Source organism: Mytilus californianus, unplaced genomic scaffold, assembly GCF_021869535.1.
Source record: "Mytilus californianus isolate M0D057914Y unplaced genomic scaffold, xbMytCali1.0.p SCAF_9, whole genome shotgun sequence".
Classification (NCBI taxonomy): Eukaryota; Metazoa; Mollusca; class Bivalvia; order Mytilida; family Mytilidae; genus Mytilus; species Mytilus californianus.
The window spans coordinates 22,189,319-22,416,761 of NW_026262745.1; the positions used below are offsets into that span (position 1 = coordinate 22,189,319).

The 227,443-nt window shown below is 32.4% G+C and overlaps 4 protein-coding genes and 1 long non-coding RNA gene across 12 annotated transcripts; 4 read left to right on the forward strand and 1 right to left on the reverse strand.

Annotated features, from left to right (window-relative positions):
• The first annotated feature begins 610 nt into the window (after positions 1-610).
• On the forward strand, positions 611-28,862 carry LOC127714153 (protein mono-ADP-ribosyltransferase PARP14-like). Its single transcript, XM_052220168.1, has 9 exons — positions 611-758; positions 2,601-2,666; positions 3,579-3,755; positions 4,636-4,833; positions 8,529-8,728; positions 14,633-15,047; positions 17,099-17,256; positions 17,446-17,623; positions 22,118-28,862. Exons 1-9 carry the CDS (start codon positions 638-640, stop codon positions 22,399-22,401), a joined length of 1,797 nt encoding a protein of 598 aa, XP_052076128.1. The 5' UTR covers positions 611-637; the 3' UTR covers positions 22,402-28,862.
• A 16,429-nt stretch (positions 28,863-45,291) lies between these two features.
• On the forward strand, positions 45,292-163,012 carry LOC127714151 (uncharacterized). Of its 8 annotated transcripts, none has more exons than XM_052220163.1 (13): positions 45,292-45,377; positions 52,151-52,250; positions 58,218-58,364; positions 143,463-143,528; positions 145,581-145,763; positions 149,907-150,095; positions 154,014-154,094; positions 154,725-154,781; positions 158,226-158,405; positions 158,746-158,922; positions 159,479-159,541; positions 160,136-160,192; positions 161,436-163,012. In XM_052220163.1, exons 2-13 carry the CDS (start codon positions 52,151-52,153, stop codon positions 162,635-162,637), a joined length of 2,502 nt encoding a protein of 833 aa, XP_052076123.1. In that variant the 5' UTR covers positions 45,292-45,377; the 3' UTR covers positions 162,638-163,012. The 8 variants fall into 8 exon arrangements, with proteins under 8 accessions (XP_052076123.1, XP_052076122.1, XP_052076126.1 ...); XM_052220162.1 differs by having other exon boundaries at positions 45,306-45,420; XM_052220160.1 differs by lacking the exons at positions 45,292-45,377; positions 52,151-52,250; positions 58,218-58,364 and adding exons at positions 125,942-126,140; positions 135,917-136,016; positions 139,006-139,155.
• An 8,095-nt stretch (positions 163,013-171,107) lies between these two features.
• LOC127714519 (deoxyribonuclease-1-like) lies at positions 171,108-187,964 on the forward strand. The gene is made up of 8 exons (XM_052220604.1): positions 171,108-171,243; positions 177,476-177,639; positions 179,629-179,717; positions 181,822-181,905; positions 182,324-182,424; positions 183,505-183,769; positions 184,964-185,060; positions 185,290-187,964. The coding sequence occupies exons 2-8, from the start codon at positions 177,499-177,501 to the stop codon at positions 185,362-185,364; spliced, it is 852 nt and encodes a 283-aa protein (XP_052076564.1). The 5' UTR covers positions 171,108-171,243; positions 177,476-177,498; the 3' UTR covers positions 185,365-187,964.
• Positions 187,965-191,761: 3,797 nt separating this feature from the next.
• On the forward strand, positions 191,762-199,844 carry LOC127716689 (uncharacterized). Its single transcript, XR_007989079.1, has 2 exons — positions 191,762-191,851; positions 198,195-199,844. It is a non-coding gene; the product is annotated as an uncharacterized LOC127716689 (long non-coding RNA).
• Positions 199,845-203,674: 3,830 nt separating this feature from the next.
• LOC127716690 (uncharacterized) lies at positions 203,675-211,855 on the reverse strand. Its single transcript, XM_052222924.1, has 3 exons — positions 211,799-211,855; positions 209,674-209,739; positions 203,675-207,780 (listed from the first exon to the last, which is right to left on the reverse strand). The coding sequence occupies exons 2-3, from the start codon at positions 209,733-209,735 to the stop codon at positions 204,582-204,584; spliced, it is 3,261 nt and encodes a 1,086-aa protein (XP_052078884.1). The 5' UTR covers positions 209,736-209,739; positions 211,799-211,855; the 3' UTR covers positions 203,675-204,581.
• Between the last annotated feature and the right edge of the window lie 15,588 nt (positions 211,856-227,443).

Below are 227,443 nucleotides of genomic sequence, written 5' to 3' on the forward strand. Positions count from 1 at the left end.
CTAAACGAGTAGTCTTTAATTTTCCGTTTTTCAACTTCCCACTTCTCAGCAGTAACATACCCTCTGTCTCATCGTTTGGCGTTAATGTGTCTCAGTTAATAAATTACGCTCGAACATGGTCACACTATGTGTACTTCTTTAAAACAGGTGGGCTTCTTACACATAAAAAACAACTAGAATTGATGCTACATAAGTTTACGGTGACCTACACAAATTTATTAACCGATATGATGTGCCTGTGTCTCAATTCGCTGGAGACATGTTTTCACTGTCATTAATAATGGAACGCCAGAATAGTTGTCTGATCTTTTACTATTTCCGATGGTATCCTTTTGAATGCGTAAGTATTCACATGGCGGTGCATGATGCATGCATAAGAGAATAAGATAAACGGTTACCCTGTCGATGCATCCGGTTTCGCTACTTGTGGAGTTCATGCCATTCCCGCAGGTTTTGTTTCTTATCTTGATTTGTATCTTCTTAATCGATTGATGAGAGTTGAACATCGGTAAACAATTGGATTCTAACCTAAATGTCTATCCACCACTAGCAAACATTTTATTTTCAAAGAAGACAGCTATCTAATATTTGATTTTTTTTAAGAAAACAAACAAAAAGTCGAAGATCAAGAGATAAAATGGAACAGAGCTCTATGGATTTTGACCATGCAACTTTAAAAGTTTACCAAGGAGACATATGCGCACTAGATGTCAGCGCTATAGTGAATTGTACAAATGGAAAGTTCGTCTCAAAATCAGGTAGGCGTAATAAGAGTGATTAAAAAAGTATTAAAAATAGAAAAACCATGAGAAAAAAACTGCTATTAATCGAGCGTTGGAATAACTACAACTTTTTATGTTAGAGCCGATTATTTATTCTCAATATCATTGTTAACAGAGGTTTCTGACTGAAATTCGGTTAAGGAGCAGGCGGCTCAACCCGTTTCCTTGCATTAAGTTAAAAGCATACGAAACCGTAGATAAAGTAGATAACAATGGATAGAACTTTAACGCGTTGTCTTGCAACGTTGCCTATGAGAAGAATCCAAATTCGGGTGGAAAATACACAAACGGCACCATAAAATTGGAGGCAGATGAAAACGGTTTACTTTGCCATCAATACAAAATTCAACTAATGGCATGGCGATGATCTAAGAATACACTGCAACGTAATCTTACGCCAAAACAGGGAGGTCCAATTTCTAGCTTTTAAAATAACTTTTCTGTATTATCTTGAAAAAAATAATCACATGGAAGTAATTGTTATCAGTTGCAATCGATTGTGTCCTGCTTGAAGAAAAATCAACGGTAGATTTTTACTTTTTTAACTACATTTTATTTTTATTAATCAAATCTTGCTTGTCACAAAAATAATTAAGATTCCTGGCAAGAATGTAACAGGATAGGTCAAGAGTAAGCTTGTATTTTTTTATTGCATTTGCAGTGGCTATGAACTTGGTTATGGCTTACTATTAACAGTAATTTTTATGGTTTCATAACAAATTATATCGAATTCAACCTTCATTTTGGAAACATACTCAAAGGTCTATTTACTGAAAACAGTTTACAAAACAAACGGATAAAAAAATCTCTTTTTGTTTGAAATTTGTGTGTTTTTTTCTCAACAAGTATTGAAATATGTAATTTGATGTTTTTACCAGAAACATGCGTAAAACAAATTGAAATATCTCGAAAAGGAAGTCATGAATTCGTTGAGTATATCAAGAGTGCATATCAACATTGACTTTTGGCCCGTTTTTCATAGAAACATTAATGTAATAATTTGTATCTTATGCCCTTGTGAACCGTTGAACCGATGATTTTTCAAATCTTAATATGATGTAAATAAACTCATCATAGATACCACGATTAAAATTAGTGATGATAAAATGAAGGTCAGGTTTGATATTGACGATTTGGACTTCTGACGTTCTGGAATTATGATCCTTGATGGATTAGAAAATTACATTTTATGATATGTCAATTTCATACAATAACTTAAGAACCGTTCAACTGATGCTTTTCAAATGTGCGATGTGTTTTTATTGATTACATGATAAAGTTCAAGTTTGATACTGACAATTTTCTCTTTTATCGGTCAGGAGTTATGTACCCTGATTCATTAGAAAATGGTACTGTATGTCGTTTATGTGCAATAGGTTGAGGACCGTTTAAAACAATCTTTTCAAATTTTAATATGCAGTCACTGATTACAAAATTGATGTCAAGTTTGATGTTGACGATTTGCAGTTCAGGATCTATGGCTCCTTATTACTTTAACTATCACCAATAAATGTAATAAAACCCAGGTTTGCTAGCATTTCAAGTATTTTACCAGTATCAGAAAGAATACAATTAAAAACAATTGGATAATTCTTTTAATTTAGATAGAAATGTTGATAATGCGGAGATTATTGCAATACATAGTAAACAAAAGTATCATTCAAATATAATACAGACAAAACAGAACATTCAAATTCGGTTTAAGTAGTTCAAACATGAGTCTTTATTCTTTTAGAATCGGTATATGTTGTTTTTTAAAAAGCACATATACCTAATTTACAGAAACAAGCACATTTCTATGCCATTTATGTTACACAGGTAGCGTCAGCAATGTAATTATCAGTTATGGTGGAGATTCGCTGTCACGGGAATTAAAAACGCAAGGTATATAAAATGTATAAATTATACAAATCTAATCAAAAGTAAAATAACAAAAATACCGAACTCCAAGGAAAATTCAAAACGGAAAGTCCCTTATCAAATGGCAAAATCAAAATCTCAAACACATCAAACGAATGGACAATAACGGTCATATTCCTGACTTGGTACAGGCATTTCCTTATGTAGAAAAAGGTGGATTAAACCTGGTTTTATAGCTAAGTAAACCTCTCACTTGTAAGAAAATTTACTGAAAGCATAAATATAACACAAAAATAGCTTACAACTTTAAATGTGCCGTTAAGTTTAAATAAGAAGAAAGCTGGAACATTTTTTTTTGAAACATTCTACTTTTAAATGAAGGTAAACAATGAGAAAACTTCGCTGCACTTTCAAGATAATAAAACCCAACAAATCAAAATATCGGCAATTATGCATGGAAATGTGAGACTAAGAATGCACTGTTTCAAGAAAAATAAGCCAAAAACCACCAGCCATGAACAATCAGTGATAGATATCTTATACAGCCAATTCTGCACCATTTCAGTAACGATAAAATTTGAGTTTGTCCTAGATTACTTCTGAAAAGTCCGTTAGTAATAGCTATCCTTAGTACGTGACTGATTTTTCCTCATTTTTACTTCTGAAAAGTCCGTGAGTAATAGCTATCCTTAGTACGTGACTAATTTTTCCTCATTTTTACTTAACAACCCTTTATCTAGAAAGATCCTAAAGTATTTTGTTAAGGTTTTTGCATCAGAAATAACCCAGTAAAACACTTCGAGCGCTAAAATTAACTATGAATGATTTTCAAAAGGACAAAGAGAACATGATTTAACAATTATTTGAGTAACAGTTCATAAAACGATTAATGATATATTAAAAGCATTTATGGTGATAATCTTATATGAATTGAAGCTAAAAACATGAAGAAAGACAAAATTGCGATGACAACAGCAGGGCGTAATTTTGCAAGTGAGTTTATAATTCATTTGGATGTAGAGGACTCGTCATCGGATTTGAAATCAAAAATAAAATTGGTAATTGAAAAACTTGAGGAGTTTGATCAACACAGCGTTGCATTTCCAGCAAATGGTAAGTTTACTGAAGTAAATAATACGTATCAATTATATATCAAATTAAAATATCGAAAAATTGCTACTCGAATGCTGATAAAGGAAAAATGTTAAAAAAATCAGCCGACTATTGCGAAAAATAGAAAAAAATAGTCTGCATCCGTTTCTCAAAGCCTTCATTTAGATATAAAAAAAATATATTTTGGTGAAATTACAGGCTAGAGTCTTTTGTTATAAAACAAGATGTAGTATGAATGATAATGAGACAACTATCCAACAGAGTCCAAAAAAAGAGATGAGAAAGATGCCAAATGGACATACAGACTCAAATGAAGCGGATTTGAGCAATTATATGTGTCACCGTACGGCTTTCAACAATGAGCAAAACCCATACCGTATATTTGTAGTCAGCTATAAAAGGTCCCGACATGACTTGGGAAACAATTCAAACGAAAAATAACCCGGCATGATTTATGACAAAATAATTAATGAACAACAATATGACAGACAGCAACCAACGCAAAGCACTGAACAACGGGTTCATGACTTGTGATAAATACATATAGAATGTGGCCCTATTAAAACTGTTTGTGAGCGCTCAATTAGGCTCAACATGAGAAAGTGTTGTGACAGCACAACATAAGAACAAACTGTAAAAATCAGGCTGAAATGGCTTGACTCATCGGAAGCACAAAATGTAACAAATTGCATAAAGACAAAAGACACAAAGTGCCGATCTAAGAGAACTTGCTGTTACTGAAACAAAGTCAATTACAATAACAACTAATAAATAATTCATGTTCTCCAATACTAAGGCATTTGTACATTTTTTGTACATTTGCACATTATTCTGTCTCTTTTAGTTCACTGTTACTTTTTTTAAATGTTTTTGAATCCAGAACTTGGAGAGATCCAGAAGGTCTCAGCAGCATTTGTTGACGTTCTTCAAGACTTCAGTGGGAAAACCGATATTGATGTTCACATTGTCTTAAACGATGGAAATATGACACAAACATTTGTTACTTGCCTGGAAAGCAGCATGTCGGGTGATCAAAACCCATCCTTATTATCAAAATTTGCAGGATGGATAGGAATTGGTATGTCTATAATATATATACGTTTAGCAATTATTTGTAATAAAAGGGCAGTTTGATAAACCGGTGATGTGGGGTTCGGGTTGCTCAGTCTGCAGTTTTCTATTTTACGTTTTGTATACATTTTTTGTCTTTTGGTCGTTTAAGTTTTTTGCCATGGCGTGTGAGTTTTTTCGACTTATGTGAGTTTGAATTTCCCGTTTGTATCTTTTGCCTCTCTTATACAGTTAGAATATCATTGACTCCGTAATATTCTGTTAATTAAATGTAAGATTTTCAGTTTTTTATATCCCAATCAAAGATAACTTTAGCCAGAATTGAAAATAAAACTTTTTGTAATTTGTTTTTTTCATTGCTCTTTCACTTTTTAACTGATTTGGCCTGCCATCTCATTCAAACGCCATTGGTTATGCTTATATAGACGAAAATGCGTCTTACTTAATAAATTAAAAAGCTGGTATCTTTGGTGACTTCTTATATCATCATTTAGCAAAATAACATTTTGATTTTGTACGTGTAAAAAACTTATTAAAGATATCAGGCTATGTTTGACAATTTGAAGAACGAATCTGATTTATAAAGGAGTGCCTACTGTCGTTAAAATACTACGTCCCCAAACATCATAATCACTTTAATGTAGTCAATCAAATTGTTAAGCAGTATAATCTGCATTGAATTTCTGTGCTCGATTTATGCAAAATTTCTCGCTATTGAGTTACATTAGAAATGATTTGTCATTTTTACATGCAACGAGATACTTATTATTATTTGATGATTAAATGTGCATCTAATTTGGAATTTGATAGTATTTCATCTTAATGAATGAATATTATATATATGTTGATGACGATGAACGGACGACTGAATCAAGTTTATTAAAAATGCTGATATTGATACTCCGGGCCGGGTGAACTAAACAAAGTAAGAAAGACAAAAATTGTTAAATTAACACAATGGATTTAATACTTAGCTACTAATATCTATTAAGTTTATATTTTCCTATATTGTCCAATCAAAAACGATGGTATCCGGACAAGTTCTGAAAAATCAAATTGTAATTTATACCGTCATCTTCACTACCTACTACAATATGTTTTCATGGCATATATATGTTGATTTGAAATTTGCTTGATGTATAACATTTGAGCCCGGAGATCTCTTATTTTTACGTCAGTCATAGACGAGACGTATTATGATAAATTGTTGTCCTTTTGTCCGTCCTTCCTCACTTCATACAAAAGCTAGAGACTACTTTGATCAAATTTTGTAAAAATTGTATGACATAACATTTAATATTTCTGCACCAGAGGCGCATTTCAACAATGAATGTCTCTTAAATGATGCACGTGGCCAAAATATTTGAAAATCCAAAGCTTATTAACAAAAAGGAAGAGCTGATAAATCAAAAAGGACAAAAAAAAAAGTAGCCAAAGCCTGGCAATAAATCAAAGATTTGCATTAGGGCAATATATTCCTTAATTTAAAGTAATTTCCTAAATTTTGCAACATTAAATTTCAATAACACAAAATCCGTATTTTCATGCCAGTACCGATGATGCAAACTTTAATCTACGGAAGACAGCTCCCTTTAGATTTGAAAAAAAGTTTGTTTATTGCGCAGTAACTCGAGCAAGTCCAGATAGATTAACTTGAACATATACATTATTGTTGGGACTAGTACAGGTAACCATCTTTTTAATTTCGACTTTTATTTTTTGCATCTAGTTTAAGCTGTCAATTTTTTATGCGCCTGCAAATAGCCTTATGCAATTTTCTGGAGGTAATTTAAAGGACGTCCGATTTAATTCCTCCTACAAATTTATTTTTTATTCTTGCAAAAATATTTAAGGTGGTATGGGAGTATTGATTAAAAATGATAGAATTTGTTCATACTTTGTTAAAACGTAGTATATATTGGGATATGTCCAATAATATAATAAAAATGATAGGTCACCGAGCTTTTTCTCAAGCTACAGGTTGTGAAAAAATGTCACATTTTGTATGGATTATACAGGAAAAACATCATTATGTGAATAGAACCTAAACAAAATGATAGAATTGTAAAATAAAATACGAGTAGATAGCTTTCAAAAATGCTTTCAGAACATCAAAAGAAAAGATAGGTTCACCGTACGTTTTTTCCTGCTTAACCATAAAATAGCAAAATTTCATGTAGATTCCTTTAGAAAATGTACTATTTCAGAGTTACCTCCCCTCATTACGCCATTTCAAAAAACATTGAAAATCAAGCAAAAATAATCTACGTTTGTAAAAACATTAGTAATTATTAGTTAAATCTTATAAATTTGTTTATTTATAGAAAATTCACATTAGTAAATTGCATTTCTGCAGAAATTTTGCTGACTTGATTGAAAATTTGGACCTTGTTTCTCTACTATGTTACAATCCAAGATGGCGAAAGACACCCATACCAATTAATGTTTGTATATTTTTACTGCACTTGTGTAGCCGTGAATCAGATAGCATCAACCTTTCACTAAATTGTTTCAAATATAATGTCAACCTGCTACTAGAAGACATAGAAAAATGAAAATATACATGATGCTTATATGGTTGATAACAGTGACCAATGAGTTTTCTATTTTTGTTTGAAGTAACTAGATCCAAATCATACTCGAACTAGTATGATGCATGCGAAAATTGTCTTAAATCCGATACTTTGTGTCTTAAGTCTTATGTCTTATTTTTAGTTGTAATTTGTGTTTTGTGTCAATCTGATGAGTCAAGCCTTTTTTAACTGATTTTTACAATTTTTTCTCATGGTGTGCTCTCCCAGGTGAGGGGAGGATTGAGTGCTCACAAACATGTTTAATGCCGCTATATTATGTACGCCCAAGTCGGGAGCCTGCTTTAATTGTTTTATTTATTTTCATGTCAAACACTTTCATAGATTTCCATAAGGTATGGGATTTGCAAAATGTTGCAGACCTTACAGGACCTACAATTGCTGTCATCTAAGTCATTTGGTCACTGATGGGTAGTTGTCTCATTGGCAATCATACCAAATCTCCTTATTTTCATATTTTAAGAATGTTTGCTGGTATTGTCGATCATTGTATTGGGATACTTTAAGTTGCACTGGCTTTTTACTGGATTTAACAGCATTAAAAATGTTTTCCCAGGAACCCTACGTTTCTTATCATAATTTCATGTATTACATCTTAAAATATATCCCTGCAAACTCAGGTTAGATAATTGTTATTTTTTTAAAGGTTTTGACAGTGATAACATTTTTTAAAAAAAATATGTTAAAAATTAAAAGAACTCCTGTTTCCACCAAAATGTTTAATGTTATATTTCAAAAAATATGCATGTATTGCTGAATACAATGGGTCTTTCGACACAAAATGGTTAAACAGTACAGTGCAGGACATTTTCACACCTATCATTTCTTACACCTATCTTAAACCTATCGGGATGATATCCAACTGAAATTAAACCCCAAAAAAATGAAAATCTTTTTCAAAGAATGTTGAAAGTTTATCATTTCGATTGTTTACATCTTTTTCGATGGTCTTTTAAGTTAAATGCCGGAGTATGATTTTAGATGTTTTGTTTTTTTATATTCTTCGTAAGACTTGAGATTTTTTGTAGTTTTTTTGTATAAAATCAGATCTTAATATAATTACAATTTGTTTAAAATCGTGTGTATATTAACCCATAAGTTTTCATTTTAGGAGGGAAAACTCCAGTAAGGCAAAAACGCAATATCCAGATAAGTAACGTGAGCTTGAAAGCTATAGTCTATATCAAGGTGTTTGCTAAAACTGAACAAAGTGCTAAAAGCGCTATTACAGCTTTAGAAAATAGTCTAGAAAGCGCATTCCAGGAGAAAACTGTCGATGATGAATTGATAAAAGATTTATCAAGAACACAGGTATGAATGTCTTGTGAGTACAGGTTTATAATTTGATGTAGTGAGAGTTACACAGGTATTAAATCTTCTGAATAGGAGAACCTGCTTCTTGGGATCTTACAACCGCTACACTTATATATAGCTTTCATACAACAATGGCAGGTTTAAGTCTAAGTGAGAATAAATGCCATAAGTGATTCGATCATACAAAACTAAATGAGATATAAATAAAGAACATCAAAAGTTTTACAAGAATATTATATAGTACGAGTTGTCATTTTACTGAAAAGAAGATCTAAAGGACATTGCTTTTACCGGTTGACTTTGCTAGTTATAATTGAATACTATCTTTTATGTTTTTCTTTATTTAAATTCCTACAAATGAATCATAGTTGCATGAAAAGTCCTTAGAAATAAAACAAAATCAATATGAGGGAACCTCCGGAAAGTCCATCACAATAAGAGAAAGAAATGCTAAAATCAGTCATAAATTGACGTCTCGTTTGCCATTTTGGTTATAAAGCTCTTCAACTGTTTTAGATCTTTTTCATTCTTGGCTTTCAAATATTCGGCTTTGAGAGTTTCTGATAAAGGTAAATCCAGAAAAGCGCTTCGGAATCATGAAATTCATACATTATCATTTTAAAATTTTCAGTTTTTGGCAACCGATTATGTAAGATACATCCACGACCTCTTCTGGTATTAATTCAAATAAAGTGACAAATGTTACTTTGTTTTACATTTATTTTATTAAAAATGATTTCAAGCGTATAAATTTCTTCAATATGAAAAAAAGGAATGCAGTTTTTCAATTTGTTACACAAAATCCCTACACGCGTTTGAAAAAACCCAAAGCAATGAAACTTGGCTTTAATTTCTGTTGTTTTATATATAAAGTTGTGTTTCGTTATGTATTTTGGTTCTAATGCCATAAAATGCTATTCACAGCAGAGGAGACACTCATCTTTTATAATAGAAAGATGTGAGGTCTATAAGTAAACGGCAGAAGATACGAGGAGGAGGGATCAAAGAGAAAATAAAGGAAAAAATACAGACAACACCATTGCCAAAACGTAAAACAGCGACGAGACAGACAACTGTACATAAACTACATAGAAAACTTAAGGTTGATCAAGACAAGCCCCGCCGAAGCTCTAAGATTACTACATGTGCTCCGGAATGTTAAGCAGTTCCTGTTCCTGTTTTCAAAAAAAAATCATGCGTTTGGTTTTCTTTTTTGAATAAGAATTGTTTCACATTTTGGTAAGCCGTTGTCCTTTATAGCTGACTATCCGGTATTGATTTTGGATGATGTCATTTTTCAGAGATACTTTTCCTTGAAACAGATTGGTTTTATGAAAGTATGACTTTTCCGTTCCTAAAACCGAAGATATTTGATGCTAATTCGACCATCCTTTTTTATTTAAAATCATTTAATTTGACAGCATCAGACGTTTTAATTTTATATCCTTTTCGAATGGACCATTTCACAACTTTGCCTAGGAATGCATGACCCAAACCAAGCAAAGTTTTTACAGTTCGATTTCTGCCACCTCTCTTTTCCTTGCCCTGGTTGCTTCCGTTTTGTACATATATCTTGAGAAAGTGGATTGGGAAGGTGTATAGGGTAAAACTAAAAGTAATGCACTGTTCATATTAGGGGCTATATTTAGACATTAAAACAAACGATTCTTGAGCAAGTTGTTTTTGGTAACGTTGTTGATGAGGATTTATGACGATATGTTATTGTTTATGATGATGTTACATGATGATGTTACATGCATGTCATTTTTACGTTGTGCAACGTAAACATTGACATAACGTCATAGATCCTCCTCAACAACGTTACCAATAACAACGTCTCAGTTTTGACAAGTCTCTGCAGATGGATGAAAACGCTAGCCTCTAAAAGACATTTGAACTCGCTTACTATTTTTTTCATAATCTGCGTGCTACTATACATCATGTACTGTGTTACAACCCTTGATAAAGAGGAAAGGCATTACTCGACTGACGAAAGCTATATGTTTATATAGCCTGGTTGGTCGAGTGGTCTAAGGCTCTGGACACGGTGCAGGCAGTGTTGCCATGATGTCTCAGATGCATGGGTTCGAATCCCGCTAAGGGAAGAACATTAAATTCCAAACGCAAATTTTCAGATCTAACATTATTGGGCTAAATTTGAAACGAAGTATATATAACACAGGTTATCCGATGGAGAACGTCCGTCGTAAAGTTGTCACATATTTAGACGTATATATAAATATATAATATAGCACTTGGAGGAGCGATGTTCACGCTGAAGTGCGATGGTCACGATGAAATGCGATGATTTATATTACGCGTAAAGCATAGTTAAAAATCTAACGATTTTCAATTAGTATATAAATTGGCATTTTTATTGTCCATAAAACATTCATGAATTACGGTATCGATGATATAGTTGTGCATGGTTGAGATAAAATAATCTTTAAAAGAATTACCATTCTGCAATAAGCCTGTTTACTATATAAGTTTGAATTATTTGAAAATCGTATACTGTTTAAATATCCCTTGTTAGTACCCTGTTAATATTTTAGTGTCATCTTTACCCTTAATTTACATCTGTTTAAACGGTGTTTGCAACATTTGAAATACAAAAATTTATTTTATATTTTCAATGTCCTTAGTTACAGTTTTGTACTAAATGAGAGATTGTCCTCTTTTTAATTTTGCTACATGTGGACATATTTCTGGGTTGTTTAGTTTGTCCTTTACCGCTATATTATAATATGGAAAGTCTGTGTGCGGACCCGTATGCATTGAGATAATGCCATACTTCATCATATTGAGAGAAAAAAATAATTCGAAGACAAAAAAGGATCCGCTACAGTATCTCCTCTCTACCAATCAGTCCCTTTTCCCCCGTAGTATAAAAGTTTATAAATCCCTTTTTATCTTGTTCCTACGTGGAATATGCATTAAAATATATTTGCACCTGGAAATTGAACATCAGACATCCATCAATCTATTAATCTTTTTGTTTCACAAATAAGAGACTTGTGTTTAACGGTTAAAATGTCGATGATTTACTTATAAAGCAGAAAAACTGCCCTCTTCAAACAAATCGACTTCTGTATTGACATTTTAACGTTAAAAACATTAGTAATATCATCATGGTGTATGCAATCCATTGCACATCGGCGTACATTTCAACAAGAAGGCGTGCCAATGCCATCATCCCTAAGCGGGATTCGAACCCCTGTTTCTATGACATAGCACTGAGGGAATGACATAAATTTGCTGTCGCAAATTTGCAGATCTAACATTGGGTTAAATTAAAAACGCGGGGGATATGGATATATCGGGCGTCCGACCGTGTGTCCGTCCGTCCGTCCGGTCTTGTAAGCGCTCTCACGGGTACCATACATGCCAGATTTTTATTAAACTTATACTATAGGTTAATATCAGCAATATCTCTGCTAAACTTGTGTTTAACGGTAAAAATGTCGATGATTTACTTATAAAGCAGAAAAACTGCCCTCTTCAAACAAATTGACTTCTGTATTGACATTGTAACGTTAAAATCATTGGTAATATCATCATGGTGTATGCAATCCATTGCACATCGGCGTACATTTCAACAAGAAGGCGTGCCAATGCCATCATCCCTAAGCGGGATTCGAACCCCTGTTCTGTGACTTCGCACTGAGGGAATGACATACATTTGCTGTCGCAAACTTGCAGATCTAGCATTGAGTTAAATTAAAGACGCCGGGGATATGGATATACCAGGCGTCCGTCCGTCCGTCCGGTCTTGTAAGCGCTCTCACGGGTACCATTCTTGCCAGATTTTTATTAAACTTATACTATAGGTTAATATCAGCAATATCTCGAACAAGTTCTATAATGGCGGCCGATCAACTTTTTTATAAGAGTTATGACCCTTTGAAATATTAAATCTATGGAAAATGGCCTCGTTAGCGCTTTCACGGATACAATACTTGCCAGATTTTTATAAAACATACACTATAGGTTAATATCAGCAATATCTCGGACAAGTTCTATAATGGTGAACGATCGACTTTTTTAAAAGAGTTATGACCCTTTAAAATATTTAATTTATGGAAAATGGCCTCGTTAGCGCTCTCACGGGTACAATTTTTTATAAAACTTATAGTATATTATAAGTAATGCCCTTGAAGGTCTGTTTGAAATATTTAGTATACAATAAAAAAAAAAACTTTTTTGTCCCCTGCGCACGCTTTTTATTTATAAATTGTTTTAAAGAACAACAAATAAAAGTGGTTTTTTTTAATTATTCCCTCCTGGATAAATAAAATATGTGCAACGCAGGGGACATTGGATCTCTGTTCTTTTATTGAAGTTGTCACATCTTTAGACGCATATCCGGGAGTTCGAATATTTAGAGTAATTATGAATATGATATGTGTTTTCAGCAGTGTATCACCTTCACTGGTGATCCTATGGATGGATCTGTCATAATGTTGTCACTTTTTTAGACATACTTATCAAATAATTATTTCTGTGACTGTATCTTACGATAGATAATTTAGCTAATCTGCAATCAATTCCATCTTCATGCCATATATATCATGTACTGTGTTACAACTCTAGATTCTACTGACGAGGAAAGGTAACACTAGGCCACCGAAAGCAGAATTTTTAGTTCATTCTAGGTGGCCGAGTGGTCTAGAGCGCTGGACACGGTGTAGGCGGTGTTGTCTCGATATCCGAATAGTATGAGTTTGAATCCCGGCGATGGGAGAACTAAAACTTTCTTCCGCAAATTTGCAGATTTAACATTGTTGTATATATATATATATATATATATAATTGTCGAAATCCGGATATGGTATACAAAAATCTTTGCACCTTTTGTTTGCGGTATACCATCTTTGCCGCAAGTTTATTGTTTTCTGTTTGGTATTAATTTATAAATAAGATCCATTTATTACACCTGGTGATCCGTTTATTTGGCAATCGCCTATGGCAGTCGGCAGGGTTTAAGAACATTTGTTGTTCGACCTGTTAGTCAAATTCGTTTTGCTAAAATATACTTTTTCACTTTTTTGGTCTTTTGGAAAATGTTGTTTGTGCTGTATTTAGACCCCTCTAACAAGAAATTTATTTTGCATGCACACGTATAAAAATTGCGGTTTTTATCCAACGCAATCATAGGTTTGGACGTTGTTATCAATTTAGACTTGTTTATATTTTTTCGTTTGGGCTTGTATTATATTTGTCTTAGGGTTTATATGATCCGTTCATCCTATTTTGACTCCTCAAAATTCAAGAGTCTATCCTAAATTGAGGTAAATTGTTGGGCTTTCCAAATACCGTTTCGATTCCTAACATCACTGAAGAGACATTATTTGTCGAAATCCGGATATGGTGTACAAAAACCTTTGCACCTTTCGTTTGCGGTATATCATCTTCTCTGCAAGTTTATTATTTTCTGTTTAATATAAAAATTTAAAATTAAGATCCATTTATTACATCGGTGATCCGTTTATTTGGCAATCACCAATGGCAGTCAGCAGGATTTAAGAACATTTGTTGTTCGACCTGTTAGTCAAATGCGTTTTGTTAAAATATAATTTTTCTCTTTTTTGGTCTTTTGGTAAATGTTATTTGTGCTTTATTTAGACCCCTCTAACAAGAAATTTGTTTTGCATGCACACGTATAAAAATTGCGGTTTTTATCCAACGCAATCATAGGTTTGAACGTTGTTTTGAATTTAGACTTGTTTATATATATATGTGTGTGTGTGTGTTTGTTTTATGTCTTTTCGTCGTTACCCTTTTTGATCAAAGTATTGCCTGTTTTCTTCTACTTATGATTTTTGATTCTCCCATTTGATTCTGGCTTTTTTAATAAACTTTTTGAATTCAATTTGTAAATAAAATATTTTTTAATGTCAGATAGAAGATTTACAGCAAATACTAGGTGGTTCCGGTGTTGAAATATCACTGAAAAAGAACCTTGGTAGAATAAAGATAACAGGTTTGCCTGAAAATATTACACATGCTCTGCAAGAAATCTACACTTTCCTGAGAAGAACAGAAGAAATGCGTCATGCTGAGGAACATGCTAAATTTGTATCAGAAATGGTACAATGGTGTTATATGGAAGTAGACATTGATGGGGAAAAATTAATTGATTACCCAAGTCAGATAAATTTACTGCTGGAACAAGCAGTTAGGAATAACAAAGCAACAGCTGAATTTCACGATGACAAGGGAAACAAGTATATCGTTGATTTTAACAGCTATGAGGAATATTTGGAGAGCAAACCTTCAGAGGCTGTGAAGGTCATTCGAAGAAACAAACTATCAGGTAGAGTTTTTAGAATTCGTTAAGCAGAGATGATAGGAGTCCCAGTCTTAATTTTGATACCAAGGCAATTTATGCACAAACTTTAACAAATGCTTGTACAGCACGAGATTTATAACGCACCATTTTTATGCCCCCGCCGTAGCGGAGGGGGCATTAAGTGTTATCCTTGTCCGTCCTGTCCTTCCGTCCCGTCCTTCCGTCCCGTCCGTCTGTCCCATCCGTCCGTACGTCACCAAAATTGGTTTCCGTTCTCTAACTTTAGTTTGCCTCAACCAAATATTATCAAACTTATACACAATGTTTATTATCACAAAACACAGATCAAGCTTGAAAATGGGTGGCGTCACTTTTACCGTTAATGAGTTATGCCTCTTTATAAATGGAAAAATTGCTAAATCTGTCGTTTCCCTTCTCTAACTTTAGTTTGCCTCAACCAAATGTTATGAAACTTATACACAATGCTTATAATCCAAAACGGTCTTAAGTACGTAAATCTGCATCTGTATGTGGAAGTTGACTCATGCATATTTACAAGCGGGGGCATCTGTGGCCTATAGGCACATTCTCCATTTATGTTTTTATTATTTTTGTACCGCTTAGTTAGTCCTGTTAGTTTATGAGTGTTCTTATATCCCCCCAAAACAGCCGTCATTCATTAAAAGATTTATTATATACATGTTCACATAATAATTCACCCGACCGAATAATGTTATCACCTTTTGCTATCACGCGACTTGGCGTCCGTCGTCCGTTCTCCGTCTGCCGTTTGCAAACTTTTTTCAAAATCACTTCCACCGTAATCTTTGAAATCAAATTTGACAAGATTGATACTTAGGGTGTCTTAATTATAGATTATTATCTTCTTGGGGTCCCTCAACCAAAATGACTGCCATGAAAAAAAAATAAAACAACAAAGTGTTAAAAACAACTAATTGTTTAATATCTTGAAAACTGTTGTGATAGGGTAAATCTGACAGGAACACAAATACTCAATAATTCAAGAGATTTTGTTAATCCAACAAATCTGTCAGACAATTCTTTATTGTGTTATTGCCTTTTAATGGTAGTTTTTATGAACTTTAGTGTCTTTGAATATTACCTTGAAAACATAAATTGATAGTGAGAAACTGTAAATAGTAACACTTATTAACAAGAAAACTGAGATCTACAGATCACGTCAGTGGTTGACAATATTTTGATGAATGTTAAGTAGAAATTATTTGAATAGATTTTCAGGTAGATTGCTCCGAATTTTCAATCAACCTGTGACTGGGATGATGAAAAATGCATATTTTACTGTGATCTTGATTTTTGTAATAAATAACTATTTGGGGTTTTAACAGTGTTGCGAACAGAATCCCAAAAGATACTAAGTCAATGCTTGAGCTATATGGGAAAACTCTTAATAAGCTAAAAAAAAAAAAAAAAAAAAAAGGACTGTGCAAAATGTTTTCTGAAAATATGGATATATATTAAACAACATTTTATGGTACTGATCATTCATACCAAGTGTCACCTATATATATTTCTCTTCCTTATGGTCAAGTGCAGTGAATTTCAAACCAAACTTTTTATTACTTCTATTAATATTCAAACTTTCTGAATTAGGTTATTACACATTGTCATTTCTCTGTTGAAATGTAAAAAATGTCAAAGGAGAGCACAATTTGAACACTATGATAATTATATGTTTTGTGCAACAGCAAAGTGTTAAAAATTCAAATTGTATGGTAGATTACATATGTCAAAATATCCCAATGTAATTATAAACAGGAGAAGGGAACATTCGTTAGTTGTCTTTCTTTTTTTGTCATCTAGATACGTGCATTTAATGTTAATAAGAATACCAATGCTGAAAGCAATGATTAATAAAGGTTGATAAATCGTACATTAAGACTTTTTGTTCGACGTTGTGTGCTTACAAAAAAGTCAAAAATTGTATTATCTCTCAAATGTGGGTAGATACAATGCATTGTGTTATGTATCCATCACCCGAAAAGCTCAGTTTACATTCGTTATCAATTAGTACATATTCACAAACTCTTTTTCAGACGCATCCGGCTTGGCATTAGAAATGCCCTCAAACTGGAGTCCAATGGACGATAAGGAAAACATAAAACTAGTACTTCTTCAACAAACTGACCAGGAATATCTCGAAGTTCATCAAGAATTTACAAAAACTACTGGATCTGCACATAAGATTGTAAAGGTAATGCAGAAGTATATGTAACCGCAACCATTCCAATTGCAAACGGTCACAATAATTCGTAATGATAACGACAAAATCGACCACGAAACAACTTAGGATTGAAATAGCCTCTAACAAATGAATGACGATTAATCTCAAAGAAAAAAAAACCACTACAAGCCGATTTATTATTTTGTTTGTGAATTGTAGATTTCAAGAATTCAGAATCGTACGTTATATCAACAATACAAAGCAAAGAAAATGTCAATGGAATCATTAAATCCCCAAGGTCATCAAAACGAAAGAACGCTTTGGCACGGTACTGCATATGATGCTTTGGACAGTATCAATACATATGGGTTTAATAGGAGTTATTGTGGCAAAAATGGTAAGTACAGATACAATTCAATTATTCAAGTGATAAGATTTAACAATTTAAAATCTTGTAGTCTCTCGTTGTTTCTGGAGCCAAAATATATTTCCATGGGGTTAAATGATTTTACAGCATTTGTTTTATATCTTACGTAGTTGGCTTAATTACGGTGACAGTAGTTTACCGATGTTCAAATATCATACATTGTAAATGATTTAGAAACAGACAAATCAAGGTAGCAAATAGAAAATGAGAAAATCGCATGAACTCCAAAACAAGCGATACCGGGTGCATCGACAGTGTAAGAGTCTGATGTTATGCATGCATCACCTAAAACTGTAAGATTATCATAGTGAAATTGGGTAAGCCGCTGCACAGGCTTTTTGATGAAGTGATTATCAACATATAACGTTTGTCAATACCTCCATGGTATATATTTATGTCTTTTTTACTTGCTCTTAAATAGTAAAAAAGATCTCAAATATTTTTCATACATTTAACATTTATTTTGCTCAGTTTACGAACTAAGATTTACCACAAGTTATGAAAGGAATAACTTTATTGTTTATTACATTATTACACTGCGAAATTTATTATAGTTCTATTACCGTTGCATGCGCTTATGAAAAAGGACATGGTAGACCATTTATATTTTATTTCTGATGCCTTTACATTTAGATCTCATCCAGAATATAAATTTTGATCCCAACAGTCCTGATTTAATGACTTGGCAATATTAACATTGGTATTATGTGTTCTGATTAGAATTTCAAACTGTCCTTTACTAGATTTAGATATTTCAGATTTACACCAAAAACTCTCCACAAAAATTAACGACAAAACTTTTTTTTCCCATTTGTAAATTTTTCCATTTTTGTACGGTGATGTTCTTTTTGTACCGTCTTACGGTGTTTATACATCCCAACTCGTTCGTTTTGTCCGTGTCTGTAGTGACGTTTTGGATTTCAATGAGCGTAATCTATGAATTAAAGGTAAATTATTGAGTCAGAGATTTCGTTTCCACAAATTACTTAAAACCTTTACTAAATTATTCCATTGATACAAATATTTGGTTTGGACGTTTGGATGTACCAGTACAAATCTTATATCAAACTGAATAGCACATTCTTATTTTTACGGCAATGTTGTTTACCGACCCCTGAAATTTAGATACGATCCGGTTAAACTTATCAATCCTTTAAATAAACTTATTTTAAAGGTTACCAATTCCACACTGTACTTAGATCTTTGAATATTGTTTTTATTGGTATGAATATTGATTTTGTTATCAGTAAATTAAAAACATACTATTATTGTTATATGCATGTGCACATTCAGTGTACTACAATCTGTCGATATCTATGTTTTGGCATTGCACAAGGTCATGTTTTTTCTCTGACTGTTAATGACGTCTTTACACTAAATCCATTAGATATTGGATGTGTAGTGATTGATATTTTAGTCTTAGATACATGATTTTTTTATAAGTTGTTATAGGCTTTGAACTAGCTGTCAGGAATTGCAAGTTCTCTCAGATCTGTATGTACTTTGCGTCTTTGTTTTGTGTGTGAGGGATGTATATATACCCTGCCACGTCAAGCCGGTGTTTTTGTTGGATGTTTTTTCTGCTTTATGTCGATCTGATGAGTTGAGCCCTTTTCAACTGATTTTTTGTCCCCCGCGCAACCTGTTGCGAGAGGACATAGAAATACCGGGCGTCCGTCCGTTCGTCCGTCCGTCCGTCTGTCCGTCCGGTCTTGTTAGCGCTCTCACGTGTACAGCTCTTGCCAGAGTTTAATTAAGGTTATATCATAGCTTTATATCGGCATTGTGTCGGAAAAGTTCGATAATCAGTGTCAATTAATAATATTTAAAAAAGTTATGCTCCTTTGAAATATTAATTATATACAAAATTGTAATGTTAACGCTCTCATGTGTACAATTCTTGAAAGATTTTTATGAAACTTATATCATAGGTATATATCAGCAATGTTTCTGACAAATTCGAAAATTAGTGCCGAAGACCCATTTTCTAAAAGGGGTATGCCCCTTTGAAACATTAATTATATGGAAAATTGCATTGTTAGCGCTATCACATGTACAATTCTTGTCAGATTTTTTTTAAACTTATATCATAGGTTTATAAAAGCAATGTCTCGAAAATCAGTGCCGATCAATAATTATTAAAAGAGTTATGCCCCTTTGAAATATTAATTATATACAAAATTGCATTGTTAGCGCTCTAATGTGTACAATTCTTGCCAAAGATTTATGAAACTTATATCATAGGTTTATATCAGCAATGCCTTTGACACTTTCGAAAATCATTGCCGATAAAATATTTTTAAAAGAGTTATATGCCCCTTGGAAATATTAATTATATCTGAAGTTGCATTGCATTTGCTCTCAAGCCTTCATTTCAAGATATTTATAAAAAATTTAAAGAAATTTTTAGTTTTTGCTAATGACAGATGAAATATGTGCAACACGGGGGACATTGGAACTCTGTTCTTTTATAACGTTTGTTATTATGTTCTACTGTTACACTACTGTTCAAGGTTAGGTGGAGGGTTTGCGTCTCAAACATGTTTAATAACCCCACCATATTATATATGTGTCTTCCCAAGGCAGGAGCCTGTAAGTGGGTGGTTGTTGTTTATTGCTGTTTCTCATATTTGTTTTTCATTTATTGTTTTGTATATTTTGTTCTTGTGTGATGCCGTTACATCATTGTTCCATTGTCCCAGGATAGGGGGAGGGTTGTCACCTTCAAACATGTTTAACTCCGCTACATTCTTAATTTGCCTGCAGGAGCCTGAAGTTCAGTGCTTGTCGTTAGTTCTTGTCATATTTGTTTTTCTTAAATTGATTTTGTTATAAATTATGTTGTTTGTTTTCTCAATTGAATTCTTTCATATTATTCATGTTGGGGTCTTTTATAGCCAACTATACGGAATGGGGTTTTTCACATTGTTGAAGGCCGTACGGTGCCTATAATTGCTTACATCCACTTTATTTGAGCTTTGGTGCATAGTTGTCATACCACATCTACTTAAGTTTGCTTTGTAAGTCGGCTTCTTACCTCATTCCAAAAATTGTAGAACATTTTAAGAATAATAAATACTGCAAATGAATATTTATGTTTATTTTGAAGACCATATGGTTACCTTTAGATATAATTTTATTTGTTTATGGGTAGCTGTCATATTCAAACATATCACACATCTCCTTTCATTCATAAAAAAGATAGCTGATTACTTACTGCGATGACATGCTCGTTCATATTTTTAATTCAAATTGAATATCGAAATTGTGCGTTGGGATTTTGATTTTTACATCCCTGCCTGGAAGAGTGCTATACAGTGATACACATGTTTGTCCGTCCGTCCGTCTGGCACAAGTCTGGTGTCTGAATCTAAATGAGGTCAATTTCGATTTAAGTGATATTAACATTTATCGTTGAATAGTTACTTAGAAATGAAGAGATGTGGTATGATTGCCAATGAGACGACTAGTATCCACCCGAGTTAAAGTGACGAAGATATAATCAATGATAGGTCACCTTACGGTCTTCAACAATGCGAAAATCCATAGAGTATAGTCAGCTATAAAAGACTCCGGTATGCGAAATGTGAAACCCTAGATATAAACCGAAAAAGCTGTTATTGTATGTGCTGAACTGTCCGAGGTGTATGTATCAAATGATGAAATGTCAGTAGAATGAATAAATTTTACCTTACGTTAAATCCGGAGGAATTATTAGAAAAATGGTATTTAATATTTTAGCTATAAATTATATTTTTCCGGAATTAATTTTTTGTGATTAGTTAGACTTTCACTCACAAAATAAGCATTATCAAATCCTTCTGACTTTATTTGGTTTGTGAACGAGTCGGCGGAATCAAGACGAGGGTTTAAAATGAATGATTCCTACTGTGAAAATGCACCGCATATACAATAGAAATGAATCGCCCCTACAGTGAAAATGAAAGTACATGTATTGTATCATTATTCGATAGTAAACATGATTGGCATAATGAAAGCAGCATAGTGGAATTTAACTCAATATCAACAAACTGAATGACAAAACCTGTTTTAAGTTATAAAAAATTTGTGATTATGTTAAAAGGTATATTTTTCTGAAAATAAAACTTTCCTGCTGCTTATAAATCTCCTGCATGCTCTGTTCGTGAAATATTCTTAACATTTACCAATTTAAGTATTGATTTCACACTTGGATGGCTGTAAGTTGCGATATAATTCCGTCTGTATCTCTGAACTGTATCATGAATGTATCACAACAATACATTCTATATATTATTTCTTATTTTCAATATTCGTCTGTTTAAGTATCATTCTACATCAGAAATGCATGTGATGTAGTTTATAGTTGGATGTTTCTGATATACGTTAACTATGTTTTCTTTAGATTTCAAAGGTTGCATTGCCAGCTATGTTATTTAATAATCATCTTGAAATTCTTAGATATTAATTTCTTTGTTTACTTAGCTACGGTATATGGAAATGGTGTATACTTTGCAAGAGACGCAGCATATTCCGCTAGAGGTACATATTCGCCAAAGGACCATAACAACCAAAGGCATATGTACATGTGTAAAGTCTTAACTGGCGAATACACCCAAGGGAAACAAGGACTGATCGTACCACCGCCAAAAGGAACAAGTCACATTTTGCATGACTGTGTAGTTGATAATCCTGCAGATCCGGCAATATTTGTCATTTTCCACGATACACAAGCATATCCTGAATATTTAGTTCTATTCGAAGGATAACTTTTAGGTCACATTTTAAGAAGTAATATACCATCAATTATGTTTTAATCAAACATACATAACTACTTGTACTCTGTAAATATATTTTTAAAGGACGACACAAGTAGTATAATTCCTATTAAAATTGGGCCAAGTTAACGGTATCTACCTTTTCTGTTTTGTTGTTTCTAGTACAGTTAGAGAAATATTGCATTTTACAAATGTGTGTTTTTTTGGTTTTTTTTTACTTTTTTATTTTTTCATTACTTTGTTTTTGTATGGAAATTACAGAATTGAATATACAAAAAACCAGGTTGCTTGTAAATTATTTCACATAATTCTAGTGTTGATCTGCATAGATTTATAGGTGAATTCTGTTTGGAGATATTTTCCTTTAAGTTAGACATATACTAGTTAGTACCATCAACAAATATTTTGAAGAACGTTTTACATGTTAATTCCAAAGTAAAAAAAAAAATACTTTAAAATCATATTCAACTTTAATTTGGAAAAGAATGTGTCGTTTACCGAAAAACATCTCTAATATTTGTTTGTTGTAAGGACTTTCATCAAGATAGGATAATTAGTGTAATTAGGAATTTAAAAAAAGGGCTGAAAGGGCATACGAAGAAACTGTTTTATAAAAAATATGAAAATTTTGAAAATTGTCATTTTATCACTTAAAAATATTTAATCGTTCAAAGTTTTTATAAATCATATTAACTTTTAAAGGGAGTTTTTGTCTTGTTAAAGTTAAAGCAATTTTTATTATCCGTGCATGGTGGTTAAGTTATATAGAAATTTAGAATAGTTTTCATACATTTTGACCATGATATGAATAATAAATTATAATTTTCCTTAAAATTAGTTAGGCAAACAATGTTAATGTAAAACTCTTTGCACACTATTTTTTTTTATAATCCAATAACTCAATCTGGTAGAACAAAGTTTTCCAATCATTATTTTGTATTATTATTTAACCGTAATACTAGAAAATATTTGACGTCACAGACGAAAAGTGATTGTTTTTCGCAAATATCATTCGGTTAATCGGCGGAAAAATGATTCAGTCGGAATAAAAACGAAACTGGAGTATGCTAAATGCCGATATTTGAACAGCCCGATATCCGTATTTTTCGGTATATCATTTTTATTGCAATGCATTACGATAGGCATCGATATAGAAATGGAATTATTTTATCTGTATATTACTGAGTAATTCATTGTATGCGTGATTTACATTGTCTGTAAATTGTTCAAAGCATAATTCGATTTACGCTACGAACAGTAATGACATAAACGGAATTATTTTGAAGGCGGATTAACCAAACTGTTAAAATGCCTGTACCATGTCAGGAATATGACAGTTGTTTTCCATTCGTTCAATGTGTTTGAGCCTTTGATAGGGACTTTCCGTTTTGAATTTTCCTTAGAGTTCGGTAATTTTTTAATTTTTTTTATTGTACTTGTATTTCGAAGCATAAAAGGTAAAATTAAATGTAATCCCTCATTTTAAGGATTTTTCCTTTATAAATACAAAGATATAGAAAATCTATCAAAAACTTTTGTCAAAATTTTGTATTTTAGGTGACGGCAATGATTAATCTTGAGATTTTCGATTATGGTGTTTCAAGTTACAATCTTGTTTTCCCTCTTCAAATACACATTCGTTCCAAATGGAATTATTTTAGCTTAAATAAAGCTCTTATGTAGTGTGTCCTTCGTTTCAAAATCTAGCCACGAATAAACATACATATAGAACTGTTTCAATTTATTAGTAATATATGACTTTCAGAAAAGTATTAAAGCAGGTTATCATTTCAAATCCGAAATACAAGTTGTTTCTTTCATCATTCTAGTTTATTTGATACTGTTATTATCATTATATATTCAAGTGATTTTATTCTGTATTTTCGCTAGGACGTTTTATGTTGATTTTTGAATGTCGTATTTACTTGTTGAGGGTTTAAAGTATTATCGTATTTGAAGAAATGTGGTTATTTGAGGGTAGAGGGTTCTGAAAATACTGTTACATTGAATTTCCAAGCTTCTGAATAGGGACCAAGACTGAAAACCAAAGTGTGTTTTGCTTTGTGCTTTGTAGAAATACAAGGTCATGGCAGACCTGACCGAAAGTATGAGCTTACTGCCAATTAACGGTAATATCAACTGACAGAGTGATTGAATCACATCTTTAAAATTTATAGCATTGTACAGAAACTTTCTATCAACAAACTGTACCAGACCTTGGATTTGAAAATCGATTAAAATTTAAATGTCTTAGCCCTTTGCAAATCTGCTTGAAGTCAAGACTTGGAGTTTTATTTCAAATATAGCGTATAGCTTACTTCTTTGTTTATTGCTCGGATATGTTTATTTCCTTTCATTTTGATTGCCTTTGTGAGTTTTCACGTTACACATTCCGGCTCCAACGAAATATTGTTTTAGTACATACATAGCACCGTGCATTTATATTGCATCCTCCTCAATATGCAATATTTGCCACAGAAGTTAAGGATTCAATGATTTCATATGTCATAAAAACTTAATCTTCATGCAAATATTCGTCTTATTGATAAAAGAGAATAAAATATAATTGATAATGACGATGATTATTATGATGACGAATTGGTGTTTAACATCCAGTGGCAAATACTACATGCATATCAGGACGATGAATATAAATCCTGCTCTATTTCTAGCTGACTTATTTATATGTGATTTCCAACTTAAATATTCATTCAATTTAATCAAAAAAGATGACAAGAGCAATTGTATGAATAATTTACATAATGTTAGTACAATTCAAACTGATATTGTGATTGTTTTGATGTCACGTTATGTCAGTTACTTTCCTTATTACTCTAGAAACATATTGAAATACAACGAATTATTATAAAGTGTGTAATTCAAACTAATATTGTGATTCACTAGTTTAGAGTGTGTAATTCAAACTAATATTGTGATTCACTAGTTTAGAGTATGTAATTCAAACTAATATTGTGTTATTCAAACTAGTATTGTGATCGACTAGTTTAGAGTGTGTAATTCAAACTATTATTGTGATCGACTAGTTTAGAGTGTGTAATTCAAACTATTATTGTGATCGACTAGTTTAGAGTGTGTAATTCAAACTAATATTGTGATTCACTAGTTTAGAGTATGTAATTCAAACTAATATTGTGTTATTCAAACTAGTATTGTGATCGACTAGTTTAGAGTGTGTAATTCAAACTATTATTGTGATCGACTAGTTTAGAGTGTGTAATTCAAAGTATTATTGTGATCGACTAGTTTAGAGTGTGTAATTCAAACTTTTATTGTGATCGACTAGTTTAGAGTGTGTAATTCAAACTATTATTGTGATTGACTAGTTTAGAGTGTGTATTTCAAACTATTATTGTGATTGACTAGTTTAGAGTGTGTAATTCAAACTATTATTGTGATCGACTATGTAATTCAAACTACTATTGTGATCGACTAGTTTAGAGTGTGTAATTCAAACTATTATTGTGATTGACTAGTTTAGAGTGTGTAATTCAAACTATTATTGTGATAGACTAGTTTAGAGTGTGTAATTCAAACTATTATTGTGATTGAATAATTTAGAGTGCGCAATTCAACCTATTATTCTGATTAACTAATTTAGAGTGTTTAATTCAAACTAATATAAAATTTGTGATTAACTAGTTAATAGACTGTATTTCAAACTGATATTGTGATTGAATAATTTAGAGTTTGTATTTCAAACTATTATTGTGATTGAATAATATATAGTGTGTAATTCAAACTATTATTGTGATTAACTAATTTAGAATGTTTAAATCCGTGTGCGCCAATTTGCGTCTTTTTGCTACACAACTCATTTGCGTCACTAGTTTTTAAAATACATAGTACCATTTGCGCCAACAAAAATACAGTTTTTATCTTTATTTGATACGATTTGAACTCCATGTAAAATCCTTAAAACTCTTATTGACTTTTTGCCTGAGCTGTGAATAGTTTCCTTCTTTTTCTAAAAATGGGTTGTTCGATACATTTCAAATAATTTCTTTCCAAGTCATCCTTTTCAATTTGTAATAACTCCAAACATATGATCTGACTTATACATTTTTTTATGTATACTCACCTTTTTTTTATTTTTCTAAACAACAATGGTCCCATTTATTTCATGAATGATACTTTTAAGGTACTTTAATTTATCTATGAATTATATTTATGATAGTAATGTGTATAGGTAAAATGGCGCATATGAATTCCGTGTATTGGCGCAATTGATACCTTAAAAAACTAATATTTGGCGTAAATGATACATCACAAAAAAAAAAACAAACAAAAAAATAATTAACGCAAAAGGGCAGCTGTCAATTCAAACTTATATATATATTATGATTAAATAATTTAGATTTTGTAATTTAAACTAATATTGTGATTAAATAATTCAAAATAACAATTGTCTAAATTTATTTTAATTGTTTACATAATTATCTAACGAAAATGTCGATAGAATCTTGAATAAAATTATCATCAAGAAGGCTACAGGAGCTGATGGTATTCCAGCAAAAATAGTAAAAAATTGTAAATCTTATATTGCACCACAGCTGACAACTCTTGTAAATTTGTCAATTAAAAATAACTGTTTCCCTGATAAACTAAAAAAAGCCCACGTGACCCCCCTTCATAAAAAGAGTGACCCATTATTAAAAACAAACTATAGACCAGTTAGTGTCTTACCCATGTTTTCTAAAATCTTTGAAAAATATATGAAATTCAACTAACTGTATACTTAGCTAAAAAATTTAATCCTTTTTTGTGTGCATTTAGACGTGGACATGGATGTCAGACCACACTTCTCAGAGTGTTAGAAGATTGGTGTGAAGCTCTTGATAAAAACCAGTGCATTGCAGAGGTATTAATGGATCTTTCTAAGGCTTTTGACTGCCTACCGCACAATATCTTGCTAGATAAATTATCAGCATATGGTGTATCCCCCCATTCAGTTGCTCTTTTAAAGTCCTATTTATCTGATCGTAAACAACAAATAAAAGTCAACAATGTTCTGAGTGGTTGGGCTGACATCCATAGAGGCGTACCACAGGGTTCTATACTAGGGCCATTGTTGTTTAACGTATTTATAAATGATATTTTTCTTTTTGTTAAAAATGGTAGTTTATATAACTATCCAGATGACAATACTTTGTCTTTCTGTACTCCAGATTTTTATTTATTAATTTCAACTTTGGAATCTGAGTAAAAAATACTTATTGAGTGGTTGCGGTGAATAAAATGCAAGCAAATCCCGACAAGTTTCAAGTTTTGGCTGTTGGCAAAAAGACCTTTGAAAAAAAACCATCTAGACATATTCAAAATCCGAAGCTTACATGTGAAAAAACAGTAAAATTATTAGGCATTGAAATTGACTATCAGCTAAATTTTTATGTTCATATCAGCTTAATCTGCAGGAGAGCCTCACAGCAATTAAATGTTTTAAAACGTTTGGGCTCTGTTTTGGATAGACTTAGTAAACTTACTATTTTTCATAGTTTTATTCTGAGTAATTTTAATTTTTGCCCTTTGGCATGGCATTTTTGCACTGAGAGAAATTCCAAAAAACTAGAAAAGGTGTAGGAAAGAGCACTCCGTTTTGTAAACGAGGATTTAAGCAGCTCCTACGAGGACCTCTTACATAAAGCTAAGGTGCCCTCCTTGCATATCAGACGGATGAGAACAATGGCTCTAGAAACTTTCAAGATTATGAACAATATAGCTCATGTGTGCTTACAAAATTTGGTGAGTGTAAAAAAAATCTTAGTATTCTTTCAGGTATGTAAATATTCTGGATGTTCCACAGGTAAAATCAACCCGTTACGGTAAAAAATCTTTCAAATTTGCTGCCGCAACTTTATGGAACAGCCTTCCAAACCATTTCAGGACTGAAAATAGTTTTTCACATTTTAAAAGTCTTTTTCAGTCCTGGAACGGTTTGGAATGTCGCTGTTCTGCTTGCAGATAATTCTTGAGCTTTTTATTATTTATGTTGCTTTGGACTAGTGTTCATGTATTTCTTCACGAATTTTTATATATTAAAATTTTAATTTCTGACACAGATTTCCAGAAATTGGGTAATCAATTCATGTTGAAAATATTCTGTTCTTTGAAATTTCTAGATCTCAAAGCATATATTATAGTTCTAAACTTTTTTATTTGATTTTTATAAAAGTAATCTATTTATTTAAATATTTACCATTTTTTTAATCTAAATTTTAAACTTTTATATAGGTAAACAATGTTTTACTTCATTCTAAACCTGTTGCTTAATTTTTATTGCATGCTATGTGTGTGAGATTCAATTTTGTATTGCAGGTTGTTTATATCTTAGACTGCTTTATGTTATGTATATGTTTATATTCGGTCAAAAACTCCTTAGAGCTTGTGTTGTATATTTAACTCATGCCGAATCAAAATAAATTTTTCTTATCTTATCTTTGTAAATACTTATGGTCCATTAGTGCTATTAACTATTATGGTAAAGATTGACACATCAGTATTTATACAGTTTGACAAAAGTTTATGATAATATGCCTTTTTTAAAAAGGGAAACATTATATTCACTAAGAAAAAAATCGAATGAATAGACATTTATCCTATCATCTCCGAGCAGTTCAGGTTACAAAATATCTTTGCTTCACGTAATGAAAGTTAACGATGAACTATCAATAAATCAAGAATAAAATATACATCTATATATAGTTCAAATAACCGTGTTTACTTTCAAACTTAGTTAACAAGGTTTATGATGTGAAAGGTGAACAGTAAAAGAAATTAACAGGCAAACAGAAAGACAGATTTCTTCTGAATTGACATAAATCTTACATTGCTTTTATTGTTTGTGGTGTGCAGTAGCTTGTTGTTAAATAATGAGTATAGCAATTGAATATGAAAAAAAGGTTTTTCTCAACCCTCTCCCAGATTAAGTGTGTCGCTTCAGCCTTTGATCATGAATTCTAATTTGAAGTTGATTTTGGATTAAAAAAAGGAGAACACACGTGATCAATGATGTCAAAACAAAAATAAAAGGATGATGTATGATTGTCAATGAGACAACGCTCCACCAGGGTCCAAACGACGTAGAGGCAACTATAGGCCACCATATGTTTTGTCGAGTTGCATGAAGCGTTGTTAATGAAAAAAATACATACTTCTGAATCGTTTGCAGAATTAAGTTTCTGGAAATACATGTAAATGGTCTCAATTATGTCATTGACGCAAGAATCAAGTTTCGTGACTCTTTCAAATTTGAATACAAATAACGAGCGAAAATATCTAGATTGTTATATTGCCGTCGAAGCTTAGATAAATCGATGTTTCTGTTTTCATTGCAGTTCAGAATGAATACAAATATTACCTGGTGTAAGATGGATGAATAAAGCTCCAGAAAAATATGTCTCTTATTGTAAAATTTAATCCCATCCCACACAAAATGAGGGGTATATTGGTTTTCCTCAGTACGTGTGAACATTTTTGTCGCTTTGCTACTAACTATAAACCAGAGCTTCTGGATATTTAGTACACAGATTCATATTTGTAAGCTAACCTGTGTAACACATTTTCACATCCGTCACTTATCTGCATCCTGCGCCACTTGTATACAAATTCTTCATATTTAAAAAAGTATAAGTAAAAACAGTTGTGGGTTTTTAAATCGGACTACAAATTAGAGCTTCGTGTAAATTGCTGTTTTCTGATCCGTCACTTGTTTACTTCATATTTGCTACATACATGTATGCTATTTACATCGATTCAAATATAAGATGTGTTTTGCATTTTTCTCAACACTACACATCATGACGTCTTGGGTTGATATCTGGTTTAAAGTTGTATATTGGTAAGCTTAACCGTGATCTTATCTACTTTACTCTTTACTTCCTCATTATTTGGTAAATGAATTTCTTTTCACTGAACATCAAGAGATGTTCACACTATCTTGTGTTCACTGCAGTTCTTAAAATTGACTACATTGCAACTAAGTTCATCAAGTTGTATGCATGAAATTACTGAAATCTCCACTTAACTAAGGAAATGTTAATATATAAATAACACATAGCTGAGAGGGTGATAGAGCAGAGTGTTACCCCGAGAAAACATTGTCAACTGAGGCGAAGCCAAGGTTGACAATGTCTTTTCGAGGGGTAACAATCTGCTCTATCACCCTCTCAGATATGTGTTATTTAATTTATTATACTGAACGTTCTGTTATAACTGTCTATTAAATTTCAAATTCAAAGTAATAAACTATGTTGTCTTGTACATATTAATCATCCGTATTTATTAAAGCGCACACTTGAGCAAGCGTCTCCGTAAAGGGTAATAGAGTATTTGCCATGGGATAGAGTAAATTGTCTCCCTCGTATTAACCAATCAAAATCTGGCATTTTGACATGAAGTATAATAAATCTTATTATCGTTTGATATTTGTAATCTCATCACATTTACTCATATCGTGAAAAAATTTGTTTTTGATTATTTATTGCATACTTACACTACAAACCAGTAAAAGTCTGAAATGGCCTATATCTCTACTCGACTGTACTGATTTTTACTCGACCAGTCTAAATTGGTCTGAAATTTACTTGATAATACTCGACTGTAGTCAGAACCATACTTAACAGTCTGAACTTGTACTCGACCCTTACTCGACCAGTACTTAACCATTTTATACGCGTCTGAACCATGCTCGATCTAGTCTGAACCATGCCCGACCTAGTCTGAACCATACTCGACCTAGTCTGAACTATACTCGACCTAGTTTGAACCATACTCGACCAAGTCTTAACCAACCTAGACCTATTTTTTGTATCTATCTATTGTATTTCATCAATTTAGGAACTGTTTTTAACAACAGTTATTTCCCCTGGCTAGAAATTTGAACAACAATTTGAAATTAAAAATGTATTCAATATAGCATTGAAACCAAAATTTCACAATAAACATAATATAACTTCATCACCATATTCATAAACACTTATATACATACATATATATCACCTTTAAAATTAAAATAAAACAAGCTGATCAAATAATCTCAAAACTGAATTGTGACTAATATTTTCAATGTTATTCAAAATTTTTTGAATGTTTCAGATATATTTTATGGTTCCTGGACAATTTTCACCATTAACTTAAGCCTTGTATAGATTTATGGTGTCAGTTGAGTTTAGTTAATAATGCAGTGAACATTTTTTTTATTAAAATATATATAAAATAGCATATAAACCAACTTAATAAATTTAAATAATGACACCTTTGTTTTGTTAAACCAAGAATTTAATATAATCATGATAATACAACTTCCATAGTAATCCTGTGATAAACTTTTAAAAAAGGAAATGTGTTCCAAAGTTACAGTAAAAATTTATTTCAATTAAATTTAAATAATTTTTGTCAAAATTAAAGACATGGCATACAAGAAGCACTCAAATAAGGTTTAATTACCTCAGTACATGTGTGTTTTACAGGTAAAAAGAAAGCCCTATTTTTCTTAAACGCGTGTATTACTTACCTAGTGAATTCAAAAGGCCTTGCGATTTAAGTTTCACAGGATGTTGCAATTTTTAATGAATGTTATTTAGAATTTAATACTCTCTGACCAGGTGTGATCTTTATCATGAGTTTGCCCCAAGCAGGAGGTATTACTTTATACTTCACCACTTATCAGAAGAACAATTTTATTAATTTCTTAAATTTTTATCCCTTTTTGATATGTATTGTATATAATATATCCCAAATTATAATAATAGATATATTTCTAAAATAAGGTTAAACAATTTCAGTGATTTTGTTGGCTGTTGTTACCTCATTAAAAAGATAATTATATAACTATTGTACATTTTGTGTATGTAACCATGAAACCTATGTCGTTTTTATTTAGGAATTTAGGAAAATTTAAAAAAAAAACACATGCCAAACAAGAAGCACCTTAATAAGGTTTAATTACCCTCAGTATAGGTGTGTTTATAGGTAAAAGAAAATCTTTTTTTAACAAAATTCTAAAACTTTAAAATTAATATAATTAAATTATTATATAAGATAATTTGATTTAACTATCTCTATTCGATAAATCTGAGAATCATGTAAGAATTTAAAAATCTGTTTTTATAATATATCTTTATTTTATTGTGGCAGTTGTCATGTCAGTTAAAAAGAAATTTATTTTAACAGTTAAAATTTAGAAAAAGTAGAGGTTATTTGGTCAAGTATGGTTCAGACTGGTCGAGTATTGTTCAGACCTTTGGTCGAGTATGGCTTAGACTGAAAAAAATAGGTCGAGTACAGGTCGAGAATGGGTTAAGACTGTTTCAGACTGGTCGAGTAATAGTTCAGACTATTTTCAATGGCAAAGATAAGGGTCAAGTACAAATCAGTACAGTCGAGTATGGTTACAAATGTAAGACTGGGGTCGAGTAAGGTTGAGTAAAATTCAGACCAATTCAGACTGGTCGAGTAAAAATCAGTACAGTCGAATACAGATATAGGCCATTTCAGACTTTTACTGGTTTGTAGTGTTATATAACGAAGGGTTAATGTGGTGGTGTGTAATTGAATGGCTATATATACTTAAAATATAATCACCTGATGCAGAGATTACTGGAAAAAATATGATTTCCATATATATTTCCAAGCAGTTTCTTTGTCATATGGCCTTAACTTCAACCGACAATTGCTCGACCAGAACGGAACTTTAACTTTGTCTGTAACTTATAACATGATTGTATACCAAATAACTAATCTTTTGATTCGGCATTACAGACAACGGATATTTTAAACATTTCGTACGTCCAAGAGCTACAATTTGCTCCCAGAAACAAGATTGCGCAACCGGGACGTTACTCGAATTAAATCTTTTTGACTTCTAACTATTATTTCATAACAAATATCTGATGGATAGATTAAAACATTACAAACAAAAGATTGGAAACTTTATCATGGAATAGAAGTTCCTTTATAATATTAGTTCCAAAAGTAAATTTGGAATATTATTTCACGAGGAAGTGATGTAACATTACTTTTTCCTGACGGAATATTGGGTACAGAATATTTGTTCCAACGGGAGCAGATATTATACCATAATGATTGTTCATAACAAAATTCCCTGAGGAACGTCTGTTAGGAGGAACAAATATACGTTGCAAACTGAAATGTAATTGACGGAGTGTGTTAATGCTATTTATCTTTTGTATTACATTGATCGATATTAAAAAGGACATGCTCAAATTATTTAAAGCTAAATTAACCCTTCTACGTGTGCAAGTGCATATTTCCGTTTCAAGTACAAAACCACGTTTTACTTAGTGTTTTGTTTTTACTTCTTATATATTAATGTTTTTGTTCTAAAGAGACTTTGGTGATGATTGCAGTTTTTGTTTTTATAGATGTTGCATTTTTAACATATTTCTATTGTTAAAATACAAATAAAAAATGGCTGAAAGCGAAGTTCGTGTAGAAATTTAATGTAATTGTTCATAATATCGACAGGCTACCGAAATAGATTTTTAAACATGGAAAGAAATATCTTCATTCACATTATTCGGGGACTCTAAAAGTTGGTAATGTGTGTTGTAAATCCATATTTTTGTTTAATATAATATAGAAGGTATATGGAAATCAGCATTTTTGGAGTATTTTGCAATACAAATTTATTTAATATGCATAAAGAATTATAAGTCTCTGTGTACAGTATGAATACTAAATAAATATTGTGTTTCTAGTATTCTAACAAAAACATTGTTCTACAACAAACAATACCGATTGTCAGAGTCACCAATTGTAATATTATTTGTCTCTGCTGAATACATTAACATCGTCGTTTTTTTTGTTGTTGTTTTTTTTTTTTGCTATAATAAAATACAGATTCTACCACTGCATCGAGTGTGATACGATATTTATCCACTCGAGACAGTTTAATTTTTGAATTTAAAACGCAAGACTTGCCGAGCGTTTTAAATATTTAAAATTTAAATGTCGAGAGTGGATAAATATCGTATTACACGAGATTTGGTGGTGGGATCTGTTTCTCTAATGATTTTTATACAATATGCAGCCTATGCAGGCAAACTTATTCCTTCTTTTCGAGTGTTCTTTTTATGTGACATCATCGGGCATGATCGCCTTTTTATGACGTCACAATAGGAAATTCAGAGAAAAGCAAGAAAATTTGACGTCATAATCGAATTTTGACCAATGAATAACTGAGATCAAACAAACCACACGTTGATTAAATACAAATAATCAACAGGTCAGGAAAAGGATATATCGGGTAAGAATTAGAGAAATACAAATATACGATGCTTTTTACGCACGTACGTGTTACGTACTGCAGTATTATCAAACTGGTTAAATGCATAGGTTTCGTTCTTTGAAAAGTACTTTATTTGAACCTTTTCATTGTTTTTTAAACGTAATCGCACTGACATATAACATTTTAAGCCATTGAAATTTTGTTTAATCACTAGATCAAAACCTGGACAACACACAAAAAACCTGGACTGCTCTTAAATAAACACGGACATATAAAAATTAATTTATTCTAAAAATGTCCTTCTCAATTCAATAACAAAAATTTTAATAAAATGTGTGTATATATCTAAGGACATATAGATTCCAAACATACATTCCCTTTGACATTTGCATTGGTACTTGTATAAAAACAGCTTTATTCTATATTTTGGAATAAAAGCATTTTGAAGCTAAATTAAACTTTTAGAACACAAAATAATGTAGGGGTACGTGGTGTTTTCTTTTTATCACCAATACTAAGTTACCGTGTATGATTTTTTATATTAAGTTTAAGCATCTATTTCACGTCTTACAAAAATAGAAGTATGTTTTTGATCATATTGATCATATTCACTCGAAAAAACACGATCCCAGCCGGACATTATTCCTACCATGGGTATGTTGATCGGGCGGCAAGTCGTCCATATGAGTTCACAAATAGAGTCATTGATCAACACGGAATATAGCCAGGCAAACGATACACGACCTTGACCTACTCCTATTTCAATACAGAACACCTGACTATTTATACCACTATGCTGAACATATGCTGTTGCAGATTTATACGACATAATTTATATATCAGGTTCAACAATTTACCTTCAATTTCAGTTTGATTCAGTTGGTTACGTATAATAGGCCATCTTACCACAAACGATCAAAAGCCTTTTCATTGTCAAGAAAAATGACTTGAACATTCGAATTACGTTCTAGATAATAATGAATTGCTTCTTTTAAGGTATAATATATAGCCGGTATCACACCATGTTCTTTTACGAATCCGACCTGAAGTGGATGCGGCATCACACTATTGATATCAGCTAGAAGTTAAAGTTACGACACGATATCTATTTGTATTTGTTTTGTCTTTATTGTTTCCTTTATAAAGAGGTATAGTTATTCCATGTCTAAATGATATAGGTAAGTATTCCTGTTTGAGAATTAAATTGTATAACATACTCAAATGTTTTAATAATGTTCACCATTTCCGTTTTAATGATATAAAAATCTGTAACTAACTAGGTTACAGATTTGTTAATACACCGAAAACAAAGTCGGTTACGGTCAACTTTGCCTGAAGGAACTGAAACCTTTGGTTCTTAAAATTTTTTCCAAATTTATAAACTGACAATTTAAGAGAGGTTTGTTATAAATCATGTCAGTACCGAAGTAAAGAAGAACTGACTACTGAGCTCAGCTGATGATACCCTCGGGGACTGATAGTCAACTGACCAACGCTGTATGGGCCCAGTGCTCAGTAAAAAAATGAAACAAAATTTTAAAATAACATGCATACTTTCTTTTATAAAAACATATTTTTGTTATGAGTTTAATTTTCCATTTCAATTTAATGAAGAAAAAACAAAAGCATCAACATATTTTCTTTAGCTATGAAGTTTTTTTAACCCTAACAAATTCATATTTCCCTCGGGCAATACCCTCGGGAAATATAATTATTACTATAGTACTATGAAAACCATTATCAGAAAGTCGGTATAAAAAAGTGTTCGCAAGTATTGAAATGGGGTAAAAAGAAGTATATATATATTAATTTTACTAAGAACTCAGAAAGTTAATGTAGGCGCGGGTAAGACTCATACCTCTTAATTCTAGATGTAAGGTGAGGTGAATGTTTTGGGTTCCTATCGAATTGATGTTTAACCCGTGCATCCCTTTATGCACTGGCATGGTATCGATGGCTCTACGTACGGGTTGATTTCTTACATAATACAGGAATAAATAACTTTAAAACACCAACCATTCAGTTTGTGTTGGCGGAGCATATTTTTTCTATAAACAAACTTCTTTAAAAACTTTAATAACATACAAACTATTTTTTCTAAAGCATTTTAGAAAAGGAAATTTTCTTAGACATCAGTGTTGTTTATTTTTTTAAGCTAATTTTCAAAAGACACAAACAGTTCTTTTCTTTTCTCTTTTTAACCAAATTAATTGTTTTTCAATGGTCGGTGCCTGACTGCATTTATGAACTTTGTTAATATTCGAGCAAGAAAGAAAGCCACGAAAATATAGAAAACATTTTCTTAGAAATACTTCGAGGCTTCATTTTCGAATTTTCTCTTGAAAATTGGTTTAATGTAAAAGGGTAACTCTTCCTGAATTCTGTATTTTCCCCCATAAAGAATTTAGATTGATAACAGATTTATACATATGGTAGTCTCTTTTACTTTATTCACAGCTTATTTCGACTTAAGGCCTTAATTAATATGACAAATTGACTGCTATAACAATTGCGTATTGCTGACGAATGTAAAATATTGATTACTAGATTTTATATTTATTTTTAGTTGTGGGTTACTGTCTGGGTGACGCATACCCGCCATGTTATGGTTTTTATTTTTTTTGTTTAGGGGTGCATTCAGTTGCACCTTTTTTATTAAAAGAGTCGTTACTTCAAATAAGCTTAATATTTTTAGGAAATACAAAACCTCTTCTCGCAATTCGCGCTTGGTGTAATTGTTTGTTCACTTTTGGCAAAATATGGCCTTAAATTTCAAATAATTCTATAATGAAATATAAAAAGCCACAATTTAGTTCTTGAATCTGTTTTAAACCCCTAAATGCTAAACAAAACCAATCTCCTGATATAGGCTTCGAAGTCAGCGCATTTAGAATTTTTTTTTTAAGGTGAATTGTGTTAAGACCTAAAACATGACGAGAGAGAGAGAGAGAGAGAGAGAGAGAGAGAGAGAGAGAGAGAGAGAGAGAGAGAGAGAGCGCATTTATTTTTCTAGAGATACAACCAATTAAATATTTGAAGAAAAAAAAAGATTATGCATGAAGTAGCTATAAAACGATAAAAAATATATTTTCTCGCTTTAAAATTTCGATTCTCGAAAATTCATCTAACGTTTTGTTTAATATTGATATGTCATTGATTTGAATAGTTCCGTTTTAGTGATATGCAATTATTAAGGGGTCGTCGGATTCGTTTTTTTTCCCGGTAAAATTATAAGTTTGTCTCCATATGTTAGGCTTCTAAAGGACAAAATAAGTTTAACGTCGTGACTGCATCAAGCTGCAAAATCATATTTTTACACACAACACTCACTGACACTTAAATGATTTAGACTGCAAAAACTGAATAATGAGTGACTCTCTATTGTTGCTTACATGTATCTTTAAATCGGAAATGATTTAAATAATTGTTAAACAAAGTTATCAACTTATGTGGATGGAATTTCGATGATTCCTATTAAAAGTACAAAATGCATATTGTTTGCCCCGATATTTAAAACATAAACAATGTTTTAGATTTTAACGAGAGAAATTTATGTATTACGGAAAAATTATTACACCAGGGTTTTCGATATCACAAACTAGTCAAAACATTTACTAAATTTGATCATCGGTATAAGGACATCATTCGTAAATATAACTCAACATGCAGACTTCTTATACGTTCAGGTATTTCACATCCAATTTTTTATGGAAATATTCTTTATAAAGCACAAAAATGTCAGTATTCACCTCTGAAGCTAAAAAAACCTTTAAATAGACTTATTAAGAAGGGATATAGTTACGATACTGTTGTCAGGTCATTAAAGATTGCATGTTTTGGCGTTAATATTGATTCACTTATAGGGTCTTTGCATCGGCACTAAACACATTTATTTAAAAACCAGTTGTTGGCATGACACGGGTTATGTTCTTCTCATATATGTTATGATGGTATGATACTAAACCCCTAACGGGAAGGATTGTGCCTGATATTCATATGATGAAGACATAATCTTTCAATCAGTTTAATTGAAGTCTGGAGCTGGCATGTCAGTTAGTAGTCTGTTGTTATTTATGTATTATTGTCATTTTGTTTATTTTCTTTGGTTACATCTTCTGACATCAGACTCGGACTTCTCTTGAACTGAATTTTAATGTGCGTATTGTTATGCGTTTACTTTTCTACATTGGCTAGAGGTATAGGGGGAGGGTTGAGATCTCATAAACATGTTTAACCCCGCCGCATTTTTGCGCCTGTCCCAAGTCAGGAGCGTCTAGCCTTTGTTAGTCTTGTATTATTTTTAATTTTAGTTTCTTGTGTACAATTTGGAGTTTAGTATGGCGTTCATTATCACTGAACTAGTATATATATTTGTTTAGGGGCCAGCTGAAGGACGCCTCCGGGTGCGGGAATTTCTCGCTGCATTGAAGACCTGTTGGTGACCTTCTGCTGTTGTCTGTTCTATGGTCGGGTTGTTGTCTCTTTGACACATTCCCCATTTCCATTCTCAATTTTATTTCTGTACATTTATAGAGTAATGCTCCATGTATGTTTTAATGATATAATTATGTTTTATAAAAGTTCGTAAAAATCAATACACTTTTAGATAGATTACTACCCTACCCCATTTTGGTCGCATTGCACTATAGTCCACCGAAAAAGTATATATCGGCTTACGATTAAACTTTAAAGTGCATATGATTTAAAATGATAATTGATTCTTTGATATTTGAGAAAATTTGTTTTAGAATGTTTGTATTAAAATTGTCTCTTTTTTATTTATTCATTAGATTCGCTGTACACATACGGCAAAAACTAAAACATATATATAAAAATAAGGAGATGAGGCATGATTGACAATGAGACAACTATCCACCAAAGTTCAAATAAAGTGGATGTAAGTAATTATAGGCAACCATACGGCCTTCGATAATATTCGACTATAAAAGGCCCGACATGGAAATATGAAACAATTCAATTGAGAAAACTAACGGCCTAATTTATAACAAAACAATTTACGAAACACAAATATGACAGACATGAACCAACGGCAACCACTGAACTACAGGCTCCTGACTTGGGACAGGCACATACAGAATGTAGCGGGGTTAACCATGTTTGTGAGCGCTCAACCCTCCCCTAACCTGGGACAGTGGTGTAACAGCACAACAAAAGAACAAACTATATAAAAATAAAAACAGTTGAAAAAGGCTTAACTCATCAGATCGGTACAAAGCAGAAAAAAATCAAACATAAACACAGACCGGACGTAGCAGGGTATTTATCCATCCCTCATCCCTAATATCGTAGTTACTGACAGCTAGTTCAAAGCCAATAACAACTAATAAAAATAAAACACGTATCTAAGACAAAAATATCATTCAGTACACATCTAACATCCCATAGATTTAGTGTAAAGACGTCATTAACAGTCAGAGAAAAACATGACCTTGTGCAATGCCAAAATAAAGGCATCGACAGATTGTAGTATCGGTAAAGTGCATTCAGTATAATCTTAATTTACTGATACATGTAACAAAATTAATATTTATACCAATAAAACAATATTCAAAGATCTAATTAGTGTTGAATTTGTAACCTTTTCGAATTAGTTTATTTAAAGGATTAATAAGTTTACCCGAATTGTACATAAATTTCCGGGCTCGGTAAACATCATCACCGTAAAATTTAGGATGTGCTATTAAGTCTGAAATAAGTTTTTTTAAAGGTACAGTCAAACTTGCAAACCAAATCTTTGTATCTATGGGAATTTAGTATGCTCTCTACAGAAATTAATTCCCCGCAACATTTTTTTCATTCCAATTTAAACCCACTGACTAATGTCTGAAACCAGAGATCTAGACTAAAACAATAACTCTACAATATTACTCCGGCCACTATTGAATGATAATGAGGAGAATATATTAAGTTATTGATTGGATTTGTTATAATATTATGAAAGTATTATATTGACAAATAAGGAAATTAACACTATTTAGCATGAAATTATATTTAACAAGTAAATGTGATGGCAGGAAACGGTCTTTTTTAGATTGAACAATTTCTTGTTTAGATCCAATGACACAGATGTCCAAATTATTAAGTATACGCAAAATTCTAAAATGATATTAAATAGAATGGCCATCTAGGACGTTTTTCTTGTCTAAGAGGTTTCCTTTTGTCTTTTTGGGGTATTTCTATGGGCCGGAAAATTCATAAAACTTCATTATCTCATTAAAAATACTAAACTTAAAAGTCCTGAATTCTATAATGTGATTTTTTTAAAAGTATTATCTACGATGCCGTGTGCACAATGTACATATCGGATGGGAGCATTTTTTGGAACATGGACTATGGATACATTAAACGGAATTTATGTTCAATCATGAAGTTTGTTATTGGAGATATTCAACAGGCATTCATGGTTTGTAAGATGCGTAAATCGGTGACATTTGATCTTTTATCAAAACGGTTAGGCAAATGTGTAATTCGGCAATTTCAGACTGTACTCACTGATACTGGTCATAAATATGCATGCTTTGTGCAAAAATATATACAATAACAGTTTCTTGATGACGTAAATGTATGGTTTTATTAATTTTTGAAAACTGATATTCACCGAAGCCAACATTCAATGAAATCATATATTTACAGAAAAATAAACAGTAACCATATTCCGAGAGAGAGAAAAAAGTAATTAATGACAATTATTTACCAAAACGAATTGTACATCAACATTTAACCATATTTAAACATGTTGAAACGTGACATTTAGCGTTTTGAATATTATTTTTCTACAGTTGTTTTATTCAAAATCAAATTCCTATAGGAAACCTACATAAATAATATCACTATATAGAATAATAAAACATCGATGTCATAAAGTGTGGAAAATATATTCAATTAAATCTTAAAATAATTAATTTTTATATTGTTAAAAAGTTATTTCGTTTTATTCCTTTGGATTGACTTTACACCCTAGCGTTGTTCAGTCTTACATAATTTTTTTATTTTCTTAAATAGAAAAACAAAAACAGGCGTGTTTAAACAGCGGTTGAAAATTTCCACACATTTTGTGTATATGCCAACGGCCGAAGTAAATATCAGTTTTACAATAGACAATTAAACCACATTTACCTCACTTAAAGACAGTAATTGTTTTATTCTTTGCATATTCCGGGAGAGAGAAAATGTATTAAATGACAACTTTTTACAAAAACGAAGTGTGGAATTTTTGAAATCTTTCTCGAAAGACTAGTTTCCTGACAGGTAGGTCAAAACTTCAACTTCTGTGGAAAAAATTCTCCCTCTTTCGTTTTACCATAATTATACATCTAAAAGCATATGACATTTAGCGCGGTGACTATCATTTTTCTTCAGGTAAATATGCTGTCAAATTCAAATTCATATAGAAAACCTATTAAAATATTACCAATATAGAATAATGTTTATTACATGATATACGGTATTGGGCTGCAATATCAATTTATGTACCATGCTCACGTATTGCCACCTTGTGTCGAAAGATGGACTTCAAAAATATTACATAAGCTGAACACAAAGACGCACTATAGGAGCTTGGTTTTATAGATTGTATTGCCTATTATAAGCAATAGCTTAGATACTATGAAATATTTTTAATTATAAATAATTAAAAAAAAAAGATGGTATATTACTGCGGGGAGGATTACTTTCTTAAATTTTGAATATTAACTCTTTTAGCCAATTTGTAATAAACAGTCAATAGATATGAGGATATTGTATATTGAAGTTGTTATTGTGTATGTTATGTCACATACTATATTTATAGTACATTCAGATTAATTTTATACAGAGTTATTTTCATTTCTTATAACAGAGCATTTATAACATTTGTTTCCTATAAGAATAATTATCATTATTTACATCATAAATGTTCAAGCTTTGCAGAATCCAATGAGACAAGAATACGAAAGGCTTAATATACAAACTAAATGAATAACGAACACTTCGTTTATTCAACAAAATGCGAGTACGGAAATCCAAATCAGATTGATATTAGAATAATAACAAAGGAAAAACCGAACGCACCCACAGATGATATCTTGTTTATAAGTATATCATGTATATGATTTAACACAATAACGTTTGCTTAAAGAAATAAAGAAAAAAAAAACAAAACAAAAAAAAAAACAAAAAAAAAACTGTCGAATGTGATACTCAAAAAGCATATATCCGAAACCACAAGGTACATTCCATATACTTTTCATTCATACAAAATTTGTTTAACACATGTCAATCAAACATTCTTCTCCACAAGCAAAATAGAATATCATGTATACATTTATCATAGCATATTCAATGTGTGCAATGATTATAAAACTAGAAACGCAAAGGTGCATATGTCCTCTGAAATTCTTTAAGTAGTTGTGGTTGTCATCTGAACGTTTTGTTCAGGGATCAAATTGCCTCGTTCATTTAAAAAGTAAACATTATGCTTTGCCATTTGACCGTATATGGATTGAATTGAAGGTGTTGTATTAGTCTAATTAATGTACAAATATTTGGTGTCTTCCTTGAAAGTCTAATTTTGATAAAATATTTATATTTTCAAATGCCTAAATAAAATTAATTGAATGGTTATTGTTTTAGTGAATGTGTGTTGTAACAGTTTTAGAACACAATTTGAATATTAGGTAAAAGGTAGTTTGAAGTAGAGACTTTTATAGTACTATTTTGCTCCTTTTAAGGGGCATTAGCTACGAGATATATAAACAAGAGGCTCTTAAGAGCCTGTGTCGCTCACCTGTATCTACTGTGGTTTTGGAAATCATGTAAAATAAGGTTAAAATCATATGGATACCCTAAAAATGATTGAGGCCAAGTTTGGTTTAATTTGGCCCTTTAGTTAAATTAAAAGCAGAAGAAATTTGAAAAAATTTACAAAAATTACCAATAAATTGCAGAAAATAACTTTAAAGGACAATAACTCCAATAAGATGTCAATTGCCAATTTTGGTCATGTTGACTTATTTGTAGATCTTTCTTTGCTTGATATTTGTGCTATATACAGTGTATATCAATCTATAATGATATTCAAGATAATTTACAAAAAACAAAAAAATTCCTCCGCTCCAAAATTTATTTCACCCAGGGCCTGCATAATGCTGAAAATGCCTTTAAATGTTTTTATGGAACACAATGCACAAAATAATTTGAACAGGGGTTCCCCTGAACCCGACTTATCCGCCGGGTCTGAGGGGCATTCGCCCAATATAAGTATCCGGAAAGAAAAGATATAATAAAGGTTTATACAAAAAGTAACACAGAATAATTCTGAAAATGGAACATATCAAGGAGAAATTATTAGCACCCCCCCAACCCCCCAATCCCCTGAAAAAATTGCACCCCCGGAAAAAAATCAAGTCATCCCATTGTAGTCTTACAATAGTTACTGAAGACCCCTTATTATTATTTAAATTAGTTTTCAAGTTATGACCATTTGATGAAATTGTGTTTTTACATTTTCCCCCAGAGACTTCTATAGTATTATAAACCCCCTCCTATGTTCTATTTTTACCCATGGAGACCATGTTGGTTATAGGGCAGGGTCATCGGATACATTTGACTTTTTTGGTCATGTTGACTTATTTGTAGATCTTACTTTGCTGAACAACTTATAGCCATTGTGGCCATCTTGTTAGGTGGGCGCAGTCATCGGATACATTTTTTAAACTAAATACCCTAAGGATGATTTAGGCCAAGTTTGGCTTAACTTGGCCCAGTCATTTCAGGAGAAGATGTTTGTAAAAGATTACAAAAATGTACAAAAAAATGTGAAAAATTGACTTTAAAGGGCATTAACTCCTTAAGGGATCAATTGACAATTTTGGTCATTTGACTTATTTGTAGATCTTACTTTGCTAAACATTTTTGCAGTTTACAGTTTATCTCTATCTATTATAATATTCAAGATAATAACAAAAAACTGCAAAATTATCTAAAATTACCAATTTAGGGACAGCAACCCAACAACGGGTAGTCTGATTCGTCTGAAAATTTCAGGGCAGATAGATCTTGACCTGATGAACATTTACCCCATATCAGATTTGCTCTAAATGCTTTAGTTTCAGAGATAAAAGCCAAAAACTGCATTTTTTTAAAAATGAAACAAGGGTAAACCATTTGGTTGACTGTTTAAATCCACAAAAACTCATTCTTATACAGGTAAAAACGATGATTAACAATTAAAAACTATCTACAAAAGTGGAAAAATACATATTAATATAATTTAATATATTTATATACCCACATTAACAATAATCAACCCAAAAAGGGTGGGTTGGTGGGTAAACATAATAACAAACTGCTGCTCCGTAAACTATAGACAAACTTCGAATAAATTTAATTTCTCGAACGAACCCCTTAAGTGATACTTAATTATGCTTATCACGAATCTCATGAGTTGCATATACCCGTAAAAACCGGGTATATGCCATCCAATCATAACTAACATAAACACAAACCATGTGCTTTGAATAAACACAAACACATGTTTATAGTAAACAATCACTTGTCAATGACCGTTACTACATCATGTGACCAATAACTTTAATAAATATATATATTTTACCTGTATTTTGTCCGCAGATTAAAGAATTGAATCATTCAAGGAATAAACCAAATACCAATAAAAAGATATCAAGATAGCAATAAATGAATAGTAAGTAAGACAGGATAGACGACATAAGAAATAGTATGCTAATGTGAGTAAATCTTTTTATTTATTTTTTTGGTATTAGTTGAAAGTAACATTACAAATACATCAATGTTTATATTGATCTAATATTGTTTTTATAGTGATCACATTAAAAGTCTCTGAAATTGTTTTCCACCCTTAAATGAACTCCTGATTATTGAAAAAAAATCACGTAACATGAAATTGACATGTCTCTGGTGTATAGTTGTCTCATTTACCATCACACCATATACCGTAGTGTTCTCGCAATAAGTAGTATAAACCATTTGAATTCACGGGCGAATCAACTATTAGCTTTTAAATGCATAATGTTTTCTCACATTTTAAATTTTAATCTATTTAAGAATAAATTGAATGTCGTATATCATTGAAACGAAAATCAAGACATTACAAAATTTCACCGAATATCTAGATTGTATGGTCTTTCAAAATCTACGTCCACGAATACGTCAATCCAAACTTAAGTTAACTCATGTGAGTTTGATTATCTAAGTAATATATTTCACTGACTTCTTTCACCGCTTTTATTTTATCAGGTCAAACTGCAGAATTACTTGTCATGTAGAATTGTTACAATGCAAGGGTTCTTAAGCTAAAACAACATTTATTATATCATATCCAATTATTTAGCTCAAATAAGTTTTGATATATCTTGTTTGAAGAATCTTTTGTTTTAAAAGAAATTGAGTATATCTTAAGTTGGCTAAGTTGGTCAGCTTAAGGTCCACTAGCCTGTCAACTATGAGGTTGTTAGTTCGAACAATATTCATGGCGCATAGTCTTAATTGTCAAGGAATGATAGTTTCCTGCCGAAGGATGGTTCATGGTATCCCCCCCCCCCCCTTTTCATCGACCAATTAAAGGTTGGCGTCATAATATAGTCCATATAATTCCCTTACGCTTTACTATGGAATGTTTAAACAATAATTCTTGATAAAAAGTTGCTTGCTGAAGTAATTGGAGTTACTCTACTTTAATTGGGTCATGGTAGCACTAATGTTTCATTATTTAGTAGCTGATCGTTTCTTTATTTTCCACTTTAAAGTATTTGCATATTGATTTTTTTTGTAATATTGTAATATAGGAATAAGGACAATCGTCTTTATGAATTTTATCTTTTTATGTTGTTTCGTATGAAAATTAGAGGCTTTATAGAGGTTGTGTCGCTCACCTGGATCTATGTTCATCTTTAACAATTGATGGTCACTCTCCAACATTGTAGACTAGAATATGATTTAGATTGAAATGCTATTTTTTGGTTGAACTTATATTGCTGCTTATTATCTTTATTCAAGGCTAATACCTCCTATAAGGAAATTGACTGACAATTTCGGCTTCGTTGAACTATTTATTCATCTTGTCTTGCCGATCATACAGTTTTTGCAAAAAATGGCAAAACATGTTAAAATCTATAGAAAAGGGCAGTTTCAACTATAAGGAATCGACTCACATTTTCGGCCATGTTGATATATTTGTAGAACTTGTCTTGGTGATCCTTGTTGTCTATGTTTTTTTTGTTTTTTGTTTTTTTTTTTTTGCAATTAAAAATGCAAACATGGGTGAAATTCATCATTATAGAGCAATAACTACTCAAAGAGTAGACTGACAGTATCGGCCATTTGTTTTATATTTATTTTTTTTGTAGATCTTGTCCTGTTGATTATTTTTGTTATTATAAGTTTCTCTCTATCAATTATAGTGTTCGAGTTTTACCCTTTTTTTGCGTTTTTGTTAATTATCTTATCTAGTAATTCTCCAATAGTAAAGTATTTTATTCATTGCTGAAATGACTTTCCAGTTTTTTTTTTAAATAACGGAATCAGTGAATTTACCATTGGCAATGATAATTCACGAACAACACTAAAATACAACGTACGCAGTTAATAAACTTGCTTACACTGCACATATTTTGCTATACACTGAACTCAGTCGGCGTTTATAGGGTCCAATTTGCAATATGATTGGAGGTATGGTATTTCATATTTAAATGGCCAGTGAAAAAAGTATTTAAATTTTGTATATGACAATTTAATACAAAGTAACAGATAATACAGCAAATGATCTTTTATTAACATTTTTGTGTCAAATTAGTTGAATTTTTATAATGTTTTAATTGAATCATAAATTCAAACGAAATGTTGGCTCTACTTTTGATGTATTTACAGTTAACATTCTTTTTTGTTGTTGTAATATTTTAGAAATGAAAGATACAAATTTATTCGTGTGTTCGTGTGTTCTCGTATGAAACAGGTATTATCACTATCACCAGAAGTCCATTAATGGACTTCTGATATCACTTATTGTCTGTATTTTAACCAAAAAAGTATAACAAAAATACTGAACTGCAAGGCAAATTAAAAAAAGGGAAGTCCATAAAACTGACAAAATCAAACGCTATCACCAACGGAACACAAGTGAAAAACAACTGCCATATTTCTGACTTGGTATAGGCATTTTCAAAGATTTATTCCCCCCCCTTACACAAGTTATCACCTACAATTAAAATGGTTTAGATACGTAGCTTTTCCCGGCAATAGAAATTTGCCATCATGATACCAAAGAAAGCTGATGTTGGCGTTATCACCAGCAGTTAGTTTATCTAACTCTACAAAAAATCGTGAAATGTGTTCAAATTTAAATGACGTATTGCAAAACTTTTATAGACTGGCGAAACAAATTATACGTTTAAGTTTTCTTCTAATAACAATATGTGAACATGAGAAGTTTAATGCTAAAAAAGTTGTTCTATGATTATATTTATGAATGCATTCGCGTCGCGCATGCGACAGGAATATTTCCACGTTCCTGCATTGTCAATCACTTAAAACTCCTAAACTGTACTGTTTTGCGTCATATACATATTCATGAAGTTTTCCCACGGTCCGTGCAAAACGTTTTTGGATTTTTCTTTACCATAAGATCTGGGCATACATGCAATTAAAATAGTCCTGGAAGATGGTGTCTGAGGGAGAGACCTTGGATTTACTGTAAAAGGTGGATTGAATTATGAATTTGAATTGAAAGGTACGAATATTTTATTACATAGAACTCAAACTCGGTATACTCTTTTGGAAATTAATTTAGTTTAGTTGACGGCTTCTTTAATGTTTGTCTTGGATATAATACATGGAATATTTGCCACTGTGTGTTCGAAATTGACATTTTAATGTTACGCACATATGGACATTATCGCTAAATTCCTTCAGTAAAATTCCACGGGGTTTCTACAACTATCGGGATTTATCCCGTGACTGAATGGTGCTACTTCGGGTGAAATAGTCGTGCACCCGTTTAAAAATAGATTTCCTTGTCAAAAACTAGAACCCCCATAATGCAATTCAAATTTTGAGAGGGTTTTCTTAACAAAAAAATGATGACCAATTCTAGGTAGTAGTGCGGACAGACGAACACAGTCTTACATCTAAACCCTTCCGAGTAAAAATTTCATATCTTCTCTCAATTATGAAATGGCTACGTAGAGTTGTAAATCAGTCATCCCATGCTGATAAATGGACAGATAACATTACTTAAGAAATTGAATTTTTTTTTATTTCAACATTTTTATAACTAATCATGGAAATCAGATATTAAAATGAACGAAGGAAAGTTTGTGATGCATTATTTTCCTACACATTAAAAAAAATAGATTTTTTTATTTTTCTTCCTACAAAAACTTCACACAATTTATATTAGATATTTACATTTGTAATTAACTAAATATTCACATTTACAAACATAGATAAGTGTTCTGTATTTACTATTAATTCATTCATGCAACAATTACCACCTTTTATCAAGCACAAAACATGTGGTATTCATCGACTAACAAACTTACAATTTGAGTGATAAATTCATTTGAAAATTAAGTGTTTTCTTAGTTGTGGGCTGATAAGCTGATTTCCAATCATACATTTTTTTGATGCGATTTCTTGGGGATAGATATAGAACTTAACAGGGTATCGGTCAGCACAAGCTTTCTGATCAAAAGATTGAGAACCGTTCAAACATTTTTTTTTCAAATTTAAATATTGGACAAAATGGATTACGGATATCTAACCTGATTTTAACCATTATCCGGGTTTGCTTTAGTTTGGTAGTCTCTTTTTTAAAAGAATTGATAAAAAATGTAATTATGATATAAAAGTGATCATTGCTAAAGTGCAAAAAAAAAATAAAATGATTTAATGCATTTTTTCTTACGTACGTATGTACGCAGTAAATAAACTTGATTACACTGCACATATTTTGCTATACACTGAACTCAGTCGGGCGTTTATAGGGTCAAATTTGCAATATGATTGGAGGTACATGTATGGTATTTCATATTTAAATGGCCAGTGAAAAAAGTATTTAAATTTTGTAATTGACAATTTAATACAGAGTAACAGATATTACAGCAAATGATCTTTTATTAACATTTTTGTGTCAAATTAGTTGAATTTTTATAATGTTTTAATTGATTCATCACGTACGTATGTACGATAAATATAATGTTTTATTTTGAAATGATTATTTTTGCAGATGACACTTGTTCAGAGCAGAGCTTAAATCGAAAGAATTTGTACATGTGGCACATTTCTTCATCTTTTTTTCAATGGGGAGCACTAATGGCTTGAATCAGAGAGAGTGAACAATATCATTTAACACTGGATCAAATCTTAACAAAATCCCTGTACTAAACGCTACTCGGAAAGACGATGTTACCACCTGTGCAATGTTTCAGTTATCTATTACATGCATCAAGAGTGCACGTTTCTTTTGTTTATTCAAATGAGCATAAGCTGTCAAATTCATGTTAACTGATTTGACCCAAATTCTCATATTTGGTTTATAACATACTAAAACGTATATCCAAATTACAAATATTCCAAAGTAAACAATAAACAATGCTTTAATATAACTGCATTTCATGCGTACTTTAGATTATACACCATCTAATTATCAATAGAAATGACCCCCGGTCATTTATTTAGCCCAATATAAAAATAAATATAAATATGCAGACAAACACGTTCAATCGTAAAATGTTTTTTTTTCTAGGTCTGTTTTATTTCAGGTTATTGGTTAAAGAAATATGTAACTCATCATTAAACCTACATAAGAATGATTTTTTTTCTGGGCTAGATCAGTCCACGAAATAATTATTCATGGTGTCTTCCTTGTTTCATTTTTCAATTTTGTTTTCAATGTTGACATTCTTTACTGAAATACTGACCAAATGCTTAACAAATGCGCAACCAAACTTTATTAAAGGTTAAACAATAAACAGTTGCATGAATGCGGATTCAATGAGTTGAACCATTGACTTGCAAGCAAATAATACAACACGAAGTTTTTTTGGCTTATTTTGAAGAAATTGGACCAAACTGACAGTTAATAGCGAAAAATCATACATTCTGATTTTATAAATGTTTAAAAAATTTAAAAAAAATAAATCATAGCTTAATTTTTTGTCCAAGTTTTAGCTAGTGGCCGTTTAAAATTAACGAATTCTTAGAAGCAGGACTATTTACAACTTCAAATGTCTTATTTTATAGCGATTTAATATGTAAGGCCATTTCAAATTGAACATTTTATCTTCAGAACTTTACGTAAAATAAATATTGGACCAAGCGAGCGTTATTTCTAATATTATATTTTTCTTCCGAAATTAACAATTTAGAAAGCAATAGCTGAAACTTGTTGAGAGAAAAGAATGTAATTTTTTGCTACAAAACAGTAGAGCTAGAAATCATTTTTCAACATAGAAATACGTAATTTTTTTGTGAATTGTGAGGTCGAGCAAAAAAAAGGAAATAGTTGTTTTCATTTCAATGGAGCAATAATTCAATAAAAATGTTCAGGGAATGGCTATATCTTTTTTTAAGGTTTCAAATTTTAGAGCGTTGAAATCTGAAGAACTATGAATTAGTTTGGAGTAGCCTAAATTTGCCTTTACATCTGTCACTTAATAATATGATTGCAAATATATAAAAACTAAAAAATAACAATATAAAGTTACATACAAAATACTAACAGTTTGAACATATATGAACTCATATAATAAACTCATAATAATCATCACTGTAACTTTTAGATGAACAGCCATACAAGCCTGTTCCTTTGCTTTTTGTGTTTTTATTTAGCTGTGCATGTACTGATTTTGTGTCATGGATGGATACCCAATATCCTTTGTCTTTCTATTCTATCATCATAGATACCAGACTAAAAGTTTTGTAGGCCAGACGCGCGTTTCATCTTCAAAAGAATCATCACTGACGCTCGAATCAATAAATTTAAAATAAAAGAACGAAGTTGAAAAGGATAAAAAAAAGGGCATATTATTATTGGTGAGTCACGGTACATTCTCATACATAGTGCACAGAAGATAACTCTTTATTTTGCTTTTGGTTCATCAATCAAATCACAAACTTATATTGATATATCAACATTCTCTACATAAAGGATCCAGATCAGTTTCTGGCTATGAATCAAGTGTTTAAAGTTGGTTCAGAGTGAAATAACATTAGAGCACATGCAGTTTCATTTAGTTTGAGATGATATGCACGAAAAAAATCCCAATTTCATTAGACGTGCAATATTGTTTTTTTCTTTATGATCACAAGTTTATGTTTTGATCATCTTTAGGAGTAAAGGTTTACATAAATTCAGGTAGAACTTTTGAAATGAAATAAATGTATTATAAAATAGCAAACAGGAAATGTCAAATCTATTGTATCTTATTTTCATTCCATAAGATGTCGAACATTGTAAAGTGGATTTGTAATAAATGTGGACAATTCAGTACAATTGAAGACAGGAAATGCACAGAATGTTTGGCAGACTATGCTGATGGAGGTATTTAAAAATAAAAGTTTTACAGTCGCCAGTAAACTCGGTTGACCGTTTTAATCGCAGTGGTGAGACTAAGGTTGCAATACACAGTTATGAAAAAAATCAAACATTAACTATCATAATTACTGTGTGTGTCATGTATGTGCATATATAAGGAAACAACATCTTCCATAGATTTGATTTCCAATAGTTATCATGGTGAAATATAATCTCTTTTTGTTGTAACCGTGGCAACAAACAAATATTGCAAAAAGGGAGGGGGGATGAAAATGTCCCAAAAGTCCCAAAAAATTTGTCCAAAGTAGAATTTAAATCCATTGGAGTGATACCTTCAGCTTTCTAAAAATCAATTATAAAAAAAATTACCGGGGCCAAAATGCAAAACCAAACTCCTAACTGTGTATTGTTACAGTCGACGTTCAGTTTACGGCATTGAAGTCGTTAACAATGAAAATTTGATAGGGCCACTAATAGTAGGTTTAGGATATTTGTTATATAGTTGAATTAGCATTGGCCTATCTCATTTCAATGGAAATATTTTCCCTAGAGTGTGTAAACATTTGTTATAATGTCATTTTATCTGGAACTACTCATGGCATGTCAATGTTCTTTGGTATGCAGTGTGATAAATTGACAATATACCACATAGACAATTTGTCCACTTAACCTCAATCATGGTCTATTGACTTTTGAATACTTTACATGTAAAAGTTTGTGTTGAGGTCAGTTTTAGGGGAGATACTTATAAGTCAATGATATTTGGTATGCAAACGGTTTTAGCATTGGACTATCTCATACCTATTGAGATTATTTGGCCCTGCATCTCATTCATGGTTCATCAACAATGTTCATTGACGGAATGTTTTGCAAACTTTGTCATTTCTAATTTCAAGCTTTTCAATATATTACCAAAAGTATATACTGGCGTTTCTTTGTCAACAGTTCATTGAATGAATTTGTTACTTAAAATAAAAATCTTCAATTTAATACTAGTACTACCACAAATACCTTCATTTTCAAATGAAATTTAATTGTCCCTGTCGTGTTACTCTTTCTCTACTTTCTGTGTATTATTTGTATACTGATGATTGCATTTTTGAATATTTTACCGGGTTTCTGTGCCCTATCTATAGATACTTGCATTGTTAACAAATAAATGAAAGACGAAGGATGTTTTTATAAGTGTCAGTATATGTTCCCTTTAATTAACTTTTTTTCAAATTTGAACATCAGAAAATTGAGGCATGAAATACATCTTAAGGTCGAGAGATATTTTGACGTTTAGATTTAGATTTTTTTGTTGTAACTTCCCTGAATCTGTAAAAGTTACAATAGGACAAATATTAAGTTCATATTGCAGAGATTTGATACTTCAGCACCAAACCTACCAGATGAAGTTTATTGCAGTTATTTTCTTTAAAAAGCGTATGAAAATAACACTGCTAGTACTTCCTTTAATGCCGTTTCGATAAAGTACATTAAGTTTACCTAGAAGCTTTCCCAAACCTCTCACTTGGCATTACTCCAGTGAATGTTTTGTTTAATCAATATGACTTTCAACTCCAAATGAAAAGGATGTCCCTAGGATCATCTTAAATGATGTCATGAAAACAACCTTTGTGCAGTCTTCAGATTCCTCTTTATGCTACAAACATTTAAACAAGTCTATTTATGTTTGGTCCTGTTTTGTTCAACTTTCAGATATATTAGATTTCAACGACAATTTGCAGCATTGTCTCATTTCTAAATGTAATCAAAACACCTGTTAAACTTGTGGTATACTGATTACTGATATCTTCTTTCAAAATAACTAGAGAACGATATGTTATAATATACGAAGATCTGAATTGTACTGCTTCTAATATTGTGTATGGTATTGAGGTATTTGTTTGTGGATTAATCTATGTCGTGGAAACACGATAAAGACTTAACGAAATAATGAACGATGACCTGTCTAATGTTAATGATCCTGAGAACAATACATTTTTTTTATTATCACTTGCACAAATCTGATCAGTCCATCCTCTCTAAATAAGAAAGTCAGGATCATAGAGAAACTCTATCATTCTACAAATGATCCATATTGAGTACACCATATCCCTTAAAAATAGAAGGTTTCTGGATTCGAGAGTTGTGAATAGCTATCCCTTGTGGATGCAACGACAAAAGTAATGGTTTAGGTATGTTGTCTAGTCCAAGGTAAAGTGAAATCAACAAATTAAAATTAGTTTGCAATCTCTTTTTCTACGCATTAGGAGTCATGGTCGTCGACAATATACACCATATGCAATTCACACCTTGTCTATAATTTTCTGGACATAAACCTTTGGGAATTCACTGTATTTGAACTAAACTTTTTTCTATACTTTTATCAAAGCTCAATTCACTATTTCAAAAGGCTCCAAACACTTTTGTCATTAACACAAATTCTGAATTCTGCTAAGTACAGATTGGATATTGTTACTATAAGCCATTTAAACCAGTGACAACTACTTCCAAAGATGATTTTCCCAGAATTGTGATGCTATCAATATTAGCAATATTTTCCACCACAAATCTGCGCAGAAAACAATACCTTTTTACTTCAAGCTGTCATTTCATAAAACTACTCCAAACCTATTGCTTCTAAGATTTTCAATCTCATCAGGAAATTAGAGACATTTACCATAAGGGACGTAAAATCTAAACCTCCCGACTACTCTTGTGCACCGCCAAACATACAAATATAGTGTCGCGATCATGTTATAACTGGAGACCTTGCTATCGTAAACAATGAACATCTTTGAGAATTGTTAACTAATGACCCAAGGTATTGAAATGCTCAGTTCATTAACTGGAAGAAGTTCAGTTTACTAATAGATGCATTTGAGGACTTGGCAGAAAATGGGTTAAGCGCGAGTCAGATGAACCAAAACTGGACATTTTAACTGAAGGGATCAAAGCTGTTTGGTCATGCATTCATAAGGGCATTCATAAGCTACGCCGTACGATGAACTCATGGGTGTCTGATCCTTCCAAGAAACCAGAGGTTGTGGATTCTTTATCCTCTCTTCATGACAAATATGTTGTTGTTACAGCAGAAAAAGCCGCAAACAATATTTTTTCATATATTTATAAATCATTATTTGGAATGTCTTACTAAGGAACTTATAATTCACACAAAAGAGATGCAAAAGATACCAAAGGGACATTAAAACTCATAAGTCGAAAAAAAGGACAATGTCATGGCAAAAAAACCGAAAAACGATCAAAAGACATAGAAACAAAAAATTGAGCAACGCGAACACTACCAAACACAGAGGGTGATCTCAGGTGCTCCAGAAGGGTAGGCAGATCTTGCTCCACATGTGGCTTTCGTTTTGCTGCTCACGAAAGGACAATCCTGATGATCAGTGTTATTCAGTTTCCTCGAGGGAACGAGGACGTGATTGTGGTTACCACATGTGGAACATATCCGTCGTCATCTGTGAAACAGATATTCAATAACGGTCAACCAATTTATGATGGCGTTCGTAAAATTTCGAAGGGACGATTTCAACTTCATCACTTGGAACTCTCGCTTAAATAGCTTTCTTGAAAGCAGCAACCCTTTATCAAGGAAATCATGATAATAAATGCAAGCTCTGGAATATCGTTCCAACTTGGAGACATACACTCCATATGCAGGCGCCAATGGAATGTTTCTACTTGAAATTGAAAGTTCAGAATTAGGAAGCTGAAATCATCTTTTTTGTCGTAAAGTTTTGTTTTGCAATCAAGATATGAAGCAGACGTATCTGTATCTGTTGTTTCCTTTTTTCAAGTTGCATAGGATAGATGAGTTCAACATAGTCACCAAACTTTGTATTGTTTATTGAGAAGACATCATCTATATAGCGGTACGTGAATTTAAAGGATAATGCTAGCTTCTTTTAATTCGTCCTAAGAAGCTCGTGTATGAAGTCAGTCTCATATGAATAAAGAAACAAGTCGACAAGAAGATAAGAGCAGTTGGTTCCCATAGGAATGTCGATAGTTTGTTGCACAATACGTCCACCAAACTGGACAAATATGTTGTCAATCAAGAAACATCTTGAAAATGACATTTTCAGAGAATTTTTTGTTTGAATCCGAGTAATTTTTCACAAAGTACGATTTATCCCTCCCTTAGACAAGATACTTGTATCTGCGTTGGTCCTTCTATATTAACAAACCAGGACCAATTCTTCCAATTTGTCTTTTACCTTGGAATGGGGGACACTTTTGTTAAAGGACTTTTTTTATCCACGACATTTTTGTTGAGTGTGGTGGATTGATATTTTAGCCGTCAGTCGATATTCCAATAGGTACGTACTAGGCACAACTACTGGCCGACTTGTTTTTTATTTACTCATATGAAGCATATTTCATGCATAAACACAAGAAGGAAAAGGCATCTTGCAAAGTTATTTCATTATACTTTCAGATCGATGATCGATGTTCTGTTACTCAACAACCCATTCAATGATGGCTTATATATATATATATATATATATATATATATATATATATATATATATATATATATATTAGTGAACTTGAGATTAAGGATACTTTCGAAAATTGAAGGTCTGATTCATATCTTGATCTTTTGATCAATATTGACACAGATGGACGACTTCAAACTAGAATATATGACAAACGTGATGATTTCAACTTTCCAATTGTCAACGTCCCATTTCTCAGCAGTAACATACCCTCTTCTCCATCGTGTGGCGTTTACATATATCAGTTGATACGTTACGCTTGTGTATGTTCACACTATTCGGTGATGCAAGCACAGCATGAGATGCTTACGCTGTCGACGAACCCGGTCTCGCTGCTTTTTGAGTTTATGCTATTCCCTCAGTTTTTATTTGTTATCTTGACCTGTGTCTTTCAAATCGATTTTCGCGAGTTCAACATAGGTAAACTACTGCTGCCCTTATTTACAAGTAAAAGTCCATAATTTTGGAATCTGGAATAACAATGTTTACCCATTTCCGCATTTTCATGGACACTGTACGATAGAAGATAGAGAGACCCGGCCATAATTACTATAATCACCATACTAACATGAAACAGCAAAAAAGACCAGTTACAAAATCTACAAATGAGTCAATATGAATGAAATCATCAATCGACTCCTTAAATAAGTATACGACGTAAAGACCAATCATTCTGCGTTACGGTAACGTATTCTTCTGTGCGTGATTACCAACATTCTCCGGCCCATGAATCGTGAATATACAACTATTAAGATTCTCTGTGAAAATAATAAATATGAAATTAACTTTACAGCCCATCAATGAAATTAAAAAACCTTTCATAACAGTTTATAATACGGCGTCATATATTTATCTAACTTTTATAATGTTTAGTTTCTTTCTGTAATCAGAGTCCAGATTCGGTCCAATGCTACACGTTTCGCCTTGCGAACTGACGGTGTGTTCGAATAATTACCATGTTCAGTTGTTTTGCATGAAATAATATAATTTGTATTTCCAAAGGATAAAGTTTCTTTATTGGCCTTGGTGTTATTCCGCTTTTCGTCCTCAACAAGTCCATCTTGTCCAATAACGAGTTCTTTGATGATAGCTAGATGCCAATTTACTCTGAGAAATTCATCGCATATTTGAATATGAATAAAATATTGGCCACTAGAAGTAAAGTAAACATCAATCAAAGTAAAGGTAAAATTAAAAAAAACGCATTCCAACATAACACACTATAATGTACATCATGGTGTGCGGCTGGAAATGTGGCTCGATGGGGGCGTCAGTTTTTATTAGTGGAGGAATCCGGAGTGCCCGGATAGAACCACCAACCTTCGGCAGGAAAACTGACAAACCTTGTCAATTTAGATTAGAGTCGAACGCACAAAGTATTGAAATGCTCAGTTCATTAACTGTTTGTTATTTAACTGGAAATGTGTTAATTTAACAAAGGTGGTTCATTGCTTTTTTTTTATAGTTGTAGCTAAGATAAAAAGTGAACTTGAACAGCAACATGTTCAACCGGAGTTAACAACACCTAAATCTGGACATTTTGGGGAAGACAGAAATTCAGCTGACGATTTTATGTTTGAAAGGAGCAAAGATGAAGAGAACAAGCAATCTGGTAATATACATTGATTTGAAACCCCGTCTGCTAAATTAAGATGAATCTGTCCCATTCCTTTGTTTTTGGAATTTTTATCTGTGTATTGCCTTAAAAGATAGGTTTGTAGTGTTTTTTTAAGACGCTCAGAGAGGTAAAATTTGAATTTTAAAACATTTTATAATTTCTATATTTAAACTTACTAGTCACAACACATAGCACATTTTCCTCGCGAGAAACTGCTCGTAGGTAAAACAGCTTTTTGGGAAAGTGCAAGGTAGCAAAAAGTAACACTTTTAAATTAAGCGCGTTTTTTCTGTCGAAAAAATAGGTTGTCGCTGGTAAAAATAGCGCCGGCCACAAATTTCGGTTGCAGGTCCGATTTAAACATAGAAAATATTCAACAATTGAAAGAATCTTCAAAACACAAAGCAAGCATCAAAATAAGCATTACCTCGTATTAAGTTCAACATAATTATACAATTACAAAAAATGTATGACCTTCATAAAAAGTTAATATCCAAAATTATATAATCGAGAAAAGTTTATTTTCACTAGAGACCTAAAAAAATAATTTTGCTTATTTGCTTTTGGTGAAGGCCATATTTAGACCACAAAATCGCAATGTGCATGTTACACGAAATACCGGACATCCTTAGGTCATATTACGATTTCAAATTCGGTGTGATTCAACAAGATTTCATATTTTTGTTTTACCGGACCATTTGTTTAAAGACCCTCGAAAAAACCAAGACAATATAAAACACTGCATTTTAAGGGAAAAACAAGACAACTGTAATCCAATCTAGTATAGTATTCAGAATTAGATGAACAGTCATAAATAAAACTACTATACTAGCGAAAAAGCAGTTAATCGATCTGATCGCATGTTTTTGTCACAACTATTTTGCATATCGGTAGTTAAAATGCCAAGCGCACATTCATTAAGTTTCAAGCAAATGTAAATTGATTTTAATGGATTCCAATTAGTAATTGTGAAAAGGGTCGTCATTTCAAATATTAGTCATCTATAAATGAAGCCATTTTGCTTAAATAACTTAAATGATAGGAATAAGTAAACTAACCATCTATCAAAATACTACATTTTATGTTTACTTAATATATAGTGGATTGATATATTTAACCATGCTGTACATGATAACTCTCGAAACATTTATTCACATAGTCATGATATCAAACTCGTAAATCGCCGCTATATTCCTTTATGTGCTGATGCGGCGCAAAACAATCACCTATCAATCAATCAAATACGTAAATGGAAGGAAAATATTACGAAAAATATTTTTTCTGATAGTTTATTGCTAGTTAAACCTCCCACTCCCACTATAACAGTTGTTTATAGTTCCGTTGTATTGACAAATTGGATAAGCAACCCAACAGACATAATAGGTTAATGTGACAATTATTGGATTCCAGCAGCCAAAACTATTTAACAAACAACACAGCTGACTTCAAAATTAGAACTTGGTTCGATTGAATTGATATTTTAAAAAGGATTTATCATTTATTTTTCAAGATGTTTGGTTAATGTCCAACTTGTAATAGTCATTTGTTATTAAGTTAAACTCCTTTAGATGAATTCCTAGATATTCAGAGGCTAATTTAATGTCAACAGAATAATATACATTATGTGATACACATTAGATTAGAATATAAATTAAGGATATGAAGGGTACTATAAGACAGACATCCAACAAAAGCATTACTAAAAAGTCATTTAGAGGTTAAAAGTCTGTACACATGAATATTCCAAATAGACAGTAGATACCAAGTGGAGTAATTGAGGAAAAAGACTAGTTCATGAAAAAAAATAACGTCTACAAAACATTACATAGAAAACTAAATACTCAGCAACACGAACCCTACCGAAACCCGCGGATGATTGCAGGTGCTCGGAAAGGGTAGGCAAGTCCTGTGCCATATGGGACACCTGTAATGTGGCTAACGGCAGATACACATTTGGCGAAGCACATGCAACACCAAGCTATACAACAACTGCAAAGCATCAAGATGTCAGCATATTATATTTAAAAATAAACAGGTATCGTATTTGCCATGTTTTATTTATTTCATCATGATTATCAAAATGGGTAAGGATTTCACACGAGTAAACAAAACATAAATAAGTAAATTACATGTATGTGGGACCTTCAAAACAAAAAAGGCTAAAAAAAAACCAAATATTACAGATGAATTATTAATTATATAAAAACTGTTATCATACTTTTTACAGATAACTTCGACAGAGGTCACAAATTCAAAGACAAATCAGATTGTTACCAAAATGTTGAATTAAAAGGTATGAATTGACACACAGACACACACACATATGTATATAAATATTGTTATTTCTATTTAGTAATGCTCGATCAACTTTTAAGATACAATGGACAGTACTTTTGAGTTTTGGGGTATATATTTGCTACTTATGCACTGACATTCATTTTTATGGTTCAGTACAGAAATGTTACGTTACGAATAAAGAAAAATGGGGCAAGATAAATAAAAGTAGACAGTATTATTCCAATGTTCAAAAGTGTTTAAGAAATATATCTACTAGGACACAAATTCTGAAAAGTGTGATTGTACATATGGGTTTCTACCATTCGGTATAAGATAAGGGGACGAATGATTGCCAATGTCACAACAAATTCCAAATGAGAGGGTTTGTTTATACTGAATTCCTGAAACATTGCAACGATTTCATGATTTTTTTCCAAGAACAGAGGAATTTGAAAATATGGCTTTTCTTTTTGCCTTTTTAAAGGTTTGATACTTACTCTCCTCCATATAAATACTTTGACAAACCGTTCAGTAAAAGTGTACAATTAGTATCCTTTAGAATGTCACCTCTTTTGAGCTCACCTTGCACTATAGGTTTCATTTTGTTTCCATCGCTCAACACCTTTTTGATTAAACTTCTCTAAAACAACTTGATAAATAACCAACAAATTAGGACTGTTAGATATATCTGACGGCCCAGAATGTCAAGATATTACCTATTTCAATTTGAAAATACAAGTTAGTAAATTAATTTGAATTGTTGATTGACTCGAGCTCGTAAAGATTTTTTGCCTTTTGTTTTGTTACAAATTAGGCAATTTTAGTTTTTGTTTTATTTTGGCAATTGCATTGAAAAGTATAACATATACCAACAAACAGTAAACAGCAAAATTTAAACGAACAGAGCTACAAACAGGTAAAATTGTCAATCGATTCCTTATATAGACTTTAATTTCCTAATAAAAATGAAAGCTACAATGGAAAGAGAAATAAACAAATATGAAGACCGTAAACTCAAAGCAAACATGGATCAACAAGTCTTAACATGTCTAAAATTGTCAATCAACTAGTTTAAGGAATTGATGACCTTTAATTTATGAGAGAGAGAGAGTATTAATATCAATGGGGAAAATGGTCATATTTTCGCTCAGAGCTTTCAAGCTCTTTGATTATTCTTATCCTCAACAATATTTGCAAATTACAACAGTTCATTAATCTGACGCCTGTTAGGAAATAACTAATTCTTTTTACGATAGATAGTTTTGTAGAAGCTTTATACGATTTTTACGAAAGAACAGAAGAAGAACTTACGATTCGGACCGGAGATATTATCACTCTTTTGAAAGAAGAAGACGATGGATACATGACAGGAAGACTTGGTGATTGTGAGGGATTGTTTCCATCGTCGTTCGTTAAACCATATGAGAAAACAAAACAAGGTGCAAAGATAACAATTTTAAATGTTTAAATTTCAAACTAAAATAAGACTTCTTGCAAGCAAAGAAAATAAAAGCAAGAGCAACTGAATCCTAATAGATGCATAAAAGTCTATAGAAACAAAATAAAAATAGGGCAAAATCAATCTTCTTCTATTTTTGGTAAAATTGTGTATTTTGCAGTCACGGATAGCCATAGAAATTAGCAAATAAATAGAAACACTCGTATATGAAAATTGCAGTTTAATAAGACTGAAACGATCTGTTACTTAATATAGAAATAAGAAGATGTGGTATAATTGCCAATGAGACAACTCTCCACAAGAGACCAAATGACAGAAATTAACAACTATAGGTCATCGTACGGCCTTCAACAATGAGTAAAACCCTAACCGCATAGTCAGCCATAAAAGGCCCCGAAATGACAAATGTAAAACAATTCAAACGAGAAAACTAACGGCCTGATTTATGTACAAAATAATGAACGAAAAACAAATATGATATACAGCAACAAACAACAACCACTGAATTACAGGCTCCTGACTTGGGACAGGCACAAACAGAATGTGGCAGGGTAAAACTAGTTTGAAGGCGCGCATACCCTCCCCCTAACCTGGGACAGTGGTGTAACAGTACAACATAAGAACAAACTATAAAAAGCAATTGAAAAGGGCTTAACTCTTTGGCACTGTGGCAGTGTACTTATACATCCAAACAACAATAAGACACTAAGTACAGATCTGAGAGTACCTGCAGTTACTATCAGCTAGTTCAAAGCCAAAAAGAACTAATAAAAAAATCATGCATCTAAGATTAAAATATCAATCAGTACACATCCAACATCCAATGGATTTAGTGTAAAGACGTCAATGTACTTCAATGAGACGGCATTCTAACGACAAAGGAATCTCAAAACTTAGAAATGTCAAAATATCGTATTTTTAACATTGAATAATAATTTAAATTATTTTATGGGACACTTCGTTTTGAATTTTTCTTGAAGTTCGGTATTTTTGTTATTTTATCTTTTAGAATAATATGCATAAAACTTATTAACCTCCAATTATATTTAAGTAGTAAATGCATTTGAGCGAGATTTTTTAAAACATTATTCTCATACGGAAAATAAATCGGTCAATATATATCTGAACACTTCATTTACGAGTACTAGTATTTTCTGACTTTGGACTATGAATCTATTGATTGGTTTAAATACTTTTGATAAATTATTAAATTATTTCAAATCTTTTTTTTTACTAACAAAAACTGAGGCTCGATATGAAGTAGTCAATTTTGAATTGAGCTGTTGCAGATAAAATTAAAGGTGTTGTGGCTGATTGTGTCAAATGTATACACACCAAAAACCATGTTCACAACACTAGATACATTTTCTTGTATACCAGTGATTAAAAAAGCTTAAAATAGGCTTATCATTTGGGAAAAAACGCCAAAGGCTCATTTTGTCTACATAAAACTCAATAGGGCGCTCGAATAAAAATATTTGAACCAATATACATAAAAACAATTTTAAGACAATGTATTAGGTTACATCAAATGCAAGAAAAATCATCCAAATTTATTTAAGTAATAACACAAAGCCAAATTATCTAAAAATGCTATAGAGTTTGGTGCAAAGTTTTGCACACATTTATATTCCATTTACTAGAAGTTGATGCCTGACAAAACATACAAATACAAAATAGGCATCATAATGACTTATATCATATGTGATTCCTTTTTTTGTAGAACTAAAGGATTACATGTTTATAGAAATATGTTCTCCTTGGTCTTTTTTTCCGACCGGCATATATACCTAGTAAAACCCTTTACTATTCTGTGTTATAAAACAGAAAGTAAAACTGTTAAGAGCATTTAGTCTGAAAATAAACACGATTCTGGCGTCAACATATTTGGCGATAATGACATGACTTTGGGCCATGGTTGACATTAGGTCGATTCTTGCCGGGAGTGTTTAGAATGTGTGATCGCATCATTTTGTCAATTTATATATTTTTCTAAATCGGCCTTATCTAGATAGTGGTTCCTTAGTGTATGGCCCCACAAGATAAAACGTACACCCAAATTCTAAAAGCTATTCATTTTGCTCAGCTTGTAACGTAATCATACCTGAGACAAATCAAAGTTAATTATAATTTCCGACTCTTTTTTTGTCATCATTTTTGTGCACAAAATGCCAATACCAAAAAAAAGCTATTAAATCTAAAAGTCCTATATGTAATAATAAATTTGAATATTTTTAATAAAAAATACGCTTCTTTGGACGCCAAGTCATATTGTCGTAAATAAATATATGACTTTTGCGATGGTTTGACAAGTCATATTGTCATAAATAAATGTACAATTCATTTAATAGTACTCAGTGTAAAAAAAAATTACAGAATATATTTCAAAATCTAAAAATATGGAATCAGCTGAAAATGATTTTAATTTTTACCACGTGGTCTTAGTGTTGAATTCTCTATGCAAATAAGTCATCTGTTTCAAATTAAAGTTTTATAGTAATGCAGGACTTTATCTCTGTTCTATAAAAGCAGCAACCATAGAACAAAACAAGCGGAAGATAACAAGTCGAGATTAACTGACAACAACATGGCAAAACAAGAAAGACGATTTAAAGACGAGCTAGTCCACAAAGTATTTGAATAAGCTTTCGTCGCGATAAAGCCTTTTTGATCTAACACTGCGTCAAAACAAACATCAACACATCAACCAAAAATATAAAATCAGTATCGTTATTTTTATATTGTGAAACTTGTTTAATTTCTTTCTGTCTTTTTATGCATTTCCCGTATTTGAAAAGGTTATAAAATCTTCTTTTTGTTTGAATGAAGGATTTAAAAATAATTGTGATGCAGATACATAGATAAATATTTTGATGAATAAAGAATATGAACAGACCTTTGCAAATACAATGAAAATTATATCAAAAATTTGTAGTTTGTGAGCTATTGAAATTTGATCTACATAAGCTTAATATTCTACATTTGCATGGATATTTTTTTATTGTTTTGTTTGGATAAATATAGTGATTTAATACCGGTTGCTTTCTCAAGTTCATTTGTTAAATAAATTATAGGAAGCATTATTTCATAGAATGATATATTTTAGAAAAAAGACTACGCATAATTGAAAGAATAGCTGTTCACAGTAACGTTGGCAATATCTTGGACTTAGAGGTTGGCTGTGAAGTTTGCTTAATCAACAAAGCTGGTGATTGGTACTGGGTTGAGTATAGAGAAAAAGAAGGATGGATTCCGGTTAATTCTGCTGATTTTATATCCAATAGACCTAAGGAAGGTACACTTTTCGTAGTATTGGTCAATATTAGGAATAACAATAAGAGAATCTTTTAAATATGGTTATTTCTTAATATTTAGTGAAACTATATCCAGGTATAATTTTTCATATTTCATGAATCCATCTCAAAACTACAAACGTCATACAAGATTTCTTCTTGTTTATGCAATCTTACAGAACATTTCCTGCTTTTTATTGTATGCACTTTATTTTTATTATTCCATTTGATTAAGTATACTTTCTTACGGGATTCAAAAAAGATACGGAATATACCAAGGGGACATCCAAAACTCATTATTAGAAGAAAAACTGACAATGCCATGGAAAAAAAAAATAACGAAAAGACGAAAAAGTCAACAAAACACAACACAGAAAACTAAAGATTAAGTAACAGTTTGAAAGGTCATGTCTTTAAAACGTTTGATATTTCAAATGTTTCATTCGTTTATACATTTGTATGATGTTTACATAATTGTGTTACTACAAGTCGACTAAATTGATTAACAGTGAGTTTTCAAATAGAACAGGCAATACTAATGTCATTGCACACTACACTGTAGTGAGAGTGGTCAGATGACTCAAATATTCCAAAAAAGAGTCAGTGGTACTTTTTTTTTACTTGACGGACTAGTTTTTGACAGACCTCTAAAATAAATGTAAGATTCTTTTCTTTGATCATATATTTTAAAATGTAAACAAATAATCTAGACATAAGGTTGCTTAAGATATTTAATATATCATTTTTTTTCATGTGGAGACTGTATGTTATCATTTAAAAATTATTTAGTTTTCCCTTTTTGTGCTTTTTGTGCATCACCCTTCGTGCGAATTTACACGCGCGAATTACACAATAGGTAAATTTACAGATTATACGACTATTTTAGTATCTATAAATATAAGACTACTAAACATATCGTTAGTGAATTGTGACACAGACATATCGTACCAATCAATCAATTTGTAGTAGTAACCGTGAAACTTATGGGGTGTTGATTTTAGTCGTTCTCTCTCATAAATCTGATGGAGCAGTTTTTGTGCAAAGATCACACCCTGCTAATGCAGTAATTATAGTACGGACATGCTCGAGCGTATAGTATCATTGGAAATGTGTAAACGATTGGGTAGAGGGTATGTAACAGCTGAAAAGTTCACGATTGGAAGTTGTGTTCACGTTTGTCATAGATTATAGTTTAAAATGGTTCATCTGTCCAGGAAAAGATCAAGTAAAGCTTTGTATGAATTCTACTTCATAGGAATACAAAAACAAGACGGCCTGTAGAGATACGCAATTGGTGACCATTGGAATACCGATTGTCTGTTGAATATCAATTCACAGAACTCAATAAATACGTTGTCGATCAAAAACACAAGCATTTGATGATACTCTCTCGGTTTACTTGCTTTTGAAATCAGTGCATTCCTTCACAAAATACGATTGTTCATCACCTAAAACAAGAAAGGAGTAAGTTCACGAGATGTTAAAATTGACCTTAAGATTTGGATGATTTTGATGATCAGGCAAAAATACTATATATTTCACTTAGAAATAGTTGTGATATTACTATAAATACATAACTTCATTTTGGCACATCATCTTAAAAAAATGACGAAGTATTGACTCCTTGTGTATGCATTATTTGTGTTGTAACGTCAGTTTTGGTCAATTCAATAATTATTCACAGTTTTTATGATAATTTACTTTACCGGCACCCATGATATAGAAAGATTTTGTGTCTAGGAATTGAATATTATCATTTACAACTTTTGGTTACAGAAAATTTTGGATCCTAGGTTGCGGCCAAGGGTTTCCTCAAGCTTTTAGGTCCGACAAATGCACAAAATTTGCGTATTTTGACAATATATCCAAAATGTGCTGATTTTGAAGTCAAGAATGTACTCTTATGAAGAGATTTATTCTAACAAAGAAGTAAGGCTTTTGAAATAGATCCATATAAGAACCAAATTATGGCCATTTTGAAGTTTCATGATAATGTTGAAATTTAAGGCCATATTAGGCCTTATGTAAACCATGTCCTTTGCATCTACGAACCACATTTTTTCAGAGGAAGCTCTGTTTAACAAGATTTGTATTCGATCTTTCAACCGAGCAGGGATAATACTTTTGTAAACCGTGGAGAAATAAAAAAAGGTTGATTTTACTGCAAAATTGTGATTTAAGATTTTTGCAGTAGATCTTTTAAATATTTAAGTATCCACATCTGATTAACATTCCTGTATATGCAGAAGGAGACGCTTATCCTGTCTCGCTCCTTTTGTGGTCAATGTGATTCCCTCAGCTTGTTTTGTCTCTTTCTAATAGACAGGTTTTTCCAATTATCTGCCTTAGTTTGTGACGCGACTCCTAGACGTCGTTGTAGTACGATCGCCATTACAACCGTGAAAAAAATGTAAACAAGATATACATCTATTTCCCAGACCGCATATATTAACGTAAACACAAGAATGTGAAGCGTACTTGACCTCGGCAAAATTTCAAAGTAAATAATAAAGTAATTAGATAAGGAATGGACATTAAAATTATAAGTGTATTGCAGGCCAGGTGTCGTGTCCTTAAAATATAACTAATTTTATTTGATACGTTAGAACCGGGACATAATATTTGCGAATACGAATCCCAGGTTACATATCGATTATAATCATTTGGCAATCATAATATTGATTATTATAACCCGTACATAAATAAAAATAAATTGTCTTGCGGGTCGAATGTGATATATCAGAAAAACCAGGTGCAATTTTATCAAACTCATAGAAATTTCTGTAGTCATGCAAAACCTATAATGAGGCAGTCCTAAAATTCAACAATCTTCTAACCCGACGGTCCTTTATTCGACAGCCCGTTTTCTCCGGCGCGCGGTTACTTACATCTCTCGAAAAAATTATACCTATAGACATGTACCGTTTGATGATAAACTTTTTTTCACAGAAACGATATTTTTGCTTTTGGTTCAACTCACGTATACTGCTCAAAATTTAGTGACGTTTTCGTATCACTTTTTTCTCCGCGTGAATTGCGCTATATGCTATCAGTGCGTCGGGCCATTTGTAGACTTAACTTTGCAATTTAATTGGGCCGAAGAAGTTTTGAACTTTCACGGCCCATGTTATCATATAGTTAGTAGGTGTTCGATTCCAATTTCTTTTGTAGAAAAATTGCTTGACATGAAACTACTAGTATGCATAGCCTATAACATCATGCTCCGGCCCGTGCTGAAAATAAATGAATGTCATTAAACCACAAAAGACGCAAACGTGTAAATTAAAAGCAATGCTTAGAATTATGTTTTAAAAGCGTCATTTAGTGTTTTGCCAATTTCCCCCTCCCCACCACCCCAAAACAGAGGTCTCGTATATTTTCATCCTGAATCTGTATTAGACTCCTTTATGAGTCCCCGATATATATAATACATTGAAATACAGAATTACAGTATTACATTAGGGATGTATATTGGACCATCCGACTAAAGTGAATATATACTTTTTATATAGATTAGACCGTTGGTTTTCCCGTTTGAATGGTCTTAAGTAATTTAAACCCGCGGCCCCCTTTCAAAATCCTGGATCCATCTAATGTGTAGATCTTCTATACAAACAGAGACAGATGCACTGTAGTCATCGGATTAATTTTCATAGATAATTTCGTTTGACAACGTGTCAACATTCGTCTGCCAGTGTAATTTTACTTTCATACAAAGTTTTATTAAAAAAAAAGGATTGTGTGCAGTCGGCACAACTTGTATAGTTCACATATTTTATTTATTGATTTTTTTTTGCACATCTGAAATTTTTTACAATTATTTGGACAAATATTAACTGCACAAGAAATGCCTCCACCTTTTTTTATAACTTTCGGCAGTATCCATAGTGAAATAAATAAGAAAATGAAGGAAATACAAATGTAAACAGAAAATCGATAATGTTTTGATCAATACACGTGCGTTATTTTTCACGGTTGTAATGGCGGATCGGTCACGTGAGAGGTTAATGGATGCGCCCATGTTTTCTAGGTCAATTATAGATAAACCCGTCTATAGATAAGAATATTTGAACATCAGTAGACTACTGTCGCCTTAACATATATGCTTATTTATTTCCAAATTATATATGGAACTACGAGATATTTTTGCTATCTGTTAGTAGTCGTGTTACTTCTTTAAAATATGTTGACAATTTATATCAAGTGATTAGGCATCACGCAATAACGTTCAACGTTATTTCTTGTTGAATAGATGCGTTCAACATAGTTATCAACTTTGGATTATTCAGTGCGAGACCGTCATCTTTAGAGCGGAACGGGAACTTAAAGGATAATGCTAGCTTCTTTTCATTCTTTTTATTGAAAAACACGTCCTCACAAACTAAAAAATATGTTGTCAATCACGAAATCAATTGATTTTCATTTCTCTGCTACTTGCAAACGTATTTTGGGGATAAAATCAGGAAAATGGCAAAAATGGTTTCATATTACTAAAAACCAAATATAAGGTACACGTGAAATAATGAGTCATCACAAGATAGTTGGTGTGTTTGAATACAAACAAAAAATCCTCGAACTACAACACATGTTTACATTTAAAGTGTACACTTCTTACCCGTAATTTTGTATTCGTTTACTCATCCTAATGTGAAAGTCATGAACCTTATTTCATTTATTCATATACAAGAAAAAAGAAAAGTGGAGCACATCGTTCATTGACACACACATTTCAGATTTCTGCTAAAAACACTTGACGGCATATTTAGTAGTTTTTTTTAAATAATTTTTTACAAAAAATAATGTGTATGTGTCATCTAAAGTAATTAATCTTCAACCTCTGAAAATTTCTAGTCTGTCCACGAAATATTTTGATAGAAAAATAAAGGCAACAGTAGTATACCGCTGTTCAATAGTCATAATTCGATAAAGCGAAAACTAATCTGGGTAACAAACTAAAACCGAGGGAAACACATCAACTATAAGAGGAAAACAACGGCACAACAGAAACACTGAACTGCAACAAAAGCAAACACCAACATACATAGAAACGGACTGTTTGATAACAACTGCCATATTCCTGACTTGTTACAGAAAAATAATCGTGGGTTGAACCTGTTTTTATGACTAGCCAAACTCCCGCTTATTTTGCAATGTTAAAAATACAGTTAAAATGGCATGTCTTATCTAACTTTCGAAAATTCGCTTAAATTCGAAACGTTCAGCGAAAGGATTAAAATATCAAAACTATATTATGATGCAATGTATATAAATTTGTCGGATTTACCGAGCTAAATTGTAAGGGCATTATACCTACAATTATGTCAATTATATGATTGAAAAATTAGAACTTATAACGGGGTGATAATTTTTAGAAGTAGAAGCCTGACTGTAGATGTACCAATAAATGAAACAATGTTGCATTTGCAAAACGAAGTTGAACAAGATTATACAAGAAACTGCAAATCAAAGTTATGTTATATTAATGGACTGGTAAAAAGGGGAAAAAGGTCTTCATAAACATAAATTTACATTCTCTGTTCCGGTGTTCTTATCCTTGCAGAAAATAAAAAGCACTTCTATAATTAACAGAATAAAAGCAAACGCTTCTTTGTGCAACTGATATCAATAAACTACTAAAGATGTTTAAGAGTATCTATCGTTGACTTACCATTTGCACATTTCTGTATTTTCTTTCAGTTGAGTATGTGGAAGCACAATACGATAATGAAATCGATGGAGATGACATTCTGACATTTGTGAAAGGAGATATTATTACAGTAACTGATAAAAGAAGTGATGGCTTCATGAATGGACGAATTGGTACCCTTGAAGGAAAATTCCCTGCGAATTTAGTAAAGCCGTTTCACAACAATCCAGGTATGATCAACTGTTAAAAGAAAATATTGAAATAGTCATGTCATTAAAGTAATAAATACTAGTAAGTGAATAGATATAAAAAAAAAAAATTGACACAAATTCAGTTATTCAATAAGCTTCTTGACCGCGGTAATTCATAAATCAATATTTGGATACGTTATGAACATGGAATATTATGGGAGCAATTAAACCGTGTTTAACGATTTCAGATTGCTACCCTGCAAATCTGTAACAAGTTATAAAATCAGATCATCTGTCATATGACTGATGGTAAACGTCATTCCGTTCAAACTTTAACAAAGGATATCTAGCAGCCAAACATTTTGAACAAGACACAGTGGTCTTTTTGCTGTTGTAAGCTCTAAATTCCCGAAGCTAACGAGTTGTGAATACATTAAAAACGATTACTTTGAAAAGATAAAGATCTCTTAAAATACCGGATGCAGCATAATGCAGTCTAAATACCGTCATTTTTAAGAGTAATATATGGCAGAATAAGATCCTCATTTTAGCAGGGGAAGTACCTTTGGCTTGTTTTCACTCACTAGGATCAATCTTTTGTTTAATGTCTAATAATGATTATGTGCTTTCTGTAATTAAAGAGTACAATACTTTCTTGTATATTCTTGTTTTGTATATGTTTATTTGAATCTTAATCCAAACCTCGACTTAAGAAAGCAATTATTGATCGTCATGAATAAGTAATTATGTGTTTATAGCATAACTTTTATAGTCGAGGCGATTTAGAGTTTGGCATAATACATAACAAAATTCCGGAACCGCAATATTTTTGTCGTCTGCAATGATATTAAAAATATTTTGAAGAACTAGATTGCTACACCGAAGCGAAATGTCCCCGACGCTGTTTAAGAGGCAAATAATAGTATGTCACAAGGTGTCATTGTGGTACAATAGTAAATCATTTCCAAACTCTAAACTGCAATGACTCCAATGACTCCCGTAAAAATAGTTAAACCAAAGTGACAGTATAATATGGTCCGCTATATATGAATGCTAATATCTTATCAAGTATGAGAGCTTTTTGTCAAATTAAAGATCCAAAACCTCCGTAAAAATTTTCGAATCGCAATGGCTGTACAATGTAGTCAAATACACATGATGGAAACAACACTACCTAGTATGGGAACTTTCTGTCAAAAAGTATAATTGTTACAATACACCAATAATAGTGTAAAAGTCCATATCGGACATATAATGGTAAATTCAAAATGATAGATTCAATATGGTGGTACAATATGGTCAACTATACATGATGGCAAACAGTCGTTCCAAGTACTAAATAACCATGGGTTGTAAAAAATCTAAAATACTAATGAAAATTGATAAAATAGTATGGTAAATTTTAAGATTGTTTCAATGCATTTAGATTGCCGCCTTGGTATCTTTTCTCTCTTTTTAAAACTTTGTAAATACCCGGAAAACAGTAATGTCTATCTTCTTATTATTATATAAGTGTTTGTCAAAAGTACAGACAAATAGTTGTGCAAGAAATTTATATAATTTATAATAGAAATGCACCAGTTCACCCTTGACTATAATGACAAAAGATTGATTCAACAAAAAAGAGGTAAAGCACTCCAAAAAAATGATTGCATAGTTAAACAGAAAAAAAACATCAACCACAAGCACTTTTAATATTCGAAAAATTATGCTCACATGCAAACACAAAAATTACCAAATAAAGTATGGGCCAGACTTGGTACATGCACCAAATATAGTGGGATCGTTACCACAACCACATCCTCCATTCCTCGAATGTAACCTACCGAATTGAACTTATCACCGAGTTTGTACTTGCATGAGCAATACAACGGGTGCCACATGTGAAGCAAGATATGTTTGATACCCTTCCGGAGCACATGAGATCACCCCCGGTTTTAGATGGGTTTGTGTTGCTGTGTCTTTGGTTTTCTATGTTGTGTTTTTTATACTATTGTTAGTCATTTATTTGTTTTTAGCTTTTTGTCATGGCCGTGTCAGTTTCAATGTCCAAGTGGTATCTTTTGCCTCTCTTTTACATAAGAAGAAATCCCATTATTATTTTTCTAGACCATATGTCAGGAGAGAACCCTACTACAGGATGCAGACAAAAATATTGGTTGAATACTGTCGTAAAAAATAACAAAACACAAAAATCCCAAACATTAGATTTCAAAAGTATTATATTTTAAGTGTAATCCGCATTATTTATAAGAGGCCAAAATTTTTTTAAGTAAGAGTAAGTATGCTACAGCTTAAGTTATTGCTGCTCAATAATGTCAGAACTAGAAATAAATCATTATTAATGTTTTAGTTTTGTTTATGGACATAAGATGTTGAAATATTCGAAACAATTAGTTTGTTTTACCCACATGAAAAAGTTACAGTTTATTTATAAAATTTTTATGACGACTTTTTAAAGTCATTTTTCCATAAAGTCTCACCTAAATACACTTTTCGAAAATGAACATTGTCATTGATATGGTCATAATTATAATTTAACTGGTCACATAAAGTTGAGATTTTTGGAAATACTAAGGATTTCCTACCACAGAAATGCTGAGGAGTCTTCAATGCTCTTCAACTTCGTTCTTTATTTTACTATTTTTACTTTTCGATTCGAGCGTCACTGATGAGTCTCTTGTAGACGAAACGCGCGTCTGGTATACAAAAAAAAAGTCTGTTAAAAGGTTATACAATATAATAACTTTTTTTTTTTTTAGAACGGTCTTTGCTTGTTGTCACAGCACCTGAATGTTATTATGATGACATATTAAGAGTACCACCTGGAAAGATAGTTACATTAAAAAATAAATATTCAGAACACTTTTGGGTGGAATTTGAAGGAAAAGAAGGATGGATTCAAGTGGGGTGTGTGGATTTTGTAACAAGGGATGAAGGTATGAATAGTGGATAGATAACACAAAAATTAAAGGTCGAAAAATGAAAATAAACGAAACCTTTGATAAATGAAAATAACACGTTATAAACTGTTGCATGCCAAGCGCTTTTCTAATTGAACCTTCTTTAAGAACACTCAAATCCAAAATGCAGACAATAAACGGAAAACCATGTTAGGGGAACACTACATAAAAATGGCAAGATTTAATTTCAATTATCCGGAAAGAGATACATAATACCGTTCTCATTAAATCATATAAACTATTGCTTTTACTAGGCCTCCTTTTAATTAATGGGGTCCCTGTACTTTAGGATTATGGTTCAGTCTAAGATTGGGGTGAACATTTAAGGCTATTGTTAGAATAAGTTATGGGTTAGGATTTAATTCGTAGGTTTTGTTAAGTATATTATACGCATCTTACGTATACAATTTTAAGCCTGGTATCCATGATGAGTTTATATACAACCACTGGGTTGATGCCACTACTGGTTGAGGTTTCCTCCCCGAGGGTATCACCAATTCAATAGTCAGCACTTCTGTGTTGACATGAATTATCATTGATTTGTTCATAATTATAAATTGAGTGTTTACAAAACTTGGAATATTTCGAAAAACTAAGGATTTTCTAACCAAGGAATAATTTACCTTAGCTGTCTTTGGCAAGACATTTTTTGAATTTTTGGTCATTTATACTCTTCAAATTCGTACTTTATTTGACCTTTTTAAGTTATTGATTCGAGCGTCACTGACGAGTCTTTTGTAGATTAAACGAGCGTCTGGCGCACACCATTTTAAGTTTGGTATCTATGATGAGTTTATCTATATGGGAAGCTACTTAATGATCACAAACTTTTTCGTTGTATTTAGTTGACACTATCCGATGTAAATAGCGTATCTAAAAATTGAAACGTACAAACAGTTATATTTGCATTAAGTAACATCGTGTCCAAATTAACCAATTGAAAAAAGGTTCTATTTTCCGCCAAAACATAATAAAAACCTCTAAGAAATGCAGTAAATTGTGTCCACATGTAATTTTTAAGAAATTAATTTCTCCAAAACTTTTCAAGGTTCCTTATATGTACTGATGTTGGAAATAATATAAGTATAAATATAATAAAATATAAAAGACTAAATTAGAAGATAGGGTATGAATTCTTAGATCAATTGTAAATCGTTTACTAGTTAATCTATTTTAGATGTTGGTTTGAAATTATCTTTTTTAACAAGGAATGAATTAGTCATGTTCAGTCATTCAGTACATTTCACACCTATACACTGCCGCTTTTAATTAGTTGTACGAATACGAGTCTATTAAGATCTTTTCCGAGTACTTATAGTGATCAGTTGTTTAGTGACTTCGCGAAACGAGATGCATTTCGTCCAGAAAACAACTTTTATTACAAGTTCACTGTTTTTCTATTATGAATCAAATCGTATTCCCTGTATGTGAATACTGCAATCTGCTATCAATATGATATTAGATAAAAGATGACAATTTAGACTTGCTCTCATTCTAACTTAATCAAACTTTATTAATGACATTTTTCATTTTTAGACAAAGTAAATGGTAAACAAAATGTTTGCTTCTTTTTTCATGTGTATTGTAAATTATCATTTCCTTGATGGAGTTAGTAATTTCCGCAAGCTTTTTGTGACGTAATCATATCTGATGTGGTAAATATGTGAATGTTTGCAGTGATTTTCTTTTACAGAAGGGATATTCATTTCATAAATTTGTCAATCTCTTTCTTTAACTAAGTGTTTATGCTGGTTTTTTTTTTTTTTACATAAATTATTTCGGACGAGTCGTGTGTTGAAAGTTTTGGTCTGTTGAAATTTCCAATATCTTTAGAAATTCCTGTATGTATTATTCATATAGACATATGGAGTTTTCTTTAGTGAAGCAACCTGCAGGAATAAATAAAAATTTATTAGTTAAATCTGCTTTTGACGATAACATTATTCGTAAAGCCAAAATAAAAAAAGAAGAAGGACTTGTCTTTAAAAATGTTCTTTGTGATTTTATAGGATTATCGGTAAAGGCTATTCCTTAGATATGTTTTTCATTCCTAGCGTTTAGACGATTGGGATACAATTCGCTTTAAATAGCTAGAAACAAGAAAAATCGCCCTGCTGTTTTTCACCTGTTATACCACATATTCCAATTCATATATTAATCCAATCGCTTGCTTACATGCGTTGAGAAACTTTGAAACCTCATCAGTTGGTGTCCGTTTTCAGGTGTAATACCACCATTGATTTTCCCCTATTAGTCTTTGTTAAATTTGCACTTTTCAAAACATTGTGCAGAATATATCTTTGTTTCAAATAAAGAAATACTTGGCATGAGTAAATTTTTATCCTGTCCAGTACTATAGAAAAAATTTCACATAACATTTCATTGCATATAAGAAAATAACCATCACTGGAAGTTAACCAATCAAATTTTCCCCCTTTTTTAACCTGTGTACAAGCTTTAGTAACCATGTAACCTCAAGTTTCCAAAATATTTTATAGAAACCCCAAATAAAAAAATAATGGTGCTTTGAAATACCCAAGATATATGTTTATGACCTAGAAATGTTTTACTGCAATGAAATGTAGGATCAATTACCTACAACTGTCAAATTCAAGGGAATATTTTTTAGACCTATTTTCGTATGCAACCGGATGTGACGTACTATGATTTGGTGGTATTACACCTAAAGAAGACTTTTTTGTTAAATAAACTGAATGTGACTTTTTTCCTTTGTAATACGGATTATTTCAAGCATTCCTGTCAAGTTTTGTCATAATCAGTTCAATAATTTGAGAAAAATCTAGTATAATGTTAGACGACATCTACAGCGATTCGAGCAAAATTTCTTCTAAAAATCCAAACCCAGCCGCATCATGATAGAATATAGTGTGGACCAATAAATGATCAAATATTTATCTCATCTGCCTACAAACAGTTGAATATGATACAAAAGATGACTTTAGGATGATAAATAGTACTAATGGACCTCTTTGTCTTCCTTATAAGGTCTCTTTTGGTCCATTTATACCTCTCATTTCCTCAAAATTTCTACTTTTTAGGCCAATAAATAAAAATTCTGGGGTAACTTTCACTCATTTATGATAGAAATGTTATACTAAATGATTAAGTGAAGTATTCAAGCTGAATGAACTATCCGTATAAAAGTTTGCTGTCTCCAAGGAGGTTTCAATAAGTCCTTACGTAAAACTTAAATTTACGCCGCGTCCCAGAGAGGGACATAAAAAGCTTCTCTTTTGGTGAATAACTTGTTGTTACTGCTTTAAAAATAATTTCATTTACTTAAAACTATATATTTATTTAAGTATTTCCTAGGAAAAAATTTCTAGTATAGCAGAATATAATAAATAAGGAGAAAAAGCTCACCCAAACTCTAAGTATGGCTTGTTCTGTCAACTAATATTCATGGTAAAGTCCTATTTCAAGGAAATTTTCTTATAAAATGTGTTTTGGAGACTCAATCCACTCAGAATATTTCATTATTTGTAATATTTCACTTAAATAGCAAGAAATGTTAACACATGAGAGTACTCACAAGGTCAAAAATGCATGTACAGCTTCCCATATTAGGTGTAATACCACCATTGATTTTCCCCTATTAGTCTTTGTTAAATTTGCACTTTTCAAAACATTGTGCAGAATATATCTTTGTTTCAAATAAAGAAATACTTGGCATGAGTAAAGTTTTATCCTGTCCAGTACTATAGAAAAAATTTCACATAACATTTCATTGCATATAAGAAAATAACCATCACTGGAAGTTAACCAATCAAATTTTCCCCCTTTTTTAACCTGTGTACAAGCTTTAGTAACCATGTAACCTCAAGTTTCCAAAATATTTTATAGAAACCCAAAATAAAAAAATAATGGTGCTTTGAAATACCCAAGATATATGTTTATGACCCAGAAATGTTTTACTGCAATGAAATGTAGGATCAATTACCTACAACTGTCAAATTCAAGGGAATATTTTTTTAGACCTATTTTCGTATGCAACCGGATGTGACGTACTATGATTTGGTGGTATTACACCTTCAGGTCGCACAATTTTATCTCATTTTGAGAATTTTGTGTTAATGCAAGCTGTTTAATAGTCTGTTGAACTCAGGACAAGTATATAAACTTTTTAGTCACCAAACTATTGTTGACAAAACGGTCGTTTAAAACTTGAACTCATTTACTAGTGAAGAATTGGCTGTTTTTTCATCTTTTGAAAAAATAAAACAAACACATTTCTATTCTATATCATTTCTTTTAGATTCACCACCACCACTGCCGCCTCGTGACGATCACAACAGAGTTGAGATGCGGAAAAGCCAAGGTTAAACATAAATTTATATGTGTTACCTAGAATTATTTTTAATCAATTACATCGAATATTGAATACATTGAATAGTTACTACCATCATTAGAAACGAAGAAAAGAAAAAGAATAAGTAAAATATCAATTAAAAGATCGTAATACATTACAATACAAGACGGTCACCAAATATTACTGTGTTAACATGAATATAAAAGCGTTTTACGCTAGCATCAAATCAAATTTGCCTTTTAAAACTTATATTTTATTGCAAAAAAAATATATATGAGAGAATTGGTTAGTTTAAAAACGCATGCAATTTGCAATATCGATCAAAAGCAGTGTTTTTCTTATTATCCGATCAAAAATAAACAGCATGGCATAATATCTGAATCGTAGTGATGAGTTGAATATCAGGTATCGTATCAATCTAATTTTAGACGTTTCTATTCGTAGATGTTGGACCGCCACTTTCACCAGAACCATCAAAAGGTCGACAAGATAATGAAATTGGTATGTTCCTCAATATTGTTTATGTCACATGATCCTTTTAATCTAACTTTCCATAAGTGTCACTGTAAACTTTGTTGCTCACTTTGGGTTCGTTGCATATTTCATAATTGATTTTTAACATATTTCATTCATTGGAATTTCATAAGGATTAAGCAACTTGTAGCCTCAAAAAGCTCTCTCCACATTACATGTACAATATATATATCACAATTTCACAATTTGTTCATATGTTGTGCTGTTACACCACTGTCTCAAGGTTAGGGAAGGGTTGAGCACCCGCTAACATGTTTAATCCCGCCACATTCTATATGTGACTGTCCGAAGTCAGGAACCTGTAATTTAGTGGTTGTCGTTTTTTGCTGAAATCATATTTGTATTTCGTTCATTGTTTTTTTTACATAAATCAGGCCTTTAGTTTTCTCGTTTGAATTGTTTAACATTTGTCATTTCGAGGCCTTTAATGGCTGACTATGCGGTATGAGATTTGCTCATTGTTGAAAGCCGTACGGTGACCTATAGTTGTTAACTTCCTTACTTTCTAATTGAATAACTGTACAAATGACTACTTCTGGTTTAAAGAATGTCACTTCCGGTTAACCTTTTTAAAGGTCATATGCTTCCAATTCAATGCAAAAGGCCTCATAATTTATAATGAACCAGTATGAATTCTTAGCAAAGGTCATAATCTAGAACGTCAAATTTACCTTTTACCTTGACCACAATTCCAAGGTCATAGGTCATGGATCTGAAATTGAAAGACCCCAGGTCATTCGTATTTATGGTTGAGGAGTTATACTGATTTCAAATGTATAAGGAGAGAAAACTATAAAAGAGAGGCGAAAGATACCAAAGGGACATTCAAACTCAAAAGCCTCTTATCATTAACTGTTACGGTTCCTTTGGAATAAAGATAACAAGCAAAGTTCAAAATTTAGAACATGGCCTTGACGTTTGAGCTTTGACCTCAATTTCCTCCTATGGACCAAGGACTTCATATCAAACGACTTAAGGTCTCTATGACTTATGGTGTATGTTAATTCAACATATCACCTATGTTAAATTTGACAAGTTAAATAACTCCCATTAGATGTCATTGGATTACCTCGAGTAAACGTAACCAAAGCATCTTCAAGAGAAGCCAAAAATATTTTGTGGATATATTTCACGGTTTAAAGAAATAAATATAACTAGAAAAAAGTAAAATCACAAAAATACTGAACTCCGAGGAAAATTCAATCGGAAAGTCCCTAATCACATGGCAAAATCAAATGACAAAACACATCAAACGAATGGACAACAACTGTCATATTCCTGACTTGGTACAGGCATTTTCAAATGTAGAAAATGGTAGATTGAACCTGGTTTTATAGCGCTAAACCTCTCACTTGTACGACAGTCTCATCAAATTCCGTTATATTTACAACGATGCGTGAACAAAACAGACATTATAAATAAAATAGTCAAAATATGGGTACAGCAGTCATCACTGTGTTACAATATCAAAACAAACAATTATTTACAGAAAAGCACAAAAGCATCTAACAAATTAAAAACCATATTCATTGCTTCGCGTGTCTGACGTCAGAAAATGTAAACGTCACATAAGAAGAAATTTTGTCATTCAATGTTTATTCAAAACAATTTTATAATTTCACATGGGGAATGTTGGTATACAGGGCTAAAAAATCAAAAGTTATGTTAGAATTAATTTCAGAAATAGACCGAGATTTAAAATTGTCCAGAAGTTCCTAGAATTTTTAAGAATCCACATATGGTTTATACCACTACGCGAGTAAAATAAAATTGTCGTTAGTTGTTCAGAGTATTTTCAATTTTATAATTAAACAATAACATAATGACATATAATAGAACAATAACATAATGACGGGATCTTTTAAAGTAGAGAGTCACGTTATAAGAACCACAGAAACACAAAAAGTCGCATATACAAAACACACCAGCAAAAATGAAAGATAATACAAACACATTGACGGGATGTATAAGTACCTAGCCACGTCAAATGGATATCACAGAAAACAAACCAAACAGTAAAAGTAATATTAATAATAGAACAAAGACAAATGAAAGAAAAATATAACACGTTGTTAAGATGATAAACAACGTCAGTATGCAGAATCTATACTTCAAGACCATCATGTATTATCTGTGAAGTTGATACGGAATATTTATCAACAAGGTCTTGGTACCTTCCGATGAACTTTTTTAGAAAAAGGACGAGACGTTCTTTGACATACCCCTGGTTCATCAACTTTCTGCTCAGACACTGGTGACGTTTTACAAAGTCTGAGTAGGAGCTGCAAGCTCTTGAATATCGAATAAGTTGGGAAATGTATATCCCATATGCAGGTGAAGTTGGTATATTGCTACTAAGGTGGGGGAAATTTATAATTTTAAAATTAAAATCGTCTCGTTTGTCATAGATTCTGGTACTGAGATGACTGTGTATATCAAATTCGAGATATAAGTCTAAAAATGAGGCGGAAGAAGCCGTGTTTGTTGTTTCTTTAATTTCTAGTTCTGGGGGATATATTAATGGAACCCAATCAAAAAAGTTCGGATTGTTAATGGAAAGAAAATCATCAAAGTATCTAAAAGTGAAATTAAATAATCTGGCTTCTTTGGTCTTCTTGTTTTTGACAAGTGTCTGAAGGAACTCCGATTCATATGAAAATAAGAAGAGGTCGGCAAGGAGAGGCGCACAGTTCGTTCCCATAGGAATGCCGACAATTTGTTGAAAAAGTCTACCTCCAAATTCAACAAATATGTTGTCGATAAGAAACTCCAGCATACTGATCACTTGTTCTTCTGTGTAGCATGTTTTACCCTTTTGTTCACTATTAACAAAATATGCCTTATCATATCCCAAAGTAATAAATTTATAGCGTATGCTACCATTTTTATGATGAAAGGCATTGTGGATTATTTCTTTCAGACGATTTTTCAATTTCACATGGGGAATGGTGGTATACAGGGTTGAAAAATCAAAAGTTTTGATAGAACTAATTTCAGAAAAAGACCGAGATTTAAAATTATCTAGAAGTTCTTTAGAATTTTTAAGAATCCACATATGGTTAATACCACTACGCGAGTAAACAGTTTCACAGTATTTCTGAAGACCCTCTTTCACTGCGGACAGAATTTTAGTCAATCTAATGGATAATTCTTTAGTGGAACATGCAGATGAGCCGGCAATGTACCGTTGTTTGTAAGGAATTTTGTGGAGCTTAGGTATCCAATACAAACAAGGTAAGTCCTCCGATTTGGTGTTCAATGTAATGTTCATTGAAGCCATGAAGGACTTATGATTTGCTAAAATCTCATCCTTGTCAAAGATATGTCTTTGTATGTGGGATTACCTGAGCGCTCATTTATTCCTAATTCTTTTACAAGACATTCGTAGTAATACGATTTACATATAAAGACAATATTATTTGAAACTTTGTCCGCAGGAACAACAACATACTTATCATGAAGAGATGATAGACATTTCACGGCCTCTTTGTCTCTGAAAACGGACTTAGGTCGATCATTCACACAGTTTTTCAACTTATGAATGCGACGTTTTATCAGAGACCTGATAGTTTTGACCCATTCTGACAAAGTGTCCAGTTCAACTTCTTCTCGTTTAGCCCATGCTCTGGCGTAGTCCTCAATGGAATCCATAAGTATTTTGAAGTTATGGTTCCAATTGATGTGTTGGGGTTCTCTAAACTTAGGACCATGAGAAATCACCTTTCGGAGATTTTCATGTTGAATTATGTTTAGATCCCCAGTTATAACATGACCGGAGGGGCTGTAATTATAAGGCGAGTGGGAACAGTCACATGTCGGTGGGTTTTTGAGGTATTGTTCTAAGTCAAGGTCCTGCAAGGCTTGTTTATAGTTAAATACTTTAGGTGCAATGGTTTTGGTGTAACTGAAGGATACAATAGGAACAGACTGATTTTGAAAATAAATAGGAATTTTAGATGTTACCTCCTTGTGATGTAGAACGTTGCAGATGTTGATTGCATCAATCCCTCTATTGGTAAAGTGAACAGGAAGGAATTTCCTCTTTTCCTCATGCAAAGGTTCCGATCTTACTGATTTGAAAAGACGGAAAAGAGCTACATCACAAATAATACTGACTAGTCTGTATATTGAAGAAAATGTATCGATGCATCCTTTGTCAAGTGCATAATCTCTCAAACATTTAAGAAAATTAACAGGCAGTGAAAAAAAAATAGTTCTAATGTAATGTAACCCTAGTGGATGATGAAGATGTGAAAGAAGGTCATCAAAGCTCCCAGAGGGCGATCTAGATTTTGAAGACTTTTTTACATTAGGCCGATGGTAATGTTTTTGCCCATTACTACGTTGCTGTCGTAAGGTAGTATTAAATAAACTCATTACATTAACATCACTGCAGGCAGGACTGGATAAATTTCCTACTCCTTTGACATTATCATTGCAACCATATGGCATTGCAGTCCCTAATTCCCTTATCCTGAAATTTTCTCTATCTTTGCGGAAAGGAGTACTTAGTACAGGGCTATTTGTGTGGTGATAAATTTTCTCGATGATGCGTACTTTCATAGATAAAGAAGGATCATGGTCCGGTTGATTAAAATGGTTGTAAAGAACCCTAAATTTTAAAAAGAGGGCGCGGAGAGATAACTCCTTTGCGCAAAAGTGTTAGGTTACACAGAGTCAATGGTGAAAACGTAATCACTGTACGATGTCATGGACCAAAAACCCTTTCGATATGTCAAGTAACTGAAAAACATCTCAGACGGTATAACAAAAATAATAAATTAAAAAAAAAAATTTGTTCAGAGAGCAATTGAAGGTCTTTCCACCTCAAATTTCAAAATAATTGATAAGAAGCTACTTCTGGTTTACTCAAAGTTACCTTTTGTGTCCAATCATAGGTTTCTTCATACTGATTCAAAATCTCAAGGGAGATAGTTTGCTATTTCCTGTTCTGAAAAGGTCATGTCCGATCTCATGTGATAGCTTTATTTACACTGATTCCAAAAATATATGGTTTCTATATACTTTTGCCTGAAATAAGGGAAATAATTTCTAACTTCCGATTGATAAAATGTCACCACCGATCCCATATGATAGCTTTATTTACACTGCTCTAAAAATAAATGGTTTCCATATACTTTTGCCTGAAATATCCGGTTTAGAAAATATCCACTTCCGGTCTCATATGATAAATTCATTTACACTGATTCCAAAACTATATGGTTTCTATGAACTTTCGCCTGTAATTAAGGAGATAATAAGCTACTTCCGGTTACTTTACTGAAGGTCATTGGTGGTCTCAATTGATAGGTTTATGTATGCCTATTAAAAATATAGGATTTCAAGGTACTTTTCCATGAAAAAAAGGTTCAAAAATTGCAACTTACGGTTTACTTAAGGTCACTTCCACTTGACTTTTTTCAAGGCCATATGTCACCCAACATTTTGCAAAAAATCCTATGGCTTTATCATGTACCAAGGTGAAGAAATAATCTATAAACCTTTAATTGCAACATTTCAGGGGCAATAACTCCTATTTGTCGTTGGATTGTTTCAGACCAAATATATCATATCTACATCACAATATAAAGCAAATATTGTGCACTAGTTTAAAAGTATCAGAGGAGATCATAAAACAAGCAAAGGTCAAAATTGTAAATTCAATTTCATTTTGGTCTTGGGTTGTTAATCTTCAGGGGTTGTTCTTGCGACGGTTTGTCGACTTCATTTTGTCAGTTGAATTTGCCGTTTACTGTTAGATTACATTTCGATTTATGATTTGTTATTAACAATAAGGAGCTTCTTACTATTAGCGACTTACACATTCCTCTGTCCAACAGAAATGCTCCTCAAAACATAAAGTCTACATTTAATAAACATACGCGTTAGTTTATATCGATTTAAGTCTTACAGTGCATCAACAAACCAAGAACTTCTTTTTCTTTTATACATAACTGTAAATCATTAAAAGAATATCAATCTAAATTTAACAAAATACAACCAAGGGTAAGATGCCACATACCTAAAGTCTGAGGGGAAATTAAACTAAACTCTTTTCACTCTTTTCACTCTTTTCCCAAAAAACAAATCCGGAGCACAATTTACAACATTTTTAAATTAAAATTCTATATCATTACCATAAATTCACAAAACCTGAAGTGAGTCTCCTTGCATTTCATTAAGATAATAATTCGCATAATCAGTGGTCCGATGAGATTTAATATTTTTAAACAAATTGTATAAAACAAGGAGTTGTATTTAAGTTTAATGAGGCTCTGATTTATAAAAAAATGTATCCCATTCAACAAGGATTCGACTAACCATATTAGTCATGCATGACATAGTAATCATTTAGGTTACGTTTCGAAAATCAAAGGATTGCAGCAAATTAATATTGAGATAAAAAGACGGCAATCCAAAATCATAACTCAATGCTTAGCAAAAGTGCAAACATTTCAAATAAAAGAATGTAAAAATATTGAAAGATAAAACCAATGAACTATCAAACAATTAAAATTAAAGATCATTTCATAGATTTCGGTCAACCACAAATTGATGAGTATATAAAGTGAATCCTATGTATTTTCTGATCGATGTATCCATACAACAATTATTTGTTCATTCTATTTTTAAGCATTTGGTAGCAGGTATTGATCGACTTGCAAATACTGTTAAATCATCCAAAATAATTGAAAAGTACAAAAATGAATTCAATCAAAATTTCTAGGAAGTACTGTATTTTTTTCCATACAAATTTTGAAAAATAGATTTTTAACATTATTGCCACGGTAAAGAGACATAACCATTTGGTAACGACAAAATATATTAATCATCATAATAAATTAAACTAAAATTACTTTTAAGTATACATTTTGAATTGCGGTTTTCTTAATAAAAGGCATTTTTATATGCCGTTCATATTTTTAAAGAGCCATTTAATTGGTGTCGTAATCGGGCAGTAGATGGTTGGATGCTGAAGTGCGTTTTTATCACGCTGAAGAACGATGGTGTCATTGTGACGCTATCTTGTTGATAGCTACGCCGAAGTGCGATGGTGGTAACGACGAAGTGGAATAAAATAAACTATATTTTCAATGCTTTTCATGTCTATGTAGAAGGCAATTTGTTTGCTTTAGTTCGACGATACATTGTGGTACTTTAGAAGCAGTTTTTCGAGTTTTAAGTTAATAAAGTGGCTTATAAACTACGGAAAAAGGAGAATGATTGGTGGAGAGGGGAAAATTAACCTTCTATAGCGGATTTTTTTCGAAATCTACAAATGGTTATATTTTACGTACGATGGAGCATGGCGTTATTCTCTAAATACATGCGGGTCCGCAGACAGACTCTTCGTATTATGATATTACGGTAAACGAGAAACTCATGAGAGGAACCAAGTAGAAATAAAATGTTAAAGCAGAACTATGTTCACATGCAGAAACTCATAGAGGACAATCTCTTATTCAGTATGTAACTGTAGGTACATACATAGACAATAATAAAATTGAGAATGGAAATGGGGAATGTGTTAAAGAGACAACAGACAACAACCCGACCATAAAGCAGACAACAGCCGAAGGCCACCAATGGGTCTTCAATGCAGCGAGAAACTCCCGCACCCGGAGGCGTCCTTCAGTTGGCCCCTAAACAAATATGTATACTAGTTCAGTGATAATGGACGTCATACTAAACTCCATATTATACACAAGAAACTAAAATTAAAAACGATACAAGACTAACAAAGGCCAGAGGCTCCTGACTTATGACAGGCGCAAAAATGCGGCGGGGTTAAACATGTTTTTTGAGATCTCAACCCTCCCCCTATATCTCTAGCCAATGTAGAAAAACAAACGTTCAACAGTACGCACAGTAAAACTCAGTTTAAGAGAAGCCCGGGTCCGATGTCAGAATAGGAAACAAAAGAAAATAAACAAAATGACAATAATACATAAATAACAACAGACTACTAGCAGTTACTGATATGCCAGCTCAAGATTTCAATTAAACTGATTGCAAGATTATGTCTTCGTCATATGAATATCAGGCACAATCCCTCCTGTTAGGGGTTTAGTATTATACCATCATAAAATATATGAGAAGAACATAACCCGTGTCATGCAAACAACTGGTTTTAGAATAAATATGTTTAATTCCGATGCAAAGGCCCTATAAGTGAATCAATATTAAAGCCAAAATATGCAATCTTTAATGATCTGACAACAGTATCGTAACTATATCCCTTCTTAATAAGTCTGTTTAAAGGTTTTGTTAGCTTTTGAGGTGAATACTGACATTTTTGTGCTTTGTAAAGAATATTACCATAAAAGATTGGATGTGAAATACCCGAACGTATAAGATGTCTGCATGTTGAGTTATATTTACGAATGATGTCCTTATACCAATGATAAAATTTAGTAAATGTTTTGACTAGTTTATGATATCGAAAACCCTGGTGTAATAATTTTTCAGTAATACATAAATTTCTCTCGCTAAAATCTAATACGTTGTTACATACACGAGCGAATCGTTCAAGTTGAGATATATAAACACCATAAGATGGTGACAAGGGAACGTCACCATCTAAACATGGATAATTAGCGATGGGAAATGAAAAATCATCTCTTTTATCATAAATTTTTGTATTAAGCTTCCCGTTAATGATATAGATATCAAGATCGAGGAAAGGACAGTGGTCATTGTTAGTATTAGCTTTATTTAAAGTAAGTTCAACAGGATAAATTTCTTTAGTATACATACTGAAGTCGTCATTATTAAGAGCCAATATATCATCCAAATATCTAAAAGTATTGTTAAATTTTTGTATCAGATGTTGTTTCGATGGGTTTTTGCTGATTTTAGTCATAAATTGTAACTCATAACAATACAAAAACAGGTCAGCAATAAGTGGTGCACAGTTAGTCCCCATTGAAATTCCGATCACTTGACGATATACGGAATCTCCAAAGCGAACAAAAATGTTATCAAGTAAAAATTCAAGGGCAGATATAGTATCAAAGCTAATTGACATAGCTCTTTTGTTTGTTGCTACTAAAAAATGACCTAAAAGAGTTTGAACATATGTATTCGCATTCCGACTTTTTAAATACCCATTTAATTAGGTGTGTGAATTTTTTCTTAATAAGAATATGAGGCAAAGTGGTATATAGGGTTGAAAAATCAAAACTTTGAACAGATTCAAAATCATCAATATATGCATGCAATGCATCAAGTACTTCCAACGATATTTTAACACTCCAAAAGTAGTTAATTCCACTATTTTCAAAGGCCTTATTTGAACCATTTATTATCAGGTTTTTTTTTGTTAATGCTTTTCATGTCAATTTGTATGTTAGAAGCTGTTTTTCTGGTTTTTAAGTTAATAAGGGGCTTGATTGGCGGAGAAAAGAAAGTCAACCTTCTGTAGCAGATTTTTTTCCCCAAATCTACAGTGGTTCTTTTTTACCTACGATGGAACGCAGTATTCTTAGAATACATACGGGTCCACAGACAGACTCTCCGTATTATAGTATTACGGTAAAAAAGGAACTCATGATAGGAACCATGTACATATAAAATGTAAAGCAGAATTATGTTCACATGAAGAAAATCAAGAGGACATTTGATATGCAACTGTAACTAAGGATATACACCAGGCCGTTAGTTTTCTCTTTTGAATTGTATAACATTAGTCATTTTTGGGCTTTTTATAGCTGACTTTGCGGTATGGGTTTGCTCAGTTTTTAAGGCCTTGCGGTGATCTATAGTTGTAAACTTCTATGTGGAGAGTTGTCTCATTGGAAATGATACAACATCTTATCTTTATATAGACAATAACGGATGCAAATTTATATACTAACCATTAAGAAATCTACTTTTCATTAAACATCTGTAGATTTTAAGCTAACTATCACGCGTAAAACGGACCATCGCACATCAGTGTACATGTGACCATGCGTCCGCATCGTACCTTCGACTTCTACATATATAACTGTATTGTAAAGGTGTCACATGTTTATATATATATATATATATATATATATATATATATATCATAATAGGATACGAAAATGATATTATAAAATTCGATAAAAACGGTGCACAGAATGTATATATCAAAACTTATAATTAGCAAAGACAACAAATGATTAAAGTTCGTTAAATAATATCATTAGCGCTTTCTTGTCTTTTGGCAATTTTCAGGCGATGATTTTACAATGTCTAAAGGACACACACTTCAAAATAGTCTTTCAACCGAATTATTTTACCGTGATAAAGTCAGTATCAAAAACAAAAAGTTCTTTATTCCATGTATATATAATTATTTGGTTGCAATATATCTCAAACATACATTGTCGCATCTAATTTTATATTCCCGATGGATTAATATAGACAATGATTAAAATATAAATTTAATTCCATGACGTTGTGCTCAAAATTCTTGTAAATTTATTATCATGCTTCTATTAAATCGATGAATATTTAGAGCTTTTTCAGCCTTTCACTTGATTGGTATTGATAATGTTTATGAATCTCAAGCTTACATGATATAACAGTTATAGGACAAACCCCAGATTCTAGTTTCGTCAGCTAAATAGCCAGAACATTAACCAATTAACAGCTTATTGATAAATCATTAACCAAACACTTGTGTATTAGTCTTCACAGCAGGCATTTGTCTGATGACCAGAATATTGTAGATGACTGATAAGAAATGACAAGATTTGTACTATGGATTGTAGAAAACAGTAACACAGAAATATTTTATTACACATGAACTGATTTACAAGAATCAGTGGCAAACTGTCTTCCGACTTATAAATTGACATACACAGAATTTACAAGATTTCATCAAATTTGGTTTTTTCGATACATTAATTAGTACATTTGAAAAGAGATCTTTTGTTCAGTATTTTAATTTCATATTAAAACATATAACTAAGACTACAGTTAGATAAAATTAAATGAGAATGTATAGGGGTTTTTTCAAATTGAATTCTTTAATGTTTACTGGAATGAAAAATAAGAGATGCATATATTTAATTTAATGTGTTCAGCCGAGTGCACACTTAAACACAATTAAATCAGTAGGGCTTCAAATAAGATATAGCAATTTTGAAATACCGGTCTATAAAACTGAGTCAACTCAAAACTATATTTTCCATAAAAACATACACGAGTTTTAAGTACTGTTGAAATTCTTAAAATAACGTTTAGAATGTGTCTTTTACACAAAAAAACGGATAGAAAATCTTATCTTTTATTTTAAGTATATTCTGTTTTACCACTTACTTTTTATTAAATAAAACAAATTTAACAAAATCTGTCCAGTTTTAAGGAATTCAATCGACGAGTTGTCATTCTACAAACGGCTGTTTTTGACAGTCAGAAACTGATCACTACAGATATTTCTAAAATTCAAATCCTTTATGTTACTAATGTGAGTTACCAAAAAGTAACGGACAATACCGTTATGTTGAGATTGACTGATTGGTTGATGGTGTTTAACGCCACTTTCAACACTGTTGTGTTATTTCGCGGCGGTCAGTTTTTATTGGTGGAGGAAGAGGAAGCCGAAGTGCCCGGAGAGAACCTCCGACCTTCGGTAGGAAAACAATCCTAGTCAATTAAGATTGGAGTCGAGTGCACCTGCCCCGTGCGGGATTCGAACTCACAACCTCAGTGTTGACTGGCTAGTGAAACAGTAGTTCGACTACTTAAACCACTCGGTCACCGAGGTCCCCCGTTATGTTGAGATACCCATAATATCATGTGAATAAAAACATTGCTGAAATTATTGGGGAAACATGTTAATTTTTTCAAAAATATACATGCGGAAAGTTTTGACAAAAAGTGTATTTGATTTAATGATATATAAAATTCCGCTAAATCTATCGAACTTTGTACAATTTACACTTTTCTGTATGTACATATTTTGACATTCTTTGTAGACAATGGAGATGAAATTCGAATCATACTGCTAGGAAAAACCGGATCAGGCAAGAGCGCTACTGGAAATTCTATTTTAGGAGAAAGCTATTTTGATTCTTATGTCTGTGGAAAATCCATTACTAAGATATGTGAAAAATTTGATGGCATTTGTAGTGACAAAAAATTAGTGGTAATTGATACACCCGGTTTATTCGACACAACGTTATCTCATCACGCAATTAGTTGTGAATTAATTCGCTGCGCTCAGTTGTCATTACCAGGGCCACATGTATTTTTGATTGTGCTGCAGATAACACGGTTCACAAAGGAAGAAACAAAGGCTTTGCAAAAATTGTTCGAGATTTTTGGTACACCCATGGGGGAGTATTCTTTGATTGTTTTCACCAGATCGGAAGAATTAGAAAGAGAAGGGAAAAGTATCAAATCATTTATTGAGGAATCAGGCCCACCTCTCACCGATTTCGTTGGGAAATGCAAGAATCGATACATTGGGATAAACAACATTGCAACTGGATCAAACAAATTTGATATGGTGACGAAAGTGGTAAAAGCTATTACAGATATAGTAAATGATAACAACGGTGGTTATTTTACCAACAAAATAATTGATGAAGCCAAAGAAGTCCATGTCGCTTTGAGTGAAAAAAATGCCATACAGGTACTAGACAAATTAGATATTAACTCAGATGAGGAAGCGGAAGAAGATTTTGACGAAAATGAATTTGACATTACTTCTTTGCAAAGCCAGGATTCTGGAGTGTCCATAACAAATCAATTTATATATGATGAAGTATATGTAGGATGTAATAGTGAGGAGACAGATTTGAACAAACTTATTGATAAAACTGAAAGGGAAATTCTGAGCAATGAGGAATTAAAAAAAAATATACAAGAACAAAAGGAAGAGGATGTCAAAAATATCGACTTGCAGCTGAAAAGTAAAAAGAAAGAGTTCACAGACATAACCGAAAATTTAAAGCAAGTGAAAAACCAGCGTCGTAAACTGGAGCAGCAAAAGAACGAAATTAAGAACAAAACAAAACACGATATTGACGAACGTGATTCAAAATTGAAACAGCTGCACAAAATGAAAAGAACACTTGTGAAACAGAAATATAATTTTCAGCGAAATAAAAGGGAGTTAAGACAGAATCTTTCAAAAGAGTCTGACAGTTTGCAAACCATGATGAAAACAAATGAATACGGCTGTTTGGTTATGTAGATTTCGAGTTGCTGGAAAATGAAGATTAACAAATCTATAATAATGATTTTAACTGAAAAAATAACAAATTTTTAGATTCAGCATTTTCAATCGATTTTCAAAACATTTCCCTTGTGGAATAATTAAAACTTTTGTGACCTTCGCTTGAGGTACAATAAGAATTCCGTCAGTATATTTTAAAAATGTAAAATTTTAATTTACTTAACGATAGGTGCCACATGTGAGCAGGACCTGCTTACCATTCCGGAGCACCTGAGATCACCCTTAGTTTTTGGTAGGGTTCGTGATGATCAGTCTTTTTTTTTTTCTTCTATGTTGTGTTTGTGTACTGTTGTTTGTCTGTTGGTCTTTTTTAATTTTTAGCCATGGTGTTGTCAGTTTATTTTCGACTTATGAGTTTGAATGTCCCTTATAGTTCGCCTTTCTTTTACTGATACTTTTGCTTTTTAAAAGCTATGCAATTCTTTTTGTGACCATATGGTATTTCTCTTTCAGAAACACGGAACTGCATTTCAAGCAACCTTTCTTTGCTTAATACATTTGCATTTTTTAAACTGATATGACAAGTACAGAAAACTCTTCTAGTTATATATATATATATTTTATTTAAAAATGAGGAGATGTGGTATAATTGCCAATTAGACAACTATCCACTAGAGTTAAAATGATGTGGTAGTTGTTTGGTTTAAAATCAAGTATATTAACTGTTTTAGCTTTAGTTTGAGAGTCTTTCATGTTTGAACGACAGATATGTAAATAACATAAAAACGCCGTTTGACAATTTTTACATCTTTTGAAGGTTTTGTGTGTAAAGATCTTTAAAAGAACTTTGTCTTATCTGAACACATATGTTTAAAAAATATTTAAAGCGTTTGTTTCAAGAAATTGATGCACAGATTGACTTCGTCAATTTTTAGTATATTTTGTTTTAATCTCCATCAACTTATTTTTTTTTATTTTGCATTCCTCGTGTTTAATTTGAAACACAAAACGGGAGTCTTGTATCATTAACATTATGTTCATTCAGAAAACATAGGCAAATGTGTAAACATGTATAAAATGTACTTGAAATATACATGTATGATGATCCATATCAACAACCACTGCAAATAATCGGTTATTCAACCTTGTTTTCTATAGATATAAGAAGATGTGGTATAAGTGCCAATGAGACAACTCTCCATCCAAGTCAAAATTTATAAAAGTAAACCAATATAGGTCTTAAACACGGAGCCTTGGCTCACACCGAACAGCAAGCTATAAAGGGCCCCAAAATTACTAGTGTAAAACCATTCAAACGGGAAAACCAATGGTCTAATCTATATAAAAAACGAGAAACACTTATGAACCACATCAACAAACGACAACTACTGAACATCAGATTCCTGACTTAGGACAGGTGCCAACAATTGCAGCGGGTTTAAACGTTTAAATGGTAAAATGTCTTCATATCGTTCCTAACAGCAATGCCAAACAACGGAGATGCTCGTTTTGTCAGCGTCATGCTAGACGGCTGGGCAAATTTGTGAAACAATTATAAACACTTACATTAGAAGAAAAACGGACATGGTCATTGTTGTATGCAAAGACTATTGTAAAGAACTGTTGGAGAAATCTGGATTTAAAAATAAATCAAAACAGAAATCAAAACATTTGAATCTCGCCTATACTCATTCATTTTTAACCGGATTTCCAAAGGAAAATATCGGTTATTAATTTGATGATGTACGGCGGGCGGGTTGTCGGCTGCCAAACAGTGTCCGTGCAATAACTTGAAAACGCTTTGACGAAATCTTTTCAAATTTAGATATATTGGTTCCGGTGACTAAATGAAGGTCAAGTCGATTTTCACGATTTGAGCTTTTATGGTTGTTGAGTTGTAGACCTTAAAGTAGCGAAAAGTGATACTAAGATTAATTTTCGCCTTTCCATTTCTGAATTATTTTTTTTTCATGATCCTGTTTGGGGGTCCAGATTTCCAAACATCATTCTTATGCAGGAAAATCCGGTTTGCTGTCAATATGACAGCCTCTTGTTAAAGCTTATGTTTGTAAATATTTTATTCTTCACCAGATGAACATGTTGACAATAAATGTTAGTAATGGTCGGACCAATAATTCAAAAATCCCAAACCTAATACATACGACTAAGAGCTGTTTAAATCATAAAGGACCAAAAGTAAAGTAAAAGCAGGAAAAAATCACGAGTTATTCATGTGGAAAATACATTCTTCTGTATTTAATTATGTCCACAAATTATATAACTGTAAGGCAAACTTCATGCAATTAAACAAAATTCCCTTTTTTTTTTAAATGTGATAAATGTTAACGTCTTTAGATGATAGGAGAGCCCATGAGAAATGAAACTATAATAATATATAACTTTTCTCGGTATCAGTATAAAGTGTTAATCCGTTTTTATCCATCATCTTGGAATGCTATTTCTCGAATTGTAACTAAAATGGATTTGCTGTATTTTTTTAATATATGTTTGCTAATCTTTTTTTTAAAGATTTAAGAAACAATGTCAAATAAAGACCACGGCGTAGATGTCATTGTCTGCAAGTGGAACTTCTTTTAGGCTTACGTCGGCTACATACAATAAACTGTAGGGATCATGGTGTATGCCTTATGTATGCTTTCCATTATTTGGCTGACTGTAATAAAATATTTCGGTCACAAATGACTACAGATATGATCCTCATGTCATTACGACGGTTGTCTCTAGTGGAGCAGCGTTAGCCTGTTAACTTTCTGGAGCGCCATACTCTCCTTCCCCGCTCTTCCGGTTTTGTTTTTTTTTGTTCATATTTATTAGTCTTTAGGTGATGTTTGATAGACATAGTGCTTTTTCGTTGTATTTTTTTGTTTGATCGTTATATTTTTTTTTCCCGACCTCTTCTTTTTATATCCCTGCGGTGTTTTTTCCCCTTTATAGATACAGATGGGAAATTATTCACAGCAGTCAAAACCCACTTTGCTTAGTTGAACCACATACAATGAATTCAGTATCCTGTGAGGCGAACCTTCTTTTATTTGATACAGGTCAACACACTCTTTTAGGGATCGTGCTTCTCTGCTTTATAAAAAAATAAAGAGATGTGGTATGACACAACATATCTCATACAACGAGGATGTAAACAAATATAGGAAAACTATAAGGCACTGTGCAACCTTCATCAATGAGCAAAATCAATGCCGTAGAGTAAGCTATAAAAGGCCCCGTCATGTAAAAATGTGAAACAATTCAATAGAGAAAATAAAGGCAACAGTAGTTTACCGCTGTTCGAAATTCATAAATCGATTGAGAAAAAAACAAGTCCGGGTTACAAACTATAACTGAGGGAAACACATCATATATAAGAGGAGAACTACGACACAACAGAAACACAACATTAAAATGTAACACACACAGAAACGAACTATAATATAACAATGGCCATTTTCCTGACTTGGTACAGGACATTTTAAGACAAAAATGGTGGGTTGAACCTGGTTTTGTGGCTAGCCAAACCTCCCGCTTTTATGGCAATGTTAAATATAACATTAAAATGACAACATTACATGACAGGAATACAATACAAATAAATGGGAGAACATATAGGACAGAGAAACATACGAATAATTGCTAACAAAAGGTACCAGGTTTAATATTTAATACTCAAGACGCGCGTTTCGTCCACACAAGACTAACCAGTGACGCTCAGATCAAACAAGTTCGAAAGCCAAAACAAGTACAAAGTCGAAGAGCATTGAGGACCAAAAGTTCCAAAAAGTTGTGCCTAATACGGCCAAGGTTTTTGGTCTGGGATAAGAACATCCTTATTATTTAGAATAATGATGGCCTGGTTTATGATAAAAGAATTAACTGTGAACACAGAGACATGTCTTACCTTTATATAATTTTGACAGTACAATTAAAATGGCATAACTTTAACATGTAAACATTCAAAGTAAATGACCCATGACTAAAAGGGCAGAATCAAATAACATCCGTTAAAACGGGAAATGCCAGTGTTTATGCAACTGCATACAAAACATCATTGACTTGCCATTAGAAGTTCCCCTCAAACTTTAATATGTAAACTTACCAAGAGTTTCAAAGTCAATAGAATAAGACTGAGGGGCCCCGGGACAGGGACCAATAATTTCCAAGTAAAAGAGATGTGGCAAAGCTACTTTAACTGCATACCAAATATCATTGATATACCATAAATGGTTAAACAGGTCTAAACATAAACTTTTAAAAAAATGTTGATACAATCACGAGAAAGAGCATGCCTTAATCTCGATTCTTCGACTTCATAGAGACGAGACAGAAAACGAAAACAGATAATGCAAAGAGCAAACAACGACTACCACTGATTAAGACGTGGTTAAACATTTCTGTAAGCGCCCAACTCTCTCCTAGCTTTAGATAGTTTTGTAGCAGCACAACTAAATGAACTATAATGCTCTGTCGGAATAGGATTGACTCATCGGATCGGTACTAAACACGCACACAAAAAGTTGACATAAATCGATTACATAATTACCTTATCATAACAGAAAGACATACCGCTTTTTTTGTTCTTTTTTCAAACAAACCTTCAAATTAGTTGGTTCTTGTCTGATATACCGGTGGACCACGTTTCTGAAATTCATCAATTTTAAAAAGAAGTATTGAAGCATCTATTGCTTGCAGATTGCATTATAGTATATGTTAGGAATACCGCGTATGTCAAGCAATGTTTCGTTTTCTCTTATATAGGCCTAGGTTGGTATTTCTAACCATGTCTAACTCTCATCGATCATGCTTCTGCGCTTTCAATGCAAACAATTGAAAATTATTGATTAATCATGCGTTCTGTTTTGTTTCCAAGTGAAACAAATAATTAAAAAAAATAGTCTTCCGTGGTCTTAAGAAAGGCAAGCCCAAGCTGCGAACAAATTCAGGTAAACCAGTGCGAGAAACCGATTTTAGGACTAGCAAAAATTGACATCAAAAGCCTAAACACGCGATATTTCGCGAAAATTTTGTAATTTGTTTTATTATATATTAAAGAAAGTGTCTCACTTACCCCTTGTCAGCGGTAAAAGATCAAACTTACATTTGCATTGTTGAAATCTTTTTGTCCGTACCAAATTATGCTGAAATGTAAATGCTAACATCTATTCGTTTTCTTGTGTTATTTCATTACATTGACCAGTATCATAAATTGAATCCAGTCAGAGGACGATTTTTACCCGAAGTTGTTTTACAACATTATATGTGATTATATTATAAGATGAAATATTCATTTATAAAGATATGGGCTTATTGGTCATTGTTTATAACCTCCCAGATCCAATCAAAATAAAAAAAAAAAAACAGCTAACTATCTACAGAAGGAAATGTCATATTCTATGTCTGCACCGATCTTTAATGTTAACTGTTAATTCAAGATCGAGAAAATAACAAAAACGTTTTTTTCTGTTTTATAAAAAATTGTTTTTTTTTTGTTTTTTTGTTGATTTATTTTGTAAAGAGGCTGAGAGTTTTGTCTCGTATACACCAATTCCGTTATATATGTGTATCTCAAAACACAACTTTGGGAAGACTTTGTCATTCTGTCATACTGCTAAGTTAAGTGACTTCAGTATACATATATATATATATATATATATACATATGAAGCGTCTAGATATTAGTCAAAGATTTTTCTTACGAGGGTATTGGATCGTTATGAGAAACGCTTTTGTGCATTTATTTGATTTCATATACGCCTAGAAAATGTACAAACCAACACTAATATTAAAAAAATCAAACAATAAATATAAGTATCTATAAATATTTCGGATAACAGATATCCTTCATCAGTATGATAATGATGATGTAAAATGAATCATATCAATCTATTCTGATTTAACTAAAACAATCTTTAGCGTTAAACAAATTAAAAACCGAACCACGCTTGTATCATTCTACATTTTCAAGGTTGACGCAGGTTACGTATTTACAACAGAGACTTCATCCGAAAAGAATATATGATGTGCGATATGATCTGGTACAATTCTAAAATATTATAGGGGTGAAAGTTAATTTATTACAACAGAGGCTGCGTAGATATACATCCCCAACAAACAGCATATTGGATGAGTTGACCTAGTATATGTCTTAGGGCCTCAACTTTCAACCAACAATTGCTCAACCGGTAGGGAACTACAAGAGCAGACAACAGCCGAAGGCCACCAATGGGTCTTCAATGCAGCGAGAAAATCCCGCACCCGGAGGTGGTCCTCAGCTGGCCCCTAAATAAAATTGTGTGCTGTATGAGTATGTCATGATTGTGAATCAAATACCTCATCTTTTGATCCAGGCAATACAGGAAAAAAGTGTTGAAAACTGATATTTTCAAACCTTTTGTCCAAGGGCGACTAGTAACTTCTCAAAACAAATTCGCTCAGCCGAGACGTTGCAGTTTTTATATATTCATGTAATTCAGATAATTTGATGTGGATTGCAGGTCTTAAATATGCTGTGTTATATTTATATATGTTATATATTTAGCGCTTAAAATGCAATGGTTGTGTTGAACATTAATGTAATAGGCGATAATATGAACAAGCTACCGAAATAGTTTTTAAAACATGGAAAATAACAATAAACCTTATATTTGTAATGTAAATATATAATCCTAAGCTGTTTCACAGAATAATACTTTATCTAATAATGATAATGATAATAATTATTGTTGTCAACATCGTTGATTTAAGATCTTCTGATGATTAATGAAAAAAAAAGTTTGATGAGATTATTACACAGTTTCTATCTTTGGCTAGTGGTCGTATATAATTTGGGATAAACGAAACGATCCCAATTTAATAGTAGACCACTTTTAGAACATTTCTTTTAAACTGTGTCTCCATTCGGCTAAGTGTGAAATTAACGTCAGATATAAACGGCGATAATGCAAACGATGCGAGCAAAAAGCTCAATAAAAGTTAAGGTACTACATTAGTTGGTTCTTCATAACTTCACTAAAAACAGAAGTATATAGCAAACATCAAATTCATACACGAGAACTTATCACTTAAAACAAAATCATTACAAATGATCGTCACTCCTAAATTATACATGTTTGATAAATCATGTATGTGTACCTCTAATGATTTAACTATTTTGTAAATACAATATTACACAAATTATAAAAAGAAAAAAACCGAATAAATCAAATGAATTTCGGAACACAAGTTTCACCAAAGTTGGATTCTATAATATTCATCCGAACACAGAATCGTCATCAATAATATAGGTTTTCATCTTATAAGGAACACTACTAAATTAGACCAACTCTTAATAGAGATTTCCAATAAAATGACTTTACTCGACATAACCAGCCTAACTCAACGTATTTCGTCCTATTGCATTGAAGCATGACGGAGGGGAGCATACACTAAATGCATTTTTTTGCTCTTTCGACACGCATTTTTTGCTGATATAGACTCAATGTAAAAATCAACCACAACTACTTTTTTTAATCTTTAAATATTTTGTTATTAAATTTTGAATGATTTTATTGACAAAAATATTTTAATGGAATAAGCAAGCTAGCAACTTGTAATCAAATACACCCATCATTTCTTGTCATTTCACTTGACCCATATTTCAGTTCTTCTCAAAATATGAATTTTAAAAAGTACCTAGTTAAAATTTAGCATGAAAATATCAAAATAATGAAATCCGAAGCGAGAAGGTTATCTCTTTTTCTGTTTTTATAAGTTTTAACGCTTAAAAAGTAGATTCCAACACACCCGAATGTAAAAGGTGTACGCGACTTACTTTTTTTTTAAATTATTTTTCTATGATTTAATTCAAGATAATTTGACGTGAGCAGAAATTCATATCATTGATACATTTATCAAATAGTACCTCTTAGTCTTTAACTATAATAATCAATGGGACGAGGTTTTTGTCCATGTTTACCTAAACGTGCATTCGCAGGTACAGGGGAAGAGGGCGTACTCCTCCTTTCGATCGCCAAATAATTTAGAAAATCTCACGGTTTCCACGTTATCTATACAAATGTTAAGAATAAAATCGTCCAAATTTTTTTTCGCGTTGCTCCGCTCGGCAGTATAAATTCAATTATCGGGAACTACGCCCTTTTTTCAAATATCTTGGTTCCGGCCATAATCACATATTGTACAGCACAAAAAAAATTAAATGATTGTCGTTTGACTTTGATAAATACGTTTTAAAAACAACAATGTTTGAATATTAGACATCTCGCACGGATTTAAAAGTTTAAGGCTACATACTGAATTGGATTTTTTCCTGGATTAAGAGCTCACTTAACACGGAAATGTGGTACTGGCGTGTAATCTACTGGACACATATTCTTGTTTCTGATGTTTCTTTTAATATAAATATTCATTTATTAAGTTATATATAATTCCACTAACAAATAATCATGTACCTTTTACTGATGAATTATCATTACATTTTATAGAAGCTACATATAATCTACTATACAGTTATGAACATTAATGGTCCTACCGACACTCTGTGCTTTTGACATGACACAAGGTCTTGCTTTTCTAGAGTGTTTATATATTTTTTTACTTAATTTGGGATATGTACAAAAAGATGTAGTATGGTTGCCAATGAGACAACTCTTCACAAGAAACCAAATGACACAGCAATTAACAACTATAGGCCACCGTACGACCTTCACAACAATGAGTTAAACCCATACCGAATAGTCATCTATAAGAGGCCACAAATGACAAATGTAAAACAACTATATCGATAAAGCTAACGGCCTAACTATGCACAAAAAAATGAACTAAAGCACAGCAACAAACGATAACCATTGAATTACAGGCTCCTTACTTAGGACAGTCACATCCATACATAATGTGGCGGGGTTAAACATGTTAACGGGCCCTCGTACCTGGGACAGTGGTGTAACAGTACGAAATAATTGATTAATATTCTAGACTGGATAATTATTCTGTATTTATTAGTTGTAGTTGTTTTTAAGATAGTGTTCAGTAGCTGTGAATACTCTAAGATCGGTACATAGAGTTTATTTGGTAATATTAGTAATTGCTGTTTTTGTGCTTCGTTTTAGTCGGACGAGTCAATCCCTTTTTTACTGTTTTAATTGTGAGTAGACATGATCATTTGATAAACATACTTCTATGATCTCTATTGCTTTAAACTTGGATATTAATAAAACTTGACTATGTAGCAAAGAGATGCATGAGTAAAATAAGTTCTCGACATAAATTGGCTAAAATATCAGATAAGGATTTAGCCTCAAGCTATAATACTTACAAGCTATAATAAATACGACGAAGATTTAGCCTCAGGCTATAATACTTATGATGATGATGATGATACTGATGTATATTTTATATCCAGCGACAAATATTACATATATATTAAGGATGATGAAATGATAATGATAAATGGATATACCTTTTTGTAGATGACCAACACTTAAGAGTCGCATTTGTATATGCTAGGTAACAAATTAGCGTACCCGATACAAAGACACACTGGGGGTCAAACAAAATAATTGAACCCGTAATTGAGGCAAGCCTGCTACCAGTCAATCCCATATTTAATAAAAACTTGTTAATATATTTTATGCTTTATGTGCATATATTATTATTCTAGCAACACTTGTTTTGTTTTGATAACACTTTTTGTTGCATAATTCGTTTGATTATTCTCCTTGATTCTTTGTATCAAAAAGCTTAGTTTTTATTGTAAAATGGTGTTTCACAGCTTCCATTATCCTTGTGACTTGCTATTGTATTAGTATCCAGTAGGCATGCAATTATTATTCTAAATAGTATAAAATATTTTTTAACAAGTAAAGATTACCCCGTTTTGATCCAGACTTCCTTACCACTAGCATCTAAGATACATACACTGACAAAATATTGTACCCGCACTCATAATACAATCACCCTGTCTGTCCTCCGCCAGTCTGTCCGTTCAACAAATATTTTCAATTTTCTTTTCAAAAGCATTAGTATGCTTAGCATGCATTTTTTTTTTTTCGATTTATTTCATTTTACTCCGACATGTATATATCTGGATCCGTGTCGAGCGTCCAACTATCAAACAGAGTCCAAATGGCGTGAATAACGACTACAGTGGCTCCTGCTGTCGTCAACAATAAGCAAAAACTCATACTGTATTATAATTATCAGATACTAGTATATAAGGCATTGATTTTGAAAAATGTAAACAGTTCAAACGAAAATAAACATCTTTACAAGAGTAACATTAACCCAAAAATGACAGAAAGTAACAAACGACATCCACTGAATTGAAAGCTCCTGACTTGGGAAAGCCAATATAGAATTTGGCCTGAGTAAACGCGTTTACTAGCGTTCAACACTCTGGTGTAACAGCACAATATAAGAAATAAAACCGGTAAAATTCAGTTGGAAATAGCTCAACTAATCAATATTGAATTAAGCCCAAAACAATTACATGTTTATGATGAAAGACACAGAGTACCAATCTTAAAGTACCCCCACGTACTGGAAGCTGATTCTTACATGTTAAATTACTTGAGAATATTAAACGTATTTATTAAAATAAAAAAAATAAAGAGATATGAGAAAAATCCATACCGTATAGGTGACTATAAAAGGAACCAACTTGAAAAATATGAAACAATTCAATTGAGAAAACTACCGGCCTGATTTAAAACAAAACAATTTACAAAAAACAAATATAACAGATATGAACCAACGACAACAAGCGAACCACAGGCTCCTGACATGGGACAAGCGCATAAAGAATGAGTGCTCAACCCCTCCCCCTAAGCCTAGGACAGTGGTGCAGCAGCACGACATTAGAACAACCTGGAAAAACCTTCCTTCAGAGAGCTTGGTTAACACATATATACATATTTAAAGTAATTATGAATATAAAATTTGTTTTCAGCCGTGTATCACCTTCACTGGTGATCCTATGCATGGATATGTCGTAGAGTTTAACTTTATATATAAATATATATCTCTAAGGCGAGACAAAAATTGGAACTTACAATTTTTGCTTACCTCAATCAATATGGTATAGTTTAAGAATCCACTTCTAATTGGACTAGTAAGAGTTGTCTTAATCCAAAAATAACTATGACAATATCAAGCCTTACTAATTAAAAGTACATTTTATAAAGAAAATTACTGCAAAGACTGAAGTGGCATTATAGTTGTCTTAAAAATGTAACAAGTATATAAATTGGCATGCTCGTCCCTTTAAATCAGAGATACTTGTGGACAGGACATTTTTAGCCAATTACTATGTACTATAAATTGAAAGTTTACTATCCACAGCGGTCAATGTTTATATGCAGATTAGTCATCTATAATAATCAATTACACCTTCCAAATTACAATCTATATAACGAATTGGTGTACACATTTATTTACATATATCATTTTTAATTAAAAATTTTTTTTTTAATGTTAGTTGACTTTCATTTGAAAGAAAAGTGTATGCCAACAATTAAAATTTAAAGAAGTACAAGACCTGTATTAATTTTTTTTAAAATATACACATCCCTTTGTCGAACGTTTTCTCTGGGAAAAAAACCGTGATTGTAAATAAACAAGATTAACTGCAGAAGAAGAGAACGTTTTAAATGATGCTTAATAAAGTATGATGCAATCCCAGTTATCAACTTTAACAGAGACAAATTCTGACTAACACTTTGAATTCGATATTTCTGAAATTGCTAGAAAAATCTCTGTATAATAATAAATACCCACGGAAATTAGATATTATATAACATTAAGAGACGAAAGGAAAAGGGGACACCAATCTGATAACGACAAATAAAAGCATGTCAAATATTAAATAATAAAAGGTTCATTTGCAAAGTATATCGAAAAACAAAATCATGGTCAAACCATGAAAGACAACTCAAATCAATCGTATGATAGGTAAAGATACGTGTATATACGTGGTCTCATGACAGTGAAGTTTTGGCGGGAATCTCAATAATCACGTGATATATAAAAATCATGATTTCTTTGTTTTTCATCATCTTAGAAATACTTGATATTGATAAAATTTATCATGAATGGATGGATGTGAAGTTAGCAGCCGGTTCGTTATTCGATATTCGATATTCAATATCCAACCGGCTGATAGCAGTCGGTTCGATATTCAAATTTAGTTGAAAATCATAAAAAAATATAATATTTGATAACATTAAATGCATGATTTTTATAGTTGAAAGGAGTGAAAAGATACGTAGGAAATCGTTTTATGACCCCTTCAAGTTGTCTAAAACTCTCGTTGTCCTCAAATATAAACCCTCATCAATGCTTATGTAATTTGCTTATTTGTCTTTATGTAATATAGATTTTTATCAATAAAAGGACATCAAAACTGTAATTTTATATCTAATATTTCTTAAAACAAAAACAAAAACCGATCACTCTAGAAAACATTTAGAAATATAAATAGAAATATATATGGAAAGCCCCCAAAAAAGAAATACATAGTGAAAACCTACCTGAGACCGCTTAAATAACGGTGAGACCTCCCTGTTCTTTCAATGTCCATAAAATTCGACGAATTAATAGACTCTGTATGAATAAAGATTGTATCAAAAGGATTTCTCAGAAAAATGTCATCTTCGATATCTACGGAGGGCTTAGATTGTCACTTTTCAGCTAAAAATTGTCAAAATTTCAAGACAAAGGGCACAGGGCAATGGTGAGAACCTCCTGATCTCTCAATCTGCTAAATATTAAGCAGAGAGTTAGTTAATAGGTAGATACAAACGTGACTAAAAGGAATTTGGGTACACTTCCTGTCTTCTGTTTTTACGGAGGGCCCAAAGTGCCAGTTGGATATTCAAAATATAAAGCGAAAACCTACCTGAGACTGCTTAAATGACGGTGAGACCCCCTGTTCTTTCAATGTCCATAAAATTCAACAAATTCATAGACTCTGTATAAATAAAGATTGTATCAAGAGGTTTTCTCAGAAAAATGACATCTTCGATATCTACGGAGGGCTTAGATTGTCACTTTTCAGCTAAAAATTGTCAAAATTTCAAGACGAAGGACACAGGGCAATGGTGAGAGCCCCCTGATCTCTCAATATGCCTAATATTAAACAGAGAGTTAGTTAATAGGTAGATACAAACGTGACTTAAAGGAATTTGGGTACACTTCCTGTCTTCTGTGTTTACGGAGGGCCCAAAGTGCCAGTTGGATATTCAAAATATAAAGCGAAAACCTACCTGAGACTGCTTAAATGACGGTGAGACCCCCCTGTTCTTTCAATGTCCATAAAATTCGACGAATTCATAGACTCTGTATAAATAAAGATTTTTGTTAAAAGGATTTCTCAGAAAAATGTCATCTTCGATATCTACGGAGGGCTTATATTGTCACTTTTCAGCTAAAAATTGTCAAAATTTCAAGACAAAAGGCACAGGGCAATGGTTAGAGCCCCCTGATCTCTCATTCTGCCTAATATTAAGCAGAGAGCTAGTTAATAGGTAGATACAAACGTAACTAAAAGGAATTTGGGTACACTTTCTGTCTTCTGTGTTTACGGAGGGCCCAAAGTTCCAGTTGGATATTCAAAATATATAGCGAAAACCTACCTGAGACCGCTTAAATGACGATGAGACCCCCCTGTTTTTTCAATGTCCATAAAATTCGACGAATTCATATACTTTGTATAAATAAAGATTGTATCAAAAGGATTTTTCTGAAAAATGTCATCTTCGATATCTACGGAGGGCTTAGATTGTCACTTTTCAGCTAAAAATTGTCAAAATTTCAAGACAAAGGGCACAGGGCAATGGTGAGAACCCCCTGATCTCTCAATCTGCCTAATATTAAACAGAGAGTTAGTTAATAGGTAGATACAAACGTGACTTAAAGGAATTTGGGTACACTTCCTGTCTTCTGTGTTTACGGAAGGTCCAAAGTGCCAGTTGGCTATTCAAAATATATAATGAAAACCTACCATTATACTGCTTAAATGACGGTGAGACCCCCCTGTTCTTTCAATGTCCATAAAATTCGACGAATTCATATACTCGGAATAAATAAAGATTGTATCAAAAGGATTTCTCAGAAAAATGTCATCTTCGATATCTACGGAGGGCTTAGATTGTCACTTTTCAGCTAAAAATTGTCAAAATTTCAAGTCAAAGGGCACAGGGCAATGATGAGAACCCCCTGATCTCTCAATCTGCCTAATATTAAGCAGAGAATTTGTTAATTAGTAGATACAAACGTGACTAAAAGGAATGTGGGTACACTTTCAGTCTTCTGTTTTTACTGAGGGCCCAAAGTGCCAGTTGGATATTCAAAATATAAAGCGAAAACCTACCTGAGACTGCTTAAATGACGGTGAGACCCCCCTGTTCTTTCAATGTCCATAAAATTCGACGAATTCATAGACTCTGTATCAATAAAGATTTTTTTAAAAGGATTTCTCAGAAAAATGTCATCTTCGATATCTACAGAGGGCTTAGATTGTCACTTTTCAGCTAAAAATTGTCAAAATTTCAAGACAAAAGGCACAGGGCAATGGTTAGAGCCCCCTGATCTCTCAATCTGCCTAATATTAAACAGAGAGTTAGTTAATAGATAGATACAAACGTGACTAAAAGGAATTTGGGTACACTTCCTGTCTTCTATGTTTACGGAGGGCCCAAAGTGTCAGTTGGATATTCAAAATATATAGCCAAAACCTACCTGAGACCGCTTAAATGACGGTGAGACCCCCCTCTTGTTTCAATGTCCATAAAATTCAACGAATTCATAGACTTTGTATACTGTGGATTCATTTATTTTCGTGGGTATCAATTTTCGTGGATAGAGAAAAAAAGACGTTTCGTGGTATACGTAAATTCGTGGATCGCTGATCACAAAAAAAAATAATTCAGATTCGTAATTCGTGGATTTCTTTTTGATTTAGGGGATCATATAACCTCCTTAGTTTGATCAATAATAAAACAAACAAAAAAGAAGAAATTCATTGAAAAAGTTTTGAATTGTCAAAATCCTCGCTTGGTCATTCTAGGTTAAAGTGTTCATTGAAAACTTCTATGACAATAATGGACAGAGACAACTAATTATTTGTTTGTTTTACAATTTATAAATTCTTGTCGGAATTTTATAAGGCATTCAAAACTCTATGATTGAAAGCTCATTTCCCTAATCACGATATAATAAACAGTCATATAAGTAAAAGGTTTGAAAATAAATGTTCCTGTCATAAACAATATTACCTACAGGCAATATCCCCGTACTTAATCCTATTGATTTTTAATCACCAGTAAACCAAACTATGACACGGTAATTAACAACTTGCAGTTATTTTCCATGAACAGTTTTAATCAATTTTAAAAAGAAAATTATCACTGATATTCGATATATTTATTATTGATTTAATCAAAATTCTTGTATCTTCTTTCAATAAAAACACGTGTTATGTTACAATGTTTATCGCTAGTCAACACTATACTAGAACTGCATAACATAACCGGAAATAAACATCCGACTCCATACACATTTCTCGGGATTATTCTTCGTTGAATTCTTAAATTCGTGGTTCGCTGTGACCCACGAAACCCACGAAAATTGGTATACCATGAATAAAAATGAATCCACAGTAAATAAAGATTGTATCAAAAGGATTTTTCAGAAAAATTTCATCTTCGATATCTACGGAGGGCTTAGATTGTCACTTTTCAGCTAAAGATTGTCAAAATTTCAAGACAAAGGGCACAGGGTAATGGTGAAAGCCCCCTGATCTCTCAATCTGCCTAATATTAAGCAGAGAGTTAGTTAATAGGTAGATACAAACGTGACTAAAAGCAATTTGGGTACACTTCCTGTCTGCTGTGTTTACGGAGGGCCCAAAGTGCCAGTTGGATATTCAAAATATATAGCGAAACCTACCTGAGACCGCGTAAATGACGGTGAGACCCCCTTGTTCTTTCAATGTCCATAAAATTCGACGAATTTATAGACTCTGTATCAATAAAGATTTTTTTAAAAAGGATTTCTATGAAAAATGTCATCTTCGATATCTACGGAGGGCTTAAATTGTCACTTTTCAGCAAAAATTGTCAAAATTTCAAGACAAAAGGCACAGGGCAATGGTGAGAGCCCCCTGATCCCTCAATCTGCCTAATATTAAGCACAGAGTTAGTTAATAGGTAGATACAAACGTGACTAAAAGAAATTTGGGTACACCTTCTGTCTTCTGTGTTTACGGAGGGTCCAAATTACCAGTTGGATATTCAAAATATATTGGGAAAACCTACCTGAGACCGCTTAAATGACGGTAAGATCCCCTGTTCTTTCAATGTCCATAAAATTTGACGAATTCATAGACTCTGTATAAATAAAGATTGTATCAAAAGGATTTTTCAGAAAAATGTCATCTTCGATATCTACGGAGGGCTTAGATTGTCACTTTTCAGCTAAAAATTGTCAAAATTTCAAGACAAAGGGCACAGGGCATTGGTGAGAGCCCCCTGATCTCTGAATCGTCCTAATATTAAGCAGAGAGTTAGTTAATAGGTATATACAAACGTCACTAAAAAGAATTTGGGTACACTTTCTGTCTTCTGTGTTAACGGAGGGCCCAAAGTGCCAGTTGGATATTCAAAATGTATAGCAAAAACCTACCTGAGACCGCGTAAATGACGGTGAGACCCCCCTGTTCTTTCAATGTCCATAAAATTCGACGAATTATTAGACTTTGTAAAAAAAAAGATTGGATCAAAAGAATTTTTCAGAAAAATATCATCTTCAATATCTACGGAGGGCTTAGATTGTCACTTTTCAGCTAAAAATTGTCAAAATTTCAAGATGAAGGACACAGGGCAATGGTTAGAGCCCCCTGATCTCTCAATCTGCCTAATTTTAAACAGAGAGTTAGTTAATATGTAGATACAAACATGACTAAAAGCAATTTGGGTACACTTCCTGTGTTCTGTGTTTACCTAGGACCCAAAGTGCATGTTGGATATTCAAAATATATAGCGAAAACCTACCTGAGACCGCTTAAATGACGGTGAGACCACCCTGTTCTTTCAATGTCCATAAAATTCGACGAATTCATAGACTCTGTATAAATAAAGATTGTATCAAAAGGATTTTTCAGAAAAATGTCATCTTCGATATCTACGGAGGGCTTAGATTGTCACTTTTCAGCTAAAAATTGTCAGAATTTCAAGACAAAGGTCACAGGGCAATGGTGAGAGCCCCCTGATCTCCCAGTATGCCTAATATTAAGCAGAGAGTTAGTTAATAGGTAGATACAAACGTGACTAAAAGGAATTTGGGTACACTTTCTGTCTTCTATGTTTACGGAGGGCCCAAAGTGCCAGTTGGATATTCAAAATATGTAGCGAAAACCTACCTGAGACCGCTTAAATGACGGTGAGACCCCCCTGTTCTTTCAATGTCCATAAAATTCAACGAATTTATAGACTCTGTATAAATAAAGATTGTTTTAAAAGGATTTTTCAGAAAAAATGTCATCTTCGATATCTACGGAGGGCTTAGATTGTCACTTTTCAGCTAAAAATTGTCAAAATTTCAAGACGAAAGGCACAGGGCAATGGTGAGAGCCCCTGATCTCTCAATATGCCTAATATTAAGCAGAGAGTTTATTAATAGGTAGATGTGTTTACGGAGGGCCCAAACTGCCAGTTGGATATTCAAAATATATAGCGAAAACCTACCTGAGACCGCTTAAATGACGGTGAGACCCCCCTGTTCTTTCAATGTCCATAAAATTCGACGAATTCATAGACTCCGTATAAATAAAGATTGTATCAAAAGGATTTCTCAGAAAAATGTCATCGTCGATATCTACGGAGGGCTTAGATTGTCACTTTTCAGCAAAAAATTGTCAAAATTTCAAGACGAAGGACACAGGGCAATGGTGAGAGATCCCTGATCTCTCAATCTGCCTAATATTAAGCAGAGAGTTAGTTAATAGGTAGATACAAACGTGACTAAAAGGAATTTGGGTACACTTTCTGTCTTCTGTGTTTACGGAGGGCCCAAAGTGCCAGTTGGATATTCAAAATATATAGCGGAAACCTACCTGAGACCGCTTAAATGACGGTGAGACCCACCTGTTCTTTCAATGTCCATAAAATTCGAGGAATTCATAGACTCTGTATAAATAAAGATTGTATCAGAAGGATTTCCCAGAATAATGTCATCTTCGATATCTACGAAGGGCTTAGATTGTCACTTTTCAGCTAAAAATTGTCAAAATTTCAGGACAAAGGGCACAGGGCAATGGTGACAGCCCCCTGATCTCTCAATCTGCCTAATATTAAGCAGACAGTTAGCTAATAGGTAGATACACTGCATGAAAACTTATCTTTTGTTTTCACCAAAAGATTGCTAAAAGACCACATTTTATATATCTTTTTTAGTCTTTTCTAGACCTTTTAAAAAAATGCAAAAAATATAAAAGATTATCTTTTATTCACATTTTGATGCAACAAAAGGTAAACAAATGGCCCACTTTTGTTTTCACGAAAGGTAAACAACATGTTGCCTTTTGTTTACAACAAAAGGTAACAATTTGTGACCTTTTGTATAATTATGAAAGATGTGCAAAGGTGATCTTTTGACAGTCAAAAGGTCATATAAGATAACCTGTTAGTGATCAAAAGATGATAAAAATATGAACTTTTTGCACATTTTGTCACAAAAATGTTTACAAAAGATACCTTTCCATGATAAAAAGGTGACCAAAATATGAACTTTCTATACATTCCTGTCACACAAATGGTAACAAAATTTACCTTTCCATGGTAACAACAGGTGACCAAAATATGAACTTTCTATACATTCCTGTCACACAAATGGTAACAAAAGATACCTTTCCATGGTAAAAAGGTGAGCAAAATATGAACTTTCTGTACAGTCTTGTCACACAAATGGTAACAAAATATACCTTTCCATTGTTTAAAAAGATGACCAAAATATGAACTGTCTGTACATTCCTGTCAAACTACAAGATGATTGAAAGCTAACAATCTTCACATTCTTGTCACAAATTTAAAGTTGGTTACCACAGTTGTTGTTTGAGGTAAAAAAATATTACCAATGATGAACTACCAGCAAATGTGTTGTCTCTCATATATTAATCAAATTACTTGTGTTTTGTGAAAAAATAACCTTCTGCACACATTTGTTAGGCAGTTTGTGACAGTAAACAAAACCTTATAAACCATAATTGTAGCTAAAGAATGGTGTGGCAAATGGTCTTAAAAAACAAATGACAAACAGAATTAAAAAATGGTCTGAATCATGTTTTCACATTGGCTCCAATTGAAAGACTACCAATTCAAACCAGATTAATGAATTCAATGATATTGACAAAAAGGTAAACCAATTTACTATAACTGTGTTATTTTATGCACAAACACCCTCCATGACACATGGCTTGTTAATCAGGAACTGCTAACCTTTCCTTAAAGCACTTTAGTTTTCAGTTTTTCAGTTTTATTTCAATTTTGTTATGAATTTGGAAGATGTGGTATGAATGCCAATGAGACCTCTTTTCAATAGGGACGAAATGACAAAAATATTAACAAATGTAAATCATGTAAGGCCTTCAACAATGAGCAAAACCCATAACCAAGTATTGCTAGCTATAGAAGGCCCTGCCGTGACAGATTTAAATAATTCAACGGAGAAACCAATTTAATGATTTAATTAAAAGAACTGTATAAACGATTAATTTAGCTGGGTCTTTTTTTAGTTTGTTTATGATTATTGTTTTAGATTATATGAAGACCAATTCAATTATGAATAGTGACAGTAAATTCAGAAATCAATAATAGTTTATTTAATTATATATATATATACCACAGTTCATTTAGATATATGGAAATATATCAATTATATCAACCAGAGATCAATGAACAAGGTATTGGATTTTAAACATTTAACAATAAATCAACCATTCAATGAAGAAGGATATAAAAATGTGGAGATGTGGTATGTTTGCCAATGAGACAACTATCAAACAAAGTTCAAATGAAGTGGATGTAAGCAAGTATAGGCAAAGGTACAGCCTCCATCAATTAGAAAACCCATACCAGATAATCGGCTTTAAAAGGCTCTGATATGATAAATGTGAACCAATTCAATTGAGAAATCTAAAAGTCCAAGATATAACAAAACAATTACGAAAAACAGGCTCCTGACTTGGGACAGGCACATATATAAAGCATGTGGCGGGTTAAACATGTTTGTGAGCAGTCAACCCTCTCCCTAACCTGGAACAGTGGTGTAACAGCAAAACATAAGATCAAACAACTCATTTATAGGTTAATGCTATGATTTTGTTCTTTCACATATTATTTTCTTATTTAATATTTGTAGTAGGTTTTTAGATTAGCATCACATGTTTTGGTCGAATGTATCAATGAAGGGTAATTGAATGCTGCAGGAATTAAATTGTCTGCTGCTACACAAGAAATTTTTAAATAATCTCTGAAAGTCCAGTTAAAACATTTAAATAAAGATATGGAAAGGTGTAAAAGGTGAAGGGTAACATAAACAACTTTACAAAATGTGTGAAAAGATGAAAGACAACCTTTTGCATATTTTCAAAACTTAGAAAAAGGTGGAAGGTGATATTTAAAAATCTTTTTTCAACAACAAAAGGTGAAAGGCGACATTTCTTTTACCTTTTGTAGCATCAAAAGTAGCAAGATGACATTTTTAGACAATTTTCCTATGACAAAAGATGAAAGACCACCTTTTGTTCTACGAAAGGTAAAAAAATGTAAACTTCCAAAATGGATCACCTTTTGTGCACATTGGGGCTTCTGAAAAATATGACCAAAAGGTTCGTTATCATGAAGTGATACAAACGTGATTAAAAGGAATTTGGGTACACTTCTTGTCTTCTATGTTTACGGAGGGCCCAAAGTGCCAGTTGGATATTTTAAATATATAGCGAAACCCTACTTTAGACCGCTTAAATGACGGTGAGACCCTGCTGATTGAGAGATCAGGGGGCTCTCACCATTGCCCTGTGCCCTTTGTCCTAAAATTTTGACAACTTTTAGCTGAAAAGTGACATTCTAAGCCCTCCGTAGATATCGAAGATGACATTATTCTGAGAAATCCTTCTAATACAACCTTTACATATACAGAGTCTATGATTAAGTTGAATTTTATGGACATTGAAAGACCAGGGGGGTCTCACCCTCATTTAAGCGGTCTCAGGTAGGTTTTCACTATATATTTTGAATATCCAACTGGCACTTTGGGCGCTCCGTAAACATGGAAGACAGGAAGTGTACCCAAATTCCTTTTAGTCACGTTTGTATCTACCTATTAACTAAATGTCTGCATAATATTAGAAAGATTGAGAGATCAGAGGGCTCTCACCATTGCCCTGTGCCCTTTGTCCTAAAATTTTGACAACTTTTAGCTGAAAAGTGACATTCTAATCCCTCCGTAGATATCGAAGATGACATTATTCTGAGAAATCCTTCTAATACAACCTTTACATATACAGAGTCTATGATTAAGTTGAATTTTATGGACATTGAAAGACCAGGGGGGTCTCACCCTCATTTAAGCGGTCTCAGGTAGGTTTTCACTATATATTTTGAATATCCAACTGGCACTTTGGGCGCTCCGTAAACATGGAAGACAGGAAGTGTACCCAAATTCCTTTTAGTCACGTTTGTATCTACCTATTAACTAAATGTCTGCATAATATTAGAAAGATTGAGAGATCAGAGGGCTCTCACCATTGCCCTGTGCCCTTTGTCCTAAAATTTTGACAACTTTTAGCTGAAAAGTGACATTCTAATCCCTCCGTAGATATCGAAGATGACATTATTCTGAGAAATCCTTCTAATACAACCTTTACATATACAGAGTCTATGATTAAGTTGAATTTTATGGACATTGAAAGACCAGGGGGGTCTCACCCTCATTTAAGCGGTCTCAGGTAGGTTTTCACTATATATTTTGAATATCCAACTGGCACTTTGGGCGCTCCGTAAACATGGAAGACAGGAAGTGTACCCAAATTCCTTTTAGTCACGTTTGTATCTACCTATTAACTAAATGTCTGCATAATATTAGAAAGATTGAGAGATCAGAGGGCTCTCACCATTGCCCTGTGCCCTTTGTCCTAAAATTTTGACAACTTTTAGCTGAAAAGTGACATTCTAAGCCCTCCGTAGATATCGAAGATGACATTATTCTGAGAAATCCTTCTAATACAACCTTTACATATACAGAGTCTATGATTAAGTTGAATTTTATGGACATTGAAAGACCAGGGGGGTCTCACCCTCATTTAAGCGGTCTCAGGTAGGTTTTCACTATATATTTTGAATATCCAACTGGCACTTTGGGCGCTCCGTAAACATGGAAGACAGGAAGTGTACCCAAATTCCTTTTAGTCACGTTTGTATCTACCTATTAACTAAATGTCTGCATAATATTAGAAAGATTGAGAGATCAGAGGGCTCTCACCATTGCCCTGTGCCCTTTGTCCTAAAATTTTGACAACTTTTAGCTGAAAAGTGACATTCTAAGCCCTCCGTAGATATCGAAGATGACATTATTCTGAGAAATCCTTCTAATACAACCTTTACATATACAGAGTCTATGATTAAGTTGAATTTTATGGACATTGAAAGACCAGGGGGGTCTCACCCTCATTTAAGCGGTCTCAGGTAGGTTTTCACTATATATTTTGAATATCCAACTGGCACTTTGGGCGCTCCGTAAACATGGAAGACAGGAAGTGTACCCAAATTCCTTTTAGTCACGTTTGTATCTACCTATGAACTAAATGTCTGCCTAATATTAGAAAGATTGAGAGATCAGAGGGCTCTCACCATTGCCCTGTGCCCTTTGTCCTAAAATTTTGACAACTTTTAGCTGAAAAGTGACATTCTAAGCCCTCCGTAGATATCGAAGATGACATTATTCTGAGAAATCCTTCAAATACAACTTTTACATATACAGAGTCTATGATTAAGTTGAATTTTATGGACATTGAAAGACCAGGGGGGTCTCACCCTCATTTAAGCGGTCTCAGGTAGGTTTTCACTATATATTTTGAATATCCAACTGGCACTTTGGGCGCTCCGTAAACATGGAAGACAGAAAGTGTACCAAAATTCCTTTTAGTCACGTTTGTATCTACCTATTAACTAAATGTCTGCATAATATTAGAAAGATTGAGTGATCAGAGGGCTCTCACCATTGCCCTGTGCCCTTTGTCCTAAAATTTTGACAACTTTTAGCTGAAAAGTGACATTCTAAGCCCTCCGTAGATATCGAAGATGACATTATTCTGAGAAATCCTTCTAATACAACCTTTACATATACAGAGTCTATGATTAAGTTGAATTTTATGGACATTGAAAGACCAGGGGGGTCTCACCCTCATTTAAGCGGTCTCAGGTAGGTTTTCACTATATATTTTGAATATCCAACTGGCACTTTGGGCGCTCCTTAGACATGGAAGACAGGAAGTGTACCCAAATTCCTTTTAGTCACGTTTGTATCTACCTATGAACTAAATGTCTGCCTAATATTAGAAAGATTGAGAGATCAGAGGGCTCTCACCATTGCCCTGTGCCCTTTGTCCTAAAATTTTGACAACTTTTAGCTGAAAAGTGACATTCTAAGCCCTCCGTAGATATCGAAGATGACATTATTCTGAGAAATCCTTCTAATACAACCTTTACATATACAGAGTCTATGATTAAGTTGAATTTTATGGACATTGAAAGACCAGGGGGGTCTCACCCTCATTTAAGCGGTCTCAGGTAGGTTTTCACTATATATTTTGAATATCCAACTGGCACTTTGGGCGCTCCGTAAACATGGAAGACAGGAAGTGTACCCAAATTCCTTTTAGTCACGTTTGTATCTACCTATTAACTAAATGTCTGCATAATATTAGAAAGATTGAGAGATCAGAGGGCTCTCACCATTGCCCTGTGCCCTTTGTCCTAAAATTTTGACAACTTTTAGCTGAAAAGTGACATTCTAAGCCCTCCGTAGATATCGAAGATGACATTATTCTGAGAAATCCTTCTAATACAACCTTTACATATACAGAGTCTATGATTAAGTTGAATTTTATGGACATTGAAAGACCAGGGGGGTCTCACCCTCATTTAAGCGGTCTCAGGTAGGTTTTCACTATATATTTTGAATATCCAACTGGCACTTTGGGCGCTCCTTAGACATAAAAGACAGGAAGTGTACCCAAATTCCTTTTAGTCACGTTTGTATCTACCTATGAACTAAATGTCTGCCTAATATTAGAAAGATTGAGAGATCAGAGGGCTCTCACCATTGCCCTGTGCCCTTTGTCCTAAAATTTTGACAACTTTTAGCTGAAAAGTGACATTCTAAGCCCTCCGTAGATATCGAAGATGACATTATTCTGAGAAATCCTTCTGATACAACCTTTACATATACAGAGTCTATGATTAAGTTGAATTTTATGGACATTGAAAGACCAGGGGGGTCTCACCCTCATTTAAGCGGTCTCAGGTAGGTTTTCACTATATATTTTGAATATCCAACTGGCACTTTGGGCGCTCCGTAAACATGGAAGACAGGAAGTGTACCCAAATTCCTTTTAGTCACGTTTGTATCTACCTATTAACTAAATGTCTGCATAATATTAGAAAGATTGAGAGATCAGAGGGCTCTCACCATTGCCCTGTGCCCTTTGTCCTAAAATTTTGACAACTTTTAGCTGAAAAGTGACATTCTAAGCCCTCCGTAGATATCGAAGATGACATTATTCTGAGAAATCCTTCTAATACAACCTTTACATATACAGAGTCTATGATTAAGTTGAATTTTATGGACATTGAAAGACCAGGGGGGTCTCACCCTCATTTAAGCGGTCTCAGGTAGGTTTTCACTATATATTTTGAATATCCAACTGGCACTTTGGGCGCTCCGTAAACATGGAAGACAGGAAGTGTACCCAAATTCCTTTTAGTCACGTTTGTATCTACCTATTAACTAAATGTCTGCATAATATTAGAAAGATTGAGAGATCAGAGGGCTCTCACCATTGCCCTGTGCCCTTTGTCCTAAAATTTTGACAACTTTTAGCTGAAAAGTGACATTCTAAGCCCTCCGTAGATATCGAAGATGACATTATTCTGAGAAATCCTTCTAATACAACCTTTACATATACAGAGTCTATGATTAAGTTGAATTTTATGGACATTGAAAGACCAGGGGGGTCTCACCCTCATTTAAGCGGTCTCAGGTAGGTTTTCACTATATATTTTGAATATCCAACTGGCACTTTGGGCGCTCCGTAAACATGGAAGACAGGAAGTGTACCCAAATTCCTTTTAGTCACGTTTGTATCTACCTATTAACTAAATGTCTGCATAATATTAGAAAGATTGAGAGATCAGAGGGCTCTCACCATTGCCCTGTGCCCTTTGTCCTAAAATTTTGACAACTTTTAGCTGAAAAGTGACATTCTAAGCCCTCCGTAGATATCGAAGATGACATTATTCTGAGAAATCCTTCTAATACAACCTTTACATATACAGAGTCTATGATTAAGTTGAATTTTATGGACATTGAAAGACCAGGGGGGTCTCACCCTCATTTAAGCGGTCTCAGGTAGGTTTTCACTATATATTTTGAATATCCAACTGGCACTTTGGGCGCTCCGTAAACATGGAAGACAGGAAGTGTACCCAAATTCCTTTTAGTCACGTTTGTATCTACCTATTAACTAAATGTCTGCATAATATTAGAAAGATTGAGAGATCAGAGGGCTCTCACCATTGCCCTGTGCCCTTTGTCCTAAAATTTTGACAACTTTTAGCTGAAAAGTGACATTCTAAGCCCTCCGTAGATATCGAAGATGACATTATTCTGAGAAATCCTTCTAATACAACCTTTACATATACAGAGTCTATGATTAAGTTGAATTTTATGGACATTGAAAGACCAGGGGGGTCTCACCCTCATTTAAGCGGTCTCAGGTAGGTTTTCACTATATATTTTGAATATCCAACTGGCACTTTGGGCGCTCCGTAAACATGGAAGACAGGAAGTGTACCCAAATTCCTTTTAGTCACGTTTGTATCTACCTATTAACTAAATGTCTGCATAATATTAGAAAGATTGAGAGATCAGAGGGCTCTCACCATTGCCCTGTGCCCTTTGTCCTAAAATTTTGACAACTTTTAGCTGAAAAGTGACATTCTAAGCCCTCCGTAGATATCGAAGATGACATTATTCTGAGAAATCCTTCTAATACAACCTTTACATATACAGAGTCTATGATTAAGTTGAATTTTATGGACATTGAAAGACCAGGGGGGTCTCACCCTCATTTAAGCGGTCTCAGGTAGGTTTTCACTATATATTTTGAATATCCAACTGGCACTTTGGGCGCTCCGTAAACATGGAAGACAGGAAGTGTACCCAAATTCCTTTTAGTCACGTTTGTATCTACCTATTAACTAAATGTCTGCATAATATTAGAAAGATTGAGAGATCAGAGGGCTCTCACCATTGCCCTGTGCCCTTTGTCCTAAAATTTTGACAACTTTTAGCTGAAAAGTGACATTCTAAGCCCTCCGTAGATATCGAAGATGACATTATTCTGAGAAATCCTTCTAATACAACCTTTACATATACAGAGTCTATGATTAAGTTGAATTTTATGGACATTGAAAGACCAGGGGGGTCTCACCCTCATTTAAGCGGTCTCAGGTAGGTTTTCACTATATATTTTGAATATCCAACTGGCACTTTGGGCGCTCCGTAAACATGGAAGACAGGAAGTGTACCCAAATTCCTTTTAGTCACGTTTGTATCTACCTATTAACTAAATGTCTGCATAATATTAGAAAGATTGAGAGATCAGAGGGCTCTCACCATTGCCCTGTGCCCTTTGTCCTAAAATTTTGACAACTTTTAGCTGAAAAGTGACATTCTAAGCCCTCCGTAGATATCGAAGATGACATTATTCTGAGAAATCCTTCTAATACAACCTTTACATATACAGAGTCTATGATTAAGTTGAATTTTATGGACATTGAAAGACCAGGGGGGTCTCACCCTCATTTAAGCGGTCTCAGGTAGGTTTTCACTATATATTTTGAATATCCAACTGGCACTTTGGGCGCTCCGTAAACATGGAAGACAGGAAGTGTACCCAAATTCCTTTTAGTCACGTTTGTATCTACCTATTAACTAAATGTCTGCATAATATTAGAAAGATTGAGAGATCAGAGGGCTCTCACCATTGCCCTGTGCCCTTTGTCCTAAAATTTTGACAACTTTTAGCTGAAAAGTGACATTCTAAGCCCTCCGTAGATATCGAAGATGACATTATTCTGAGAAATCCTTCTAATACAACCTTTACATATACAGAGTCTATGATTAAGTTGAATTTTATGGACATTGAAAGACCAGGGGGGTCTCACCCTCATTTAAGCGGTCTCAGGTAGGTTTTCACTATATATTTTGAATATCCAACTGGCACTTTGGGCGCTCCGTAAACATGGAAGACAGGAAGTGTACCCAAATTCCTTTTAGTCACGTTTGTATCTACCTATTAACTAAATGTCTGCATAATATTAGAAAGATTGAGAGATCAGAGGGCTCTCACCATTGCCCTGTGCCCTTTGTCCTAAAATTTTGACAACTTTTAGCTGAAAAGTGACATTCTAAGCCCTCCGTAGATATCGAAGATGACATTATTCTGAGAAATCCTTCTAATACAACCTTTACATATACAGAGTCTATGATTAAGTTGAATTTTATGGACATTGAAAGACCAGGGGGGTCTCACCCTCATTTAAGCGGTCTCAGGTAGGTTTTCACTATATATTTTGAATATCCAACTGGCACTTTGGGCGCTCCGTAAACATGGAAGACAGGAAGTGTACCCAAATTCCTTTTAGTCACGTTTGTATCTACCTATTAACTAAATGTCTGCATAATATTAGAAAGATTGAGAGATCAGAGGGCTCTCACCATTGCCCTGTGCCCTTTGTCCTAAAATTTTGACAACTTTTAGCTGAAAAGTGACATTCTAAGCCCTCCGTAGATATCGAAGATGACATTATTCTGAGAAATCCTTCTAATACAACCTTTACATATACAGAGTCTATGATTAAGTTGAATTTTATGGACATTGAAAGACCAGGGGGGTCTCACCCTCATTTAAGCGGTCTCAGGTAGGTTTTCACTATATATTTTGAATATCCAACTGGCACTTTGGGCGCTCCGTAAACATGGAAGACAGGAAGTGTACCCAAATTCCTTTTAGTCACGTTTGTATCTACCTATTAACTAAATGTCTGCATAATATTAGAAAGATTGAGAGATCAGAGGGCTCTCACCATTGCCCTGTGCCCTTTGTCCTAAAATTTTGACAACTTTTAGCTGAAAAGTGACATTCTAAGCCCTCCGTAGATATCGAAGATGACATTATTCTGAGAAATCCTTCTAATACAACCTTTACATATACAGAGTCTATGATTAAGTTGAATTTTATGGACATTGAAAGACCAGGGGGGTCTCACCCTCATTTAAGCGGTCTCAGGTAGGTTTTCACTATATATTTCTTTTTTGGGCTTTCCATAAATATTTATATTTATATTTCTAAATGTTTCTAGAGTTATAGGTTTTTCCTTTTGTGTTAAGAAGTATCATATATAAAAGTACATATTTGAAGTTGTTTTATTGATAAAAATCTATATTACATAAAGACAAATATGCAACTTAGAAACGGGTTTATATTCGAGGACAACGAGAATTTACAACAGCTTGAAGGGGTCATTAAACGATTTCCTACGTATCTTATCAGTCCTCTTAACTATGAAAATCGTGCTTTTAATGTTATCAAGTATTTAATTTTTTTATGATTTTCAACTAAATTTTGAATATCCAACCGACTGCTAGCAGCCGGTTGGATATTGAATATCGAATATCGAATAACGAACCGGCTGCTAACTTCACATACATCATGAATGGGTTTAATAGATTAGGAATTCTTAGCTAAAACTTGAGTGACGTATTTAACAAAATTAATAGGTTAGCAATAACCGGTCCCGTTACGTGCGTACGTCGAGTTAGGTACGTATGTCATTTTATTGGAAATCTCTACTATGCATTTTGCCGTGCAGACAGACCAGCATTTAATCAATTTTTATGTCATTTACAATACAACAATAAAGTTGCAAACGTCACAATGATAATATATTATAAGGGTAAATTACATACAGCTTGATCGAAACAGATATATTCCTCCAGAAACAATTGTCGTAAATGTCTATATACGTTCGAAAAAAATCTAAATATATCGACAGACTTTTAAAAACGCAACTATAGGTTATTTTTTATCATTTTAATTTTCAATTATGCAATACTTGTAACATTCATATATAAACATACATTGTATGCATTACTTGATCGTCTAAATGGTAATGCAACCAACAGTCAATCACTCATTGTCTTAATAAAGTTTGCAGTTAGAAAATTGAATTGATTACGCCATGTTTAAATTCAAAGTTCAAATCATGTGGTATGCACTGAAAACCTGGTTTTAACCCTTCATTATAAAATCATCAAAGATACCAGGCTTAAAATTGTGTACGCCAGACTCGAGTTTCGTCTACAAGAGACACATCAGTGATGCTGAAATAAAAAAAACCAAACGTTTGCAAGGCGAAATAAAGTAATAAGTTGAAGAGCATTCAGGATTCAAAATTCCGAAAGGTTTTTCCAAATACAGCTAACTTTATCTATTCCTGGGGTAGAAAATCCTTAGTATTTCGAAACATTCTAAGTTTTGTAAACAGTTTATTTATAATTATGACAATACCAATGATAATTTCTGTCAACACAGAAGTGCTGACTACTGGTCTGGTAATTACCTCGGGGAGGAAACCTTCACCATCAGTGCATGGACCCATTGGTTGTAAATAAACTCAGATAGATACCAAGCTAAACAATGTGCACGCCAGACGCGAGTTTCGTGTACAAAAGACTCATCTGTGATGTTCAAATCAAAAACGTTTAAAAGGACACATAAAATAATAAGTTGAATAGCATTTAGGATCCAAAATTACGAAAGATTTTGCAAAATACAGCTACGGTAATATATTCCTGGGGAAAAAATTCCTTAGTATTTCGAAAAAATAAAGTTTTGTAACAAGTTTATTTATAATTATGACAATATCAATGATAATTCCTGTTAACATAGAAATGCTGACCAGGTCTGTTGCAGATGTTTTGGGTTCAGTTTTATTCCTTCTGATTATGCTTCTGTCTCAATTTTAATCCTGGTATCTATGATGAGTACGTTTATCTCAACCATAACAGTATGTTTTGACAATTTGTAGTCTTAAACTGGAACCTTAAAATTGTTTTCTACAGTGTATTCCGTGGCATTTCATTATACGGGAAACTATATAGGCGTAAACTTTTCTGTCTTGACATCCGATAACTAGGTTAACACGTTGACGTAACAGTTGTAAATCTAACTTTGCGTTGCGTTGTTACTCCAGGTTGACCTGGTCATGGGTGGTCCTTTACAAATCCCGTCTACCTCACGTTAACCTTTTCCTGCCTGCAACATTTTAATGGCCAGATTCAGATATTCATTGATCCGTCTAGGCAATATTGAAACGCAACATTTTTTGACTGAATTAAGTGAGCTAGGGATTCAATGAATTATTTCACTAAGAAAAAAAAATCCCTCGAGTGTTTCAAATCCCGCAGGTAGTTATTGTAATGTCAATCAATCTAATTAAAATCAAATCCTTTTATTGCTCCCGTTCTGATATGTCGCTCAGAACTACCTAATTAAATTTAAATCCTTTAATTGCTACCGTTCTGATATGTCGCACATCAGGGACATATCAGAACGGGAGCAATTAAAGGATTTAATTTCAATTAGACTGGACGTCAATAATCCGGGATGTCCAACTACATCAGGTAAATCAGGTATTGAATTTTCTAAAGCAGCATGACTAGTAATAATATGAAGATGAATCATGATTTGTTAAAAAAAAATCAACAAAATGTTTGTTAAGGTTTTAAAGTCCGTCATTATATTAAATATCATATTAAGGATACCTGTCATCACAAAATACTCGCCGCCCTAGAAAACCAAATTATTGGAAGCCTGCGTAGTGGAGCAATGCAAGAGCGGTTTCTAAGTTATGATTTCGAAACTCATGAATATGATAATATCAGAATTATTACGCGATGTCTACGGGTAGAATGACAACCACAATTCCGTCCTCTTTCCCTCGATTGTGACCTATCGAATTAGACAAATCACAATCACCAGGTTTGTACTTACATGAGCAACATGACGGGTGCCATATGTGGATCAGGATCTGCCTACCCTTCCGGGTAACATTAGATCCCCCGGTCTTTGGTGGGGTACGTGTTGCTCAGTCTTTAGTATCTATACTGTTTTTTGTCTTGTGGTCATTTTTTCGTTTTCCCCCATGGCATTGTCAGTTTGTTATCGACTAAAGACTTTGAATGTCCCTTTTTGTAACTTTCACCTTGCTTTTCTCAGACAATTTTTGACATACCCTCTACAAATCTTATTACTATAACAAATCATCTGGTCATCTTACAATCCGGATCATACATCATTGACAAATACAAAATATGACAGCAACTTCCAGACAGTATTTTTCTCGCTATACTGCGAAACGCGGAAAAAATGTTTTTATAGAGAATCTAGTGTTAATCAATTTCTGAATATATCGTAAATCAAACAAATGATCTATTTGGATTGCTTACAATGATTAAATCAAATAAAGGCAACAGAAGTATACCGATGTTTAATAGTCATAAATCGATTTAGCGAAAACAAATCCTGGTCACAAACTAAAAACGAGGGAAACACATCAACTATAAAAGTAAAACAACGGAACAACAGAAACACTGAACTGCTACAAAAACAAACGCCAACATAGATAGAAACGGACTATTTGATAACAACTGCCATATTCCTGACTTCGTACAGGACATTTTAAGAAAAAATGGTGGGTTGAACCTGGTTTTATTGACGAGGTATTTTCAGTAAAAATAGGTTTTTTCTTCAATTTACTGATAAAGATTATATTGAGTAAGTAAGTGTGTTATTTTGTCATTGCGGGTTTTTATTATTTTGGTTTATTTTAAAATCGCAAGTCAACTGAATGATAAAAATTATCCCAAGTTTGTTGTGATCTATTTGGAGGTATGTAAAATATTTTTTATATAAATAGTATTTGTTTTTTTTAATTTTATCCATACTAGTATTCGGTTTTACCGCAAACCACTTTGCAGTTTTTGGTCATTTTTCTCCGTCGAACAAAACATACAAACACAATGACATGGCATATCCTCGATCTATACGTTTTAAAAAGACAAATCCACATGAAATCGTTTTTTGACAACCAAAACTTTCTATTAGAAATGCGTGCGAGAGAGTAAAATAAACCTGTTATCTCTCTGAACTGAGTACAATCAATACCAATTATGTAATGCCAGTTGCTTGAATGAATAGATCAAAAGAAACAACAGGCTTACATGTATCATGAGGAGAAAAGTTAGCAATCGAAGCCTCTACTATAAAAAAAATGTGATGGGTTTCTGGTCAAATGTGCAGTAAGGAAGCACAATAAGTACTAATGGGGGTAAAGATGGGGAATTCGTGGTGCACAAATAATCGAGCAGTTAATCAAACTGCAGTAAAGAAATACATAATGGTGCATCAATGAAAATGTGAAAGAGGTTGGAGTTTTGAAGATTAATAAATTATTCATATTAATCTGTAAAGTAAATATTATTCATATCATACAATATATAAAAGATATATGCTGATATACTATAACAATGTTTGTTTCTGTTGAACTTACATATACTAATTGTGGATATATAAATATTTCTAACAAGTTGTATGGTGCTGGTAAAGAAAACAAGAATTATAGACCACTTATTTGGTTTGTCTTCAGGCATATAAAAACTAGACCTTTTTATGCAAAATTTAGATGTTGCGTTGCGCTACTTATAATAGAAACGAGAGGATATATAAATAAATCAGTGAACGAAAGATCTTGTTTGATATGAAAACATGAACTTGAAGATAATATGCAAAAATTGTATAGTACACATAATGCTCACTTTTGTCTTTTGTCTTAATGTGACTTCATAACTTGTCTGATGACGAAAAGTTTGTAAATTTGTTTTCAAAACTAAAGAACTTAGTCATTTAGTTGCTAAACTCTGCTTTACTATTTGATGGGGAGAACTCATTTCTTATTTATATATAGCTAATGATGTAATATAAATCTTAAATATATCTTTAAAGTTTTTAAAAAATGATGTAAAAAATGTATTAACCAAAATACAGCATGTTTTATGCTACTACTATACAACTGCTGAACTTAAATAACATACCGAAACTTAATCTATTCAAAACCCCATGATGCATTGTACAAGAATCTATTCAAAATACATTCATGCACATTTTGTATAACATGTGTCAATCAAACATATTCTACATAAATAGAAGGAAAAAAAAACAGAAAACCACGTATACATTTCTTTATAAAGAAAAGCAAAGTTGCATATCCTCTTTAAATATCTGGGTATTTTTGGTAGCTATTCAGAGTCGAACTGAGACTATTATGTTCTATAGATGTTTCAGGATCGAATTACATAGTTAGTATAAATAAGTCAAATTATGGTAGTCTATTTGACAGCGTTTGGTTTTAATTGAAAGTGTAATATAAGTCTGAATTAACGAACAAATATCAATATAAAGATACCAAGACAGCAAATAAAGAATAATACATAAACAGGGAAAGACGACATAAGAAATCTGCTAATGTGAGTAAACATTCTTATCTATTTTTATTAATAAAAACATTCGAGCCAAATCCAAAAATATTAATATTCCTCTTATATTGATCTGATATTGTTTTTAATGTAAATGTAATTACTACATTAATAGTTATCAAAATATCAACTCTAAATTTAATCTTATTATCCACCTTTAAATGAACCCCTAATTGTTTAAAAAAGTGAGGTAACACTTCTCTGGTGGACAGTTGTCTCATTGGTAGTCATGGTACAAAATATCACTTTGTTAGATATTTTGCGGAAATAAAGACAACATGTAGTTTTCTAGCTGCTATTTGAAAATATCAAAATTGACAGGTGAACAAACTATCAGTTTTTAAATGCACAATGTCTTCTTACGTTGTAAATCTTAATCTACTTGAGGAAACATTGAATGTCGTATATCATTGAAAAGACTATTCAGACATTTAGACATTTCACCGAAAAATATAAATTGTATGGTCTTACATAAATTCACAATTAGTCAATCCGAAATTACGTCAACTCGTCAAATCATGTGTGACCCGCCATGACATTTCCAGACTTATTGAGGTATAACGTTATTGATAGAAAAACGCCGTTAACTATGAGCATTACGTCACATTTTGTAAACATACTGAATTGAATTATTAGGATTCCAAATCCTCGAAATATTCATATTTAAGTAAACAGACAGATCAGAAAACAATATTAGTCATTTATCATAGAAGTCCAAAGAAGTCGTTGTTATGTTAGCATGGTAGATTTAAATTTGTTTTTTCCTTCATAAGTTGCAGCTTTGTAAAAATAATATATAAATTGAAAGTAAATCAAACGCTTACAAATTAAAGACTGTTTTCAGATAGTTCTTTCAAATTCCACTGGTATATAATTTGTCGTTCGGGAGTATTTTGGGGGAAGGTAAACCACTTTACTTTTGTTACATAATTTTTAAGTTTTACGTTTTTGTTTTTGTTTGAATTTGAAATTACTTTATTGTGCATAAATTGATAAAAGAAATTCCTCTGATGTTTTTTCATTGAACACATAAAATTAGATATTATTTTATACCTGATTTATTCTTTTTCCAACAACTACCATATATCTGACTTTTCTCCCATTTACACACAGAGTAATGGTAACAAGCATCGTACTGACAAGATGTATAAATCACGATATGGTACAGAGTTATATGTAAAACAAAATATGTCTATCAAATTAAGAAGGGGTCATGCAAGATTTTCCGTTGCGCTACTTATAAAAGAAACAGGACGATATATGAATAAAACAGTGGACGAAATATCATGATTTATGTGAAAACATGAACTCGAAGATAATATGCAGACCTTCAAAATATATTGTATAGGAAACATAATGCTCCCTTGTGTCTTTTGTTTATTATCACATATACATTTGTTTATAAAGGAATGCAAAGTTTCATATCCTCTTTAAATATCTGGGTATTTTTGGTAGCTATTTAGGGTCAAACTGAGACTATTATGTTTTATAGATGTTTAAGGATCGAATTACATAGTTAGTATAAATAAGTCAAATTAAGGTAGTCTATTTGACAGCGTTTGGTTTTAATTGAAAGTGTAATATTAGTCTGAATTAACGAACAAATATCAATACAAAGATAGCCAATAGATATAGGAAGATGTGGTATGAGTGCCAATGAGACAACTCTCCATCCAAGTTACAATTTATAAAAGTAAACCATTATAAGTCAAGGTACGGCCTTCAACACGGAGCACTGGCTCACACCGAAGAGCAAGCTATAAAGGACCCCAAAAAATTACTAGTGTAAAACCATTCAAACGGAAAAACCAACGGTCTAATCTATATAAAAACGAGAAACGAGAAACACGTATGAACGTTCCCTTGTCACCATCTTATGGTGTTTATATATCTCAACTTGTACGATTCGCTTGTGTATGTAACAACGTATTAGATTTTAGCGAGAGAAATTTATGTATTACTGAAAAATTATTACACCAGGGTTTTCGATATCATAAACTAGTCAAAACATTTACTAAATTTTATCATCGGTACAAGGACATCATTCGTAAATATAACTCAACATGCAGACATCTTATACGTTCGGGTATTTCACATCCAATCTTTTATGGTAATATTCTTTACAAAGCACAAAAATGTCAGTATTCACCTCAAAAGCTAACAAAACCTTTAAACAGACTTATTAAGAAGGGATATAGTTACGATACTGTTGTCAGGTCATTAAAGATTGCATATTTTGGCTTTAATATTGATTCACTTATAGGGTCTTTGCATCGGAATTAAACACATTTGTTCTAAAACCAGTTGTTGGCATGACACGGGTTATGTTCTTCTCATATATTTTATGACGGTATAATAGTAAACCCCTAACAGGAGGGATTGTGCCTGATATTAATATGATGAAGACATAATCTTTCAATCAGTTTAATTGAGGTCTTGAGCTGGCATGTCAGTAACTGCTAGTAGTCTGTTGTTATTTATGTATTATTGTCATTTTGTTTATTTTCTTTTGTTTCCTATTCTGGCATCGGACTCGGAATTCTCTTATACTGAGTTTTACTGTGCGTACTGTTGTGCGTTTGTTTTTACTACATTGGCTAGAGGTATAGGGAGAGGATTGAGATCTCAAAAAACATGTTTAACCCCGCCGCATTTTTGCGCCTGTCCCAAGTCAGGAGCCTCTGGCCTTTGTTAGTCTTGTATCATTTTTAATTTTAGTTTCCTGTGTATAATTTGGAGTTTAGTATGACGTCCATTATCACTGAACTTGTATACATATTTGTTTAGGGGCCAGCTGAAGGACGCCTCCGGGTGTGGGAGTTTCTCGCTGCATTGAAGACCCATTGGTGGCCTTCGGCTGTTGTCTGCTCTATGGTCGGGTTGTTGTCTCTTTGACACATTCCCCATTTCCATTCTCAATTTTACATAAACAGACGACAACTACTGTAATCAGATTCCTGACTTAGGACAGGTGCAAACATTTGCAGCGGGATTAAACGTTTTAATGGTACCAAACCTTCTCCTTTTTCTGAAACAATAGTAAAACATCACAACATAGAAAAACACACTATAAAATGTCAATTGGAAGGCTTAACTCAATCAAAAAACGTAAATTAACACACAATGAACGAATAAATTTAACTTGTGACACCTGAATGCAAATACACAGTTAATAAAAAAATTAAAAGGGATAAATAATTCAGGTCAAAAGTAAATAAACAGGTTTAAACAAAGTTAAAGTATGATATCACTGTGAAATGTCAAACAATTTTAAGAAAATCATCACTTTTGAATAAACCTGCGTCACATTATACACAGGTAAATGAAAATAATTTTGTTGTTAAGTATAATTCTTCTTCTGTGTGTATAAAATCTTCCGTTTAGGAATACCAAGAAATTTCTTTAATATCAATAAAACTAATCTAACACTTGGTAAATATGGGGTGAATATCAACAATAAAACTATACAATTAGTGCTAGATAAAACTACCTGTACAGGTCCAAGAACAGCATCTAAGGAAAAATGAAATAATTTTGATGTTCATAGTACGAAGAAGTGAAAATTTGTAGTAATACCAAATAATCAAAGTTGGTATATAGACAAGATCCATGTTAACATTAAATAACAAAAAAGAATTACAAATAGTATCAACAGGTCAAATTAAAAAGAAAGTATGATTTGAGAGTACTCGCTGTTACTGACAGCTAGTTAAAAGCCAAAACAATTAATAATAAAAAATCATGCATCAGAGACTAAAATCAACTAAAATACGACAGCAAATAAGGAATAATACATAAACAGGGAAAGACGACATAAGAAATCTGCTAATGTGAGTAAACATTCTTATCTATTTTCATTAATAAAAACTTTCGTGCCAAATCCAAAAATGTTAATATTCCTCTTATATTGATCTGATATTGTTTTTAAGGTAACTGTAATAACTACATTAAAAGTGATCAAAATTTTAACTCTAAATTTAATCTTATTATCCACTATTAAATGAACCCCTGATTGTTTAAAAAAGTGAGTTAATAATACTCTGATGGACAGTTGTCTCATTGGTAGTCATGGTATAAAATGTCACTTTGTTAAATATTTTGCGGAAATAAAGACAACATGTAGTATTCTAGCTGCTATATAAATCTGTTATAATTGACGGGTGAATACACTATCAGTTTTTGAATGCACAATGTCTTCTTTCGTTGTAAATCTGAATCTACTTGAGGATACATTGAATGTCGTATGTCATTGAAATGACTATCTAAACATTAAGACATTTCACCGAAAAATATAAATTGCATGGTCTTACAAAAATCCACAATTAGTCAATCCGAAATTACGTCAACTCGTCAACTCATGTGTGACATTTCCCAGCTTATGGAGGTATAACGTTATTGATAGAAAATCGCCGTTCACCCTCTTGCTGCCTAGTTTGGTGTGTAGAAGATGTCCCTTTGACAGCAAGAGGGATAACTAGAACATTACGTCACATTTTGTAAACATACTGATCTGATGTACAGTAGTTGTCGTCTTTTTATGTAGTTCACACGTGTTTCTCGTTTCTTGTTTTTATACAAATTAGACCGTTGGTTTTCCCGTTTAAATGGTTTTACACTAGTAATTTTTGGAGCCCTTTATAGCTTGCTGTTCGGTGTGAGCCAATGCTCCGTGTTGAAGGCCGTACCTTGACCTATAATGGTTTACTTTTATAAATTGTTACTTGGATGGAGAGTTGTCTCATTGGCACTCATACCACATCTTTCTATATCTATGAATTGAATTGTTAGGTGTCCAAATCCTCAAAATATCCATAGATAACTTAACAAAAAGATCAGAAACAATATTAGATATTCATCATAGAAGTCGTTGGTATGTTAGTATATTAATTTGAAATATATTTTAAATCATAAGTTGAAGCCTAAAAAAAAATTATGTATAAAATTAAAAAAAGTCAAACGCATACAAATTAAAGATTGTTTTCAGATTGTTCCTTCAATTTCCTCTGGTATTTAACATTGTGGTTGGGGAGTATTTGTGGAAAAGGTAAACCACTTATTTTGGTTACATAATTGTTAAGTTTTACGTTTTTATTTGACCTTGCAACAACCTTATTTTGCATAAATTGAAAAACAAAACTTTCAAAAAAATCTAAAATCATCTGCTCTATACAGTTTTCATAGATAAAATCATCGAAATTGCATCATTATAATAAATAATATGTGTCATTTTGAAAAAAAAATATACTAATATGAACCGTTACGCATCGCATGCTATGTTTGGTAGGGACTTGCATAATTTACTTTAAAAGAAAACACTCTACTACAGACAGATTTTAAAAGTTTAAATTACATTTTATAAAAAGAGCCAATAGAGCTTTTTTTAGTACATTTGCAGCTGTGTGCAAATAGGCCGATAGAAATTACTATTGTGTTTAAAGTGTCCGCCAAAGAAATGAATAATGTGTCCTCTAAAACATGCGTTCGATAATAAAAAAAAAAAGTGAATCGAATACTCCTTATTTAGATAAACAAAAAGACCCATTACACTGTTTTTGCAACAAATCTGTCATAATAACTTGACAGGATGTTTTGTCTCAGTATGTACTAGATTTATATGAAATAAGCCCATTTTAGACCAGGTACCTCCATAAGTCTGGAAATCTCATAGCTAGACACATGTTAGTTAAACTTTTTAAGTCAAATAGTTCATTGACTTCTAACACCCATTTCACTTTATTGAGGCAAACTGTCATATTACTTGTAATGTGGAATTGTTTTATACAAGGGTTCTTTGCCGTCATGATATAGTCATATCTATACTCCCCTACTCCTTGCTTTTTATGAAATGGGTAGACATAAATTCTCGATATAAAGTTGCTTTCTGTTTTGACTTATTGAATAGCTGATCGTAACTTCAATTTCCATTTATATTGTTTTGACAATGTTATGCTATGTATTTTCATATTGCATTTTCGTTAATATCGGGAAAATCCAATCATCTTTAACCTATTTACATGTAAGTATTTTAATGATGATTAATATTGAAACTAGATTAGAGCCTTTTTCGCTCACCTGTTTCTAGGTAATCTGAGGAAAATTCAAAATGGAAAGTCCTTTATCAAATAGCAAAATCAAACGCTCAAACACATCAAACGAATTGAAAACAACTGTCATATTCCTGACTTTGATTCATAAATTTTTTAATAATCCTTTGTGTATCTTTTTTGTCTTCTTATTAGCTTCAAGGAACACCCCTTTACTGATAAAATTTAAAAAGTAAAATAACAAAAATACCGAAAATTCAAAACGGAAAATCCCTTGTCAAATGGCAAAATCAAAAGCTCAAACACATCAACGACTGAATCAATAAAGACAACGGAAAGGAAATATATATATTATTCATAAACTTACCTATTCATGTTTAAAAAGAAATTTCTTTATAGGTAAATTGAATGAATAAATATATGAGTTATTTGTCCCTCCATAGGTTTTTTTTATCCCTTATAAATTTATATCATTGAATATTTTACTTTTTAAGATTTTGGAACTTTATTGTGTAGTGCACCACAACTGGATTTTTCCTGAAATACTTTAAAATCTTTTTTATCCATAAGATGGACTATTTAATGTTACCCGTAAAGGAGTGTTCCTAATAACATAAACTGAAACGAAGTTTAAAAAGATAAACAAAGGATTGTTAACAAATGTATAAAGCCATTGACGAGGTGGGTCAAACCAAATTGGGACATTTGGATAAAAGAAAGGGAAACAAGGGCACATTTGTTCAAGTGTTTTTGGCTAGCGAGGATACTATAATTGCACACATGTCTGTACCCACAATGCTGAATCGAAACAGTTATTGACCCTAAATTTGACTGATATAGTAACCCGAATACGTGTTCTCTATCAACAACAAACATTTTTTTTCCAAGATAATTGATTAAAATTGATTTTTTACCCATTTGTTTTTTAGCCATGTCGGCCATGTTGGATCATCAGACATGTCAGACACAATTTGCAAACAATATACTTCGATTATGATTGCTGCCAAGTTTGGTTTCAATTGGTCTAATAGTTTCAGAGAAAAAATGTTTTTGTAAAAGTAAACGTGATAGCAATAGCTCACAATGACACTTTGATTCAGCTGAGCTAAAAACAAAAGACAGTGGAAAAAACAATTTTATTGACAACTGAAATGACATTTCATTTTTTCTTATGAAATAAATGATCTGTGTAATTTTCAATTTGCCATAAAAAACATAAAAAAAGAACATTAGACGCATTAAAAAACTTGCTCACACTGCACTTTTTTTGGTATACACTTAACTCTGTCCGACGTTTATGGGGTAAAATGGGTAGGAAATTAGGATCAGAAAGTCTCCAGTGATAGTAAAACAATTTTATTGACAACTGAAATGACATTTCTATTTTTCCTTATGAAAATTACACATCGGTGTAGCGTGTCATTGACCTTAGTAATAACAGAAATATATATAAAACCCAACAGACGCACTAAATTTACTTGCTTACACAGCATTTTTTTGTATATAATTAACTGTGTCAGGCGTTTATCGAGTCAAATGTGTAGGACTTCCCAGTTGACGTGCATCTAATTTTAACTCTGTCAGGCGTTTATGGAGTCAAATGTGTAGGACTTCCCAGTTGACGTGTATTTAATTTTAACGATATGACTAAAAATATGACATTCCATATTTAAATGGCCAGTGAAAAAAAGTATCTTATTTTTGTATATGACAAGTAAATGAGCATTGTGTAACCTCTAAGTGTTACATTGACCTTCCGGGTACATGAGGTTAAGTTTTTATAATGTATTTATTGAAGCATCAATTCAAAAGAAATGTTTGCTATAGTTGTGAAGTATGTACTGTATACATTTTTTTTGTAATGATTGAAAATGAAAGATAAGTGCATCAATGTACATTTGTTCTCGTATGACAGGGGTAACATCTATATCAATTACTGTTTTTGTTTTAGCGATCATCAATATTTTATTGGATTTTTATACAGACTTTATTCTGCTCATTACACAATTTATCACCTAAATTTAAATTGCTTAAATATGTTGGTTCTCATCGGCTTCATCCACCAGTAGAAAACGCATTCACGTGCCTTTGACATAGGTTAATACATTGTTGTTTGCTCCACGTCCAGTCACTAATATGTCACGCCTATCTGGACGAGAACAAATTAAAAATACATAAAATGTTCTGCAAATAAAGGATCAACCGGGATGAATGGCAGGATATTTGATGCCACTGGACAATTAGGGTATTCAGGTTTGGGACAAAATAGTACAGGCCACAGGCCACATACAGACCCGTCAGAGAGGTGTTGCAAAGGTTCTCAACATGCAGATTGCTTGGAATTCTCTCTTCACATAGGCATCGGAAATTATGTTCTTTTTCGGACTAGGGGTGGCTGTGAATGTATACATCCCGTACAGCCAAACGGTCGCTTCACTTTAGCAAGGGTTTAGTTAACCACGTAAACATTTAAAGAACTCCGGTGTCAGTACAATAATTAGCGAAATTCTTTTTTTTTTGGGCAACATTTTGGAAATCATGAAGTCTGTAAGCGTTGGAATATTATCACTTTGCAAATTAAAATTTTACTGACATTCGCAAAGTATAATTTTTAATATCGTACTGTTACAGTAAAGACTAAATTTCGATAAGATCATTCGTTTTAAAATATAGATTTTTTGAGAATATATGTTTGCAAAACAATAATGTACAGTGCAAGATGTCATTTCTTTATTTAAACAAAAGTGAGTGTTTGAAAAAATATATCATTCCAAATTTTAAAAAATGGATTCCAAAGTGAAGGCTTGTTATAGTCAGGTATGAGTGATACTGATTCAAACTGTCGCATCAAAGTTTAACCAACAATCAATAAACTTCATACCTGATTTTATTCGAATATTAGATCTATCGAATTATAAAACAATCAGGACAGAATTTGCATTACATATTGTAAAAAGGTTGATTGATTGATTATTATTTGCTGTTTGCTTACGTCCTTTGAAAATATCCTGCATGTTCTAGAGGAGCAAAAAATAACATAAAATACATTAGGTAGGTTCTGATGACTGCCACTGGAAATGAGGGAACGTTGAATAGAGACAAAAAATATAAGCCTAGCAACTGACCATCAACGGCCACTCAAATAAGTGTCGCAATGTTTATTTAGCGTGCAGATAGCGCAGTACTCTCTACACGATGAACAGTATTTAACGTCCCCATTTTGACCAGACATGATAGCAAATGTATACAACCATAGCCAAACATATTCAAATATAAAAATTCAACAAGTGACCGAACAACACATTAAATCACGAATATTTAATTATTTGTGTAGTTCGTTCACGAGTTGAATGTTTTTCGATATTTTAATTCTTCGGTTAGTTAGACTTATCATTACATTGATTGTGGACTTTTTTTAATGGAAATAAAGCATCAAACACATGGAACCTAAGCATTCTCATTTCGTTTTAATGCAATGTCATGAACAACGTCTTGGCAACACCCATTATTGTATGACGTAAGAGGAGTGAAATTATCACATGTATTGCACATCTGAAATTATCGGTTTGTATTTCACTAGGAAATTACGATATTTTATTGCAACCAATGTAAAAAAATGTTTGTATTTTATTTTAACATATTTACGATTGTCGAAAACAATGCAATAAGAAGTAGCACCAAATACTAGAATTGATTATCATTCTATTTTTTTCATTCCATCAGATGTCGAAAATACTAAAGAAGATTTGTACTGAATGTGGACAACTCAGTAAAATTGAGAATAACAAATGCACACAATGTCGGGCAGAATATGCTGGTGGATGTATGTGAAAAGATTAAAAAGTCAAATTCTAGAAAGTCAAAATACCTCTCAACCTTGTTAGCAGAGTTACTGTTGATTAAATTTTAGCTTATTTTGTTGATCGGTTTGCTCTGGCCTATTCTCCTTACTAAATGCATTGCAGTTTTAACAATAACACGAATTGAGGGATCTTAATTGAAAATGGTAACTATGAACTTGAAATAAACTCAAAGCTGAGAGATATTTTGACTTTCTAGATTTTGACTTTTTTAATTGTTACTTCCGTAAAAATTTAAAAGTTAGAAGTGGATAAATAGCACAGATATTTGGTTCCAGTTACATATATAGATTTGCTAGATTTGTTTCAAACATACCCAACGACTTTAATAGCAGTTATTGTCCCATCTAAGAATGATCAACTTTGCCTAAGAAGTTGGAACCTTAGTTTCTTAAGAATTTCTAAATTTATCAACATAAAATTTAAAAAAAAGTTATGTTATAAATCATGACAATACCGAAGCAGTGATTCTGAGTTGATCATATCCTCGGGGATTAAATATCCACCACCAGCAGTATCGAGCCTGTTGTAGAATATGAGAATCACACTTTATATTATGTATTGTATGCGTCCGAAGCGTTGGTACATGATAAATACATTATGTCTGTGTAAGACATACAAGACCTTACAAAAGACCAATAGGAACGGACACAAATATAATTGCATCAGTTATGGAAATGTACATTGATAACACTTTTTATAATCAATACATGATACAAGAAGTGACAGTTTGTGATGAGGAAGTACCTCCTGTATTGTAAGTAAAAGCCCATATTTGCGGAGTCTGTTTCACGTTTATCTATTTTCGTTTGTGGAAACTGTACTGTAGGAGATTGAAAGAACTATAATAATTATAAAACCTATACAAAAATGAAACAGCAAAAATAGACGAGTTACACAAAATCTACAAATGAATCAATACTGTAAAAATGGAATCATCCATCGACTCCTTAAATTATGTTTTGTCCATAAATCACAGTCTTTACCCTTTTCAGCTTATTACCTTAAAAAACTATAATGATTATAGAACTTGGTCAGGAATACTAACATGCAGGGTGATCGCTTTTGTTGATGCTTACCAAACACAAGGCATAATAAAATCTTTTTAACGTATGACATGATTCATCGAATAAGGATAAGTGTTCCCCAAGTGAAAAGTTTTTGTGGAAAATGGAATAAATAAAGGCTGTTCAGTAGTCCTAACTCGATTAAGCAAAAACAAATCCGGGAAACAAACTAAAACCGAGGGAAACACATCAACTATAAGAGGAAAACAACGGAACAACAGAAACACTGAACTACAACAAAAGCAAACGCCAACTTACATAGAAACGGACTGTTTTACACTAGTAATATTTTGGGGCCCTTTATAGCTTGCTGTTCGGTGTGAGCCAATGCTCCGTGTTGAAGGCCGTACCTTGACCTATAATGGTTTACTTTTATAAATTGTAACTTGGATGGAGAGTTGTCTCATTGGCACTCATACCACATCTTCCTATATCTATGTAGATAACAATTGCCATATTCCTGACTTGGTACATGACATTTTAAGAAAAAATGGTGGGTTGAAACTGGTTTTATGGCTACCCAAACCTCCCGCTTATATGGCATTGTTAATAATACAGCTAAAATGACAACACTACGTGTCAGGAATACAGTACAAACAAACGCAAGAACACTCAGCACAGAGAAATACATAAATACATAATATTATAGTACATTACAACATGTAAACCGCAGAATAACAACGGACACCTCCCATGAATTTACGACAGCATACCAGGACATTGAAAACGAAATATAAACTGCGCGTTACATGAATGGATCAACGTCACAAAAAGTGACTTATTTTTTGTGACGTATATATTATCACAGGTAAATTGCTAAAAATGAAATAGATTTGTTTTATCTATAGACACGTACATGAATATTAAATTGGGATTGAGTTTGTAATGGTGTTATTTTATATATTTTCTAACCATGACAAGAATATTAAAATGTAATTGTGTTTGTAATGGTGTTATTATTTGTATTTTCTAACTATGTCGGTTTTTCTTCTAAATCAAAACTGTGGATAAACAAAACAATTATGTGCATATAGTTGCTTTAAACTTAAAATCATATAAATGAAGTTGTTGATTTTTTATCTTAACTTTTACATACATATAGAAAATAAAAATAAAATCACTGTAATATAAGGCAGGATCATATAATATAAAACGTATGAACTGCTATGGATGATGATGATGGCTGTTTAACGTCAAACGACTAGTTAAATGTACACTCCGTACGAAAACATAAAGAAGTTATGATTATGAACCAAGTTTAATACTAGACCGACACACTGAGCCATATTTATAACGTGCCAAGATAACGGTCCACAGGAACACATTTCTCTCTTCCAGGAAACATTATGACTAGATTCGACTATTCTAATCTTTCCCCTTAATGTCGCGTGATTAACGGAGAAGCAGCAAATATCAATAATCAAGTGTTTGTTTTGGCCCAGTCGGGATCGAACCGACGATTTCTTCCACACTCAATGCTATTATACTACCCCGTGACTACGACAATTAAACAGATGATGATAAGAAAACATTGCGAGTACTATCATACATTTATGAAGATTGGAAGAAGAAACTTTCGTCCAACAAAGTAAATTAGAAGAAGAAATGCTTATTTCCTTGAAAAATACACTTTTCACGCTCAAATTTTTTTAAATTTAGTTAGACCTGCTTTTATAGAAGTCGGAATCTAGTAGTGTTGTCATGGACTAGGCTGAAGTTCTATTATAATATTAGTTCCAAATATAAGAAACATTCTGGAGAGGTATTTTCACATGGAAGAAATATTACAATTTTTGTTCCTGACGGACAAAAGGGTATATTAGATTTGATTAAACAGTTTAAAAGAGTAAATTTAACAAAGTTGGTTCATTGTTATATTATACAGCTGTAGCTACGAAAAGGAATATACTTGAGCAGCAACAGGTCTTACCGGGTTTAACAAAACCTAAACCTGGACATTTAGGAGAAGATAGATCAAATTCAGTTGACGGTTCTCTGTTTGGAAGGAATAGATATGAAGAAAACAGGCAATCTGGTAACAAACACTAATTCAAAATAAATCTGTCCTTTTCAATGTTTTATATAATTGTTATTTGAGATAAACCAAGTAGTGTCTTAAAAGATTTGTAAGTAGTGCATTATTAAGACAACATGTTACGTAAAATTAAGATGACTTATATTATTTAACTTTACTCTAATAATCACTAAAATAACCCATTTTCCTCGATGGAATTGAACGCGCTTTTTGTCGTCAAAGTAATAAGTTGTGATCTTGTAAACATCGCGGCTGTCACACGGTTCGGCTGTATGTCTGATTCATATACAAAAAATATTCATCAATATAAAAACTCTTTAAAACACAAATCGAGCAACAAAATTAGCATAACTTCGTCGTTAGTCCAGTATTTATTAACAAAAAAATTAAGGCCTTCATTTACAGTTACCAAAATTATTAAATCGAGAAATGGTTATTTTTAGTGCGAACCTCGATAAAACGAGGGCGCTAGATCGTTACGAGTAACGATACCTGTTCATAATAAAAAAATCATATATACGCCTGAAAAGTACAAAACAACACCAATAGATTGATATGATTCATTTTACATCATCATAGTCTTACTGATGAAAAAGATCTCTTATTCGAAATATTTATAGATACTTTCTTTTTTAATATTGGTGTTGTTTTGTACACTTTCTAGGCGAGAATATATATAGTGATCATTCGAAACAATTTCTACGAGTATATAGAAGAATTTTTTCTACTGTTCTAATCAATGATAGATAGACAAAAAGATAGTGAATACACAGAGAAATACACGGGGTCCATAAATAAGATGTGAGGTCAAACATCTGAAATTCAAAGAAAGTACTATAGTATTTTGAATATTTTAGATTTCATGGCATCTTATTTTCGTAAAACATAGAGCGAAGATACTTTTTGAAAAAAATCATGGCAGTATGCTTTAGCATCAGATCATGTTTAGTTTTAAATCACATTCAATTATAATTAAAAAAAATGATTATAAATTTTATGAACATGATATGCAATAGTTACTATAGCGAACTGATGTTATAGCCTGTTAACGGATAAGAAATGATATATATCGTGTATTAATTCATAACATTTAATCATTAAGCACATATGTTAACACGCTTTTACTGATGTTCTTTATCTCAATCGCACCCTTTCAACATGTAAGAAAATTCAACTCACAAAAAGTTGAATACGACCCCTAGCACCGGTTTGAGTGGATTTCTTTTCTAGTTGTCGATCACGTTAAAACTTTCTGTTGGAGAACACAATGTAAAGAATAAGTCATAAATCGCGGGCAATCTCATTGTAAAATGCAAATAGAACGCAAACATTTAGACAAGCACAGAGCACACCAAGATATATGTTTAACAACTTAATAGGCAATTACGTATGAGACAGGGTATGGCATACTTTTTCGAGACACTAAATCACAATGCGCATATGAAAACAGAAATAGCAAGCATAATCTCTAATATGTAAGAAAAGTAAATAAGCCAAGGGAATCACTCGAATATAAAAATAAATGATAATCAGTGATCGGCAGTGAAAGTTTCATCTCTCTTTATATTCATCAAACCGACGGTTGTTTTCAGATAATATCTTTGTATTCATTAAACCGGCGGTTGTTTTTAGATAATATCTTTGTATTCATCAAACCGACGGTTGTTTTTTGATAATACGGTTATCTTTGTGTCTATCACCCCGAAAACATGTCTGTTGATAACGCTTGCGGTCCTCTCTTCGTACTCAGTTTGAGGATTATTTTGTGTAAGGAGCACACGTCTTATAAGGAGTTCCGGATAATGTGAAAATAATGCGCACGACATATGTTTTAGGTATTTCAACGCCAAACTCAATGGTTAATTACAACTAGATAGTTGATAACTAATAATAAAAAAATGAAATTTCTTCGAATATCTAAAATCATAGTTTTAAGTTAACAATGTGTATCATTTTCGGGAAAAATAATCAAGATTTGAAACATAACGCTGCTTCTAGCTGTATCATTATTGTCAAGCTCACAAAAATATGGAGAAACAAACCCTCATTTGAATATGGGTTATAAAAAGGACATCTACAATAGATAATTTATATATGAATGGAAACTGAAGAACTTATCATGACGCTTGTTCTTTTAATAGTCGAGACGTTTTCAATGCATGCTGGTCCATGTTTTAAAAACTACGGTGTTAAATTAGTATTAACGGGAATAAGACACAATCATTCGCCTTTTTAAAGTTTTTTTTCTTTGACTTATCGATTTTCTATCTGGGTATCTTCTGTCCGTCAATAATTAATAAGGTTTAATAAACAAACTATGAAATATATATATGCTTAAAGGTGTTTCGTCCTAGTTTGACCCATAAATATACAAAATCTTCTTAGATAATGCATAAACATAAACTATATGAACAATTGATATTAACCAGTCCGTCCTGCTACTGTACACAGATCATACTTACCAAATGATAGTCCTTTAAAAACTAGTTACCATATCGATAGTTTTAATGCCAAACGCACATTCATTGAGTTGCAAGCAAATGCAACGATAGGTTAATGAATCCTTTTTGAAATTGTGAAAATGTATAACATTTCCAATATCAGTCTTATATAAATGAAGCCTATTTTGCTAAAGCGACCAAAATAGTAGGAAATAATAATAATCAAACTAGCCACTTATCTATTCATACGACATATTTTACTTAATATATTGTGAATTGCTATTTTTTTTAACCATGCTGTACCTGATAATCCTCGGAACATTTATGTATGACTGACAAATGATCAATTATTTTTTTTCAGGATGTCTTTCTTGGTTTATGTATGACTTGTTATTGTCGTTTGTTATTTTAATAACACTCCTTTAAGATGAATTCCCTAACATTCAACGGATGATATAAAGTAAAGACAATTATATAAATTATGTGATACACAATAGATGAAAATTAAGGTACAATGAGACAGCCAGCCTACGAAAAGACTTTTACAGTCTTCAACAACGGACACATGCATATTCAAAACAGACATAAGATACCGAGTTGACAATTTAAAATCATAAACATAGACAAGGATTAGTTCATGAACAAATGTACAATGCCATGAAAAAACGAAACATGACGAAGACAAAAAAAATAAAAAAACACTACAAAAAAAAACTAAATACTTAACCAAATTTCGGGAATTGATATCATGTGCTCTGAAAGGGTAGGCAGACCCTGCTCCATATTTGACTACTGTAGCGTGACAAACAACAAGAACACGTTCGGTGAAGCACACGGAACGTCAAACAAAGCAACAACTGCACAGCACTAAGATGTCATCATCAAATATTCAAAGGTAAAAAAAAAGTAAGTCTTGGACCTTCAAGACAAAACGAAAAGACTAGAATAGTAGGAAAATATTATTAAGAATGCTAGCTACATATAACATTGGCACTTTTTTGTCTTTCAAAAACTATGAAAAATAACAAGAATTTTATAGATTTTCAAATATGGCTGTTTATATAGATATAAGAAGATGTGGTATGAGTGTCAATGAGACAACTCTCCACCCAAGTCACAATTTGTAAAAGTAAACCATTATAGGTCAAAGTACGGCCTTCAACACGGAGCCTTGGATCACACTGAACAGCAAGTTTTAAACTATATCTAATAAAATTATGTAAAAGAAAAGTAGGGATTTGCGGGCACAAATTTTTAATGGTACTACATGGATAAAACCAGAAAATTCCGAATATCTGTCAAAAATTTAAAAACAAGAGAGCGAACATCTTTAAAGCCAAAAGTGTTCAAAATTTTGTTAAAAAATGAAATTACCTACAATCTGAAAACAGTAACAGTGGTACCAGCTCAGCAGCAGCATAACAAATCAATTTGAGCTGGTATTTAGTTGAACAAGGGTTGGAAATTTACTTGTCTACAAGACATGTTTCGGAAAAAACTTAGCCAACAACAGACGAAAAAAAAAAATATAAAAAAAAAGATTTTGTATAATGTTATAAAAGGGAGAAACTTCATAATTGTTTTTGTTTTGTAAAACTTTTAATCAGAATACGATATTAACAGATAAATCGGCAAACTAAAGACATCAAATGGAGTGAAGCGGATCTTAAGGCACATAATAAGATCGAGTACTAATAAGCTAGCATTCAGAATTAAATCTTTGGACAACAATCATGGTTCTGCTAAAGGATAAGCCTAAACTATTTGTTTAAGCTTACATTGATTTTAAATTGATAAGACTTAGAGGGGTTGAAGTGAAAAGAAGAATTATTAATTGTATAAAACCTTTTACCATACTTGTTTCAGATAACTTCGACAGAGGTCAAGAATTAAATAGCAATTCAAGTAATTACGATAATGTAGAACTGAAAGGTACGAATTCACACAGACACACACACAAATATTTGGGGATATTTTTCTTATGTGCTGACCTTTTTATGACTCGGTGTAAAAATGTTAATTGGAGGGGGCAAGATAAATAATAGGAGTTTTTTAGTGTTATAATCTCGTTAATGTTCTCGAAATATACCTACTAACACAAACTCTGAACAGTGTGAGTGTTCATGCATATTATGATTGCCAATGATCGAGACAACTATCCAACAGGGTCCAAAAATACGGGAGTATGTTTATACTGCAAAATGAAATATGATAAGTGCCTGCCTTAATGATTGCAGCCATTTCATTAATATTTTAGAACGAAGAACTAAAGAATTTGAAAATATGGCTTTTCTTCTTTTTTGTCTTTTTTGTATTAATTCACTTTCATATAAATAATAAATCGACCGGTAACAGTGCACAAAAAGTATCTTTTGGAATACCACATTTTTAAGCTCACCTTGCTCTATAGATATCCCTTTACGTATGTTGACGTACTGCTTTTTAAGAAATCAAATCCTACCAGAAGCCACTCGACTATTTTCAAATAAATGTTGGCTGAAAGAAAATCTAACGGACCAAATATGCCCAAAATGTCAAGATCGACCTACTTATTTTCCATTTGAAAATACAATTAAGTAAAATAATCTAAATTGTTCGATTTGTCACAAATCATAAAGTTTTAGTTTTGTTTTTTGCAATTACATTGAAAAGTATAGTAGATACCATAAACAGGTAAAATATTTTGAAAAAAACAATCTACAAAAAAGTAAAACGACTGAAATTGTCAATGACTCCTTATAGAGTTAAACACCCTTACATGACAATTTTAGCCATTTTGGCATTTTCCCACTAATCATATAGACAAGATAAATAAGATAAGATAGATTAGATAGGGTAGGTATGTAGATAGATATATGGATCATAAGACAGAAAATGTAAACAGCAAAATAGATAAGGATAAGAGCTGCATCATCAGCAAAGTTGCCCATGGGTGGTAATGTTCAACAAGTAATTATTTACAAATATATAAAAAAAAAACAATTGTCAATCGACTCCATTAAGAGTTCTTGCTCTTAAATAATGATTTTAAATCATTTTAAAAAATGGCAGTGTATATATATTTGTTTAGGGGCCAGCTGAAGGACGCCTCCGGGTGCGGGAATTTCTCGCTGCATTGAAGACCTGTTGGTGACCTTCTGCTGTTATCTGTTCTATGGTCGGGTTGTTGTCTCTTTGACACATTCCCCATTTCCATTCTCAATTTTATGCCATAAGAAAAAAAAATATATATATATATACAATTTATGATACAAATTCTAAAAGAAAAAAATATATATACAATTAATGACACAAATTCTAAAAGAAAAAAATATATATACAATTAATGACACAAATTCTAAAAGAACAAAAAACATGCAAAAATGGCGCGAAAAAATCGCAACCCATATATAGTAATGTCCTTACCCGCGATATTCGGGTTTAACATTTACTTAGAGTAAATAACTTATAATGTTTACAGTATAATAACAGTATTAAATTTACGTGAATTCCATATTTTCCGAAATGGTGCTTAGTGGCCTGATATGAAAAAAATATCAACTGCTTCCGGTTATTATCGCATGCTTTTCCGTAACGTTATCGCATGGCATTTCGACGTCACTCAAAAATACACCTCAATGGTACGTTTTCAGAGAAAAAAACATAAAGCAGGGTACAAACAATTATTCAAAATCAGACCCTTTAGCTGCCTTCGTTCATGATATCATTCCGCGAGCCTTTCGGCCCTTGGGCTGATATCATAACCTAGGGCCGATAAAGGGTCGTGTATGAAAAATGACATGTAATAATCTAGACGTACTCATCATGAATATTTTCAAAAGATGGTAGGTATGTTCGTTTTCAGGTTAGTGATAGATGACCTCTGCTACGTGCACCTCTTAGAACATAGTCTTTTGATCACATACACTTTCGTCATTTTTTTCTCACTTATCGGACGCCTGTTTGAAATTAACTAATAAACCGGGAATTCTGTTTTTAAAATAGAAAGTTACGTTGAAGCCATATACGATTTTGACGAACGGAGACCTGGAGAAATCAGAATTCGGACTGGAGATATTATCACTCTTTTGAAAAAGCAAGAAGATGGAAACATGAGAGGAAGACTTGGTAAATGTGAGGGGTTATTTCCATCGTCGTACGTCAAACCATATGAGAAAACAAAAAAAGGTTAGATTACCAGTTTAAATGTTTTAATTGAAGATTACAATAAGATATCTGGCGATCAATAAAAACAAAAGCAAGAGCAACAAAACCTGAAAAAGTCTAAATATATATAAAATAAAACTAGGGGAACATTAATATTCTTCAATTAAATTGTTAAGTCAACTTTTGTACTTCTATTTCACGCAACGTATTTTGCAGCACGGACAACACTAGAAATTAACAAAGAAATATAAACATTCATATGTGAAAATTGAAGTTTGATATGACTGAAAGTTGAAACGATCTGTTGATAGATATACGTCAATGAAACGTCATTCAAACGACTGAAACCTCAACGCATCAAAATGTCAACATCACATATTTTAACATTGAATAATAGGTAAGAAAAGTATACGTAAAACATACTTTGAAGTACTTTTGATAATTTATTTCTAATATCCCTTTTATACCCCGCTCCGAAGAAGAGGAGTATACTGTTTTACCTCTGTCAGTTCGTAAGTTCGTCAATGTGTCCATCCGTCTGATGAAATTCCGTCGCATCTTTCTCAGAGACTGCCAATCAGCATCCTGATATTTGTTATCAGCGATGCAGTTTTATATTCATCGATCCTCAACTTTTTGTTCACCAAGTACTTGTATATTTAAACACTTTTAATGGCCATATATGAAATGTGATATGTTTTCAAATTTATCGCTCATCAACTGTCTGTTAACCGGATTGGGGTATAATTAGTTTCGAGTAGCTCACAAGTTTACCTGTTTTTATTATTAGAAACTATGTTCAGTATTTACACCCCAGTTCTATTGTTATACTTCATAGTTTCTATTTCTGAAACAAGTGTAAATTGAATAGATCTATTGTTACGAATAACAATGGATTTTGACCACAGGGTGTGACGAGCGGGGTTTCTGGAAACCCCTGCTTCTAGATCCCGCAAACAAAGTCCATTGTTAGAAATTGATTATTTTTTAAAATAGCATAACATAAGAAATTACTAATAGTGTTCACTACAAATTGTTTCATAATATTAAAAAAAAACACATTTTAGGAAATTCCAACAAGCATCTATATAGAATACAAAAATAATCCTTTAAATACTCTTTTGCTTGAAGGTAATTTTTTTTTATCCCAGTCATATGTCTCTATTCTAAAGCATTGATCTTTAAAAAAAAATGGGGATTCTAACTCCCGGACCCCCCCCCCCCAAAAAAAAACCCCCGGTTACCCAGTGGCCGATCTGGGGTTGGGCGTTCCGCGGGTTGGACCCCCTCCCCCTTTTTCTCTTGAGTTGGGAACCCCCTGCTGGATCAGCCCATGATTGCCCCCCAAAAAAGGGAGTTCCTCAATATTAAATATTGTATGTTGAGCGTGTCTGGTAGTCGGGTTTCTAATGCAGACACACCTATCCCTTAGTATGTTCGAATATGAATGTTTCTTTATTCTCGAGAAGGGGGGGGGAGCTTTTGTTTTTGATAAAATCGTAAGATAAAAAATACAGTTATGATTACCTTTATTAAACTGATACGGGTAAGTACTTTGGGTTATAATATTGCCTTTATCTTTAGTATCTTCTACCAAATCCAACGCTTGCCACAAAATGTCGTCCGTCTTATACCCGTCCATATTGACAACTGTATACCAGGAGCATAATGTATTTTTGTTTGTAATAAGAATACACGAAACAGTCAACCTTGACCTGCTGATCCATATTAGCACAGGATTTAACGGGAATATGCAAAACAACTTGACATTTGTAAAATATACTCACTTGTCAAAGTTTAAACAAAGATAACCAAAGGTTACTAGTGGGGTTTCATGTAATAAAACAAATTTCTTATAAATCATGGTTTGATATTGTCAAAAAATATGCTATCTTTTTTTTTTTTTTTTTTTCATTTAATAACCAATGTTAACAAATATAGGGTTTAGAATAGGGTGTAAGTTAGTTATACACCTCGGGATACGGCGTGTCTGGATAAGAAACCCCTCCGGCCTCCGGCCGACGGGGTTTCTTATCCAGACACACCTATCCCTCGGTGTATAACTATTACATATAACATATTCAGTAATAAGTTGGAAAATTAAACAAAAAATAGAAACACGTCTTAGTATATGTAACAGAATGATAATCCCTTTCTTCATGATTAAGTACGAGCGTTAGCGAGTACTTATCATGATAAAAGGGATTATCATTCTCTTACAAACTTAGAATATTGTAAAGTGCTCAAGGCTCAAATGATCTCCTGATTGGTTGTATTCAAGAATTAGTTTCATTGTTAGTGCAATGTTAATGAGAAATGCATGACTTCGTTTTTATGTATTTCATTTATGAATTAGTTTTAGTGACGTAAGGACTTTCTTATGATTTTGGAAAATATAATTCATGGTGTTTTAGACACTAGATGAAACAACAGTACGATGAAATGGTGGGAATTGTATAAGTTTCGTGATTGTGAATGTTATTCATGTAATGTTTTAGTGAGGTATTATCTTTTTCTTTATTCACAGTTCAAATCAATAAATTCAAAATTCGAGTTAATGCTAAATTTTATTTCACAGCCAATATTTTAGTCCGGCTCTTTACATCAAATGCTACTTCACTCTGTCAGGGAAATGTTCGAATGAAATATGTTTAAAAATTTTAAATATTTCGAAAGTTAAATGAAATTACTTTTTTTATCAGAATATTGGAAATAACCTTTTTTACCAACCGTGGATCCAGAAAATCTGAGTTTTTGGAAAGCATATTAGCTAAATATGTAGGTTATATTTAATTTCAATACTTTTTTTTACTTTTTTTTGCATTGCTTAGGTAGTTTAATTTTTAGTAATTTGAATTTTTTTTTAAATATTCTAAATTTTTATTGTAATTTATTTGTTTGTTTCAAAATTAAAGTTTTATTGGTCAGTTTTAATCACAAATCCTTTCAAGCTGATAAATGTGCTTCGGGGCAGTTGTAACTCATTTATAGAAACTCTTTGTTTTGAACTGTAAAAAGCCGTAAAAGGCTTAAACAATAGGATAATCCCTTACTAAGAACACGATTTGTATTCATTCTTCACAATTAAGAAGCATCAAATCCTACAATTTTATTGGTCAAGAGCACTTTGCTATATTCTAAGGCTACCTATGCCTTTGAAAGAAAAACCTTTGTGTTTTAAATGATTCAACAGTAAAATTACAGAAAATATCAATATATTTTTAGTTTGGAAATACTCATATTTTTTCTGCTAATTAGATAAAACTATATATAATATAAGACATTGTATATTTTTTGGCACTCTATTAGGTACATTTAAAAGGAAGGTAAAAAATCAATTAATTTTAAAAATACTATAGGGTTTGACGCAATTTATTTAGCATAAACTACTTACTTCATATATATTCAGAAATAGTGCAACGAGGGTCCATAGGTGGTCTGTTGCAAGACAACATTTCTGTCTCTATCATATCATTATTTTCAAGTTGCGGTCCAATTTTCCAGCCCGTCATCCCTGTCGTCTCACCTTTCAAAACCTTACTATTGCATGAATGGTGATAAGTTTCTCGTTCGTAATATGCGTTACATAAAAACAGCACCTATGTGAATAAGAGGCGGAAGATACCAAGTGGACATTCAACTACCGTTAACCGAGATAAATTGACAACGCCATGGCAAAACACGAAGATGTTATAAAATAAGGAGATTGGTATGATTGCCAATGAGACTACTATCAATCAGAGACCAAACGAAGTAGATGTTAGCAACTATAGGTCACCGTACGGCTTTCAACGATGAGCAAAACCCACGCCACATAGCAAGCTATAAACATCCCCGAAATGATAGCATGTAAAATAATTCAAACGAGAAAACCAACGGCTTGATTTATGTACAAATAAACTCATCATAGATACCAAGATTAAAAGACTTATCAATGACGCTTGAATCAAATCAGTTAAAAAGAAACAAATAAAGTACGAAGTTGAAGAGCATTGAGTACCCAAAGTACCGAAACGAAAACAAATATTATTTACAACATTATTTTCATGAATTATTTTATTGTTTTATTTGGATAAATCTAGTGATAATTTACCGCTTGCTTTCTCAAATTCATTAGTTTAATACATTATAGAACGCATTCTCTTATACAATGATATATTTTAGAAAAAATACTACACATAATTGATAGAATAGTTGCTGACACTAACGTTAGCGATACCTTGGACTTAGAGGTTGGCTGTGAAGTTGGCTTAATTAACAAAGCCGGTGATTGGTACTGGGTTGAGTATAGAGAAAAAGAAGGATGGATTCCGGTAAATTCTGCTAATATGATATCCAATAGACCTAGGCAAGGTACACTGTTTCACTGTAGTATTAGTCAGTATTAGGAATAACGATAAAAGAGTTAGACATAACCCAATGCTAGTTATTTAATAATATTTAATGAATCTATATCTTCATTTAATTTTTCATATTCAACGAATCCACTTCCAAACTTCAAACTACATATAAGTTTTCTCCTTGTTTGTGCAATCTTATATAAAAAACTTCGGTGTTCACATGAACATGATTAGTGCTTATAACTCAATAGAACTTACAGTGATCCGAAAGCAATAGCCAGCATACACAAAACATACAATCCAGATTACATACTTGGAGTGTGTTTTTTAAAAATCGACCGACATATAAAAGTTGTTTTTCTTATAAAGATAAGAAGATTTTGTATGATTGCCAATGTGGCAACTATCCACGAAAGTTCAAATGAACCGGATGTAAGCAATTATAGGCAACCGTACGCCCTTCAACAATGAGAAATACCATACCGTATAGTCAGCTACAAAAGGCCTCGACATGAAAAATATGAAACAGTTGAATTGAGAAAACTAACGGCTTTATTTATAACAAAACAATCTACGAAAAACAAATATCCAATGGATTTATTGCCCGTCAGAGAAAAACATGACTTTGTGCAATGCCAAAATATAGGTATCGACAGATTGTAGTACCGTGAATGTGCATATATGTATAACAATAATATTTAGTATGGTTTCAATTTACTGATGACAAAATCAAAATCAATATTTATACCAATAAAAACAATATTCTAAGATCTTATTACAGTGTTGCATTAGTAACCTTTTAGAATAAGTTTATTTAAAGGATTTGATAAGGTTACCCGGATCGTATCTAAATTTCCGGGCTTGGTAAACAACATCACCGTATGTATCTTTGGAAGAATTTAGTAAAGGTTTTAAGTGATTTGTGGTAACGAAATCCCTGACTTAATAATCTACCAGTAATTATAAATATGAAGATGTGGTATGAGTACCAATGAGACAATTCTCCATCCAAGTTACCAGTAATACATAGATTACGCTCATTGAAATCCAAAACGTCACTACAGACACGAGCATAGCGAACAAGTTGGGATATATAAACACTGTAAGAGGGTGCCAAAGGAAGATCACCGTCCAAAAAAGGAAAATTAGCAATATGAAAAGTGAAATCGTCTCTTTTGTCGTAAATTTTTGTGCAAAGGTTCTCGTGTCAAACTGAAATAATCTAGGATAGGACAGTTAGTGCTGTTAATATGTGATATATTTAAGTTAAGTTCCATTAGGTAAATTTGGCAGTATATTTAGAGAATTTTTAACGAAAAAAAATCATCAAGATAACGGGAAGTGTTGTTGAATTTATCAATTAAATACAATTTAGGCGGGTCTTTACTGAGTTTGACCATTTTGTTGCATGCACTTTATTTTTTTTTTCTATTTTTTTAGTAAATTTTCAAAAGTGATGCAAGAGTTTGAAAGGCCATGTCTATAAAATAGTGTGGATATTGAATGTATTCTCTTGTACATTTGCAAGATTTTTTCATAATTTTTTTATGTCGATTTAATTGATAAACAGTTATTGTTTTAAATATGGCAGTTAATTCTAATATTAGTGTACGCTACACTGTAGTTAGAGTAGGCAGATGGCTAAATTATTCAAGTATAGTCAGTGGTAGTTTTTTGTTGCCTGACTGACTTTGATAGAATATGAAATTATATTTTTAAAATGTAAGCTTTGTTTCTATATCTTTGATAATTGATTTGAAAACTTAGCAACTTATCTAGCCCTAAGGTTGCTTATAGCTTAGTATGTTGTATATATCAAGATATTCAATCACATCCATCATAAATTATGTACTGTGTCAAAGCCCTTAGTAAAGTCACTAGTTGAATTCACAAAAGTATTTGTAGTTTCAACTATATGCTTTCATTAGGTATATGTTTCTTAACATGCAATAAGCAATCGACGCAAATCATGTTTTATCATCACCTTAGCAGCAATATACCAACTTCACCTGCATGTGGAATATGCATTTCTCAACACATTCGGTATTCAAGAGCTTGCAGCTCCTACTCAGACTTTTTTAAAAGTCACCAGTGTCTAAGCAGAAAGTTGATGAACCGGTGTTATGTGAAAGAACGTCTCGTCCTTTTTCTAAAAACGTAAATCGGAAGATACCAAGACCTTGTTGATAAATATTCCGTATCACAAATAATAATAAAAATGGTCTTGAAGTATAGATTATAGGTACTGACGTTGTTTATCATCTTAATTACGTGTTATAGTGTTCTTTTAATTTGTTTTCAACCTTTACTGTTTAGTCCATTTTTGGTAATATCCATTTGGCGTGGCTCGGTATTTATACATCCCGCCATTGTGTTATGTACTATGGTCATTTTTTGTATTCTTGGTTTTCATTTTTGCTTATGCGCTTTGTCTATATAGTGTCTATATGCCATTTTATTTTTCATTGTTGACATAGTTCTTTGTTTTTATAGTGATTAAGACACAATGTTGACTGTTGTACCCCAATTTTTGACATTTTTACTTATTACGTCTGTTTGTTTTGCTCACACATTGTTGTCAATAAAATGGAATGCTATGCGACTGTCATACACGTGAGAGGTTTAGTTAGCTATAAAACCAGGTTTAATCCATTATTTTCTACATAAGAAAATGCCTGTACCAAATCAGGAATATGACAGTTGTTTTCCATTCATTTGATGTGTTTATGCTTTTAATTTTGCCATTTGATAAAGGGCTTTCTGTTTTGAATTTGTTTTGCAGTTCGGTATTTTTATTATATTACTTTTGAACAATGAACTTAATTATTTATGAGTAAATTCGGCCAACTCACTCACAGACTGAAAAAAAAACTGTAAGTAAAAATATCGAACGTACGCATCTAGTTTACTTTGTAATATTAGTCTTATGTCTTACATCACGAATAAAGGCACAATGATGTCCCGATAAATATTCAGCAATTGTTACAGAAACATTATGCGCGCCAATGCTGAAATTCAGTCTCATTATATTAAAAAAAAAATAAAATCAAAGACTCCAAGCAATTAATTAAACAGTTGGCATGGAAAATCCATAACGAAAGTAAAGAACATATTTCAAGGGTCTATCTGAACCTGAGGATAGAATATAAGTTAATTTTTTTTATTTCTTGTAACATTTCAAAAAATGACTGTACCGATGATATTTCATGACACCTATGGCGCACTGACAGCTTGGCTGGTAATAAATAAGACACCTTAGTGACAATTGAATAATAACAGTTGGAAGGCCAAATAAAATACGAAGCTGAAAAGCCTTCGAAGCTGAAAATTCCCCAAAGTTGTAAATTTACAGAAAAATTAACATATCAGAGGTATTTCATGTCAACATAACAAGTTAAGGTAGTGATACTCTCGGAGACGAAACGCCCACAAGCAGTGGTATAAACCCAGTGATTGTTAAAACGCATTAAAGATACCATGCTTTTAATCTTGTACGCCAGACGCGCGTTTCGTAAACATAAGACTCACCAGTGACGTTCAAATCAAAATAATTGGAACGCCAAAACAAATACAAATACAAAATTCCTAAAAATTTATGTCAAATAAGGCTATGGCAATTTCTTCCTTGGGGGTAGAAAACCGTAGACATATATACACTTGTTTGTTTCAATGTCGCCTCCAATATTACATACAACAATGGAAGTACGTGATCATGAAAATATTGTTATCACAGTTTTGTGAGCCTGAATGATTTTTCATGGAAATGTGTATGCTATCCAGTGGACAGGTATTTCTGTTAGCAGATTAGGTTGCATATTAAGTCCATATTTACATAACATTCCTTTTCCAAAGACATATCCACTAAGTATTTCAATAGCATGTAGAAGAATAGTTGAATGTTTTCTTTAACGTTTTTCATTTTCCACCACAGAACGTTCAGATACAGTACCGGCACTTCCTCCTCGTCGAATTAGGTGTCACTCCAGTAATTCGTCAACAAAGACAAATCAAGGTATTTCACATATGCAAAAAAAAAACTTAATCTATTGAAAGAAAGAATAAAGAATGGAAACGGGGAATGTGTCAAAGAGACAACAACCCGACCAAAGACAGAAAATAGTTCATGTTCACCTGTTTTCAACGCAGCGAGAAATACACTAATTCTGTATTTTAGTGTACAATCAAGTTTCATTTATTTGGTAGATTACACTTAAAGAAAGATATTAAGCAAATTTATACTTAATGCATATTCAAATCTCAATCGTTTATACTGTTATATATGTGTTTCTCTTGGTAAGCAAACATGATTAGTACATAGGTTTTATATTTATAGTGCAGTTATACAAAATTGAGTTCTACAGTTCAAGTAAGTTTCTAAAGATGGAACATGTAACTATAATATGGAACAAATAAAGTTACGATGTAAGAAATCGTAGTATTACTAACATTGGAAAGTGTTTTAATCTGGAACAAATTAATTTTTGAAAGAAATTTAATGGTAAAAAAAAATAAGTAGAATCATCATCAATTTGAAATTCTTTTTTTGGAAAAAAAAATGATTTAAAAAGTTTAGAGTGAATACTTTATGCAACAGAATCGAAGCTTGTTTGTGAAATTTGAACACTTGTATTGCGTTTTTTAGACCAATTACCCTTGCGTCCAGTAAGTATGCCGACTTGTTTGACAGAACACTTTCAAGGTAAATATATAGTCACTCTTTATGCATCGTGTCCAATACAATAAAGTAAAGATTAGACCGAAATGACATGATCATTCTGATGATAGATATTGACAATTAATTATCACTTTTTGCGTATATACATAATTCTATTTTGTTAGTATAATTCGTCCGTAACCAGCGAGTTTAATGTGTCTCAAGTAAACATGGCCATTAATACATCGTTCAGGAATATTTAAGTTCACTGGTTTGGCCTGAAAACATATAAAACAAAATGTGTCTCAAGTTAACCATTTAAATTAGCACTTTGTAGACAACTTCCTCAAGGTTAACTAAGGTCCTTACGGTCTTATTTCAAATATCCAGTAGCTCTTACTTATTGATTACGCACTAGAATACATAAAAAAATGGCTCGATAGATTAGAACAGAACTGAACTGGTCCAGGTCTTATTTCCAAATAATTCTGAGTCTATTGCAAAATAAAAAATTGTCAATATTCTATGAAAGCGTATACGCTTCAAATGAAAGGCTTTTTAAAATGGATTTTTGAAAGATTAAACAATTGTTGATAGATAAAAGTCACTAAAAATATTGGAACTACAGTATATAGATAAAATCGCGAATCTTAGAACCTCGACATCCTCAAAGACTTAAAACAAATTTATCAAAATGTTTTTCAACCGCCTTCCGTTTTCTAGAAGGGTACGAATATTGTATTCATGCTGGACAAGTTATTCTTGCATTCCGTTAACAAAATGTTTGCTTACAGATGTGTATCTACATTTTGTCCACAATCGTTTGTCAAACGAAACTTAAAGAACACCGTATAATTCTGTACATTTGACCTTCAGTTACAGATATTTTGAATCGCGTTAATCTTCGTGTCTTTATTCTAACTCATTTTCTAGTATTCTTTAAACAGGCGGATATCCAGTAAAAATTAAACAATATAAATGGTTATCTTCTGTTAATTTTAACAATGTTGACATCTTCAAGAGAATGATATTTTCAAAGTTTTCAGCCAATTAGATGCCTGTGTTTATGCACTTCCGAAAAACATAAGTCGCACCCTTCGACAAAAAAAATGCTATAAAAAGTTGTTTGATAGTCAGATACACATCCTAACAGAAATTTATTGTTGTCAATGTCGTTTGATCCAAAACCATTAAAACTTCGGCAAAAAAATATTCAAAAGTATGATTATGTTCATAAGAGAGCATATATAGATGACGTCATAATGACGTCACAGTTTTTCTAACGCGTCAGAGCTTGCTGTATTTGTATTTGTCATATATTTTATCTTATTAAAAAGTAAAATAACAAAAATACCGAACTCCAAGGAAAATTCAAAACGGAAAGTCCTTTATCAAATGGCACACTCAAAAGCTCAAACACATCAAACAAATGAAAAACAACTGTCATATTCCTGACATGGTACAGGCTTTCCATAATATAGAAAATGGATGATTAAACCTGGTTTTAAGTTATCACATTTGATTTTATTACTTATTAATATTTCAAAAGACGCATAAGTATTATTTCCATTAAACAGAAAGATATAATGCGGCGTTCACACAGTGCCGATTATGGTCCCGTTTGAGCACTAAGTCACGAAAAGTAAAAAGGTCGGATTACTATCGTCAATGATCTGGAATGTCCTCTTATTGCCTAAACGATGTAGTATACCTTCGCAACAGATTCCTACGGATCGGAGAGGTCGACAAAGCACCCCCCGACAGTTAGGTGCGTCCCGTAACATTCGGGAAAACTCATCCGATTTTATCTAGTCGGATTACAATCATGATCATGTCGTGACAGATTCTGCTGTATCGGATCAAAATCGTAACAATGTTCTGTGTTTTCTGGACGGTGTCCTGTGGAACGGGCATGATCTGGAGAGATTTGTCATTACTGTTTATTATGATTGAGTCCAGATTGCATCCCGAATGCGAACCGTCTTTGACGATACCGTTACGGAACAGTCCCGTTATTAATACGAAATTCGGCAATAATACCCTCGTCTGTGTCCCGACAATTACAGAACACGATACAACTGAGTCCAGACATAGCCGTTTGCAATGCGGTACAGCAGATTGAGATAGGATTGCGTTCCGACAGTATCTGATCATCCCAAATATGGCGACAGTTTTCTAATGATATCTTCCGTCAGCGTCGGTTCACTGTCTTCTCATTGTCTGATGTCTGTCGGATCGTATTCGGCAGAATCGGGATGCTGTCGGGATAGATTCGGTCGTTTTTTACCATGGGAAAGATGCAAATCGGATTAGAATCGGATTGAGAACGGGATAATCGGGACAATTTCGGATGGAAACGGCTGAATTTGGACGCTTCCTGAACAATATCCGATTCTTGTCGTGATTAAATAAATGTTTTTACAAATTTTGATAAAAGTTTGAATTTCCAGCCACGATTCACAAGATCTTGATAAGACTTTTAACAAATTTTTATCGGGAATGCTCCTAACAAGGACGGCAGTAAAAATCGTGAATGTGTGACCCCAGCTTTAGGTTGACCTTTTAAAAGCATTAATTTTAATCTTTGCCACTAACAAAAGTATTTTGGGGGAAAAATACTAAAAATGGCAATTAATACATTGTTTAGGAATATTTTAGTGCATTGGGGTGTCCTTAAAACGTATGAAACAAAAATAAATGATAAACCATCTTGCTTCAGATTCCATTATCTATCAAATAATGCTAAATGTTGATATAACAACATCGAAAATTCACTTTACTAAAACATATATATGGATCAAGTGAAATAATGAGTCATCACTAAGGTGTGGATGTATTTCAATTCAAACAAAAACTCTTTGTGCTACTACAGTTGTTGAAACTTTAAGAGTATTTTTTCATGCATATCATTTATTCTATTCATGAAAATGTACTAGAAAAAGTCGGACACACCGTACATTGACACTCACCTATTAGATTTTAGTGTGTTTTCTTTAACTTTCGAAAATTCGTTAAACTCCAAAAAGATTAGCAGAAAGATAAAAGTATACTAAATGGTGCTTACGAACTAGATGAAACATTGTGTTTTAGAATACATCTGTTAGCTAAGGATCGTAATCGTGCCTATGAATAAATTTGTCGGTTTTAAAGAGCTGAATTTAGAGCACGTCCTATTTGTAAATCGCTTCAATGTCCTGATTGAAAAATCAGTACTTATAATGGGGAGTTAATTTTTACGCAGTCGAATTATGCATATACTGTGTAGATTTATCAATAAACAACAAACCAACATTATCTAAGAATCTGCAAATCAAAATTATATTGGGTAAAGGACTAGCGAAAAGAAATAGTTCATCTGAGGAATTTAAATTCGCTTCTATCATTAACACAATAAAAACAGATGGTGTTTGTTGCGAGACTGATATTCAAGATTTGTTTAGATTATTTATTGTTGACTTATCATGTAAAAGTTTCTGTATTGTCTTTAAGATGAATACGTGGAAGCACAATGCGACAATGAAATCGATGGCGATGGCATTCTTAAATTTGTGAAGGGAGATATTATTACAGTGACTGAAAGAAGAAATGATGGATTTATGGAAGGACGAATTGGTATTATGAATGGAAAATTTCCTGCAAATTGTGTTAAGCTGTTTGAAAACGATCCAGGTAAAATTAAATTTAGAATGAAAAACTACTAAAATAATTAATGAATTAGTGTGTAGATAAATAATGCATATTTCAAAAGTGTGTTCAGACACCATTTCAATCATTCCTTAAAACCTTATGACGATTGTAATTTATAAATCTATATGTTAGATATAAACACTTTTGTGTTCACAAAACAGCATTGATGTGACTGTTCATTTTCCATAAAATTACTGTTTATAAAATGTTAAATTATTCGAAACACTAAGGTCTTAACCTCAAGAAATAGATTTCCTCAGCTGTATAATAGACATTGTCTTGTTTATTATGTTATACAATATGATTTTTTTTTTTTTTTTAGAAAGGCCATTGAAGGTTGTTTCATCCCTTGGGTGTAATTATGACGGCATATTAAAAGTGCAGCCTGGAAATATAGTAAAATTAAAAAATAAATATTCAGAATACTACTGGGTGGAATTTGAAGGAAATGAAGGATGGATTCATGTGACGTGTGTGGATTTTTTAACAAAGGATGAAGGTATGCATAAAACAGTTTAACAAAAATACAGAACTCCAAGGTAAATTCAAATAGGGGAAGTCTATAAAAACTGACAAAATTAAATGTTATCATGTGAAAACAACTGTCATAATCCTGACTTGGTACAGGCATTTTCCGAAGAAAATGGTGTGTTAAACCAGTTTTTATAGCTAACTTAACATCTACATTATATGACAGTTGTTTATAGTTCTGCTATATTGATAAAATGAGGTTTGCAACCCAAAAAGACATAACGGGTTAATGTGACAAAAATTTGGATCCAGCGGCATAAAACTTTGCAAACATACATCACAGACATAGAACACAACTGACTTAAAGATTCAAACAAACTTACAAATAAATCTAACATAATGTGGTGATAATACAAAAATCATACGACTGGAATGACAGCAAACAAGACAAAAGGAAAAAAGAGAACAACACTCTCATTTAATAAACTGTAAAAAAAATAACACTTTACAATTTTCATCGTGCGAATCGCTTGTTTTAACTTTCATCAATAAACCACATTTTAATCTATATACTTTCTTTTCAGATTCACCACCACCAAAGCCTCCTCGAAAAGAAAACAACACAGTTAAGATGTGGTTAAACCAAGGTTAAACACAATTTTATATTTGTCTCCTAGATTTTACTTTTAGTAATTAAAAATAGAAATTTATTTCGAATCGATATTATAATCAAATTAGATATTGTAGAAAAGTAACAAAACAGGTAAAATATCAATTGATAATATTAACGGTACCAATGTTATTGCACCAGATGTGCATTTCGACAATTAATGTCTATTAATTTAGTCCAAAAGCTAAACCTTTGTAATACTAACACGACATACAAGACTAATTCCTTCATTCACCAAATATTACTATCTACATACATATAAAAACGTTTTACCTAGACATGAAATCAAATTTGCCGTTTTAAGCTTATACTTCATTACAAAATAGATATATGAGAGACTTGGAAATAGGCACGGAATTTGACATACCTAATTACCTATATTTTCTGGTGGACGACGCATTAAAGTAGCTTGTATTTTATGAAATATTCAAATGTACTATTGACCAAAAAACATAGTTTTGGTTATTTTCTGGATCATAAATAAACAATCTGACATAATATCTAAATCTTTATTGGTCAGTTGAATATCAGCTAGCGTATCAGTTTAATTTTATGTGTTTTCTATTCGTAGATGTTGGACCGCCACTTCCACCAAAACCATCAAAAGGGCGACGAGGTAATGAAATTGGTATGTTCTTCAATAGTGTTTTATATCGAATTGGTTTTTTTAATAGAACTGCCAAGAAATAAGAACTGTATTCCTCACTTTGTACTCGATGTTATTTAATATACCGACGAACTTTGAAAACGCAATACTAGATTATTTTAAATTTTGATTTTCATGCAGGCAATACTTGTTAAATACATAAATCAACATAAATATCATTCATTAAATTGTCTAAATAAAGTTTCCAGGTCGAAAGTTGGATTGATTACGTCGAAGACAATGACCTTTTGCAACCAATGTCTAAATGATTGACAAAGAAGTTGACCAGTTCTGTTGGGGATGTTTTGTGCTCAGTTTTGTTCATTCTGATTAGGCCTCTGTCTTACCCATTACAGTCTGACTTAGCTATTATGCGGTTTAAACTGTAAACCTTAAATGGTTTTCTGCAGTGGATTATTTGACATTACGCTTATATTACGTGAAACATTTTTGGCGTCAATGTATGTGTTATGACATCTGATGGCTAATTTAGAAGTTGAAGTTTCAGTCGTAAATCTGTCGTGCAAATGGCATTACGTAATGTAATTTGGTTCACGTGGCGTTGTTACTACACGTTGACCTGGTCATGTACAAATCCCGTCTACAAACCTGTAAAGGTGCAATTTTCTTTTTGGAATTTTCCCGGAGGCCATTATTGGTTGGTCAACTGTAAATAAATATTTGTATTAAAGATAACCAAGGACATGTGCTTGTTGCTGAAGCCACTATCTCATGCACTTCGTGTATTCTTTTGTCATAGAATGCAAATTATCACCTATTTTTTATTTAGAATTGTCAACATTACAGGTGCAAGTAGTCATATTAATTAAAAAAGCAAATGTTTAACTATAATAGCCCTGGAGCTTACATGACGTTAACAAAAGCTGCTCAATATCAAGAAGTTCAATCGGAGAGTTGCCATGTATCAGTAGATATTTGCTCATATATGTCTTAAGTTCGACTTTTTAGATTTGCAATTTTACCTTTAGAAAGTATTGTACAATGGCATTATCTAAATGTACTCATAGTATGCAAATTATGAGAATAGAAAAGAAATGGCGTAAATGACGATTAAGGAAACATGACAATCTTCAAAATCATACATGGGGGAAGTGTTGATAAAATGTATCCATTTAAATAATATTTAAAATCCCCCGACTTTATTGAAAAGTTTGTACAGATCATACATTTCTGTATGTGTATGTATTCTTTTTATTCTTTGTAGACAATACAAACGAAATTCGAATCGTAATGCTAGGGAAAACCGGATCAGGAAAGAGCGCTACCGGAAATTCTATCGTAGGAGAAGGAATTTTTAAATCTCATGTCTGTGGAAAATCCATTACTAAGATATGTGAAAAATTTGATGGCATTTGTAATGGCAAAAAGTTCGTGGTAATTGATACGCCCGGTCTGTTCGACACAACTTTATCTCATGATGCAATTAGTTGTGAAATAATTCGCTGTGCTCATCTGTCGTTGCCAGGACCACATGTGTTTTTGATTGTCCTGCAGATAACACGGTTTACAAACGAAGAAACTTTGGCTTTGGAACAATTGTTCGAGATATTTGGTACATCCATGGGGAAGTATTCATTGATAGTTTTTACAAGATCGGAGGAATTAGAAAGAGAAGGAAAATGTATCAAATCTTTTATTGAAGAAGCAGGCTCACCTCTCACCGATTTCATTAGGAAATGCCAGCACCGATATATTGCTATAAACAACACTGCAACGGGATCAAACAAGGCTGAAATGGTGACGAAATTGGTAAAGGCTATCACTGATATAGTAAGAGATAACAACGGTGGACATTTTACCAATAAAATAATTGATGAAGCTAGACAAGCCCTTGTCTTACAGGAACTACACAAATCATTAGTAAAACCAGATGAGGATGAGGAAGAAGAATTTGACGAAGATGAAGACGACACTATTTCATTAGAAAGCCATGATTCTGGAGTGTCGATGCCAAATCAACCTATATATGATGAAGTATATGGAGAATACGATATGAAGGAGGTCGAGTTGAACAAACTTATCGATAAAACTGATAGGGAAATTAGGAGCAATGAGGCAATTAAAAACAATCTACAAGAACTAAATAAAAAGGATGTTCAAAATATTGATTTGCAGCTGAAACAGAAAAGGAAAGAGGTCATAGATATCACAGCAGATTTAAACAGTATGACAAACCAGTGTCATACATTGGAACAACAAAAAGGCGAGATAGAGAACAAAACAAGAATCGATCTTGAAGAACGTGATTTAAAATTGAAGCAGCTGCACAAAACAAAAATAAAGCTTGCGAAACAGAAATATAATCATGAGCGACAAAAAATGGAGTTGAGACAGAATCTTTCAAAAGAATCTGACAGTTTGCAAACAAAGCTGAATACACCTCAAAACGGCTGTTTGATTATGTAGATTTCGAGGTGCTGGAAGATATTGATTAACAAATCTATCTTTATCATTTTAACAAAAATATATATAAAAAAAAACAAGTTGAAGGAGATTAAAACGAAATACACGTATGCCTAAAAAAATTGTGTCAAATTTGACGAAGGCACTCTGTGTTTTACTTTTGTTAGTATTTAGATCAACATTTCAGTCAAATATGTTCCTTGTGCAATATTTAAACGTATTTACACCTTCGCTTGTAGTACAATAAGAATTTCTTCAGTATATTTTCAAAATGTTCACTCACTGATATTTTTTACTTATTAAAAGCTATGTAACTATTGTTTTTGAAACCATATGGTATTTCTCTTCCAGAGACATTAAATTACATTCCAAGCATTTTTTGTTTGTTTTTGTTTTTAAGTACATCTGTATTTTTAAACTGACATGGCATGTACAAAAAACTGTTTAAGTTCATCCATTATATATATATCAGTTTGAAAATGAAATGTGGTATGATTGCCAATAGGACAACTATCCACCTGAATTAAAATGGAGTGGTAGTTGTTTGGTTTAAAATCAAGTTTATTAACTGTGTTTAGCATTAGGTTGTGAGTATTGAATGTTCGGACGACGGATGAAGTAAATAAACACTAATAAGTCGTTTGACAATGTTTACATATTGGAATGTTTTCTGTGTAAAGATCTTTATTCAACAAATTACTATTTGCGTGTCATATGTTTTAAAAGTACTGTGTTTTATCTAAACATATATCTATCACTCGTTTCAATCTGATTTCTTCATTTATTCACTTTAAAAATGATTTGGTGGTTTTTATTTTACATTTATGCTTCATAATTATATAAGAAGAACAATGTCAACTACAAAACTGTATGATGTTTTAGAGGATAAAATTTTGTTTTATAAATCATTTTGGATTTACTATTAATAAATCATTTAAAGTGTTTGTTTCAAGTGAAATTTCAAGTCAAATTTGACACAATTTTTTAAGCATACGTGTATTTCGTTTTAATCTCCTTCAACTTGTTTTTTTTATATATTTTGCATTCCACGCGTTTAATTTGAAACACAAAACGGGAGTCTTGTATCTTTAACATTATTTTCATTCAGATTTTACATTACACAAAATGACACTAAAACATAAGCAAATAATTAATATTCTCTTCAAACATATAATGTAAACACTAATAAAATGCACTTGAAATATATGATGATCCATATCAACAACCACTGCAAATAATCGGTTATTCAATCTTGTTTTCTATGTCTTCATATCGTTCCTAACAGCAATGCCAAACAACGGAGATGCTCGTTTTGTCAGCGTCATGCTAGACGGTGGGCAAATTTGTGAAACAATTATAAACACTTATAAGTTGTTGTGTTTTGTGTACAGTTGTTTGTCTTTTTGATCTCCCTCCTCCCTTTTTTGTTATGACGTTGTTAGTTTATTTTCGTCTTATGAGTTTTAAAGTCCCTTTTGGTATCTTTCGCCTCTTTTTTACATTAGAAGAAAAACTTGCCTGTACCAAGTCAGGAATATGACAGTTGTTTTCCATTCGTTTGATGTGTGAGCTTTTAATTTTGCAATTCGATAAGGGATTTTCCGTTTTGAATTTTCCTTGGAGTTTGGTATTTTTTGTTATTTTACTTTTTACAGACATTGTCATAATTGTATGCAAAGACTATGGTCAACCACTGTTGGAGAACTCAGGAATTTGAAAATAAATCAAAAGAGGAATCAAAAGATTTAAATCTCGCCTATACTCGTTTTTTTTTCCACTTTAAAGCTAATGTTTGTAAATATTTTTTTTCTCACCAAATGCATATGTTGACAATCAATGTTAGTAATTGTCGGACCAATAATTCGAAAATCCCAAGCCTAAGACATACGATGAAGAACTCTTAAAATTATAAAGGACCAAAAGTAAAGTAAAAGCAGGAAAAATCATGAGTTATGCATGTGGGAGATTCTAATTTGTTTTTAAATGTGATAAATAAATTATTACATGTTCTTTTCCATATCGGAGTATTGGAATCATCCCTCGACCCATATGGGCCATTGGATTGTGTCTCATGCTGATGTTAACATCGTTTGATGATAGGAGAGCCCATAAGAAAGGAAATTATTATAATATATAACTTTTCCCGGAATCTATATATATTCTAAATACATCTGTATTTTTTTAAACAGACATGGCAAGAACAGAAAACTGTTTAAGTTCATCCAATATATATATTAGTTTAAAAATGAGATGTGGTATGATTGCCAATGAGACAACTACCCATATGAATTAAAATGGAAAGGTAGGTTGGTTTAAAATCAAGTATTTAAACTGTTTTGTAGCTTTAAGGTTTTCGTTTTTAGTTTAAAGGAAGGAAATAATTATAATATATAATGTTTCCCGGTCTCTATTTATAGTGTTTAGTCCTGTTTATCCACCATCTTGGAGTGCAATTTCTCGAATTGTAACTAAAATGGATGGACTATTTTTCTAAATATAAGTTTGTTACCTGGATGGACTAATTTTTTTAATAAAAGATTGATATTCTTCTTAACAGATTTAAGGAACAATGATAAATAAAGTCTGCGCAGTAGGTTTCATTGTCTGCAAGTGGAACTAGTACTTCGTTTTGCCTTACGTCGGTTACATACAATAAACTGTAGGGGTCATGGTGTATGCCTTATTAGTCTTTAGTTTTCTATGTTGTGGTTTGTGTACTATTGTTTGTCTGTTGGTCTTTTTCTGTTTTAGCCATGGCGTTGTCAGTTTATTTTCTACTTATGAGTTTTAATGTCCCTTTGGCATCTTTCGCCTCTCTCTTATGAACGCTATCATAATTTCTCTGACTCTAACAAAATATCTCGGTCACAAATGACTACAGATATGATTCTCTTGTTACCACGACGGTTGCCGTTAGTGGAACAGAAATTGTTAGCCTTTCTAAACGACAGAACCCCATGTTCCGTGTGGTATTGTATCCCACTTTAGAGATATTTTCTAAGGTGGTATTTGCTTAACAAAAAAGTTTGGATGGTTTGCAGTATGCTTAATTGAACATCTTATTCTTAATTCAGTATCCTGTTAGGCGTACTTTCTTTTGCTTTCTACAGCTTTACACGCACTTTTAGGGATCGTGCCTCTCTGCTTTAAATGCATGCATATACAAATAAAGAGATGTGGTATGATTTCCATATAACATGTCTCATACGTCTATTCACTAGAAACCAAAGAACGAGGATGTAAACAACTAAAAGGCAACCATAAGGTACTGTGCAACCTTTAAGAATGAGCAAAACCAATGCCGTATAGTAAGCTATAAAAGGCCCCGACATGTCAAAATGTGAAACAATTAAATAGAGAAAACCAATGTCCTGATGTATGCTAAAACAATAAACTGTTGACACAGAGATTTGCCTCGCCTGTATGTTATTTTGATAGGACAATTAAAATGGCAATACTTTAACATGTAAACATTCAAAGTAACATGACTGAAAGTGCAGGATTAATTAATCTCCGTCGAAAAGGGAAATGCCAGTGCTTATTCAACTGCATACAAAACATTATTGACTTACCATTAGCGGTTCCCCTCAAACTGAACTAATCACAAACTTTAACATGCAAAAGTTTCAAAGTCAATATAACATGACTGAGTGGTCAGGGCCCAATTATTTCCATGAAAAAGAGATTTGGCAATGCTATTTTAACTGCATACTAAATATCATTGATAAACCATAAATGGTTCCACTTAAACAGATCTAAACAGAAAATTTGAAACATTGATGACACCGCACAAAGACAGTGCACTCCTTAATCTCGAATTTTCGACTTTGTCGAGGCAAGCCAAAAACGAAAAAACAGATAATGCAGACAGCAAACAACGACAACCACTGATTAACGGCATGGTCTAACATTTTTGTAAGCGCCCAACTCTTTCCTATGTTGGGATAGTGTTATAACAGCACAACTACAATAATCTGTTGGAATAGGATTAAATCATCGGATTGGCACTAAACACATACAGAAAGAGTTGACAGAAATCAATTACATAAATACCTTATCACAACAGTAAGACTTATACCGGTTTTTTTTGTGTTCTTTTTTCAAACAAATCTTCAAGTTAGATGGTTCTTGTCTGATATACGGTGGACCGTGTTTCTGAATTTCATCAATTTTAAAAAGAAGTATTGAAGCATCTTTTGCTTGCATATTGTATTATAGTATATGTTAGGAAAAGTGCTTATGTAAAAAAATGGCTCTTTTTCTCTTATATAGGTCTAGGTTGGTATTTCTAACCATGTCTAACTCTCATCGATCATGCTTCTGCGCTTTCAATATAAACAATTGAAATGTATGATTTATCATGCGTTCTGTTTAGTTTCCAAGTGGAACAAGTAATAGAAATATTCTTTTGTAGTCTTAAGAAAGGTAATCCCAAGCTGCGAACAACTTCAGGTAAACAAGAGCGAGAAACCGATTTTAGAGACTAGCAAAAAATTACATTCTAAGCCTAAACACGTGCTATTTCGATGAAATTTTGAAATTTGTTTTATTATGTATTTGAGATATTATCTCACTAGTCAGATGACTAATGAATAATTTCTCAATGTCATATCAAAAATTTATGAAAAACTAAAGGGAGGTTACCTTTTATATAAACCAGTCACCAAAGTTTCATGAAAACTCCTCAAAGCACTTTAAAAATATTGTCCGAAAACTGTAAAATCACCCCTTTTTAGCTCACCTGGCCCAAAAGGGTCAAATGAGCTTTTCTCGTCACTTGGCATCCGTCGTTGTCCGTCGTCGTCCGTTAACTTTTACAAAAATCTTCTCCTCTGAAACTACTGGACCAAGTTCATTATAGATAAAGATAACTGTAAACAGCAAGAATGTTCAGTAAAGTAAGATCTACAAACAAGTCACCATTCTTGTCTTTAATGTTGAAGAGTGTCCTTTGTTTCATATGCACTGCAGCACATAGAAAAAGGTGAGCGACACATGACTTTGAGAGCCTCTAGTTCGTTTAATAAAATCCCATAACCCGGAAACGTAAAATCTAAAATTTATAAAATTTGAAAGGGAGGATACCTCAATAGATATAAACAATTCACCAAATTTCATGTAAATTGGTTACAGCGTTTTTGAGTTATTGTACTACATGATGATGACGGACGGACGGACGGACGACGGTAAACCATAATACGTCCCGTATAAAAACTCCGGGGTTCACCACGAAAAATATTATTAACTGTGACAACAAAAGTACCATGAAATGAAGTTGAAAAGATTATGAGTCCCCTGCACTATGTAACATAGTATGTTCTAAAGACCTTTTTATAAAGGATCCAATAATTTCTAATTTAATACTGGAAAGTTGTGGTAGAACTTTTTCCGAACAGAAAATTTCCATTAAATTAAAAAAGGTTAATTTTGATCAACGTAGTAATATGGTTGGGGATTTATTGAGAATATATGATAATTTTCATTCATTAAATTACAGTTATAAACTAGAAAAGTCATTTTTTAAAGTCAAGAATACCTTTTTCTTATTAAAGTTTTCGTTTTCCCGGACCATTTGTTTAAAAACCCGGACGGTTTCACAGTTACTCTCGAAAAAACCTGGACAATATTAAACACTGAATTTTTTGGTTAAATACAAGGAAATTATGCCTCTTTGTTGCTCAAAACATGTATAGTATTCAAAATAAGATGTGTAGTCATGTAAAAAACTATTATGATTACGAAATAGCAGTTAATTGACCTGGTCGCATGTTTTATCACTCGAAAAAACCCGATCTACACTCGAAAAAAATGGACCGATTCACTCGAAAAACCACGATCCTAGCCGGACACTATACCTACCGTGAAAATCAATATGTCATCTATGAATTTTCACTGTATTACAAATACCTAAATCGATTTGGCCTTGTTGGTCATTGTTTTTAACCTCCCAGCCCCAATCAAAATTGAAAACAACAGCTTACTATTTACATCAAAACAAGGATATTTCAAGTTCTACGTCTGCATCGATCTTTAATATTTCTCTGTATATAATTTCACAAATGTTGCATGCGTTGATATTTAATGTTTAACTACACTGGAAAGGTCAACTTTGCTTTAAGTTCAAATTTGATATTTACTTTACAATGATGTAGAAGTCTCTAAGGCTAACTTGACCATTTTTACATGTATATTTTTGTGAAGAGGTGTAATTAACTGTCAGAAAAACATAAGATTGAGAATAAACTTCTCCAAATTCAAGATCGAGAAAATAACAAAGACATATTTTTTTGTTTTAATTTCATTTTTGATAAAGTGATCTTGTTTCTAAAGAAGCTGAAACTTTTGTCTCGTATACATCGATTCCGTTATACATGCGTATTTCAATACAAAACTCAGGAAAGACACTGTTTTAAAACACTTTCATTCTGTCATACTGCTAAGTTAAGTGACATCAGTAATGCCCATTTATATATTGATAGTGTTAATTTCCACTAAATATGCTCATGATATGACATAAGCATATTTATGATGTATCATTTTTGATCCCCAAACGCCATAAATTATTTTGAATCGGCTTGTTCTTCTGTTACAACCAACCAACTTATCAACAGATGGCATAAGTTCATTCAAAATAATATGCTTTTATCATAGCTTGTACCTAGTCAGGAATATGACAGTTGTTTTCTATTCGTTTGATGTATGAAAATAAGAAGATGTGGCATGATTGCCAATGAGACAACTCTCCATAAGAGACCAAATGACACAGAAATAGCAACTATAGGTCACCGTACGGCCTTCAACAATAAGCAAAGCCCATACCACATAGTCAGCTATAAAAGGCCCCGAAATGGCAAATGTAAAACAATTCAAACGAGAAAACTAACGGCCTAATTTATGAACGAATAAATGAACAAAAACAAATAAGTTACACAGCATTAAACGACAACCACTGAATTACAGGCTCCAGGAACAAACTGTAAAAATCAGTTGAAAAAGGCTTAACTCATCAGATGGATACAAATAAAAAAACATCTAACAAAAACACAGAGTGGACGTGGCAGGGTACTTATATATTCCAACAACAAGAAAGACACTAAGTACAGATCTGAGAGTACTCGCAGTTACTGACAGCTAGTTCAAAACTATTAACAACTAATAAAAAAAATCATGCATCTAAGACTAACATTTCAATCAGTACACATCCAACATCCAATGGATGTAGTGTAAAGATGTCATTAACAGTCAGAGAAAGCATGACCTTGCGGTCTTTAAGCTTTTGATTTTGCCATTTGAGAAGGGACTTTCCGTTTTGAGTTCGGTATTTTTGATATTTTTATTTTTTACCAATTACAATTTGATATCTTTGTTGGTATCTGTCTATAAAACGCAGACTAAAGCCGCAAAGTTGTATGCTTTTTAAAGAAGAACCACTTTGGAGGAAATTAACGAGAATGCACCAAGTCTATTCAAAATAATTAATGGCGCTTGGGGATCAAATATGATACAAAAATATGCTTTTATCCTAGCATGAGCATATTAAGTAGCAATTTAAACACTCCAATCTAATTCATCACCTGTATATTACTTGAATTTACACTGCTTCAATAACAATATAATTATAAAAAAAAATCTTCCATTTTAATTGTAAAAGAAATATTAATATCGTCAAAAATTTCTTCACCTCATTCCTTTCAGCCGTATTTTTACCATTTGGAGCTATTATGACCCCTCCTCTTTTCCTCGGACCCTGGATCTCTGGTATGTTATTATAATATTTTCTCAAACTTTAAAACAGAGGCGACCGATATCAAAGAGATATTCACACTGGTAAATCGAAAACAAACTGATATTGCCATGGCAAAAAACGATGAAAAGACAAACAATAGTTTACAAAACACAACATAGAAAACTAAAGACTGAGCAACACGAACCCCGTCAAAACTGGGTGTGATCCCAGGTGCTCCGGAAATTTAAGCAGATCCTACTCCACTAGTGCCACCCATCCAGTTGCTCATGTAAGTACAAATCCAACGAAAAGTTTAGTTCGGTAAGTAACATTAGAGGACTAGAGCTCGAGGACGGGACTGTGATTACGACAAATACGATAATATGATTATAGTTAAGGGGAAGGTTGAGCGATCACAAACATGTTTAACCCCGCCACATTCTTTATGCGCCTGTCCCAAATCAGGAGCCTGTAGTTCAGTGGTTGTCGTTGGTTCATGTCTGTCATATTTGTTTTTCGTAAATTGTTATGTTATGAATTAGGCCGTTAGTTTTCTCAATTGAATTGTTTCATATTTTCTATGTCGGTGCCTTTTATAGACGACTATACGGTATGGGTTTTTCTCATTGTTGAAGCCAGTACGGTTGCCTTTAATTGCTTACATCCACTTCATTTGAACTTTGGAGGATTGTCTAATTGGCAATTATACCACATCTCCTAATAATATAATGTCAGTTTCGTTTCTAACGGAACTCGACTACACGTACATCCCATACAACCGGACTTTGATTCAATTACATTTCATTAAACATTATTTAAGTATATATTCATAAAATAACAGTACCGTAAACCGAGAGGTGGAGCAAAATCTTAAAATTATCAGGTACTAGTAATAATTGATATTGATTAGATCAAACCTTAATTTGTTTGTAATTTCACTTATAAATGTCATATTCAAGCAACTGAAATTTTTCAGCCAGTTCAGTTTGAACATAGAACATGTAAGTACGAACTTGTAGCGTTTTATATGATCAAACGTTTTTCCTTTAATTGTATCAAGGTTTCTTTTTTATATATACGAATGATAATACAATCCTGGTCTGGCTGTGGCTTAGTTCCTATTTTTATGTTAGGAGATTATGTATTCTATTTGCTTATCTAAATTATTTTTTTTTTTTCAATTACGTAAATCATTGTAGTCGTTGTTGCAATACTTCTTTTGGTTCAGGAAAATGGCTTGTATGAAGTTCTTGATATCTACTTGCATTCGTCTAGAACTAGTCCTTTTTTGCAGGTATTTCTTTTAATCGATTCATATTCTGTATTAAGCACCATTAAGTGATGCACTTTGATTAAGTGTAATACAACAAATTTGCAGTGTGGAATCTATGATTTTCAAATGGGGGGGAACCATTTGAAAAATAATTAAAATGACAGTAAACAAAAAACAGAAAAATATTTCAAAAAACTTTTTAGAATATAGCAGACGATCAGTAACGTCTTCGTCGATCATGTGCATCTTAACTAGTCGTGTTTCCGGGAAGTTGTCTTATATTTTTGCGAATATTCTTTATTTATATAAATATATTGAACTGTGCAAACATGAAAACTTATACAATGGTACAAAACTACATCAACTTTTGAAAAAAACCCACACCAAACAGTAAAAGATCAAAACTCATATAAAAGCCAACATGTTTAGATCCAAAAGATTTTTTTTCAATAACGTAAGAGGAGCAGTAAATACCGGTAATATCAGTGTCTTCACACTTAATTACATTTTCGAAAAATTAGAAAATCGTTAGCCACACAAACCGATGGAAATCCTGCTGCAACCCATATGATATGAGAGAAACACTTGCGAATATGCTCAAATATCAGTATTGAAACTACATTAAAGTAAGCATTTATCAAGATTTGTCAGTTAAAGTGGAATCGACTAGATCGAATGACCCGTACCTTTCGTCTGTACAATCAAGCACTAAATACAAAGACATTTTAAGTCGCTAGCGAATGGATATCAACGGGAAAGTCAACTTTTGCAATGATTTACCGCAGGTCTCTTGTTTTCTGTGTAGTTGTACAACAGAAGGCTACGTGTTTAGACTCTCGCTATTAATGAAGAATCTACACCGAAGCACAAAGACTCATCAAATGTTTTTATAGTATGGTGTAGGGCATTTAAAAATGTTAATCCCAATAGAGATTTACAATAACTGTCGGACTCCGATTCAGAGTACGAGTAAAACTACAAATCATATAGGTAAGCTTTAGGGGTGATCTTAAAATAATGTGTACCCTAATTAATTTTACCGTGTTCAATCTTTGCATGGTGATAGGACAACACCATTTATCAAATCATTTTTTTTACTGAAGGGTTGAAGACAACGCTTTTTCATTTAAGCTCTCTTACAGATTTGTTCAGAATTTTATGACTTTCAGAACCATCTTTTGCTCCTGTAATTTGATCACTTATATCGGTGTACATTCTCAAGTCTATTAAAAACACCCCATTTTCATGTTAAATGGTCTTTTCCTAACAGATAAATCATTTAATAGGGAATCAGATAATACTACTGTTCATTTTTTGTGTATTTCTTTTTATTTCTTTTTTTTTTGGGGGGGGGGGGCATCTTTTTTCTCCACTGTGTATAGTCTTGGAGGACAGGATAAATATTTTCAATTGAATTATTGCAAATTGTATGAAACCCTTTTGGATCAGAATAGGTTTTTTTAGCTGAGTGAATTGTAATGCATACTGTTGTTCGCATTGATTTTGAAGAGAGAAAAAAAGATTTCATTAGATACGTGAATGATTATGAATAGCCAATCCGCATACATTTAATCCATTGACCTTCTAAGTCATCCCAATCATCCTCCCTGTCAAGAGCTTGCAATTGTTTGTCTGATTTTAAAAGTGTACACAAATAAGTCTGACAGAGAACCATACGACGTTTCTTTTTCAAATAGACAAATCTACAAGATCGTTAACATTTCAGCTATTCAGTTAGACAGTACCTTTTTTCAATCTTTTATTTTATAAAGAACAAATAAAATTGAGCAGCAAACGATACAAACAGTGAGTGACGCAAAATGATGTGTTAACTTCATCCCTTATGTAGATCAAAATGAAAAAGAATCAAAACGACGGGACGTAGTAGTGTGTGGGAGGAAAATTGACGGTGCATGTAGGTGGATGTGGCTTGAAGGAAAAATACTGTATTTGATAATACATAGCCATAGGAAATGTTATTTTATTTCTTGGAAATGTGCATTAAAAGGGAGTACCTTTTTATTTGTTTGTTTATTCTCGTTTAAATTGTTTTACATTTGTCATTTCGATACCCTTTATAGCTTACAATGCGGTATTGGTTTTGCTCATTGTTGAAGGCTGTACGGTGACTTATCGTTGTTAACTTCTACGTCATTTGGTCTCTGGAAGAGAGTTGTCTCATTGGCAATCATACCACATCTTAGTATTTTATATTATACATAATGTCTGTATGATTGTTTGACTTTTCGTAATTTGTTCTTCCGAAAAACAAGAACAACTTAATAACAGAAATAAACGATGTACAATCCAAAACTCATATTGCAAAGGAGCAAAATGATTAGGTTGAATGTATATGATTTACGTGTTATGAAATTTTTTGTTTTTTCCTTTTTCTTAACATATAAATCGTATGCATTTAACCTAATCCATTTGCTCCTTTACATCATTAGTTTTGTATTGTACATCGTGTATTTGTGTTAAGTAGTACATGTAGTACAACGAATTGCGAAAAACAAACAATCATACAAAAAACTTTCTGTCAGTTCTAAAAATAAAATACATTTCCTTGGCTGTATTTATTCAAATACAGTATGTGTTTTTCAATCCATATCCTCCTACATGTACTTTCAATGTTCCGCCCACACACTACTCAGTCTCGTTGTTTTGATTCTTTATTTCCTTGAAAGTCAAACAATCATATAAAAAAATTAATGTCAGTTCCAAAAATTAAAAACCATTTCTTTGGCTGTTTTAAAAAAAGAATATTTTCTTCAATCCATATTTACCTACATGTATTTTCAATGTTCCTCCCACATACTACTCCGTCCCGTCGTTTTTATTTTTACTGTCCTTTCTTTTTCTATTGTATCGTTTGCTGCTCCATTCAACTTTTTTCTTATGAAAATGTTTGAAGGAAAGTTAACATAGAACACTCTTTCAATTGATTTGCCGTTAAAAAAAATCAAAAAGGCTACTGCAAACTGAATAGCAGCTGAAATGTAAATGATCTTTTAGAATTGTCTATTTAAAAAAAGAAGCCCGGTATGGTTCTCTGTCAGACTTATTTTTGCACTCTTCTAAAATTGAATAAACAATTTCAAGGTAACATGATATAAAAAAAAAACAAATATTCCTACCTAAAACGAATAGATACAATTAGTAATTATTTAATTGAAAATGTATATCCTTTCTTCCAAGGCAATACAGAGTGGAAACAAATAGCACCCAAACAAATAAATATTTAAAATAAGACTGAACAATAGGTATTATCAAATTCCCGTTTAAATAATTCGTCAATTATGGAAAAGGAATTTTTAAAGTAAACGATGAAAACTATTCAGATAAAAATGGTTGCTGTGATATTTTTGAAATTCTCAACACATCGGTATGCGAGCGTAAAAGGAAACACTCTTTTTCTACCCTTTATTAAGAAGAGGGGAAAATACGTCAATTCATTTGATAAATGGGTTTGTCCTATCAACGCGTAAAGATTGAGCACGGTAATATTAATTAGCGTACAAATTATTTTGAGATCACCCCTATAGCTTACCTATATGATTTGTAGTCCTACTCGAACTCGGACTCCGAGTCCGACAGTTATTGGAAATCTCTGGAAATCTGTTGGTTATCATAACGGAGATAATGGGAATTATCAACTAAACTGCCAAGAAGAAATAAGTTCAATTTTAGAATATATAAGCGACGATACTAGAGAACTGGTATTTTTCTGAACCGGAACTTTTACCCCTTTACTATCTTCAAACGAAGAAGGTTGTTTCCACAAACAATTATAAATCATCCTCTTATGTACGAACTTGATCATTTAAAAGTAATTTTGGAATAGACTGGTATGATGACTTTCCGAATACTTATATGAAGATGTATATTTTGCTGATGGAACTTGACGATCTCGACAATACCCACCATTTGAACAGTCTTAATAGACGGTGGACTAAAAAAACGGATGGGCTTTTATATTATGAATCCAAAAGTCTAAAATCAAGTTAACATGCTGCAGCGTTTGATTTTGGTGGAACTCTAATTACAACTAAATCTGAATAGAACTTCTCTGTAGACAAGAACGATTTGGAGTTCAAGTCTCATGGAATTACTGAAATACTGTTTGAAAAATCGAAACGAGGGTTTCAAAAATGTTACTATGGGTAATCAGAAAGGAATTCGGCGACTGTTTTCAAAATAAGGAAGAAAGGATGACGAGAGAAGAAAACATAATTTCTCAGTTGGAAGTATCAATGTATGCTTTAGCTGCCACGAAATATAACAAATGAAAAAATCGAATGATGGAATGTAGGATTATTACAGATGTTTATTGAACCAATTCAGTTTAATTGATAAATCCGTTGACATATATGTGGGTGACTCCGAATGTAGTGACGGATGCCCAGATTCCGACAATATGCTTGCTTAAAATCTAATAATCCTGAATATTATTTTCTTTCTTAATTTACAAAATATCCTGATGACTTATAACATGCTAAGGATGGTTTGATAGAAACCAATAAATAATATATAAACAAAAATCAATTTCCATATGTACTGACTCACTGTACTCACTGACATGACACAGTTTGAAATTCCTGTAAAATTTAGCATATGACCAATTGTGATATTGTAGTATAATTCATTTTCTGTCAATATATCTAATATTCTTAATAATTAATACTGGTAATTTGCTTCAAAGGTCTCTGCTTTTAATCGTATGAGATATTTTTATAGCTGTCATTTTTTCTATATTCAGTTATCTTTTCCTCGATTGTGACATCATCGAATATGATTTGCCACCGAACTAGTACTTAACATGAGTAACATGACGTGTGCCACTAGAGGAGCTAGTTTTATGTACCCTTCCTAAGTACATGCGATCACCCCCAGTTTTCATGGTGGGATTCATTATGTTCAGACCTTTATTGTCTATGTAGTGTTATGTGTGATTATTCGTCATTTCGTCGTCTTTGGGTTGATTTGCCATTGCTTTGTTATTTTTCTTTCGACTTATGAATTTTTAATGTCCCCTTAGTATCTTCCGCCTCTTCTTGACGTGTTTCTAGGATCTACTAACAACTCACGTTTCAACTCTCAATTCTGAGTACTACACGCAAAATTGCAGTTCTCGTAATTTAATTTATAGGTATGATGTCACTTTAAAATTTCCAAACTACTATTATTAACACTTATAAAACTTCCATTTTATGAAATTATACCACCGCCCTTTCGATAACCAACAAGCTGCACAACCAAAGCATTGGCCCATGAAAATATATTGCTATTAATAGGGTTCTGGAAGGTTGTACCTCTAAATAATAGGTGCTCAATTTATTTTATTTAATAAAGCCAGTTAATTGAGCTGTTCATTACATTAATTTCATGGTAAGATTATTATCGTCCATTTATAAATTTTCTTTCGTTATTCATTATGAGAAACGTATGTATTTCTTTTTCTTTATTTTAAAACTCATTTCTATTTTTGATGAAAAAAGAAACAAGACACACCAGGATTGTAAATTCTTAATGCTTTCATTTTCTGTGGACTATCATTTTTTGCAGCCGATTTTAACCACACTTTTCATCGTCAAGTTTTTTCAGTTGTCTTGAGAGCTATTGTGATGATTTGTTTAAAGTTGTTTCGATTAATAAATCTTTTTTAAACTTGTAGTACGAACTGGTGAGTTATTTGCAGTTTATTAATTACTCGCGATTATGTAAATGTGTGTAGCGGTTACTGCGAGGAAGATTAAAGAGTATCACTGAAGTCGATACCAGGTGTAGTCTTGATATTTCGGTAAGGCATGAAATTTCGTTAAGATTGGATTATTTATTTAAGGTAAAAGTCCATCATCCAGCACAATGAACTTAGTTCAAAATATTGCACTGGCTTTATTAATATTGGTTGAAGGATCATGTTCATTTACAATTGGTGCCTTCAACATCCAAATATTTGGTGAAAAGAAGGCCGAAAATGTTGAGGTTATGGAAAATATCGTTAAAGTAAGTAGACAATATACTTATAGATTCTGTTACTGTGTCTCTAATTACAAGGCTGATTCATCCTTTTCATGACCCGTTGATTATTTTTTTAATCAACGTGTGGTTCGTTTGATTTGAGTTCGTCATTGGTCAAAATTCATTTATGACGTCAAAAGTTCTTGCTTACCTCTAAATTTCACTTTGTGACGTCACGAAAAAGGTGGATATGTCAAAGGACGTCACATAGAAAGAACACCTCTTTTTGCAGACAATTTGAAAAGACGGATTTATGTGTTCTAAATTTCGTCTACAAATCATTAGAGATACAGATTACACCACCAAATCTCGTGCAATACGATATTTATTTTCTTCCTCATATTTCGAGAAGATAATAACAAAAAGTGGTTGTAAATAATGTTCACCATGACTGATGATGTGAATTAGTCATGGAACTGCTTTGCTATAAATACTTGCAGCAATAATCATTGATTATAACATTTAATTCCAAAATAAATCTTCCAAGTCGTTGAGTTGTAAAACAAAATGACTTACAGAGGAGTACACAAAATTTATATTTAAATGATTTTTGAGACTAAATTATAAAGTTAACTTAAATTTATTACGATAAAATGACCATGAAGCGACAAACTGATAACTGTAGAGATTTTAAGAAAACGTTTGAATGGAATAGCTAGAATAAATTATCAATGATTATTCGAACTTCAACATTTAAAAACTTGAACGCGAAAGTTAAAATTTTTGAATATTTATTTATTATAGCTATGTTTCTAAAACTTTATAGAACAATTTAAAGTTTAGCTTTTGTTTATAGTATAAACCGATTCCGAAAGAACAATCATAAAAGACTGTCATACAAGTGAGAGTCTTAGCTAGCTATAAAACCAGTTTAATCCACCATTTTCTACATAAGGAAATGCCTGTATCAAGTCAGGAATATGACAGTTGTTTTCCATTCGTTTGATGTGTTTGAGCTTTTAATATTGCCATTTGATAAGGGACTTTCCGATTTGAATTTTCCTTGGAGTTCGGTATTTTTGTTATTTTACTTTTTAACACCCGAAATCATTTAACAACTGGTAGGACAAAGCTCATCATAGCTTGATATTCGCATATTTAGTGTTTAAGAGCATAGTGGCTTATTACTGTTGCCTTTATTTATTAATGAACATGTAACTAAATTATAATTTCCTATACATTACATAAAACTGTAATTTTGAAAGATCTCACCAATAAACAATAATGTCATTTATGATATATAACGGATGTCCTTCGATGCAACATCTAACATGAATGAAATCGAAACTAAACAAGTTTTACTATTATCAGTTTCGATGCAACATTTAACATGAATGACATCGACACAAAACATGTTTTACTATCACCACAACAAATTAGTTGACCGATCGGATGTTTCAGGATCTCAACTCACGATTTCTTGGTCTAAAACATTTTTAGACACTAGAACAGTTGTCTGATCTGTTTATTAACCGACTGTGTCACATTCCCTATTTGGACATTTTTTTACATTTCTCGGCATTGATAATCATTGCGAGGGATTGGTGTCTAGCAATGTGTCATGTCGACACATCCGGTTTCGATTTGTTTGAAGTTCATTCGATTACCTCAGTTTTTTTTCTCTTGGTTTATAAATTCAACAAGGATTTTATTGTTTTGAACACATATCAACTATTGTTTCTCTTATTTACATCAACATGTTTTTGAAAGAAATTTTCAACGCTTATAAACATTTGACACATTCCCCATTTCCATTCTCAATTTTATTTATATTTTATGGATATATGTTACATTGTTTCACAACCTTTTAAGCATATAACTTAATACCTTCAAAATCCTGTAGGTTTCAATGTTATTTTATTGTGACAATTGAGTGAAACTGGTACATCTGTAGTCCACATTGATTGTGCGTCAATAACTACGTAATCTTACAAACATAATTGTCCCAGTGCAACCGTTTCATTTTGATTACAGATACTTCAACGATATGATATTGTACTTATTCAAGAAATTAGAGACAGATGGGAGACTTCTATTGAATTACTTCATTTTGAATTAAATAAGTAAGTAATATATATATGAATATATACATGTAAATAAATATATATTCCTATCTTTATGAAAAACGATTGTTACATATCTATTGTTTGAAAACATAAATTTAATGAGACCTTAGATCAGAAATCATGAACTGTAAAAAAATCTTTTATTTCGATTTAAACATATCTCTTTGATTTATAGGCAACATCAAGTCAATATTGGTGCTTATTTTTAAGCTGTGGAAACCTATGAGTGAAATGGAAACCAAACGAAAAAACAGCCAATTTATTTTTATTTAAAGTATTTTTCCATCTAGTAAAAGAATTTCATATTATCATCAAATTTTCTTTTTGTCGTTCTTCTTTCAATTTGATATCTATTTATTTGGAAATAAAAATCGTTTATCCGGTCTTACACTGTATATAGTGTTCCATGACTGTGGCACTTATCTGTCCGAATACTCTCTTGTTTCCTCCAGTAGCCACTGCTGCACTCATCAATTTCCTTATTCATGACACTGTGTCGTAGTCACCATAGAAAAGGTTGTAAATGTTCTTATTTTTAGACTTTCACCATTATAAATTGATTTTAGATATAAAACATTTGTACAACAAAACTAATTTTTCTCACAACGAATTTTGAGTACGTTGATGGTTAGGCACAACTTTTTGGAACTTTTGGTCCTCAATGCTCTTCAACTTTGTTCTTGCTTTGGCTTTCGTACTTTTTGATCTGAGCGTCACTGGTTAGTCTTGTGGACGAAACGCGCGTCTTGCGTATTAAATTTTAAACCTGGTACCTTTTGTTAGCAATTATTCGTATGTTTCTCTGTCATATATGTTCTCCCATTTATTTGTATTGTAGTCCTGTCATGTAATCTTGTCATTTTAATGTTATATTTAACATTGCCATAAAAGCGGGAGGTTTGGCTAGCCACAAAACCAGGTTCAACCCACCATTTTTTTCTTAAAATGTCCTGTACCAAGTCAGGAAAATGGCCATTGTTATATTATAGTTCGTTTCTGCGTGTGTTACATTTTAATGTTGTGTTTCTGTTGTGTCGTAGTTCTCCTCTTATATTTGATGTTTCCCTCAGTTTTAGTTTGTAACCCGGATTGTTTTTTTTTCTCAATCGATTTATGAATTTCGAACAGCGGTATACTACTGTTGCCTTTATTTATTCGATCATTTATCTTTTGCTTTCTATCCAATATCTGATGGGAACGGATAATTTCTTGTGCGAGAGGGAAAGAATTCACAAAGTCTGTAATTAGCATTTAGATGTTCATAAGGGTCTGGGTTTTTCTGTTCACAAAGTCTGTAATTAGCATTTAGATGTTCATACGGGTCTGGGTTTTTCTGTTCTCATCACCTGCACAGAGAAATATCACAAAACCAACACTATTGTTATAGATATGTTTTTTTAAAATTTAAATAGACTACTTTATCATCTTTATCTGCAGTTTGAGTACTTGTCATTCATTACCTTGGAATCTAAAATCTGATTCTCCAAATTTTATTTTACATGACATGAAATAAAAATAGAACATATCTTCTTTTATTCTAAAGAAATTTTTGCCGACAGAAAAATGTACATGCATATAGTTATGTTTTAAGGTTCCTTTCTTTTGCACTTTCAATCATGTTGTGTTAATATGTGCCTTTCATTTATGCATTCATTCAGACGGTTATCAAGTATATGATTTAACGAGAATTAGACTATTTGATTTCATGGTTGGAAACAAAAACGCGCCTTGAAATTATGATTATAAGCTGGTGGTGAGTCAAGATACTTTTTCATTACTGTCGGTCTGGTGATGCAATTATTATATATTAGGATTGGCTAAATTAATTAAATTGTTTGCCTTATTTGATTGTTTAACACTATTCAATGTCCATTTTACACACAAAAAGGCAAATAACTCTTAACGTTGCAATTTGTTTTCTTACATACAACAATCCGGCATCTGCGTTTATTATCTGCTTTTTAGGAAATGTGGTAACTATTAGTACAAGCATATGTTGGGTAGACACCAATTACATATATGGTATAGCAACTTATTAGATATACAAAAATGTACTCTAGAAATATTTCAAAATTGTGTGAACAACCATTTGGTTTTACAGAGCATCGAATGACATGTACGACAAAGTTGTAAGTGAAAGACTTGGAACTGGACAAGTTAAAGAACAGTATGCCTTCTTCTATAGGTGAGAAGTGATTTACTTTATTACCTTTGTAGTAAGCAAGCATATTCTGCAATAAAGATATAAATCTAACTGCAAAATATGTTTCGTCTATAACTATTATTCTTTAATGATGTAAAAATAAGGTGGTGTGATATGATTGCCAATGAGACAATCCATCAGAGACTAAATGAAATGCAAGTAAGCATATACTTACATTAACATCGTTCGGCCTTTTACAATGAGCAAAACCCCTTTCCTTATTATAAGTTATAAAAGGCCCCAATACTACAAAATGTAAAACAATTCAAACTAGAAATTCAACGGCGTGATTTATGAAGTTCAGAATGCAGATTTTATTTTATCTGTCCGTGTTAATGACAACATAACCTAATAATAATACACAAATCATTTTAATTTTTTTTTATTTTTTTTTCTGCAGAGACAGTGACATATCTGTCGTTTCCGAATATGTGTATAATGGTACAAATGATATATTTGAACGTCCACCTTATATTGTAAAATTTAAAGCAGAAAATACTGGTGGGTATTAATCAATTTATAATAAGTCTATACTTTTCACTAGCAAAGACTTTGGATTTTTTTTTCATCGGATGGACGAAAGCAACGACTGTACAGGATTTTTACTCTCTGAATATATTTGTGTACGCTTTGAATTTATCCACACAATGTGATAACTGTATTTTCAGACTTCAAATTTATATTGTTACCGTAGCAGCGTATTTCGAACTAAAGCTGTTGATACATACTTCAATGACTAAATGATGTGTATAATGGCACACACTATATGGTGAAGGAATATATATGACTTGTAGTGGCATGAAAATAGTTTTTCCTTCCTTTACCACTATTTTTTTTTATATATATACAATTATCTTTACTTGCCATAACTCTATGATACATTTTCTGCATTGAAAATTGAAGGAACGACCATACTTCTATGTAAATATTATCTTTTTCTCAGAGATTCCAGCTCAAATTGTTGGGGAACATCTAAGGTGGCCAACGCTCTACACCACTCGGCCAACAATAAAGCTAATTTTTATAAGTCGATGCATTTCTCACATGGCATAGGTTACTAGACGCATTCAAGATGATGAGTTCCAGTTGTTATTTCAATTGCTTGAGTTCTAATCCATCGAAGGGAACGATATAAATTTACAAGTTCAAACATATAGTTTTTATATTATACGGCTAAAATCGAGACTAAAAAGTATGTATATATGGCCCATGTTTGATTTATAGTATTTCTAGCTTACTGCCTTGTTCCTTTTCAATAATATGATGAAGGAACAAGGATACCAAACACAAATTTGTAAAGCGAATCAATTGAACCTACATAAAATAAAGTGGCAAACATTTTATGTAGTATAACAACGGTGTATCATTTGACTTAGGTATCATAATGGTAATTATAATTTGTTACATCGGAATTGATGTAAATTTTGCTAATTGATTGTAAGCATATGAATGATGGGTCTTGTTACATGTGGCAAAGAAAAGGAAAAGATTTCATTAAGTATTTTATACCTTTAGTGCAAAATATTTTTTTTTCACTTTTACTCATTTGTCTCTAATTTATTTTGTTTTCCAAATGTTCAGTTATTTCAGAATTTGTACTTGTTGGAATACACGCAAAGCCTGCGATGGCAATAGAAGAAATATCTGCGTTAGAAATTGTAACATATGATATAATTTCTGAAATGGAGACTGACGATATCTTAATTTTGGGTGACTTGAATGCCGATTGTAAATATGCCCCGAAGTATAAACTAGACCAAACGGAAATTGGACGCAAAAAAGAGTTTCACTGGTTAATATCTAGTGGTACAAAAACTGCAGTCTCCACAGACTGTGCATACGACAGGTAATACAGTTTTTCTTCAATAAATTAAAGAGAACATAAATTAGGCCGTTTGTTTTCTCGTTTGAATTGTTTAATATTTGTCATTTCGGGGCCTTTTATAGCTGACTATGCGGTATGGGCTTTGTTCATTGTTGAAAGCCGCACGGTGACCTATAGTTGTTAATTTCTGTGTCATTTGGTCTCTTGTGGAGAGTTGTCTCATTGGCAAACATACCACATCTTCCTTTTATATATAAAACGGAAATGTATACCTTTTAGAAATGGATTGATAAACACGTTTACTTGTTTAGACACTCCTGAATAACATCAACATCTAACAATTGCAAACAAGAATTCTTGAACATAAGTTTTACTCATAGAATAATAAAATATCAAAAGTGTATTGTGTTGGAAGCTTTGCAGACGTACGTAAATTGTTGATTAAGCTATCACAAACAGATCTTGCTTGGCAATGAGTAGAAGAGCAAAGTGAAAACATATTTGCTGCCATGAATATCTATATTAAAGTCTACAAAGCATGAAATACATCACACAGCTTTTATATCTTTTCAAATACATTTTGCACAAAATAGTTTTTCATTCTTTCATTTGGATTTTAAAGTTCATAAATTGATATCCCGCTAAATATTCGAATTGAGACGTTTACAGAAAAAGTATAAATCAAATCCTAAAAAGCAAATCAAACTATTGCCTTAGAATATAAGTTAACAAAACTCTAATATCTTGTTGTTGATAAACATAAATTGCATTTCAGAAATTTTGTAACTGTTGCTATCAATGAGTTTGTCGTTTTAATAGAATATGTTCAAGTGATCAATATGAATATAGTTTGTAGGTATATTTTGGTTTGGGTTTATATGAGCGAAAGAAATAAAAGAAAGAAAACCAACAGAAAATGAAATGCAATTTTTCGCCTAAAAATGACAAAAAAACGTCTGCATTCTGATATCGTGGTTTCATTGCTACAAAGAAGATAAACCAAAGCATTATTTAAAAATATAAAATTTGAATATCAGAAAATAACAGCACATTCAATTGAAGAAATTGAAAAATGAGATAGATATAAAAGCATCATGAAAGATATAATTTTAAAAAGGCGAAATTAAATATTGCACATTTATTTTAAGATATTCATTTCTTTAAAATGTTATGCAGTTTGTCATCATTTATGCGTATTTGCATTCATATTTATAGATTCATAGTGTATGGAGAAAAGCTTAGGTCAACCATCTTAGAGGGGAGCAATGGTGTTTTCTATTTCGACAAAGAGTATGGCTTGTCAAAAGAACAGGTATATTTGCTTTAAACAATTATGAAAAACTACTACGACAAATGTTATTTAAAAAGTCTGATCATTGTAGTATGCCTTTTCGTTTCTTTCTTTTTTTCTTTTTTTTTTGTTCAATGGTTTTTTTGTCTATAGTGACTACGGTCCCTTGATTGTGATTATTCTTTCTCCACATGTGTGTATTTATTTTAAGATATTTAGCATTATAATAAACAGTATGTTATATTTCCAGACAAAGGATATAAGTGATCACTATCCGATCGAATTACAATTGATACAGAAAGATCCCTTGAGAACAGAATTGTAAAAAGTGCCCAAGAAATTGAAATCAGAATCGAAGTCAGTAATGCAGGATGGTTTAAACAGAAAAGAATATAATTGTGAAAACGTATTAAATTATGTCGAAACCAGAGTTGACATATGCTATTTGCTTAATAATTAAGACTCTCTGTTATAGTGATGACAAATGTATGTTTAACTTAAAGATCATATATCGAAGTTTCAATCTATCATCTCTTTATACTTGTACTTTCAGAACGGATCATTTCGAACTGTAAATTGTGACGTATGGTTGCTGGTTAAACTGTTTATTCCTCGATATATCATATTTATTCGTTTTCACCTGTACATGTGTAAACCGCATGTGAACTCTGAATTATATGTTATAATGTTTAAAGTTCTCGGAAGGTTTCATTTCCACAATCTTTGCACAACATTGCACTTTAAATTTGTCCGTATAAAAAGCGACTTTTAAAAGCGTTGATATGAAGTCATGCCAGCTTTGCATTTGTAAATGTTCATTTGTGATTTGATAAGAGGATCGATTGTTTATGTTGTCTCATCTAGAGATTCGCAAAGATGGTCGAGTAAGTAAATATTAGTTACACTATTATAGAGGATGATAGCTATATATAGTGAATACAATTGTTTTTTTACAACAACTGCATTTACGAATTTACGCTGTTGACGGAGGCTGCCATGTTGTAACGAATACAATTTCCCGCAAAAATTATATATTTATATATCTGATTTCCAAAAGATATCACGAAAATAATACAGACTTCCTCCTCTTTCACAGGTAACACCTACCTGATATCAAATTCTAATTATATATTCCCGAATTGAACATATATTGACAAAGGGTCAATATGAGTTTATACAACTATAGTACTGAAAATCCATCAACAACATGGCCGAAAACTTCTTTCCTGTTGTCGGTGTTTTCGGGATTTTTTCTTTAAACATCATAAAGAAGCAAACGATTTCCCAGAAATTAGAATCTTATTATCAACCCATTAGTCATTACTTCTGTGCTGACATGAAATTTTGTAAAAAAAAATTTTGTTTTGCTCGTAATACTATACACTTATTTACTTGCTTTGAGGACAATAGCAAGTCGAGGGGGACAATACACTTGCTATTGTCCTAATATCCAGTAAATTAGTGTTTTATTATACAGAAAGAAACTGGTATATATTTCGAGACAATGCATGTGTATTCTCTTTAAACTGCAACTCTTACAATAATCATTTTCATTAAATTTATTTGTATACAATTTTCTAAATAAAACACATACTGAGGTAAAATAATTAGGATTATCGACCCCAAAAAAAGAGTAAATGAGCTGTTTTTTGGCAGGACCTTTCGGAATTTTGGGTCTGCAAAGCTCTTCGTCTTCGTACTATATTTGGCTATTAAACTCTTGATTCGAGTGTCACTGAGGTCTTTAACGGGCAATCTGCGCGTCTGGCTATAAGTTTATGATTTCCCGCGAATATGAATGTCTACAGAAAAGTATGATGGCATGTATTCGAGACAATAATAATAAAAATCCGTAATCAAATTAATTATTGTAGCTTATCAGGTAATATATTAAATTTAAATGTAAATTTGTATATATTTCCATTACGGTTGAAATTCTTTAATGGCATTTGCATCTTGTGTCAAGAGCACAATGATTTAAAAAAAGTTTTATACCAACAATCAAACGGAAATTATATTAAAATTTAACCAAAATTGAATTGCAATTATGCTATGCTGTATGATTAACCCATCATTGTTGTACGTTTAAACTTCCAAAATAATTTGAAAATGGTCTAATACAATGTATTCGTTAGTTCCGTTGTAACTCCACCTCGTTGAATTGCATTACGTCTTGATGGAAAATCACCTCAATTGAAAAAAAAACATCAGATTCATTGTATTAAGTCCTTTGGTGCAACATCATCACGTGGAATTGCAAAACGTCATGATGGAAAAGTTTCTCAATTGAAATAACATCAGATTCATTATATTTAGTCTTTGTTGCAACTGCATCTCGTGGAATTACAATAAGTCTTGATGGAAAAGCACTTCAATCGAAATAACATCAGATTATCATATTTGGTCCTTTGGTGCAACTGCAACTCGTGGAATTGCAATACGTCTTAATGGAAAAGCACCTCAAAATGAAATAACATCAGATTATTATATTTGGTACATTGCATTTAAATTATTATTACAGGTATCTTCTGGTGTAAAAAAGTAAAATAACAAAAATACTGAACTCCAAGGAAAATTCAAAACGGAAAGTCCTTGATCAAATGGTTAAATCAAAAGCTCAAACACATCAAACGAATGGAAAACAACTGTCATATCATGTGTAAATGCACCTGATTTAAATTAATTGAATCAACCAGATTTTGGAAATTTTTAGTCTCATTAGTTCTATATCTTGTTCATTTCTATATGTGACTTCTTGTGTCTCTTAATTGTATCTGTAATATTCAAAACATGTTATATTATTTCCTTTGTAAACTCATTGAGGCTGTATAATTTCATGCTGTAATTTGAAATACCATTAATTAACAGGGATTGAATTTTACCAGTATTATATTTTTGAATATTGGAATTATATAATAAATCATACCCTTTGTTCAATTATCATATAACATTTTATTTATATTGATTTTTCGTGGTCCCAATATTGATGCAAATTAAATATTATTTAAAAATAAAAAGAAAGAAGAAATGCTGTACATAACAAAAAAGAAAATAAATAAATTTGATCAATATATTGCAACCTGATGTGCCCCTGTCACCACCCCTAATATAAAGTCTAATATTCCATGTGTTGGTTTCGAAGACCTTCAATCAACTGTTCCTACATAGGAATCCAATATTCAGTTCTGATAAACTTACAAATGTTTGAAATACGTGTAGAATGCGCTAATGTCTCATTAGCCGTTGGGGGTAAAATGAAACTGATGAAACGACTTTAATACAGATTATTTTATTTTATGATAATAACAATCAGATCATGTGTCAAAATGATATTTCTTCATAAAAATGAAACCACAGTATTTTAATGCTACAGTAAATGCCTCTTCAGTGATGCTTGAGGCTAAAATATTTGAAAATCCAAAGCTTATTTAAAAAATTCAGAGCTAATACACCAGATTATCAAGGTTCAAATCATAATAAACATTATGGTTCTTCTATATATAGATAAGTTTAGTTGGATTTGCACAACTTTTTGAATTTTTGGTTTTCCATGATCTACAACTGGATTATTGATTGGAAGGTTTTAGTCGAGCGCCACTGTTGCGTCTAGCATACTTAATAATAAGTCTGGTAAATATTTTATTTAGCTAATAGCTTATTGAAGGGTTATGCCAGAACAAATAGAAGATTTGTTTGAAGGAACCGCACAGAAATATCTGGTGTAAATGGTGAGACACTTTTAAAAGTAGATGATTATCTTTTGCTTAGTCTGTCAAAAATATAATGAAACACAATGACTAGCAAATCAAAATGCACCTTCAATAGATACAAGAAGATGTGGTATGAGTGCCAATGAGACAACTCTCCATCCAAGTCACAATTTATAAAAGTAAACCATTATAGGTCAAAGTACGGTCTTCAACACGGAGCCTTGGCTCACACCGAACAGCAAGCTATAAAGGGCCCCAAAAATAACTAGTGTAAAACCATTCAAACGGGAAAACCAACGGTCTATATATAAAAAACGAGAAACGAGAAACACTTATGAACCACATCAACAAACGACAACAACTGAACATCAGATTCCTGACTTAGGACAGGTGCAAACAATTGCAGCGGGTTTAAACGTTTTAAAGGTACCAAACCTTTACCCTTATCTGAAACAATAGTGTAACATCACAACATAGAAAGACACACTATAAAATATCAATTGAAATGGCTTAACTCAATCAAAAGACATATTAACACAAGTGAACATACACTGAACGAATAAATTTGATCTATGATACAATGTAAATACAAAATCAATAAAATGAGGGATGAATAATTAAAGTAACAGTATTATACCGCTGTGAAATGTTAAACAATTTCAGAAAAACATCAATAACATTGAAGAAAAATCCGCTGTTTACAATAATAGTATACACAGGTAAATGAAAATAATTTTGTAGTCAGGTATACAGTTTAAATGGAGAAAGGAAATATTTTTACAAAATAAATAATTTTGATGTTCATAGTACGAAGAAGTGAACATTTATTTGAGAGTACTTGCAGTTACTGACTAGTTAAAGCCAAAAACAATTAATAATAAAATATCATGCATCAGAGACTAAAATCAACCAAAATACATCCCAGGGACAAGTTTGAGTTATCATTTGAAGGAATACTTTCATAGATGTCATTCCAGATATGAGGCTTTGGATACAGGAATCTCAGAGGAAAGACAAAGCTGAAGCTGATTTTGTGGCTCTATGATTGAACGGTTATACAATTGCTGACAAGTATTATTATAAATTATTTTGAAAACGGGAAGTTATTTTACACTGAGCCTAAAAGATAAGAACACATTTGTTGTTAATTTGAAAAACAGGAATTGGTACTTAGGGCATACAATACAGAAGTAAAGACAGATAATTACGCACCCACAATTAATACGCTGTTTTGCAACGCTGCAAATGATAAGAATCTAAATTCGCGGATAAGTCATTATTGTCATAAAAAAAAGACTGTTGATATAAATTTTCTATCCTTCATTAGTTATAATTCATGGCAGTTATTTGTATAGCGTTTTCATGCACGATGGGAATAGCTGCACGACGATATTACTTTAACCCCTTCCCTGAAGCAAGGTTTAAGACTTTTTATTTGCTTAGTCTTTCACATGTTTTGACGCACAAATTCGGTTAAGGACCGTTTTGATAGAATATTTTAAAAAATTGTAAAGTATTATGTTATTATTATTATTATTATTATTATTATTATTATTATTATTATTATTATTATAATGACAAATTCGGAATCACGCAAAATCGTGTTCATTTCATTTCTTTATTGAAAGAGAGAATGAAACCGCCAAAATGTCCTGAAATTATTCAAAGTCGTGAAGTCTAAATTCAGTCAGATGTCAAAATAAACTCATCATAGATACCATGCTAAAAAAATTACGTCAGGCTAGCGAAACGTTTCGTCTACAAAAATCTCATCGTTTGACGAAATTCGAAAATTTCGCTATTATATATTTCACTTAAAAACACATTTTTAAAACATTTTACTTAAGTTATTCTATATCCAAATTTAATGTTGTTTTTTAAAATTAATACAGAAATATCTGCAGTTTCTTGCAATTATAATGATATATATCTATGAATTTTGCTTTTAAAATCATTACTGTTTAAAGACAAATATGAATTTCTGAAAGAAAAAAATATATGGCTATGTAGGAAAACATTACACTTAATCTCAGTATTTGTATTTCTAGTATGACGTTCTTCAAACGATTTGAGTATATATCCGTGTTGAAATACGAATATATTGTATGTCAGCTGATCGGCCAGGTCATGATTTATTTGGGTCGTTCCAATCATATTCTCACGTCGGCAGCTTTTTATGAATGAGTTACCCGAGGTTATTCGGTGTATATGACGTCATTGAACGATGACATAAGAATATAAATATTCAACGGGAAAATGTACAAATGTGAAACTGAAAGTCGCCAAAACATAGAAACATCAACATAGAATTTATTGAAAGTCCATTTTATGAGTTTAACAGTAACAATTCCATCAAAATCAGACCTGAAATAAATGTTTAACAATCTTTTAAAAAAAATATGTAGGTGCGTTTCAGAGTAGTGAAACGCTTTTGACCTAAGACTGTAGATGTTACAAAACGTTGTTTCGTGAGTGCTTGTTAATGGTCACATTGAACACTTTCGTTTAAATGAGTGAACTGTATATGCCAACGGAAAAAATGGCTGACTAAGGTATTATGTTCTCCGATATTTTCTCCAAATCAAGGATTTTCAAACAAATAAATCATCTCAATTCTTTATTTCTAAAAGAAACAAGCTTTTTTCTCTCTTCTTAGTATATTTTATCACTTTGATTTCCAATTCTCGAAGGATCCCAGTGGTACAACGTTAAGTTGAATCAACTCAAATCAGAAAGATCGTGAGTTCGATTCTCATTGCCAGATATGAAATTTTTAATATTTTAAATGTTACAAATTGATATATAGGTCTCCAGATATTACATAGCAAAAAAAAAAATGGATTTAAAACAAACTTTATAAAAAACAGATTCTACTGTACTTTCATTTAATTCGGTCAAAAGAAATGATGCAAAATATAACGCCTGCTTTCCGTTTCAATCGCGGTAACACTTGATTTCCGATTCCGGAAACGCGTACTTTCCGACATTACAAAACGGAATAACATAAAGGGTTGAAAGGTGGGTTGCTACAATCTTTAAAAAATAAGGAATTACGAACTTTCTTTAATGAAATTGAAGTTGAATGAACAACACAAATGCCAGGTATTTAGTTTCATAATTTATTGTTTCTTCGAATGATAAATGAAAGTTATTTCGTTTACACCAGGACTGCGTTGTCTTGTAAAACAGAATTTGCAGCCAAACGTATCCAAATGTGTTGCATATCAATGTATTGAAATGAAATAATAACAAAGAAAACAACACGTTATGAAAAGAAGTAAATTATAAACTGCGCTTTGTCCTAGTTTTATTAACGAAATAAACAAGACAAAGATTTCAAAACATTACTTATATCTTCTTTTTTTAAGAAAAAATATATAACACATGCATTTGACATATCAAAGTATCATTTTGTTTCAATTAAATGATTTTATGTTATCGGAAATACAGCCTTTGTTTTGGTTATTAAGGATGTTTGCTCCTCTTGTTTTTGAATTTTTGTCAGATTTTCGGAATCCTCTGGTTTTAACCATGTAGTGCCATTAAAAAATTTGCCCACTAAGCCCTACTTTTATTTCATAATTTTATAACATATAGTTTAAAAGGCCATATTTGAAAATCTTATAATATCCTTGTTATTTTTTTAAAAGTTTTTGAAAAAAAAGATGCAGATGTTAATTATAAGAAAAATCTAGAGAGAATCATTTCCCGCCAAATTTTCAATGGCTTATATCTCGAAAACAAGCACACGGACCCTTCATTTAGTGTTTTTTTTTTTTTTGCTCCGTTCTTTATACTCTATCAATTTATAATAGTCTTTTAAAAAGCTTGTTATTTTGAAACAGAGTAGCGAACATCCTTAATATAAGTTTCTGAGTGGTCACTTATTTCTCAAGACTTTCATTTATCACGAATTGTTTGATATGGGATATGTTCTGTAACACTTCAAGGTTGTATTTTAATCTATTTTACTTTTATAGAATAATACTTCTTGATCCTTTAATAGTTAATGAAATTTCATGATTTTACCGACTCTCTTAAACAAATATGTTGACCTACCGAATTAGACTATTTGCCGGATTTGTAATAACATAACATTTATAAAACACATTAGATTATAACAGTACTTATTAGAGATATCAAAGTATGTCATATTATAGATTTCCAATAAAATGACATACGTACCTAACTCGACGTACGCACGTGACGGGACCGGTTATTGCTAACCTATTAATTTTGTTAAATTCGTCATTCAAGTTTTATCTAAGTATTCCTAAACTATAAAATCCATTCAGGATAAATTTTATCAATATCAAGTATTTCTGAGATGATGAAAAACGAAAGAAATCATGATTTTTATATATCACGTGATTATTGAGATTCCCGCCAAAACTTCACTGTCATAAGACCACGTATATATACACGTATCTTTACCTATCATACGATTGATTTGAGTTGTCTTTCATGGTTTTGACCATGACTTTGTTTTTTGATATACTTTGCAAATGAACCTTTTATTATTTAATATTTGGCATGCTTTTATTTGTCGTTATCAGATTGGTGTCCCTTTTTCCTTTTCTTCTCTTAATGTTTTATAATATTTAATTTCCTTTGGTATTTATTATATGACAGAGATTTTTCTAGCAATTTCAGAAATATCGAATTCAAATTGTTAGTCAGAATTTTTCTCTGTTAAAGTTGATAACTGGGATTGCATCATACTTTATTGAGCATCATTTCAAACGATCTATTCTTCTGCAGTTAATCTTGTTTATTTACAATCTCCGATTTTTTCCCAAGGGAAAACGTTCGACAAAGGGATGTGTATATTTAAAAATAATTAATACAGGTCTTGTACTTCTTTAAATTTTAATAGTTGACATACACTTTTCTTTCAAATAAAAGTCAACTAACATTAAAAAAAAGAAATTTGTAATTAATAATGATATATGTAAATAAATGTGAACACCAATTCATTATATAGATTGTAATTTGGAAGGTGTACTTGATTAGCAATTGCTGACTAATCTGCATATAAACATTGACCGCTGTGGATAGTAAAATATCAATTAATAGTTCATAGTAAATGGGTTAAAAAAATGTCCTGTCCCAGGTATCTCTGATTAAAAGTGGACGAGAATGTCAATTTATATACTTGTTACACTTTTAAGACAACTATATTGCCACTTCAGTCTTTACAGTAATTTTCTTTTTAAAATGTACTTTTAATAAGTAAGGCTTAATATTGTCATAGTTGTTTTTGGATTAAGACAACTCTTACTAATCCAATTAGAAGTGGATTCTAAAACTATCACATATTGATTGAGTTAAGCAAAAATTTTTAGTTTCAATTTTTGTCTCGCATTAGAGGTATATATTTATATATAAAAGTTAAACTCTACGACATATCCATGCATATGATCACCATTGAAGGTGATACACGGCTGAAAACACATTTTATATCAATAATTACTTTGAATATGTATATATGTGTAAACCAAGCTCTCTGAAGGAAGGTTTTTACAGGTTGTTCTTATGTCGTGCTGTTGCACCACTGTCCCGGGCTTAGGGGGTGGGGGTTGAGCACTCATTTTTTATGTGCCTGTCCCATGTCAGGAGCCTGTGGTTCACTTGTTGTCGTTGGTTCATATCTGTTATATTTGTTTTTTCGTAACTTGTTTTGTTTTAAATCAGGCCGGTAGTTTTCTCAATTGAATTGTTTCATATTTTTCAAGTTGGTTCCTTTTATGGTCGACTACACGGTATGGATTTTTTTCATTGATGAAGGCCGTACGGTTGCATATCATTGCTTACATCAACTTCATTTCTTATTGGCAATCATACCATATCTCCTTATTTTTTTGTTGTTCTTTTTAACTAAATACGTTTAATATTCTCAGGTAATTTAACATTTAAGAATCAGCTTTCAGTACCTGGGGGTACTTTAAGATCGGTACTCTGTGTCTTTTATCATAAAATGTAATTGTTTTGGGCTTAATTCAATATTGATTATATTTCCAACTGAATTTTACAGGGTTTTTTTTTCTTATATTGTGCTGTTACACCAGAGTGTTGAGCGCTGGTAAACGCGTTTAATCAGGCCAAATTCTATATAGGCTTTCCCAAGTCAGATGCTTTCAATTCAGTGGATGTCGTTGGTTACTTTCTGTCATTTTTGTGTTAATTTTACTCTTGTAAAAATGTTTATTTTCGTTTGAAAAGTTTACATTTTTCAAAGTCAATGCCTTATATACTAGTATCTGATAATACGGTATGAGTATTTGCTTATTGTTGACGACAGCACGAGCCACTGTAGTCGTAATTCACACCATTTGGACTCTGTATGATAGTTTGACCCCAGGAGTGTAAGGAATAAATCGAAAAAAGAATGCATGCTAAGCATACTAATGCTTTTGAAGAGAAAATTGAAAAGAGTTGTTGAACGGACAGACTGGCGGACGGATAGACAGGGTGATTGTAATATGAGTGCGGGTACCAGTGGCGGATCCAGAAATTTTCATAATGGGTGCCCACTGACTGCCTGAGAGGGCCCACTCCAGTCATGCTTCAGTGATTTCCTAAATAACCAACCAAACTTCTCCCACAAAAAGAGAGGGGGGGGGGCCCTCTGAAAAACCCTCTAAATCCGCCTCTGGGTACAATATTTTGTCAGTGTATGTATCTTAGATGCTAGTGGTAAGGGAGTCTGGATCAAAACGGGGTAATATTTACTTGTTAAAAACATTTTTACTATTTAGAATAATAATTGCATGCCTACTGGATATACGTACAATAGCAAGTCACAAGGATAATGGAAGCTGTGAAACACCATTTTACAATAAAAACTAAGCTTTTTGATACAAAGAAACAAGGAGAAAAATCAAACAAATTATGCAACAAAAAATGATATCAAAACAAAACAAGTGTTGCAAGAATAATGATATATGCACTTAAAGCATAAAATATATAAACAGGTTTTTTATTAAATATGGAATTGACTGGTAGCAGGCCTGCCTCGATTACGGGTTCAGTTATTTTGTTGGACAATTCGATCCAGCGAATCGCTACCATTTCATCATCCTTAATATATATGTAATATTTGTCGCTGGATATAAGACATACATCAGTATCATCATCATCATAAGTATTATAGCTTGAGGCTTAATCTTCGTCGTCTTTATTATAGCTTGTAAGTTTTATAGCTTGAGGCTAAATTCTTATCTGATATTTTAGCCAATTTATGTCGAGAACTTATTTTAGACATGCATCTCTTTGCTACATAATTACAAGTTACAGCCAATAGAGATCATAGAAGTATGTTTATCAAATGATCATGTCTACTCATAATTAAAACAGTATGAAAGGGATTGACTCGTCCGACTAAAACGAAGCACAAAAACAGCAATTACTAGTATTTCAAAATAAACTCCCATGTACCGATCTTAGAGTATTCATAGCTACTGAACACTATCTTAAAAACAACTACAACTAATAAATACAGAATAATTATCCAGTCTAGAATATTAATCAATTATTTCGTACTGTTACACCACTATATTAGGTAAGTGGGCCCGTTAACATGTTTAACTCCGCCACATTATGTTTGGATGTGACTGTCCTAAGTAAGGAGCCTGTAATTCAGTGGTTATCATTTGTTGCTGTGCTTTCGTTCATTTTTTTGTACATTAATTAGGCCGTTAGTTTTATCGTTTTTGTTGTTTTACATTTGTCATTTTGTGGCCTCTTATAGCTGACTATTCGGTATGGGCTTTGCTCATTGTTGAAGGTCGTACGGTGGCCTATAGTTGTTAATTTCTGTGTCATTTGGTCTCTTGTGAAGAGTTGTCTCATTGGTAATCATACTACATCTTCTTTTTTGTACATATCACAAATTAAGTAAAAAAGTACATAAACACTCTAGAAAAGCAAGACCTTGTGTCATGTCAAAAGCACAGAGTGTCATAACTGTATAGCAGAATATATGTAGTTTCTATAAAATGTAATGATAATTTATCAGTAAAAGGTACATGATTATTTGTTAGTGGGATTATATATAACTAAATAAATGAATATTTATATTAAAAGAAACATCAGAAACAAGAATATGTGTCCATTAGATTACACGCCAGTATCACATTTCCGTGTTAAGTGAGCTCACTGTCCAGGAAAAAAATCCAATCCAGTATGTAGTCTTAAACTTTTAAATCTCGTGCGAGATGTCTAATGTTCAAGGAGGCCTCGGTGGCCGAGTGGTCTAAGTAGTTACTACTGTAATCACTAGCCAGTCAACACTGAGGTTGTGAGTTCGAACCCCGCTCGTGCGAGTGCACTCGACTCCAATCTTAATTGACTAGGATTGTCAGTTTTCCTATCGAAGGTCGGTGGTTTTCTCCGGGCATTCCGGCTTTCTCCACCAGTAAAAACTGGCCGCCACGAAATAGCCCAAAAGCGGTGCTTAAAAGTGGCCTTAAAACACCAAAAATCAAAATCAATCAATCTAATGTTCAAACATTGTTGTTTTTAAAACGTATTTATCAAAGTCAAACGACAATCATTTAATTTTTTTTTTGTGCTATACAATTTGTGATTATGGCCGGATCCAAGATATTTGAAAGAGGGCGTAGTTCCCGATAATTGAAATTATACTGCCGAGCGAAGCAACGCGAAAAAAAATGGAAGATTTTATACTAAACATTTGTATAGATAACGTGGAAAATGTGAGATGTTCAAAATTACTTGGCGATCGAAAGGGGGGAGTACGCCCTCTATCCCTGTATCCGCGATTGCACGTTTATGTATACATGACCAAAACCTCGTCCCATGCATTATTATAGTTAAAGACTAAAAAGTACTTTTTGATAAATGTATCAATGATATGAATTTCTGCCCACGTCAAATTATATAGAATTTTTTTTTTAAAGTTAGTCGCGTACACCTTTTACATTCGGATGTGTTTGAATCCACTTTTTAAACGTTAAAACTTATAAAAACAAAAAAAAAGAGATGACCTCCTCGCTTCGGATTTCATTATTTTAATATTTTCATGCTAAATGTTTACTTGGTAGTTTTTAAAATTCATATGTTGAGAAGAACTGAAATATGGGTCAAGTGAAATGACAAGAAATGATGGGTGTATTTGATTACAAGTTGCTAGCTTATTTATTCCATTAAAATATTTTTGTCAATAAAATCATTAAACATTTAATAACAAAATATTTAAAGATTAAAAAAAGTAGTTGGGGTTGATTTTTACATTAAGTCTATATCCGCAAAAAATGCGTGTTCAAAGAGCAAAAAATGCATGCAGTGTATGCTCCCCTCTGTCATGCTTCAATGCAATAGGACGATATACGTTGAGTTAGGTCTGGTACATGTATGTCGAGTAAAGTCATTTTATTGGAAATCTCTATTAGTTCATTATATTTTAAAATGAATTATTTTTCAGAATGACTAAAAATCAGATAGAAGAAAGGACCAGGACTGCAATCGGTCAAACCTATAAGACAGGCTCACAGGTATCCTTGACTTCTGCCTTGTTGTGGTCAAATGTAACATTAATGAATACTTTACTCATGAAAAAACGATGCTGGGCCCATATTCCGTGTTTAATGGGTTATGTATTGGTATCCACTTCTATAGTGCTACAAATTACAACCGGAATACTTCTTATTATTCAAAATAATTGGGAAAAAGCAAATGTAAAAGAGAAAAATGATATAGAAATGAAGAAAGAGAAAGATGAGGATCGATTTGATGATTGTGGATGTGATAATGATATAACAAAAAGAGAAAAAAACCTGAAGAAAAGTGAATCAAGTGCGGAAAAACTTAACATAACAATTCTGATCTTCAGCTTTCTTGTTGCCGTAATAAACATCTTCATTAATGGGATCGAAATGACATAGGACAAAGTTATTATATATATATATATATATATATATATATACAAATACATGTAAACGTTTTACAGTGTACATAATTTTAAATAAACAACTAATAATGTATTACGATGCGAACAAACAAATCTCCAAAATTCTATTGCTTTTCCCATAGGTTTGTATAGTAAACATTCCCCCTTTTGATCCACTCAAAATATTCCATTAAAATAAACCAATCTGCAAATTCTAAATATCTAAGTCATAAGTATGGATATAGCCGTATAGGACTAGCGGTATATATAATTTTGAAATACAATGTAATCTACTACACAGTTTCTTAGAACTGCCAGGTTCAAGTTCAAGAAAAAAAGAAGAGTGAATGCCTATAATATAACAAGCAATTATCTGTTAGGATGCTAACACAAAAGTCACTTTAACCGAAAGTTGCCTGATTCAGAAAAAAAACTTGAACAAATAAGGTTCTGATTATTATAAAAGAGGGACGAAAGATACCAGAGGGACAGTCAAACTCATAGATCGAAAACAAACTGACAACGCCATGGCCAAAAATAAAAAGACAAACAGACAAATAATAGTACAGATGACACAACATAGAAAACTAGACTAAGCAACACGAACCCAACCAAAAACTGGGGGTGATCTCAGGTGCTCCGGAAGGGTAAGCAGGTCCTGCTTCACATGTGGCACCCGTCGTGTTGATTATGATATTACAAATCCGGTAAATAGTCTAATTCGGTAGGTCACATTCGTGAAAAGGGAAGGGTATTGTAGTTACGACATAAGGAACATATCCGATATCATCTGTGAAACGGTTATTCCATAACAGACAACCAACTCGTGATGGCGTCTGTAAAATTTACGAAGAGATGATTTCAACGTCACCATTTTGAAATCTTGGTTTAATAGCTTCCTTGTGAGCAGCATTCCTCTATCAAGGAAATCATGATAGGAAATACAAGCCCGTGAATATCGTATCAATTGGGAGATATATACTCTGTATACAGGCGCTGCTGGAATGTTGCTACATAGAAATGTAAAGTTCTCTCTGTTTAAAAGTCCCTTAAACTGTGCAAGTGGTCTCTTGTTGAACCAGAAAATGTTTACAACAAAACATCATCTGGTCCTAATATAACATTTTAACATCAAATAAAACATCACTCATATTTTATGAGATCCAATAAAAAAGTTGACATTTTCGACATTTTCTTCTTTCGAGCTTCTTTAACAGTGTAAGTTGGTATCTATTTGGGATAAACAGAGTAGCACACACACTTAGGCACAAGTCTCTTGTATCATACAAAACAGGAAGCCTCTACCTTTTCTATATGATGTAGCTATATAAAAAGAAACCAATTTAACCACACCCCTGTTTGGGCTTCTTAATTAATGGCATGTGGTCCTCATGTTTACATTTAGAAAATAAAGTTCACTGCACCTCTAGGGATAGTAACCCAGAACCATAACAAATATAAAATTTCGCTCCTTTACTGAATTTATGAAAATGGTCGGAAAAGATCATCAAAGAAAAATAATAATAATAATAAATAGAAAGAAGACAAATGCAGTACGTCTTCCAAACTTCGGTTTTGGACTACTTAAGGATGTATTCTTCTGATGTTTCAGTCTCGTTGAAATCTGGTTTGGAAATTATTTTCAAAACATGTGATACAAGTAGAAAATATTAATGAATTTTAAAAATATCATAATCAAACTAAACTCTGTGAAAAAATTGTGTACTTACAATAAGTAGCTTTTGAGTAATAAAATTTTTATTTTGTTTTAACCAATCCGGTCAGTGTCATCAGCCAAAATATCGAGAAAATGGGTGAGGGATACAAAGAAATGATTTTACCAAAAATATGTACATCCCATATCAATTTTTCGTTTTCAAAATTCTTGGATATGTATTTTTTCAATCATTTATAACAAAGAAGTTGAAATAACATGCTTTTTGTTCTAAAAAAGAGAAGAATCCCAAATTTACGAAATTGACAACACGGTCAATTTGACACGAAAAAGCAACAAAATTTTATAAAACTTTCTTATATCACACCAACCTATAGTTTTTTTAAGTCAAATGTATTCAGATTGGTGCACTTTATCTGTTGTGAAAGTATGACAAAAATGTTTAATTGTAGAACTGTGATTTGTTTCATGATAATAGCCCAAAAATGGGTAAAAATTGATGAAAAATAGGAAAATCATTAAAAATGGGTACTTTCATATGGCTGTAGCAAAAAAAAGAAGTGCACCACCATATGATTTTTCTTCATCAATTACTTTCTTACAGTCTTATAAACCCAAAAATCAGGTTAAGAAAAAAAGTTTAATTTTAGAAATGTTTGGTTCCTCAGAGGTGTACAGCCTTAATTATAATAAAAAAAGTAGAAAAGGGGGATGGACTAAGTGAAACATAATACTAATTTACTATTTTATCGTGGGCAAGTAATAAATAACATATGCACAACAAAAGTTGACGAAATTAGTGAGGGAAACCTATTAGATTACTGAGAGTGCAATCATGCAATTTTGCTTGCTAGTTTAACAAATATTTAATCATCTGAAGAAGAAATTAAAAGTACTTGTTTTGTTAATGCAACGCTTCCACAAAGATTGATCCCAGTTAGACCGATACATTTTCGTTTGCAAATAATACATATGTTATACATGTAACAGATACAAGGCTTTCTTTTTATATTAAAGTGAAACTTATTTTGCCATCGTTGAAATACTTCGAATTGCTAATTTCTAAATAATAAAAAATGTAGCTCGAACTGTTAATAGAAATTACCTTATCATTCATATCAAATCTAGCTTTTTAGTACTTCATTTTAATACCTTAAGGGTTAACTGGAAAATAGAAATAAGGTCACATGGACCACTTTCATCTAGTAGTAAAACCAATGCTAGAAGATGTTCATTTGAACATCCGAGGTTGTTAGTTGGAATCCTGCATTAGGTAAATCCGATACAACAAAAGTTGACGAAATTAATAAGGGAAACCTATTAGATTACTGAGAGTGCAATCATGCAATTTTGCTTGCTAGTTTAACAAATATTTTAATCATCTGAAGAAGAAATTAAAAGTACTTGTTTTGTTAATGCAATCATTCATCAAATCTAGCTTTTTAGTACTTCATTTCAATACCTTAAGGGTTAACTGGAAAATAGAAATAAGGTCACATGGACCACTTTCATCTAGTCGTAAAACCAATGCTAGAAGATGTTCATTTGAACATCCGAGGTTGTTAGTTGGAATCCTGCATTAGGTAAATCCGATCGACTCCAATCTTCATTGATTAGGATTTTCAGTTGTCCTACCGAAGGTCGGTTGCTTTATCCGGCACTCTGGCTTCCTCCACCAACAAAAAATGACCGCCACCAAAAAGCACAATGGCGTTAAACACCAAGCAATCAATCAACCAATTACTACAGGTTAAACAAACAACAGTCAGTGATAAATCAATTAGTTAGATTAGCCATAACACATATTAAAAGTTAGTAAATGAATGAATGAGAAAATTATTTATGTTTTAATTTTGTTGTTATTAGGTCTTTCCGCATTTCCGTGGAAAAATCATTTGATTGTGTCTGATTATTTGTTTTTCTTCCGGCGCTTTTATTTCTTGCGGGGATTTTTTTGTTTTGCAAGATGTCGCTTAGATATTTGGTATAAGATATCGAACAGTAAGATTAATATCCCTGAACACTGTTTTACTTGTTATCTCTACTCCTTTGCAAACGTAAAAGAAACCAACAAATTGATTTTTCTAAATTGCTCGTTATATAATCGAAAAGCTTTTGAATAAAGCGCTCCAGAGACTCCATATGAGAGTTATTTCCCTTTATGTATATGATTTAAGTGATATATATATTTGTAACTTGTTAACCTTTATTGATAGAGACATAGGGTCTTTTGATTTGAGGTCTTTATTCCACCAAAAAGATAATGAGGTCAAGGTCAATTGTCAAGGTCATGTTCTAAATTTTGATTTTGGCTTATTATCGCTTCTCCTCAGAAGTCGTAAAAGATATCCACAAAATATTGTTACTTAACTATGTCGTAACATATATATTTTGGTTCAAAGGGTGTGTTGACATTAAGGAGAGTTTTCTCTCCTGTAATCTTTAAAATTAGCTGTATTGTGATTTAACTCGTTACCCATATATAGTAGAATTAGGGTCTTTTGACTTGATGTCTCTGCATTATGACCCTGAAATTTAGGTCAAGGCCAAAGCTAAATTTGACGTTATAGGCTTTTGGTATAAATTATATTTATACATGACAAAGCCATGGGGTCTATTGCATACCGTTAGTAGACATATGATCTTAAAAGGGTCAGCATAAAGTGACCTAATTAAAACCGGAAGAAGGAATTTGCTGCATTGATGTTATTAAAAAGTACCTACAACCAAATATTTTAGGAATCTGTTTGAAGCAACCTATCAGATGATACCGGAAATGAAATTTTGTAAACCGGAAGTTCCAACTTTTCTCTCCTATTTCAGACAAAAGTATAGACCATATACTTTCGGAATCAACATAAAGTAAGCTATTATTTGACACCGGAAGTGACTTATTGTCTCCCTTAATTTATGAGAAAGGTGCCTTAAGCATTGTATTTTCGGAATCAATGTGAGATCAGCTATCTTCTAACAGTTTATTTTGTTGGTGTTGTTATTGTTGTTGTTATCAGCAGTAATAACGTGGCCAGCCGGATTATATATAAATTAAGAACTAGCACAGGTGCAGTCGGTATTGAGACCATGTAACAAGTGTTTGTAGTGAAAAAAATTTAATCGCAATGTGTGAGGTATAGGTATAAAAGATTATATATAAGCGTTCAGCAAAAATGACATTATTTGATTGGTTTTGTCATGCTGTGGAAAATATACAAACGTTTATTATAACATCAATGATTAGATAACAAAACTAAATTGTACAACCATTACTATGACTGAGCGAACTGCTTGAAGAAACATAATGAACTAACAAGCCGGGATTGTGAAATATATAAACTGAGTCTAAAACTACAATATTTATATGAGCTATAAGCTTCATAGATAAGCTGAAGAATAACAAACATCTACAATTATACTTCTACAATCATTATTGCTAAGCAAAAAAACGTTAACAAATTAATATTTGCTGTCACAATTTACTCTACTCAGACAAATCATTACTACGAAACCAGGTGATTTAGGCTATCTTGTGAATAATGAAAGGTTTTAACAACAATACAAGATATTTCGTTTTGGAACAAGCATTTAATTGTCAGAGATATCTGGTAAATTTAGTACGGAAGGTCCATCTTAGCATTTATTGGGGCGGAATATTGGTTTAAGGATGAGAATATTTTCAACAACTAACAATCCACCCATCACCTAATTGAATTCCAAATCTACATTTTCAAGTTATTTTCTATTTCTAACGCCATAACTTTTGCCACATGTCGATCAACCGAAACTGCTCAAAAAGTTTGAGAAAAAACGACTGAAATCTATTCAGTAAATCAGTTTTTAGACTTCATATAATATTCTACGCGCCCTTTTTATTTCATCGAGATTTCACACAACCAAACATGTTCGACGACTAGAATAACTTCTAGTTCTTTTTAACTTCTTTTGTAGATCTTTGTTTGCACAAGTTGGATGTTGAAATTGATGTATGAACTTTTTTCTTGATGATTTGTTATATTGTTGACAATATTTGTGTCTATCAAATAAAACTGTTTGTTGTGAATTTTCATATCAGTCTTTGTTGTTTCTTAGTATAGAATAAGAAACAATTAATGTTCGAATGAGAGTTGCGAGTGAGAACATGCTATGTATAATACTAAACATGCTAAAAGTTGTATATGATTACCATATTATTACTAAGATACTTTATACATTATTCTTTTGTCGATATTCCATAAACTATCCTTAGAATATTATAGGTCATCATGATATTTCTTAAATGAAGAAAGAAAGTATTCTTCTGGATTATAAAATTTGATGCCAACATTTTCAGCAAACATTTTGTCTGAATCTGGGCGTCCTTCTTGACCATTGGCGTCACCAACGTATACTGCATCGGATTTATCAATTGAACTGAATTGGTTTAATGAACATTTGTAATATTCCCACATTCCAACATTCGGTTTTCTGTATTTGTTATCTTCGGTGGCAGCTAAAGCATACATTGGTACTCCCAACTTAGAAATTATGTTCTCTATTTTTGTCATCCATTCTTCTTTATTTTGCAAACCTAACCCAATTCCTTTCTGGTTACTCATAATAACATTGTTGATACCCTCGTTTCGATTTTTTAACAGTCTTTCGGGAATTTTATGAAATTTTAACTCCCAGTCGTTTTCATCTATAGGAAAGTCCTCTCCGGATTTCGTTGTAATCAGAGTTCCGTCCAAATCAAACGCTGCAAGATGCAAACTAGATTTTATGCCTTTGGATTCATAATATAATAGCCCATCCGTTTTTTCTGTCCACCATCCACTTAGACTGTTCAGTGGTGGGTATTGTCGTGATCGTCTAGTTCCATCAGCAGAATACACATCTTCAAGTAAGTATCCGGCAATTCCATCATACCAATCTATACCGGGATTACTTTTAAATGATCCAGTTCGTACATAATAGGATGATTTTCCATAGTTTTTCGAAACAACCTTCTTTGTTGAAACATAGTTTTTAAGGGGCAAATTTAGTTCCGGTTCCGAAAAAATCAGTTCTCTATTATCGTTGTTCATATATTTTAAAATTGAACATATTTCCTCTTGGCAGTTTAGTTTAAAACATTTTTTCGAACCAGGATTATTTCCATTATCTCCGTTATAATAACCAACAGATCTCCACAGATCATTAGGATTAACATTTTCAAATGCCCTACACCATGCTATAAAAACAAAAGATGATTCTTTATGATTTGGTTCAGATTCTTTATTAATAGGGGGAGTCTCTACACGGTTAAACTTTGGGAAGCCTTCTGTATTACAACTATCGTAGTCAACATTCAAGCTGAGTGTTGCTTCAATGACTTTATCTGCAATATCCCTTACATTTGAATTATCATTGCAAACAAGAGACCACTGGTAAATCATAGCAGAAGTTGACTTTCCCGTTGATATCCATTCGCTCGAGACCTTAGTGTCTATACAGTTAGTGTATGATTGGACAGACGAAATATCCGGGTCATCCAGTTTAGTCGATTCAACTTGAATTGATAAGTCTTGACGTATGGCAACTTTAACGTACTTTAAATACTGAAATTTGAGCATATCTGCAAGTTTTTCTCCCATTGCATAGAGGGTTGCAGCAGGATTTCCATCGGTTTGCGTGGCGAACGCTGAAGCATCACATACTCTCAATTTAGACACTCCCCTCACTTGTAAAAATTCGTCTGCACATTCAGGCATTTTACATGTCCCTACTGGATGCAATGCTGAAACAAACATTCCCCTCATCCACGCATCTAGTTCTTCGTCCGTATCAATATCTTTACCTGGTGCAACTTCGTCAACAATTAAAGAACGTAGCTCTTCTCGAACATCATTGCCAAAAAACATGTCTCGTAACATTCGAATCTGATCTTTGAATAGTTGGGACACTTGTTCGAATTCTTTTGTAGGTATTCCATCTATAGTGTAGGTCCATCCGTAATCCAATTTTGGTTTGTCGAAAATGTTGGCTGTTACCGCATTAATAGAGCCTCGAAATTCTGGCCATTGATCGATAATACGAATTGTTCCTTCGTTGAAATCTTCTGAATCAACGGTATCATCTTCATCCCCAGAGAAAGCATATTCCTTTAGATCATTGTGACCAGTTGTTGGAGCGGTACACAATGATCCTGTTTCGTCAAAAAGTTTGGAATTTCCCATCACATATATCTGAATGTCAGACATATTCTGCAGCGGCCGAGTTAAATTTGATCTCAAATGCAAAATCCATGAAAATGGACCATTGATACTGGATAATGTTCTTGTATCATAAATTTTACCATCAATATTAACTGTTGGTATTTTACTGTCTGGACCAGTGCAGCATAAATCATCTGATTCAGGAGTGAGCTTGAGTACATATGGAACGGAGATATGGTCCCATAAATGCTGTCCAACGTGTTGATTGTCAGCGACAATATCAACTTTAATCTTCTTCAAAAGTTTTTTGGGACCAATACCACTAATCTGAAGCAAATGAGGGGTATCAAAAGACCCTCCCCCAACAATAACCTCTTTCTTGGCGTAAAATGTTAAAATTTTCTCACTATCTTCATTCAAACAGAGGACCCCTATTGCCTTTTTATTTTCAAACAAAATTTTCGTAACAGTTGTAGATGTAAAGAGTTGAAGGTTAGGTCGGTTCTGTCTTCGTTCATAATAACCTGAATAACTGCTACCACGAGCCGTCTGTGAAGCTCGGTTATTTCGCGCCTCCGGTGTAGGTACAAAATCGTCTTTTCCAACTTTTTCCGTCCTCATTTTGAATTGTTGAAAAACGCTGCAGCTTATTCTATCTTCCAAATGACCGTTGTAGTTATGAGCATAACCACCCCAAGGCATGCTGGTCTTTTCGCAAAGATATTTCATTTCTCTTGGAAATTTTTGAAATGCCTCCTCCATCTGTGTATTTACCTGCATTGCACCTCCTTTACCATGCCATTTTTTGCAATCTTCTTCTGATATTCCAGTTACATCTTTTGAGTCATAATAACAATAATGATCTTCCATTCTTTTATAATAGTGGGTCAAATTATCATGTTTCCATCCATCTGGCCACAAATCAAGTACAGCAGGACTAGCTCTTCTATTTATTGCTCCATAAACACGAGATGTTCCACCACGACCACGAAATCTTGGGATATATATATTTCGTCCATCTCTGTTTTTATTTTTATTATTTTCAATTGTCTTGAGAACAGGAGTTGTAAGCCACATCGGATCATGAGGAGTAGTAAACTTGTAACTGTTAGTATACCATCCATCCATTCTCGATTCCAGAGGGCCACGTTCTAAAATGCAAATTTTCCAGTATGGGATATTTGCTAACAAGCCGCCCAGAGTTAAGCTGGCTGTTCCGGCACCAATTATAACAAAATCACAGGTAATGATGTCTGATTGAGTTTGATAGGTGTTTCTAAAATAGAAAAAATATGAATACTAAATTAAAATAAATATATAATTCGATAAAAAATTAAAACAACAATTTAAACATATTAAAGTACTTTTCGTCCCTGGCTCGATGCCAATTATTGATTCATATATTATCTATTAAATTGTCGATCCATATATTGTAAATAGGCTAGTTACCTCTGTTTCCCTGTTTTGTGTGGGTTTTTCTTAAGTTGATTTATTTTTGTACCATTGTCTGAATCTTCATTTTTTGCACAGTACAAAATACTTGGAAAAAAGAATATTCGCAAAACTATAAAACTAATTTATATCCGTACTCCCCGGAAACAAGACTTATTGAGATTCATATGATCGGAATAATACATTTTTGATCGTCTGTACTTTATATTTTAAAAAAAAGTTAAATAACTACTATTAGGGTCACATGTATAACTTATGAAAGGACAATAGAAAACCTACAAATCAAGGGGTCTTTACTAAAGAAGAAAACATGCTTTTTTTTAAATTATATTTTTCTATTTGTATTAACTGCCGGTCCCATGATTTTTCCGAATTGTCCTCCATTTTTTAAAAACTGATTTGAACTGATATAATACTAAAATTTTGAAGGTTAAGTAATTACAACAACAGAGGCTGCGTATTTATACATCCCCAATGAATAGCAATGTTAGATTGTAGCGACTATGAATACAAGCCAGACCTTCATCTCAGTCGACATTTGAGATCCTCTGGCCACACTAAGACAGATCTCAATCGACTGACTTTTACCATCACAGACCACAACACTGCTTGGTCTAGGGAGAACAGAATCACTCGGGAATGATTTTGGATAGGAAAATTAAAAACGTTGGCACCTAATGGCATCAGTGAAAAGGTGTAGTTTTAATCGCGCAGTTCTTTTCGTTTGGGTTTTAAATACTACGCAGTCTCTGTTGTTATTCCTAACTGAAAATCTAGAACTACACTAGTTCAAATCGCACGGTGCTATTCATTTGCGATGTGTAAGTACGCAGCCACGTTGTTATATAAAGGCAACAGTAGTATACCGCTGTTCGAAAGTCATAAATCGATTGAGACAAAAACAAATCAGAGTTACAAACTAAAACCGAGGGAAACACATCAACTATAAGAGGAAAACAACGAAACAACAGAAACACTGAAGTGAACAATAAACAAACGACAATGCAACACACACAGAAACGAACTATAAGATAACAACTGCCATTTATAACTTAACCTTCGTCAAAATTTGAAATTTTAAAATTATACCAGTACCAATCTAACGGTGCTATTCATTTGGGATGTATAAAAACGCAGCCTCTGTTGTAAACTTCGTCAAATTTTGAAATTTTAGTATCAAATCAGTGCAAATCGATCAGTGCTATTTATTTGGAATGCATTTCTACGCAGGCTCTCTTGTAATGACCTAACTTTCGTCACCTGTGAAATTTTAGAATTGTACCAGTTCATATCGCATACTACTATACTTTTTAGAAGCATATATATGCAGTCTCTATTGTAAATACTTAACCTACGTCATATTTGAAATTTTAGAACGATACAAGCGTTGTTCGGTTTTAAATTGTATAACTGTAAAGATTGTTTCAGTTAAATCAGAATTGATTGATAGGATTCATTTGGCATCGTAATCATACTGATGAAGGATATCTGTTATCCCAAATATTTATAGATACTTGCATTTAATGTTTCCTTTTTTTTAATATTGGTGTTGATTTGTACACTTTTTCGGCGTTTATATAATTTATTTATTGTGTCCAGGTATCGTTACTCGTAACGATCCAGTGCCATCGTAGGAAAGATCGTTGACTAATATATATATATATGTGTGTGTGATATTCGTGCTTAATACATAATATTCATTTATTAACAGAAATACCTGCAAAAGATGACTAGTTCTAGCAGAATACAAGTAGATATCAAAAACTTCAAACCAGCCATTTTCCTGAAACAAAAATAATCTTGCAACGAAGTCTGCAATGATTTACATAATTGAAATATGAAAAAAACATTTGATAAGAATAAATAAATATATAATCTCCTAGTGTAATGATCTAAAGCCACAGCTAGACCAGAGTCATATTATCATAAGTATGTATAAGAAAAAAACTTTGATAAAATTAAAGGAAAAGCGTTTGATCTTATAAAACGCTACAAGTTCATACTAACATTTTCTATGCTCAAACTTAACTAAAATTTCAGTTAAATGAATATGACATTTATAAGTGAAATTACAAAGTAAGGTTTATTCAATATTTAAATAGTTATGACTAGTACCTGATATGTTGTAGACAAGAAAGGATTTGAACCCACCTCTAGATTTACAGTCCTGATTTTTTATGATTATACACTTAAACATTGATTCAAATTCCGGTTGTATGGGATGTACATAGAGTCGATATCCGTTAAGACAAACAAGCAACTACAGTCGATATACGATTTACACTATAGTTGTCAATATTGTTTTCAGTATTAATTTAAAAAATTCATTATGAAAATTTTTAATTAAATAATTGAAATTCGATGTAAATGCAAATAACTTGCTTTCTTAACCCATAACATATCTTGAATAGTGATTATACGTTAAACTTCATCTAAGCTATACATATAGAGAAAAGCAATACGTGTTACTGTTACGGGCTAAATCACACGTATAAATACCCTGCGTCCGAAGTGCTTTTCTGGATTAACCTTCATCTAACTCTTTAACCCAAACATTTAAAAGCCAAGGATGCAAACGAAAAAATACATATTTGCAATATTCCCCAATGCTAAATAAAAACCACTTATGTTGAAAAAATTACCAAAAATCTTTATAGATATACACTCTTTATTTTTCATACGTGTAACTGCCTATTTAAATTTAAAACAAACGTTAGTAATAAAGTTGAGGCAGATACATACGACACTGAATAACGTTATACGTGATAGTCCTGGGCTCTCATTTTATTGACAGATTAACGCATTTATACACAAAATTGGATATTCAGCGTTATTTGTACCTTATTTGTACGACCAGGTAAACTGAATTTGCGACAGTTAAAACCCAAGTTATACGTAGGTCAATACCCGCTATCGCTTGTGAAAAATAATCGAAAATAAAGCCCAACCCATGGTTAAAGAAAACAAATCTACGGTTGTCATGAATTATTTCTTAAATAACGCTGTCCTAGCTAACAATTCAAAGCCCTTTAATGTCATAAAACTAAAAACGCAAAAACACCAAAATCGTGCTCAAGAATGTAACCAAGAGGAATGAAATTAAACTGTAGACACAGGATTTAAGTTTTTGATTTTTCTAATTGTGTTATCATTTATAATATTTTTCTTCTAGATATAATTGAAAGTTACCTCTGAGATTTAAATCCTGCGTACTAACCAGCAAAGAGCGTATTCTTCGTCTATCATGTATCAACAACGGATGAAATTTAAATTCATAACTTAGCAATTACATAAATGTCGTATTGTGAAACCAACTTTAAGGTACTTTAAGGTACACTTTACGCTTTTAAATGTTCTTATGCCTTGATATTGTGGTTTTACCTTTCAACAATTGTTTGAAATATCTGAAATGTCATCATATTTAAATCGATCGGTAAACTGCATTGAAATACGATCGTCTGATCGTCTGGAATTGACAATACTGCATGAAAAACATATACAGGTTTAAAGATTTGTATAACGATAATGCTATACAATTTTTAATGCTAGACATGTATCCACACAATATGTCAAGCCCTTTGTTGCCTAGAGCCTACACAGATTGTAATTGCCATTGTGATAACCAAACCAATACATTTCCAACGCGGATGAAATGACTTTCTTATTAATTTTCATTGTCAATTTGATAAGTCATATTGTCTGCATGACGTTTACCACTGACGATTTGAGTTTATTTGCAATTCATCCACACGTTATACAGCGAGATGTTTACACTTGTTTCTGCAAAACTTAATGAATACTTGTGATAATAACTTTTTCCTCTAAACAGAACTTAAAATTACCTTTGAGTTGTACTATTGCATCCAGTATGAACAATTGTAAATTTTATTCTCTGTCGAACATTTATCAATAACTGATCAAATTTAAATGTATAACTTCTAATATATATGTCTGATTTTGTAACCAAAGTTATGGTACAATGAACATTAGTAGAAAAAAAATAGGTATACCTTAAAACCGTTTTGCCGACAGTTGTTTTTTGTCATATTTAAATCGGCTGCAATCTGCTTTAATGCAAATAATTGCACAAGTTATCACTTTTGCACTTCAGTAGGTTTTACTTTATTTCAATACTTTGGTGGGTGTTGTTTTTGGTAGCTTAAAGACTTTTATAGGCGTTTTAAAAGGAAACTGTAAAACTTACATAGAATTGTTTTGGAATAAGCACAGCAAACATTATTCATGAACGTCAGTGTTGAGAACAGCTCTTTTTCATAAGAGCATTAACATGATGCAACATATTTTAGGAAATACAAAAACTCTTAAAAGATACCAATCTTATAATTTTGTTCACTAGACACTCGTTTTGTCTACAAAAGACTCATCAGTAACGCACGAATCAACACAGTTAAAAGCCAAATAAAGTACGCAGTTGAAGAGCATCTAGGAACTACAATTCCAAAAGTGTTGGCCAAATACAAATAAGCAGCCCTATATCCTTATATTAATGGGATAAAAATAAAACTGGTCAACAACGAAAAAATCTCATTTGATATACAAGAACCTAAGTTATTTTAAAATGACACTATTGCTGTCTTATGCTTATAATCGAAAAGTATGGTAATGTTTACATTGAAAATTTATAGTCAACATAACACATTTAGGTGACAAAAACCATTGAGTAGAATGGCCACAACCATTGTAATATGTTATGCAGAAATAAGAGTAAAGCAAATGTAAATTGAACGTTGTCTACAGCTGATCTTTATTTGTTGCAAGAATCCTCTTGGACTCGCATTAACGGATGATTTGTTTTCCTGTAGGAAGTTAAATCTCTTTTCGAGAGTGTGACTATGAGCATTTATTATAAAGTGCGGAACTGGTAGAAAAGCAGTTAATAGGAAACTGCGTAGACACACAACCAAACCCTGTATTTTTGGCAAAAATGTTCTTCTATACCTATCTTAGAAATTCCACTTTAAATGACCAGTAACTTATTTGTTTTACTATAGTCATCAACAGCGCAACTAATTGTCTTAATTATTAGGCATGGTTAAATAACAACAGAGAGACAAGCAAATGTGAACAGTAAAAAAGAATGTTGTGATGCAATTTTAACAGTAATTCACAAAAAGAAATACATTACTAGCTATAGAACCAGGTTTAACCCAACATTTTCTTCGGAAAATGCATGTACCAAGTAAGGAATAAGGCAGTTGTTTTTCGCTTGTTTTATAGCGTTTGATTTTGTCAGTTTTTATGCTTCCCCCTTTTTGAATTTGCCTTTGAGTTCGGAATTTTTGTTTTACTTTTTAACAACCTAAAATTCAACTCATATTCAAAGGGAAATAAAACATTGTGGAATATTCTAAATATTTGAAAAATCGCTCGAATGGTAAGACGCGAGCAATATAACAAACAAGTTATGAAAGCCATATGGTCAATCAAAATTATAAGTGCAGAGAATAGAAGACATCATGACCAAAGTCAATGAACCAGACAAACACCAGTCTAAAAAACTACACGGAAAAATGAATCTTGGGCATCAGAAACCGCACTGAAAATGAAGGGTTAGCTCTTAGTGCATCTGGAAATAATTGAAAGACCTAACTCTGTTCAAAGAAACCAGTAATGGATAAACTACAGTGCAAATATCTATGATGTCATAAACAGCCTTCGCAAACTTAGTATATGTTCCAATATTTCAATTTGTTTTCAGAACAAAATAACTTCGTTTTTAACATCCACTTTATAGTTAATATCTATTTCTATCCTTTAATCAAGAAATCATAACCACTAAGAATATCTGCATATTATTCTAGTTTCTTTAACGATGAATAAGTGGGTATATGTATGGCAAGCTTAAAATAGCTCCAAGCAAAGACCAATTTTGGAATAATTCAGCAAAATACGGAAAGTATCTGACACAAACAGAGAAATTATCAGCAGACAATAATTGATGTTTTTTATATATTATTATTTTTGTTATCTTTTGGTTTTCTTTTTTCTGTTATTTTCGTCAGAGAAAAAAAAAGGAGTTGCACTATTCTTTCAAAATTCCCGAGATATTTTATGGATTAGAAACACGTGGTAGATAGTTGTTTTTGGATGCGATTTGGAATGCATAACCGAACTGTTTTAATCTAATTGGGTCTACTGTCCAGTTTTTGGTTCATTTGGCTCGCGCTTTATCCATTTTTTGACATTTTGTTCAACTGCGCCATCAGCAACCGGAAGCTTTTCCTGTAGATGGACTTGGGAATGCGACATTTCGAAGCTTTGGCTAACAACTGTCTAAATCTTTCATTGTTAACTTTGACAAGGTCTCATCTCCAGTTATAACATGACCAATGGGATTATATTTGTAGTGGGGCGATGAATAGGAGCAATCGGATGGTTTTTATTTTACATCCTTGAGGGTAAAGTTCTCTTATACCCTCTTGTGCTTAAAAATCGGGGATACAATAGGTTTGGTGTAGTTAATGAAATGACAAGTGTATTGTTATCTTTAAACCATCAGGTGTTGTTTTCTGTACAGATATTTGGACGAAAAAATTGTTAATAATGATAGCATCCAAATCCTTATTATCGATATCTACTTTAAAAAAATACTTTTTTCATCATCTTAGGAAGAAGTTGTCACGGGTTTGAATATCCTGTGTTTAGCCTTGTCCATAACTATTGCAACTTATCTGTACTTAGAGGAAAACAAACCATCCATAAACAAGATGTAAACTACAAATAGTTTTTTTTTACGCCTGTGACTATGAACGTTTTTTTTTTGTAGAATATTATTATATACATATCTTAAGGATGTGAATAAAGAAGGTGTTTGGTAAGCAATATTGAGACGGGAACTTAAAGACACTAACACCGAACAATATATAAAGGTAGAGCAGTCTAGAACAATTAGACCGTTGTTTTTCCTGTTTGAATTATTTTACACTAGTCTTTTTTGAATCTTTATAGCTTGCTGTTTGGTGTGAGCCAAGGCTCCGTGTTGAAGGCCGCACTTTGACCTATAATTGTTTACTTTTTACACATTGTGACTTGGATGGATAGTTGTCTCATTGGCACTCATACCACATTTTCGGACTGCATACCAAGAGTAAGTGATTAAACATTCTTATAAATACAACTTTTCTACGTTGAGTATTGTTGGGAGAAAAACCATGCATTTTAGCGTACGAACACACGGTCGAACAGGAGTGAAATAGACGAACACAGTCGAACAGGAGTGAAACAGACGAACTTACAGTCATACAGGAGTGAAACAGACGAACTTACAGTCGAACAGGAGTGAAACAGACGAACACACAGTCGAAAAGGAGTGAAACAGATGAACACACAGTCGAAAAGGAGTGAAACAGACGAACACAGTCGAAAAAGAGTGAAACAGACGAACACACAGTCGAACAGGTGTGAAACAGACAAGCACACAGTCGAACAGGATTAAACAGACGAACTTACAGTCAAACAGGAGTGTTAACAGTATTTTATTCCCTTCCATTCGTCTAGGAAGAAACCTTTCACAAGGATCCAATAAGCTAAACTCAAGTTATCAAGAATCAATTGTACTGCACCAGTTGCGCATTTCGACAATAAATATATGTTCAGTGATGCTCTATGTCAAAATATTTGAAAAACCAAAACTTATACAAACGTTGAAGAGCTGATCAAACCAAAAAAGGACCTAAAGTATAGCTAAATCCAGATAAGTAACCAGAGTTTTGCATGAGAGAGCTATACTACTTAATTAAAAACGATTTCCAAAATTTTAAAACAGCAAATTTCAATCAACCAATATTCGTATTTAATTGTCGAATAATTCCCTATAACTTTGAAAATGAAACATCTAAAAAAAAAAAAAAAAAAAAGGGAGGACTATCCTATGGGTTAAAATATTGTGTAAAAATTTGATAAATCTGTTATAACAACGTCATATGCAGATGTATTCCTAGCGGTTGTATTTTGAAGGATAAAAGTTACAAAACTGTGAATAGAAACCAGAAAGTCATCAGAATATGAAAGGAGCTTTTTGTCACATCGGGACCTTTTATAGTCTACTATACGGTATGTGTTTTTTTATCAGTGTTGAAGTCCGTACGGTTACCTATAATTGCTTTATCCACTTTTTTTGGGTCTGGTGGATAGTTGTCTCATTTGCATTCATACCACATCTCATTATTTTTATATTTTATAAAGTCCGTCATTTATTACTTTACATTGACCCAATAATAAAACATTAAATCGTATGGACCTTATGATTGTGGTACCAAAACATTGAGTAAAATTTTTGCAAAGTTCTTACGCGGCAAACTTCAAATTAGTTCATACGAGATGTGATCTATATTGTTGAATTTTTGAAGAGAATATCAAAAATCAATTAGGGTTCAATGAAACCTACATAGCCCTGGACCCAATGTCTACAGTTACAATATTAAAGCCAGAAATCTTTTATTTATAGATCGACTTTATATTCTTATTTCAATTAATTTATCGAAAATACACAACATACAATATCAAAAGACTCATTTTAAAGGAAAATACAATATCAATGTGTATGTGCCTATCCACTTCTGTTGTCTGTTCTAGACAATAAACCTCTGCGTGACTGTGCATATTCGAAAGGGTATTTACTTTTACGATACCAAAATGCTCAAATATTTTACCAAATTCCAGTTCAAATTCATCTCTCCAAACAGATCAACTGGTAAACATAATAGCTAATGGGTTGATTAAAAAGTTATTAATATGAAGAAATGTAGTGAAATATTTCTTACCATTCAAAACATGTGATTGGCATAAGCTATGACAATTAAAAGCTATGATTAAAGGTGGGCAACTTATTGTAAGGAACACCATAGTGTAAAAAAGATTTTGGGATGAGGAAATTCGATGTTTGCAATACCATGGTTTTCTTAAACGATGTTTATCCCTTCGAAAATTTTACGGACGCCATCACGAGTTGGTTCACCGTTATGGAATGTCTATTTCACAGATGACGACGGTTATGTTCTTATTTTCACATGAATCGGAGTTCCTTCAGACACTTGTCAAAAACAAGAAGATCAAAGAAGCCCGATCATTTAATTTCACACTCAGATAAATTGATGATGTTCTTTCTATTAACAATCCAAACTTTTCTGATTGGGTTCCATTAATATGTCCTCCAGAACAAGAAATTAAAGAAACAACAGACACGGTTTCCTCTGCCTCATTTTTAGACTTATACCTCGAATTTGACATAAGCGGTCATTTCAGTACCAGAATCTATGACAAACGAGACGATTTTAATTTTGAAATTATAGATTTTCCCCCACCATAACAGCAATATACCAACTTCACCTGCATATTGGATAAACATTTCCCAACTCATCCGGTATTCAAGAGCTTGCAGATGCTACTCAGACTATAAAACGTCAGCAGTGTCTGAGTAGAAAGTTGATGAGCCAAGGGTAGGTCAAAGAACGTCTCGTCCTTATTCTAAAAAAAGTTCATTGGAAGATATCAAGACCGTGTTGATAAATATTCCGTATCAAGTTCACAAATAATACATGATGGTCTAGACGAATAGATTCTAGGTACTGACGTTGTTTATCATCTTAATTACGTGTTATAGTGTTCTTTTTATTTGTCCTTGTACATTTTTATCCTTTACTGTTTAATCCATTTTTGGTAATATACTTTTGGAGTGGCTCGGTAATTATACATCCCGCCATCGTGTTATTGTGCTATGGTAAATTTTGTATTCTTATCTATTTTTGCTTATGTACTTTGTCTATTGAGTGTCTATATGCCATTTTGTTTTTCTTTGCTGACATTGTTTTTATAGTGATTAAGATAATAACCCAATGTTGACTGCTGAACCCCAATTTTTTACATTTTTACCTTATATGTCTGTTTGTTTTGCTTACACATTGTTGTCAATATAATGGAATTCTATGCGACTGGCATACAAGTGAGAGGTTTAGCTAGCTACAAAACAATGTTTAATCCACCATTTTCTACATTAGGAAATGCCTGTTCCAAGTCAGGAATATGACAGTTGTTTTCCAATCATTTGATGTGTATGAGCTTTTGATTTTGCCATTTTATAAAGGACTTTACGTTTTGAATTTCCCTTGGTATTTTTGTTATTTTACTTTTTTCCCAATTGTCGTAACCACAATCCCGTCCTTTTTCCTCAAATGTGACCTATCGAATAAGGCGAGTTTGTACTTACATGTGCAACACGACTGAGTGGGATCTGCTTACCTTTCCGGAGCACCTGAAATCACCCCGTTTTTTTTTTGTTTTTTTTTTTTGAGGGGGGGGGGGGGGGTCATATTGCTCAGTCTCAAGTTGTCTATGTTGTGTTTGTTTTGTGTACTGTTGTCTGTCTTTTCGTCGTTTTTTCGTTTTTTGCCATGGCATTGTCAGTATGTTTTTGAGTTATGAGTTTGTATATCCCTTCGGTATCTTTCGCTTCTTTTTTTATGAAATGTCAAAATGATGGAAATGTTCATATAGTAGTGAATCTTTTTTAAACCAGTGTTCCTTATATTAAAGCAGATGTTCAAATTTTTCCAATATCACTTAATAGATTTGTCAATCACAGGAATTGGATGGTAAGAATTTTTTTTTTCACTGCACTTTCATAGTAACAACCTTTCACGGAAGCAATGAATGAGCTAAAATGACTAACCAGTTGATCACTTTATTAAGCTGAATTCAAACTAAAATTGGGTAAATATTGTTGTGAAAGGATAACGCCTTTTAAATATATCACACACTTTTATATGATTTCTCTTTCTTTTCATTGGGAGTAACAATATATAAAATTAATAGTATCAAAAAGTTTTTACTACAAAATGTTATTCAAATTAGTTTCTCGTAAGGTTACAATATAAACAAAATAAAGTCCATGTGTGGATCAGCATTGACAGACAAAACACTTTACTCACAATAAGACATATTGCCGCAACATAATATTAAATCTCATATGTGACCGCCATGACTTTTCCAGACTTATGTCATCTGCTCTTTGGCAGGGTTGTTGTCTCTTTGACATATTCCCCATTTCCATTCTCAATTTTATTATGGAGGTATAACGTCATTGTTATTATATTTTTTATTTGCTTTGAACTAGCTTTTAGTAATTGTGAGTACTCTCAGTTAAGTATTTTGTGTTAATGTTTTTGTTAGCTTGTGTATGTGCTATGTATCGATATGATGAGTGAAGCCCTTTCAACTGATTTTTATAGTTTGCTTTTACATTGTACTGTTACACCAATTTCCTAAGTAAGGGGAAGGGTTTGGCGCCAGCAAACATTTTTAACCCCGCCACATTCTGTATATGTGCCTGTCCCAAGTCATTAGTCTGTATCTCAGTGGTTATCGTTTGTTGCTGTGTATCATATATTTTTTACATTCATTGTTTTGTACATAAATCAGGTCGTTAGTTTTCTCGTTTGAATTGTTTAACATTTGTCATTTTGGGGTTTTGCTCATTTTTGAAGGCCATACGATGACCTATAGTTGTTAAATTCTACGTCATTTGGTCTCTGGTGGAGAGTTGTCTCATTGGCAGCCATACCACATCTTCTTGCTTTATATTTAGCTAAAAGTAAGGAACTAATTGTAAACCGCAACATGAAGTAGAAACAATATATTTTTTTTTAGTAAAGCACCTTTTCCTTCCGTATTCTTTCTATTGGTGCATTGTACATCACATGTTTCAAATGAATATTCACTAAATACCAACTAATAATGGTGTTATAAATTCTTTCTGTCAACAAAATGATAATGATACTTAACTCACAATTTATTCACAATGCAATGTATATTATGTTAAACATTGAACATTAAACAGCAAGTAATAAAAAAAAAGAAAAACAGTTATACACATTCATGAATGTTGCCTTTCGATTTTTTCGGGGTTATTATATTTTAATTTGATTATATCTCTTTTCAAGTATCTAATTATTCAACTATTTTGTAAAATCATAAAATCCAACCGCATTCAGTTAGAACTGTAACAGTCAATATTCTTGAATTTGCCAAGTTATTAAACATCTCAACAGCAGACCGTCCGTCTCCATCATACATACTCCTCAACGCTTTGTGGCCATAAATGTGTAAAATCAGAATCTGGTGTAAAATAGTTTCCATAATGATACAAGTGACTTTAAAAGGATCGGTCTGTTTATCTAAAGAACAAGATGTATTATAAAATTATGTCTACATGTAAAGACGTCAAGACATGTGATGTATAATTAAATGCCTAAAATTCTCCAAATATCCATACATTAGAAAATAAACAGAAAGAACAGAAACAATCTTAGACACTTATCATGAACGTCCAAAAAGGTATGTTAGCATGGTAGATTTAAAATGTAATGTTCTACGTAAAAAGATTTAACACTTTTAATCTGGCAAGAACATAAATCTGAAGAAGTTTTACGTTTTTTTATTGAAGTGGAAATAACTTTTAAAGGAAGAAAAAAACCTACTATAAGCTTCCATTGAGATAAATTTTAAATTACATCAGAAAAAGAAGACACATTACAGTTATTATTTCAACAAATCTGTCATAATAATTGGACAGGATGTTTTCCTTCAGTATATGTACAAGATAATATGCAATTAGCCCATTTTAGAAAAGGTACCCCCATAAGCCTGGAAATATCTTGGCCAGTCACATATAGATACAATGTACTATTTATGAGATCTGATGACATATTGACTTCGTATTTGAACATGATAATGATAAAAATGCATGTCTTTTTTCATGTGTAATTCGTTGTTGTCATATTGAAAAATTTTTGTTTTGGCTTCTAAAGTTTGATAATATAAATTTTAGGAAAAAGGTTATCAATTTGATAACGACGGTTATGCCATACGATCGCATTGACAAGTTAACATTCAGACTAAATTCTTTTTGTATCATCAAACCAAAGTGTTAGACTGATAAGAAACTTATTTTTCAGGTTTATAGTCTAAAATAACTGTGAAAGTATATATCTAAAAGGGAACAACAGTAGGTTTCGCCTTTATAGTCAATTTTGTAAACGTCCAATACTTAAATCATGATTAGATGTACACCTTGTTGGAAGGTTAAACATAAAAGTCATATTACACTGATTGGATATATCTCAAAATCATCAAAATATTAAAGGAGCTTCTTCATCAAAATGTTTTTTATTGATTTATTCATGATCAATATGGGTTGTAATTTTATTTAGATCGTAGTGTGATTAATTATTACAAATCATTAATTTGCAAATACAGTTTATATTCGGTCATCAAATTTGTACTTTAATTGGCGTTTTTTTTAACTTTTTTATTTGAGCTACACAGAGTCTTGTAGACGAAACGCGTGTCTGGCGTACAAAATTTTAAGCCTGGTATATATGATGAGTTTATTTACCTTATCATAGCTTAGCTGTAGAAGCCGGTAGATATTATGATAATGATAAAAAGTAAAATAACAAAAATACCGAACTCCAAGGAAAATTCAAAACGGAAAGTCCCTTCTCAAATCCAAAGCTTGAACACATCAAACGAATGTAAAAAAAACATATTCTTGACTTGGAACATGCATTTCCTTATGTAACAAATGGTGGATTAACCCTGGCTACCTAAATATTGTGTTATAATCTTAATCACTATGAAAACAAAGAAAAACAAAATGGCATATAGACACTCTATAGACAAAGTACATAAGCAAAAACGAAAGACAAGAATACAAAAAATGACCATGACAGCACAATAACACAATGGCGGGATGTATAAAACCCGAGCCACACCAGAAGAAAATTACCAAAAATGGATTAAACAGTAAAGGTTAAAATATATACAAAGACAAATAAAAAGAACATTATAACACGTAATTAAGATGATAAACAACGTCATTACCTAGAATCTATACTTAAAGACATCTTAAATTTATAGCTTGCTGTTCGGTGTGATCAAAGGCTCTGTGTTGAAGGCCGTACTTTGACATATAATGGTTTACTTTTACAAATTGTGACTTGGATGGAGAGTTGTCTCATTGGCACTCAAACCACATCTTCTTATATATCCATCATGTATTATTTGTGAACTTGATACGGAATATTTATCAACAATGTCTTGGTATCTGCCAATAAACTTTTTTTAGAATAAGGACGAGACGTTCTTTGACATATTCCAGGTTCATCATCTTTCTGCTCAGACACTGCTGACGTGTTATAAAGTCTTAGTAGCATCTGCAAGCTCTTGGATACCGGATGAGTTGATACAAGTATATCCCATATGCAGATGAAGTTGGTATATTGCTGCTAAAAGGGGGTGGGGGGATTTATAATTTCAAAATTAGAATCGTCCTGTAGGATATGTTAATGGAACTCAATCAGAAAAGTTTGGATTGTTAATGGAAAGAACATCATCAATATTTTTTATTGTGAAATGAAATGATCTGGCTTCTTTGAGCTTCTTGTTTTTGACAAGTGTCTGAAGAAAATATGAAATATGCGTCTTTTTTATAACATGATGAACATTTATTTGAAGACAAGTAATATTATATATTTTCTGCCCTTTTGATGTCATATTGTTTGTACATTAATAATTATCTGACACTGGTGCTATTGTGCTGTGAATATTTGTTATGGTGTAAAAAAAACACCTGTACCAGTCAAATTATAATTCTATGTTGCCATTTAAATTTATGTTCTTATTCAAAACTTCAAACGAACATAAATCATTTATAAAGAAAAACTCAACACCGTTATTTGGTTATCAGCTCGCCCCGACAGCACAGAAAGTTCGAATGATAAAGAAAGGGACATATAGAAATTGAAAACGATAAAAAAAAAATTGTAATAATAAAATATTACAAGCCTAAATTTTTAGAGACTGACAATCTGTGTTGTATACTCTCTTTAACATAGCCATCTTTGGCTTTATCACTTTTCCATCTCCCGTGTTTCTAAAACAACCGATCGTCTATTCCAGCTTCTGCCGCGGCAGTAGCCACTCCTGACCCCAAACTGTGTAAGCCAAACTGTCTTTTATCAAGACCTAAACTGCCAAGTGCTGATAACAATAACTCCCTGGCTCTAGTGTAGGAAATATGACTAGCCTTTCTAAGTTTGTATATGTTCAAAGATTTACAATAACAAATTGATCTAAAAATTGAATTCATTAGATTCTTCCGGAATGTTAGCTAACTTTAGATAACGCTGAAGCACATCTACCGGGCATGTAACATTCCCTGTTTTTGAAATGACAACATCTTTATATACATCAGTTTTACTCTTGACTAAATAAAGTGTAAGGTAAGTAGGAAAAAACTGTATATCAGACCTTCTCAAGTTAGCTAACTCGGAGAATCTTTTAAAACCAGCATAGGCTAATAAACACATACATGCTATTCTGACATCTTTTAAATTACAAGTATTATTAGCATATTTACATACAATATTTTTCAAAATATGTGTGTTATAGGTTCTTTTTTAATAACTGAATGACCTTTTTTTCTATGAGCCCTTCAAGAACAGATGCAACTAGATTATTGTCACTGGGATCAGCAACGCCAGCTAATTTGTGTGTCCATTTTATATCGTAAAAAGCATCATTTAATTTAGAAACAGATTTTGCAGTTTCAGACAAATGAATTAAATATAAGGAAATATGCAAATGAGATGCCGGCAGTGGTGAAAAAGAATATCGACTAGTCCACTTATACCATGAATTGAAGGCATATCTATATTTCTTTTGAGTACTCTCAGCCTTGGATGAAAGAAGGAAATCTGGTAAAATGTTGAACAAACTGCTCAGATCATTATTAGAGGCAACTTGTAGATTAAACTCTGACCACTGTCCTACTGAAAAAATATCTGAAAAACGTAAAATTGCAATAACATTTTATATACATTTACAAAGAACGAATTCTATGGATATTTCAAATATCTATACACAGAAAATATAATATATTCAATATTACCACGCCAGCTACAATATCATTGCAGATACTAGGGCCACGTACTGTAAAAAACTGATCATGTCTGCTACAATATCATTATCGATACTAGGGCCGTGTCAACATAAAAAACCATGACTGCTACAATATATATATATACATATGCTAGGGCCATGTCACAAACTGACCATGCTTGCTAAAATATATTTACATATATTTAAGCCATGTCTAAGACGCATCAAGCAAAACAGCCAAAACTGGCGAACCAAACGGTTCAACTCCGAATATCGTATTCTTATTAGAACCTTGTTCATAAATACCATCAGTATTTTTAAACACAATAACATCTTTTACGTACCGGACTTTTGAGTAGCAACACTCAATGGATTTACCACATATGGTTGGGAAGGCACTTTTATTACCCAACTTATTTGAACTAAATATTCAATTGATTTTGTGACAAACTCAGTATTCTGCCACGCTGATCTATTATTTTTGTGATACATATTAAAAGGTGTATCTATAAATGGGATAACATAACCATTCTTGATTGTATCAAGCACAAACGGACAAGCGCCTATATTTTCCCAATACTTTACGTGACTAGCTAATCTACCTTTCACCCCTTTGAAATTGTCGTATGACAGACAATTTTCAAAAAATTGAACTTGTTCTAGAAAAGATTCTATATGATCGTTATCATGAAAATATACTGAAAATTGGTCATTATCTAAATACTTATCATTCACAACGGCTGAAGAGTGAAGTGCAGGTTCTACTTTACGACTTCTGGTAGGTTGTGGCGCTGCTGTTGGATGACCTGAAGCTGGCGAAAAGTGGACAGTTCTTTCTCCAGTGGCCTTGCTGCTTGCAGTAGTTGTACATATCGAGTGAGCAATGCTCACGCCTTGCGAAGCTCCCACGAAAGGGCGGCTGCTGAGTGCGTTGGTAATGCTGAGCATAAGCAGGGTTACCATAAGATTCTACAGGTTGTTGACGAGGCGCAGATTCTTAGGGTAAGGTTGCTGGCGAGTTTTGACTTCTCCTTAATGGTACGGATAGCTCTGGTCTCAGCTTGGCGTATCTTTTTCTCATCTTCAGAATCTGATGCAACGGCATTGGCTTCGTATTCCTTTACGGTTCCCCATCCAGCAGGGGAAAATCAGCAATACGAATTTTCTTGTTACGGCCTTTCAGCTTGTCTGTAAGATCAAGAACCAATATTTAGGCTTGCGTATTTGAGGATGGGGTGAATTTAGACAGTTTGTTTACAGTTTCTAATTCTCAATTTTATCAATCCTCGTTAAAGTGTATTGGATTCTATTACCTTCACCCTTGAACTTTAAAGAGACGTCTTCCTTAATCTTTCTTTTAAAGCTGTCTTGCTCTTGGATGAGTTCTGATTTCAATTCTCCTAATTTGTTGTCTAAGATGGTCTTGCAGAGCTCTACGGTATCAACCAAATCAGACAACTTTTCAGCTGCTGTAGAAATCTTAGGTTGCGGTATATCTCCTGCAAGTACTAGGTCTTCGTTCAAATCTAGACGTGGAGACGATTCAGACATTTTACTAGTTGACAAATTCACAAAACGATACTGTACTGTCGGAAAGGTGAACCTCGAATGACAATTCTAGACTATAATTATACTATAATTTAGCGCTTAAATTCTAGCATGAAATTATCATGATTAATATTACCTAAACAGGTAATAACTTACTGTTTGTCCAATCAAATCAAACATAATCATGTTTTGACTTGAACACACATGCTTAAAGTATACAAATTCACGTGTTCCCGAGTAACCTTTATAAATACATTGGTATATTAGCCTAGAATATATGTATTAAGCCTTCAGAATTGAAAGGTCAGTTTATCCAATTCATACAATAGGAGTTAATTAATTTGGCTGTATGCCATTTACCTTGTCCAAAATATAGGACACAGCATTGTTAGCATGACCAAACTGACTGAATAAAAGTGCAAGTTTTGTTATCACTAAATTGCGTAATCAAAGTACAGAGGTATTTTTTAGATTGCGTAATCAAAGTAAAATTGTGTTTGACTACTTGCTTTAAGCGAAGAAATAAGAGAAAAAATGAAAACAAAAAATTTGACAGAAAAAAATCGAAAATTTTGCAAAAAAATCCAAAATTGCCGTGAAATCGATTTGTTTTTTAAGTCAAATTTTATAAGATGAAAAAGAATTGTTAAAAAACAAAATTTGTAGAATAAATCCAAAATTTGAAGAAACAAAATTGAGATTTTGACATATTTTACCATACAAGTTTTTTTTAGCAATATTTGGGATTTTTTACAAAAAATCCCAAATATTGCAAAAAAAAACTTGTATGGTAAAATATGTCAAATTGTGTCCAGAAAATAAGGTATTTTCTTTAAAAAAATATATATTTTTTTTAAATTGAATGCATTTGTGTTTCAGAAAGATAAAAACACCAGAGTTACATTTGATACTGTCCACTCAGTTACACCCTTTAAATCACCTATTATTGTTTAGAGTTCTGTTGTCCTATTGTCCATATCAATCGATACAATACAACACAATTATTTCCTAAGAGAGAGGAATCTCAAAGATTTCACCTTCTTTGTTTCTTTTTACACCTTCTGCAGGAAAAAAAGGTTCATCAAAATAAAAAACAAATTGTCTTTCTGAAACACCAAATGCATTTTACTTTTATATATCAAGTGGATGAGAGGCAAAAGATATAAAATTAAGGGACATTCTAACTCACAAGTCGAAAATAAACTGACAAGGCCATGGCATAAAAAAAAGAAAAGGACCAAAAGACAAACAACAGTACACAAAACACAACATAGAAAACTAAACACTGAGCATCCGAACCCCACCAAAAGCCGGGGGTGATCTCAAGTGCTCTGGAAAGATAAGCAGATCCTGCTCCACATGTGGAACCCGTTGTAATGCCTTAAAACTTTTCCACCTGAACAGGTTTGTCTGTACTCAGAGCAAATATTTAGGTGAAAACACAGGCATTTGTGTTCACTCGTTAGGATGAACCTTAAGGAAGAAAGAATTTCAGCTCTCATATAAAATATTTTGCAACTAAATATCAGATGTTTGTATGAACATGAGAGTTTAATAGAAACAAATAGCAAGCCGTGTATTTTTATAACAGACAGGCAGATAGTATTTTCTTGTATCATAAAAGAACTACATATAATTAAACATGTAATTAGAAGGCCTAAAAGACCAAATATTATTCAAAATTCACAGATTTTAAATAAGTAAGTTGCAACCCAAGATGCATAAACTTTTCAATTTTAAGTATGGTCATTCATACTTTAACAATATCACAATATCAATATCGTGGCCTAAATTTCAATTCACACTAAAACCTGATTAACAATGTCCATATAGGAGGTAAAAGAGAGGCAAATGATATATAAGGGATATTCAAACTCAAAAGCTTAAAGTCGAATGCAAACTGACAATGTCATGGCAAAAAATGAAAAACGTTAAAAAGACAGCATAGAAAACACAACATAGAAACTAAAGACTGAACAACA

What these genes read in the sequence shown, in the direction of transcription:
- LOC127716690 (XM_052222924.1), bottom strand. Translation starts at nt 209,735, where the DNA reads ATGGCTGGTTTGAAGTTTTTGATATCTACTTGTATTCTGCTAGAACTA. An exon ending in GAACTAGTCATCTTTTGCAG is followed by an intron (nt 207,781 to 209,673) that starts GTATTTCTGTTA and finishes TTTCTATTTTAG; the next exon opens with AAACACCTATCAAACTCAAT.
- LOC127714519 (XM_052220604.1), top strand. Translation starts at nt 177,499, where the DNA reads ATGAACTTAGTTCAAAATATTGCACTGGCTTTATTAATATTGGTTGAA. An exon ending in CTTCATTTTGAATTAAATAA is followed by an intron (nt 179,718 to 181,821) that starts GTAAGTAATATA and finishes TTGGTTTTACAG; the next exon opens with AGCATCGAATGACATGTACG. An exon ending in CAGTATGCCTTCTTCTATAG is followed by an intron (nt 181,906 to 182,323) that starts GTGAGAAGTGAT and finishes TTTTTTCTGCAG; the next exon opens with AGACAGTGACATATCTGTCG.
- LOC127714151 (XM_052220160.1), top strand. Translation starts at nt 135,917, where the DNA reads ATGTCGAAAATACTAAAGAAGATTTGTACTGAATGTGGACAACTCAGT. An exon ending in GCTGTTTGAAAACGATCCAG is followed by an intron (nt 158,406 to 158,745) that starts GTAAAATTAAAT and finishes TTTTTTTTTTAG; the next exon opens with AAAGGCCATTGAAGGTTGTT. An exon ending in TTTTTTAACAAAGGATGAAG is followed by an intron (nt 158,923 to 159,478) that starts GTATGCATAAAA and finishes CTTTCTTTTCAG; the next exon opens with ATTCACCACCACCAAAGCCT.
- LOC127714153 (XM_052220168.1), top strand. Translation starts at nt 638, where the DNA reads ATGGAACAGAGCTCTATGGATTTTGACCATGCAACTTTAAAAGTTTAC. An exon ending in ACGGGAATTAAAAACGCAAG is followed by an intron (nt 2,667 to 3,578) that starts GTATATAAAATG and finishes TATGAATTGAAG; the next exon opens with CTAAAAACATGAAGAAAGAC. An exon ending in GAGTTATTGTGGCAAAAATG is followed by an intron (nt 17,624 to 22,117) that starts GTAAGTACAGAT and finishes TTGTTTACTTAG; the next exon opens with CTACGGTATATGGAAATGGT.